We start from the raw sequence: 288,358 nt of genomic DNA, 5'->3' as shown, positions 1-288,358 counted from the left end.
ACTTCAAAAAGCACTGCTATAATTATGTATATAATTACATCAGTTATTATAAGGAACTAAATTACTGCTTGTTGGCTAGTTCTCGATTATCATATTTGTTTATTCCTATTTTTCTTTCACTTTACGTCACACACTTTAGTACAAAACCAAACACTGCAATCAGCCATCCAATTTACGCTCAATTACTGGTGAATGCATCATTTCCTTTGTTATAGAACAGGCAGACTCACACAAACCTTTCTGAAAATTACTTCCAAGCTGGAAGGGATCTGCTCTTCAGAGTGCTTCCTTCGCAGACTTTATCTGTCACATGATAGCCAGTACCACTGACTTTCTTCTTCTTGTGGTTGCACTTTCAGAACTTTGCAAGAGTGAAGATGCAAGTCACCATGTCTCTTTCATCGCTGGTGGGAACGTCTCAGAATTTTAATGAGGAGTTTCTGCGTCGCTCTCTTAAGACCATCCTTACCTATGCAGAGGAGGACCTGGAGCTGAGGGAGACCACGTTCCCAGACCAGGTACGGAGTTATCTGTCAAATTGTTTAGTTTACGTCCATTACAGTGTGAGAAGACTGTTGACTGACTGACAACTTGTTATTGATGATTGATTTACTGAATTGAATCACTGAATCATTTTACTCATGTACTCCACTACACTTCTTTTTGTTTCCAGGTCCAGGACCTTGTGTTTAACCTGCACATGATCCTGTCTGACACAGTCAAGATGAAGGAGCACCAGGAAGACCCTGAGATGCTGATAGATCTCATGTACAGGTACAAAATACATGCACACTCAAGCAAACATCTTTCGATTGATTACAAATGTATTTCTACACTGTGGTCATCATTATCTTGTTGTTTGTGTGCTTTCATGTGATGTGTTTTTTTATATTTTCATTTGTGACCATCTCCAGGATTGCAAAGGGTTATCAGACGTCACCAGACCTGCGGCTGACTTGGCTTCAGAACATGGCTGGAAAACACTCTGAGAGAAACAACCATGCTGAGGCTGCTCAGTGTCTGGTGCACAGCGCTGCTCTGGTGGCAGAATACCTGAGCATGCTGGAAGACCGCAAGTATCTGCCTGTAGGCTGTGTCACTTTCCAGGTAAGGAGAGTACTGGATACATTTAATGTGTGTATGTATGCCTGTCTTTTGGCAATAGAATGTCTGCTGATGCGTGTGCTTGTATTGTTTTTCTTGTATTTGTGTATGTTCACAGAATATTTCTTCCAACGTGCTGGAAGAATCTGCGGTCTCTGATGATGTGGTGTCACCAGATGAGGAGGGCATCTGCTCAGGGAAATACTTCACTGAGATCGGCCTCGTGGGACTCCTGGAGCAGGCTGCTGCCTCATTCTCCATGGTGAGAAGTGTAGAGGGATAAATGTGCGATTAGATGAACTGATGTTGACAAGCAATGTCAAGGATTTACTCAGGGAGCAGGTGACTTCCTCTTTCTCTCACCTTAAAAAAGAAGAAGGCATTTTACTATGGGTCTTATTCATTTTTAAGACACACAGTGTTAAAATCTCTATGTTTAGGCTGAGTGTTGGTATTTGTGGATGACTGACAGTACCATACTAACATTTGTTTCCATTTTCTTTCAGGCGGGCATGTATGAGGCTGTAAATGAAGTGTACAAGGTACTGATCCCTATCCACGAAGCCAACAGGGACGCAAAGAAGCTAGCCACCATTCATGGTAAACTACAGGAAGCCTTTGGCAAAATTGTACATCAGGTAAACACAGACACAAACACACATACACAGAGACACACACACACACACACACACACACACACACACACACAGTGTTGATTTCCTTCCATGCTAGACTCCATTAGCTTGAGGTGGGAAGCTGACTGGATTTATACAAGAACCAAAAGAGAAAAGTATTTTTTATTTAAGTGTGACTCTTTTTTTTCTTTTTTATTTCCACCGTCAATGAAAAGATAACATCTGGGTTAGATTAGGTGGTTGGGCTACTAGGAGCAACACAGTAACAACACCAAACACAACTGGGAAATATTCTGGAAATGTAGTCCTGTTGTCCAGCCGTCACACAGACGCAACTTTGCATGGTTTTATTTTTGGGCATTTTAATTCCAGTTTATTTATTGATACCTTGCATGCTTTATTATATTTGTGAAGTATAAAACAGAGGATGCATGAAGTGTGAGAAGAAACTCCTGTCGTGGTTTTTCTTAAAGGCCAGTTGTGTGACTCATAATGATGATGTCAAGTTACAGTCGTCTGGTATTCAGAGCAACTGCTCTCACAAAGCCAACACAATTATCTTTGTTTGCTTGAAAAAAGTTATTTTTTTTTGTATTTTTAGGTGCTCTGTTCTCCAACTCGATAGCTAGTAACCTGGATTAGTTTCCAAGGAGTCAGTTCTCCTTGCTGTATGTGTTGTCGTTCACTCTCCTGTATTCTCTTTGTCACACAGAGTACTGGCTGGGAGGTAGGTGGCTAAACGGTTCCTGCTTGGCCCTGCTCATGTTGTGTTATTTTTATTTACTCTCATCTTTTTTTATTTGCTAGCCGTGGGCATTCAGTTGCTCTCTTTGCTTTGTTACATACATCCAATCCATTAACATCTGCAGACAATGTCAACTGTCTGCCCCTGTTGGGTACACATGCTGTGTAAGCAGCAACACCTTCACCGTTTTCCTCTCTCCTCCCTCCTCTTAATGTGCAAGAGGAGCTTGTTTTTATAACGTGACAGTGTTGGCAGGCTGTGCATGGGAGCCACAGTGTGTGACACTAATGACAAAAGTCTCAGCGAATGCATCACCTGCACAATCCGCTCTCTCCTTGTCCTCATCTTCTGTCTGTCTGCTGGTGTGTCGTTCAGAACACACTCATTGACCGTCTGCTGTCACACTTCATCTTCATCTCATCTTCAACCACAGGGCTCGATTTCAGTGCACTGTTTTTACTCCAAGGGTATTTGTTAGCCTCCTCTAGCCATTGGTCATTCTTTCCACATACCATTAATCAAACCTTTTAAAACACAGGGTGTTGGGTCGAAGCTGGAACCAAATTCCTGAGGCAGTCAGTTTTTTCCCCCCAAGAGGGTTCAACTCACAGTAATCTCAGGATTACTTGATTTATCCCTTTTGATTTTCATTAGTTCTTATTCTTGCCCCTTTTTTTTAATAGTTCAAACTAAATCGACCCCTGATTTGATTTTTTTTCATCCATTCTGTTCTGTTGTTAACAGTATTAACCTCTGAGTTTTCATGGTCTGTTGCATGAAATGGACAGAGCACTCCGTGTTCCTTTTGGAAATGCGCTGAGAGTGCATGTTGTGCTTCTGAAGGTGGTGGATCTTTGTTTTCTCACTTTGTCTTTCTTTTTTCTTCGTAACTGTCTGCGTTTGCATGGTCTCGATCCTCCACAATGAGTTTATGTTCTTTCTTAAAATCAATGGAGATATTTTTGCTATTGTGTGTTAGTTTGTGTTGTTTTTGTAATTCTCTGGAGGAATCCAATCCTCATTAAAATTTGTTCTGTTTTCTCCTTTTTGATTTCCCTGGTTGCCGACCCTTCCTTCCCACTTTACTTAATTGTGTCTTGTGGTAAGTTTCATTAGTTTTCAGGGCCTCTTAAATTTCTGCTTACATTTCTTTTTGAATCAGTAGTTTCAGGAGTTAAAATTTGCTATAAACTTGTAGTTAACGAGAGGGTTTATTTAATAATCTCTTACTAGAAGTCAGATGCCAACCTATGCAACTTACCCACAGCGTCTCCCTTTCTCATGTTATACACACACATACACACCTACTCACTCACATACACCTGCGTCAGACCTTCTGTGCTTTCTGACTGAAGTAAGTTCTTTAATGTTAAGTTGCTTTCTGGATGGTCTGTGCAGAACAAGTTTCTGGATTTGGTGGCCATTTTCTTGTCACTGAACACTTATACTTCCTAAGATATCGCAGGGTGATTGGGTTCATGCATCTGTTTAAAGTAGTTATGGCCATTTTTATTCTGCAGAAACTCTTTTCTCATGGTTTCTTTTGTTCTCTTTCTCTGATCATGACTCTTGGCTCATGGCTAATTTATGTGATCTAAGGCTTTGATCTATGAGCTTGGCCTGTTTTTCTCAAAAAGGGCAAAACATAGACAGAAAATATGTGCATTAATTGTGGGCATAAAGAAAAAGTCAGAGTTTAAGTTTTACAAATTAGAATTCATTGAATAATATACTCATTATACTTACTGTACTTGTTCATGACATGAATATTCTGCTGAGCATTTTAAAGGAAGTTGTTGTTTCTTGTTCTTGTTGTCAAGCACTGCACTTGTCCGTCCTCTGGGTATTTTGTAGAGGTGGAAAAGGTGTAGGACAAGCTCATAAAAAGTGAAACTTCTACAATGGATGCAAACATGTGGGACTGTGGTTACCATTGAGTAAACGTGTGGATGGTAATCTGGAGGTTGATGATCTCCTCCGACACTGGCTTGTACAGACATTTTATTTCAAACCACTTATAAGCAGTTGTATAGACTGAAACAGAGTTGACGATGTGCCCACAGATGGCCGTGCAGATGAGGAAACTTGCATTAATTTAGCTGTCATATGTGTGAATGAACTACAACCTTTTCTTCCTTCCTATACTTCCTGTGAACTACACTGGAGCTGAAGTCTGCCACTAACCATTAGAGGATATAGCAAAAAGGGAAGAAAAGCATTATTGTGAGATTTTAGGGTTTGCACTGAATCTCTGATGTCTGATTTGGACGATGATCTATCCTTTTGAGTTTGAAGTTTGGATCAGAAATGAACACGCTCTTATATGAATTTAATAAACATTCCTCCTCAGCACTAACATTCATCTTCCTCTCCTGGCAGGTTGGAAAGAGGATGTTTGGTACGTACTTCAGAGTCGGATTTTACGGTTCAAAATTTGGCGACTTAGACGAGCAGGAGTTTGTGTACAAAGAGCCTGCCATCACGAAGCTGGCGGAAATCTCTCACAGGCTAGAGGTAAATACCACCATGTAGGCTCTAGACTTTCCTGTAATAGCATGGTTTTCTCTTTGCTATGTGTGCTAAGTACTAATGAGTTCTGTGTTTATTCTCAGGGTTTCTATGGGGAACGATTTGGAGAGGACCAGGTAGAAGTCATTAAGGACTCCAACCCAGTGGACAAGTGCAAGTTGGACCCAAATAAGGTCTGTGTTGGGCAGAATGTTCCCACATCGTTGGATAAGTGGATGGAAATGGATCAGTTTAGAGTGATTTTATTCAAGCTTTTAGTCTGACCAGTCCTGACCATGATTTATTCTGTATTTCTGCAGGCCTTCGTCCAGATCACATATGTGGAGCCGTACTTCGACACGTACGAGATGAAGGACCGCATCACCTACTTTGACAAGAACTACAACTTGCGGCGTTTTGTCTACTGCACGCCCTTCACTCTGGATGGACGGGCCCACGGGGACCTGCACGAACAGTTCAAACGCAAGACCATCCTCACCACCTCCCATGCTTTCCCTTACATTAAGACACGCATCAACATCATCCACAAAGAGGAGGTGGGTTAACAGTTTGCAAACAGTTGAATCAGCAGAAATCAACTGTCCTGCAGAAACCTTTTTTATGTCACTGGTTATGTTTCTCCATTACTAAAGATTTTATTATTGTTGCAAAACAACATACAGTGGCTTATTTTCTGGAGATAAGGTGGTAATAAAAGGGAGCTGTTTTGTCAAACTACCTGTGCACCTTGATCACTAAAACCGCCTGTCTCTACGTCACTTCTAAGATTATATCCACACCCATCGAGGTGGCGATAGAGGACATGCAGAAGAAGACTCAGGAGCTGGCCTTCGCCACCCACCAGGACCCTGCTGATGCAAAGATGCTGCAGATGGTCCTACAGGGATCAGTAGGCACAACTGTCAACCAGGTAAAGTTTTAAGATGACAGGTATTATATTATATATATATATATATTATATATAATATTATTGATATTTGATTTGATAGAAATACAACTCTGACCTCTCTATTAGCATCGGTACGTTGGGATAAAACACCTTTTTCTGGATCTCTTGTTCTATTATTGTTCTAAGTGTAGCAATTCAGCACATTTGATGAAGTTTGATGTACTTTGCGTGATTCTTGCAATGGTTGGGTTACATCCACATGGTTAAATGCACTCAGTGGAAGTTGCTCTGGATAAAATCATTAGCTACATTAATGTAATGTAATAAATAAGTAAAGCTGTAGATGAATAATGATTATATGCTTTCCTCAGGGTCCTTTGGAGGTGGCTCAAGTGTTCTTGTCAGAGATTCCCAGTGACCCAAAGCTATACAGACACCACAATAAGCTACGGCTCTGCTTCAAAGACTTCACAAAGAGGTATGGATTGTGGATGATGAATCACGTACCTGTGAACCGATACAATATGTTGGACATTTGGGAGACACAAGAAGGTTTTTGGTATCTAACTGCTGCTCCTATAAAAAAAAAAAAAAGAGTAGTATAGAATATACACGCCAGTATTTGACTGACTTCTCTGCCAAAGGTGTGAAGATGCCCTGCGTAAGAATAAGAGCCTGATTGGTCCAGACCAGAAGGAGTACCAGAGGGAGCTGGAGAGGAATTATCACCGGCTGAAGGAGGCGCTGCAGCCCCTCATCAACAGAAAGATCCCTCAGCTTTATAAACCTGTGCTGCAGGTCAACTCACACAGGTAGGACTGAAGAGCGGCACTGTTTCTGTGTGTGTGCGCGTGTGTGTGTGTGTGTGTGTGTGTGTGTGTTAAAGTGAGAGAGAGAAGGAAGTGTGTGAGTGTAGATGACATGTTTTGGATGTTGAATTACATTTTTTTTGCTTCTGTAAAAATCCTGCAGCAAACGGACAGCTTGACAAGGTAGTTTGTGACTTTCAGACCACATTTTGTGATGCTGTTTTGAGTCTGTCCCGTGTTTGATATCTTATGTACGGTTCCCACTGGTCACTGATTTTCTGCTAAATAAGGGCAGTTTTTAGAGCTGTATTGCAGAAAATAAATATTATAGAAAGCAATACAGTACATTTATAAATGTATAACAGCCAGTCTGTGTGTGTATGCAACCTAACATGGCATATCATGTAAAAATCCTCGACGTTTTAATCAGGATCACAATGGGAACCCTACATTTGTCATTTACATCGGTCGTATAGCATGTGTGGATTTTAAAGTTTGGTTTTCACAGATATGGATGAAAATAGTACTTGGCTGCTGGACATTTAAGTCCTCCCAGCCTTACAGTCTTGTAAAAAGACATCTGGCTAGCAAAAGTGAGAATTAAAATGGCAGATAAGCTACATAAACCCCAAATCATTGGGTCTGAAGGCACTTAAATCCCCCGTTTAATTCAGTTTCAAAAAAATCTGTCTTTGTAAATCAAAACTTTTTTTCTTTTTTCTGATTTCCAGAGATTCCTTCAGCAGAATGAGTCTTCGCAAGCTTGACATTTGAAGATGAAGAGACTACACACACACACACACACACACACACACACACACAGAAATTGCAATATTAATTTATTCTCGAGTGTAAATAGGAGTGTCTCCAAAGTTGGTCAGTGTTTTGGAGAGTGTGCTAAAAGAAAGGCTAAACTTGTTGCAGCTTGGTACGTCATTCCAGTGTCTTAAGTTGTTTACAGACAAACTGTTACACAATCAGAGGGACGAACAAGTGGATCTTAAAGATTAAAGAGATACCTTGACATTTAGAATTTTTCTTTGCTGGCCTTTTGCCACACAGGGGGACATGTCTTTATATTTGTCCCTACGCAACCATTTTTAAAAAAAAGCTAATAATGTTAGCCTTCAGTTCTGAAACCAACAGAATCTGCTGGATGTAAACAAAGAAGCCACTGAAAACCAAGAATGCTCTGTGATCCCTTTATTAGTTACTTATAGTGCCAAAACCATTTTTATTTTTATTTTTTAGCAGAAAAGGTACAATTTTAAAAGTCAAGGTGTCTATTTAATTATGTACTTATGTGTCAAAAATCTGTATTCAATTTCATGTGTGCACTTTTTTTATTACAGTGTAGCAATGCATTTTACAACTTGAAAATTTATGTAATTCAAAATGGAGGGGGGGAGAAAAAAAATGAAAACATGCAAAAAATGGTACCATTATTTATCATGATGCTTTATTATCATTTTTAGTTGAAAGAATGTTTTAAAGTTAGGTACTTCAAACATCCTTGTATAATTTTATGTAGTTTTGTTTTGTTTATTTTAAATATTTTACTAAATAAATATTTTAATGTTCAGCTGGTGTATGCTGCCATTTTCTTCTATGTTTGTGTGTATGTAGGATTAATGTTACATTGGAGACATCACATCAGTAGGATCTAAGAATATCGCCGTAATGTCTGGCAACAAAAAGGTCGTTGAGTGAGGACATGTGAAGGTAAAAACTTTATTGCTGATAGTAAGAACCTGCCAACATTAATATAATTACAGCTGGAATGAGGTACAGTTTAAAGGAGACAACACATGCACTGGGGCTGCTGTCACATTACATTAAATTCCAAAACTTGCTTTGGAAACCTTTCCCAGGTACTTATGACTGAATATGGCCCATAATGGTTATTATTCATGAAGCTACAGCTAAATATCTGATTTAATCCCTGAAACCATGATTGGTCTTATAAACTCTGCTGAACCTGAGATGAATAATGTCATCTTTACTGAATATTTGCAACTAGATACCTGTAATACCTTATGACCACATTTTTAAACCTGAAAAGCTATGTTATGTTATTAATTACAACAACAACAAAAAATACGCTGAACACACACAAAACAAATGCAATGCTTGACCAATAGGAGTCATTATTTGAGTATCCACAGGGACAGACTCAGAAGTACGGAACATGTTCAAGTAAGAAACTAACCCTGTAAATAACAAATCTGGATTTCCATAAATATGCAAATGATTAGCTACAAACTGAATTAGATATGGAAGCTGAAGAGGCAGTTTATAACCTTGATAAACATCTTAGAACCTGAAGACATAAATATATTAAGGGTTTAAGTTTCACACATCTTCACTCTGAATTGGCACCTTGAAGCTTGCGATGTGTGGGCTGAGTAAGAAAGTCAGCAGCCTGCATAAACTGTTGTGTATTAACAAAACCAAGCTTGGTATATACACTGGAGGCTTGACAGTTTAGTGTGTTTTATGCAAAAATATAAGCATATCAGCATCAATTTCAGGCTTCAAATTTATATTTAAAAAAAAAAAATGTATGTAAAATCTTGAGGACCAGGAATTAGTGCAAAACTTTAGAAGTGAAGCCTTTGCCGAACTTCTCAAAGAAAATATTGCAGAAAAACTCTTCAGCGTATTCTCTCTAACCTCATGAAGCATATTCTGCATTACTTGAAAGGACTTTGTGTTTTATTTGGCTTTTTTTTGTGGAGTAATCTATTTAAAATATACTCAGCACCATCATCTTCTCCTGTAAATGCAAATTAATGGATTATATAAGTAAATAAGTAAATTAGCTAGAAAAAAGACATTTTCCAACATTTAGCATTTTCACTTATTTAAATTTTTAGTTCAAAAGTGCTTTTCCAATTTTTAAAAAAAAACAAACAAGAAAATAAAAACATGTTAAAGAAAATGACAGAAAACTTATCAAAGCCAGTGTCCAAGAAATAATAGTACACACAGCAAAAAGAGAAGCCACTGTACTCAGTTTACAGAGGCGAGAATCACATCCAAAAAAAAAAAAAAGAAGTCATCCCTGGCACATAGACAAATCCCCATTTGTCTGTCCCGGCATACAAGTTCATGAGTGGGTCTAAACAGCTTTGGTCCCGCAGTGAGACCAGACTGTTTCAGTGGGTTTTTGGGCTGAGAAGTATCTTCAGTTCAGGCAGCCACAGTATTTTTGGCACAGTTCGTAGTATTACAAAATACAACTGTCTGAGTGTTCAGCTGCCAGAACGCCTGACTGGCGGTCCTTGTGTTCGTGTTAGTGTCCTGGTTCAGGCATCCTTCTGTAGAACAGCAGGTACGGTGTCGATGAGGAGCATGTCTCGGGAGAGCAGGCTCGCAGGAAATCCTCCTCCTCAAACAAACGCACCTCAGAGTCATCAAACAGCAGCCATTTGCCCTCATATTCAAGGAGGTTGTTCAAAGCCTGCTGCTCTGTGGCCTCCACTCCGCCGCAGGAAGTCATGGATGCCTCCTCTCCTACCCCAGGCTCCTTTTTGAGTCCTGCTTCAGAATTTTGGCCCTGACTGTTGATGGTTTTCCTCCGTTTGGATCCCTCTGTGGCTCCACTGCTGGCTGCTTTCTCTGTGTGTTTGCTGCTGCTGTTCCCGAGGTCGTAACTGGACAAACTCCTCTGGCCCCCCAAGAGTCCAACCCCACCCTCTGACAGCTTCTTGCCTCCCGTTTTGTTGCTAGCCAAACTCGCACTTCTCCTTGCGTGCAGGCTGAACGACACCTCTCCATCATCATAGTCCAACACTTCGTCTTTCACCCGCGTTCCCTCTTTACTCTCCTCCTCCTCCGTTTCTTTTCTGTCCTGCAGCCAGAGCTTCACATCTTTCAGCTCAGACACGCGGACGTAGGCGGTGTAGTGGCCGCTGCTGATAGTGATGCCGCTGTGCATGACCACAGCAAACAGCTGATAGCGCTGAGCCTTTGCAGACGAGGGCCGGGTGCACCACTCCTCCAGGGACAAGGTCAAAGGCGTCTGCAAGGGAGTGTTCACTTTGGACAGACCGGCATACGGGTCCAATCTAGGAGGAAAAGAAATGGAGAGGAGTGAATGGGATGTTACAGCATGTTTATCATGATCGTGTCACCAATCAAGAGGACAGCGCTGAATTTAGGTGAGACTTTCCCTGTTCTATTCCTGTGTAATACCAATAACATTTTTTTAAATTAGTCTGATAAGTTGTTTTCCTCTTCACCTTCATTAGTGGAAGCATATTCTAAGTTGTCAAAAGACCTTGTATTCTCTGAACAGCAGTGGACTGCAAACAGAATAAAAATCTATTTGAACTCATTTGCTCCCATTAACAACTAAATGTGTATTTCTGAGAGAAAAATCAAACATTATGAGCCTTTTGCATCCTTAAAAGAAATGAGGATAGCAGATCAACTCTAAAATCATTCATCCGATTTCACATTCACAGTGACAAATACATCTATACTCTATATACAAATACGCCAGCATAAGAGCACTGCAGGACAGAACACTGAAATAAACATAAAACTGACAGTAAATGTGTTGACAATTCATCAACTCACTCTAAGCCGTTGGCAGAGAAGCGCTTCAGGTGAATGGTGATGACTTCAGGCGTTTTGTCGAACAGCAGACTCCTCTCAGCCTCTGCGTAATGATGACAGGTCTCACAGAAGTATTTGTCCTCCCCAACGATCCGCTCCACTGAAGCAAACTGGCCGATGGCCCACGTCAGAGTCTTCAGCTCTGGTTTAGGATCAGGAGAAACTGTGCAGAGAGAGAAAATATCAGTTATTGAATAAATAGTTATTTTGTCTACATTGTGGTATGGAAGAAAAGAGGAAGGGTGTATGTTCATTACATGGTATTTTTATATGTTTTTATGTCATTTTAATTTACAGAAGACCTTTTTTTCTGGATTTGCAGGATAAGACTGCCTTTCAAATGTATTTTGCAGAGGGGGACATTGTAATAAAAAACATTTTTCAGGATTTTCATGTGTATGTTTTCACTTTGCAGTTATTTTAAATGATTCTATGTGATACTACATTATGTAAATTGCTTGTTTTGCATGCTTTCAATCAACTTATTGACTTATTATTTGAGCGGGTGCAGGGTGCGGGTGAGTTGTTGTAGAAATGCTCACCCTCAGAGAGGTCGTCCGGGCTGCTGGGTTGGTCATCGAGCACTGGGACACTGATGTCCTGGAAGTCTTCTCTCCTCTCTGTGAAGCTCTCACACTCCAGACAGCGAGTCCTCAGAACCAGTTGGCCCTGGAACAGGCGCTCCATCAGATCCAGTCCATCTGAATATAACGGAGACACAGAGAGACATACCTAAGTGATCTGTCATATTTCATGTCTGAAGTCACATATGAAGCACTGATGCTGTCTGATTTCCCAGAGCAGAGGTTAAATTCAGTCTCTATTCCAATAGCTTGAAGGCTGCTTTTACAATAAAATGACCCATTAAGACAGAAACCCTACAACCCTTTGAAAGGCCATTTCAGGCTCCCATCTTTTGGAGAGTGATGGCTACCTAAATGGAGAAAATTGTAAGGAGGACTACTCTGTGTGTGTGTATGTGTATGTGTATACACATACACACACACACACACACACACACGTTAATTTAATACTTTCAATAGAATAACATAGGGTTGTTTATTCTCACCGTCATTATCATATACAGGGTTGAACAGTTGTTATATCTCCCGTTTGTGGTATTAACACTGAGGGATCTTAAGAGTCAGTTTACTCAGCTCACCTAATCAAAGTAAACCAATTAACTGACAGACTGTGAAAGTCTAAAACTGCAACTCATGGAAGTTGCAGAGGGCTTACACCACCATTTGTGACACAAATCGAACCAAATGCAGACGGTCAGGATGGAAAGCATGGTTTCAACTCAGAACACGTAATAAAGGCTAGTCTATATGCACGTTCTTAATTTAATGTATTTAAATGTTTTTATGAAACACAAGTTACCTGCAAGAGTTAAGAAAATAAATATTCAAGATTAAAATTGACATTAGAGAACGTACTCTGTGGGTAATCTATACATAATCATGATATAATAACTTGGCTTAATCCAGCAGCTTCATCTTCAATGAGACGTGTGACGTCTTAACTCTCTTAATTCTCAGTTACCAACCTGCCAGAAAGGTCAGTATTTCGATATTTATCAATTCTACATAGGGGATCCCTCACCTCGATCGCTCATATTAAATCAATATAAGTTATCTTGCTTTCTCTCTGTGTATGTCCCATTCTTCTTCTTCTAGTAATAATCTCCTACCTTGAGGTTTCACTGCCGTCTTGTCTTCAGCCACGTTTTGCGGGGATTTCTCCTCACTGGTCTGCTCATTCTGACTCTGATCGTCCGTCAGCCCGTTCTCGTTCTCTGGCTCTGGTTTGATTTGGTTCTTCACAGTCGTGCAGCTGATCTTCCCCACACTGCGGAACTTGGAGAAAATACTCGGTTGTTTCCCAGAAGGCCTCAGCCAGCTGAGCTTGGCTTTCTTCTTCTTTTTCCCATCTGCCTCTTTAGATGCCTTTTCACCTTTCCCCTCACCGTCACTCCCGCCTTCCTCCTCCTTATTCGGTTTCTTCATCCCTTCATCTTCTGCCTTCCCCTCTTTGTCTTTGTTTTGGGTGCTGTCTATTGTGATGTCACTAGAAGACCTCCTTTTGGACCGAGTGAAGGGTTTATTTCTACTGATACTGTCTTCCTCTGCATCAGATTTCTTAGACTTCACCGATTTTGGCTTCTTTTTGGCATTTCCCACTTCAGTGTCACTCTTTCTCTTGCCGCTGACTTGGCCGTCCTCTTCTGTGGGAGTTTGAGATTCTGCTGTGGAGCTGCTGGAACCCAAATGGACACCATTCTCAATTTTAACCTCAGCCGCGTCGTCGTCCTTTCTCGTCGACTCCTGCTCCTTCCTGATGGTCTCACAGGCTTCTTGGATATATCCCAGGATGCACTGCAGCACCTCCTGAGCATCATGCTGAAGATAGCCTTCATACATGGGGTTCAGCTGCCTGTAACACACAAAGAGCTGTCACAATTAGTTCACTTGAGAAAAAAATAAATGACAATCTTAATGATTTATGAGTTGTTAAATAATTAAGTTGATTACTCAAGAAAAAAAAAAAAATAACATTTGCTATTACAGCTTTAAAAATTTGAACATGTGCTGCTTTTCTTTGGCTTTTGTAACTGTTGCTTTAAAGTAAATATGAATATGAAAAATGTAGTTATCATTTTGAACTTGACAACTTAAAAAAACAGTCAACAGCTGAAGAAAGACAAGAAAGGGGGAGAGGATCTACTTGTGTCATTTTACATCATGCACCAACAACTTGTTTGATTTTTCTGTACCAGAAGAAGTGCAGTTGTCATTAATTTGGGCTGAAATGAGCTAGCGTACAATTTGAATGTTTGGAAACTGGACAGCTATTTGGTTACAACCTATGATTAGAAATTACCACATCATTACCGCAGTGTGTGGAGGATTTTGCGAGGTGGTGTGGCAAGTTCTCCTTCACTGAAGCTGTCAGGGTTCAGCAAGAAGTCGGACTGCAGCTGCTCCACTGATGTTATCAGACTGTTGAAGCTCCCAAGGAGCTCAATTTGAGGTGGCAGAGCCTCAGCTGCAACTTCTGACTGCTGAGACAGAAATAAAATACAAAACATTATTAAAATGTATGTTTGTAGTTCCATATTAGTATCATATAAGCTTAGATGGTCTGGACACAACGGAGAGACTTCATTACACTATATTATACAATTGTTTGCAAATGTTAATTATGTAAAAAATAAAAATGTAATTTGTATTGCACCAACCTCTTCGCTTTTATCAGTTTCTTCCTTTGATTTGTCTTTTCTTTTGGATAGATTGTATAGTGTCTTTATGCCTTCTCTGAGCCCTGGGCAGTAGTACAACACCTGCAGGAGCAATGAGACATCAACAACGTTAGTCACTGGGTGAAAACAATGACAACAGGGTTTCTGCAAGATTCTCCAAGTTAAACTTTGAAGTCATTTTTATTGGAGGCAATTGTGTGATTCTGTGATAAGACTTTTAATTATTAACCAAGCACATACATTTATTGACCTGAACCTGGATAAGTAGACAATATTTGCTCAAATCACACACAAAAACATTTGCTAAGTAATGTTACTGCCTACTATAGCCTAGAATAGTTGTTTTAGATCTTTGTAGGGGAAATCTAATACTTTAATGCCTTCTATATTCTTTTATGAGGAAACTTGAGTCACTACTTAAAGCCTTTTCAGACTGCCAATAGCCTGTACAGCATCATTGCAGTAACAGTACACGATAATAATACAAGTAGCAAAGTAATACAACACTGCAGACTGCATCAGGGGTTGCCTTACTGTCTTACCAGTGGCCTAAAGGAAGAGTTGTCCTTACACATAGTCTATGTTCTTTCCTCTACAAGGGAAGGTCTTACTTATTCTAAGGAGATGAAATACAACCCCACAGGCACAGACACCATTTGAACAGGTGTTGCAGGTGAGATCATACAAGAGCCTGACTGTGAGATACATCCTCCAGTGCCTGTCTGTCTCTTTATATCCAAACACTGCCAATACAAATAAGCTACAGTGAGAGGATCAGATGTAAGCACACAGTACGTCAGTCAGGCGAATGTTGTGGACCAACCACTTATCTACAGGTCTTATCTGTTCTACATCAACCACAGGAGACACTGTTCTGTACACTGTGCCAAACACTGCAGTGTTTATGTCTACCATGTCCACGTTTAATAATAGCCTTGCAGGGTAAGGCAGAGTAATTGTTTCCTACAGACTTTATTTCCTGTTAAGCAGCTTTATAATTATGCAGAACAAAGACCTGTATCAAGGCTTTATATGTTATGACTATTATATGACACACACTGAAAAAACAAAGTTAAATCGATGACGAAGGAATATGTGGATCTTAATTTATTAACTTACAATGTTCATGCTTTGATATAGAAACTGAATTTCATGAGATAGGCAACCATAACAATAATTTGTGTTTGAAAAGGGCCCGTGTCCATGTTTCTTTCTGATTAGTTAAGTATTAGTTATAATTATTTTAAGTCAAATAACTACACATACTTTGAGAAGCCCAAACCTTCCTATACATGCATCTGCTGTACACACACGGTACATGCATGTTGTAGCCAAACTGCCATTAAAGATCCATTTGATCTCTGATGATCACCCACCTGTAAGACGCTGTTCAAATAGCAGGTGTTGCCCAAGTTGTTGAGCCCCACGAATGGCACCAAGTTCTCCCTCTTCTCACAGGGCAGAAGGCCGGGTGAGGCTGGGCATGGAGAAGGACCAGGGACCACCTGATCACAGCTGCTGAACAGTGGAGAAGAAAACAGAGTTTCAAATTAAAAAGAGAAAACTGTCATCACCTACGAGTTACTTCCTTGATTGTTGCTGTTTCACTAGAGCGAAGAGAATATGGTTGCAAACATCATCCACCACTTTTGTACATTACATGAAACCAAATTCTTAACATGTATAAAACTATGGCTGCACAATATGCAAAAAAATAATCATATTGTGATTGAAAAATGATTCAAAATTAATGGGAATTATCATTTTTGCATCACAATTTCCATTTTTCGACGAAAAAAACATACTAAAATCATGATGATGTGACATCTGTAGTACCAAAGAAACACATTTTCTTACATCCGTAGAACAAGATTTGTAGGCCAGGGCATCTTTTCAGAGCTACAGTACTGAATTATAAAGCTGCTGTCACACATTTTACCTTTATCAAACAACAGCAGCTTAAAATTTCGATAATGTTTCGATTAATTGCGCAGCCCCATTAGAGTGTGGTCAAAATCATACATTTTGAAAGCTGAAATTTATAACACAATAACATACGATTGTATCCTCACAACACAATTGACTAATATCTGATCAACTACAATACTGAACTAGTAAATTGAGGTTTGATTGATGATGATTTAAACTGTGTAAAATGTGTGAGAATGACTTGTTATGCTGTCAGATACTTCTTCCCAGCCGGGCCACCATTCATCAACAAGGCCCGGGCAATAAATCAGCGTTTTTGAACTTGGTATAACCCCAAAATAAATCACAACCCGACAGCACAGACCCACCTGGCCTCAGGCTCCACTGCTTCAGCCGCTTTGGGTTCATCTGCTTGAGGTTCAGAGAAATCCAGAGCTCGTTTAGTTTCCTTCTTCTGGAGGAACTTCAGAGACAGTTTACTCTTCTTGATGGGGCTCCCCAGCGCCGCCACAACGTTTTCACCCTGCAGGCCTGGCATCTTTTACTCTGGTACCTTGAGGGCGATGTTTTTTCTTTTTAAACCTCTCTCTTTTTTTTTGTTCCTACTAAGATGCAACAGCGCACCCCACTGGCAAGAAATGGAAACACAGTTTAATTTCAGAAGGCGCCATCAGAGTCGAAGGAGAACGAAAGTAACTACGCACTAAGTTATTACTGCGCAGTTATGTAACTACAACCAAACTACAAACATTAAATCAACACGAACCGCTCTGGTTTCTTAAACCCAACCCGGTTACCGGCTGCACAACGCATTATGTAACATGTTAGCTGGCTAACGCTAACTTACGGGTTGTTTTCATTGTCCCGCTCAACTTTTGACAAAGAACCGTTTTACATTAGCAACCGTTGTTTTAATGGCGGTAGGGAAGAAGAATTACTCGAGTAATGATAAATAAAGTGGTGTCGGTGAGCGGTTTACGGACACACATCGCCACAAAAACTGGGTCAAAACGGTGCGGCGAAGAAGTGGGGAGGCGAAAACAGGCAACACGCCGTTTGTAACAGTTCACTAAGAGAAAAACAACCATCGTAAATCCACACAGTGTCTAAACTCTTACCTGAAAGAGTCATTCCGAACTGAAGTTTAATATATTTGATGGAAAAATCCGGTGTGAGAGACATTTACGGAGTGTTTGACGATTCACACGGCGCAGCATAAGTTGGCGCTTTTTCCTGCTTGAAGACCCAGAGGCAGCTAACGTTGCCCGGGAAACACCGGCACCACGTCAAAACCTCCGGGAAAAAACGTCCGATTAACGGTCGCCCTTGTTATTTCAAACAGATACATAAAACTTATAAATGTGCCGAGACTTCTTTGAAATTATGTAACGAGAAAGACTTACATCCCAGAGGTCAGGCTCACGTTAAGTTACCTATTTCATTTAGGCCCCTAAGGCCAGTTTTAGACGCCATCTTTGTAGTTTTTTTTATTTTGTCGAGCTGCATCAAGTTGGACTGAATCAACAAAAGTGACTCTTTCAAAGTAAAAGCAAAGGATTAATTTGTTGAAAGCGAATCCTGCAAATAATATCTGATTAGCCGTGATGAAGAGTCAAGTTAAGCTACAACTAAACAGCCAGTTGCAGTTTTGCTGATAACCTGCTACAGTATATAAAAGGTGTATATAGTTTACATATAACTCCTATTTTCTATTTCTATTATATATTGTATTTTCCTATTTTATTTTTATTTAATGTGTATTTTCTTATATATCGGTTGACATGTATCTTGAGCTGCTCTAAATATTATCTTATCTTATCTTATCTTATATTATCTTATCTGTTATTTGTCCTTCGTAGACACACAGGAATGAAAACATGGTAAGAATTGGTGTATAATTGAAGCAAGAACATGGAATAAAATCCCAAAGGGACACTGGAAGAAAGTTAAATTCATTCTCACAGAAGTTACAGTTGGATTTATCACATTATTGATGAATCCCACCGTCAGTGATGGTGTATGAAGTACTGTTAGGTAACTTGTGAATCTCCCCTGTGATCAATAAACCGATCATACATCATATTTGTATATGTATATACATTTGTTGATTATATTTTGTATTATTAATCTGAAACTGTAAAGAAACTTAATAAATGTAGTGAAGTAAAAAGTATGTTTCCCTCTAAAATGAGTAGAAGTATAAAATAGGCCTACCAGAAAATGGAAATACTCAAGTAAAGTACCTCAAAGTTGTACTTAAGAACAGTGCATGAGTAAATGTACTTAAATATAGCTGCTCTTGTCTTGCACTTCACGGTGACTTTTATTTTGAAGAAACGGAAGTGAAATGTGGCTGTATCTGGTCTGACTTGACGATCGTCCTATTTTTCGGAACTCAACCTATATTTGTAAATATTTTATATAAACGTGACGACATTTGCACTTTATTAAAGACAGTTCATATAAATTAAATATTAAATAAACACAGGAAACAAAAACGGCTCGTCCAGCGGTTTTAAAACTGCAGCAGGTCCACCTACAACCGACAGGGGGCAGCATTGTCTATGGAAACAGAGGTTGAACCGTCCAGCATCATTCCCACTTCCACCAGAGCATCTCCTCATCTGACAGTCAGCGGAGGCTCTCCTTCCACGAATCTAACGGTAAGATACTATTAACGATTTCTCAGGTTTCTGCTCGCACAGATACACCGAAGTCTGCTCGAAAGGCTTATCGCGAGAGTTGCCTGTTTAATCTCTGTTTTTTGGGCTTATTTGTATCAGTTGCAGTGTGTTGATTTTAATAGGGGGCTACTGAGTGTTATTGCCTGCGTGTGTTTTTTTTTTTTTTTTATCTCTCTCTACCACAGCGCAGCACCTGAATGCAACGCAGGAATAAGAAATGACAGGTGTGTCGTTTTCTGCCTTTGCAAACAGCAAGTAAAGGCATTTTGTTAATACGATGGTAAGCCTGTAGATGTATGCAGGACGAACCGCTGCTGCTGCTGCTGCTGCTGCAGCTGCAGAGTGGCTGCTTGGTCAGCAGCAAAGATGTATCGATGGACATGAGCTACTGTGCTTCCAGCCTCCAGAATCCACTCTTTTTTATTTCCTGGCTTGGTTTTTTTATCCAGTGTTGTTGCAGTAAGGATGCTGATACAGTAGTATGGGAGTAGTTTAGGGAGGTACAGTACTTCCTGCGGAGGGGCTGTAGCCCAGTTGTGGTAGTGATGGAGCACATTAGAGTCTCCATCAAACATCCCTCAGAATATGTTATCATTGCAATCTCCAGCTCTGGCTTTTAAGAGTGAATTTCTTTTCACTAAATGAGAGTAACCGAAACCTACGCCTCAGTTAAATTGGATTGGAATTATCTTTTAACCCCCACATATGATGGTTAATTTCACTGATGAAAAAGATTTCATCACAGCTGTAATAACCAGCGGGTGATTTAACAGATTTAACAAGGAGGGCAGGTGTTATGTTCTCTCACATCCCAGCTAAAGCCCTAACCAGGAGATGCATTAAAAAAGAGGGATTACTGTGTGTCACCTCCCTCATCGCCTCCTGATAACATCATTTTCTTTAAAGGGAGCAAGGCTGATCCTGTCACCCACGTCCGAAGCTATATACTACACAGTGAAATCAACACAAGGCCTTGTTTTTACATTATGCACCGGGTTGTCAGACACTTGAAGAAGGTCACTGGAGTCATGAAATGTGTTCCTATACTTGTGGGAGAAGGAAAACATCCACCTTGTTGGATATGACACAAACTGCTACTTGTGAATGCACATATTTCAGAGATATTGCCACCTATTGGGCGATCCCACAAGAATGTAACCCCTAACCTGTAGTGGTAATGAGGATCATTCTCCATGCCCTGAGCAGTGGAATTGGTCTTTATCAAGGCAGGCTTTGTCCCAGGAGGCACGGAGCTCTCACGGCCCGGAGCAACAGAGGTTGGCGGGGTGGCAGCTCAAAGCCCTGGCCCATGACACGAAACACCCCTCCTTCTCCCTCTCTCTCCCTCCAGCCTCCACCTTCTCTCCCAGGAGGGGAACACTGTAAGGGAAAATTAAGGCATGTTGAGCGACAGGCAATGCTGCACTCCAAGAATGAGAAGTATGTCCTGAAGTCTACTAAAGTTTACCTCTCAACAACAAACTCCGTACATACATTCATGCAAGGTTCTTTTTGAGATACGTTATGATGGTATAGCAGATTAAACAAATTGCCATTTGGAATACATTAGGATACCTTTACATGAAATTATATTGTGCCGGACAACTGGGTCAAGAAATAGTCTGACATATGACCCCCCGTAAAGCGGCAAATTGTAGTTTTTACACTTTGATTTTTGTGCAGATTAAACAAACAAGATATAACATGTTAATTAATGAGCTTTAGCCATGCTGAGAGGCTGATTTTGTTACCTTTGGACAGGCTAGCTGTTTGCCCTTGTTTCTCCTTCTCAGATTGTTTCATTTGGAGGATTTTTAGAGGCCAGAAGAGGTAAAAATATTCTGTGTTTCGCAAGAAAAAGAGCAAAAGTGAAACAGTTGTGTTTATTTTCTTTAAAAGACAATCGTTTTAACTATTGTGTGACCCCTCAGATTTATCTTGAGACTCCTTGGGAGGGTCCAGACCCAAAGGTTGAGAACCAGTGGATTAATCAACTCATTTTCCCAGCTCTTCAACTTACAGAAAACTTAGTGCGAGCACTAAATTCAACTCATTAAGAGCTGTTTTTGCCACAAAGGCTGTTATTGCTTTTGCTCTCATATCAGCTAGTTTATTTATTTTCACCGAAAGCCCCGGCAGACATCTCACACAGGCTTTGTTCAGAGCTTTGTGTGTGTGTGTGTGTGTGTGTGTGTGTGTGTGTGTGTGTGTGTGTGTGTGTGTATGTGTGGGTGAGTAAAAGGGGGTTAATTAGATCCTTTATCAGTGTATGCATGTGTGCATAACCTCGCTTGCATATGTGCATATAACAGATCAGATCAGATCTCAGGCTGCAAACAGGATTTCTCTCTCTCTCTCTCTCTCTCTCTCTCTCTCTCTCTCTCTCTCTCTCTCTCTCTCTCTCTGCATACTTGGTAGCATCTGAGCGACTCCCATTTGATGCATGCTGAGGAGGTGGGTGTATCCAGCCCAGCCGCTCTGATGTTGGGAACCAGTTACTCTTCCATCCTACTCAGTCTACTCTCCTTGCTCTCCTGTTTCAGTCAGTCTGTCTGCCCTCTAGCGTAGTATTCTCCTTTCACTCACCACTATTCATCACCATCTAGGATACATTTACACAAACCCACGCAGGTAGACAGACTACTGTCCTAGTGGACTGAAGAGTTTTACGTTTGGGCTGATAGATACAGATATATGTGCATTACCTTGGAAAGAACTAGAAAGTGGGGATCTGTAGCAGTGCTGTTGAAGCTGAAGTTTTCCCCTCCACTACGTTTTTTGTCCCAAAGGATACCACACGCAGCTGCGGAGGTAAGGGAAGATTAGATGTAGTCTGCACTTTTTAAAATTTCCTCCTCTGTATTTTACTGTTTTGCTCTCATTCTTCCTTTCTCAGCTGTTTATGAAGTTCATTTCTTGCGTTCCTCCTTCGTCATCCTCTCGTATCCTACTCTGTTTTCTTAAGGTATCCTCTGTGAGTTCATTCATTTATCATATTAATTTATTCTTTTTGCTGTCTCCTTTTTCATTTGTATTCTAATTTCCAAATATCTGTTGCTCAGTTTTTCCATTTTTCTCTTCTCTCTGACAACATTTTTGTATCTGAATTTACATTTTCAAACCAGCACACATGTCTATACATTCCAGCCATGCTGTGATGACTCCAGTTTTTATCATCTTTTTCTCTCTTTATGCTGATGTTTATTTTTTCCCCCTGAGCTTTGGGATCTACTGCATCTCTGTGGTAATCAGATGCTGAAAGCGAGGCATGCACATACATATTTGTGCACGTATTTTTATTTTTATTTTTCTCTCTGTCTGCCTGCCTGTTTGTCTTTTACATCTCTTCTATACCGGTTGATCCCTTTTCCAAAGCATTTCGTTAGCTGGGCCAGGTTTCAGTAGAATTCCCTTCTGGCCTGACTAATGTCTTTCAGCTGGGTTCAGACCTGCACATATGCATATGGTTACAATACACACATACTGTAGAATGTAACCAGACAGTGGATGGAGCAGAGAAGAAATACAGTTTGTTTAGAGTGGTCATGCAACTTTTGCATGGTTGCTTCTTAGCGATCTGCATGCATTTACTCTGCAGCTTTGCTTCGCTTGCTATCCCTCCTTTCCTACACCTCTCTCTCTCTCTAATGCAAAACCTCCCTTTTCTGTCTCTGTCTCTGCTTTTTTATGGTCTGCATGTATTCACAGTTAGTCTTGGTCACTGCTCTGCCTGCCTGCCACAGAGCATTGGCCATGGTTGGTTGGCTAACCGCAGCTACACAACATTAAAAAGGCAAAGCGTTCTTGTTACATGGGGCATGTTTACAGGGTGTCACATTGTCTGCGCGTGTGTTTTGTGCTGCATTCACTGACATTAAGAACTCTCCATCCATGCTCAGGTTAAAGGGCAAATTGCTATTCACACACACACACATACGCACACACTATCCTCCAAGATATGGCTGACCTGCATTAGTGTACAGTCCCCTGCTGTGTGGGTGTTTATGTTTGTGTGTGTGTGTCCGTGTGATTTCCTTGGAGGTGCAGGGAGGTGAGTCATACCAGCTCACATGCTGTTGGCTGTTAGAGGCATTCACTGTAATGATACCATGATGTGTTATTTGCAAATAGACACTATCTGATTTGAACCGTGTATCCATGAAATGTCAGCTTTTCAGGAAATGAAAACAAGCAGATTGGTTTTTTTTAGCTCACCGCACATACATTTTTAAGGTTATCCAGAGCGATCTGAGAAGGTTTTGTAATCCCAAGTCTCAAAGAATTTGCTGAACACATAGAAGAGCTTGTAGTCCATTAATTAGAGTTACCATACTAAAATAAGCTAGAGCAGAGTTAAAAGGCTTGCATTGCACTAACAACATTAAAATTACTCATTTGTTTTGAATTGGGGATAGCAATGTTGGTCCGTCAGTCGGTTCACCACTGTAGTCTGAACTGGATTGATTGCCATAAAATCTGATACCGACATTGATGGTTCCCAGAGGATGGATCACTTTTGTGGAGCTATGTAGCAGCAATTACTGGATATTTGGTGATTGTCAAAGTCAATTTGTCCAAAACTTCGATATGTGAACAAATAAAAAGAAAACCTGCAAAAATAATGACATTACCATCAGCTCGGTTGTACTTAGTGCTAATCACCAAATGTTAGTATGAATTATATATATTATTATATATACACATTATACATGCTAAACATCAGCATGTTAACATGCATCTCTGTTCAAATACAGAAGGAAAAACAAAAATGAACAAACATTTTCTAGGGTAAACATGAATAGTAAAGTAGCCCACTTTGGTCCTGCAGTGGAAATCAGACCATTAGGGACCAAGCCTCAGGTAGAACTGTATAGGACAGGCTTTGCAGCCTAATCTGATGGAAAGTGTATTGAAGCACAGAAACACACACGCGCGCACTTGGCCCACCCAGAATCTGTAGCCACTCCAGTGAGCATCTTGGGATGGCTGCTCTTATACAGAGAAAAGCACAGAACGCTTGCTTCACTCTGAACAACTAAACATGCTATGCCCTATCTCCCACCATCAACACACACACACACACACTGAATAAAGTCACACTGCTCTGGTTGTGTTTTCTGAGTTTGTGTGATGGCCATAATGGTAATTATTCTAATTTGTTATTCTAAAGATAGCTGTCAGCTAAGAAACAACGCGGAACAGACCACATGGCACACAACACAATTCCTTCACACAAACATTGTAGTGATGTGTGTCCCGTGTGTCTCGCGTGTCTAGAGCAGTGTGTTGCAGGTTGTTATCTCACTTGTCGCGAGCTGAGATGAGCAGTAATGTGCATGGTGTGTGTGTATGTGTGAAGTTGGCCGGTGCCAGTCGATGCCAGTCTGTGCTCTGTCTCTGACTGGCCGAACGCCCGGTGCTCCCATGTGGCTCATATTCTCCAGACTTTCACATCCACCGACTCCTCCTAAGGCTGCTCTGAACCTGTAAATGCCTTTGTTGGCCCACACAGCATGAGTGTGTTTGTGCACAAGTGTGTGTGCTAAGTTGATTGCTTAAAGGGATAAAGGTGTTCAGTTTCTTACCAAACCAAATAATCCACTACAAAGACAAAACAAAGCTAGAAAAAGACAGAATCTGCGAAGGGGTGTGTGAGCTTTCAATAACACTTGCATGTCTGCTTGAGATTGAGCCATGCTGGGCGACAGTGGGTTGGATTTTTTTATTGTTTCATCTCCACAGATAGATGTTCTTTCATCGAACAAGTGGCAGAGCTTGGGCTAAGGAGCTTTAGGGCTTCTTAGCAGTGCTGTGGGCGGGAGAGGGACTCCCTAAACTCTCTGTCTATGTCAGTCAAAGAAGCCAAAAACCCCTCGCTGAGAACACACACGGATACATGAGAGCCAGGAGTGAGCACGCTCACACTCACACACACACACCAGCTGAGCGAACGCCTAGGGATAGCACTACTAATCTCATTCTCTGTTGACACACTATTGCTCAGATGTGCCATGCTTTCACAGCTCTCTCTCTCTCTCTCTCTCTCTCTCTCTCTCTCTCTCTCTCTCTCTCACCATGTTGGTATCCCAAAGCTAGAGGTGTATTCCTTCCTATCAGTGTCAGCAGAAGGGTGAGTTCACACTGGGCCAGAGGTGTGTGTGTATTCTTTGTGCCCGCAGCACATCTGCTCTGTAACCCACAGCTTCCCACAGACTGCAAGACTTTAAAAAACAGTGGGGCTTTGCAGAAGTTAAGATGAAGTGGCTCTGTGGTGCTCAGATGGTTTCTTCGGGGTGGGAAGTAGTGAGAGGAGAAATTCTCCTAAGTAAACTAATTCATTGGATTATCCAACACTAGTTAATACATTCAGAACAAATTCAATATAGTGTTCTTTTACTTTATTTCAGACATATTGTCCATAGAAAAGGAAGATTAAAGTTAAAACGAAAGAGATATAAGATAAAGTATAAAAATCGGAAAGTGTGGACCCAGAGAAAAAACTTTATTTATCTTTGACAAAATGTTGAGTTTGTAGACATCAGCGCTTTGGTCCCTGACAATTCATGAGTTGTTGTGGCTGAGGTTGATCCAGCCCATTTTTTGGACAGTAGCCAGGCAGCATTGAAGTCACTGCCAAGGTAGGCAGATTTCTTTCTTTGCCCAGAAAGCACATTTTGTGTTTAAAGGAATGTCAGCTGGCTTACATCTATACAGTGTAGTCTTACTACAGACTCTGAACCCTTTTGAACTATCAGCCTAATTTTGTGTCAGACCAATTTGAGTCATTTTTGTCACTCAAAGGAACGACTGACTGATGGCACGACAAGTCACAGCTCAGTGACTCCACCTTATCTGTCCTGTCTGTAGGTTAAGATTGATTTCTTGTCATTCTAGTCAGCTAAACTGCTCCTTTGTGGTGATATACACCTACATTGTACATCCCTGTTGTTTTATTTAGTTTCCAGTAAAGAGTAGAACCAAAGTAGCTGACTATTGACAATGGTAATTTCCTCTCTTAACTTGCAGTGACAATCCAGTGCAGCTGATCAGTCATTTGTTATCTTTATGTGTTTGTTTGATGCATTTTATCAGGCAGGCTTAGTTGTGTTGGGGTACAGGTACACAATTCCTACTAACTTACCACTACTTAGATTCTATACTTAGACATCTACTGGATTACAAAACGTTTAAGAACATAAAACCAAACAGACCATGTTGTATCACTTGCAAAGCCACAGTGGAGCACTGCAGGTGAGTTGATTTGTGCTGGTTAGGAACTTGCAGGCACAGGTTACTGGATAAAGCACCACATTTTTCAGTTGTATTGCAACTAATGAAACATAGATTTTGCATTTAGTGTGTTCCATTTGATGTATTGAAAATTGATGGAAGAAATACCTTTTTTGGTGATCAAAATCAGCCATCAACACTTGTTTGTCATGGAGGAGATAATGTAGTTGGAAGATCATGCTTTAATACTTCATATGTGACATCTTATCCCTTTGTCAGAACAAAGTGAGGGAAAAAAACAGCCATCAAACACCAACGGTTAAAGGCATGTAATATCTTCTTGTGACATATACCTTTGGAAATCGGTTCAGTTCTTGAAAAACAATGTATATTTTTGCATTGTGACTGAACTCAACAATAGTACGTGTGTTTTTGTGGAGTTTCCATGGTGCATGCGTAAGTGGGTGAGTTTAGCTGGACAAGGGTCAGTGAGGTGGGCTGCAGGTCATTGCTGAGGGGAACTATGGAGATCAGAGGAACAATACAAGCTGTGAGGCTTTCCCTTGTTCTTTGGGTGGTTGGGTGGGGGACACCAGTCTCAGCTTTTTAGCACACCAATACATTCAAATCTGCCCAGTTTTACCAGTAGTTTTGCATGTTTATAGCACATTACCTGTATTTTTAACAGTACTGCCAACCATTTCCCAAAAATTGCATTTACTACTTATTCGTCCTTATCATTGCATCATAATTGCAACATAATGCTGTTACCAACAGGAACTGTAAAATGTTAAAAGAAAGGAAATAGTAACTGTCAAACTCTCAAAGCTCAGATTTTAGAGTTTCTTGTAAATGTAAATTTGCCTGGCTCATTATGAGATGATAACATAACTAAATATTCACAGTAAGGGATTATCTACAGTTTCCACTTCCTTTTTGGTTCGTATGTGTGATGTGTAGTCAGTAAGCTAAAACGTGTTAAACCCCAGTATAGCGCTTAAAGGATGAGGATTGGAATGTGGTTTCCAGTGAGTTAAGTTCAGAGCCATAATTTATACAGCCAGGTTTTCAGGTAAAATAAAGGTCCGCCAGAAATAAAGTACCACAACAGGACATTTTTCAAGAAGCACTGCTGAGGAACAATGGCTGGGTCCATCCTTACATTGTTTCCCTACGTTGTATCCCACCACTGCTCCTTAATGGGTTCCTGGCATTGACAGGCAGGAAAAAACAGAGTCTGTCGTGAGAGGAGTCAAGAGTGCAGAGGGGAACATGTGACTTCCTTAATGGAACCTTCATCGTTAAATGCTGTGTTGTAATTGGCTGGCTGCAGGAGGCAGGAACTTCCTGCCTGAGTGTTGTTGGAAGTGACCACTCCCTGCGAAAAGTCAAAGACTTATTGAGTGTTTGTATGCATGTGTGTGTGTTTGTGGGAGGCTGTTAACCTTTAGCTTTCTGAGTGTTATATTTAAATCTTTATGTGTATAAATATATTTAATGTGGGTACAGTGTGATGCTCTTCTTGTGAAAGTTGTGGGAGTGTTGTCTTCTTGGCAGACTACTTGAGTGCAACTTATAAACTATATATGACTCATACTACTTTAATCACTGGAACACATTGCATATGTAATGCACTTGTATTGAACTGCACAATTTGCAATAAGGAGGTATATATCTGCCCACTCTTTTCCTGTGATCATTTGCCATGCTGCTTTATTGCTCAGTGTGCAAACACTGCTCTTACTTAATGCTTTTCAGTATTATCAGTCACACTTTGACCTCAGCATCCACCAGCAGGATCTGATTATAGGTTTTCCCAGGAGGTTTATTATCATCTCTCCCACTAATCACATCACTACACTGCACTACATTACGCACTACAGTATACCTATGAATATTATATTCTATAGCCAATAGATCCTCCTAAATGTTAAACACTGGACCTTTAATGTATGCTTACAGGAGGGTGACGAGACCAGAGTGTAGACCTCAATTTATCAACACCATACGCATACACATTAAAAGCCTGTTCCATGCGAGCTCGCTGACTGATTTGCACAAACTCTCACGCACACCTACACACATGCTCAGTGGCAGTGGTCTACTATTTGCATTGCCTCCTACTGCTCTTGCTAACAGCACGAGTGACATGGAGAGATTGTGGGTAAACCACAACTATGTGAGAGTACAGAGGACTGTGATTGTCGCTATGGCTGTTGGACAATAATGGGAAGTCTGAGGACTCTAACTGTTATATCAAACCAAGTCAGTGGTTTGCAAAATGGTTGGTGTTGAAAAAATATCACAGGTTTCTTTTTTGCCCCGCCACATGATAGAGTGTCGCTCTCTTTTCTGCAGACAGGTCACAGAGTTTAGACTATTTCTTAAATTCAATTAAACAGCTTCTTAAATCTTCAATGCTGCATTCACATTGCATGGAACGACTTCCTTTAAGGGGCTTGTAGAGCAAATCAAAGATGTCTTAAAACATATTCCTCAGGTATGTGAGTTCTAAAATGAAAAGAAAACAAACAGGACTCACACAAAAACACAGAATTGTCTCTGCCAGCACCCCAAACCAGACACAACCAATAACACCCAGTTGCAGAACTGCCGTGCCAGCAGACAATTGGCAAGAAGAGAAACAGCAGCAGCAGTGTAGAATTGCAGAGTATTTTATCTTTAAAATTGTAAACCTGTGAACTTGTGAGTCACAAGCCACTTTCATAAGCATGAGAGGAACATTTATTTTCTTCCTCTCAGAATATATTTAGGCTCTGACGCCATTCACTTAAAGGTCATTTGTGATTGAGCTTCTGGTGCTGTAGATTTTGTTGTATTCATTTTCTTGTGTGTGCAGGTTTTTAAGTTGTTTTGATGACATTATGGTTTTGTTGTTGAAGATGTCATTAATGAATATCAAAAGTCAAAGTCATAATGTTTTGAAATTGATTGTTTCATCATTGTGTGCTTGTTTGTGGGCCTTTGTGCACCTGTAAGTACTAAGTGATGGTTTTTAGTTTGTGTATCGTATTCCAAAACCCCCATCCTCATCCTCAGGACAACTTCAACACACACTTTATCCATCCAACAACTTACTTTTTATAATTAAAGTTTTATGTCTCCCATTTGCAAGCCAAAGAGAAAATCGGCCATATAGTAAGCTCTCTCTTCTCCATCTTCTTTCTTTCTCTCTCGATCTCACATAATCACACACACAAACACACACACACACACACACACACACACACACACACACACACACACACACACACACACACCTCTGTTGTTTCTGTGGTAGTTATTGGTTTCCCAGAGGTTAAAGCACACACATTTAAGTGTGATGGAAGTAAAGAAGAGCACAAGAAAAGCAGAGATGAAACAAAGATGAAAAGGGAGGAAAAAAATGATGAGATGACTGAGAGCGAGTGAGGGGGGGGTTCAGTGTAAGAGAGTGCAGTGTGTGTGTGTGTGTGTGTGTGTGTGTGTGTGTGTGTGTGTGTGTGTGTGCATGAAGCTGGTTTGATGTTCTTCCCATCTTTTAAACTAACTGGAATGAGATGGCTTGCATAAAGCTAAGGAATGTAGATCAACAGATGAATGCCTCACCGCTGCTTCTGACAGTGAAATCATACTGCACAAGTATGTAGTGCCACAGACACACACACACACACACACACACACACACACATACAGTTGCTAGTAAGCTACCAGGTTCGGAGTTTTCAGAGGGTCGTGTGTGTGTGTGTGAGAACCTTTCTCGTGTGAGTTGCAGAGTGTTTGGCCTCCGTGGAGCTGCTGCCTGACTGGGATTTAATGAAGCCTGTCTGCTCCTCCACCTGTGAGTGTGTATTTGTGCATTTCAGCTTCTCACAGTTTCTTGTTGGAGCTGCTAAAACACTCGTTCCCCACCAGGGACCAGGCAGACACTTCTGCTTGCCCAGTGTTTTCTATTGCTATGTACATACAGTTGTGGTCAATACTGTTACCAATGCATTATAACTGAATGTTCAGTAGACCAACACTGTAGCCAACAAATGCAAAGTCTGCCAGACAGAGTTGAGGCAATGCTGTATAACAACAAAAATATGCTTAACAAGCCAACACTGGCAAAAAATAAGACCATTAAAATATTTCTATATACCATCAATGAAAAAGTGTGTGTTTAATACATTTTGGGGAATAAATAGACAAAATAAGAATTTTTGTGAGCTTTCAGATATACAGTTAATCCAATGTCACATTAGCTCACAACTGGAAACAGGTAATAGGATCCAAATGTTAGTAAAAAGTTTATGGAGGGTAACCAGGCAAACAAACAACAGACTTGGCAGGTAGAACATACAGTAAATAGCTGGCAGGCAACAGGTTAGAGGCAAGAAAAGAAACATAAATTGCTTTAAATCACAAAGCAAAAACTATCTATACAGTTACTGTGTCCTAATTCAGGAGCTGCTTGCTTTAAAATGTGCATTTCATGAGGTAATATATCAGAACTGGTTGACAAGCCCTTTCCAAGCCAGTTTCAGAGCTGTGGTCTCCAGTGCAGCCCTCAATATCCCCAAATCCACCATGCATCCGTTGAAGGAGGCAGCCCCTGACTACTTGGTACTCAACTACAGAGACTCCAAAAAGAGAGTCAGAGGCATATGAGGAGGGAGAGAGAGAAGGCGCAGGTGTCACTGTGACACAATCAGACTAGATTGCAGCTCTTGAACTGGAACACCCACCATGAATGACTCCAATCAGCAAGATTGTATCATCAGCAAGGCTTCTCCTGAATGTCAATCAGGGCCCAGTGTTTGAATCCATATTTCATTTTGAAATCTAGTTCCTTAACTGAATATATATATAACTACTATAACTAGCTAACTATAACTAACTTCCTTACAAATCCAAACATAAACTCTTACACTTACAATACCTGTACTCCTACAAATACACACCTAAATACGTCTACACAGACAATAAAAAAATAATTGACACACTCACTTACACACGTACACGCATACACACACACCTACACACACTGATGTAGAAGTGTAAATCAAAGTATGTACCGATTAGGTGAATGGCCCAATTAGGATTAGGTTACTGACTACATTTTTTAACTGGTAATTAGTAATTGTATCAGATTACTTTTAAGTAAGCCTCCCAACCCTGTTGTGCAGTTATTATTATTTTGTTTCTACTTCATGTGAGGACTTTGTGACATGGTTTGAATGTTAAAAGTAAAGTTTTTTATTCTAAGCAATGCTGGGCTTTTTGTGGTCTTTTTCCTGTAACTCTGTTACTCTGTAGCACCTACAACACAACAGAAACGTCTAAACAGTGTTGGTTTTAAAATGCATATGAGATACATTTTCTGAGGTTTTCCTAGGTTTCATAAGTATCAGGTGGTTGTTGGACAATGGCAGTATGATTGCAATATTCATGACTCAAGGAGAAGGCAATTTTCTTCAGTAAATCGTGAGAAAAACTTCTGAGAATTGCCCATTCCAGAGAGATGTATGTATTTAGGTACAGTATGTGTTCATACTTTTCATTCATTCATTATCTTTTATTGCCATGCCTCGCAGTGATGTTTGTAGAGCCTGGATAAACTGAGTGTGGTTATAAGGAATAAAGGCAAAGCATTAAATATCTATTCACCAAATATACAAAAACTGTGACAAAACATATTTCTACATGACTGGCCATCCTATCTACCTCTATCTTCGTCTGGCCCCTGCAGCTCCAGAAGTTGCTGACACGGTGCCATTATCTCCCAGTTCTCCCCGGTAACTACAATCCACAGACAGCTCACCATGTCAGCCAATCAGATAACAGATAGCCCCTGATTTCGAGTCAGTGCTGCATGCCTTTCATCCTGCTGCTAGAAAGCATTTTACTAGACAGATAGGATCCTACGGAGTGTTTACTGTATGCATCATCTGAGGAATAGACATAATGAGAAAGATGACATGGAAGAAGAAACAGAAGGATGATTTTGTGCTGGATTATATGGATGAAGATATTAATAAAGAGAGGAGGCAGGAAAAGGAATAGGTGAAAGCAATGAGGAATCATAGCAATACGAAGCAATGAGAAAAATAAAAAGCAAGGATTGAGTGTGACTGAAAGAGGGAGGGATCATGGGAGGAGGGAGAGAGAAACCTTTCAGCACACCTCTCCTGTGTCAGCTATAGGGAGGCCTGGTAGAGAGACATTAAAAGGAATGAATGAGTAAGAAAAGGAGAGAGAGAATGTCAGCAAAGCATTCCAGAGGCAGTGTTTTCCCCACTATCCATCTTTCTGCCTGTATGTCTGCCTCCCGATCAGATATTTCTATCAGTCAGCAGTGGGTTCCTGAAACACTGAGGCATCTCTTTTTGTATCCAGCAAATCAGATGCAGAGAAGTGGAGGAAGGGAAGAAGGGAGAGAGAGAAAGATTGAGGATAGAAAGGAGAAGAAAAAAGAGGGGAAAAAGATGAGAGGAGGCAGCAGTGATGGGGGAGAGGGGAGTGAGAGAGAGAGAGAGAGAGAGCAGAATCTGCATCCCTGATATATTTGGCATCTTAAATGAGGGTTTTGGTAGCACCAGTACACTCACTATTTGGAGTATATTTCATTGCACCGCAGTCATATTTCCTCAGCAACATTAGTGTCGCAATGAAACTCTCATCTGAGCCCAGACCAAGCCTCAGAGCAAATTACTTTGCTCGCCACTACGGTCTCTGTTTGTACCGCTCATTTACAATGGACAAGAAAAGGCTTTACTGTTCAAATTAGCCTGCTTGGTCAACTGTCAGTGTGAATTATTTAACCATCAAGTGTAATAAATGTTTGAGATTTTTGTGGCAAAGGTACAGACGTACTGACTTGCAGTTTTATAGTGCATATGGATGCGTACAAAAGAAGCTCAACAGAAAGGAGCAGTTAGTGCAAAACGTGCACTCAAATGTCAAATACAGTTTATAATCAATATCTAACTCTGAATGCAGTTTGGTTGCAGCCCTGAAGGAATGTGCAATAAAGTGAACAGCAATGCAGAAGCCAGGTGTACTGTAGAATATTTACCTTCAAGCATTTGGACGTATTTATGTTGTGTTGGCTCTGAATACTTACTAACTAATAATTACTGTGAGATCAACTTAATTTAATTTGAGTGTATTTGCATTCGTATTTGGGTGAATGGTGTCAGACTCCAAAAGTTGGGGGACTATGGCTAAAAATCCCTCAAACACCATTAAAACTGAAAATGAACCATTGTTCTCTTTTGAATCCATTGATTTAAGAGCAAAAACAAACATATCGACATATCACACAAACATATAAAATCACGGTATATTGCACCTGTCAACAGAAAAACTGAAAAAAAAAATGTTAAAAACATGACTGTTAGCGCCATCAGTCCTCAGTACACCACTCACTGTTCCTGCTGTGTGGTCATTCCGTCTCCCAGTAGATAGCTAAAGCCAACACATGCTTTGCCAGCCTGCATCGTGGCACAAACACAAACCAATAGTGACCCACTGACGCTTTGTTTTTCTGTGTCATGATGCCACTGCTGTGCATTGTATGCAGCTGACTAAGCCGCTTCAGACCTCTCTATGCAATGCGGTAATTTGGCCCCAGCCCAGAGCCCCAGATTTGTCCTAAACCATTTCAGTTAGGACGGCTGTGCCAACTGTGGTCTAATATGGAGAGAAATAACTAGCCTGAGTAACAAACCCAATTTGTCTCCAGGATCAAGCAGATGGGTAGTGTTTAGTATGTCTGTTTGGTCCAGTCTTGTCGACTCCTTATCGGAGTGTCTGTTTTGCACTCTTATCTGGCATATCATCGTAGGTGGCCATCTGTTTGTTTACTGAGAAAAGATGAAGGCTTTGTAGGCAACCTGCACCTCTGGGTCTTTTATCTGCCTCTAGATTTATGGTTAGTTTGTATCTTCTGTATAAGGTGTCTGTACAGTCTGTGTGTTTGTGTTTCTCTTCTTTATCGATGCTGAAAACATGATCCTTCTCTCTCATCCTCCCTCTGAGCGTTAAATCCATGCACACACACACATGCATGCATAAATGGATGGAGAGAGGTCTGCAGATAAAAAAGATTTTCTATCTCTTCCTGGCTCTTAGGTTATTTTTATCCTGAACGCTTGTAAGCTATGTGTCTTCCTTTTTACGAACCTCTTTCCCTCAGTGACTTCTCTTTTCCTCTATCTTCCTTTCAAATCTTTCTCTTTCTTTTCTCTCTCCACTCACTCCCTCTTTCTATCCATCCATTCATCAGGGCTGAGTGAGAGTGAGGCTGGGAGAGAGGAGATGAAAGATGCCAGAGTGGGGTTTTCATCATAGGAACACATGTACAGTACACACACACGCACACACACACACACACGCACACACTTAAACACACAGTGTAGTATGTGTACACGTGTTCCTGTGTGTTTTTCTTGCATTCTGACAGTGTTTTAAGCAATTCACGTGTCCCAACTGATGAAATTATGAAAATGAAAGGTTTAATGTCCTTTGGAGTTGCCTAAATTGGAAGAATCTTTAAATGTAAAAGATGCGTCATTCATCAAATTCAGAAACAAATTCTGTTATTGTGTACGTGTGTGTGTGTGTGTGAGTGAGAGAGAGAGCGTGCGTTCCTTAAAAATAACCAAGATAAGTCCATTACCAAGAAACCGTGACAGTGCATTTTAGATTTTACAAAGAGTGTGTGTGTGTCTGTTTCTGAGGGTGGGTAGGTGGTTGCATGGATGTGAGTAAGAGCATGAATACACATTTTGCTTGTCTGTCTCTCTCTCTCTCGTTCTCTCTCTCTCTCTCTCTCTCTCGTTCTCTCTCTCTCTCTCTCTCTCTCTCTCTCTCTTTCTGACACACACACAAACACACACACACACACAAACACATAATAAGTCATGAGACTACACTAGCCAGTTCGAGAGGCCTTTCTGGTTCAATGTTTAGTTTAATCGTTTAATCTATAAACTGCAATTTGCGAAGTTTAAAGTTCCCATGGTTACATCTTAAGATTGCTTTTGATATTCAGTATACAATTATACAAAACAGAGAAAAAGCTGAACAATTTTGTATATGAGAAGTTCAAACCACAGGATTTTTGACATGTTTTTGTTAATTGACCAGTTGATAAGTCGACCAATGGTTTACATAATACTATCAACAATTCATTTCTTTAGTTAAACTAATATTTCATGAATTTAAAGTACAAAGCTAATCACTACGGCAGCCACCATTAACCACCATGGCCAAAAACGTAAATGCTATTTTTCTTATTACTTTTAACATTTAAATGCATTACCGCAATTAATTTGCCTCCTCAATGAGAAAATCCTCTCTGCAGCAACCTGAAATTGAATGAATTGTTGGTGGATTGAATGCAGTGCTGCTGAGTGGGGGCCCGACATCTCCACGCCGAAGTCCAGTTGACTCTTGACATACAGCTTTGTGGGGGTGTTTAACATGGTGGTGAATGGGAAGAGGATAAGCTGACAGGCAGAAAGAGCCCTCCTATGATGGGATTAACACAGTGGCAGACAGGGACTAGTGCTTTAGATTGATTAAAGTGTAATCCTGGTGGATAATCATGCCTCCTGATGTGACATGTGGGGCCAGCACCCCCCATATTCGTCTCACACACATAAACACAAACAAACGGCATCCTTAGTCACATTCTTGCTCTGTGTGCCCTCTCCATCTTATTCTTTCTTTCCTATTTCTTATTATGTCTTTCATTGACTGTTCCTTCCTAGAAAAGGTCAAGAGGAATGGAGACGAGATGGCAAAGATGGGAAATGAACACTCTAGCTGTCATGTCGTCCGTCACTCACATAGAGAGACACTATGTCCAGAATCTATCCGCCGTTCGCTCATTCACCACATAATGAACACGCAATGGTTTTCTCTACAGTCAGTAGCATTTTAGACATTCTAGACGGTAATGAATCATCATCATTTTGCCCAATCACTGACAGCTAAAAGTAGCGTACATGCTCTAAAAATCTAAATTTTCATTCAACGTTGGGTACTTTTGAGGGCAGTCATCGTAGTGCATACATTTTAGAATTGTCAGAAATTCTTGAGTTGCTGGTGAAATCCTGAAGTTTCTGTTTTATAACAATAAAACCTTGATATTTTTGGATTGGCCATTATCAAAAAACAAATATTCGCCTCTATTAGCATTACTACAGTAAGGTGGTATGTGTTATGTATGTGTAGCATCCATGGGCACATTGAATTGCGTCCACTTTTCCATGCTTGGTTCCCAGATGTGTGATTCATGGGAACATTGTGTTTGAGGGGCACTGACTGACAGTATGGAACTGAGGTCAGCTATCAGTAGTTACTCAGGCATTATCATGATGTGGGGAAAAGAAAAGCTCAGAGCTCTGTAGAGTCTCTGTGTGATAGCCTAGAGTATGGGAACTCGCCTGCAGCCCAACAGAGGAAGAAGGCTATTTATTTTAGATTTAAATAACACATCCATGGTCTGGATACAGCTCTAATGCATTTGTCATGTTTTGAGGGAGATTAAAATGTGATTATGGTGGGTTTTGTGGTGACTGCATGGTTGAACTTTTTTGTATGGGAACACAGTTAGCAGCCTATAAGATCTTGGGTTCGTATTCATACTCTCTGAACTGCTTATTCTGGCATTTCTACTGTGGGTTGTATAAGAAAGGGGCAGCAGAAGCATTTGTAACAAAGTGGATAATGAGATAACAAAAAAAAAAAAGTGTGCATTCTGGCAATTAGGAGAGGGAAATCGTTAGCTTCACACAACAATCACAAACATACTGGGTGATTTTGCAGAGTTAGTCATCATAATATCACCCCGTATTCTTTTTTATCTCACCTTCACAAGCTGAACATTTCTTTCTCCTCTTTCTTTCTGCTCAAGGATTTCATAATAGCAACTGAAGTGGTGACATTTTATCCTGGCAGACAAAGCAGGAGGCAGGAAAGGAAATCAATTTTGAGAGAATAATATAGGGCCAAGATCTGAGATGATGCATGCTGGTATGTGTCGAGATGAAGTGACAGAGATGTGGTTGACCCCGATTTTGCCGCTATTCTCTGCTCATCAAGGAGAAAAAAGCCCTGTTTTGGGCTATATTTTGCAATGTAGCATATGGAGGCTTGTCAGCATGCGTACTTGGTGACATTATGTACCCATATGTTATAATCTTGATGATACAGGAAAATAAAGTAGGCCTGTGAGGGTTTAGCTAGTCCATTTTCTCTCTCTTTGAATAGTTTTCCCCTCTTTTTTTCCCCCTTTTTGCTGAGAATTTCCTAATTTGTTACATTTCTTTGAACACTTTCTACATAATTGCCTTTCAGGTTTTTCTGGTCTATTTCTCTGAATCATTTGCTGAACCTCTCTTCATCCCTCTTTCAGACACACTGGCCTCACACATAGACAGAGCTCATCTTAAGCCATCTGTACTGTATGTCTCTGGCCATCTGCTCTCTCAACCTCTTGACAGTGGTCTAAATGTTACTCAGTGCGTTTGATGGAGAGGCAAGCAGATTAAACTTTTTGACTTTGTTTTTTTTCCAACATCACTCACAGTGTGTGGTAGTAAGTATATAAAGTAGCAGATGGTTTTCTCACATCAGCTTCATGAAAAGGGGGATAGTTTGATTTGAAGGGCACTTACCTCAAGGTGATTTTCTAATAAACATACAGCACAGGTTTTTTTTATTGATATGGTATGCTGTGCTATGATCACATCAAGACCTTAAAAGGTGGGGTAAGTGATCGGGCAGAAATCCAATATCTAGACAAATACCATCATAAACTGTGAACAGCGACACAGCAAGTTACATTAGCTATGTTGTGTGTTTGCAAATTGTCACAGCAAACGTGCAGAGTTTTCCAGAGCCACCACACCAGCTCCAGATAGCAATGTATGTATATATGTATGTATCGCTCTGGGCTACTGTAGAAACATGACACATGGTGTCTGTAGATTAAAAAGTCTCAATAAGGTAACAAAAACACAATTATTATTAAACCAATAATCACCATAGATCCTCCTAAATGTTACACATTGGACCTTTAAGGAATATTTTATATGTTATATGCTAATTCAAGTCTTGCGCTCAGAGGGAGATTGCCAGATTTGGTACTAAAAACCAGTGCTCACCAACGATATCATGGCTACAAGAGCTGCAGACATGTTGTAGAAGTTCTGGGTGGATGAATTGTAACTCCCCAATTGTCCTTACTGTTTTTGTTTTTGTACTGATTAAACAGATGCAATACAATGTGTTAATTACTTGGACAGAGCCAGGCTGTTTCCACCTGCTTCCAGTCTTTATGCTAGCTCTCTACTTCATGCACAGACATGAAAATTGTATCCATTTTCTCATTTAACACTTGAACAAAAAGCAAATAGGTTTTATTCTATAAAACGTTGAACTATTTTTACTGACTGACTGTCAGGTAATCGTAATCCTCTATTAAGTAAAAAGGCTGAACATTTGCTTGTCACACTCGCAAACTTTTTAAAATCATTATTTCTTATCATTGTAAATTAAATACTGATGGGTTTTTTTATGGTTGCACAAAATAATTGGAAGACATCACTCTGGGCTATGGGGAGCTGTGATGGGCACTTAAAATTGTCTGACATTTTAAAAACTAAACGATTAATCAATTAATTCCTTGCTGTGCAGCTTGATTAAAATTTGTTTAATGTAGTCTCGCTGTGAGCTGGCATTATCTAGATATTTTTGACTATAACAGAAAGGGAGATATTTAAAGTCTTAATACTTTTTTCATTTATTTAAAGGTTTGTTATTGCTGACCTCATGTTTTGAAATTCAATCTCCATTGACTGCCCTGTCCCCTTCACTTATTCTCTTCATTTTGACAAGTGTGAAGGTCCAGAAAAGGCACTCAGCACTGTGTCCAGCTCTCCCAGTTCTAGGAAGCAACCTTATTTTTTACTAGCTTGCAAAGCTGTAATTTGAAAGTGACTTTTACAACTCTGGCAGGTTGACAGCCAATCTATGTATTTCCCAGGTTAGTAGTTCAGTGCGAAAGGGGAACGACAGAGGAACAGCATGAAGTTGTCACGGGGTTGTGGCCACGGTGGTGAGAGAAAGATGAGCAGTAGGCGAAAGAAAGACAAGGCATATAAAGCAGAGACAGGTTAGAGAAAAGGCCAAGTGTGCACTCAGTCCAGGAGCTGGAATGAGAGAGGCAGGAAACAAGCATGGCTTTATTCCATCTACTGAAAAGAGAGATACAGTTATGGCCTGTTGAAGAGCAGGGGAATCCCAGAATCACTCGTTCTGACAGTTTCTTGTTTGTGGTTCCTCTTCCTCGTACCATATGATCATTACCTTACAGCACGCTCTTTGACAAACAGAAAACCATTCAGAATACACTTATATGCTATATCTCAGCAAGAGAGAAGTACTAGCTGAGGAAATAAGTAAAGCTCTGTCCTCCCCCAACAACTGCCATGAAGTTGCCCTTGAGCAAGGAACTTAAATCCCAGCAGCTTGTCTATTAGCTAAACAGTAGAATGCTTTGGTTGTCCTGGGAAGCACCCAGGTGTATATGTATGTCTGAAACTTTATAAATGTTTAACTGTCCAGTATTTTCACATTTTCTCCAACACTCTTAGACACTTGAAGTCACATAAACTCCAATCTAGAATTACTGAAATCAGTGAAAGTTATTTTTACTCAAATGCAAATTACTTTAAAATCAGGAGGCACGTGTATGAGCAAACGCTCTGAGCCAGCACAGAGGGTTGCCTAAACACAGCCAAGCTTTTACGGACCATGGCCTGTTCTTTTCTTATTTGAGTGCCTTTTGCAACTGCCTCTTTTTGGAAAGCAGTACAACTTCATCAGTTTTCTCCTTGGCAACCAGGACTCTATAATTTAAATTGTTAAAATGGCCCTTTCCTTTTAGATGCTATGTTTTAAGTTTGGGTTATCACAGCTAAAGCAGGTCCATTGTGTCTTTGTTACCCTCTCTATGTTGGCATTGGCACCTATATCGGGGACCGATATGTTATGCATCCCTCCTTAATTTGTAACACATCTTTTTACTAGCTCTATATTTACTTCAATGCAAGGATATCAAATTATGAAATGTTATGCCTCACATCCAATTTCCAACTTCTTTCATCTACATCTTTTAAAAACATCTGAACCGCCTCAAAGCAGTGTGTGTCTGCCTCTAGTCAGCCAGCCAGCCTTTTGTTTTAGAGTCCTCTTTGCTCCCGAACAAAGTCTGTGTGTTTTTAAATGAACTCCCTTCAGGCCAAACCATATTGTGTTTTTTTCCATTTTCCATTTCTAGCTGTCATTGTGTGTGTGAATGTGCAGTTGACTGACCCAGGGCTTGTGTCCTGGTCTGACTGTGGCCGTCTTCAACAGAGTCTTACAAAACCCATTTTAGTGGTCTCTTTATACATAGTCGAAGTCACAGCTGCTCAGAGTGGAAGCCAAAGCTGAAGTCTGTTAAGCTGCAGTTCCCCTAATGGCCTCTAGACGTTGGCTCTAGGGAAACTCTGGTTGCAATTGAAGTGAAGGGGAAACCTCCATCCTCCATCTAGAAATACCAAGTCCATAAATATTTTCTTCAAGAAGTGGGGGTTTGATACACAGATGTCCCAGTCTATTACACTCCAAACAACTGACAAGATGACAGTTGGTGACAAATCTACTCCAGGCTTCAAAACATCCCTTTAGGAAGCCAGTGCTGCAGGATTCCCTCTTGGGATTCGGCAACAGTGAAGCAGTGTGACAACCATGGAAGAAGTGGCTGAATCTGAGTCTCGACCCACCCACAGTTTTACGAGGAGTCTCAAGTCGACTGTGCTCCCGCTGTTGTTAAGATTTATAAAAACATCTCAACACTTGTTTATTTTTAGTTACAATTAAAGCAAAACCGGTGATTTTGTTTCAGATGGTAGTCCATAATAATCTCACAAAGCGACAGAGAAGCTCGTCGCCCGTGTGTCTGTGTGTACATGTGTCTTTGTCTTGCCAAGGGTTACAATATGTGTGTGAGAAAGAGACACAAAGAGTGTGTCTGTGTCACTTCCCCCTTTGTCCCACAGTGAACCTAAATACATCCAATTCATCTCACCAGAGAGGAGTTCAAACCTATTTCAAGAAGCTGGTAATTTGGGAAGCTTTGGAAACAAAATGATGCTGGAAGAGCAGTCTTTTCACTCGGTCTGTCTTGCTCTCTGTGGTTTAGACTTGCTGATATGAAAATCTGTGTAGTTGAGGTGAGGGAGTAGGGATTGGAGGATGTAGCCTTCTGTGTTTTTCCTCAGATGGAGAAAGAATTAGGGTATGAGGAACACTGAGATTTATTAAACTCGTTAAGCTCTGCAGTAGCGGTGTAAGCCATTTTTTTCCACAATTAATATGTCCTAAAAAAAGACACAGTAAAAACTGTAACATGAGGTTTTTACCACGACCTTCAAAATATGTGTGAGCAGTTTCACATTAATCTTTGCATTGACCTTTAACCATTGTTCTCATGCTTTGTACCTGAAATTAATGTGATCCAAGTGATACGTGTGTGCATATAATGTGTGCTTTTTTATTTAAATTCCAACAGTACTGAGCTATATTTGCCCTGATAGTAAGACAGATAATGAGACATCGCCTTTCTACTTCTCCCTTTCAACATCCACTGTCCTATCTCTGTTCACAATGTTACATATTACCAATATTATGGTTTATTGTCTTTCAGTGAAATCATCTTGTGATGGTAGGATCATATTGCTATATTAAAAGATTAAGTAATATGAACAAGAGTTAAAACAAACATACTGTAAAAAAGACTGAGTACAGTAACAAAAAAACTGGATTTACAGCGATTACAGACTATCGTCCTTCATGCAAGGAAGAAGCAAAGTATCATCAGGGAAAAATCTACACTAAGTCCCTAGTAAACATACACATAAGGTCCTCAATAAAAGACACAACAGCTCATCTTCATCTCAGTCATTTGGCTACTTAAACTGTTGTATTAACACATTAGCCTCAAGAAACTAGTATACAGTAATGGCTAGCTTGGTTAGCAGTAAACTGATCGCAGGGAAACTAAACTCTACTAAATCAAATAAATATATATATATAGATATAAAGAGTGCTACTAGGACATCTGGGCAGTAGATAAAAAGTCAATAACATTGGATGTAACAATGTTAATTAACTGTGTCAGTAGTGGTTGCTATAGCAACACAGTGTTCAACTGAAACCAACTGCTGGAGGCAAAATGTAAACATATGGACTGTTTTGTCTTATGTAATGCATAACAGTATAACACTGAACATCACAGTATTATTATTATTATTATTATTATTTTATATGTACCATTGCAGACATTTGCTAAATAATGCTACATACTGATATTTATATTATAATAATGTCAACCATGTCACCATGCCAGCATAAATCTTGATAGTATTTGACTATATATATATATATATATCTGACTTGAGTTTTTCCAAAGCATCACTTTTAATTTGACACTGACATGACTGATGTTTAAATGTTTAATATCTTTCCTGTTGTTCTGTATTTAGCAACCGAGTATTCTCATGGGTATGTTCAGGGTGCTCGCGTGTGGCAACCCAGAGATTAGTCACATGACCACTGCAGTGAATAATTAAGCAGGACTCCCATCATCAGTGGAAATGATGTCTATCCTCTGTGAATTTACATTTATGTGTTGATTGTGTGTGTGTGTTTGTGTGTGTGTGTGTGTGCGAATTAGCAATAGGGAGAGAGAAAGGGAGAACAAAAGTGACCTTGGCAACCCTCTGTCTCATTTCTCCTTGACGGAAAGAGTAGGAGGCGGTAAGGAGAGGAGTGGGAGACGGATTTCATTTGATATCTCCCCCCCTGCTCAGGGAATACACCCTCTTTCCTCTCTCAGTCTGGCAATCTGTTTGTCTCTCTCTTTGGTTTACAGCAGAATAAAAGCTGCCCTTGGAATTAATGACTGGGGTTTTCGTCTCCATTAACATGGAATTCACACACGATCTACTCAGGGATCATCAGCTCGACTGTCTGACTGTCTGAAACCTTAAATTAGAATCAAGCTCAGATTAGTGCACTATGTTATGATATATAAGAGTACACAGACCCTAATGCATTGTGTTGCTTGTTAAGAGCTGCTCTCCACTTGTGTAGTCTCCTTGTTAGCACAAAATAAACACAGAACTATTTCAAGGAGACTTTCAACATCCTCAAAACTTCTTGAAGCCAATACCATAGTTACTTTTGACTGAACTTCTTCCAGCTGTCTCATTCGCTGGTGTTAAGAAAGCACTGATCAATATTTTCCCCTTTTCTTCTTGTGGCTGTGACCTGGAGATAAATTGGCTAGAAGCTAAGCCAGCTTGAACTCAAATAAATTGGGCCCCCTTAGTGGTATAAATGCACCATGTACTCGTAATGCTGTGTGCCTCTGTACTATCGAATGAGTCAGAAACACCCAAACAATAATTATAAGATTAAGTGAGTGCTGTGAACGGTTTAACAGCCACCCTGTGGAAATATAGAAAGAAAGACATTCTGCACTGGGCAGTGAGCTTTAACAGGACAATAGAAGAAGATGAGGAGTCATGATAAAAAATAAAAAAAGATCAGAGAGAGAGGGGAGAGCAGGAGGGAGGGAGGGAGACAGTCAAACAGAGAAGACAATAGTATTGGACTGCAGTGTAAGTGAGTTGACAAAGCCTGCAAGCTGTGGGTCAGAAGAGATATATCTTCTTTTGTGTTTTTTTTTAAACTCGTATCTTGCTGTTTTGTCCCTCTCTTCAAATGTGCATTTTTTAAGTCTGAACCAGCAATTAGCTCACAGCACCACCTGTGCCACTGAGTGTGACCCATTTAAAGGCCCTGCAGACCTACTCAGGTGTTTTCATTCATTCTGGCTGATCAGACCGCTGCTCAAGTTGAGACTGGGAAGAAAGGCTGTTACGTGAGGTCCCCAAACTCGAGTGATTAATAAAAAGGATGAGGGTGTAAAAGAGTCCAGCCCAGAAAAGGAATGGGATTCAGACAATAAAGGGGGAAATTACTATAAAATTCATAAGTTCGTTGATGCAAAGCAGTTGAAAGGAGGATGTTGTAATTGGAAAGAAGAGGTGATGATTAGACAACTACGGTCCAGTGTGTAACATTTAGGAGGATATATTCAAAGGTATGTTTTAATTACTGTATAATTACTAGAATATAAGAATAATTGTGTTTTTTACCTTTAGAAGGAGCCTTTTATATCTACAGACACTGATATGGAGTCCGCCATGTTGAACCTCCATGTTTACACAGTAACCTAGAAGGGACAAACCAAACACTGGCTCTAGATAGGGCTGTTTGTGTTTTTCCTGTGTTTCTCAACCACTGTACTTTCTCCTTTGCGCTTGAAAAGGGAGGGTGAAGCGAGGGAGTTTTGATCTGCAACTACACCGCTAGATGCCACTAAATCCTACACACTGGTCCTTTAATGTTGTTATGCACTGTAGTAAATATAATTCAGTGTGGGGAGATATATAGTGACACAGGACATAAATGGAGCTTAAAAGCATTATTAAATACAGGTCAAGGATCCAGGGAACTCAGAGGGGGGCGTGGGGGGGTTATTTTATGGAGATAGGATTAAACAGGATTATAGTTTTTATTTTTTTAGCAGTATTCAGGTGAATTATTTAGATCATAGATCTACCCACACTGATACATTAGGTGGCAATATGTAACTTCTACATTAGTTTAAAACGATTAAAATCATGATCATGTGACATCTGTTGGGGTCTGTACCAAACAAATATGTTTTCTTACATCTGGCGAACAAGAGTTGTAGGCCAGGATCTCTCTGCAGCACTACAGTATTTCATTATAATGCTGTTTTGTCACACATTTATCAAAAAATCCCAACTTCTTGCAATTTGGATATTGCACTTGCCATGTTGCGATTTCAATAATGTTGTGATTAATTGAGCAGCCTTACTCTTCATTCTTCATTTCTTTGAATATTGGCGTTAGACGCATTTGCTTCCGTTCACAAATTGACCCAGTGAGGCTCTTGAGGGTACATACAGTTTGACAGATATTGTTTGTTTGTTATATTCTTGTTTCTGTAACTACATTACATATTTATTCTACTTGGCTGTGGTGAGTGCAAGGACAATTACAGAGATGTATAACTGCAGCCAATAATTTATAAATTACAAAATGCTGTCATTGGCCTGCTAGCATTTCTTAGTCCCACAGTTTTTGTTTCCAATCCTACCTATTCACACCACACCATGTGAGTACAATTCAGTCTGACTGCACTGTAATAAATAATGACAAAGGCACAATTTGTCTTGCCCAACTGGTGCAGCAAAACAAACAGTTGGGTGAAAATGTCAACCAAGCACAGCCAATACACACCCATGTAATCCTCAGAGGAAGACTAATCAGGCAAAATAAGTGAAAACACCTGTGTGTGTGTGTGTGTGTGTGTGTGTGTGTGTGTGTGTGTGTGTGTGTGGCTTTGTATAAAATCATATTGTATATTTTTGTTTTACCTGTTTAAAGATACAATATTTTGTGAAGCACTTGAATAAGTAACTATCAGGAGTACATGAGATCCTTTTATTTAAGAGATAATGTATTTTAAAAACCACCATAAATTTGATGACTAACAAATTTTGTTTTTTAACTTCCATACTTGATGTGATTTGTCTATTTTCCATTAAAAACCTTCCCTGTGCTGCTACCTGAGTGGTAGCAAAGACTAAGCTAAAAGTTGAAATGATTTCAGTTTTTAATGCAGTTCCATCTGCTGTTTAAGTTAGAGTAGTCAGAGTTTACTCATTCCTCAGCTGAAGGGAATATTAAACAGTTTGCTGTCTTTTCACTGGTTGAAAGAATGCCTCAGCATAATGCGAGACCTCCGGCAGTATGAAGAAATTAAGATAAAAGGAACACAGGAAACAGTCAATCCCAATTAAACTCTAAAATGTTGCACTCCCGTCTTGTGTTTTTTGTTGAACTAAAAGTGAAGGTACCTTTCGTATTAAATCTGTCTCACATCGATGCACACCCACTCTAAAACACACAACTTTGGATTGGTGTTCCATCCCAGTTTGATGGTTTCAATTTCTGCTTTTTGATAACCTCATCAATCATCCTGAATTGAATCCTGTCTCTATTCTTGTAATATGTAAATCTTTCGGGCATTGGCATAGTGTTTAATAGTCGTTTTTTCCAGGCTCTCACTCACAGCTGCCCCTCAGGCGGTCTTCATCAATGAGTGAGTCTAGTTACACATCTGCTGTCCATCCATCAACACCTTTTGTCCTAAACCCATGTATCCATATGTTAGAAGGTATTGCTACAACAAATAACTGAATACACCTTCTTTTTATACTATAAATTACAGAGGAAATAGGTGTTTAGTCTCCCCAACATACCTAAAAGTTGCCAATTGAAAAGAAATAATATAAAGAAAGGTGCTAATGCAGCTACAACCCTCTGACCAACACTTTCTTCTTCTCAGTTCTGCAAGATGCGAACGTGATGGATTATGCCACAGTCGCAACCGAGTGGAAAATCAATTTTCCCTTGGGAAAACGGTTCTCTTACATACATTATCATATTTCACGCTACATGACACAGACTGAGATGTTTTATTTTCAGATTTTTGATTTCGCTCACGGCAAAGCAGAAACGGGCTGATGATTAAAAAAAGTGGGAGTTGGTTAACGAGGTGAGGAAAAATACTACTTCAAAGCCACAGCCGGGTGGTACGAACTTGGGAAAGAGTTTGTACCCAAACTGCCTTTTGTGCTCATTAGGGATGAGAGCGTGAGAAGAGGAGTAAGAGTTGTTTACACTTACACTACACACAGAGTTAGGGTTTCTACCTGGATGTTCAATTACAAAAGTGCTGGGCTGAAATCTGTTTACACTGTAATTCTAGCATTATATTGTATTCTATATCTCTCAGTGGAGATACACAATTAATCTCCTAAATTCACTCAATTTAAAAGAAAATAAGAACCTTGGCAGGTCCCCATTTAGAAGGTCTTGAAATCAAGCAATTAGAAAAATAAACGCTTTAAATTGCAGCTGCATAAAAACAAAATGTCAGAAACAGATTTAGAAAATGAGTCAGTAACAGAAAATAAATTGGCCCAAAATGAGAATACAAATTGGCTGAGTGTCTCTGTGGAGTCGGAATGGAAATATGCCAAAATCCACAAATAACCTTGTTTTTCTAAGGCTGCCACTCAGATGATGAATATAATCTGTTTTACCAGTGAGGTTAGGAATATGTGTCCTTTTTTTAATTTTATAAAACATGCAAATAATTCATGTGTAAATTTTCAATCTTTTAAGATTTAATTAACCCTACAAATCTTCCTTAGGGAGATAAGTATAACTGTGTCAACAGGATGAATTACTTTAAATAATGGTTACCAGTTACGTTTGCAGTTCAGTGTGTACTTGTTTTTGGACCGTCCTGAACAAACTGGTGAAGTAATTTAATGAAACAGAAAATCCTCAACAAAAGACCAATATCTGATGAGGGAGGAATTTCTGTGCATCTGACTTGCCTACCGTTATAATCAGAAACAAAGTTGGAATAATTATAACTGATGGCTGTAATACAAACCTATGTTATTCTTAAATTACCCAGCATACTTCTTGAAGAATGTTGATTTAATGGAAATTTACAGTGGTAAAAAGTACACTTGGTACCAGCAGCTCACCCCACTTCACAACGCGATGTACTTGTTTGCTTTTTCATTCTACTGCAATGACTCAGTTCCCCCACAGTAATCATTTTCATCTATTATAAATATATATAGAGTGATATAAATTAATGGTATTTTATCATATCACATATTATATTGTAAGAGAAAACATTTAAGATGGCATATCAACTGCATTCCACTGGCTATAACACATGTTTGGCAATGGTCAGTATCCTTCAAGCCCTCAATCTTTATCAAACTGGTATGTATGCATATCAAACATGCTTGGTGAAGATAGCTTGGCATGCTCGTGCCGCCCAAATGTTGGGCCATTGTCTCAGACCCCTTGTCTCTGCTGTGAAATATTTGCTTTGGCATCAGAAAACTGGGAGTGCTGGGAGTTTTCCACATAAATAACACTTTAACATTGTCTCTACCTTTTATACCTTTTTCTCTGTCTCTGTGACTTTAAGAGGGAATTAAGCCTTTGGTCTGTTCTCTAGTAGGAATTTCAAGTTACTTATTCCCAGCTCACCCCATGGTTACTGCAGAGATAGATGGCTTCTATTAGACAGTGAGAGACAGAATGAGGTGAGTTGAACGGGGGTTTAGCTGCACAGATGGAGGAACCCCCCCCCATAAGACATATTGCTTTGATAGATTTGGGGTCGATGCAATTTTGGGATTCAGATGCAGTGAAATGAGGGTTTGGGGAGGTTGAAATGATCTTCAACTAAGCATGTCCCAGATCCCCAACATCTGTGAGGGTGTGTTCCTTTTATTTGTGCACGTATTGTATGCATTCAAGCTGCAGTAAATGTGGGTTACATGTGCTATTTGTGTGTCTCCTTGTTTGTATTTGAAAAACTGTATCCACCCACTTGTACTCGGCATCTGACAGACAGACAGATGGATACGCAGCAGTCGCACCATCTCTCCTGTATCTCTGGGGCAAACAAACTACAGTGCTGTCAGTATGATAATCAAGTAGCTATTTTGCAGCGGGGCTGAGAGTGGGTTGTACAGGACCCTCAGAAAATGCTTACAGCGCAAGATCAAAAGCACTTAAGAAAAACTTTGGTTAATTAAAACGATTGCATGGACGTGATCAGAAAGACAAAATGTGCAGGGAAGCAGCACGCCCCTCACGGAAATGAATGGAAATTGTGTTCAAAAGCCCCCTTGAAATCCTCTGGAAAATGCCAACTGCCACACTGACACCCCAGCCAATGATTTATCTCCGCTGGCAGCTAGAGGGAAAGAAAATTAAAAGCTGTGTTGTCAAAATGAGTCCAAGCTGTGTACTACAGGCATGTCCAATAATCAACATCCCCTCATCCCTATCTTGTCTGCTTCCTGTCCCTCTTTAGTATGTGGTTTTATCTCCTTTCTTCACTTTGATTCATTTCACCTCTCTTCAAGCTTCAACCTTGTTTCCCTTTTTTCTTTCTTTCTTTCATCTGACTGATATCCTAACTATAACTCGATTCTCCTTTTCTCTTTTTTCTAACTTTCCCTAATTGCTTGCCCGCTCATGTTTCCCATCATCCCTCTTTCTCACTATGATTAAAGGCATGGTCACTTTGGAAAATGGCACAGTTCATCTGCAGATCTTTGCAAAATAGGCAGTGCTAAAGGCTTGGTGACGTAGGGGATACTTGCTGGGTTAGTTGAGTTGTATTTAAGCAATATTGGCAGAATGTGAAGAACAGGAAAAACCTCTCATTATTCCGACTTGTGAGTGTTCACACATTATTCCAAGAGTCTTAACCCAATGACAAGCCTAGTAGACACCCCTAAATAGCTTCTGTTGTTGTGCTAGATCCAAACAGTGTGTATGGAGTCTGTTAAATTAGTTGAATTGCTTCTATTGGAGTTAATATTGAATATCTGAGGCCAACGTAAATGTTTTTTTCCGCTCGACTACGTCCAGTTGTTCACCATGACGCGTTCAGACTTGGAGCAGTTTACAAAAATAAGGATCAAATAAGAGTGGATGGTGCAACATAGTTAATACGCTATGAAAGCCTCAGCTCCCATTCCATTATGTTTCTCTGTTTTTTAGCTGTTTGATATTCCTGGATACACTCCTCTTTTTTCAACATTTCCTTGTTGCTCTTACCTCCTGTCAACACCCTCTCACTCTCTTTATCTGACACTTTCTTCCTCATGATGCTCCCCATACATAAAGAAAGCGGACCAATCACCATCCCTGTCACCACATCTATCGCGGTGAACCCAGCGGGCCTCGTTCCTCCCGTCTGTCCAATATCCCGTTGCTGCTCTTTGTGCAGTCCTTCTGCCTGCAGCGCTCTGCTGTATTTAGTGTGCTTCCCAGTGTGGCAAGACAGATAATGAAAAAGAGAAGAAAAGCACAGAAAGAAATACAGGTGGAGAGAGAAGGAGGCTGAATAAATGAAAGGGTTCAGCCCTGACTCTCTTCTTCATAGCCATAGGCAGCTGTTGCTCTACAATGCCAATAAACAAACCTCTCCCCTTTGGTTGCACTTCATCTTCCAGATTAATTTGACACTCCGGCTTTTTAAGATAGGGAACCATGGAGAGTGTCAGGAAAGATAAGAGAGCTGGTGTGACACGCGAAAAGGGCTGTGAGCCAGACTTGAACCCTTGATTTCACAAGTACATGGTAGAAGCTCAGCCAGCTGACTCACCAGGGTTGCCTCCCTTTACAACCTTCTCCTTCTTTTCTCTAGTTTTTCCTCATCTTTCCTCTCCTCTCCTCTCAACAATAAAAAACACTGAGTAGGAGTAAAAAGCCTGAGTCCACATTCTTTTTGTTTGCAACTAACTGGATCCAGACCAGAAACAAATTCCCACAAAAGACAGTTTATTTACCCAAAGAAATTATTTCCATTGATATCAGCAATTATGCAAATCCCCAAAGGCATTCCCAACATGTGGCCCCAGTTTTTTAAAAATTCAAGCATTTTGTTTAAATTATAAAGATTTATGTACATGCTTTCTTGCGGTCTTCCCTTTTTAACTCAAACAAAAACATTACACTCACACAAAGGACTCCCTTAGGGCAGATAAAGATGGGTCTGCTTTGTATGAGCAATACTCAGTGGTCTAGAGTAGGAGTATCGCAGGCTGTGAGATGAGTATATGTTGTATAAAATTATGCTTGTCTCTATAATCTTTAAGCCTACTCTTACTTCTTACTCTATGATTAAGGTTGACATATGATTTCTGTGAGGCATTCTCTTGGCAATCATAACATTTTGTTGTCATATCTGTCAAATTTTGGACCAACCGAATAGATTTAACCCCATTAGCATCAACACACCTCTGACCCAGAAGGCATCACTCCTCCCTCCCATTTTCACTTCACTGTAAGGAGAGATTCCTGGGAAATGTTCAGACAAGGTCGCGACCCCATGTAGCTTCCCGTCAGACTCAACAAATTGCCCGTGCTGAGAGAGCCGAGGCAGCCTCCTGGTTAACGCCGCTGTTTTCTACTTGTACAATGTGGCACAGAGTGAGCTCAGATGTGCCTGGAGATAGTTGGACAAATGTGAAGGGAATCAATGGCAAGCATGAATATTATTGAGTGTAAACTCCTTTCTCCCCCCATTTGGGCTTAATTCAGCAGCTTTGTGTTTTCTGCCCTTTTTCATGATTTGAATGTGAATTTCTTGGCTTCTATGATTGTAAAAGCCCTTATTACTGTATATTTTATTTTATATCATGATCTATATTTTGATATAGTATATTTTCTGGAAAATCAACTGAGAAATTGTATAATGTTTACGGTTAATTTAGTAAATTAAATACTGGACCAATCAACATACTTCATCACATTAATTATTAAAAATCACACTGGACATCAAAAATCATATAGATATCCAGTAAGGCCATAAATTAGTCCTTCTCATTGATCAGTAACACTGTTTACTATAGCCCAATACGACCACAAGCATGATAGGGATAACTACCGCAGTTTAAACTCAAATGTTATGGTATTTATCATGGAAACGCTCAACCCCTTACAAATCTTGACAATGTACAATGAGTAAATGGTCTCATGTCATAGAATATGAGATTGAAAACGCCGATCATTTTCTGAAGCATATATTTTTTGATTTTTAGAGCTGTTGGTTGCATCTCATAATGTGAGACTTCAAACCCAGCTGATCAATCAATGACAGTCACACATGTAAACATAGTCAGCTTTGTTGTTTTTTGTCTGAGTTATATCAGAATCAGATTTATTGCCAAGTAGGTTTTTACACATACAAGGAATTTGTCTTGTCTCTTGGTAACGTAGTCTGCAGCAGGACTGTTTTGATCTCCACTACAGAGCCACTGTTTCCCATTGTTGCCTGTATATCATTGCATTTGTTTACATGCATAGCTTACACTTCTCCCCATATAGGAGGGTGAGACACACTGGCTGTCTGCTCTGGTCATTGTTTAGGCTTCAGGTTTGATTCATGGTCAGGAATAAACACAGCAAGATATACCAACAAAGACAGAAATACGAGATGCATGACGTTAAAACATAGATAAAATAACAGACCCATAAACACTATCTCTCTACTTTGTTCCACTGCTTCGGTGCTTTCTAGCTGTGGTTTCTTGGCTGTAGTGATTATTAGGGATATTAGAGTCCAGCCTGTAGTCTGTGTAGTCTCTCGCCCCCACAGGTCAGCAGAGTTCAGCCCTACAGGAAGAGGCTGTCTGTGGGAGAGAGCAGACCAAAGCCACAATCAGGTTATTGCTCATCCATGCTTCACCCACACTTAATGATAAAACTCTCTCTTTCTCTCTGCTTCTTTTCCTCAATCTCTCTCTCCTAAAATGCCGTTTTCTTTGGCCTATGTGTTCCCTTTTTTCTTTTTCTCAGTGTTTTTGTTTCTACAGTTTTTCTCTGTCCTTCCAAATCAGATCACTACCTTGAAGAATTGAGATTGAGATAAGATTGAATGACACTGGGTGATAAATAAAACCAAATCATATTTAGGAAGGGAGACAATAAGAAACTAATGCTGAAGTTCCACTCCTGCCATCAGCCACTGGTAATGTGCTTCCTCCAAAATCAATGAAAACTGATCATATTGTGTTCGAGCTACGGATGCATTGTTTCACACCTGATGGAAACGTGCAAGCTCAAAAATTGCCCAGATTAAATTCCTGACAGCTGATGCACATTTTCATCTCAATCTAGTACACTGAATCAACAAAGAATAAAATCGATTTAGTTGTTTTATGGTTTATTGACTCAAATAAAAAAGTCATAAAATGAATGGAAATCCACATAAGCTATCATGCTCACTTAAAGACCGCCCTGCAGTGCTTTCAGAGTGACAAACCTGATCCAAAAAGCAAATTATTTTCAAGTGCCTGGCTGCAGTTTGCTACTGTATTGCAGTTTATTTGAGCTCAGCTCTTGTTTACATTTTGCACACAGTGAAAAAGCACCAAAGCTATGGTTATGCACACTATTAACTATAGTACAGATGCATCTCCCCCAGCATTTTTCTCAAAACAAGCTGCTCTCTGGCAGCTAGAATGACACATTGTCATCTTTAGAATTTATGGGTTATAGTGACTCTTTTGGGGCTCAGATGAGAGTCTGAAATGACAGGACAAAGCAGAGGAATGGGACATGATGGAATACAAAGGAAAGCATCTGGGGAAGTCAATTGTATAAGAAGAAAGAGGCATACAAAGGAGGAACATAGCCAAAACTAGAATTGTGTCTCTCTGTCTTCATTGTGTCCACTTTACTTTTTGTTTCTGTGTCTGTCCGAGTTGCTTTTCTTGCAAAATACGGAGGACTTTGCTCTCTGCATTTATTTTGCTTACGCTTATTTTGCTATTTGTTTTACACATTTGGTGACTACGCCTACTTGTTAAGTAGAGAAAGAAATGGAGAATGAGAAATTATTAAATTGAGGCTTGACAGCAGGTTAGTTTGTGTATACTCTTACAATGCATTTTCTCACTGCTGTATGTTCTCAAACATACAAGAAAATGCTGATTTAAAAAGAACTTAATGTCGCCTTCTGTCTTTATGATTGTTTTTCTCTCTCTCACTTTCTCCTTGTCGTTTGTTTCTCATGCATACACAGTGTTCACCACAGTTCAGGTCATTTCCACTTGAGCAATGAGGTGTGTACTGCGGTCAGTTCAGTGGGCGTCTTTTTTCAACGTATAAACAGTCTTTTCCCTGCCTGAAGGTCTTATCAGCAACTGCCCTTCCTCAGGATGTCTGCCAGCCCTAGCCCAGCCACACACACACGCACGCACAAGGCACACACACACACACACAACACACACACACACACACACACACACACACACACACACACACATTCACACGCACGCAGACACACACACACACACACACACACATACATTCTCAGTGGAAAATCCTGGTCATTGCTTGATTCGCAGTTTTTTCCATCTTAAAACCATCTTAGAAAATAGATATTCAGTGTTACATTTGACATTACAGGATTTACTCAGGCAGTGTTTCAAGAATTTCTTAAGATAGGTACAACCTGCAATGATTTAGTGTTGGACTGAAGACAACATAGTTTAATTTGCCCTGAGCCATTTTGCATCCCAACCTGTAGATATAAAAACAATTTGTCCAGAGGAATTCTCAATAGTTTTCTGGTGAATAGTTTGTTGTTGTCTTAGTGCAATGTCTTGGTGGCTAGAAATTATGATTCACTGCTCCATCAACATCCGCATTGTCAAATGCTTTACATTGTTTCATTCCTGACTGATATTTGCTTAGATTTTAACATTTAGAAAGTGTTTAGAGTTAATGTGTCACTGCTTCTCCTGTCCCCATAGTGGGACACACAAAGTAATCCACACTCATCTAACTGGGACCCAAGAGAGGTTGTTTTTGGGGGGCTTGCACAGGCTAAAGATTAATCAGAGAAGAATGTGCAGGCAACACTTGTCGAAGTGTGTCTTGAGCGCTATCCTCGTCTCTTTGTCTGTATGTACATCTTCCTTGAAGGAATGTGAGAACAGAGCAATGAAAACAAAGAAAGATGAAGCACACATTCTTTTTGGCAGGGGTGATGGCCAAATTATACCGTCAGTCAGTGGTACAAGGTTAGTCTAGACTATATATGGTCTTGAGCTGGAATTTTGTACTCGCAAGAAGAGATAGTTGATACAGCGTGTGTGTCCAAGCAATGATTTATGGCTTCCATAACACATACACACAACATATATTTCAAATATTGAAAATAAATATACCAGTATAAACTGAAATCAGTTTGAAATATGTGGTGAACCAACGTATTTGCTAAATATTGTAAATCATGAAAATAATCTCTGTATAAATATATACATTGTTAGGTTGATAAACGAGGCACACTTTAAAACTATGGAAAGAATGGCAAGCCTAAACATTGATGTATTGCGAAAAAGGATTTAACTGAAATGTAATGGATCCCCGGGTAGAATATGGCGTTATCTATGAAACATTAAATATTACTGGTACTGGATGAAAGAAATGTATACTGTATGTGTTTCTTCAGTTTCTTAAACACGCACTCCTTGATTTTGTCTGGCATTCTCAAATGCTCTCCCAGTTCACCTTTCATATTTTAAAACTAGTGCTGTCAGTTAAACGTGTTATTAACGGCGTTAACGCAAAACCATTTTTAATGGCGTCAATTTTTTTATCGCAAGATTAACGTTCTTTGTGGCCTAGCACACTTTGTAGTTTTTTTCACATGCTGTTGCAACAACTAGTAACGTTAGAAAAATCTAGCTAGACCGGAAACAAAAACAGGCACGCCGCGCACACTTGTTTAAGAGTAGTAGACGTTTTGTTTTGAGTGGATGGCGAGCGCGAGACGCCGAAATGGATGCCAATAATATTCTGAATGGAAAGTTTACTTTTAAAAAGTTGCCAAATGGTTCCATTGACAAGACCAAAGTGATCTGTGTGTTTTGGCATTGTGAACTGAGCTATCATTGCAGCACCTCCAGTCTGAAATACCACTTGATGGCCAAGCACACAGCTGATGCAAATTCTCCGCCCCCTCGTCAAAGCCAGGCGACAATGGATGACTTCAGACAGAAGCACATGGATACCACAACTAAGAACAAACTCAAAGCAAAGAAGTAGTAGGCTTACCTTTTATTGGTAACCATTACTGTTCATTCTTTCTGAAATAAGAGACTGGGTTGATGAGCCTTTGGTGAATAAAGAGCAGTGCCAAACATGTGCAATTTGTAATTTTATTTTGTATCGCCTTGTTTTGATCCCTTAGAAAGGGCTGTTGAAGGGGCTGTTTGTGTGTCAAAGTATTTTTTTCACCCTTTTATTGATGGACAGTGTTACATTGTGTGAGAGATTATTTGCTCCAAGTGTGAATGACTGCTCCAAGTGAGAATGTTAGTGTGAAATTGAACACTACAGTATATGCCAATGTTGTTTTCAATAAAAACAACATTTGCACAAAGCAAGCCGATCCACTTTTCCATGTTGATAAGAGCGTTAAAATGAGAAAAAATAATGGGACAAAAAGAAATCAAGGGACATTCAGAATAGATAAAAATGTGCGATTAATTGCGAGTTAACTATGACATTAATGCGATTAATCGTGATTAAATATTTTAATCGTTTGACAGCACTATTTAAAACCCAACTTTAAACTCTGTTGAATTTCAAAACACAACCACAGTTGCATTTGGCAAATGGAAGTGCACCTTTAAGATATAAGATCTAATTTTGTGACAGACAAAATATAAGATATCCATCTTAAAATTGAAAATTGTGAGTTACTTACAATTTCTACCATTATTTGTTCTTATGTATTTAGCTTATTTTGAGAAGAAAACTTGTTTCCAGAAAGCTTCAAGCTGTTTGATTTGATGTTATTTAAAAACTGTGTGAGCTTTGCCAGTAAAAACAGTTTTTGGTTGTTTTTTTTGCACTTGCACCCACTCAGACACATGCACACACATACTGCAGACTGCACTTGCACAGATAATTGTGTGTTACAAGACTTTGGCATATGTCTCAAGCTGTGTTCCAAACCTGTAACAATAGCACACAAAATCATGTTACGAGACATAGCAAGCATTTAAAATGATTAGCAGGAGTAATCCTTTCAGTATAATGAGAAATTAGATATTCCCAGAACTGAGATCTTTTAAAAACATGCAAAGTCAAAATATTTGACAGTGAAACCTTATTTGAACTGAGCTGAAGAATTAGTAAGAGCAAAACTTATTTAAGCCAGGCTGATGGTGAGTGAAGACTGCAGTGCCTGGTGGAGGCCACTAACCATTAGTTAGGATTACATGCTGCATATTACAAATACTTTCTTTTGCAGAGTGTTTCTGTGCAACTCCCACAGTTAGAACAAAACACTCTATGACTCCAAGCTGTTATGCTGAACTGTATGTTTATGAGCTGTGGAGTGCAGCAGTTAAAACTGTTTTAGGTTTTCACACTTACACACAGCCAGACACATTCAAACATACATTTGCAGAATCCTGGGGAGCCAGACTTTGCATAACGCTGCCTGTTGTTATTTTAACATTTTAACTGTGTGTTTTTGCCCATGCTGGAGCTGAGCCGCTGCTGATATATAACATCACACGTTGTCACATTGTATGTAGTACCACGTAGGAAGGTTGGCCTGCCAGAATCAAAGTTTAATTTCAGACCTGGAGAGTAAAGATCTCTGAAGTCTGCCAAGGTCCCTGCCTTCAGCAGCCACCTGACTGACCACAAGCTCTACCTTTACACCTTTTCTTGTGAGCCCACGTGGCAATGGCAGAGGCTGTTCTAACAAGAAAAACAGAATCAGTCATGTCAGCAAGTGCTCCAAAAACAACATATGTTAACGTTCAAGTGACAAAGCCCTCTAGCAGCTGTACTAAGATGACGGCCACAATCAGGTGACGTTATTATAGAGCAATGATGTCCATGTACAAAGGAAATTAGTGTCAACAAAACATTGGACTTCAGCATCTAAAAGGAGGGGGGGGGCTAGGCAAAGTAACTTTTTCCCACTGAAACTGATTCGCAGGGTATCTTAGATCATTCTCAGCACCTAAAATGCCTTCAGCCCAACACCTTTTCAACAGAATCACATCTTAAAACTTTTAAATAATAAATCAGATTTCAATCATTATCTTTCACTGTTCTCTATATTGACCAGCTTTTCACCCCGTTGTGACAGTACAAAAATCCCATTAACATTTTTCTATTAAGACAATGTCAGTAGACATACTTTGAGCCTCACCAACCTTTAGGCTCTTAGGGTCTTTGCCTTCAAGGATCTGTTTCCTCACGGGTCTCAGGGTCATGTGGGCATGGGAACCCCTCCACTATGATAGAGAGGGTCAGTCTGATACTCTGTATTACTGTGTGGGCCTAATCCACCAGTTGATTTCTATTGCTCCCTCTAACCCACACTTGTGAAGAAGACAAAGAGATACATGAACTTGAGGCAGAAACTCATTCCCAACTGTTGTTGGTTTCAGTGCACACCATTTTGACATTGGGTTTTCATTTCTTTTAACATAAGAACAAGGGAGATGGACAAACAATGCCTAACCTCGACACACAGAGAAAAGACAAGAGAGGAGTGAGACTCTATAAGTCCTCGGGGTCTGAGGTGGGATCTGATCCCTCCTGACAGGAGACAGTTCATGTGATCGGCAAGAAGGAAGCTTAACCCTCTAGGCCGCATCACACCCTCTTTCAGTCCGTTGCTTTAGATGAAAGGATGTGAGCTGATTTTATGCAGTGTGTTGGACATATAGGGAGAGGGAAGGGATTATCCACAGAAGATGTGAACATTGTCTAGGTTTATGTGAGACATAGGCTGTCTGTGCAAGTCATCTCTCTTGAGAAAGAAAATCATATGTTCTGTTATCAGTTTCAAAACACAAAACATGCACATCTTATATAACGGATATCAGGTGCTAGACTGAACACAAACAAGAAGCATACTAAAAGGTCCTTCCACCTCAGTGCTGCAGGTCCAACACAATACTTAATTTCTGTTCATGTCAGTTTGGCCACATTCCTCATATTTAATGTGTATTGGATTTGTTCTGTGTATCCACATACAAAGAAGAGTTATCGTACTATACACTCACATCTGTGTGTATGTTTTCTATGCCTGGTTTCTTGTTGTGAGCTCATCAATTACAGTTAGTCTGTCTCGCACACTCACAGGCCTCCTGACATGTTCTGCTTCCCTTACAGTTATTTAGTTATTACAAACAGCATCATCAAAATAACAAAGTGATTTGTGACAAAATTAAAGCACACATTAGCAGTTAAGCTGTAAGAAATGTGATTGTCAACTTTTCTCCCTCCAGTCTTAAATAAAAGGTACTCTTAACTCATCCACGCAGACTAGTTTAATTTAGAGGCCCGGCAATGCTGCAGCTATGCCATATATCTATATGAATATTTCATTTGCACTGTGTTTTTGTACACTCACATGGCATGTCAAGCCAAAGTAAGGGGGCTATATTTTACAGATGCTGCGTGCTTGCTGCTGAGCTGTTTTAGGGTGGATGTTTGCTTTTAAAATGTGTTCCACACACTCGCTAAGAGGGGAATTAGCACTGGTGGTCCGAGGGATCGGTGCAGGAGCGAGATAAGAGATAGGAACCATTAGCCTGGGCAGTTAGCCTATTTAAAGATTGTTAATTATTTACCTCATTTACACTACAGAGCCAGCTGGGCTAGCCAGGGTTTACTCATTAGACTGCTTTGGGTTATTGAGACTGACAGAGCTAACTGGGGTTTATTCGTTTGAATTTCACAGAGATGATACGTCAGCAAGGCTAGTCTGATGTTTCTAAAAAACATTTTTGATCCAGTGTGGAGCTTGACCTGGTCAAAGCAGGCCTCATGTGGTCCTGTGGCAGCATAGCGGGGGTTGACTTTAGGTCCTCCAGTAATAATTAGACTGGTGCATAGTGGGAGTTCACTGCAAGGCAGGCTTTGTGCCGCAGGCTAAACACACACACACACACACACACACACACACACACACACACTCGCGCACGCACTACAGAAACGCACATGCATGCACACACCAGTAAATGCATGAATGAACAGGGACCCGTACACAAAATGTTTGCATACACACAAACACACACAAGACTACTCTGCTTCAGGTCTCCCTTGTGGTCGTTTGCACTTTAGGAAATCTCAAGTTTTACACACTCACATCTACACACAAGTTGCTGAACTGTCTACACGTACAGAGAGGCAGTGATGGTTGGTGACTGTGTTTGTTCGTTCTATTGAGGCCATATGTTTTATGGTTAGCTGCAGTGAGCAGACTAGTGAATTTATAATACTGAGAGAACTGATAGTGTAACCAGCCTTTTGTCTCCTCTTCTCTTCTATTCTCTTCTATTCTCTCCACCCCTCAAAGCCACCTCTGCCAGCACATCCACCCCTCTCGCACCCTTCCCACTTTTTTTTCTGTTTTTTTTCTGTCTTTCTCTGCTGAGGTTAAAAGAGAGACAGGGTCACTAGCACTCACAGAAACAGTAACAGGAAGGACAGGAGCTGCATGGCAGGTGAGAGGCAAACCACCCCATGAGAATTTATTCCTTTTTTCTGACTCACTCCCCATTTTTGTCTTGTTTGCTTGTGTCCTCTCATTTTTTTCTTTGCCTGTTTTCTCTCTCATGAACAATTTGCTGTCTCTATTTCCCTGTTTTCATCTGCCATAATTCCATTTTGTTTACTTCACATTGCTTATCTTCTCTGCTTTGATCTGCTACACCTCACCTCTCATTTCTCACTCCCTCTTTCCCAGTCTATTTTTGTGGGGTAGAACATAGGTCACATGTATTTGCCTGGGATGTGTGAGAAAGAGTGTGAAAGAGAGAAAGAAAGATTGTGTATGTGTTGGTATAAATGTGTATGTACTCTGTACATGTGGGTTTGGTGTGTGTGTGTGTGTGTGTGTGTGTGTGTGTGTGTGTGTGTGTGTGTGTGTGTAAGAAAGAGAAAGGGGCAGTGTGGTCTTTTTCTGTTCGCAGAATGTTACACACAGCTTTGGCAGCTGACAATGCGGGAGGATTGTCACAAACACACACACACACACACACACACACACACACACACACAAACACACACACACACACACACACACACACACACACACACACACACACACACACACACACACGTGCAACACGGTGAAATGAGTATTGAGCTACTCATTGTGGCAATCAGCCAACTCTTTTCCAAGGCAGTATTTGAATGTGTGCGTCACATGTTTGATTTGTGTTCTCCTACACAATATGTATGTGTGTTTGTCTGTGTGTGTGTTTAAGTGGAAGCCGAGCCGAGGCTGTCATGATGCTAAGATCAATAGAGTGTGAATTTATAAGTGTTGATTTCTTCCAAGAGTCGTCCTGCCTGCTCTGGAGACTGCACTGCACTGACATAGCCTGCCTAGCTTCACACTCAGCTGGTGTCAGGCAGGCTCTTTATCACCAGGAGGTGTGTGACTTTGTGGGGGAATAAATAATGTGTTTGCATTCATGTTTGTGTGTGCTTACATGCACAAAAATGTCTTATTTCACGTTTGCCCAGCCGCGTTAGAATTTCCTGATTGCATGCGAGTGTGTGTCTCCTCTATTTTGGCTGTGTCAGTGGAAAATGGTAATTAATGAGCGGGGGGACCCAGATTTATTTATAACCCATGTTTCTCTGAGAGTTTGTTAACACATCAGCTCAAACTTGCTTACATTGTACACTTGAATATTTTATACATGTTTGGCGTTTGTGTGTGTGTGAGAGTTGTTTTTACCTGTCATAGTGAGTGGAAAGGGATGCAATGTGACATGGCAGCACTGTAAGTGATCTACTCCTCTATGGAAACATGCAGCACACCTTCTTGCTGCCCTAAAATTTGCGATATCTCTCCTTCTTTTTGTGTTTTTCGCTCATTCCTGCATCCCTCACTGCATATCTCCCTTTGCCCCTTCCTGTCTTTTTCACTTTTTTCACTACTTTTCATAAACTACAAGCCCTTCTTTTCTCTTCTTTCTGTCTACCCTCCTGCCACGCCATGCTCTGCCTCCCATCTCTAACTGTCTCTGCTCATTTTATCTCTTGTTCCTTTTAACATCTGCTAATGTTGACATAGGAATAGTCGGATAACCCACATGCTAATTAGTGGTAGCAGTTACATCACCGCCCTCATTAACTTCCATGAGTGGAAGTAGCCATAATGCTAACGTAGCTCCAGCTAGAAGGGGTTGGCTTTGTGCCCCAATGAATAATAGATGGTTTGTCACTTCCTTTATCTCTAATGGAAGCAGGCAGCTGCTGCTCGTGCTGGAATACCACTAGGAGAGCCGTCTGCAAAAGGAAGATGCTTTTATTCTGTGTTTGGAGGGGTAAAGAGATCAAGCGATAGACTGATAAGAAAACAGTTGCAGGGAGGGCATGGTGTAAGGGTTATCTGTCCTTTGGCAGACAAGGCAGAGGCTGGACAGGGGTGGTAACGCTAATTTCATGTCCTAACTAATGCAGATAAAGTTGAAATGGCAAACAAATTTTAAATTGTCCAACACAGTGTTAAAAAAGTAATTCTATAAAGCAGTGATGTTAAAAAATCTCTCTTCCACCCACCCTCCCTCATTTTGTATTTAAAAATAGTACAGTACAGAGTATATAATATAAAAGTGATTTGATTGAGGCTCTGAATGTGGCAGTCCAGGAATTACCTCCTCTGTATTCAGGTACTACTTATAAACCACAGTTAAATCAGTGTTTTATACTCATGCAGTTGCCCGTTAAAAGAAGGATACATTGTCTCAGTGGGAACACCTGCAGTGTGTGTTCAGCTACAGCATATTGAAATACAGAATAAATGATCAGAGAAAGGGTTGGAGGTGACAGAATGTAGCTGTACTCTGCTGAGACCAAGCAGCATACCTGCCAATGTCATTAAATGAGGAGATTTAATTATATTTTAGTTTTTCCTCACTCTTTTCCTCTGTAATTTGAGAGCAGTAGTGTGGTGTAAATCTGAGGAATTATTTTTTCCATAGAAGAACCAAGGTGATCAAGGTGCAAAAACGATTCTGCTGGTGATGAACATGGGCCGATATATTTAAGCTACTAGAGGTCCAAATAAAGGGCTGGATATATTCCAAAATAGATACAGAAACAGTTCTGTTTGTATATAGACAGATGTCTATATGCACATATTGTCTGTGTGGTTGTAAATGTTGTCCTGCATATGAACAGTCCGACAAAATTTACTTTGGGTAGTGACTGAAAGAATGTGATCACAGATACGAGCGGCTGAAATCAGTTTTCTCCATAGGATTGCTGGGCTCAGCCTCAGAGATAGGTTGAGGGGCTCGGACATTAGAGTGGGGGCTTGGAGTAGAGCCGCTGCTCCTTTGCGTCGTAATGAGCCTGCTGAGGTTTCTTTAGTTTTCTGGGCAAGTCCAACTGGGAGGAGACCCCAGGGTAGACCCAGAATTCACTGGAGGGAAGGTGTTGCTGGGGCGAGGGATGTCTGGAGCGCCCTGCTTGATCTGCTGCTACCACGACCCAACCCTGGAAAAGTGGATGATAATGGATGGATGCATGGAAGGAGACATTATGTGGATGCTTTAGTCTGTTTCTCCCTTTATTCCTTCGCAACATGCAGCCTCTTGTTCTTGAAATATAACAGCTTTTGGTAAATTGAACAACCAGGCAGAGAGCAACATGGTGTCCCTCTTTGTAGACTATTGCTATTGCTCTAATACTTGTAGTCAGGGAACAGGGTGTATTCAGATGACGTCATCTGGAATTTCTTTCTTTCAGTGTACCCATCACACGCTGCAAAGCAATACAATACTAATATCTGGCAACAGATCTTTCCAAGTTGAACGGAAAGATATATTGGAGGTCATCCTCCACATGCTTCCTGTACAGTCATCTTTCTGAATGTAAGGGGAGTGCTTGGGCTCTGTAGTGTTTGATTTTCTTACAACTAATTTCCTTATGCAGAAGCAAAGGAAACACGCAACTGCAACTGAACAAAAGAAAGATAGACTTAAAAGTCTATCAGTTTGAGCCTTTTGGTTTCTTTGTTTTCTTGTATAAGCACGGGTTCTATTGTTTGCCGTGAGCTTAGAAAGCAATTAATTTCCATCTATTCAGCAGTCAGAAAGAGAAAATGTTTTATGTAGGCTAAACTAAGCAGTGATAACAGACACAGATGGTTTGTTTAGTCTCTTTTGGGCTCTAAAAATAACTGATAACCAGTAAATGACTGGAGGTAACCAACTTTTTAGCTAATTTTTTCTCATATTTTTCTATTTTGTACTTTGAAGGCAACATCTGCTTACTATAGTGAAATTAAAATTCATGTTCCACTAAAAGATGGGTTACTCAATTAAAATATCCAGTGCAACCCATAATTTTAATTTGCAATTCCTCACAGAAAACACGGTTTAAACTGACCTATAATAAACAGTATCCTACTCACTACAGCCCTGTGGGATGGCTTTGCCACTGTTTAATGAAGCCCATAGACAGACGTTCCCTCTGTCATTTTATCTCTGGGGTTTAGAGCCAGATGTTGTGATGTATAGCACAAAGGGAACAATCTGGCCCCTTCTGAATACAGACACTGCCATACTGGACTGGACTAGATAATACTTGATTAGCACTGAAAAGAAGAGGTCTGGATGGTGAACTAGCAGCAACTAACAGAACTGGAATGAAGAAGATTAAAGGCAAAATGGCCCAGAAGATGTGTTCTAGTAGTGCAGTATTCTTGTAATGTACTATACATAGACAGAGATAATCTTAGACTGGAGTGGGATGGACCAGACTGTGCTCAAATAGCTCTTGTAGAGCAGAGGGATTGATCTGTTCCTGCAGAGCACACACAGACTAAGCACTGAGATATCAGATAAACGTCTGCCAGTTTTGTCTTCATGGTGTGGATGCAAGCGGTGTCCTTCATTCGATCTGGTTCAGCAATCAGAAACTTTCCAGTTCCCAGTGGTCTTGTCAGTGAATTTCCTCAATTTTCTCAGTTTGCTGCACCGGAGCATCTCCATGCTGTAGTGTGTCATTATGCAAAACTATCATCCACACCTGCAACTCACTAGATTGAACTAATTGCTCCGTCAGCTGTGTCCTTCCCTCACTTGTATCATAGGGAATGTTTGTAATAGGACACAAATGAGTGCCAAATGGATAACAAACTTCAGATTTAATGTAACCTTCTGAAAAGAGTAACTTGATTGATGATATATATGTTCATTTTATTTAAAGCCAGACTTTTGCTAAACAGTGTCTGATAAATCTATGGCAGAGTCGCAGGTAATTTACAATATAGAAACACTTCAACTACATTAATACATACATTAATTAATATACATAGACTAGGCCTATATACAGAACATAATCCACAGGTTGATCAGTGTGACCGACTGTATACTTATTCGAACAGTAGAATTACATTCATAACTTTTTTTTAAACTCCTCATATCCTGATATAATCATTCTACATTCTTCTGGGAACAAATATGTAGCACGAGCCATTATGAAAAAAACTGCTAAACATGCTTCTTTCATGCGAATGCACACAACCTCAGATCAAATTGACACAGACTCAACTAACAAACATCTAAATCCCCATCATAGTACCGTTTAACCCCACTGTAGGCAATCAGTGTTTGCAAACCTGGACTTTCTTTGATATCCCAGAGTTAAAGTAGCTAAAATTCTTGTAATCCATGCACCAAAACTGCACATGCTGATTGTTTTTATTTACTGCCTAATCCCCTTTTCTCCCATTTGAATGCAGTCATGTTCATAGCAAGTGATCCTAATAACCAAAAAGTCAAAAGCACAATGAAACAAAAAAACAAACAAACACTACCAAAGCATCCACTTCACTGTAGCACTGTAAAGCCAGAGGCTCTACACAAGCAGAACGATCACAGTTGTGGTCCTGATGGGCTTTCAACAATAACTCTTCTAATTTGAATGAGGCAAAGCTGCTTAGTGAATGCATTTAAATCCTGAAACGAAAAAAAAAGTGTAGTAAAAAGTCCTGTAAAACTGCTGGATTTTTTTTTTTTTAATCCAGTAACTTTAAAGGCACACTATTAACATTTAAAGCCATTTGAAGACATTTTTAAATTTAAACACCCAAATTAGGTTGCAAAGTAATCGTTGGCTGTGGTGCCTCATGAGATAGCACCTTTTGCTGCTTTGTTAAATTGCACTGCTGTAAGATTGTGCAGCAGGAGGAACCGAAATATTGAGTACTTTGCATATGTACAGTATATCTTTATCTGTGCTCCTGTGTTCATCTGCACATGTGCTCTTGCTTGAATTTGTTTTCGTCTATCTCGGGCTGAGAGTTGGCGTATTAAGCTGGACAGCCCTGGCTTCATTCTCAGGGTAGTACAAGGGTAAACAGAGATAGCTGGTCCCATGTCAGGGCTGTGATAAGGACTTGGGACCTGTGTTTTTGTTGCTGCCCTGCCTGTTTCTGTCTCCACTGCTGCTTCTTTCACAGTTCTGATGAATAGTCATGTTTAAACCCGCCAGTGCACTGTACTTCAGAGTGTGTCTGCACAAGAGATCGTAGTACATTCATATGTAGGTTTTTTTTTTTTGCAATACAGAAAATTACAGGAGCGATGGAAGAGAGGGAAATGTAACGGTAAAGCTGCTCTGTGTGTCTGAGATATGAGTAAGAACAGCTGCCACTCCCATCTCTGCCTCTTTTTCACTTTCTCACCCACTTTCTCTTTCCCAGCTGCCCACCTTGTGTCCCCTGCTTGCGCTCTCCAGTCTTATTTCCTGTTGGCCTGTCTTCTATCTAAGCCTGCTCTGTGTCAGTATATCAGACTAATTCAATCTCCTGTACACAGGCACTCCAATGTAATGACCCATGACATTCAATTAACGCTTTTCCCTTCTTGGTAGGTTGGGTCAGCAGTCATTTTCAGCATATGTGTGTTTGTCTGGTGTATGAGTGGGTGTACTCTATGTTTAATCTGAAAAGCTTGGCAGTCAGTGTAACCTTTTAAAAAATAATAATTTATCATCACATGCTGTGTTGCAAATAGCAGTTTTTCCTATTGACTGCTATATGTTTTGTCATTTTACAATACAAAATTGAGTATTTAGTTGATTCCCTGGGTCTTGCTTCCAAAATACCCTCAAAATATTACTGTGGTTGAAGTTTCCACGCCGATGACATATGAAAACCCCCGGCTGTCAGTATGAGCTTATTTACTGTACTCTCATTACTCCTGTCTTCCGGGCTTCACATTACCGATGTCGTCGCCTCTCGACCAGCTGTCACGTTTATTGGATTGGCGTTGAGAGATTGCTGCATATCCTTTAAGGGGTTATGTGCATGTGTTAGACTTGGAGTGTGTTTCCTGTTCAAATACAGTGACTCAACCAGACACACATAAACCTACCAATGTAAGCAATATAAGCACACGCACATACATAAACACTGACAAAGAGAGTGACTAAATTGGTGGTTCGACACACGCAAACGCAGTTTTGGACACACATACCGTGGCATCCTTTTAGCTTTGTGTAGCTTGTAGCAAATACTATCAATTTGGATTAGCATAACCTTCATGAGCTTTCAGCTCATAGTCATTATAACTGTAATCCAGTGTGGATCGTGCATCATCAGTGTCATCAGTGGCGTCCAATACTTAATCACTAACCAAACCTGGATAATCTACTTACTATTTATGATGCTTGCCTGTGTATACACACTGAATTCCCAGTGGATGTTTATAGACTGATATGATGATTCATGATTTATGGTTTTCATCCATACAACATGATTTTGCTCTGAGGCCTTCATTAGCCACACAAGGATTAAAAGTGACTTTAATTAAAAGACGAAACTTTAAAAAAAAACCTTCACAACCGCACTGTAAGGGAGGTCGTGTAGAATCGCTCTCATTAGGGAAATTCCCTTGCAGTTCTGTCAAGTCACTCATTGTTAGTGTGGCAATTTTTTCACAGCATCATCTTTTCTGTCACTTCTGTCTTCCTTATTTCTTGCTGTCATACTGTCTGCCACACTCAAACTTTTCATTCTTTTCCCCTTATATTCTCCACACTCTATTCTTTCTTCTCTCCTCCCTCCTTTTTCCCCCCATTCTGTCCCACTCTACCTCTGTCTCTCCGTTTGGTTAGGATCTAATTAAAGAAGGTTTTGTCACCTACCCACTGTGTATAATTGCCAGTGGGGTCTGCCTGTACTTCACTCAGCAATTACGAGCAGCATTCTTCTGCTCCCAACTCGGCTAATTAAGCCTTAAGGACAGTGAGCCGATCGTAGTCACACTAAGCATCAGGACGAGTCAGGAATGCCTGTGCTCTCCTCACTCCTGGGACACACAGAAGTAGTGGATTGAAGAATGGTTGCCATGGAAGCAATCACATGGTGTCAGATCCTGTGCAGAGGCTGTCAGTCAGTTGATATGTGTGTGTGTGTCTCTCTCCAATTGTGTGTGTGTGTGTTTATATCTGGTCATCTGTAACAGAAACAACAATTGTGCTCCAGGTCACCAGTTCTTGTCATTATTAAGGCTCAATCTATGAAGACGATACGGGGGCCAAACAGAGCTTGTCATAGTTCCTGTTTGGTTCCCTGGTTGGACTGGCTGTCATTTTGATTGATTACATTGCCAGCTCATGTAATGCTTGCCTTGCGATATGTCCTTACTCAGCACTGCACAACACACAACTTAGTCTGTGGCCAGGACTTCGCACCTACTCCAAACTACTGTATATCAACTAAGAACTGTGTTGTACAAGCACACAAACATATCTAAATATGCTGCAATGAATGTCTTAATGCAATTTTACTAGTATAATCAATAAAAGTAGTTGCTCTGTCACATGCAATAGAGTGTGGGTGACTTTTAGAAATACCAGTCGGTATAAGCTGAGTTGAAAATTTGATTAGGAACTAGAAAATTATCTGCTACAGAGAAAAGGCCAACTGGTTTTTAGCATCACAGATTTTCTTGTAGATAAAGATACAGTGAGGAAGTGCGTGTTCCACATTGTGTGAAACATCAAATCAGTCATTTCAAAAGAGTACTCTGCCTCTTTAGAGACAGTGTTTCCATATTCCCACAAGACCTTTATCTTCTCTGAGTGTAAACATTTTATGAAAATAGCAAATGAAATGACATGATATGACAGAGGAAACACCATTAAACACAAATTGTTGCATTATTATTACGATTTGCATTAAAATATAAATCAGTTATAACATCTGCACTATCCTGTAACCCAGGGCCACACTGGTACTGGGGTTTCCACAATACTTGTTGTTTATTACTAACACATCAACCTTATCAAGCCTAGTTGTACGGCTACTATTTTATTATACATTAACAAAACCTGTAGGCCACACTTAATCAAAACATTACAGTTGAGTTGAGAGGCAAAAGAAAAACAAGAGCTAAGCAACATTGCATCTATTCACAGCAGGTGTACCCCTTTACTAACTCAAGACAGGTTAAGCACTGTCTTATGATATTTCTAGGCAACACAGTCTCTTAAATTCACATTTGACTCATTTCATTTGCATAAATTGTGGTAAACCACCTACTAAAAATAATGTAAAACACATTTTTACCTCTGAAACTGGCTCACATGTGGAAGCTTGAATTCTAGCATGAATTAAACTGGTGCTTCGGGCACTTGTGTGCTATGTCTCCTACATTGCAGATATGTTCTCCAGTAACACAAATTTGCATGGAAATTACATGAATAACGTGTGCCTATTTGCTAAATAGCCTTAAAGTTGATATTTGGCTGTAAGGGCTTAAGTGTTCATTTAATGGATTTGAACTGTGCAGCTCACTCAAATCCTGGAGAATTGCCTGGGTTTTATTATTAGTATTGGATATTTTATTAGAAAGCTTTAGGCTACATAAGCCCTTAAAAGTTTTGACTCCCCTCGATGAATTGTTTTCCATCTCACTTACCTCTAGTTCAGTAAGCTCATTGTAAAAACTGGGTAAGTGGCTCTGGTTTGTTGGCTTCTCCAACTGGAACAAATGATACAAAGTGGCACCAAATGGAAAATGTTCCCTTCTACGGGCCTGTCTAAGGTTGTGTTGACTTTAAGTGGCTTCTAAAAGTCTGGCTCAGCAAGACATATGAAATTAAATTAATGGACACAATGGCACTGCCTTTTCCCTCATTGTTCTATTAATATTTTCTGTCTCTCGATATAACTTGCTGTTGGTATAATAATGTTGTCTTCGGTGAAATAGCTGACACGAGACACAAGTCTTAGCTGGATAAATCCTAATAATTATACTATTATATTATAATCCTCACCTCAGTATAACCATGTGGACTGCTGTATACTGAGCAATTCTAACGCAACTATTTGTTATAAAAATGTTCTGTGTTGTGCCATTCAAATATTACTGCATGAATATTAGATTTTTTTTGTGTTTGCTTATGTTAGATTTGACATATGTCAACATATTTTCTACCATTTTTTCTTTTTTAACCTAGCCAAGGCTAGAGTATGGTCTTATATAACTTATTGAATATCTTATCTCAGTGAGGCAAATATTTGTTCTCTTGTTGTATGAGTCAGTGTCTTCTTTCAGTTGCTGTACTGAATCAGTGAAAATATACAGTGGATCTTGGAAAACAACTCATTTCAACAAAGAACACATCTTATATTTCAACCTGCACATTTTCTGTAACCTTACCCACAAGGACCAGACACTTTCCTTCTTTCATTTGATTTCACAGATCTGTCATTCTCCTGAAAAAATCTGACACAGCAGAATATAGAATTCAGTACTGTTTGGACAATGATGATGGATAATATTTTCTTTCTTTCTATTTTCTCATACAGCTCTCTCATTTCTGTTTAATCCAGGCTGCCAGCTCCAACTGCAGCAAACACAAGTCGATGACTGAGAACTCCGCCTCCCATGATGGACAAGAAAAGTGGTGAGTGTCACTAAACCTGTATTTAAACAAACAATCCTCTTTCTTCTAACTTTTTGTGCCACAAATCAGATTTTTGAAGAAGTGTAACAACAGTAAATGATCATGTATTTTAGAATTAGACTCCTATTCATTATACAAAACAATTTCTGAGGGTCAAACATTTAACTCTTTGTTCCTGTATACAACCAAAAGCAGTGAAGGTTTTATTTCCTTCAGGTGATAACCGCCCCCTGTCTCATAAGTTGACACAGCATGAGCAGCATTTTGCATGCTGATTAGTTTGTTTTGGCGCAATCACTGCATGATAATTACTTCCCAGTAAGTGATATGGTTTTACATAATGAAGTACCATGTGTGCAGCACAGTACAGCCTGTACAAGTGGGTGAAAAGGAATAATAATGCTGATGATAATCATGTTAATTTTGTCGAGCAAATGCACATGTAAATGCATTGTACTAATTTCAGCTATCACTGTTTTAACTGAAGTTGTAGGAGGAGAAGCATTGATTAATTGATTTATTTTCATGTTAATTCCTTATAGCCAACGGCTTTCAGACCAAGGCCAGTGAGGGCAGTGTTCAGAGGAAGCAGCTGCCCTACTCAGTGGAAACTCCCTATGGCTTCCACCTGGACCTGGATTTCCTTAAGTATGTTGACGATATTGAAAAAGGCAATACCATCAAAAGGGTCCACATTCAGCGCAGGGTCAAGGGCCCACCTAAATTCAGCACTCTGCCCAGAAATTTCAGTCTTCCTGGACATGGAGTCAGGCCACCCCCTAAGGAAAAGGACAACACATGGTCAGGGACATCCACCCTGGGACCAAAGCCTAAATCACGGGTGACAGAGGTCCAACAGTTTTTTGACTTCAGGACAAGTGAAGGAGGAACTTCCAGCAAGGGGCCAATCGGTCAAGGAACTGGCTACGTTTTATCTAAGCCCAGAGATGAAGTAGGAGCTGGGGCTCGGGATGTTGAAGAGAAAAATGTGGGGATTCAAAGTCGGCCGAACCTGCTCAGAGCATCAAGCATGCCCATCACCCTACAGCAGCGGAAAGGTTCTGATTCAAGCAGTCCAGACCGTACTGTGGGAACGCCGGAGAGCGGCTCAACAGAGAACATGTTCCGAGCTTCACCAGACATAACAGAGAGACGGTGTGTTCCCCAGGATCGGACAGGGCTTCACCAGCAGATCACAGTGGCACTGAAGCGGGTCAGAGAGCTGGAAGAGCAGGTCAAAACCATCCCAGAACTAAAGGCTCAGATCTGCTCACTGAGAGAGGAAAGAGAGCAGCTACTACTTCAGCTCCAAGCCCAAGTCAAAGCCCAAGCCCAGGCCCGAGCCCAGGCCCAGGCCCAGGCCCAAGCCCAGGCCCAAGACCAGGCCCGAGACCAGGCCCAAGACCAGGCCCAAGCCCATGCCCAGGCCCAAGCCCAAGCCCAAGCTTCCACAGCACCCTCTACTATAGTACCATGTTCTGATTCTGGGACACACACACAGCCACAAGGACACAGACCTTCAGAAGGACTCAACTTAGCTCTGATTACTCAACCCACCGGTGGTTTGGAAGCGTCAGAGCACATGCCAACAAAGCTGGTTACAGGAAAAGAGAAACAAGTTGTGACAGAGAAAAGTAGAGTGTTACAAAAAGAGAGGGAAATAAATCAGGAATCTGTCAAGAGTTCCTCAGCACACAGAGAAACACAGCCAAAATCTGAAAGACAAACACAAGCGTCAGAAAAACCAGACAAACAAAAAGGGATGTTAGAGAGTCCACTGCAGCAGGCAGTGCAAAAGCTATCACACAACATTGCAGGACAAGAATTAACATCACTTATGGTGGCTATAAAAGATGCAGAGACTAGCAGTATTCAGGACGGTAAGGCAGCAAAAACAGAAAAACTTGACGACCCAGATAGTACGCAGAAGCTACAGGATAAGCTAATGATACTGGAAGCTAAACTTACTCAAGCTAGCCAAGAACTTGATAGAACTAATACTCTTTTGAAAGAACAATTACAGGAGAACAAGGTAAAAGAGGAGAGAATACTACAACTGAGTGAGGGAATCAGAGTAGAGGTGTGTACTACAGAAACACACAGCAGGCCAAGAAGAGAAAGTATTGACACAGGGACAGAGACAGAGAAAGTAGATTTTGCCAACCAAGAGACAGAGACAGAATCACCTGGTACAATAGATAAGGGAACAGATACAGATAGAATCTGTATTCAAGTGTGCATTCCCAAACCAAGGACTGGAAGTATAGATCAAGAAACAGACACTAGTAACGTCGACACACATGAACAGGTCTCAGAGATGGAGGCAGAAGTAGCTGCTGTGAGCCCACCAAGACCCAGAGCCAACAGCATGGAGCGGGGCACAGTAACTGAGAGGATCGCCACTCAGGATCAGATGACCGGGACACCTATAGCAGAAAGAGTAAACCAAGTCACAGAAACAGAGGGAGAGACAGTAACAGATCATCCACAAAGACCGAGGGCCAGCAGTGTAGACCAGGGGACAGAGACAGAGAGAGTGGATTATGTGGACAGCGTGACAGAGACAGAGCGAGCACAGAGAACGGACCAGCAGACTGAGACAGAGATAAACAGACGACAGGATAACAATCCAGCCAGAGGTGCAGAAGCAGGGAGTCAAGTGAGAGAAAATGCAGACAGTGAAAGAGTAGAAGATGTAGGTACTGTGGTCAGTGAAAGAGTGGAAGATAAGGAAGCAAATGAAAGTATTCAAAGAGATAGTGGAGACAGTGAAAGCGTGGTTGTGAAAGTTGTCACAGAGAGTTCAGTTGCAATTATAGAAAGCAAAGTTGAACAGACTGTAGTTTCAGATATTGTAAGCCGGGATGAAGGCTTTACCTGTCCACTTGTTGCAGCAAGGGAAAATACAGAATCTAAGATTGAAGTGGTTAGGGCCAAGACTGACTCAGAAACAAAAGAAATGATACCCCCCAAGAGTGAGGTAACAGAAATTGTTGAAACACAACCGATTACAGTGGAGACTGTAGAGAAGAAACAAACAGAAGAAGGTCAGATTGTGTGTGCAACAATCAAAGACACTGTAGTAACTGACACAGTTGTAATAACAGCAGAGAATACAGCTATGAAAGCAGTAGCTCCTGTACGACCCCAGAGAGGCAGAAAACCCTCAGCAGAACAAGCACAGCCTTCACCTCAACTTGAGGCTGCACCTGTACAGCCTCGTCGGGGATCCAGTGAAACTCAAGCACAGCAATCCCAGTCCCAGGTGCAGGTACTGGGTCCACCTCAGCTCGAAACTCAAACCCCAACACAGCAGTCTGAACCACAGATAAAGCCTCTCACCCCATCTCCCTCTCAGGTTGAAGACCACACTCTAGCAAAGAAGCCTCCAGGGGAGTCTACTGAGAAACAATCGCAATCACAACCTCAGACTGAGACCTCTCCAGCCTCTAGTGAAGTCCAAACCCGGCCCAAATCAATTCAAGCCCTGTCTCAAACTACTGCACCTCGACGGAACTCGAAAGAGCTGAAAGAAACACAGAAGGGATCCGGTGTATCAAAACCTCTCAGTCGTGGATCAGGAGAAGCCCAGGCCCGTGCAACTCGCCAGGGTTCATGTGACACCCAACCTCTGTCTCAGGGCTCTCGTCGACGTTCCAGTGAGACTCAACCCCCTCACAAAGATGGCGGCGAGACGCAATCACTGCGCAGAGGTTCCAGTGAAACAGCCCAGCGTCGTGGTTCAAGTGAAGCCCAAGCCTCACGTCGGGACACTGGTGAGGCCCAGCCCCCTCGCAGAGGCTCCAGTGAGTCACCAACATCTCCTGCGGCTTTAGGCCAAGTCGTAACCCGGTTAACAGGGCTTCTGGGGGAGCAGTGGGCACAGCTGGGGAGCAGCTCTGGAACTCAACAGACGGCCAGCCAGCAGGAGAGCCCTAGCACACAGAAACAGACGGCAGGGAAAAGAGCAGAGGCAGGCAAAGGAGCGCCAGCCAAGCCAGCGGGGAAAGCAGTCCCTGCAGCAACAACAGGGAAACCAGCAGGGAAGCCTGGTCCTTCCAAAATGAGCTCTATTCAAAGTCAACTGGTCAGCTCCCTCAGTGTCCTCTCTGCCTTCTACTCACCAGGCCAGAAAGCTGCTGCTGCCAGCAAACAGCAAGAACAAGGTAGGCCTATGGTTCAGTTAGGACCCCTTGGTTTATACTGTACACACATTTGAGCATCTGTCAGTCATATACTTACTTACCTACTTGTATCAGACTCAAAGAGCTGAATCCATTCCTCTCACATATTCACTGAAATTATTCTTTCACAACTCCTCTTCTCCATGTCACTTAATTACATATCCCTTCTGATCTCTGCCAAAAAGTCATAATTGATGTGTACATGCTCAACTCAGTAGCCTTGAATAATAATTTCCCGTCTTTACACCTCTCCTTTGAACAAGGCCTACAGCAGTAGCCAAACATTGCCAGAATGGTTTGACAGATTTCTGTGGTGTTACTTGTATAAAGCTGTGTAGTGGTTCAGGTAGAACGCATATCAGCACACCGCTGATATAAGACACTCACTATTACTATCAAACTGACAACAAGGTGGTGCGTGTACAGCAAGCTGGTCTGCTTCTTGGTGCCTGTAGTTTATTTTCACTGCAACCTGAAACCACGCCGTCCTATTCTATTATTTAGAAACACTCTACTGAAGTGCTGTCAAATCATGTCTTTTAGCGCTTCTATCAACAGTAATATATCAACACAAGGATTATTGTTGTAGGAATGAAAGGTATTGCTTGACTTCTTTTTAGGATGCTTAGGACTTAATCTGTGTCTATCATGAGAACACAGACTTCAACGCTAAATTTAACCACATAGCCATTTGTATAATCATTGGTATCCCAACGTAATGATTTTGTCTCTTAATTGATTGTTTGTTGACGCATAATGCACCCAAACACAAAGAAACACTGATCACTGTCATTGTGACTGAGTGAAAAAAGTCAGGAAAGAGGATTTCATTTTCCTCTTGTCTGAAATGTAATATCTGTCACTTCGCCAGTAGTCTAAGGAATTCATAATTGTCACATCCACCCTCTAATTCTCTCCCAATTATTTGGGAAAGAGAAAATATCTACCTTGCCTTCTAGTTCATAGTTATGTTATCTCCCTCTAGTAGATTTCCTTTTCTATTTCATTTCTGTCCATCTACGTTGTTGGATCAGTTTGCACAACCTGTTTCTCTGTAGTTTATATTCCAGGTGTAATATGTACATGTACAAGCCCTTTTTATATTTATAGCTGCTTTGAATTACAGTAACATTTGGAACAATGGTAAAATAAAGTAATAGTGCATCATAATGTGCTTTTAGTCATCATTGGTGGCACTACATTTGCATGTCTATATGCATTATATACTGTGTTTCAAAAATGCAGTAACTATTGGCTCTCATTTACAAGAATGGAAAAACACATGTTACTAAGCACTGGTGAAATGACCTCCAAGAGTATATAAAATATGTACTTCATGCTTCACACAGTAAAGACCAACACACTCCTACAGGGAAGTGCACTCATATGCATACAAGCACTTATTTACAGTCAAATGGACACTCAAGCACAGACCACACACACACACACACACACACACACACACACACACATCAAACAGGCGATGCCTTTCTTCCCTCCCTTGATGTCTCACTGTACTGTTTCTGGCCCAGGAGCTGAAATACAGAATCACTTTGCTATCACACACATATTTTATATTCAGAGTTCATTTTAAGTTCAGTGTTGGGAGTACGGTATATAAGGGTGCTTTTATGTGTTTTGTATGTGTGTGTGTGTGTACGTATATATATATATAGTATGTGTTCTTTCAAAATTGTCACTGTTTGGGGTTGCGTTCTACATCTTTGACATCTGAGGTTCCTAACCTGACTTTTTTCACCTCAAATTACATCCGTGTTTTACTTTTACTAATATTTGAAACAGAAACCACTGCTGTTGCTCTACTCTAACTCATCTTAGTCATCAGAGACTCGAGTTGAGCTTTAGAGATTTATATGGATGAGTGAAATTAGTGTTTCTGACACAGTGAGGGAAGGTTAAATTACACCATTGTTTTATTTATTAGAAGATGGCAAGAGGTTGTATTAAAATGCCAAATATGTTCTAAACCTTCCCTCTCCCGCTGCTATCTCCTGAGAGACACTGGATGTAAAAGCATTCTTCTTCTTAGATGGTGGTCGGTGGGTTCTTTTCAGCTGGTGGTTTTTGGCTCAAAGCCACATCCTTATGTACTTGCATAAAACATTACAGTGCTTCTGCACCATGTCTGCTGTCAGGCACAACTAAGACAGCCTTACCGGGCTTAGAGCCAGGGGGAGTCAGCAAAGGAGCACATGCAGAATCAATTATAGGGCAGTTACAAACATAAGGAGCTCTGACAATGTCAAGGTTGTATGTTGTCATTAAGGCCTATAATCTTGATCTGTGTATGTTGCCCCGGAACTACTTTGGGTGGTCCTAAATTTTGTAGAGTCAAAATAACTACAGTAATGAGATGATTTGATCAAGTTTTTTAAAATCAAATTCTTAAGTGTCCTATAGCAAAACAAATGTTGGTTTAATTGTCATCATGTACTCACATACTTTCATAATCCTTAAATACTCAATGTCTTCAGCGTTTTGTCAGACACTTATTAAGAAAAGTCATTCTTCTTGACAGTGTAGTGCTATTCATTCACACTGGTTTTATTCTTGTCTTTGTATGGAGTATACAGATGGGGCCCTAGCTTCCCCTTTCTCTGCCAACACAGCGATTCTGCACTATTTGATGAGTTATACTTGCTTGTAATTGCAACCAGAGGTTCTTCAATATCATCCAGGCTCAGACTGTTTTTTAAGAAATACACATACATTCACACATTGGACTCACAAACGTGCATACAGAAACAAGCAGGCAGACATACTGTATACACTTGCACAATACAGCCAACATGTGCAAACCATTTGTGGTTTCATGATCTACCAATATCAGTTTGATGTATTACTTTTACTCAGCCCTTTCTATAGACTCAGTTGTTTTGGTTTTGTTTGCTGGACAGAAAAATACACAGCTCAGAAATGTTTCATCCATCTATGTTTGAAAGTTAAAACATTTATTTTGATTTATGAAAATGTTATATATGACTCTTGGAGGGACAGAAAAAGCAACAGTGGCTACGCATTTGTAGGTGGGCAAACATGTTTCTATAGAGGCTATTGAAGTATAGAGCTTGTCATTACAGTAACTGTTACACAGCTAGTGACAAAGAAGTCTTTGGAACTCCACTGGAGATTGAATATCGCAGTCCAAAATCTCCCATAAGTGCTCAAACTGCAGAGACCACATATGTGTTACATATTTCCATTGTCTTCATAACACTCAGTGACCTCTGGGGGACCTTTCCCTCCTCATTCATTCAGTTTTATTCTTAAATTTGTCACCAGTCTACAAGTTCCTCAATGAATTTGTGCACTCATCGACAGCAGGTGCAAGTATAATTTAAGTGAGTGTGAAATCATGCATCTAGCAATAGCTCAAAGTGTAATGGCTCAAGGATCAACATTGACTAATACCATGAACATCATGTCTCCCTAACTACTGAGCCACTGACAAACAATCTACTGCGTTTTGGTATGAGAATACAGAATATGAATTTTCTCGAATCGTGCACACACACAGACAATACACACACACACACACACACACACACACACACACACACACACACACACACACACACTCAAATTCCAAAAAGGCCTAATGAATTTTTCCCACCCTCCCTTTTCTGAATTATCCCTTTTTCTCCCTCTCCCTCTGTCCTCCTCTTCACCAGGTCTCAAATCTATTATGAAGAAAAATGGTGTTGCTGACAAGCAGGGGAACAAGGGAGCCAAGAAAAACCTGAAGTTTGTTGGGGTGAATGGAGGGTAAAATCTTCTTTTTAATCAGCATCCAAATATGTGATTGATATCTTTATGTGGGCTGCTTTGTGTTCGTGTGCATCTTTATTAGTCTGTCCATGCATGTTTTGCTAGTTTATTCATTTCTCACAGGAAATTTAACCCTTAGGTATCCTTTGTGGGCATTGTTGCAGGATAGCTGAATGTAATATTCTGTTCTATCCTGATTTAATTTAAGACATTTTTCAAAAACAGGGATTACGTATTTCAGAGTTGTCAGCTTTAATGTGTTACATTCTGCAAATGGATTAGTCAGTTAGCCAGAAAACTGTGGAAAATGAGCCAGGAAACTGTGGAAAATTATTCACAGAGGTAGAGTGTGAATAAGAGTACAGTATATGTCCAATTTAAAAATGATGTACAGCTAGCTAGATCATTTTAAAAATGGCTCAAATCTGTTGCCCGTATAGGCCTTGTTAGTAGGATTCTGTTTTTACATTTAGTAATCCATGGGCAGCAGTTTGGATTTTCAAGCAGCAAGATTCTCCATCTTAGGCAGTTCATGTTTTATCTTAAACTTTGGATATGAATAGACAATAACACCTGTGTAACCTGTAAACCTGAGCTCATCATCCTTTATTTTGCTTACAACTTATTTGTACACATTTTCTTCAGACAGATGGTAGACTATTTGTTAGTGATGCAGCATGCACTCTAACACACTCTTACGTTTTCAGTTAGCTGAGTGTGACAGCTTTCCCATTGTTCATCTGAGTTTGACCACAGTGACTGTCAACTAATTCCAGCTGTGTCTCACACATCTGCTTCATGATGTTAGTCTCACAGCTCATTTAAAGACACATTGCCCTGAGTTTGACCTCACTGCTGCTACTGGGAGCTTGAATGTGTGTGCGTATGAATATGTGTTCTACATTATGTGATGTGTGTGCATATTTTTGTCAGTATTGATGATACCTCAGTGCTTTGTGCAAGTGTGCTTATGTCAGCGTTTGCTGATGCTGTATGTGTGTGAGTGTGTTTCAGCATATGTGGGTTCGTAAAAGCTGATGAATTTTAAGTAAACAGATGGTAGCGGTTGGAAGAACAAAGGTGTGTCTCAAGACAGGGAGATCTCTTTCTGGCTTGTCTGAATCAGTTAGTTGTCTGGTGCAACATGAAGCATCTGTAAACACACAAACACCACATGCGTTTGTGTAACTTGACAGACATAAATACCCTGGATGCTTACCCTAACCTTAACCATAACTGCTACATGTGTAATCCTAACCCTTAGCCTAAACAAATAAGTAAGACCAAAACCAAGTCTAGTCCTAAAATAAAAAGTGGTTAGCCTTGTGAACCAGATTTTCTCCCCAGATGGGAAGTGGATGCAGACAGACCTTTGTCCTCACAATGTTCACATTATGACCGCATACTCTTTTATAGGCAAATAAAAACATACAAAGCTCAAGAGTTACAAGTGCAAATATTTATAATTACCTCAGTTGTGCACACAACAGCAATACACTTCTCTGTCAAAGCACCAGCACTGAAGATATTTGTAAGCCTTCTGCATTTGAACAAAGTCTCATCTTAAATGTTTCAGTGTGCTCACTTTCATTTTGTGAAATCGCACAAGATGGTAAAGCTATCTAATGAATCACAAGAATAACCAAATGCATATTAATAAGAGTATAATAATATAATGGATTGTACAAAAGTTTAAAAATAAATCTTTTGCCTTTTATCAATCAATACAGTGGTAAAACAGAATTTCTTTAGGTCCATGTACACATCTAATGATACATTTGTTTCTCATTTTCTCTGTGCTATATTCCAAATGTTCCTCATTACTTGTTTTTGAAAGTCATCCTACATATCAAGGAAATGGCTGCCATGAGGAGATTTGTTTTATTTCTGCACTCCTGTTCTTACATTCCTGAGCTTCACTGTTTTATGACCTGCTCGCCTTTGCTATGTTTTGTCAGAGCTGTGGTGAGGTCTATTCCTTCCTCCCTGTTTTATAATGATCTGCAAACATAGCCAATTCTTCAGAGCAAATAGTGTTTGTTTATAAAGGAGGATATCCTTACAGTACTACTGATAATTCATGAGGTATATTTCACAAGATAAGGACACCAGTATTAACACATCTAGTTCATTTATTTTGAGTTTTTAACCCCTGTTCTAGACAACAAATATCTCTCAATGTCTATGTTACACTGGTTAATTTCAAACGAAAGTAAGCAGATGCTATTTATAATGAGACAAACATGTCAGACAACAATATTTTCTCTGACTATCTTTAGTCTTCTGCCCACACCAGGAAGTGGGCTGCTGTTTGTACTTCTTGTCGTTGGATGTTCTAACCTATCTTTGCTCTCCCTTGAGCTCCTTAGGAATCCAGGGAATGCTTTGGCCCCTGAATGCCTCTTGTGGTGTGGTGTGTTGGTGTGCGTGCATGTGCGTGCATGTGTGTGTCTGTGTGTGTGTGTGTGTGTGTGTGTGTGTGTGTGTGTGTGTGTGTGTGTGTGTGTGTGTGTGTGTGTGTGTGTGTCCACAAATAAGCATGAATCAGTGGCATTCATTATTAGACTTATATGATCATTGGTTCCTTCATGGTACACCCCAATGATCACACACATGGACAAATGCTACACCAGAAACCTCCACAGCTCTAAATATATCACCAACCTTTCCTCACTGAACAAGGTTGTGTTTTGTCCAAGGTTACATATGTGCAAACATACCTATAGATTTTCATGTATATGTTTAACCGTGTGGGAAGGATGTTTTGGACATGTAGGCCAAAGTTGTATTAGACAAGCATCTCTTTCATGTTACACTTAAGGTGTAGAGGGGAATGACCTGTTTGTAGTTATCCAGCCTTGACCTATGTTGACTTTACTGCTTTCATATTCATTTTTACCTGCTTAGATGTTTTATTGATGTGTCTGCTTGTGTTTATGTATAATGTCTGTACACATGCTTACTTTTAGTGAAGAAACATTTCTGAGCTAAGGAGAAGTTTCTCACTTTTTAGGTAAAGGCTGTCACCTATAGTACTTCAACACAGGCAGGAGTATGCAAACGCTTAATTATAGATAGTATAATGTAAATGTTTTTGGTGTCTATACTTTGGAAATTGTGCATATGTCCATTTGTTTGTGTCCTTCAGCTATGAGACGACATCCAGTGAAGAGTCCAGTGGAGATGAGAAGCCAAAGGTGGAGGTGGAGGAGGAAGACAGCTCAGAACCAGAGGCAGAGAAGGAAACACCTCAGCCAACAGAGAGTCTTGAGGACGGAGGAGAGACCCAGCAGGAGGATGCAGAGGTCTCAGTTGAGGCAGGAGGTGCTGTGGCTGCAGAGAAGGAGGCTGAAAGAGGGCTGATGGATCCAGAAGACAGCCAGGAGCTCCTGGAAGAACAGGCTGATAGGTGAGACAGACAATAAAGATTCATTTATATTTAGTTAGAAGTTACGCCATAGCTACGCAGCCTGCACAGAGATACCACCTGGATGCCTCTGTTGATTGTGAAGAATACATTGAAAAAAAGGCTTAGTCATCTTCATCTTTTTCAGTAACACACATCTAGCAAAGCCATCTCAACTGCAAACTGTCTGTTCACCGTGATCCATGCTCTCCATCAAATTGAATGAAAGAAAATAAACATGGCAACCACACAAAGTATTCTCATATATGTAAAGTAATGAAACAACAATGCACCTTCCCAGTGTCACTCATATCATGAAGTGGATGGAGGAATATGAACACAGTTAATGCAAGGAATATAATTAAAACAACTTAAAGCCATCCAATATGTCCATAAAGACATGTGATGTCTGGGAAACACAAGGGAGTGCTTTGTGTCCAGCTACAGTCTACATGGTCTATCTGAGAAAGGTGTTGAATGACACTTAAATGTACAGTGGGCATCACACACACACACACACACACACACACACACACACACACACACACACACACTCACACACACACACACACACAAATCCAATTAAAATGTACTCATACCCACTTCGTATAACCATGCTTACTCATAATATCTTGCGCAGACTCACTGTCACACTCGCACACTATAAGCCTCTGTGTCATACACATACACACTAAATGCACACCTGTTTCCACACACACTTGAATGTACAGTAAGCTTCACACAAGCACACATAACTTGCTCCTACACACGTAAGCTGCTCTCACTCTAATAGATGTCTCAGACAGACACACATACACACTTCATTCCCTAAAGTGCAAGGGGTCTGGGACAAAAAGCAAATAACCAGCAGTGTTGTCCTCCCTGTCACTGATTGACCACTTATCTCTCTCAGGTATGTGGACATGGCTGAGGGCTCCCGGCCAGACAGTAGATGGGGCCCCTGGGAGAAGGCAGGAGTTATATTAACTCATCACTCAGCACCCGTCTGATGATGCCTTGTGTGTGTGTGCTTGTACATGTGTGTGTTTTGTTACTGTAGTACAGTAGACATTGAGTGTGTCATCCACTCAGGCTTAGTGCTTGAGCTGTACAGTATGACTGTGCATGATAGACGAGCAGTATGAGCACTTAGTGGATATTATTGGGCAGTGAATCAGCGTAAACTGTTGCAGTCGAGGTTTGCATGAGTATCAATGTGTCAGGCTACTGACTGATGTGTGTGTACACTGCAGAGGCATCTTTTATCTTTTGTTTTTGTCTCAGACAGAATTTACACAAGAGCCAAAGTAGCCGTCTGGCCATATGTTATGCAGACTTGATGGTATTTCCACATTAAACCTGAAAAAGCAATAAATAAAACAATAGAAAGAGCAGATGTACAGTGCTTCAGGTCAAATTTGGATGTTTTTTCACTTCCAGATACTCCTGGTCATCAAAAAATATTTAGGAGATTATCTAGGATGGGTCAAAAACAGCTCATCCTTTCTGTTATCTGATCTTTGTTTCCAGGGAGAAAGTTGACAAGAATTTTATAGACGCCTGCCTCTATGTAAAGGACCGCATGGAGGAGGTTTCATCCCCAGATAAAGAAATGGTAAGAATGTACTTTGGCTGTTATTTTAATTCTTCAAAGCTGCGGAAAATGATTCACTGCAAAGTCAATGTTCATGGTTGTCAATCTGTCCTTCACGCTATATCAACAATAGTCTTTTGTAATCTCCCCTGTAATGCTGGAAAAATGATGCCCTCTTTGGTTTCCAAATTCTGTCTCTGAAACAGTGATAAAAATGATTTTTGTTTATGGAAAATGCCTCAGGTTCTTTGTTGATGTTCTGTTCAAGCTCTTTGACTTCAATGAGTAGAATAATGCGGAGCAATGTGGCTTACAGTGTCATTTCTCAGGCTGAAAATACAAGCTGCTCAACAGCCCAAACAGTAAAAGTCATGTTCAGGGAACAATAGAAATGCTGCCACAGGCGGCTGTATCATTTGTATCTTTTCTCTCTCCTCAGCGTCAGGTTTTAGTGGTGCTCTACCAGGAGTGGTTCAGGGTCTCCAGTCAGAAAGACTCACAGGCCGATACCGTCAGATTATACCTGCGACAAGTGAGCTTGACCACACCCACTCTCTTGCCATATGTAGTTAACCTCACAGACGGCAATGGAAATATGGCTCTCCACTACAGCGTGTCGCATTCAAACTTCCCTGTGGTCAAACTGCTGTTGGATACTGGTGAGATTCAAACACACACACACACACACATCGATTCACACTGTTGAAGAGCATAAATAAAGAAACTAAAGATAGACTAAAGATAGTGGCTAGATCAGGAAGTTAGACCCTGCACAACAAAAACACAAAATGCTGTCTTTGTCTTAGTAAAACCCTGTGTTTGTGTGTTCAGGTCTATGTGAGACAGACAATGTGAACAAGGCAGGCTATACTCCAGTGATGCTTGCTGCTCTGACAGCTGCTGAGACCCCTGATGATCTGGAGGTGGCACAACAACTGTTGAAACTGGGTGACGTCAATGCATGCTCCAGACAGGTAATCTATATATGCTTGTGGTCATCTATAGGCCATCTATAGTGCAAACCAAACAACATGTGTACATGGGAAAGAATAGCATACTGAAACCATGGGAACCCTTATAATAAATGTTCTAATTGGACATTCTTGAATATAGTAACATATAAAAATTGAATAAAAAATATGGAATAAGAAATTCATCTTTATGCAGAACTTTGCAAAAATTACTTTCATATAGTTCTTCCTTTATCCCTCTTTTCCTCCATAATTTTCTATATTCCTCACTCTTTCTCTAGGCAGGCCAGACGGCACTCATGCTTGCGGTGAGCCATGGCCGCGTTGCCATGGTGAATCTGCTTCTGAGCTCCGGCGCGGATGTAAATGCCCAGGACCGCGAGGGCTCCACGGCCCTGATGTGTGCCAGCGAACACGGACACACACACATTGTTCGTCTGCTGCTGGAGACAGGTCACTGTGACCTCAGTCTCAAAGATAAGGTATATTGTTATACTGTAAAGTTGAAATGACACTGTCTACTGGACTGTTGCAAACCTGAAGATGTTTCACCTCTCTTGAGGTGGTTTAGAAGGTGAGATGCCTTCTAAATGTTTTGTCCCTTCCCCAACTGACTGTCTGATTCAGTCTGATTTATAAGACCTCTTCAAGAACTTGTTCAGATTCCATGCTCGTTCTCTCTCTTAGTCCTCAATGTGGTTTATTTTCTTACAGCTGACATAAAGGCATCACTGCATTGCACTTCACTGCATAAACAGTGTGGCTCCCCTGATGTTTAAGCATACGGTCCCATGGGTGAACTATTGCCTTAGTGTGGTGCCAGTTTTAAAAATATATCACAATGTTGTATAAATTACAGAATGCAGCTCAACCAACAACAGATATGTTCAGTGACTGTTGGCAGAAACATGGCTTCAAAGGTGGTTCACCTCTAAACCCCACAGTAGCTAATTTATACATGGAGCAAAGGGGCAAGGAAGACACTGATCCGTACTGAGGGGTAGCTCAAGGTTAAAGCCTGAGACTCCCTGCCTGTGCTGGTCTTTGGGTTAATTTGGACTATGGTGACTCTTCCATAAGGGTTCATTCTTTACTGAAAAGCCAAGGATCACTGCACCATTTCAACAGCTAGTTATCTGCTGCTTGTACTACATGAATAGCCCACACGACTCCTAATGCCTGACTCACACATACTGTAGAATATGTCACTACATATTAGGCTGCCCCAACGGTTAACGTGCCAAGTAGCTACTGCCAGGCCCATACATAGAAGATTGATTGTTCGACCTAGTACATTATTGATTTCTTTAGATTGATGATTGCCCTCTACAGTCTAAGGTAACCAGTCAGAGAACTGCCATATCAAGACTTGCTCTGCTGTGCACTTACCCCTTGCAAACAATCCTGTAAACACTGCTGTTAACACTGCTGCAACACACCTGCTGCTCCACACCTGCGTCTAACTGTGGGTTTTGATTCTAGTTCCCAAAGGATGCAATTATTGCCAGTTCAGTTGTCACTTTCAACACGTGTCACTGCTTCCGACACAACTATAACATTACAGCATTTCTACACTTTTCCCTGCCCAGTCCCAGATACACTTCAGGTGTTCTCAACAATTAGCCTAAATCCTGAGAAGTCTTCAGTGCAACAGTTAAGTAGGTTGTTTAACCTGGATTTGATGGTACCGTGTGAGATGAGTCTACACATTGCAGTCATCCTATAACTCAACCATGTGCCTCTGGTAGATTATTTGCGGTCTGACTCCATGACAACACATGAGCACACACTATATTTAGTGGTAGTGGGGAACAAAACATCATATCAATTCTGAGGAATTAAACAGCTATGGCAAGCAATTAGACATTAAATGCAAGTAAGTCAAGCAATGTAAATTTTACAAACCTGTTAAACGAACTAAGTGTAATACAGAGTGTGTCACACTGTTCTGAGACATCTGTGTTCCCATGAGAGTCTCTCTCAGTATGCAGCCTCGTCTCTTCTAGTTTGCTGAAATATCTAATATCTAGCCTTTGACTAGAAGAATTAAACATCAAGACATGCTGTGAAAATGATGCAGGAAGTCACTATTATATGCATTACACACATTACATGCCAGTTCAGTCAGCCGGGAACATTTAAAGCTATGTGTCTTAATTGATGTCTAAAACCCATCTCAAACTAGATGAGCTTGGAAGTGCCTGCAGGAGATTTCCAGCAACATCTTAGGAAGAATGTGATCCACAAGGATGCAAAAATAGATTTAACTCTCTAATTTTTGATAATTGGCAGCTATAAATGTCTGAGCTGTTGATGAATACAGCAACTAAAAATAAACCTGACACGTCACCAATATTGGTGAATCTACAATCAAAAATTGACAACAAAAAAATTCACAAACAACAGTATCAAAGTCCAAATGTCCATGAGAGCAGTGACACGAAAAACTATCCATGTGACTTGAAAATTGTGATTAAAATAGGTTGTAGCTTATATATGAAAGAAAATTAACAGCTAGTGTATACACAACAAATGCCCCTGTGTTGTATTAAAATTGACTTTTGTTGCTCCATAAAAGCATAAAAAATTTATTTTCTGACTTTTATAGTTTTTTGTTTGTCTGGAGAAGGGATTTAGAACATTCTTATATTAAAGTGTCAAGCATTTCTTACTGATGTTTAGGTCTTATGTGCCTTGGAACATTTCGCCCATTTCCATTTCCCATACAAAACCTCTCTGGGCTCATTATTTAACCCCTGTCTTATTACACAGGCAATTTCTGCATGATGCAAAGAAGCTTATCCGTGGATATTGTGGCATCGTTGTTTTTGACGTGACATTTGCTTAGAAATTAGATCAGATTCACAAAAATGTGACAGATCATAATCTAAACTGGCATTTGGCATTTCAATTTCCATTTTTTCTAGGAAATACTGAACCCAGCTCTTCCAGTGATGTTTATAGCATGGCAGTACTGCCTGTATTAGGGCAGATGCAGTGTATACTCTGTAATGTAATGTCCAGTTGCTAGAAAAAAATGCAACACAACACTGCCACTGTCAGGATAAGGAGAGTCACTGCAATGTCTTCGATGTGAAATTGTGACATTTTCGCTCTGTTTTTTTCCCCCAGAATGGACAAACAGCACAGTCGGTGGCAGAAGGAGCCTCCCACCAAGACATAGTTGACCTTCTGAAGGCCAACGCTGAGACCCGAGCCTCTGACCCCTCATCTACCACAGACCTCCTCTGAGCCAGTCCGACCCTGTTTACGTCTCCAAACCACTCCAGCTAGCCGACCCCCAAACTCTTCAATTTACAAGACCCTCTGCCCACCAACAGAGAAGGAAAAGGTTGAATTAAGGAAACCAATGGAGACTCTGTATGACCCTTGGATATGCTCTGTTTACCGTGGAACTACATATAAACCTCTTATACTGGAGTGTCCAGCAATGTACACCCACATGTTTCTTCCAAATCTCTGCCAACATGCCCTGTGGGTGTTTATAGATATGCTGCATCAACCACTCAGTGGACAGACAACAAAGGGCGCTGGTCAGATAGATGATAGGACATTGCCATAGTAACAAGTGTGATTGACAGGATATTGCTTCGGGGACAGGTGAGAATATAAAGTGGATGAAGAGATACTCTGACGAACTGCTGCTTTCTATCATCAACTAGCTCTTCAAGCAAAATACTAAGCACATGATCTACCTTTCAAATATACAATATTAAATATGACATCATTTCTATTGTTCTTTTACGACATTGACATCATTCTTTTCATATTTGGACATAAGCCATTATTGAGAACATTATGTAGAATGTTATTCTAACAGATTATAATCATATACAAACACAGAAAATGTATTTTCTACTGCACTTTTTTTATTGTGTTTGTGAACAGTAAATAGTCCTCTCAAATATAGATGTCCAGAAGAAACTATATATATCCAAAAGTGCAAATTAGAAAATGATATAAAAGAATAGAACTTCTGGTCAATTTTCCCTCATTCATTGGATATTTTACATCTTTTAATGTTTTTTTTTTTGCCATAGTAGTGATGTTTTTCACGTACAGGATATGGTTGATCATCATCTGTAATTAATTATTGAAAAACAGATGGTTTTGTTAGAGATAAAATGTTTCTGTTGGACACAAAATAAATGATTTTTATAATCACAACATAACCAGAATGAAGAAAGACAAAAGTCTTCTAACAAGAAGATTGTATTGTTCAGAAGTTGCTGCATGCCAATACACAGTTACTCCCCCTACTGGCTGTCTTGTAGTACTAAACAGTATGTTGTAATACTGTCTGTTCTCATGATTAACATCTCTCTCCTTCAACGTCCCTCAGTTGAAATATAATGTATGTCTTGTTCGCCTGCTCGTTTCAAATCAATCATGTATGCAACTGCTACAAAATGCACAATGAATGTCAGGCTGGCTGTGATACATTCCAAGAAAAAGTGTAGCAAGTCTAACTATACTGGCATGGATCATGGGACTAACCGAGCCATAGGCTGTCAGTGGATATATCAAACATAGGTATGAGTCTGGATATTTTTACCACGTTCAACTAAAGATATTTAGTTACTAAGAAAATCTTGATTACAAAGATCTGATCTGCCTGTCTTAAAGATATTAACACTAGTTAACTTTGTTCCTGCCTAAAGGAATTAATATTGTAAAATGGTAAACTGAACAGATCTTTAAACTGAAAGTAAAGGGTTATTTATGGCTTGCAGTCCTGAAAGAAGCAATATTAATGAAATACTACCTTTTCAATCAGACACTAGGTAGGGAGAGTGGGCTTCGGTCTAGCCTTAATCAGATGACCATCCTACATTTTAGAGGTGAGATGTGTTTCAGGGAGTGTGGTCTTGTTTTCCACAAACTTACACCCATATTCTTAAAGTATCTTAAAACAGGAATACTGGTCTGATAAAATGTTTACAACTTAACAGCTCCCCTTCAGTGGTCCCAGCAGATATCATCCGTCACGGTTTACAGGAAACAAAGGGATCAATCATTTTCACTGACTGGTGAACATAACCGTACTTCATTTTTATAGGTCGGCATTTGAATTAAAGTTTTAAAAGGGTACTCCAGCAATTTTGTATTGCACCTCCAAACTAAGACAGTTTTAAAAAGAAAATGGTAAAAAATAGAAGCAGCAGACGCCAAGGTATCCTGAGGTTTTCTGTCATAAATGTTTAGTCTCGAGATAACCCTGATGACACCATGTGGGTTATTTTCTCTGACTGACAAGCTCATCCATTGAAAACATTATACAACTGTTTTCACAAGCTGAGTAGTACTCAGCAAGCTGAGCAAGCTGACTTAAATGTTTAAATTTGCTGTAGTGCCTCTTTAAATGGTGACTTGGGTTTGCTGGGGTTACTGAAGGCGGAATTTAAAGGGGAATACCACTCATTTTAACAACTGCCAATGAAATGTCTGCATTTACAGTCAGAAAGTAAATCTACAGTGATTCTACAGCATTTGTTTGTTACTGACAACTCACACATCTCAGCTCTTATTGTTACTTTTAGAAAGCTTTTCAACTTTCTTTCTGAGATGCAGTGTGCTCTAACCACTGATCCTTTGGAATCCTAATCCTGCACCAGTATTCTCTCATTCCCAGACACTTTATTAATGTGGGTGCTAATATGGGACTGTATAGACTGACATGAAGATAGACCTATTATATATATATTATATATTATATAAATATCTTGATTATATAGTAGTATATAGAGTGGCTGCATTTACTCAGCAACAATGGGAATTTTTCAACAGTGGCTTAATAGTCAGATCATTATAATTTGTTGAGTCACAAAGTAGCACAGATTTTCCCTCAACAATGAGACTGCATTTACACAGGATCAGAAACTTTGAACTCTGTGCAGCACATCTGATCATCACTGGTTGTCTGTATATTAAGGGATTGGAAATTATAGTCTGTGTAGCTTCCCACATTTCAGACAGCTAAAGGATGATCTGATCTGTGCTGTGTGAAATATCTGGTATATCTGGTCTTCCGTGCCTGTGTATTAAGTCTTAAAATAAGTCACAATCCATATGTTTAATCCAGTGTGACCCAGATGTAATAAGGTTTCATAACTGGCTTAACACCAAAGAACTGAAATCAAATCTGTTTCACAGGGGGTTAAGTATATAGTTGTATCTGTTTCTGTAAATTCAGCCAAATACTGTACATATAGTATTGTGAAAAATATATAACAAGTATTGTCTGACAGTTTGCTCTAAAAATTATATTAAGTATTTATTCCAAATGCTATATTTTTTACCATATATAGTATACTTATGTATGCATGGACAAATATTCCAGTGATTCTGTTGGAGGGGAATTTGGATGATTGGAAATTATGCTGAGTGTTCCCTGACGATGTGATTATTCATCTATCTGATTGGTTGGGTGGTATAGTACATGTGTGATTTGACAAGGTTGTGGACTGTGTCATGTGCCCTTTAATGCTACCTTTAACATTTGTGGGGAAAATATGAAGCAGATTTGACACTGGCTTAAGCTATAAGGGTAATGTCTCCCTTGTTTGAGTACTGAAAATCAAGTTGTATGTACATGACAGAGTCAAATGTAAAAACCTGTACCTCTCTAAAATATTCCTTGTACAATGGGCTTATATGTTACAGAGAACTACTTCTAAATAAATAAATATGAAGATTAAAATATTGAATGTTGTTTTCAATTATTTCCAACCGAAAACAGAAGTTACTGCAAAGATAACATGATGTAGTTTATTCACATCTGAAATGTCTGTAGAAACAGATTGAAGCGTTTTGTGCATTTCCCAAATGATCATAACTGAAAATAAAGAGCTATGTCAATAGTGTACAGCTGTGAACCATATATTTTACAGTATATGGACAAAAGTTCCTTTCTTTTAAGCTAAACTATACAAACACAAAAAACGCATGTCAGATATGCAATTTGATACACAATATTTCCTATTAGACACCTCAATGGCAATCTGTGCTGAGATGGTTATATCAGGACAGACTAGTTCATTTTAGCTTCAACAAGGGAAAACAAAACAAAAAGGTTGCTCTGTAACAATATATTACCACAGTGCAGCTTCATCAAACAATGTGTGTGTGAACAGAAATATACCAAACAATATAAATTAATTAGAAATGTTGAAGGTGATGTTATGCATCATAGATTATGCTTTCTGAAACACATTCTACTAATATTCCCAACCAAAATAACTATTTTTCAAACAGTTCCCTCTGGATGCTGACGTGCATGTGGATGCAGTGGTCTGTACTCCTATGCCATCAAATGGTGTAATGAAAAACAGTGACCAGCAGATGGTGGTATGACTGTGTGGTAAGAACGCTAACTCAGGGAGGACAACTGTCTCATTCTCCGTCTAAACATCTAGAAGTGCTAAGTCAGAGGTACCTGGCTTTGGTGAGGATCTTGAATCATAGGGCTCAAGGTGGGGATGGTTTAGGCTAAAAGAAGACTTTTGGATGAGGCAAAAAACATCTGGTTGTCTTTGACTTCTTATGACCGGGATGATAGACCTTCCTAACTGGGAACTGCTTCTCAGGCAGGAATGTGGGATAGAGAAAGCAATGAGAAATTATAAACCCTTAATCATTGGTGGAAGAAGTATCCATTTTATTTACTAAAATAAAAGTATGAATTCTAGCTATGTCTGTGGGGGCAGAGGGCAAAAACTCACAGGTACCACAGGTTGTCACTGGTGGACTTGGACCTCATTGTAATTGTTTTGCATATTTTAGAATAGTTGCATCTACAGCAATGCATTATATTTTCTAAGATGATGGTATGTTTTGTTGTAAAATTTTAATCAGAGTCAATCATCAAGCATAGTTAGATATGCTGGAGTATAACAGTGCAACATTGCCTCTGAAATGTAGTGAAAAGGAAATATGAATTCAATTAAATGTATTTAAATTTAACACACAGGTGCATATTAACATAAAAACAACAAAATGCAACACGTAGAGAAATAAAACCATTGCAAGTCCTTTGTGTCACTTTTTGTAGGCTCAGTTAAGGCCGTTATAACTGCATGAATAAAGTAGCATAAAATGAAAATAATACAGTAGTAAGTACAGCATTCATGTCCTTATTTGAAGCTTGCAATAGATATACCAGAGTTAAAGGGTGCAGCAATATTAGCATAGCAACTGGAATAGTATGTGTCAGGGTAATGCTGTACCTTTATTTAAATGGGTGTGTGGCCAGTCACTAAGATCAGCTGGTTATCTTGATGGCACAAATGAGAAAAGTTTCTGAATGAACGTAAAGTATGAGCATGAACACCGTTTCAAGACATTAGTCTTCTCTAAAGCACTGAGTTCTCTACTTTCAGCCGTGGTAGCTAACATGATGGACAGTTAATGCCAATCATTAGGTAACCTTGATCATTACACCATGTTAACTGCTTGATTTCCTTAGGGAGCACGTCTGCATGGAAACACCTGCTATCAATAGACTCTGTATCAGATGTGTCTGATTTTAAAGCAATACGTGGGATTATTTTATTTCTACTAATGAAGACACTAGCTTTGCACTCTTGTCACTTTTGTAGTAAAATAAAATGAAGTACAAGACTGTAGATAGAAATAGAAAACTTAAATTACTCACTAACATGGCTTAACCAGGTATAAAAATGCTTAGTCTGATAGGTAATTTCAACATGATGAAATAATTCCAAGTTTAAATTATGTTTGTCTTATGTTCCTTAATCATTCATATTAAAGTGTGAACACGGTAGATGCAGCTTTAAGACACTTGGTTTAAAACACACTGAGACAGTGAGCCAGTGGATCTGAACTGGACCAGCTAGTGTGTATTGTTAGTGTATAATTTAAAAATATCACCATGGATTTCTATGGGTTACATCAAGTTCATTGCAAGTATATTCTTAATAAACACACTAACCATGGATATTATATTTTACAATAATAAACTTTATTTGAAGGATTTGATGGATTAATTAAAGCGGACTGGAAATTTATTTTTACAGGAAACAGATGTCCGTTAATCACAACCAGGGAGGAGGAGTGATTTGCTCTTAACTGAAGTGGATGATGTGTTAGTGCTGTTTTTAAGTTGTTCCGGCTGCAGTAATTACATACACACTGTTGTGCTTGTGCACTCAAACATGTGGACGCACAAACACATAGTGAGGCAATTTTGAATTTCCTTTTCCACACTCTAAGTATTCCCATACACTGAGGATAGTAGAAGAGAGGATAATGAGTAAAAATGATGTTGTTCTCTTCTCATGAACTGCTGTTCGGAAGCCAAGGGATTGTAAAGATGAAGGCTTAATGGGCAGACTGCAAATCAGTGTGGTACTTCTGGGTCTGAACACCATCACCTATCCCAGCAGGCAGAATATTTAATTACATTTATTTCTCACATATATGCAAAAATAACATCTGCAGCACAAAAGGGTAAAATATTTTGTTTTGGTGTTTTTGTGTAATTGCATCTTATACATTTTTATGTTCCTGTTTCTGGCTGCCTCTGACACCATTTATGAAGGGAATAAGCCCATCACAGGGAGTGAAGAGCGAGCCCATTACAGGCATCCACTTTATGTAGTGTATGGATGCCCTCAAACTCAACTCACACTGGGCTCCTGTGCCAGCCAATTACACTGATATACAGTGTTCATATTTGTGTGTGTACAACCTCTCGCAAGCAACCACACACTGAGAGGCTGGTTTCTTATTGAAAATGTGAGTCTCTGTGCTTAACAGTAATCCCATCAGCATGCAAGTAACTAAATATACACACACACACACACACATATAGAGAAACAGGAAGAAGGAACAGAGAGAACAATATAGAATGTACACACACAAACGCACTCCTACACACAAGTGCTCCTAATCTGCATTGCAGATGTTTCTTGTGGCCTCTTTGTCTGCCAACACCAAGATGATGAGCCATCCTTGTTAGCATGGAGACTTTTAGCTGTAATTATCTGGTAATGGCACTTAGCCCATCAACTCCTCCTCTAGTGTGTTCCAGTGAGTGCACACATACTCACACACATATTCAGACACAAACACACATGCTGGCATACATCTATACAGACAGACACAAATACAGACACACATGGCCACACACACAGCTGGTCAGAAATCCTTGAATACAGACAAAGAGAATCTCACTCAGACAAAAACACACACACAAATACAGACAGGCAAACATTAATAACTACACACACAGCTCAACAGAAATCTGCGAATTTGAGGAAGATACACACAAATGCAGAAAACATATACACTGACAAACACAGACAGGCACACACAAACAAACACACATACAGTGCGCCATATCCCTGCTCCTCTGTCTGCCCCCATGGCTAATCTGTGCAACTTATTATCCAGGAGATAATAGGAACTGTCATCCATGAGGCAGAGAAAGGAGGGAGACAGAGGGAGAGAGAGGCAGCGGGGTGGCTGTGTGTTCACTGCATTTTTAAAGCAGAGGGAGACTTTACTGCATTAACTTTACGAGGCCAGATGTGGAAAATTAACCGATTTGACTCCTTTCACAATGTGGAAACACCTTATCACTGCAACAAAAGGTGCCACAAAGTGTTACAAAGGGAGGAGCAAAAGCGCTGATAGACGTAAAATGAAATGGACCAAGAGAGACAGAGAGAAGGGAAATGTCGGGAAAGAGCTGATGCAAATGGAAAGAACTGAAAAGGGTGGAGGGAGACTGAATGTTAATTTGCTTTTAACAATCACATTTTATTGCAATGGTTGTGGAACACTTCGGTTGTTCATTCTGTGAAACTGTTCGCACACAGGATGCCATAAACCTTCATCTCCTCAGCAAAGCTCTCAGAGGCAACACAAAGGCAGAAAGGAAGGTAATGAGAGAGAAAGAGGAGAATAATGAAAAGGGAAAAGAGAGAAAACAATAATAGAGAATGATTAAAAAGAATTTCTACAGCAAACATAAGCACAGACTCTGCTTTACTGAAAGTGCTGTGCCTCGAAAACAAAATGGCAGATTAATCTTTCTTGGATGAAAGAGCCAAGGAGATTGGCAGCCAGTTTGGGGTTTAGTGTGTTGCTGCACTCACAGTTTTGGAAGTAATAACATTAGTGTAGTGGGGGCCTCCAGCCAGCAGGGGCAGCAGAGCATGAAACCTAACAGAGAGATGATGTTTGTGTGTGTGTGTATATATATATGTATAAAAATAAAATATCAAAATAGTATATGTCTTAACTTTAAGTAGTCCAAAACTGACTAAAAATAGATAAAAAGGGGACACAGTGTCCAGTAGTGATAGCAAGGCAGCATTGTATCTGTACTTCACCAGGCACATTTATACAGAATTGACACAGTTTATGCTGACTGCTGTTTTCTAATTTAGTTTAAAAAAGGAATCTGCATGTCCTCTTGTGCTCCGAGAACAGCAACTAACCCACTAATATGGACTTGGTGGTGGTAATGAAGTTCTGAATCGAGAAAGCCTTGGCAGGTGCTGATTTTGAGGATGGGCAGGATGGACACAGTTTTTGAAACATGATGCATCATTGATAAGATGTTGAATAAAACACTAAAGTTATTACCAAGTTACCTCAGCCCATATATGCTGATCCTGTATGTTAAAGATTTTTTCTTGCATGCACACATCCGGGGCAGCCCCTCCTGCTGACGTTATGTTCCTGTGCAGGAGTCATTTCTAATCTAGTGTAATATGAAGATATTGATTTAGAGAGTGCTTTAATTGGTTTGAGAGACGTCCCACTCCTTGTGCCATTTGCAGTTATTAAAAAAGTTAAATATATTGCACCCAAACTGCAAAAATATACTGCATGTTGTATTTGAGAGTTTTGTATGCTTCGATGTAATGCATGGGGGAGAGGGGTGATTTTCAACAATACAAAAATAAAACAAATTGATAGATTAAATAGATAAATTACTACTATAAATTAGATTTAAATCATTGCGTTTCAATCTATGGCTAGGTATAAAACATTTTATAAAAACACAAGAACAAATTGAAAAGTGCACCCAAAATTGTGCCACCATTGTTTGACATAACTGCTCTCTGGGGAGGAGGAGGTGAGCACACTATGGTCAGCTCTGCTATTCTGAAATCATTTTCATAAGTAGAGTTGTCATTCCAGGCTCCCAAAATATTTTATTCATTTTTAAGTGACAGGTGGAGAGAGGAGATTTTCTGCACTCAACCACCTGGATGCCCTGCTAAATCCAAATGTTAACTAATGGAGTCCAACATTAGTGCCATTAAGCAGAGGACAGTGAGTGAGTGAGTGAGTGAGTTGTTTACTAACTATATTAACCTATATAACTATACAATTATTAGTTCTGTTTAGGAAAGGCATCCCTGAAAATCTATATTATGACCTCAGCAAAATGAGGTGCAATTGTAGAAAATACTGACAGACAGAAAATCTTGTTCAGTGCAGCAGCAGTTCTTGGCTGCTTTACCTTGCTGCATACAGAGCTGCTGAATCAGTTTCACAAAATCAATTAATATCTTCACTTAGGGGCATAATTTTTTAACTTAAAGGAAGAAATGAGGAGAAAGTCACACCTATTAAGGCACTGGCTCACAGACTGATATTAAATAAAAGAGGGAAAACCTGCCAAATCATAACACAACTGCATTCATTTTTTTAAAGCTAAAATTTGAGGAAATCAATGTTTCTAGCACACTGCTTTCATCAGGACAGCAGCCAACCATCATATATAGTGTCAAAGACAGGTGTTTCAAATCAATGTTTTCAAGGCAACTAATAAACCTGGACATAGAAACAGAGTCCATAGAGAGGCCATTAACTAGTGCTTGCCGTGGCCATCATGGTGGAGGCTAGTCTTGGCTATAAGTGGCCTCTCTGTGGACTCTGTATCTATGTTTAGGTTGATTGCCCTGCAAACTCTGATTTCAAACACCTCTCCTTGAGTCTACATGAGGCAACTGTTGAATTTGGAATTTCTATAGTTTCTATTTCGACCTCTATTTCAACGTAAACCAACGTCATACATGGAGAAACTGATTCAGAGAAAAACAATATAAATTACTCCACTGACTGTTGTTAAATATCAATTTCAATTTGTATTATTGCAAAAAATAAGCTCTGTGGCAAACAAAGGTTTATGATATTTACACTTTTTCTTCAGCAATCTTCACAAATTCACACCACTTTTATGATTTTTTTAAGTGTGAATTCAATTGCCAGAAGGCTAAAAACAAACTGCACCATGGTGGCGTGACTTCAACTTCCACCACTTAACTTTTAACTCGTCATTAAAGCATCTAATTCAAATATGCAAGTTGGAAAGTCTGGGTTAGAATAGTAAGTATAAACACAACAACAACGCTCTAAGGGCAGACCAGTGAGCAGATAACTCTCCGTGTTTGGCGTGCTGATGTTTAATGTCACAGACAACCTCTGTCTCATTTTTTGGCATGGCATTTGACATGTAAAAGCTTCAAAATTCACAGGTGGTGTATTTACTGACATCTTTCACATTGTAGAACTAAACGTAACAATCTCTTAAGCTTGTATTAACCACAGACCTTATTTCAGGCATTTAACCAAAAACCTCATACAGCAACAACTGAACATTATCACAAATTAAAGCACCTGTTTACTTTGGGATTACATACATTTTATCTTTTAAAATTGGCCCTTGAAAAGTCTATAATTGAATCTGATGGATTTATTTACTTTAACTAGAAATGATCAAACCAGTGTAAAGAATCTGACAAGAAAAATTCAAGCTTTAGAATCCAAATACTGACCCATCAGATTTGCAGTCTCAACACAAACATAGGATGGATGTTCAATTGGAAGAACTTCTCATGCTTTTTTCATGAACTTGCAGCAGATTGACATTTTCACAAACTCTATTATCATGAATAAGCATAATCATTTGAGAGAATTGTTTGTCTGTTTGAATGAATGTACACAGTGGAGAGCGAAAGGCAAGATGAGAGCAAAGAGAGAGCCTGAAATATGCTACAGTCTGCTCAGACACTGCAGTTTGGAGCACAGCCTGTAACACCATAACCCTTTGATCTACCACGAGTCCTTCAGTTATCATGAATCTTCAATGAAACCATTGAGCTGCCTCGGCTTCTGTGATGCTCTGGGAGATGACAGCGCAGGGCACTGGCAGGGTTGAATCTTCAATGAAGAGCAACAGCAACCCTGGAACAATGGGCAGGCCAAAGAGCGCCCATATCCTCAGCCAACTCTCCCCGCCGGCTCATCCGTCAAACCCCCAGTGAACTGTCACTCCTCTCAACTCACACAGATCCCTTGTCTCCTGTTACTTTTTCCCACTTGCTTATACTGTCAGACCATTTTACCCTGGCTCTTCAGTCCTGTTTCTCTTCCCCTTTACTCTTGTCTTCTTCTCTGGAGCACTGTGGACAAAGAGGAAACAAACCAGGGGGGTACTGGTGACATTTTCATCCATCATCAAAGAGACACAAATAGATTTTTTTTTTCAGTGTCAATGTCAAAATCACCCATGTGACCTTGTGAAATCATTCAGCCCAGTGTTTCTGGTGAATATAACCTTTGTTTGCAGTATAGTATTTTCTGTGTTAGACAATAAAATGTATAGAACAAAGTATATTTTGAAGTTACTCACCTAAAATGTTTCCCAAAAATTTAACTGGCTACATCAGCTCTAACTTTGTTTCTTGTTGATAAAACTCACCAGTGTGTCTCATTGTCCAGGCCAAAGTAAGCCATAGTGTCCCTCCTGTGGCAATTCAATAAACCATAAACCATAGGAAAACTATGTAGGATTGTGAGAATATTCAGGATTTTCCAAGTTCATGAAAACCCCCATAATGAAAAAGAAAAAAGAAGCAAAATAAACATATATATAATACCTATACCTTGTTGCATGATGGAGATTTTACTTTTCATGAGTCTAAGGACAGAGGTTGTAAAACACACTGGGAAAGGGTTACATGTTAATGTTACAAAACTGCCACCTGTTTACCTTATTACCAAACTATATAACGTAATGTCACACATTATATCCAACAGAAAGATAACATAACTGTACATAAATATTGCTGAGTACGGTCTGGACCAACTCTATTTGAAAAATGTCCTGAGAGAACTTTTGTTATGAGTTGGTGCTGTACAAATAAAATTGATAATCATATCATAAAAATGTCTTGTTTAGCTGCAAAATAATTGAACAGAAGATTCAGGGTCTTTGATATGTGAATCTGGTAGGTGGACAATGCACTATCCACAGTCCCCCCCTATATCCATAACTAGGGGGTCTCCACAATGTTTATATGGTCAACAATATTGTTCCTATGTTGCTTGTATTTTTCTTGGTAATGATAATTCTAGCAATTGCTACCTTGGCTTACAGTTTTACAAGAAAGATAATTCACATGGACATTCAGTCAATCAAAAGCTTATGATTCTGTGATGTTTGATTTTAGGAATTTGAAGGTACTAAATGCAATACTCTGTATTAATGATGAGCTAAGGTTTTTTACCATGTAACAAGAAGGCAGCCTCCAGATGTAACACAGACAGACATGAAATAAAGTAACAGTACAAACTAAAGGTTGGACAGTTTTTATAAATTTAATATATCAATATATAGAGATATTTATCAACAGCTTGATTTCATAGAAACGTGAGTGAGACCATTTTGGCATACAGTACAGATATTCCATGTAAGTACAGAAGTTGCTAAGTGTTTAACTCCCCCCACCCCGTCCCTCACCAACCCGCCAGTTAACCCCCCATGCCCTCCCGCAGACACATAACACAGAAAAACAGAAAGAGTAAAAGTATACAGGAGCACAAAACAAGGCACCAATAAATTAAAATGATAACCCCTCTTTTTTTTTTTTAAACACACAACAAAATCTATTCAACAGAATTAAATACAGTATGAACACTAAAAATCTGCAATGCTGTTAAAAAGCAAAACAAAAACAAAAGGAACAGACAGGAGAAAAATTAAAGTAAAAACACTTTGGCAGATTATTAATTTTTAGTTACAATCAAGTAGTAAATAAATCCAGTGCTCTTGTGTACAAATAAATTCATATATAGTCTACACTCCTTTTCACCCCAGAGGTTTATGTACATCTTTTTTTACAGATACATTTAAAACATTATCAAAAAGTTTTTGCTGTATGAAAACGTATTTACAAGTCACGATTCAAAACCATTGGACTGTACCATTGGACCCCCCCTTTTTTTATTTCCTCCCCTCCTAAGAACGTTATCTCTTTACACAGTGCAGAAGGCTTCTTGAAAAGTTTTGTGCAACAAACAGCGTAAAAAAATGCCTGTCGTATGGCTGTGGAATGGACAGAGCCCCGGATGGTTTTTGAGATTTCCTTGCAGGCAATGACACATCAGCAACATTTGAAGAAAATGCAGGTAGACAGTTTTGCAAAAAATTAGAGCCAATAGTTTCTTACATTTGCAGTGACTTTCTCCAACCTCAATCGCCGTTGAAGCAAAATGTCCAAATCTATTGTTATTTATCAAAATATTGCCAGTGTATATCATCATCCCAACCCATAAAAAGATTTACACACACATATTTCACAACTTCCCCATTGCTGTCTTATTCCCCCAACCTTCATTTTACACTGACTGGTAGAAAAATGTAGGCGACTGAACACTGCCCTTCAAGTAATCAAACGACAAGAAGATCAAATATGAAACTGAGAACGGTTTGGTGAGGAGAGAGAGAGAGAGAGAGAGAGAGAGAGAAAGAGAGAGCAACAACTACAACTCACAGACTAACAGTCCAAAAAACACATGATAATAAGAGGAACCAGTTAGTGAAGGAAAGTCACTGGGTCGAGAAGAGCTAATTGCTAGCCAAGTAGAGTCAGTGAGGGCTCCTTCCACAGTCCAAAACTGTAGCTGGTTTGGGGAGTTGGTGGTGGGGGGGCTGCTTCTCCTGGCTGAGCGTGCTTGTATGCCTGTTCGCTGGTTCATGATCAGGAGGGCTCTTTTACAGCTCTGGGGGTTTCCTTATTATTTTTATGATTCCAGGTTATTTCCTCCAGTGTTTTTTTCCCCATTCGTCCAGTGTGTGTGTGTGTGTGTATCTGTCTACCCAAAGACTGATAGCCCTTGCCAAAGGAAAGATGTCGATGGCTAAGATGAAGATGGGAGGGTGAGAGAATGAGAGTGCACGGAGACAGCAATGCTGACTTTGCTTTTTAAACTAAAATTCAGTAGTGTAACAACCACAGAAAGACTTGAAGCCTGACAGCTGCATTGCTTTTGATACAGTGCTTGAGGAAGTAAAGTAGTAGAGGGATGTGAGTGATGTTAGAAAGCAGTCAGTGCATCCTGTTTAAAGCAGCATAGGTGAGACCGGAGACAACCATTAGAAGAGTGCAGAGAGGAAGGGAAGGACGAGCGACAGGACAGTTAAAAACAGGGAGACCAAATCAGGAACGTTACAGCATACAATTAGATTGGATTATGGGTTATCACGGCTGTTAGAATTTGCTAAGATGAGCTACTAATTTAACATCTTTCTAATAAAATAAACCAGACAACCTTGTCATGGATGTTTTGACATAAGTTAGTTTGATCTATTGTGATAGTAAACTGCTAGGCCTACACAACACAGGAATTTTATTGAGCATGTGAATATGTATCCAAAGTGCATGTTTTGATCGAGAACCAGGATTGTGTTGCACCAGCTGTTTGTTAATCTATCACTAAGTCTGTGTGTAAAGTCCTTCCAAAGTTTTATACAAACTAGCTGCTGCCGTGTGATTAGTGATTTACTAAATCGGGTTTCACCATTAAAACATGAAGAGTTTCTTAACAAGTAAAGACTTAAGTAACTTAGGTATTTTTAAATATGTAGAAATATGTCTTTCAGAGTCAGGAGTATTCATACAATTTATAAAAAATGGGAAATATCTGATTACACTAAGTTGAAATTATACTAAGTAATGTATATTGTGTTATTTTGTTGTGAAATGTAATTTAAAATCTTCTAAGTTACTGCACATCATTAAACAGCATTCTGATCTAGTGCCAATTAGAAGTCTCAACCAAATCTCATTACCTCAACAATTGTTTGGGTTTACATCCTGTTTTAATATAGTGGTTTGTAAACTTACAAATAGCTGGTGCAACCGGTTCCCAATCTACTACATTTTGGTTTAATGTTAAATACGTTTGTGCAAGATATTATGTTGCACATGCAACAATGCAGCAACTACTGAGTTAACACTTAAAGACTTCAAGTAAATAACAAAAAACGTACCTCTACAACATCATACCTGTATTACAATAACTGAATCACTGAACATATATGTACATAAACACACAATTAATTATTCTTCGACCTCTTCAGCATGAGGAAGAGTGCACAGCTTGATCCTTGAAACTGCAGCCTGGTGTTTATGGAGCTGACTGAGAGTAAAACTATGATTATGCTGCCATTAGAGCATCAATTAGCTCCTAAATGATTCCTGAAAATATGAACCAAGAATGCCCAGAAAGCATACTATCAAAGCATGTCCTGTACAACCACTACAATTACTACCTACTATATGATGAATGACTAAAGCTCCTTTCTGGACTTTTTCAGTGTCCTTCAGTGGAGACGGCTGCCCTCAAGGTGGCCACAAAGTGGACCAACCAATCTGTCTTCACACTGTAGCCATAATAAGTTTTCTACAACGCCAGGCTCAGTCACCTCAATAAATAAGCAATTTATACTCCTAACTGCAAACCCTCAGTATGGAACTCCATTAGACCTGCAGCAAACACGGACATAAAGAAAACTACATGGAGTGCAGAGATGGCTGAGCTCAGGGTTCAGTCCAGCAGCGGGTTTTTGGATTTATTTAATCTTAAATTCATAAAGATGTCTGACTTGTGACATCTTTCTTGGCATCTTATATCATCCTCATCTTTCCTTTAGGACATATATAGATTTTTATGAAAAAGTATGAAAAATAAAGAATTCATAACAGTTGTCAGCTTTGTCAATGTACCTTTTTCATACAAGTTATTCCAAAATTCTACCAAAAAAACACTGCAGGAAGCCACCAAGCCAGTCCAGGATCATGCTGAGCTGAGACACACTCTTGCCCACCATGTAATGCATTTTATTTTACTTCATCGGTACAAAGTTAAGATTAAGGGAGATGGCCACCCCCTTGTGCTCAATCCCCCTTCGTTAGATAGACGTAGGAGAGTGCAGTGCTGGAGAGGACTGCAATTTACTTGTCTGGCATGCCACTTGTCACATACAGTTCATACAAATCCCCCACTGTGCACCATAAACTGAGAGTGCCATCCATTTGAGGGAGGTGAGCGGAGTGAGTGTCAGAACACTTCAACACAACATCAGCAGAAATCCAGCAAAATAAATGGCCCACTATTCATCTTCTGAGCATAAACCTGTTTGCATACAGTTTGGTCTAAATCCTGGCAGACATTTCCTGCCTACCTTTGTCTTGTGTTTCTTTCTTCCTCCCCCGTGGTTAGCTGAGCATCTATACCGAGAAAACTTTTCCAGGAAACAGTGAGAACCATCAATAATTACCATTAATCAACTGTTAGTTTGTATGCACATACTGTCTGTAAAGTTAGATGAATACATATGCTGAGCCTGTACGAGGCCACTATTGGAAGACATCTTGAATTCTATCCTTTTTTTCTTGTTATTCAGTCATATATTTAAGGTTTATTAAACGTCTTAGGATGTGACAAACAAAAGCAACATTGTTCAAATTTGTTATTCAATGGAAGACAAGTGTTGCATGTATAGTTTCGACAATGTAAAACACCTTATATCTTATAATGCATTATAAGTGTGCTTAACACCTTTAAAAGGCCCTTTATTGAGACTAAGTGATGTCCAGAGTAGGAATAATTTGCCATAACTACTTGTAACAGCTATCACGTTAACTTGTGATGACAGCTTCTAGAAATTCACTATTACAACACATTGTAAGCAATTATTGCGATAGTCACTGAGCATGAATTCCATCTGATTCAATGGGCTGGAAGCATGTCTGTGGCAAGCCAATGGAAGATCAGCTCTTTACGCTGGTTTACACGCTTCTTCTCTATCCAGCTTTCAAATCAAATCAGTGCTCGGCTCAGTCAGCCTCGGCGTATTACTCATCTGCCCATACAAAACAGGGCCACTAACAACCACGCTGAGCAGTCAGTGACAGCAGAAAGTCATTCCAAATGAGGGCTCTTTTTTTGCAGTATTGCATCAAGTCACATTGTTAAAAAGTGGGGACTAAAGACGGAGAAGTTGTCACGATAAAAACAACCACACGCAGTGCTGTGAAGCCACTGACACACTGGGATTGATGTTTATTGGGTGCTCAAGTTCATCCACTAATATCTGTGTTTGGCAGCAGTTGAAAACCATTTTCATATCTCAAAACAGTTACAGGATGGTGTTTTATAACACTCTGCTATCTGAATATGAAGATTTACCTCTAAAATATTAATGCAGCAGACACAAAGACAAACAACGTGTGAGTCCTAACACCCACCGCAAATGAACAAACAATCCCAAATTCATTATCGACTGTAGGCACACCTTTGAGAGGATTACCCATAATCCTTTGCCTTTTCTGCCCTGCTGCTTTTTGCCTTGAGGCACTACCCTCTGGTGGCACAAATCCTGCTATTCCCCTCAAAAAAAGCACCTTGCCTTACTATTTCACCCCAAAATCACCTCCAAACATGCAGACAACCCCATCATATTTTTCTGTCTCCTTTCCCCTTGGCTATATTTAGCATTGACTGCCTACATATAGCATATCAAGGGGCAAATCTGAGAGGCTGGGTGAGAGAAAAGATGAAATTCCCCTGTTTAAAAAAAAAAATCTGTCATGTCTACTCAAGATGTAAAGGGAACTATGAAGAAAAATGATGTCCTTGCCTAGAACTGTATATCCTTGCAGACTTGAACAAATCTGCCTTTAGTGCTGTGCACTGAGAGATGCTGATTACATATTTACAACAGCAAACACATAAAATAAATAAATCGTCATAATATCAATTAAAAATAATGCATGCCAGCTTTTCGCCTTGTACGGTGGCCAGACAGCCTTCTATTTACAATGTGCACTGAGACGGCCAAATGAGGTTAGTTTGAACAAAATCATCAAGCAGCATTTTACACACCACTACAGCTAACAAGAGGCAGAGAGAAGAGAGGAGTGGAGCAGAGACTACAGACAAACTAGCACTAAGGGAAGTAGTAGTGGCTAGTAGTGGTAGTAATGTTACTCCAGTGGAGAAAGTAGGAGAGGAAGGGGGATATACAAGATGTACATGTCATCCCTGCTCCTTAAAAGTGGAGGCAAAATGAGGACTCCTTCTCTTTCTCGTCTGCGTTGTATTGGCCTCATTGTAGTGGTGTCGAGGCTGTGGTGAGAGGAGGGGCCAGGATGGAATTGGGAGGGGGGGCAGGATGTATCCCCCCCTCAGGGATAGCCATCATCCTCCAGACTGAGTGCCACGCGCTGCAAACAGCAGATAAAAAAACTGTTACCCCAGAAGGCTGGTGAAGGAGGGAGAGAAAGAGAAAGAGGTGAGATAGAGAACAGAAAAAGAAAAAACAGCATGATGGACAGAGAACAAAGAAGGAAAGCAGGAGAAAAAGAGAGATTCAAGTCTAGACGGCACCCAGAAAAGAAACGGCAGGTTCGTATAGAATCCATTCTCCTGCTCCTTCCTTCTTCTTCTACTTATAGTCCTCACTTTTCCAACCTCTCCCTGACCTTCCTCTCCTCCTCTTTCTAATTCCCCCTTGTTCATTCCCCCCTTCTCTGGCTGCTCCTATGTGAGGAATGCCGGATGCTTGCCTACGGCTGAAAATGTCTGGCCCACATATTGTCAACCTGATTTCTCTGGCTGTCTGAGTTGCCACATTGCCACGAAAGAAAGGAAAGGAGAGGAGAGGAAAGGAGAGGAGGAAAACATGTTTAAAAAAATGTAAAGACAATAAAAGAGATTTGGACATATGTGTAGTAAAACTGGGAGACAAGAGAGAGACAGTATAGTTCCCTCTCTGTAGCCCTTCACTGCGGGTGGTTGGTAATTCGACCTTGAATGTTAATATGACTCAGTCGTGCACCTGTTTGGTGTGTGTGTGTGTGTGTGTGTGTGTGAGTGTGTGTCTCCAGCCTGTCATCATGCCAGTGATACCCAGAATTCCTTGCCTCCTTTCTCTCCGGAGCAACACAAAGAAATCTGTGTTACCATGCCAACCGATCAAAGCGCTAGACTCCCACCCCCCATAATCCTTTTTGGCTGCCCTTCCCTGCATGCCTTACGTAAAAAACAACAAATATATTCAATAAATGTCCCGATGACACAATCTTTAGATGTTTAAGTGAATTTGAGTGCACGGCTGCATTTGTTTCTGCAGGTTTTAGAAAACGCAGCTTCATTTTCAGTAAGTGAGGCTCAAAAATGCATCTGCATCAATGGGAAATCAACAGGGTAGTCTGTAACTGATGAAATGTGGAGATTAATGGTTTCTGCAACTGCACTCAATACAGAATATGAGAAATTCTATTTTGGACTGTCCTTGCTTCTGATTTGTGCTCCCCTTTTTATCTGTCATGTCTCATTTACAGTGTAATGAAAACATAAAATTCTCATAAGGTATACATCATGATGTTACTATCCACTCTAAAAATCAAATTTTTATTTGCAGAATGGTTTAGTCCTGTGCTCTGTTGTCCTTTCAGAGGTGACTATACAGCTAGTCCTCTTTCTCTTTAAAGGCATTGCAACACTAAAAACATTTTTGTCCTACTAATAAACAGATGCCGCTGCAGGGCGTCCCTCATTATGCATCTCTCTTCCATATATACTGCAACAAGACAGCAGTCATTTTTAAGCCTCAGTACCCCTCTAATTTCTGGATGACCCTTTGTTATCATTTTTAGCAGCAAACATAACGAAGAAACATCCAGAAAATTCCTCTCTAACAAGGATGCACATATTTTCTGTTGTCTCCATGTTGAAAGAAAGAGTAACCTTTGCATCGGCTGCTTCGTGTTAGGAGTTTTGTTGGGAAACGGGAGCTTTATAAGAAACATATGTCTCCCAGTAACAAAACAAACACTTCAACGACCAGAAAAACTAGCACAATGTACGAATAAATGGGATGGCAGGTTGGCAACAAGGATTTAATGTTAATAAACAAATGTACTGTATGGTTATGGTCATGAAGGTGAAATAAATGTGAATATCATGTACTGGTGAAGGGCTTATGTGAGTGTACGATTACTTCAGTGATTACTGAAAGAATTATGTGAGAATGTGGGCGTGTGCATGTGCAAGCCTGTCCTTTCTTTCCAGGCCTACATGTACAACAAACGGGCTTTTCCAAACCCCTGCGCATACTCTCATATCCTAAATATTCCAAATTCCTTCCTTTCCTCTGTAGCTTCTCTCATTTTCCGCTGGAGAGCATTGGGGCCCCTGAGTACCAGTGAGAGTTGCTGTCTGTGATGCCACCCCCTAGAGGAAGCGCTATGAATGGCTGACTGTGGCTGCCACTCACTGCTGGGTACACGTGGCCGATGGACTCGCTGTGTCGCCCGATGTGAATTTCGTCGTCGTCATCCTCCGTGGTTTTGCGGTACACTGGGTTGTCGAAGTTCATGCTCTTGGTGTTCTTGCGCCGCCAGTTGCGCCAAACCAGGTATCCGCCAGTGCAGAGTAATCCGATGACCACTGTGGCAAGGATAGGGACTGCATGTGTTTAACACACACACAACAACAACACACGGCGGGAGCGTTAACACAGCCCAGGGGACACAGAGCGGCGCTTTAAGCACTCACACACACAAACACACCTTGCATACTTTTCTTCATCTACTGAGGGCTCATTATTTTCTTAGTCTTCATTTTTTAAAATTGTCTTTGATGGAATGATCCCAGGTTGTAGGGGAATTAAATCAAGGTGGAGTTCGACACACTGTTATGTGCAAGAGTCAAAAAGCAAGAGTGACAACATTGTTATAAAAAACCTGGAGAATTCATTGGTGTTATGTTTGTTCTTTAAAACATTTGAAAATGTGATTACAATATCCATCCTGTATATCCACCTGCTACTTAAAAAACCGAAAATAATGAGCCTTCCTACTGTATATATATATATATATATATATATATATATATATATATATATATACACACACATACACTATATACATATTCTATTACATTCCATCTCAGTCTCCACAATGATCAAATACACACAAACTTGAATGCACGTGCACAATTTGCAACAATGAATGCCTGCATGGACCATCACACACACACACACACACACACACACACACACACACACACACAAACACACACACACACACACTGTTCTATAAACTCCACACCCAAGAGACACGTGCGTGCACACCACGCACGCACACGCACACACACACACACACACACACACACACACACACACACACACACACACACACACACACACACACACACACACACACACACACACACACACACACACACACACAATACATGCATACACAAAGACTGAAGCACAGAGACTTTTCTATTAAATCTTGTAAAATTCAGGTCCTGAAGCCAGTGATTAGGGTTTCGGGGAGTTTTGAAAAAAAGACCAGCAAGGTTGCTTAACTGTCATCACCGTATTATTCTTATGCTACATTTGGGCTATGATTTATAATTTTGCACTAGCCTGGGCAAAAAAATTAAACACTATCTTCAGACAGCCTGACTCTGGAGTTTTTGGATGGGGTTATGAGACGAGACTCGACAGGGGAAGAAGAAGAGGGAAGGAGAGAGTGAAAGGGGGATTGGAGGATTTGAGATAAGCTCTGTCTCTCTCCACTCATTACCATATCAGCATGGCTGCCTAACTGCCCTGTAGGACCTGTGTGTGCATAGTGCATGTATATGTAACAGCCAAATCAGACGTGTGTCAATGAGGAGAGATAAAACAAGTGTGTGTGGGTGTGTATTTTTGTGTGTGTATGCTCACATCCATATTTTTATGTGCATCCCCTGCGGAAGCCCCATCTAATTGCTATTTTGTTGGATAGGCACTCGAGATCCCTGTGTGACTGGGCTGGAAACCCCAGATCCTCCTTTGTTCTTCTCTAAATGCTCACTGGTTTAAAAAAAAAAACATCAGCTTTTGTCTCATTTAGAAAATTTCACTCCAATTAGAGAGTGGCATAACAGCCTGACTTTGGCTAAATACTGATAATCATTGTCGGGCTGTTTCCCCTTGTGGAGCCGTGGGTGGGCGTGGTGCATTAGTGGATGTGAGTGGAGAACTGGGGTGCAGAAATCCGGCCCTGGTGGACCTCCAACAGTAATTAATGTGTCAAAGCTGCCAAAAAATGCAGAATGGGGGGATTTATGGCAGCAATGAATGGCAGAAGGACATAATGGGGGTTGGAGGGAAAAGGGTTAACAGTCTCTGGGGTTGTTTTTAATGAGCTGATATCTCAATCGTCAAGAATGAAAAGAAAAAAAAAAAATTGCTATACGATGTTTTAGAGCTCCCATAATTGATCAAAGTATTCAATATTAGGGATGAAAGAGATCTCAATTAGCAACATATGCAGCTACTATAAGGTCATTTGCACATGCAGCTGATTTAGTTAGTTAGGTTATGCATGAAAGTATTAAATATTTCCATAAAATTTGATTTTCATTTTAATGAAAGCTAATACAATAGATTAACTTTACTAAGCTGGTTTGACTGTAAGAACTTGCATTCTCTTTGAAGGCCTACCTTATTTTAATTGTACGGTAGTATGGTGGCCTAGTGTTTTTTCTACCATAACAATATATTATTTGACCTGGGAAATTATGTTTTTGGCTTGGAGCAGTGGAGATTTTGACCTGGGAAATAACATTTTATCTCATTAAGCCTCCTTTCAGTTTTTTGATATTTCCTGCCATTCAAAAACTGATTCCAGCAACTGCGTGAGCCACTTTTAGTCCACTGGGTCAGACAAATAGGTCAGAGCAATGGATTGATTTCAGTGTGGGCAATATTGTATGATCGGAGTGGGAACATAAGCTTAATGTTATAACAGCTGGTCAAATGTGATGACAAAACGAACTGAATTTCCCGTTTGCTCAAATCTCTTTAATAATGACATAATGTGCACATTGCAAAGGCCTGGCCATCACTGACGAGCTTACTGGCCCATAATGGCTTTTTGTAGCCGTAGGCCAGGCTGCTATTGTTGGATAATACCTCAGCTCAGTACATTTTCTCAATTACTAAACTGTTATTTTGTGCTCAAGCATCGCTGCTGAGGCTGACATCGGACTTGCACGTTTAAGACACAAATTGTTATCTAAAACATACTAATTTTAATCAGTCAGGTGGGCGTACAAACACTCTAAAACCCAGTCACTCACACATTCAAGTCCACACTCCGCCAGACATATAAAATACCACATCCACACACAACATGCAGGACTTGAGCGACAAGCTGAGGCGGAGAAGCAAGGAGGGAAAAGCAGGCGGGCAGAAAGCAACACAGCAAGAAAGTCAAGAGTACTCACCAATAGGAATGACTATCCCCAGAACAGCTACTGTGATGTTGTTACCTATGAGGTAGTGATCACTCGCAGCTGAGATGAAGAAAAGGAAAAAAGAAAAAGAAAACTAAATAAAAAGTTGTGTTCCAAAACACCTTCCCCTAAGGTCTTGCTAGAGAGAAACAAAAAGTTTGAAGCATTGTGCTGGAAACAACTTATTTGCATAATATTCGCGCAGAGAATCCATCTGATTTCACTTTGGACTGCATGTGTAAATGAAATGCTGGTGAATGGGTGATGACATATAAATGCAATGAGATGCATTTTAATACAAGAGGAGACAAATGCAATTCCAGGGAGTAATGCATCAAAGTTTTTACTAATACAATTCAAAACTTAATTTGGATTTAGGATGCAATACATCTTTCACTGGAGGTTTGAAACATACTCCAGGTGACCTTGAGAGTGAAAATAAACACACGACACTGTGTTGCAAGTCATTCGTTTATCTTCTTGCTTTGTATCCGTACTCCCCTTCAACTCTCACCCCAACAGGTCGGTGTGGAGCTTGACATTAATCCTGCTCCCAACCCTCCTATTAGCAGCAGGCTAGCCATTAGCCAAAGTGTGATCAGATGGCTATAATGAAGTCTAGTGAGGAAGATCAACAGAAGAGATCACAGCGCTGGCCCTGCATACTGATTGGCTCATTCTTGAAAGAGACTCTGTGTAGTTGTAAGCACGTAAAAAAGCACAGATGGGAGGTGACGGATGGAACATACAATTATGACATATTTTCTCTCATAAAAGCAATAAAAGCCGTTCGATGAATGCACACACACACACACACACACAAATTACACTTTAACATAAAGAGGCACAGCAGGTGATATGACTTCAGACTGAGCAGTGAGGCGTCTGAGTCCTGATTCAGCAGAAGTGAATTTGGCTTTTCTTAAAGGATGAGTGATGTCCAATGGGTCTTAAGAATCTAAAGGGCGGGTTAATAGAATCTTTTTAAAGCAGCAGTTATGAAAGAAGCAGTCCTGGAAAGTGAAGGCAAAGAGAAAGTGTGAGAGAGAAAGTGAGAACATTTCTCTGTTTCATTAAGATTATTATTGCTGAAGGGATTTTGAGTTAAAAAAGAATTAGCTGTTGCTGCCTCTATTAATACCTCCCTACTTACATCCCTATATTGTCATACAGTCTCTTATAAATATAACCCTATCATCGTGTAGGTCACCTAAGGTATACACGGTAGATAATATTAAAGTCAATATGTTGGAATATCAACTGCATACACTGTGAGCCAAAGCTTAATGGAAGATTTGTATCATTCTGAATGTCTTTGTAAGTCAAAGGGAAAATCCATTTGAAAGCAGTCCTTACAGTTAAGGTGACCAAAATTAAAGGACAGGTAAGGACATTTCTTCAAGTGCCCATACATTGAAATGGTTTTGCTTGCTGTAATCAAAACCTCTGAAAGACATTTTGATTTGTTTAACTGAGTGACTGCAGAAGCCTCATATTAACTTCAGATAGAGTTTATGGCATTTATTTTCACACTGAATAAGGACTGCGGATTTTGTCACCCATCACTTACATTGAGAGCGCTTTATAAAGAAGTCTCTTTGGAGACAGTATGAACAAGCAAAACCTGTCCGTTGAACAGCAAGGCAGCAGACTAATCAATAATTACTGCCATCAAAAGTGAAGGTTCAAATTTGTAAGAGCATATGAGCTTACCAGCTGTGGTTTATCTTTTATTTCTGAAACTCTTGGTTCTTCCTCGCTCCACCATGCCAGCCACAGTGCCGCACATGTGTAACAGCTGATGCTGGCAAACTTGACAGTGTGCACTGAGTTGAAAATTATAACACATGGCCCGTGGGTTTGGAGACGCGTCTTGTTCATGCCCCATTTTCTCATCCGTGTCTGCTCCACCTCTCATCTGGAGCACTTGTGTTGTGGTGAGGAGGCTGACAACTTCAGAGACTGGAGGAAACATGTTCCTGCTTCTTAGTAACTCTGAAAAGCTCAGGCCCCCAAAGTGATGAGACTCACTCTAGCAGCCGTTCTCTTTAATTTCCAGAAAATCATTTTCTCTCCTGCCTCTCTTCCATCCCTTTTCTTATCCTTGTAAATACTGTTTTCCCTCCCAACTGTGTGTCATTTTATAACTCCCATCCTCCCTGTTCAAGTGCTGTCATGTTCCTTTTTGTGCTTTCTTCATTCTTTTTCCTCTATGGCCTCTTTATTGTCTCTCACCGTACCTTTTCATTTAACAAGTTTTACTCCTCGCTCTTTTTCCTTATTGATCTCCCTGTCCCACCTATGCCTCTAATTCTTCCTTTTCCTCCAACTCTCACACCCACTTTCCTCATCCTTATTTCCTCCTTTCCCTCTGCATTTTTAAACCTCAGCCCTTGCTCTCCTAGTTCCTCAATATAATGAGAAATGTCTCAGATGGAAGTTCAATATTGTAAAAAAACTGAGTTCAAACACTACAGCAGCTTGCAATCTTTCCAACCCCCCTACATTTTTTTTTACTTCCTTCTACTTCTTCTGTTCTATCTTTTATTATCTGCTGAACAGTAGGCCATTCAAGCATCAGAAATTACCAAAAGTTCTTATAAAGTGTGTACGTAACTGCATGAATCCATTGAGTATTTGACATTGTTTTACTGTAACTGGTCTGAAAAGGGTGATGCAATAGTAGAACATACAGAAACTCTGAATGGTGTAAGAGTCAGTACTTAAAAGAGAAATTTATTTGGAGGGTGATTTTTTCTAACTCTCTACAGGAACAAATGACTTGAAATAGTTACAGCATTCTGACAGTTACCACTATTTCATGTTAATGTCTCTATGTAGCAAAGGCCACAAAGAACGTTGAAAAGAACAGACTTCTGCAACAAAATCACACCATGTGGTGTGCAGCACAGTGGTTTATCAATTTTGCTTTGCGGTGCTATCAAGGATTGTTCTTGGCTTTCAAATACAATTTAAGTCTTAGCGTGGCTTTGTAAACCATTGTTAGTGCTGTTATATTCTGCTGTCATTGTTTGTCTGGGCAACAAATTGTAAAGCGGAATTTTTCTGGTGTGCCAGTAAAGCTTGATTGTTGCGGAGAAGGCTGCCAGTTTTGGAGAGCGAGGGTGAAAGAGAGGAGGAGAGGGAAAGACAAAGAGAGTGAGAAATGCTGTCAGAAAGTAAAGATGAGTGATGAGAGGTGGCAGGTGAGAATGGAGCGGACTGTCGTTTGTTAGCTCTGACAGCTCTGTTACACGCTGCTCACGAGGGACCTACAACAAGCAGACCAAGAGATACACTACTGAGTGTGTGTATGTGTGTGTGCAAGAGAGAAAAGCAGAGAGAGGGAAAGAGGACAGTAGATAGACAGATGGTCAGACAAAAAGGCGAAGGGGGAGAGAAGCAAGAGAGAGGAGAGATGTAAGTAGTGGTTTTCAGCTCCCTGCTGCTTTAATGGCAAGTGGTAGCGGCAGTGATGGCAGTGGCGTATTACACTCATAGCGCACACACACACACACACACACACACTATGCATACACCCACTTCACACAAACTCACATTCCTATGTACAAACCCTGCTCACCATGATCCTTACCTCTGTGGGAGAGGTTGCCGTTGCTCTCTCTCTGAATGCTGTTGGGGGCCACTGGGCCCAATAGGGGTGTGTGTGTGGAAGTGGACATCTGAGTTGTGCTGCTGAAACTGGTCGTCTCTGTACTCGTGGCAGCGGGGGTCCGGGGCTGCTCAGTAGAGGTGCTCCTGGGGGTCTGAGGATGTGCTGGTGTCATCAGACGTCTGGTCGTGGGCCTGAGTGTCGTAGCAGCAGAGGTGGTAGTGGGGCTTGTGGTCGTTGTGGTAGGGCGTGTTGTGGTGGTGGTAACAGTTGTGCTAGTTGGTGTAGTGCTTGTAGTGGTGGTGGTGGGAGTTGTGGTGGTGGTGGTCGGAGCAGCTGTTGTGGTTGTTCTGGGTCGAACTGCAAAAGAGAAACAAGAGAATAATCATTGGCATCTGGGATTTTACTTGAAGATGCAGCTGGCGAGTACGTCAACAAGGATTGTAGTATTTTGGGCATCAATATACAGCACGTAGATTATAAAGTTAAAACAAGCTCCAAACTCCCCAGAGCTTTAAATAGCTGAGTTAAAATAATGATCACATATATTGGAAGCTAATTAAATGGATGTTCAAAGCAGTCAACTTTGTTAAGCTTAGAATCATTCATTTGGATAATAGACACAAGAGAAATGTTGTATCATGCATTTCAGAAAAATATTATAGTTTTATAGTTTTTTTCTGCCCTAGTTTTCAATAATGAAACGTGGATGGATGACAAACATGGTAATGAACCTCTGCTTCGTCTTAGAAGGGTATATCAGGTATGCTTTAACCACCTTTTGTTTATTTAACAGTGACAGTAAAGCAATGACACAGATATAATGTATATAGGGTGTCTAGCTCAAGCTAACTGGCTTTTTATTATTATTATTATTAAAGCACTTCCCCCTACCTCCCTCTCTCCCTTTCTCTCTCTCTCTCTAAATCCAATTGGTGGAGGCAGACAGCCGTCCACCTAGAGCCGGGGTCTGTTTGAGATTTCTGCCTCTTAACAGGAAGTTCTTCCTTACCACCGTTGCCAAGTGCTTGCTCATGTGGGAAATGTTAGGTCCCTGTAAATTTTATTTTATAAGGATAAGACCTGCTCTCTATGATGATAACTTCTGTTATGATTTAGCGCTATACAAATACATTGAATAGAATTTTTTTATCATCTCCAGCTCTGTCTCTGGTCCATTTTTTGTGTATCCATATTGCATTATCCACATATGAACAGACCACCTTCGTTATACCTTTCTGCTTGTATTATCACACAACCACATGACAGTAGAAAAAGCGATTTGATTGGGACTTTCCAAAACATTTCATGGTTGCTGCAAAACTGATAATGTATTGCTCCAAAAGACATAAAGCAGAGAGCAAGAGGAACATAAAATAAGGGGCCATTTTATCAAGGCTTAATAAGTGCTCAGCAGAAATACCTGTACTGCATTAGGAAGTCAAAAAACTGTGAGTGCAAATGGTCTCTCTCTCTCTGTTCATGCTCAGGGGCAATGTCCTCCCCCCCCTATCCTTTCTCAGAGGGATTCTCAGAATGGTAGCCTACATACATCATCATCTCTCTTTCTCCCTTTTCTCTCTGTCAGCTCCTTTCTCCTCACCTGTGCAAACAAGAGCTGCAACAACCGAGCGGGTTCATTAAGGATAACAAGTTAACAAATGTGAAATGTGGCGACGGTAGAGGCTGGGAACTAGCTGAGCGGTGAAGTAAGGTCAGCAAAATAATGGAGGTGTTCTGGGAACACAGGCAAGCTAGGAGAATCCCTGACCCACTTCCCAAGATAGTGTTACAGTCAGCACAGGTATCAATTTCTCTGAAAGAGTTGGCTTTTGATTCAATCATATTTAATACAATAAGATTCGAACATTTTGAATTGTTAAAGGCTGATACTACTGAATACTGGTATTGGATAAAAGCTGCAACAGTCAATAGGCTATTTTGTTATTTGAGACAAATAATGGCTACGAATATAAAAGCTATATTGTGTATAAGAGCAGTTCATTTCCCCACTAGCAAGAACACACTTCATATGCATAACTGTTTTTGTATTCAATACACACATATACTGTATATATTTTACTTAGAATTTTAAAAGGATTCAGTGGATCTCGTCAAATATTAAATTTTTTCATGTGGGAATACCAATATGGTCAGCTACAACTTTAGAACTAAAACCTATTATGAAATGAGTTTGACTTGGTCTGGCTGTGGTGAGAGAAGAACCTAAATTAAATGTGACAAGACAGCCCAAGTTTCAAGTCATCATATATAACCAAAGAATAACCCTTTTAGTATTTCCTTCAGCCTATAATGACATGAGATGTTTCCCATAGCGATCCATGTGTATGGTAGGACTCCACCAATGTACTGAATAGTTTAAAGTGGAACATTTATTTAAAGATATGTATAAATACTTAATAATGAGGTGGACTGATTTTCACTCAGAGTGAAACCAGTTTAATATACTTATGGCCTCACACTCCATCCTGTCACTGTGATTACAGCGATGTAGCCTTCGCGTGACATTCCTCGGCACAATCCCTTTAATTAAGTGTGCTCCCGGACTCTGTGATTTATAGGTTTCATAGTGTGACTGACTTACCTACAGCACAGCGCCTCATGTCTGGTCCCAGCTCCATGCCATCAGGGCAGGCACAGGTGTACTTGGGAGAGTGGTCTGTGATCTGGGGGGCCTTAAGACAGAGGTACTCACACCCGCCGTTGGGCAGACTACCCATGTTACAGGTATCAGGGGCTTGAGGGACACAAGCAGAAATGAAGAGAATCAAAAAGGGTTTGGGTAAATATGAGTTTGCACATTTTCCTTTACAAAAATTCATAAACTTTCGCTGAGGACTTCTATCAAAATTTGGTGCTTTCTCCAAATGTTCTGTAAATTGAAATCTCATGTCAGTGCCAGGGTGATGAGCACAGAGGTTTACGTGAACTGAAGACCAGAATAGTTAATAAGAAAAGGCTATTAAGAATTGAAGACAGTCCCAGTTTTGGGTCTTGGTCAGCATCAAAAGCATCAAAGTAAATGTGAACTGAAGCTAGTGGTAAGAAAAATCTAAGCCCCTGTACAAAAGTTCAAAAATTCTAGTTGACCTAGCAAAACATGCTGGTATTTTTTCTTTTTTTTTTTTTTTATGGATATTATACTTGTGCTTGTAGGGGGTAATACTGGACCCCAAATTTAAAAACACCAAGTCGGAGCATAGGCTTTTGAACATTTGCAGTAGTATCTAATCAGCCTAAATACTTGTTCTACTTACTACCTATTAACTTTATTGTGTACCATACAGCAAAACAACATAAATAAATAAATAGATCCTGAGACCAACTTTTACAGTGTTATTTATGGGCCTACATTTATTCCACAACCTTTTTTCCGGTCCAGTGAAGAGATGCTTAGGTTAAGGCAAGGGTGTCTAAACTTTTTTTTTTTCATCTCAGCATTCCAATAAAAAATTTACATGTAGTTTCCTAACCAGGATACTCTTGTCATGTGGGGAAGCACCAGAATTAGGTCAGGTCGCGGTCGATTCCGCCTCCTGACTTGTGCATAGTTTTAGAGAGCAGCACATCAGAGGCATCATCAGCCATAAAGGGAAGCAGCATTATCACTCACCGCCCACAGTGAGTTTTGAATGGGCTGGGAATACATTTATCCTCGGTATCTCAGCATAAAAAGTATGTAATATGAACTCATACACCTGCTTTCCATATTAAGAATACATTTAAATCTTTGGGTAAAAGCAAGTCTTTGAAATGCCATGACACATTATGACAAAACATTTAAATTCTATGCTGGGGGAAGAAAGGGGCACAAGGGTGGAAGGGAAGAGAAGGAGAGAACAGAAAGAGAGAAAAAGAGGCAATAGGAAAGCAAATAAAGTAAGATGAGAAGGAAAGATATAAGGACAGACGGAGAGAGATGGAGATAACATTTTGCAGAATGATGTTTTTCTGAAGTTGCAATAGCTCCAGTGTCCCCCTCCTACTTCTCTGCGCTGCATCCCTTAGGTCTGGAATAAGAACTAAAACACGGAACTTAGGCTTCAAAGCAAAGCTGGATGGACAAAAAATGTATCAATAATAAAAAAGCACAACAAAGAGAGGATAGGAAGAAAAGGCTCTTTTGAGGAAGTAGTTAAAAAAAATGAAGACATGATCGGTTGGAGCCATATTTGAATGTGTTGATGTGTACTACTACAATGATGATCTTCCCTTTTGGGTTTTGTTTAGATAAGCATATTTTATGATAGGAAAAACTGATATGAAAAGCAAGAGAGAAAGAAGCAAGTGAAAGAAAAGGAAGAGGGTGTTGAACTTGAAAACGGCTTCACTCAAGGTCACATTGTTATCAGTGCTACTCATATATCTTCACAGGGCAGCTAGAGTTCATTCAGTATGTCTTAATTTAGCCTAGTAAGGCCTGGTTGTTTTATGTCTTGCTTTTGTTGGCATTTTGGAAAAAAACATGCTTAATTCTGTGATATCTCTTTGAACAGAACTCTTGATTTATTAATGAGAGAATGCAATTAGCTCCCTACTGACACTCAGACAAGACTGCTTTGAGCTCTGAGTGAGAGGAGAAAACAAAGCATGAAAACAGAGACTCACACAAGCAAATTGCTTATACACACTGTCAAATACACACAAACACACACGCTACACAGGTGTTTGTTCGTACATCTGGAAAAGCATCCGTCCTGGGGAAAATACAACATCACAACCCATCATTTGAAATTCACAGCACACACATTGATCTAATCACACATCAGGTTATTTATTTACTTTATTTATTTATTTTTGGCTTATTTTTCTGGGTCTGCACTTAGATCGAGTAATCATTATACATAACTGGTACACAGAGTAAATATGATCAGACGCCATAATGCCCAATTTGGAATGCAAGCCCATCACCTGTAGCTACTTGTCTAATCAGTTTGCTGTGGCTGCTTTGTCTTTTACCAAATTTCCCTAGAAACAAAAAAAAAAAAAAAAAAAACAAACAAACAAACAAGAAAGTCCATGTCATGTCATAGTTGCTGAGTTTCCCAGCATTTTATCTGCATGTCTTACCTTTGGGCTGCCTCTGTTCATGAAACACCACCAGGTCCAGGGGGTTGTTGAGGTGCTCTGCCACCTTTACCACATCGTGTCCCGTCAGTCGGTTGACACTGTATATTGCTTCATCCTCCAAGTCTGTCCAATATATGCGATCCTGAATAGAAAAACAAAGAGATTTGAAAACATCTTTTTATTAACATATATACACACTATCTGCAGAAACCCTCAACGACAATGTTGCAGAAATTGTTTACTCTGTAGCCAAACACAATGCTGTTTTGTTTGTGTCACACAGAATTAAAGTTTGTTTCCCCATGTCCAATCATATTTGTTGTAATTAAGATTCATTTGTGCTCCTTAACTCCGATATGCTACCATATATATCCCATTTAAACACTTAACATCATCTGCATACAAATACAATTCATTTATTTAGAATAAACAGCATTTAATATGTAAACAGCAATTATCCAAAGAAATTTCACTGGGGAGCCCGGCATTGCAAGTCTTTTACTGATGAAAGGGTACCAATGAAATAATTCTGCAGTTAGTTGCAGACATATACAGTATGCTCATCCTAACAATTGCTGTTTGATTAAACTCTCATCCACTTCAGTTAAGGACCTGGGTGAAAAAATTGCCCTGGGATGTTCTTATAATGGCCCCAGGTTACCATGGTCAAAGTCCAAGTCTCTACTCTGCTTCTTCAGTAACAAGTAACATTTGATTACATCTAGGTTTGTGGATTCATAATTTACTTGACAGGAGAGACACATTTTAAGAAAATGTTTAATGCCTGGGGTAAGTTTAATTAAATTTTTAATTGAAGGCATATGAGAAATGACAGGTTTGGAGGCTAAAATATAATTTATTGAAGTAAGGTTAAATGCATTGCATTTTAATCAAGGAGAGGTTTAAATGGACTGAATAAGTTATGTTGCAATGGGAAATGTGCTGTTTTAACTGTATCCTTTGACACTTTGAGCATCTAACACTCCATCCTCCTTAAACACAGTGAAGTGGTAAAGATTGTATTGATAAAAAAAACCCAACATTTTCTGTTAAAGTAACAGGCATACAACGCTCTACAACACTGATATGGGATTGCAATAATAGCTTAACAAAAGCGGTATTATCTTCCATTCAATTTTTTAATAGAAAAACATTCTTTCATCTCTGCGTTGTCCTTTTTAGGTGCCAAAGCAGGAAGTAGTTAGACGTTTGGGTTGGCATACAATATGTTTGTAGCATGGTTATTTTAAGGGAGAAGTGGATGCTGCATTCAATGATGAATGAAAGTTGTTCACTGGGCATATAGGCCAAAAAAGCCTTGATGGGCTTCCTTACGCCTAAGTGTTTTCGGGCCCATAGAGCACGTTCACTAGAGTCCTTCTCTGTTTGTTCAGTCTGCTGCCTGCTCTTACCAAGGTGTCTTCAATGTATTCCACATTAAAGTCTTTTTTGAAGAGAATGAAATAGATTTGACTTGACTTCTCCAGCCAAGCCAGCCTAGAGCATGCGCGTCAGAGTAGGCTGCAATGCTAGATCCTCTTTAGAATGAACAGCAGTCTATCGCTAAGCAAGTAGTTTTTGCTGCCTAAAATCAACCTACAGGTACACACTGTATGTATCAAGAGCTGTTGCTGCTAATGCAATAATCTGTCAGAAACCACTACAACAACACTAGAAAACACGACATCCATGGGGATGCTGGTAGATATACCTACAGGTTACAGTTTCTCTTTATTGTGAAAATCCCTTGTGCAAAAATCTATTGCCCCTGTTACCTTGAAAATGAAGGAATAAATACAGAAATTCTCTCATCTATCACTTTAGCTTCTTTCTTGATTTCTCTTCTTCTCTCTAACACATCCTCACAATTCTCTTAAGAGATACTACAGGATAACAGGATACTCTGCACATGTGGTTATGGCACTTGGTTTCCACGGCAACTGCAGACTGCTCAATCTATGCAGATACACATCAATTAAGAAAAACACAGAGACGTTAAGATCATAAGAAGGTTTTTCCATTAGGCTGAGATTGTGTTTAACAGTTGTATGGTTATTTTAAAGGGCAAGGTTTTGGAAAGATTTGTTTGGTGTCTGTATATAAGTATGTATTTGTGTATCTCTGTGTGTGGTTCACTCACAGCTGTAATCCACGCTCTCAATTTCTGCTCGGTTATCAGGACTTAACCTTTCTCACACCTTCTCCTTTTCCATCTATCACTGAGCTCTCCATTGCTGCAACTCCACCTCACTCAGATTCAGATAACCTTTACTCATATGACAGTAGTGCTGAAACAATCAAAGACAAATATCAGCCATGTTGATAAAACATGACTCAAATCTATCATTCCATCTCTCCCTTTGCCTTTCTGTCTCTGTGGATATCTTTCTCGGTCTTTGTCGGTCTCTATCGCAGTTTCTCTCTTTCAATTCCTCCACTGTCAATCTGTCACTTTTTCTCACCTTGAAAGCTTCAAACAGAAATGCAGACCTGGGGAGGTCAATGCTCTTCATTGTAGAATCAAGGTGAATCTTCCAAGTGTCGAAGGATATAACTTGCACACACGTGCACAGGCACAAGCTCTCCTGAACACATGGCATTGCAGTCAAAGCCAAGTCTGTCTGCGGTTGTCAAGGGGATGGGACTACATCTAAATGGATATGAAGTCTTTTTAGGGGCATGGTGAGAACAGCCCTTCATGGTTTTGTCCCACAAGAACCTTCTGACATATGCTGGGGTCTTTTGATTGACACATCTGCCTAATGAGCTTTTGGTGCCTCTTGCATACTTGGATGTCATGCCAGAATACTACAAATGAAAGCTCAAACAAAGCCAACCCACTCAACTTCTGAAGCCTTTGATCTTTTGGGTTTGATTTGTATTCTTGGTTGTATCAGCCCAATTCATAAAAAAATAATGTATGCTTGGTGTTAAATCTTTGTAGGAATCAAATGACGTTAGGAGACATTTTGTGTTAATCTCCACTAAGCTGCAGAAGAGTATTAAAGCCTGGTACACCCACACAGGTGTTTTTAGTTTTTTTAGCTGCTTAGACCTCTTATCTGGACTGTGGGTGTGGACAGATAGGGCTTGACTGACATTTTCCTCACTATTCTGTTAAAGCTGTTGTCACACATGCTCAAGTCTCACTTAATCTCTCATTCCTTTAATTGATCCCTGTGTGACAGAATTCAAGAATGTGTTTTCTGTTTGGGTGTGAGTACCAATCAGCTCTGGCTGACTTTGACAAGCAAGTTCAAACTGTTTACCGTCTATGATCACTCAATATTTCTTTATTATCTCTGTTAGACTTTTGACATTGTATCCTTTTAGATGCTGGGTGCAAGGCAATTCTGTTTGTACTGAAGTCAAATGTGACCATACTTCAAAGGCCTGGATTTAAAAGGGCAACATTTTGAAATCAATTCATTCCAATGGTCATGTCGCGATCAGAGCATCCAATCGAAGAGGTAAAATTAACTATGGTGAAACAAATCCATGCTGTTGACCAAAAGCAGGCATGTCGCAGTCCAAAACAGAGCAAATTATCATAGATTATTAGCTGTGTTGTGTATATTTTATTTAACATCCTTTGTCAGAGAAAGATCTGTTTCACAAAGCAATGTTTTGCGGCCAGTTATGAGACAGTAGTCCATGGTACAAATACCTCAGTATTTGTAAAGAGAAGTTATTGTGACTGCACTAGCCCGACCGGACCGCAGCTAGTGCTCTGCACTTGTAAGCAAGGGACAACTGTAGTTTGTTGAGCTCATGTAATTCCCACCTTCAACCTGAACAGAGTGAACGGAGTGCAGGACCTCTGAAACCAAATCTTCCTACGATGCAATGGTAAAAGGACACCATTATTTTCTTTCTTCCTGACTTTGTTTATTTCCATTGTCTTTTTCTTTCAATCCCCATCCCCCTCTCTTCAAAAACTCATCTCATCTCCCCCTCTATCCCCTCAAGTCAAACAAAGAGGGGATAAAGAGTAATGCAATGATACTAAAGCCAGAGAAAGAGAAAACATTACTCTCTGCATGCCTCTGCGATCAACATTTCCTCAGGGCTTGGTGTCTAGGCAGGGGGTGACACAGACTGGAAGGGTTTGTGTTTGTGTTTGTGTGTGTGTGTCTTTTTTATGTGTGTGTTTGGTGGTGGCGTGTTCAGACTTTGATATAGGAACCGTGTGTCTCTCCTCTGCAGTCTTAAGAAAGATTAGTACATCAGAATTGTTCTGTGTATCACTGAAGAATATGAGGGGCCGTACAGGCCATAATCCTCACCGTATGAATGTATGTAAAGTCTGTATTATGGTAAAGTCTATGTGTATATATTAACTCACATTTGTGAAACCTCATATCTCTCACATGCGCAAATTAACTATTGTATGCAGTGTTTCCTCTAGGATTTTTTTTTAGCAGTTGGGGCAGTCCAAAGATTTCTTGTTTTGAATCTGGTTCTCAAATGTGTTTGGCAGTTTTGCTTGAAAAGAAAGATGAATTGATTATCAAGTAATCGCTGCAGCTCTAGTCACATTCTTCCCCTGCAGCAGCACAAACATGCTTGGAGACCTCAGTTTATAATGACCAAAAACAATTATCCTCCTCCTCATGTCAATAAATGATACATCATTATCTAGTGTAAAGTATGGCAGGTTACACAACTGGGCTAATCTGCTGTTTAACACAGACCCAGAGTCAAAAATGCTCCTTTGAGGCTCATTTCCCAGATAAGACACAAACTAAATTAAAAGGACAAAAATGGTTCATTGTTTCAGTCCACAACTCAAACAACAGGCAACTCCAAAGAAACAAACTTCCCATTATCGGCCTGTTGGGACCAGGACACTCTGCTGCACTGCTAAAGGATTTTTAATTTGGTCTGTGTCATAACCAACAGAACGAAGACCAGAAGAGCTGAGGGCTATTAATCTCAAGAGATGAACTTTCCGTGCTTGCCTGAAACGTTGGTTTTCTTCCTCTTTTTTACACACAAACACACACACACACACACACACACACACACACACACACACACACACACACACACTCAGCTGGACATGATGGATGTCTCTTCCTCCCTTTGCTTCTCATCATCACAGTGTTTGTAGCAAATAGAAGAATGGAGAAAGCAATTCCTGTTCACATTTCTCGTCTTTTCTGTCCCTCATCCTCCCTCCCCTGCTCTCCTCTGGTTCTCTTTTCCATCTTCCACATCATCAATGCTTGACGGGCTCTAACAGACAGACTCACTCCTGCCTCAATAAATACACTCAAATTAGTTTCATCGATTGCTGTACTCTACTGTGACTACACTCGTCAGCCCCTTGAAAAGATAATCCCTTCTCCGCATTTATCTTGCTACTAAACTTTTAAAACATCTCAATCTTTCATTTATTTTCAATCAATCTCTCAGTCAGACAATGTTCCTTCATTTACTTCATTCTCTTCCTCAACTTCTTAAACTCTCGAACTTCTCTTCAGCCAGACACACCCTAGTATACTTTATAAAAATACCAGTATGTGCTTATTACAGTAACAAGCAACAATTCAGGTGTTCCTTAATGACACGTAGTATTCATCAAAAACTTACATGCATTTGCTCTGCAGTATTTTTAGTCCTCCATGTCTGACAAAGAAGCTGGCCCAATGTGCTCTAGTTATAAATAACCATAATAAAATACTCATGTCCAATGCTTAAATTTGGCTCGCCAAAAATCTAGAAATACACTGCCAAGATGGGAATCAACTAACAAGATAGGAGAGTGTCACCCATGAGGCAGAGATAAGTGCGCACAGACCTATTTTTCTGTTGTGTATCTACTTTTTGAGGTCGAATAAGGACGTTAACTCCTTGTTGCCTTTCAGGTAGAGACCTCCTACAATCACTGCCAAGTGTTTGCAAATGATCCATGCCAAGTCCCAAAGTGGGAAAAATGAAAATAAATATATATATTATGCTGTAATTGAAGGTACATTTGTTTTCTTTTAATATTATGATCAGCTTCATTGAAGCTGTTGAAGCAAGCTGGTTTGAAATCGATTAAACCCTCATGCCAGAATTAGTATTAATTTGTATATTTTACTTTCATTAGCCTGATATTTTAGGGAATTTGCTAATACCCTAAACTGGATATTTAGCTGCTTAAGAGGACCTTGAGAAAACAAAGCAGATTATACTTCGCAAGGGTCTTACTTTTCTCAACATGCCAACATTAACTAAAAATAACAGCTACCCCGAAGGAAAGAAATCAATATTAAAACATCTGGTCTGGAAAATGGGAAAGACTAAAGAAGTAGAATATAAGCTCTCTGTATTTAATGGGGTAACATGTAATAGCATAGTGTGGTACGCTTTGTACTTGTACAAACAATTTACTGGCATACTATGAGATTTAAAGGTCTCTGGCGCCATTAGTTGGACTAGTTTGTGTGGCTGGGATTTGAATCTCAATCCTTCTGTACCTCGAACACAGTGAGGGCGAAGGGGTGTCCCAGGTGGTGATGGGAGGACAGCAGAACTTTGCGGTTGTCTCCATTCAGATCCACACTAGACAGGAGGTGCAGCTTGGAGTCCACCCAGTAGAGACGCCTGTTAGACAAGTCTGAGAAGATGGAGGAGGAAGAGAGAGAGAGAGAGAGAGAGAGAGAGAGAGAGAGAGAGAGAGAGAGAGAGAACAAAACCAAGAAGGAAAAAGGAGGATGGAGAGGGAGATGGATGGAGAGAGAGGTCATTCCAAAAGAAAAGGCCTAGGGTGAGAGGTATATGAATGTAATGGCCCAGTAGCTACACCATCAATCTTCTTTGACATGACGGCTGAGGCCCTGTGCTGAGAAAACACAGATGTGATTGTAATATTGCCGGTTGACTTATTTGCTGGGGAAAATATGTGACCTTGAGCAAATTGATTAGTCTTGGTGGACTTCCTTTAAAGGAACACTTTTCAATATTACAATTCTATCAGCATGTAACAGTCCCCAACACTGCCTACTTTAGGACTCAATTTTTGCGCTCCAGCTATGGGCCACAAAGTAATGTGTTGACTTGCAGTTTTACAGATTCCATTAAATTTGACAGCAAGAGACATCTTAGGCAGCATTGCTTACATTTGAAAGTTTTTGTTAACACAATTTAAACATTTCAGCTTGGCACATTAATGGCTCTAACAAAACAAAAAAAAAAAGAGATTTATTTTCATTCACAACTTCACCTAACCTGACTCAGACAATCTCATGCTCTGTGCGAAATCAATGACCAGGGGAAAATAATCCACCTCTTCTTCCAAAGTAGTATAGTGCAATCTTGCCAACTCTCTCATTCGCCTTACTCTAAAAAATAATTTGTTTTCATACAGATGTAGTGACACCTCAATTCCACAGAGTGTGGCAACTGTGTGCCTCTCTTTCTCCTCAGGCAAGGGCAGCAGAGAAAAATTGGCTATTGGCCGCAGAGGGAGTTGAAAGGGATGACGGGAGGTATCGACGACTGAGAGCGTCTGGCTTATTAATTCGGAGGCCCGTGTTGGCTGGCTTGATTGATGAGAGCCAGACACAAACTGAGCCATAACAATAAGAGCTACTCAGGGGTTGCAGCACCCCTAGACTGTTTTCTTCTCTCAGCTCTTGCTGTTTGTCTGTTTCTTTCCCTCTCTCCATCTCTGTTATTGTTTCTTTCTTTGAGTTGAATTTACTCAAACCATTTTTTTTGTCTCTCTCCAAAAGCATTATAACTTTGTTTATAAAACTGATTGATTTTCCTGTCCCTGTACAATCTTGTGGTTTTCTCTGCCCTCTTCAATGAGTCTTTCATGATCAAAGCTGTGTATTCTGTCCTCCCTTACCCAGTGTGATTCCGTTGGGCCACTCGATGTGTTCAGACACCAGAACTTGCCGGTCCACTCCATTCAATCCAGACTTCTCTATTTTGGCCTGACCTCCCCAGTCTGACCAGTACATAAACCTGTGGAAAGGCACATATACCAGTTAAGCACTGAGGGGTACAACTGAGTACAAAAGAAGAAAAAAGCCCCTTTTCAGGGGCAGTAAATAGGTTTTTAATGTGCAATGTCATAGTCAAGTTTGAGAATACAACTAATATGTGACTGAATCTACTGTATTCTGTCACACAATGTCCCTGTCTGACTCTGTCTCTGTAACTATCTCATTTTCTCTCCAATGCTTTTACTTCTGAAACAGGCCTTGGAGACATTAAAGGAAAGTAGATACTGTGCAAAACAGCAGGTACTGGAAACTTGGACCACTTTTAACCGTGTGTCCGTGTGTGTCCATTAAAGCTAAGCTTCATTTGCATGTATTTCATGTAGAGTTGTGAAAGGAGCCCTTTGGGGAACTCAAGACATCTGAGACAAAGAGCAATGGGCAGATGGAGCAGACAAGAGTCACGTCGTATGTCCAAATAATTGTTAAGCTGTGCAGAACTACAAATTGTGTTTGTATGGTGCAGTGAAAATGTTTACTTTTAGACAAAATTAATTCTCTTTAAAAACTTATGGCAGTGATGCCCACAGGCTTGTCTGGTCACGCTCCCACTCCCACTCCCTCCTTCCTGCCATTCTTAACCTCCATCCTTCCTTCCTTACCCTTTCACAACTCACAACTCCGCTCCTTTGCCATCTTCTCACGCCCACCCTCAAACCTCTTTTACTCACCCTTGGTGTGGATCCACTGCGATGGCCCGTGGCTCACTCAGCTCAGTGGCTATCAGCACTTTTCTCTTCCTGCCGTCTCCTGTGGCGACCGAGATGCTCTTGTTGCCCGAGTCGGTCCAGTAGATGTTCTTGTGAACCCAGTCGACGGCCAGGCCCTCGGGGGAGTGGAGCGAGTCAATGAGAGTCACCTGCTGCGACGAGTCACTGGCCTTGTTGATGTAAGCACTGGTGGACGGTAGAAAAGAGCTGCCAGTCAGTGTTGTAGAAATTATGAAATACCTAATAATTTAGGAACAGGCAGAAAAAAGCAGAAAGTGCAAAGTTGCATGTTGCTAGATTTGTTCCTGTTTATTCTGGTCTCTTTTTCCTGTGAGGAAAAGACTTGAGTGGACTAACTGCCTTAGATACTTGCACATGCTGGGGAGCAGGTATTCTTTACTCTAGATAATGCAATGTCAGGGGCACCCAAACTCTGACACCTCTATAACAACCTCAGGCTTCTCACCAAACAGAACCTCCCAGGGGGAAAGAGTCTGTCTTTATCTCTCAGCAGGTTATAGAACAACCTGCCTCTATCTCTGTTTTTGTCACTCTCCCTGTCTGTGTCTCTCGTCTTCTCAATCTCTCTCTATTTTCCTCTTGCGTCCCACTTACTGTCCGTCCATTCTTCTGTCCCCATTTCTACTTTTCTCTTTTCCCTTTCTTCCCCAACACTGTCATACGCAGCACATTATTGTCTTCACTACACGAGAGCTATAAAACAAGACAATACAAGACAATCTTGTTAAAAGGTTGGGGAATGCAATGTCCCAATTTACACCCCGTCATCACGTTATTGAAGCATACAAGAATGGAGTACAGATGGGAGGAGCAGCTTAACTAAAATAGAAGGCTGGTAGTTGGACCAAGGGATGAGGTAGAGATGGATGAGTAGGGGACTTGGAAGCAGATTGTGTTATTAATTGGCTGTGTTGCTGTTTGTCACTGCAGACATCTTTATCTATTGGAGGAAATTTAGCCTGCTGCTGGCTAGTGATAGATAATCTAAGGTTTCTTTCTTGTGTCCCTCGGTTTATAACATGTATCCAACATCTGCCTCTCACTCAGGGAGCAAATTAAAATGGGGGGCTGGAGCAAAGTGGACGTGGATGAAATCCCTTGTGTTATTAGTGCACTGGTCTAATTAGGAACTGTACATTACAGACAATTGTGGGATAAAAATGACACAGATTTACTCTGAAACATACCACACTGTGACTAGTATTTTACCGTATTTTATTTTTATTTAACTTATAATCTATGACTTGTCCAATATAATAATCAAATCTCAATTTATTTACAATAATATATACATAAATAAATACATACCCTAGTGTCTTGTAGATATCATGCATAAATTATCATTATTACACAAATATTTGCCTTTACTAACATATACTTTCACGTAGTATGGGTACTTTTTATTATGTCCTTATTAATTACAAATATTCAGATAGACAAGGATAAACAGGATGGAGGGATGATTACAGGGCAGACTAGTGTAAGGAATAAGACAGAGACAGATGAGTCCAAGACCACTGAGCAGATTGCATCTTTAATTGGCTGTATTATTGTTCGCAACAGACATCTCCATCATGGGGAGAAGTTAACAAGTCATCGACCCGTAGCTTGCTAATAACTATGAATTAGCCAGGAAAATCACAGCGTCACGGTTAGGGACAATGAGGAGGAATCGCTTTTAAATACACAGCTATTTCCATTTGAAAAACACTGCAAATGTTAGATGCTTGGGTAAAAGGTGTGATCAATCACCTTCTTACAATTAAGATTCAAGGTATTCGGTTATTTAAAAAATCAGTGGAACAAGAAAGCGTTCTTGAAACATTATATATGAGAAGAAAGTAATAAGGAGGTACAAAGAAAAACCATAACTTTTTCATAGAGACTAATTGCCATTTCGTTTCACTTCATTTATTCAGCTTGATGTGTTCATGCTCACCGATTGCCCTAACCAATCAGTAGTGCGTGACATCTGTGCCCCGCCAAAGTCATTTATAGCTGATAAAGAAGTCTAAATGTACTGAGCCAATGGCATTCCTTTATGGTTTTGGTGTATAAAAATTTATTATTTTCATAGGCTGAGAGGGGGACAAACACAACCAACAACAACTCCAAGTAGATTTATAAATTCACTTGTTGCTGGCCATGTAAAGTGTACGTGTGTGTGTTTACTGCTGCTTCCAAAGTCGAGTTCATCATTACGAATGAGTTCATTTGTCCTTTCTCTGTCACAAGCCCTTGAGTGTATCGCTGAGTTTGTGTAGATGTATGTGTATGTGGATGTATGTGCGTGTGTGTGTATGCAGATGAGTAATGGTGGTGATTATTGAGGCAGTGAAATTAGAGAGAGCATATGGCTCAGCTGAGATGATAGAAGGCCCCTCCCACTACCTGTCAACCATCAGGGTGAGACACACACACACACACACGCACACACACACACACACACACACACACACGTAAGATCAAAGTAATGATATACCTACAGTATGAGTAATTGTGTGTGTGCTCATACTATATGTGTGTGTGAAGGGCAAACAGCTCCACCTTTACTGTCGGACCGATGATACACCAGGTGTGTCTGACACACACACACACACACACACACACACACACACACACACACACACACACACACACACACACCCCCACGTGTGTCTGTCTCCCAACCAGAAGGTGTGACAGGTTGAAGCAGACAAGATGGATGGACAGAGGAAACAGAGTGACAGAATGGCTGAAGAACAAAGAGGGAGCATTATCCAAACTCCCAAAGTCATTCATTGTTTTATAGCAAATATTTTACTTCCATCAGATATTATGGTAAATATCACACAAATCACACGTACCTGTATATTTTACGATGATATAGATCACACCAGAACATCTTGTTGGTGGATACGTCTACATCCAGGGCCACTGCATTCTTCAGCGTGGGAACCACCTGTGCGTATTCACTCTTCAGCAGGTCGATGCGACGGATCTCATGGCGGTTGGTGAACATCAGGTATGGACTCTTTCCTGATGGGGCAGTAAAAGACATTTATGTCACAATCGCATACGAAAACGTCTCTGCCATTTATTTACTATTTGACATTGGCAAGATTGGACAGACGGGCCACGGCGCTCCTGAGGCGGGTGGAGACCCTTGACGGCCATTAACCTATTATTGTAACCCCAAAAGAGTACATTTATCATTCTCATCCCACTCTCTATTGGACATGGGCCATTTGCGGTACTGTCAATCATGAGCGTGCTAGTGTATATATGACATGGAAACATTTGCTGACCTTGACATTGATACAATCCATTGTAGCACACATCCGAAACCTGTATTTGAAAGGTGAACCTGCACATCTGCATTTTTGCTAACATGCAATCCAGACTGCTCCTGAGCCTGAGACAGACAAGGTCACACTGACTTTATGCCAGTGCTGCTCACTGCACTGAATTAAAAATAAGTTTGCCCTTTAATATTTTGATAACATTTGTGTATTATTCTTACACTGATGAGTTGGCAATGGCAACCACCACTCTTGAATCCATTATCCAATATATTTCAAATACTGTTCAACCAACCATCCAATGACAATTGTACAACTATTTTATGTTGACTATATTTGTCTTACGTCTTTGTCCACTTTGCCTCTGATAAAGACAAATTAGTTTGTTTAAGGCTGCAAATAAATTAGTCCTTTTCCCCATGACATGCACTTCAGCAGTACTTTTAAAAACATACTAATGTCTACAAAGATACCATGGGTGGTGTTGGGCTGTTAATTCTTATTCCAAAGAGGGAACATAATGTAAGAGGTCTTGTTTTGCATTTGTACTATTTAGGTCCATAAAGCATGTATTTTTGATGATGTGAGCATGAATAAATCATCCAAATAAACCATTTAAAAGGAAAATATACTGCACGCACACACGCACACACACACACACACACACACACTGCTGTTTACTTAATTATTCTCACAATTATGCTTTGCAGAAAACACATACATTATTTAAGGTGGCACAAACTTAAAGCGAAGAAGGCTTAAAAGGGACACATCCATTTAAAGAGCATTGTTTTTGCAACGTGTGTATGTGAGTGTGTGTGCTGCTGCTGGATGAAGCAGTGAAGCACAATGTGCAGGTGGATGAAGTAGCCTGAAAACTAGACATGACACATTGTTCTATTTTTAGTGCAAAAGCATGTCAAAAGTGTGTTTCTGGGTTCTCTTCCTCTGGTGTGTGCAATGCCTGCCGTTTGCTGGGACATCAGTTACCTGGGGCACATTTTTCAGCAGGCTGAAGGTGAGCATGACTCAAGCATTTAAATAATTCTCATGCAGTCGACAAGGTCAACTTCATCTTTAGTACACAGACACAAAAAATGTTGTTTGCATACGGTATTTTCACCTCCTATACAAACTGTATATACACTCACAAATCCATGACATTTTACCTTACCTTCTATATCATTCATCATAGTGCACTCCAATAATTTCCCTTTATTTATATCCTTTATTTTTCCAGCAGTACTCTTTTGCCCTCGATTTCTCTCTGTCTGCCTGGTTCCCTCTCTGTCTTTATCTTTTTGCTCTCTTTCGCACAAATACCCACCCATCTCATTTTCTAGTTTCCTTCATTCATCCTTGCTTCTCTCTTCTATCTGTCATGTTACTCTCCACTCCACACTGTCCAGTAAAGCAGAAATGCCCAGAAAGAGACAAAGTTGGGCAACAGTCACACACTGGCATACACACACACAGACACACAAACTCATACTTTCACACAGAGCCAACCATCCCTCAATAGGTTTCCCCAGCCCCGGTTTAATACGGGCTACTGCACAGGGAGAAAATATTACATTTCTACTACTGTTTGGATCCAATCATTTTCCTCTGACTACTAGGTTTGTAACCATCAATTTCACCTGCTGAGAGAGAGAAAGAGAGGAAAAGAGAGGGAGAGAAAGACAGAAAGGAATGAAGTAAGAAAGAGACAGGCACAAGCAAATGTGATGGATGCAGGTAGAGTCATGGAGAAATGAAGAGTAAGAGATTGTAATTAGGGGAGGAAGCCGGAAGGAAAATATATCAAAAAGTCAAGTGACAGCAGGGGAAAGAAAGTCAGGTGGGCAGAGTGAAACAGAAAAAAGTGAGAAAGACAGGATGAGAAAAAGAGAGTAACAACATTTTGAAGTAAGGACAGAGATAGATCTAATTTCTCTTTCATCAGTCCCCCTGACTCACTTTTTCAAGACAACATCTCAATCCCTCATCACTGTTGTCGTAGCAATATGTCCTCCTCAAGGCAAAAAAAAGCTGAGTCACAGTTTTCTTCAGGCCAAGGCACCAGAGATGTCATCAAATGGTACAATATTATCTCTCCTCAGTAGATTCCAGCAGAGCAACAGTCGACTTTCCTAAGAAGAACAGGGTCCCCTAGATATATTTTAATCTGTACTGCCAGTTCAGGGCCGTTGTGCCACGTTAGCCAATTAAGATAATGCAGTGAAAAGATAAATAGGGGCTGGGGAAATGCCATCAGGCACTGCAGGAGCATTGATTTGATTCATACCAAAGCAGATGTTTATGTTGTGGAGTTATGCAAACTAATAATAAAAAATCCAACATGAAGACAGACAGAAAGGTCAGACATAAAGGTATGAAATTCTGCAGGATGATGGGGATGTACAGTTGTAGCCAGCGTGAATGGACCTACACTGGATGAGGTTATTAGGATGATGATACGTCTGGAAGTAGAAACACATCAGCCATGCTCATTAAGACATACAAACCATGGTATATAATGATGAATAGATGCTGCAGCAGGGAACAGAAATGAACCTTCTGTCAACAAATGTCAAAAAGTGCTGTTTTTTTTTAACTCTGTAGCATTCCTCATGACAAAGCAAGTTATATAATGCTTCATTATTTCTGTGGAAGGCAAGAATTGTTTCCTTTTCTTCTAACAAGCTTGAAAAATATATAGATATATGCGAAATTTGTATTCCGGATTAATATTTCCAATATTCCTACAGGCAGAGAGAATAAAATGTTATGTACTAGTTCATTAAATAGCTAAAACTGAAAGAGAAACTTCTGAGATGAGCTTTGACAGTGTTCCACAACATCTTGGGTCCCATGGCAAACTCTTTTGACAGCGGGGAAAATCTGACCACTGTTTTAAACCTTTTTTGAAAACTGTGTGCTCACACTGTCAAGTGTGGCACAAACTGCTCTTGGCATTGTTAAGCCTGCAGTACACTGTAGATGAGAGCAAGAACAAGAAACAAGAGAAAGAAACAAAAGCAAAAAAAGAAAAAAGAAAAAAGAAAGAAAGAAAGAAAGAAAGAAAAAGAAAGAAAGAAAGACTGGTCCACTGGCAGTACATTTCTTCTGCATTGTTGCGACAGCGTGTCCGGCATTTATCAACCAGTCTGTGTGTGTACCTGCAATGTATTTCATGCTGTCACATCTTTCTCGTTTTATCAGGCTCCAGTCTGTAAATTTCATAAACTTTAATTTGACTGCCTTAAAGGGCTCTGTTGTCAACTGTCATTAGAGAGCAACTTTATTTTCTGTATGCGAATGTTACCTATATCATTAATATTTCAGTGCACCCAATATTTGCCCTTTCACCACTGCAAACAATGAACTTGAGTTGAGTTGATGCAACTGAACAGAGCCAGTGAGGGATATTTGTTGTTTGATTGACATGTCAAATCTGCAGCATAGTTATTTGTTTTTTTTTATCCACCCTGAATATATTGTTGAATCCAACAATTACATTATAAACATCAGTTAATATCAAAAAACAGAAATGCTATTATCATTATTGCAGCACTTGAAGTTCTAGTTGCAACATTGAACAGTTTTATTTTATTGAGCTTTTTTCAATAATAAAAAAAAGTGATACTGAAAAACATTTTTCTTAAGAAACTATGCTGCAGTACTTCCCCTTAATATGTTGACCGATCAGCTGTGACATAAAATGATAATAATACTTGAGAAATGGTGTCAGGTGTTATCTTCCTTCATGTAAGTGGGCTCTCATATCTCCATCCTTCTTTTTCTCTTTGTTGGTCTTGTCCCAATCTAATTTTGTATTAACTATGTATGACATAACAACTAAACTGGTCAAGAAATGCCTCAGAAACTGTGGTCTGTGTGGACCGGCTGTTATTCTCATACCTCATACATAAAGTAAACTCCCACACTGCCTCTCTCTCTTGCTGTCTCTTATGCACAATAATAATAACTCAAGTTGACGACTCAGTGAGTGGCATCACACCCATAAAGGTGTAAACACAAAAACAATGAATGCAATTAGTAGTAGAGCAAGGCTTTCTTCAGGGGACTTAATGGGCGCTGCCATGTACCAATACAAACATGCACACAGATACGCATACACAAATACCAGCTCAGAAGAGTGAACGCATTATAACTCCAACCTGGCACTTAAATTTTAATTAGCATTGCTACTGTAACAGTTGCATATTACTCTGAAATTAATCTGCAGAGGCTGAAACAACGTGTAAGGATAAGAATGAAATATACTCACATACGAGAATGCAAAGAGCAGAGGTTATTCTTCAGCTATGAGTAACTCTTCTCCTAATTATCTGCATAGGCTCAACTTGCACTAACTACAACAAACACAAGCAAGAAATGCAGGGGGAAAAAAGCTATATATGGGATTGTGTGTAACTTGAGGATGACATTGTGTTTTTGCTGTGTGCCTCCGAGAAAAAAGCACAAACAACAGCCTGGTATTTTGCAGCCTGCACTTCAATATGTGCAAATTATATTGCCATTTGGCACATGTCACATCTCAGCACAGAACGTGACATTCCTCCAGGCCAGTCAGTCACAGGGGAATTGTGTCTGTGTGCAAACTTTGACATGACTCCCCAAAATGACGACATGTGCATTTGTGTGACCAGAAAGTGTTTATATGTGCTGACGTCTGTGGCCATGTGTGATTGGGTTTACATGTGTCTAAAAATGAGTTCACAGGCAAATGGAGCTTCATTAAATTCACATTTCATTTCATCAGCTTTGCAAAGCAGATATCTCAGCATGTATGGTCCCAGCCCTATTTGTGCCTAGGAAAAAATAAACCACAACATAAACAATAAATTCTGTCACATTTTCTGTCTTTCCGTCTCCTTTGGCACACTATAATGTGCCACAGTCAACACTGCAGGATGCATCTCTGGGTTACTTCAATGAGCAGAGAGATATTCATACAACGCATCCATCTTTTTTTCTCTATCTTTTCTCCTCTGCTTGCCTATCCTCCCCTCTTATAAATGCCCTGACCTGACAAGGACTGTTTGCTCTGCCTAGCAGTAATAAAGATTCACACAGAGAGACATGAAGCAATCAATGGTGGATTTTATGCCACTTAGCTTAAGAGTGAGGGCCTGTTTTCTGCTTTAAGCTCTCTCATTACCAGACCAGTTCACCCTATAATGACTCAACCTAAGACCGATGGCGGTAATCACTAATAACACTCTTTTCTCTCTCTTTTCCCACAAAAAAAGTTAATTTGCTGTGTAACTCAATCAGTTAAAGTTTCTATTCCCAATTTAAGTAAAGGGTTAGTTGCAAGGCACTCACACTCCCAGAGTAAGAGCCTATGTTTCCTGTAGAACTCCATACTGTAGGTAAAGCACTGATAATGCCATGATTATGATAACTTATCCTCTTGGTATACTCTATTATTAAATGGAAAAGATGTACTGTTTTTCATATATTTTACACTAACAGTTCTGAGAATTTCAGCACTGTTAGGTGTAAAATATACATCATCTTTTATCATAACATCACTACACATCAGAAGCTCTAATTTGTCAGTGAAACGTTATCTGCAGGTGTTTAAATGGTTGTTGACAGACAGTGTCGTTATCGGTAAAGCCAGCTGTAACAGACAGAGAATGGGGGGACTGATTAAAAACAACCCAGAAATCACATTCACGCTTTTCAAAAGGCAGCTAACAAGATACAGTTGCATCTTCACTTCAGGATTTAGGCGGACCATTTTTCAATAACAACCGTCCCTGGTGCGGTTTTGAGGATTTTATTTTGATTCATACCACTGCTTGGAGTGTTTACCCAGGCCAACGAGGGGTACAGACCCTGCTAGTGTGCTATAGAGAGAAGACAGGCCCCTCCCCACACAGCATCCCTCCCTTGACACTCCAGGGAGAGCAGAGGCAGCTGGCTGCAAACTTTTCATTAGTGAGGACTGCAGAAAAAGGTGGCAAATATTTATCTTTGCACAGATTGATGTGCAAGGCCTGCATACAAAGCGAGCATCCCGTTTCACAGAGTCCCACAGTGTGGGATGTGACTCGGTAGCTAGGGGTGCTTGAATGGGAAAGTAATTGGTGTGTATATAAGAGTTGGGCTCGGCGTGTGATTCCTCTTAAGTACATGTGTGCTCATGACTGTATTTTGGTGGGAACGTTCATCTTTGACAGCGTGCGTCTTTACCTGTACAAATGAGCTTGAGCGTGTGTGTTTGTGAGTGATAAATGGCTCACCCACGGCCTTGCAGGTCTTAGAGGCAGGGTCCATCTCATAGCCTTCGTAGCATTCACACTTATAATCTCCTTTGTAGTTGATGCAGATCTGACTGCAGGCATCTGGGTTCTCACATTCATCTATGTCTGTGGAGAGAAATATGGCACAAAGGCATAAAGATCATAAAAAAACTATAGAGAAACATGGTATTTTTTGTCTGAAGAGTGAGAAATAAGAAAAGTACGTGTTCAGTATCTAGCATGCTAACAATGCTTCTCAAAAGAATTTGATTCCTCAAATGGAGTTTCTAGGATTTGTATTTCTCTGGGGAACAGACAGGATTAGATCTTAGTTTGAGAAATGTGAAAGCTAAAGCTTGTTAAGTAAAAGTGTAATTACGAAAAACCCAGTTAAATTTCATTTGCACAGATCACTATTGAGACCATTGTTGCTTTTAAGTTATTAAAAGTAATTTTTTCCCAAATTTAGAAAAACAATTCAATATTATACTATTTCTTATTCAAAGAGAGGATCTGGTGGCTGAAATGTGGACTGGATTCTTCTTTATATTAATGAATATACTGTCCACTGAATATTTCACATGTCCACCGCACGGACATATTGTCTTGCTTGTTTGTTTAGGACACCAGATAGACTCAGTCAGTTCATTTAAGCACCTAAAACTAAATAAAACCATAAAGCAAAAGTCAAACATTTTGGGAAATGCTTGTTTACCAGCAAACCCACAGCCTCATGAGAAGATCAATACCAATTTGATTTCACTGAGATCAGGATTTGGGATGTGTTTAGTCAAGCTTAGCACCAAGATGTGAAGCAGGGGAAACTGCTTCGCTGGCTCTGACCAAAGTGAAACTTAATCACTTTAAAGCAACTTCAAAGCTGTCTTATTTATGCTTTGTGTCTGGCTAATTCAACTTGTTGAGGAGAAGACAGTTTCAACATTCCAACTTTTTGATTAATCTTTTAAGCAATTCTATGCATCATCTCCAACTACAGTAGGTGTTATCATACACACTAAGTAAGCATTGGAAAAAACTACACTGCGTTTTATTCCCATTGAAAAAAAAACTCTGTAAAAGTTAAGATGAATAAAACCATAATATTGCCATCATGGATGGTGTTCCACCCAAGAATCTGGACCTGGCAATCAAACTACAGTTACATCCAGTAGCTGTTGGTCATGATATCAAACTTATAACTGCTCCAGAAATCCACAATGTCTCAAATTATATTTCCATGTGTATTTAATAAACATACTAAAAGTAAATATGCCAGATTCAAGTCACGTCCCAGACTTCGTCCTTTACTGGACGCAGATCAATGAAACTGACTTTGAATATATAATGAAAAACAAGTTTCCCAATAAGGTATGTCAAAATGTCCCTTTTACCAAAATGTTTGCTAATAGTAGTAACCCTATTAAACTCTCATGGAGCTCCCAGAGCCAAAAAGAGCAGAGGAGAGCAGAAAAGAAATAGCAACAGTGCAACTTGGCCAGACCTAGAAAAGGTGTGATTGTACCTTAGTTATGGTCTTCTGCACTAAAGCACTAGTTTTGTCGCATAACTTCTTTTTTTACCTCCACAAGTCTTTTTGTCCAGGAGTTTGTACCCAGAGGGACAGTCACACTCATAACCAATTCTCCGGTCCCTGCAGATGTGGGAACAGCCACCATTGTTGTCTGCACACTCATTCAGGCCTGCAGAGAGAGAGGGAGAGTAGGGAGGAAGGACAGAAGATGAGACAGGCACAAGAGGGGAGGAAAGTAAAGAGAAGTTGAATATTGATGAAGTAACTGCAGTAGGCTATTGGACAGAACAATTCAGCCTGGATAAGACACAAAGGAAAAGTTGGACACGCACAGTTTGTGCTTATGCATAGTTTTAATCACCATGCCAGTTAAGATGATTTAGTAAAGTATGTCTATATACACATCAAGAAGGGTGTGTGTGTGTGTGTGTGTGTGTGTGTGTGTGTGTGTGTGTGTGTGTGTGTGTGTATACAGTATATTCAAAGACCTGCTTGTGTATGTGTTCAGGGTGTACAGGGACAGACTTAGCCAAACACACCTGGAAACAATCCATTTCCCAACCGGGAGCTTGGCCACGTGTGCCAGGTGCTACTCCACTATGATGCCTATTGTTACACATGCTGTCCTTCACCCTCTCATCTCATTCTCTCCATTTCCTCCTTGTTTTTTTTATCACAACAGATTGGACTCCCTTTCAGTCATGCTTCCTCTATAGTACGTCCCTTTTTTTGTATCTGTTACGTGCCTCCTTTCATTCTTTTGTCTCTCAACTACCCTCCAGAGAGTAGAGAGAGGTCGCTGCATAAATCTAAAGCTGGTACTTCATTACCGGTTTACATTAAAGATTTAAGCTTCAAGGCGACAGGTTCTGCTGTGAGACAGGGAAACTGGGAGGGAGAGAGGAAGAGAAAAGAGCGAAACAACAAGAATAGAAATTCAGAGAGACTGACAGAGAGTAAGAAGGAAGTAAAGACATTTAACTAAAATTCAGGTTGTAATTTATAGTACAGCCAGTGCAATCTATCAGATAACATCAGCTCAGAATCAACATAATATTAAAGTACAAAAAGTGAAAACATGAAAACCCTGAGAGGACGTACGCAGATTAACGTATGGAATTATTAAGGTTTATTGCACATAATGGATGAATGTGAACCAATATGATAAAATATAGGAGGGATAAATGGATTAGTAAAGGGTTGAGGGATTAAGAGACGAAGGGATGAAGGTCGTGGGATGAAGGGTAGGGTTGAGGGATCAATGGATGGAGGAAAAATTTGGTTTGTGATGAATGGATGGATGGAGGGAGGAGTTTAGCAAGATGGTGGGAGGGAACCAAATGGGTGATGAGAGTGTGGGAGCCGTCTCTTCTTATTTCTTCTCGAGAGCCCCCAAACAAACTTCAAATCGACAGATAAATGTGGGCGTTTTTAATATTGTTCAGGTCATTACGGATGTACGTAAGATATGCTGGAGAAGACCATCTGCCAAGGAGTTTAATGATGTTATCTGGGATTCCCTGCCTGGAAGCGGTGGAGGCGGCTCTGAGACGAAAGGAATGCCCTGAGTATGGTTCTGGGGATATTCCTGATCTGGACAGGATTTGGCGGAAGTAGAGATGAAATCAATTTTGTGTAGCTACTTTGCCTGTCTCTGTGATGAACAGAGGGTCCTGGGGGGGAAGCGCTGCTGGTTAGCCTGGAGTTGATGTAGTCTAGTAGATGACGGAGCTGTTGTCGGAGTGGATGGAGATGATTTTTTTGGACCATTTGTGACCCCAAAGAATAGCTGCTATGATGACGGTGGAAAATTGCACAGATGGTGAAGAAAGAAGAGACAGATGAGAATTCAGGTGACCATTTGGCTATAAACCACCTCCTGCCAAAGTAGCTGTAAGTAGAATAGCTGGATGCCTCCTGGCTTGGTGATGTGGTCATCATAAAATAATGAAATTCTGTTCCATGATGAGATGAACTGGTGCCAAATTGTGCATCATTCAATGTGACATGGTTGTGGAGAGATGGGACGTAGGAGGCTATGGAAAGGAGGTGTAACAAGAAAGATCAACCTTGGGGGTGATGCAGATGGTGTAATTGAGGTGGCTGAGCAGTGAGAGAAGTTGTCGTTTACTGCATCTGTGAGCTGGGAGGAAATTTGAAATGAGGAAGGAAATCCGATGGACTTTCTCAGTGGGCAGTGATGCTTGGAGTGAGACGGAGTAAAGGATAATACCAAGAAATTCCAGGGATGTTCAGGGACCCTTTGTTTTCTTTGGGGAGAGAGGAACTCCAAGCTCATTGAAAGTGGAGTATTGAGACCATATGATGGGGAGAAGATGATGGTGTGACTGTGATAAAGTCATGTAGGAGATGGATGATGTATGGGAGTTTGTAGTTGTTTGTCAAGATCAAGCAGATCACTCTTCCAGAAAACGCCAAAGAGATGCCAGTTGTTGGAGTGGATGGGAAAGACTTTAAAAGCATTGGTGATGTCTGCCTTGGACAACCAGGCTCCTTGGCCAGCTAAGACAATGAGGGACATAGCATGGTCGATTGTTGCATATTGCATGAAGAAATCTGGGCTGGGAATTAGGCTATTGATGCTTTGGACTGAGGAGCCATGGGGGGATGAGACGTCTATGATCAGTCTGTTTTCTGATTGGACTGATTCTAAATGTAGCGAACAGTGGACTGGGAAATGGACAGATCATGAATGCATCTCTGATTTCTTTATCCAGGAGTTTATCAACTATGTCAGGCTCGACGGTGGCTGACTGCAAGTTGTGGCATGTGGAGGAGGAATTTGACATGACCTGCAAACCTTGGTAAAAACTGTGTGTGAAAGGTAATTAACAAACTATCGATCTGGGGGATTCTTTAAGACGGTGGCGAGAGTATTGATATTGATTGGTGTATTCAGATACTTACACAAGCTGTGCTTAGTTGGATTATGGGGACCTAGTCAATCCTGCATGAGCTCCACTGCAGAAGGAGCAGGTGTGGAGAAAAACGGCAACTTGAGATGTTGGATCTGAGGTCACTGAAGTTATTACAGACCATCCCCCCGCCCTGGTAGAGGACTGGTCTGCCTTTCTTGCCAACGCCCTTGGGAAGGGGGCCGAGGGCGGTTGATTGAACGCTTAAGGCGAGCGACTGTCTCTGATATGTTTGGATCCGAGAGAAGGTCGGAGAGATGGCGAGGTGAAATCAGGTCACAGTGGATTTGCCTGAGGCACCTGGAAGGAGCAACGTCCCTCAGACGCCGAAGACATGGTCTTCCCTTGTAACTGCTGGGGGGCGAAGGCCCAATGGTGTTGTACTTGTTGGTGGATGGAGGCTGGGAGTGTCAGGGAAAATGGATCGTTGAGCGCAGCCGAGATGGCTGACGAGAAGGGATGCTAGACAGAGGAGAGGGGGTTTTGGGAGTTTGCTCTAATCTTCTTCAAACAGGTTGCTGTCTGAAGGGTTGAGGAGGAGCTTGGCAACGACAGGAGAGCCATCAAACGGAGGAAGAGGAGTGAGTTTGTAGCAAGTTAATTTGTAAGTAGGCCGAACTGTTAAGCTTACACATCATCCATCGTATCAATATTTATTTGTTTTTGTGAAGTTGGAACTTATTTATTCCATGTTTAAGGGGTGTGATGTTACACTGCGTTCAAATAAATGAACTCACTAGTCTACTTGCTGGTTGCTCTGACATGTTCTGATTCATTACTGTTTTTTGTTATCATTTAACAGGTGGTTGTTAAATTCTACACATTTAAATATTTAAATTAATAACATAAACTTGCTATGACTATGGACTAGGGCAGCCCTACCAAATATACTGGTCATTTTTTATCAATTTTTACATTGCTTTGGCCTTGGTTCAGGAACTATCACATTCTCAATGAAGCAGATAATGGCAGTTGTCAGCTATAGCTAAAAGCAAAGAGGAAGTGCAGGTTTGCTTTGAGACATGCTGAACATCATGTTTAACATTAATGATATGGTTACAGGGCAATCTCATTACAGTGTATATCCATCTGCTTCAAGATCAGAGCAAGCTGAAAGGGCAGAACACTCACATATCATCTTATACCCATGTGACTGGCATGAGACCACTCAGAGCAAGACCGTGAGTGCAGAGTCTTCTGCTTGTGCCTGTACTTGAGTAACATTTCACTCATACAGCACAAATTACAGTACTTACAGTTACATGAGCTACATTTACATAAAAGATTTTTATTAACAGGTATGTTTTTTTGTCAGGTGCCCCCTGTTTCCTGCTGGACTGCAATGCTTGTGATGTGAGATCCGCCACTGAAGCTCAATAAGTTGTAATTATCAATGATGTCAGGATGATCTGTGTGGTTACTTATGGGAAGTGTAGTCAGGTCACGTTTTCCCGTGGTAAGATCACGCTAGAGGGCAGAGGCGCTTGGTTCTTTGATCATAACAAGGCAGTTGAGAAATGTCCGGATTTACCCTGCCTTGATCAAATGAAGCTCCTTTTACTAAGAGGAGTTACCACCCACATTAGAAGCAGTTCATGATCCCTGGGTATGCGTGAATGCATCAGTGCTATTACACTAGCAGTACATCTATGTATATGCCTGAGGTGGCAAAAGGACTAATGAGTATCTGGGTATATAGGTGTTTTTGTGCGTGAAGAGAAACAGAGAGAAATGATCTTACCACACTCCTTCATGGGTTCATCAGACCAGTCCTTGCAGTCTTTCACATTATCACACACCTTGCTGCTGTCAATACACTCCCCGTTCTTGCAGCGGAACTTTTTTGGCCCGTCACACTTTGTAACTGTAGTGAAAACACAACACACTATAAAGTTACAAATCAGGTTTTTACTTTCGTAACTACATCTCTGTTCAGCTAGAAACATGTTGTGTGCAGTGACTTAAGCAGGTGTCTTAAACAAACCCTGAGCCAAATGCGTATTCCAAGCAAATTGCTAATATATGATAATTTTTATGGAGGTCAGATCCAGTGGGAGTGTGTATCAAAAGGTTTTGGTAGGTACAGCAATACTGTAACCATTGGTTGTGCATATAGACAGCCAGGCAGTGCTTAATAAACAAACAAATTAGTTATCACTACCTACTTTATATATAGATAAGGGGTTATAGGTGTAAGGTTAAAGATGCTATTTTAATTGGTAGAACTTGTTGAGAGCAATACACAGAGAAGCCTGAGAAGCCCATAGGTAAGAAATTCCATAAACCATTTTAGAAGGTGATATGCAGGTGTTTCTTGTGATTTAACCTTTCCTGTGCGAGAATTCGAAATAACTGCAAGCTCTCACAAATAATAAAAAACGGCTGTGTTTTTATCACTGCAATATCACAAAATTGAAACATCATTTAAAACATACACCACTTAAGTGTCACAGTTAGAATGTTTTATGTCAGCCACGGAAATAAACACAGGCACAGCTGTACAGTACATGCACGTACAGGTGCATGCACACATGTAATGTACTGTGCCATTTATGGAAACTGTGAACAGTAAAAAATCAATTTCAGATTCACAGTTGCACTCCAAAAGACTGCCTTCAAGATAAGGTTTGCTGCCAGGTAGAGTGTCTGATGATGACCTTGAGCTTTTCTGTGCAACACAAGATGCAAACTGGTTGTTGAGTAAAAATATCACTATAACTTGTTTGCTGTCCACAATCACATTTCATTGTAGTAATTTATTGTATATGTAAAAGGAGATTTAAGGAAGATGTAAACTGACATTTCAATACGGACATTTTGGGCATTCCTCTCATTGCTTTGTTTGTTGCTTTAGCAGTGCAAAAAATAACTTCTTTAAACAGTTTCTCATGGGGCTGATTCAACTAGCGCAGCCAACTACAGCCATCTGTGCTACTTTCCTGACATCCCCTGTGAATCTTGTTCGTAGTATTCAAGTTGTAATTAGAAATAGTTTTTAGGGCGAATCAAATATGACAATAGACTAAAAAAATGCATGAAGCTGAAGATTGCATTTTCTAGGGGCAAATATTTAACATTCAGATGGAAAAACAACATTTGACTTCCTGGTAATCTATGTGGAATATGATTCAGGTTTGTGAGAAGTTGTTTGCAACCGCATATATTCATCTGACATTTACCGTTGACACAACCAGCTTCATCACTGTAGTCCGGACAGTCGTGAACTTTATTGCACTGTTTGGTGCCATGGATACAGGATCCATCGCCACACTGGAACTCATCAGGTCGACAAGTAAACAGGGCTGTGGGACACACACACACACACACACACACACACACACACACACACACACACACACACACACACACACACACACACACACACACACACACACACACACACACACACACACACACAATTAATGTTAGAATTATCTGACCACAAAGCTAGAGGCTTATAACACACCTACATTTTTAAAATTACACAGTCATTGATGGAGAAATAAAAACATTTAGCCCTCTAAAACACTCGTAAACATTCACTCTTTCATTTTATGTGTCACTGTAAAGTTGAAGACAACACACGCACCAACACATATACACAACATTCAGCCCAGAATGTCTTTTCTCAACTGTATCTATGTGCGTATGTGTGTGTGTGTACAGTATGGGTTTTGCTTCATCAGACCAACTTGGAGTGCACTCCAATCCAACAGTAATCAGTTATACACAACTCTAACCTGCACAGAAAAAGCCCCAGTGGAAATGAAAACCAGGCAGGTATTCATTCACTGTCTGAGGAAAACCCACATCCAGTGACCTATTGAGTATGTGTGTGTGTGTAAGTGTGTATGGGAACTTGTTGTGCTTGCTCTAACAGCAGAGGGCAGGTTTATTTAACTCATTCGTCTTTTTAACTGGCTGTTTAATTATTCATGTGTTGTGTTTTGGACTGGCTCTGCCAAGGGAATGGAGGCAGAAATGATCAATGGCTGTGGAGGCCACAAAAGTGCGTGGAACACAATCAGTGTATCGGGAAATATGGAATAAAACACAGCCACACACACTGCTGGACACCAAGTGAGTGCACATCCACAAATCTACACATGTCCTGTTGGTCAGCAGACACATACTGTACAGATACATCAAATACATGTATGCAGCAAGGCATGTGCACATACATGAACACACAGGGAAGCTGACTCAGACTTCTAATACTCAAACTAAAAATAAAGATAACATATTAATGCTAAAAAAGGGAAAATGTGGAAGACATAATCCTGTGCCATCACAAAATGTGCTGATTCTTTCAGCCAAATGATTGGGATCTGAGCTCAGCTAATTATGATAAATCCCCAGGATGAATAGTTATAATAACAGATTGCCATCTGCAGAAAAGTTGGCAGGTGGGAAAGCAGAGAACCAACCACAGATACAATTTGACCATTTCTCATTTACATTAACCTCCTGTCACCCTTCTCACAGTGGCTTGTCTCAGCATGTCTGTGAAATAACGCAAGATTATTGAGACAGATGTTTCAAATAAGATGGGAGATAATAACCAGGGGACGAGCACATCTTGATGGAATAGGAGGGGGAGGAGAGAACAAACTGGAGATATGCAATGATTCTCACATTTCTAATTTACATTGAAATGTTGCACCTCCCTAAGCTGAGCTCTGCTAGCTCATTTACATTACACAGACATCTTATTTGACACAAACCTCCAACCGCCCATTTTTATTCACAGTGTGATGAGCATGCACACAGACCGAATCAAATACATATAGTATACACATCTCCCGTCTCATCATATCTGTGAAATGGTAAATATGGTTATTGAGACAGATGATTCCACTGGCACATGTAGACCAGACAAGACTGCTTCACTTGCTGTCACTGTCAGAAGTCATCATCATTCAATTATACTACTGGGTTTGTTTTTGTTTAGACCTACTGTGTCTATGTTTTAATGGCATTATTCCCAAATAGAGACTTATTCATAGACCTGGAAACATTGACCTGGAAATTTTAATTACATCTTAGTTTAGCAAGCTAGCTAGCAAATTGGTTATAGCTTTTAAAAACATATAATTTGGCAACCTGATTAGCTTATTATAACTAAAACTAAAAGGTAAAAATACTTAAGGTAGTCTCAAGCAAGAACAAAAGCCCTAAAAGGGTGAATTATTTCAGGAAACCACTTAATAGTCATCTATCACTCTCACATATCTAACAAAATGTAAGAATAAAGAGTTACCAAAACAGCCTTATATTTTTTAAATTAGCAACTAATATATTTGATTTAATTTGAGATTGTTCTACAGAACTAGAAAACCATAAATCACATTGTAGAGACAATCATCTCTTATCCTTCATGAATAGATCAAGAGATTTTGCCTTAATGCTATGAGTGTGATGCTCACTTGCATATTGTTCTTAATCTTGTCATATGATATTCACATTAACACCTAGCCCATCATGCAATAAATGGGAAGATGGGAATGTTTTGAGGAATACTATTATACAGTATGTGCAATGGTCTATACATTGTAATAACTGCTTGTGCTGTGTAATGTCTGGTTATTCACTTTTATAGTGATCATGTCAGACTGGAGGGACTTTTATGAACTGTACCAACCCTCTATGATTGTATGACTATTTCAGCTCCAGGATTTATATGTGCATGGAAATACTGCATATCTGTGATTGTATGTGTAAGCACAGGTATGTTCTCCATGTATACATGTGTCTGTTGACATGTGAAAGTGTGTGTGTGTGTCTGTGTGTGTGTGGCAGTGCTGTGTGCTGGGATCATGTTGTATGTGCGAGGCTGCTGTCATCTCCCAGAGTGGTGTGTGGGTGTGTGAAGAGGGGACCAGATGGGGGTCTCGCTTGATGAAGGACCTTCACCTCCTACACATGCACATGCACGCACACACACACACACACACACACACACACACACACACACACACGCACACGCACACGCACACACAGACGTACTCACGCAAAAAACTCATATGGTCAAACACACTCAGAGGTTCTCCTTCTGCTTCGACAGATCACATGGTTGCATGGCAACCCACTCATGGATCATCGTGATAAAGTTAGCATTGATCATCCTTCAATCATTTCTGGCGGCACAACAAGATTTGTCATGTAGTCTTTGTTCGCAACACACGGTATGTCATCCTTTGAAGTATATTCTGTCAGTAGTGGTGGGCCACACACATAGCTGTTGTTCCACAACACATCATCCATTATTGCTGGTACTCATTAATTGCCTATTAGTTACTAGTTTATTCTGAAACAACACCATGTTGTTTCAATTCTTGCTGGTAGGATACATTTGGCCTCTTTTCTTGATTATGATTAAAACAACAGCAGCATTATTCTTTCAGTTATCCAGCCACTCCATCCACATAAACAGACATTATATGCACGGTTGACTTACAACAGTTTGCTTCATCTGATTTATCCTTGCAATCTGCATCTCCATCGCACTTCCAGTTCATATGGACACACTCCCCACTCCCACACTGGAACTCGCCCACTGGGCAGCGAGGTTTCTGGGGCTCCGTCCTCCGGCTGCAGCGCTCCATGGACTCGTCTGACTTGTCCTTGCAGTCCGGGTCGCCGTCGCAACTCCACAGGGCGGGGATGCACTCAGAGTCATTGCAGCGGAACTCGTGCTGGCCGCAGGTGGGGGCCGTGCACTTCTCCTCGTCGCTGGCATCCCCACAGTCGTCGTCGCCATCACACACAAAGATAGGTGCCACACACTTCCCGTTACGGCACTGGAAATCTTTGGCGGGGCAAGCCTTGGCATCTAAAGGACAAAAAGGACAGGTGGATGAAAAATGGAGGTTAACATTCTGAGAGACATGTTTATTTCATTTTATTATCCTTATTGATTGTATATAATATACTATTACTCAGGAGATCTTTTGTAAATGAATATAAAAAGCTAAAGTCAGCCGTCAAATAAAACTCTTGAACTCTTTTTGGAAGCAGACATTAGTGCACTAGATGAGAGGAAATGTGAGTTAGAGGTCGGCTATAGTTAACTTATCACTGCATATATTCAAACTCCTAGGGGGAGTGGGAATATATGCAGCGATATGTCTTCCTCTTCTTCTCTAGAGATGGAACGAAAGACAGTGTTGGTGCTAAAATCTAAAGTTAATGAGCACAGGGCAATTCCATATCTCTCTCCTTTGCTCTTGGGGGTTTGGCATCTGGTGAGAGCAAAAGAAAGAGTTTGATCTACAGTCAAACGGGTGCTTGTGCATGGTGCTGAGGAGCAGTAACTGTTTAAATAAAAAGGGATAAAGAGCCAAAAGAAAACACAGATAAACTTGCCTCATGGGAAAAGCAAAGATTATGTATTATTCAAGAAAAACACACCCTTGAATCAATAAATGCAAACTTTCTTACATTTAAACACACTAAATAAACGTGACATCAAACCATATTAAGCACAAGGTCGAGAGCATATGTGCAGCAGAAGTCCAGTATGTGAAAAAAGGTGTATAATGAGCAGAGTGGGGGCACAGCTGCAGGTGTCTGCCGCAGTGCAGAAACCCCCTTCACAAGTATCTTTGTGAGTAAGTATGTGTGTGGGAATGTTTGTACAGAAATACCTGTGGAGACTGTTTATATTGTCTGTGCATGTGTTTATTTCTTCATCTACAGTATCTCAAGACTTCAAAATAAAAAAAAAAATCACAAAAACTATGATGAATAATATTTAAAGTTTCTAGTAATCTGTGAGGGTGTATGTAAGTGTTTGGTTGTTGTGTTTGTGTTTAACTGGCAAACTGCTTGTTTCCTCTTTGCCATATCCATATCCGTTAACTAATTCCAGACAGGTTGGACAAATATATTCGAAAAAGAAAAAAAAAGAAACCAAAAAAAAAAATCACTTCTCCTTTGATGTAACTCTCATCTCTGGGCGACCAACGTAACCGCTTCACTCTCTCTCTCTCTCTTTTACCTACCCACACAGTGTGCCAAAAGGGACTCATTATGATAATAGGCTATTGGATTCCCTGCTAGCTATTAGTGCTACATGCTAATCATCCCCACTCAGATCTAAGTAATTTAATTAACATGAGCACATAAACAACATCAGCAGCATCCCGGCAGAAGCTTATGTGGTTTGGGGGTCACATAAGGTGTTTGTGCAAACAAATACTTGGGCAAAGTTATAAAGTGATTATTTTAATACTTTCTGTGCTTCTGAAAATTCTAAACATATTTTGCTTCATCCCAGAGGATGATTATGAGTTGCCAGTCAGACTAAACACCATTGTTTTGTATGCTTTAAAGACTTCATTAAAGCAGAAAGCTTGGTCAGCCAACAAACAGCAAGGCCAGGATAAGAAGCTAGTTAGTGTGGTGTCCATTGGGATACTGAGTTGCAAAAAATTGTTTGCTCTGAACAGCTTTATTTTTGATGTAGGAACAGGCGGGGGGCTTGTAGTTAATCGAATTTGTGTCTCATAGATAAAAAACAACCTTAGCTTGAAATTCATAGGAACAATTCAAAGGCTGCATTGAACCTGTTCTTCCATAACATCCTACAAGAGTTACAAGAAGGTTTGGGATGGCATCTATTCTTCTGCTTTAGGTTTTTATTGGCAAATGTGGATCAATACACATTTCCTTTGTTTCTGTCACTCTGATACAAGAACACAGAAACTTGATTTATATGGAATCATAACAGAAATATTAAGTATATACTACAGGTACACAAAAGTCATATTATGGTAAAAAAAAAAAAAAAAAAACTTTTTCCACAATAGTTGTGAACTCTTTGTATATATGGTACTTTTGGCATTTCAGAGTTTCTGATTGATCCTTGGCATTATTCATTAATATAACCAACCAGGTCATTGATGACTTTAAACATGATCCTTTACTGGGAGTAAATCAATGTAAATTATTGTTAAACTATAGTTAAAAGTGAATTGTTGGCAAACCAAAACCCACTTGCTTTCTGTGTATGTTATTTTTTCTGTGGGTTCACTAAATCACATATTCAAAGCCTTTCACTTCTGTCCCCTGCCATTACAAGAACCTCTGAAAGTCTGCACTGTTCAGGAATAGAGGAATTCCCTGTTGTCCTGTTAGACAATCCAGAAGATTCCCCTCTAGGAATCAGGGTTAGGGATGGGTTGCAATGTAAATACATACTTTGCAGAAGACATGGAGATGGTGGAATTTGCTGTATTGCATCTAAATTATGATGAAAAAAATATTAGTATATATCAGCCCTGAAACATCAACATATATAACCTTCTGCTGTTTGCTGTTTTCCAGGATGGATTTCTTAAAACCACACACACCACAGAGCCACTTCAGCTGTGTGTTACTTCAGCCTCTTGATCCTATCACCTGTCAAAGCTGACACACACCAAGAACACTTTGGTCGATCAGTTAGTGAAGCCGCACTCTCGGTTAGCACAGGCCAAAGCCAATCCTTAGGAACAGAGAAGGGGAAGATTGGAGAGGAGACAGGTGCTCAGAGGAGCACACAGTAACAGATTAGATATGGTAGTATCACAGTCAACACACTCTGAAACTGTAATCCATAAGTGTCACAAATCCAACTATATTCAGCCCAAACAAAGTAAGTAAGTTGAGAGGAATCAGATTGTGTTACAGAGCTGGACTCCTGATTGTTAATTAAACACATCCATCCAATGGATTATTCCACCAATTACAATTTTAAATAGGTAATCAGTAATCTGTAACTGATTACATCTTGACAGTAACCTTCCCCACCTGCAGGTGATTGTGTTTAACTTGGGGTCAAAGCTTTCTATCCATCCATCCCCAGACCCTCTACTGGACAGCTAATAGATGGAGCAGGGAGATAGGGCACAGCTCATTGACCTTGATCTGAAGGACAATTGAACTCTCTTCCCAGCATGGACTAGTCTAAAGCAAGCAACTATGCACACACACACACACGCACACAAACAAACAGGAAAAGACACAGAAGCTAATCTCTATTGAACACAGTTAAACAGATGCACACACACTTACACACAAGTGGACATTTGGATCTATTTGTGCTTAGATATCTAGATATATTTATACACATGTAAGACAGAGACACTACAGCCACACACACACACACACACACACACACACACACACACACACAAACACACACCTACACACACCTCACTCCAACCTTTCTCTATGAGTCACTGGGTTTAATGTTTCTGGAGCGTGGAATCCAATCAGACTCTGGTCTAACATGTCAGCCACTGAGCCGTGGTGTGGGAGCATGTACACGTGTGCACAAGCATCCACACACTTGCGCCCATATAAATACGCTTGTCACAAACCTCACCAGGTGTGCTAGCAGGAAAGCAAGCTAAAGATTACAGATCAGCTCTAGCAACCACATAGACATGGAAATAAAACATTTACTTCAGTTTAGAAAAGTCTGTATTTAACCAGACATAGAAACACACTCACTCTACAATCAGCTTAAAACAGACACTAACACCTGAAGGCATTTTAGTCCAGAGTAGGCTTAATGGGCCATATAGTAGACAAGCGACATGTTCATCTTCTCTATGAATTATCAATATGTATGCCTTATCTTTCATACGAGAGCATCAATAAAAAACAAATTTGTGTTGAGTCAAGCATGCCTTGTACTGTCAGATACACAAGGGTAATTGCAAACAAATCACCATCTATATTCATGAGGATTGATGGGAGAAAAAAATTAAAATTCCAAAAGAGGATGGAAGATTTCTGTTCAATTATTCACTATTCATTAAAATACCAGCCCAAACTGCATCCAACACTTCAGTGCGCGTTTTCATCAGTGCTGTGCAGTGTGAGTACCCAGTACCTCAAAACATTATTTTCACATGAAGCTGGGCAGGGCAGCAGACTGAGGAGTTTCCAATAGTTCTGCAGGTTTAAGGGAAACTTGAGACTGGTGTTGTTGCATGACCTGTCACTTCCATTCTCAAACCTAACCAGATACAGCAGGTTCCCCCTCACCAAAACAAAGGCAAAATGTCATATAGTAAAAAAAAAACCAAAAACCTCACTGTATTTACATTCTACTATTTTATCTGAAGCTAAATTCCATTTTCAACAAAAATGCTCTTCTAGTATCAAATACGAAGAGGGACTGCAGCAGAGGAGAGATTGTGTATTTACCCTATTTCTGCAAATTATTATTACTTTCTGTCAGTTTGGTCACTGGAAGATAATCCTCTTCATGCACAGTGACAACTGATGAATTAAAACTAATGGTGCAGTGCAACATTGTCTCCTAAACAGCAAGCATGCTCTCTGTAAGGTCTCACTAATGATGGCTGACCAACAGGAGATTAACAGGAAGTACATTTTTAAGGTAAAATCACTATGCAATTACTTGATAGAAGCCCCTTTTAGTGGTACAAGCGAACAAAATTACACGGTGCCAATTTTAAATTGCATAAAAGTAACGTTAAAATTACTGGGCACATAAATGAAAAACCTGACATAATAAATGCACAAATTTCACATCATTTTCTTGCACTCTACGGCACTCGACACATCCTCGTGTATTGAGTCAGTGTTTTTAGGACTGTTAGTTAATGTAGCATTTGCTATCTATCAGGCACCATTACCCTTGATATCATTAAAACAGCCAACCGTCAGAGGAAGAAGAGTGCCAGAGGCATTGGCATCCCCGCATCTGTAAAAAGATGGCTGGCTGTTGCATAGGTCTATGAATGTTAGACTGCCACTTAGATGGGGACTAAACATTGAGAGGCTGTGTGGGAGAAAGAGGAGAACAAGAGGGAGGAGAAATAGTTTTAGATCATACTTTTGATGCAACACATTCTGCAGCACGGCCAAAGGGCCCCAGAGTGTGTCTGTCTGTGTGTGTGAAGAGAGACATAGACAACTTGACATGCAGTCCCTCTCCAGGGCTCTCACAAAGTGTTTATTAGTGCTTTGGCTACATTAGAGGAGGATAGCAGCACACACATGCACACACGTACACACAGACACGCTGGTGACCACCAGACAGGCAGGCCCTGAGCCCACAGCTCTTCGGATTGCTGTAACATGAAAGTGATCGTCTTTTCCTAATGGAATAGACGGATAGACAGTGAGGAAATATGAAATTCAGAATAGATTCATCACTGACTGACAAACAGAAGGCAGCTTCAGAAGAGATTCACTTTCCAACAGCCTGGTCAAATGGGGTTTACCAGGCATTGAGCCAACATACATGTTTGGAACATTGGTGGCAAAGTGGCATCTAACATGTCACAAAAATAAAGAAATATGATACAAGATAGTGATAGTGTTAAACAGCTTGCATTACTTAGTTGCACACTGCAATAGTTTGTACTTTATTGCACATTCACAAGAAGAACAAATGTGTAATACGAGCAAACGTATTCAAACAACCGTATGCTGTATTTTCCTTGGTGAAATCGGATTCTCTTAATAAAACATAAAACTGTCATAAAACTGGAACTTAATCTGATGCCTGCTGATGCAGTGAGTAGTGCATTTTATATTTTTCTCTCTCAAATTTTGAAATAACTTTGAACACAACTTCATTTTCGATAACTTTTACTTTAGCCAGCAATGCAGAAAATGAAGAAGATGCAGAAGTAAATATATCTCCAGAGATGAAAGATGAGCTAAAATATGGGTTTGGATTGGCAATAATCACATTTTTGAGAACATATAGTTACAATATTAGCTATTACAATAGCTGTTTCCTCTAGTATACAAAGTTCCTGAATTTATCAAAGATTAAGATGTTGGCAATTGTTGACATACACTTTCTTAAATCAATTATCAGTTATCAATCATAACCATGTACTACTGTAACATGAGATTGCTGTTGATACCAAAATTGTTTACATAAAAATCACACAAAATGACCTTTAATTCAAAAGTATCTGCATGAGTAAATCAGTCAAACCCTTCAGTCCAAATCAGGCTCAATCAAAGTTTACACCACATGTATCACTTAACGCATGTGCGCTTTCAGAGCCCAGCATGCAACTGCATTACTATAAACAATAATCTGATAAAACTAAATAAATCACAAAAAATACATGCACAGCATTTCAACTTGAGGATTCCAGAGGCGAAAAGTAAAAACATGTCCAACTGAGTGTGAAAAGCCACTGAAAATAAGACCTCAACGTAGTGTTGCAGTAGAGCCTGGGGAATCTAAGTGAAATGGCAGCTTAGATGAAGAGAAAAATGGCACAAAATTCACTGGGAGTCTGAAACTCTCTGTGTAACCTGATTGCTATACACCAGGGAAAGACTTTCTTTTAACCACCTTCATGATGAGTGGGGACTTGCGCACGCACGCCCGCAAGTACGCACGCACGGACAGTATGGTGAATAGAACAGAATATTTCAATAGCTCAATCAGTATGCCATCTACCAGCAGCTTGAATATTAACTGACTCGCCAGCAATCACAGTATATTGAATGTCTCCGTATGTGTGTGTGTGTGTGCAGGTGGTGTGTGATGAATGCCCTTGTGTGTCTCTATATACATATATTGAAGCGCAAGCCATTGGTCAAACATTTCATATTTCATTATCTTTCAGCCATTGAATGTAAAATATGACATGGCCATCACTCCATCCTTGTGGCTCAACATAGTTTTAAATTTTATCACCACCCCCCGCCTCCTCCCATTCACACACAACAAATAGATAGACACAACACACATTCTGCACGCCTGTCTGGGAAATAATTTAATTCCCTCCGATAATTGTTAAGTAGTAAATCTATGAATACATTAAAAATAGGTCATTATGATTAAGTGTGATGATTACATCTCCACAATAAACATGTAATCCTGTATTTTACCATGGGTGCTTTATGATAATGACATACTTAGATGGCCTCATCCTGATAGAGTTGTTGTTTTTCATGTTGATCACTCTCCACAGCTAAAACCATGTTTCTTTCTCTACTGCCAGGCTGTTCCTCAAGGTATTTCAGATGGTGTCTAATCACACTGAGGTATCTAAGCTAAAAAGGTGTCTCCATAAATTTGACAAACTGATCTTCGCAGGCGTAGGGTATTATGATACAATGACTGAACAACAAAAAAACACTGCATGAATTGGTTTTGCATTCAGTTTGAGCACAATTTTATTTTTTTATTTTTTTGTGTGTGTGCATGTGCAGGGGAAAGGATGGGGTTGGCGGTGAGAGAGGAATGAGTAATGTTCTTAAATCTCGTTGGAAGAAAATGGTCCGCCTGAGTCTGAAGCAAGTGCAAACGCCTCTGGGTGCGCAGTGAGCCTGTTTGTGTGCTGGTGCTCCATAACATTACACCTACGCGCACAGTGAGAGCAGTCAAAGGATTATAAATGAAGGAGAACGTAATGGGAAGAAACTCTGAGACAAGAGGCTACCACTCTATGTCTACACAGTCACCTCTTCCAGTGGAAATGTGGGTGAAGCAAGATAAAAGAGGCTAAACCACTGTTCTCACACATGCTCTCCCATACCACATGCTTTTTTTAATGTGGGTGGACTCTTCTTCGTCCTCTGATCTGTTATCAAATAATGGAATAGAGGTTACATTTACTGTAGCCAAGAGCAAGCTGGACTAAATAAGCTGCATATTGCACGTGTATGCCGGGGGAGGGCTTGTGCAGGATGTTTATGTGCATGCATGTTCATTTGTGTACCGTTTGTATCACTGTGTTCACTTAGGATGTTTCCTTCGTGTATGAAGCAGGACAAACTTGAATCTTCACATACAGACGTGCCACTTTATTCACTTCCCTCCACACACACACACACACACACACACACACACACACACACACACACACACACACACACACACACACACACACACACACACACACACACACACACACACACACACACACACACACAGTCTCCCTCTCCTCTGCCCCTCTCTGCCCTGCTATAATGCTATAAAACATCAACTAACGTATCCCTGGTGGGCATCGATCCAGCAACAGCTTGCTGTAATGTAACAGGCTGATGTGAAAAGAGCAACAGGTCCCCAGTGCCTGCAGGAGCCTTTCTGACTACTGTCTTTCTCTCTGCCTGTCTCTCTCTGCCAGCCTGTCTCTCCGCTTACGTTTCCCCCTTCACGTTCTAGCCAATATAGAGTCTGTGGAGCGAGCGTAGAGAAATGAAACCAAACCGATTGGACTCCAGCAGTGTTGGAATGTAACCAAGTACATTTACTGACATACTGTATTTTACTTACATTTGAGGTAACTGAGTATTTCAGTTTTAGGCAAATGTACTTTTTACTCTACTGCATTTGTGTGTATGTTTTAGTTAAAAATATTTATAGTCTTCCTGTCCAGTGACAACTGTCTATCTCTAGATTAGGTGAGTCTGAATGTGAATTTTAAACTGAAGGATTAGGTTTTCCTTTATGGGTTGTGGAAATGTCCCTACTTGTTAAGCTTAATAAACTATTTAAAGGTCCAGGATCTATCACCACTAGATACCACTGAATCTTACACACTGGTCCTTTAAGTAAAGAATGTTAATACTTCTTCCGTCACAGGCTTCTAGTAAAGTAAAGCAATTACCAATACAGTGGACATAAAGAGCGAAAAATCCTTGACAGTTGGCCAGCCCTTTAAATGGCTATGAAAGCATGAAAGACAATCACATTCACGCCTACAATAAAGTTATTGTAAAAGTTGTAAAACCTGCTAAATTAAGGTAGCAGATTTCACTACTGGATCCTTAAATCCAGCTGTCAGACTTGTAACTAAGATCTTGACTGTGGCCAACACACAAGCAAACAGTTTTTATGTGTGCCTATAAGATATATGGCGTAAAACTGAAACTCCATTAATCAGCATACTTCTGTAAAAGGAACATAAAACCACATACCGTTTGTTAGGGATTTTAAACGCTGCTGTTTATAATACATTCACCAAAAATACAGACAGAGGAGCTACAGTCTGTATGACATAATAAAGGTAACTCCACATTGACACAATTACCGTATTTTCGTAGCTCTCTAGGGATCAGAAATAGCCTGCCTGGCTCTGATACAGCTAGGCTTCTGCTACCACACATAGATGAAAGTATTCGAGAGAGAGGGACAGGACGCGGTGAGCGACTAACAAAGACAGAGGAAAATCTATGAGGATAAAAGGATAAAAACACAGAGAAAGAGAGTTTCAGAGATAAAAAAAAATCCACTTTCTTATTCCCCCAGGTTTAAATGAAACAAACAAGACACATTTAATTAATATATTGGGGAATTCATTCCCTCGCTTGTGGACAATTTAATACCTCAACCTTTTAATTCCAACACTGACACACATCTTTTTTTCTATTTAACAGACATTTGTGATGCATTGTGAGGTATGCGGAAAATCGCCTAATCCTATGAGTGTCTGTTCTCATTTAAGTCTGCGTGATCTTATTAGGTTTGAGAAAATGCAAACTTCTCTGGTGATCAACCTTGAGCAAGTTGGATCATCCCTGCGCTCGCTGAATCAGCACCTGAACAGTCCAATTTGTTCAAATTAAAACTTAATTGGTGAGCAAGTCAGGAACACTTTTCAATTATGTTTTGCTTTAAGTCTTCATCTAATAAGAAAAAAAGGCAAATAAACAACATACAAACAAAAGGGAGGCCATCCGTCATGTAAACACTCCCTAAACTCAAATATGAAAAATGATGTTTTACCTACACACACACCCGGAAGGATGAAAACACACAGCTAGCAGCGGCTGTGTGCCTAAACGAACGCGATTTCACATTAACATAAATGAAAGGCTCATAAACTTTCTTCAGAGGCCTTTTCTCAATGTAATAAAGAACCTCTCTTCCTGGATCCATGTTTTATTCAACATTTGGATATGCTCAATTAGCAGCCCTAATTAACGGTAGATGTACTCCAATTGTAGCTGCCGCGGGAGGGAGGGATGGAGAGGAAGCAGAGGAGATCAGAGGTGGAGGAAGAGGGTGGGGATGGATTTGAAGGGGCGGGGTGAAAGCAGGAGATTTCAGAAAAAAACTGATATGAGGGGTTCAATTGTGAATACAATTATGTTTGTGGTTGGTATAGTACTGTACAGACACTTTCTACACTGCAAAGTGAACATATGTTTTATGGTTTATCATTAAAGCAATTTAACATGGAACACACAAGCTCCCAACAACCCCTGCATATGTTTCTTTTTGTTTAAACCAATTATTGTATTTCTAAAGACCTTCTAGAGATGACTGTGTCTGCCTATTACTGATAACCCTGAATGGTGGCACGTGTTGCAGAAATGTTGGCATTACCAGAAAGCCGGTCTGGCAGAACTATTCGCCCAACTGCTATCAGACTGCTTTGTTACACAGCTGTGCTTTGTCATCTGTGCATAAACTGCTTGTTTCTTTGTCATTTATGTGTCTATAAAACCAAGAATAACATTTTTCCCCCTGCATTTAATAAATGTAACGGCTGCCCCCTAATAGTCGACTTAATCAAAAACAACGTCAAAATCTGTTCAACTTGTCACTGGGGTGAAATTGTCTTGTAATACAGGGAGTCACTGTTGCATGTGCTAAAGCTGCTACCACAGGCTACTTAGCAGTCCTATTAGCTGACTGTACTTGGACTAGGAGCTCAAAAGACAGGGGAGAGTAATTATACTCCATTACAGTGTATGAAGAGATAAAAGATGGATGGAAAACGAATTGCTTATGTTTCTGAATTCCCAGAATGATACAATAACATATTTGCTTAATATCGAATATTTTCTTGCCAAAATCAGCATAGAGATGCAGCTAACAGGTCTGTTACATTAACACTGTTACAAAAACAAAGAGAAATTGATTCTCTGAAATGTTGCAATCTGCTAGCAACAGTAGAATTGTAGCTTAGGTGACACATTTCATTTGATTGGTAAATTGTGGTAAATACCACACCAACCAATGCTTAACACCCTCACAAGACCCTTTTTTCTGCCGTAATGTGAATACGGTTTAAGAAGAAGCTAGTGTTGTTATTTTTGCACATTTCATTGTTTCTTTGATATGTCTACGCATACAAAAACCCAGACCTAATGGATCCATTGTGTAGCCTTTAAAGTGGAGTTTTATGTGTTAACTCAGATAACACAGGTATTTTTCCATGATTTCAGATGAACTTAATATTCATCTCCACCACCTTCATCTTTAAATGATAGATCAAAAGCTGATCTCTGCAGGTTAACAGCATGACTCCCATAACACGTACATCACACACACACACACACACACACACACACACACACACACACACACACACACACACACACACACACACACACACACACACACACACACACACACACACACACACACACACACACACACACAGTGAGGGCATCAGGCAGGAAATCAATTATCATCAAGACCCCTATGAAATATTTCACAACTGTGTTACCCACTTCATTTTCCACTTCTATAAGGGATAGAGGCTCTCACAGGTCAGACAGATGAAAGGCAATAGAAAACAGAGATGGTGTCTGATTGCCCTCCGAGTCAATACACAGGAATTAAAAGAGAATAAAGAAGTACAGGTGCTTGTGATGGGCAAGGAAGAGAGGAGGACACTGTACACCAGAGAGACAGAGATGGTATGTGAACAATGCAATGGCAGCTCAGGTTACATAACTAAATCAACAGCGGCTGTTGTTTTCATTAGGTCGTGGCTACAAACTCCCTAATGTGATGACTCTGTGTACTAGCATACGGCACTCAAACAACTTACAGACAGAACGGGGATGAATGAATGTGTGGAGAGACACAGAGAGAAACATTCAGAGAAAGTGAGCACCTACAGCCAAGGGAATAGAGCAAATATGGGGAGAAAAAGGGGAGTGAAGACATGTTTCTATCCACTTTATAAATGTTGAAAAATTGAGATAAATTGTTAATTTCATGTGGTTGCATCAGGTGGGTTGAAGTAAATAATCTTCTGAATGTCAAAAAACAGTATTAGAAAAACTGGAGCTTTCAAGAGCTGTTTATTATCAGGCAGGGTGTTGGTGTTCCACAGTGGTAAAGCTGATCGTATTATGTGAATTTCTGGCAAAATACTGCAGACAGTTAATGCTAATGTTTCAAACTCCTGACATGTCTGACGTGTGCCAAATCTGCCTTATTTATTTCTATCTCCATTGCATGTTAGACTTTGCAAATCACAGTAAGCGTGAATGGAAATAAGGGATAATTGAAAGTAAAGAGAAAACTGACCTTTAACAACACAGAGTGGGCATGCAATGTGTTTACAATGGACCCCTGTGACTGGTGTGGTGAGCTTTTGATGGTTAGCTACTATTCATGGTTTGAATGCAGCATATTACAATAAACAGGAATAGCTTAATAATAGTATTTAAATATATGTGGGTGTTTTTTGTAGATATTTTCTGTTAGATTACTATGATGCCCTCTGGATATTCAAACTGATGAGATTGCACAACTTGAAATTAAAATTAATTAAAATTTTAAGATAATCTTATCCAAATTGCCTCTGGAACGAGTTAAGTTCATTAAAAATGGTAGATACACTTAGTTTTACACATCTTTGCTTGTGCACATATGGGAGATATGGAGAGAATTTAACAGTATCCAGAAGCAATCTTACATTGTTTCGTTTGTGTGTGTGTGTGTCCTTAATTATACATGCACATGCATGTCTTTCCAGTGTGCATACATGCATTTTGCACTTTCAGCATGAGCATGCATGAATGTCACAGTGCCTGAGGGATGATGGCAACATTATGGAGACAGAAATGCATCAGACACATTCATATACACATAAATAATAGTTCTACTCCTATGTGGACTCGCCCCTGCTACATTCAATCTCTTCTTTACACCAAAAGTGCCCCTTGTACAAGTGACAACAACTGGCCAGAATGACTTTACCTTTACTCCACATGCAATTACTCTAGAGCTTTAAAAGTCATACTTGCTCTCATAAAAGACGCCCACACACAGATGGTTATACAAAAAATGTCTCTCCATATACATTTAAAGTGGTTTATTTTTCTATCTACCAGAACACAGGTTTAGTAACTGAAAATATTGCATGCAATCTATATTCTTCAAAAAAAAAATGCTGTGTGTGCATGCGTCTGTGTGAGTGTATGTTCCAGGTTTAAAATCAATAAACGCTGTATAGGCCAGATGTTTATGCTGATGAAAATCAATGCCCCCTCTCAGTTCTGATGCCATCTGTGAAGATGTAGGCTAGATAATGTGATGTGACTGTCTGTGGTTTGTTCACAAAAGATTCTCTATACGTTTCCTATAAAGCAAGCTAAGCCTTATGTAAGAGCATTTCAGATAATCTTGAAATAAGACACCCAATCTTGCAGAATGATTGAAACTAAGACAGAAACATGTTCTACCAACCACCTGTTTTCAAACATTTAGATGAAACCCATCTGTATCTGTATCTGTGGTGCATTTTACAACTTAAATCTGTGCAAACTTGTTTTTTCTTTAGTCGTGTCTTATTCTGATAGCGGCTATCCCAGAATGCACAATAAGTATGTGTTTGTGTGTATGAGATTCAGTGGTTAGGAAAGAGTCTATGGGTTCCATGTTTATTTGTGTGCATTGTAGTATAGCACTGGTTTTTAAAGGGGATAACAAGAGCAAATATTATTCAACTATGGTACCACAATCTATTCGCCAGCCACTAACCAAACACACCACACCATGATTTATATAAGTATTGTTATTCCTAACATTCTTAACAACCCATTTGTACACTGTGGGTACTATGAAGACTAAAAGTGTGCCACAACGCCCTCTGCACACTGTGAATGACGCACTGAGCATTGTACTCTGTAACTTCATCTACAAAAAAGACTGTGTTTGCCTTGGTGTATGCTTTTGAATGTCAATCCATCTACGTAAACATAGGACAGACTGGTGTAGAGGACACTGCTTTAAAGATACAATTGCAAGATACATGACTGGTTTCCTCTTCTGTATAACACCATTGGCCCAGCTCTCCCAGTGTGCAGAGTGACCTGCTTTTCCCCATTTCCAGCTCATCGAGCAACAGCCAAGAACAAGGACAAGATTGCAGGCAGGAAAAAACAGATCATGTTTGACATCTCTCGACACATAACACAGAAAAATAAATAAATAAATAAATGAAGAGATAAAAATTTTACTTTTTTGGCAGTTATGACGCTGAGTTAAAAATACTCCTGGCTGCGCTTTGGACCTGAATCTTAAAAGGTACAGCAACCCAGGTGACAGACTAGAAAGTGCATAGAATACTTCTACGCTTTGCGCACCTCATATCGGGTAAAAGCCAAATATCTCCAGGTTTGACATTTTGAAAGTAATCTTTTAGATTTTAATTTAGGTGCCTAGAAATATTATCATATGGGATTTTAAGCTTTTCAGGTTACTTTTCCTCTCCTGTCTCCTTTAAAATAGTAAAATAGTTTGCACAGGTTTACAGTACGAGTATGTAATGCACATTTGAAGTGCTATAGGCACTATATATGTTCTTGGAAATAACAAATGGCATGCAATAAACAAATGGCAACAAATGAGCATTCTGAACTGACAACACCGGATTCACAAATGACCCTTAAAGCCACTGCAAAACAATTTTCTTCATCACCTCTGTTGTCAACAGCCAATAATGACATGAAATTTACATCTGAGCGGTTTATTAATTCAATTATTTCTGGGTAATGAAGTCCATCAAATAAAAGAAAGTCAGCTATGATTGATATGCAACCCCAGCTGCATTGTGCAGCCTCAAATGTAGCCTATTTACTTTAAGACTTTTCAGACTTCTTCCCGCAGTGAGTGACAGGAAACTACATTTGAGGTGAAATGAAGCTCAAAGCAGATACTGTTTTTTTCCGGTCCACCTCCATTCCACATTTCTGCCACCCACCACAAACGTACCTGCAGCGCACTGCTCCTCATCTGCTCCGTTCTCACAGTCCCTCTCTCCGTCGCATCGCCATGACAACGAAACACATTTGCTGGCAGCCCCACCGCAATCAAACTTCTCTGGTGGACAGGTCTGTCGGCCTGTTGTGAGGGGGTTGAGGAGGTGAGAAACAGCAAGGGAGAGAGCACGGTGGGGGAAGGCCGGGGGGAAAGGATAATTGACAGCAGATGAGAACGTTGGGAGAAATGGATGGAAGAAAACAGGGGGCAAAGAGGGATAGAGAATGAAGACGGAGAGTAAAATGAGAGAAAAAATAGGGAGGAGGCAAAAGATAGAGAGAGAAGGGACAGCCAGTCAATGAAACAGTTTGATAACTTAGTTATCTTGTTGCTCAAATCGATTTCCCCTCAAAGGCCGGCAATTAAACTAGACACACAGTGACAGAGGAACAAAGAAGCAGGAACACTGTCAGGCAACACAAAGCAAGGAATAAACATACACACTCAGACATACACACACAGAGTACACAAACCAAAAAAGACATGAAACACAGACAGGAAAATACACTCAAAACTCAGACATGACAAGCAATTTTTTGTAATTGTCTGATGAACAACTAAGGTCAATAAAATGTCAAAGAATTGTGAAAGAACTCAAAGTGACATCTTCAAATTACTTGATTTGACTGACTAACATTCATCTGACAACCCAAAGGTTTTCAGATTAAAATGATATAAAACTAAGAAAATCATCATATGCTTGCAATCAAAAAGATTAAAACAGTGAATGACAAATTGATAAATGACATACACAATGAAATAATGATTAATTATTAAAATTGTTCTATACAATTAAACAATTAATCACTTCAGCACACACAAACACAATAAATCTAAAACTGAAAACACATACACACAGAATACAGACTACCAATATACAGTTCTGTGCTTTCTTTCAAATGTGAAACCTTATTCAATAAAAACATTTTTTTGAGTGTACATCAGTGTAAGTGAATGAAGTGAGAAAGCACACGTAACAGTTTGTCAAACCCCCCCCACACACACACACACACACACAGCGTGTGTGAATGAGGAAGTGGTCCCTCCTGGTAAAAGCCCATTACAATAGAGAAGGCCATTGTTCCTACATGTGTAACCCGTGGGGTTGGTACAGGTAGGAAAAATACAGCCGTCCAATACATCAAATTTACACTGAGTCCCCACAGCAAATCCCTGTTCCTTCTTCTTGCAAACCACTACACTCCCTCACCCTGCCTCAACCCCCCTACCTCCCTCTTCAATCTCTCTCACACACACACACACACACACCCCATAACACCATAGGGACTCTAGTCCCAGATTACATTACAGCGCTGTGTCAAGCTCAACTCTATCAATTATACATATTTGACCACCAGAATGCTTCTTGGCAACCAGCCTGAGTGTTTGTGTGTGTTTTTTTTTTTTTTTTTTTTTTTTGTGTGTGTGTGTGTGTGTGTGTTATGCAGCCACAGATCAATAGTACCTATGGGAATCGTCCATTTTAGTTCTTATTCTCTTTTTTATTCATCTCGTATATCTTTCTTTTCATTTTTATTTTTAACAGTACTGAATAAATTGCTGCCATTCAAGCGCTGCCCCTCATGGAGGGATGCTGGGAGCCTTGTTGGTAGTGATTGCCAGGATTTTTTCCTACTGTGCAGTCTACCTTGCCAGGTTCTACACTACACTACACTACACTACGAGGCTACTTGCAATTTATTTTTCTACGGAACTGGACAGGTTTGGGGTTTGGATTCCTCTCTTGTCCTATCTTTTGTTGGTGTTGACCTTTTGGATGACCACTGCCCTTCCTCATCCCTGTCAATATTCCTCCTACTGAATATCTGGCCCTTGTGTGAGCATCTTCAGTATTTCAAAGAGCAAATGCCTCCTGCAAATCCATTTCAAGAGAGTGAGCGAGCGAGAACTGTATAGATAATGATTAATGCGATGGTGTTACTATGAATATTGATGGTAGGTGTCTGCCGGTGTGTTAATCTGACGCAGGAGGCCAGGGAATTGTCTGACATCAGGCTTACTGTTCAATCAATTGAAATGTGTGTTGGTTTGTGTGAGATACTGCACAATATACAGTAGATAATACAAGTTTTGTGTCTCACATTATTGACTTATTCTGAGTGTGCATGTATGTGTGGGTCAGAAGAGTCCAGTCCAGCTACTGTCTGAGGCTTTCTCATTCTAATATGAACCCAAACACAGAAATACACCCCCCCAGGGGTTCAGTCCACTAAGTGTCTGATTGACAGCTGGGTTAAAATGATGTAATTTGTCCGACTGACCATTTCGGGCCCTGGGAGTCGAGAAGGATGGAGTCATGGATGAACTGCCAATCAAATGACTAAATACAGACCAGCGAGAACAACACAGAGCTCCACTGACAATGATTATGACAAAATCAATTAGATGATTTTTATCCCGTGGGTAATAATGTTCACTAAATGAAAAGGACAATTCCAATTTCCTATTGTTATATATTTAAGTAATAATTTGTGACTATTAAAATGTCTGCTCAGTTGCTCTCCATTGGCTTTTGATATAATACAATAGCAGTCCTACTCATACATTCATACAGTCTATGAAAGGTTTTCTATTTGCGGCCTCAGTCAGCCAGAGCATCGCAGACTATTCACAGAGAAAACTGGTATGTGCAAGATAAAAGATATGTTTCACATTGCCCGCAGAGGCAAGAGCAGTTTGTTTGGAATAAACAAAAGTGTATTACATGAAGGTAATTAGCATCATTAACAACAGCTAGAAAGCCAACATGCCAACTAAAGTGAGAGAATCGAATATATTTTCTGCACTTCACAGAAATCACATAATCACATAAACTCATTAAAAAATTACATTTAAGAACATTTTAACACAGCTGTAATAAACGTTTAGCACTAGATTGTAAACCAGAGAACAGAAAGAATCATCTCAACGATTTTTTATCAAGGTTGTTGCCGTCTGACTTTGCAAATCCAGATGGTGATGGTGCTGATAATGAAGTTGTAGTCAAGGTACTTTTCTTTTACCCTGACTTTTGAAAGTCAGTGCTTAGATTTGCCCTCTCTTTGTTCCCCTCTCACTAAATGCTGACAGGTGTATCCGGCGGCATGGCAGGCGCTGTGGAGCATTGATGGACTTATCGACAGTAAGCTGGGGACACGTCTGTGCCTGCAGAGATATTGCCGACTACGATCATATTCCAGGCCAAGTGCAATATCGACTAGAACTCACACCACAGAAAACTATGTAAAAGGTTACAGCTTTACAAAACAAATATATACAACAACATACTAAAATGACGATGGTGCAACTTTGTACACATACATATAGATGGATGTAGCAAACACAAATGTATACAGGTGTTCATGGATTAGGGTTAGGGTTAGGGTTAGGGTTAGGACCCTGCCCCCCCCCCCCCCCACCCCCACACACACACATAACCAGAACTACTTATAGCTATAAATCATTTTCTCAGCTGCCAGTCATAGGCGTTTAACTGCATTCACTATTCTTTAGACTTTGCTTTGAATTAATATTTTATGGGCTATAAAACTCCTGGGCCACAGAGATGAATACTGGGCTGTTAGCAGTCAGCTAGCCTGCTTACCGCCAAGGCCTACGGTGCATTACATCTGAGGAACTAATGCTAGCCGTGCTCCAGTGGAGCTGCTTGGTGGTGAGCAATACATTATTGAATAAGTGTGAAACAGGGTCAAAACAAATGTGTGCGGTCAGTGAATGTATACAGGTTACATCAAGGAAAAGCAAACAGATAAACAAACACAATTGGCCGGATGACAAGGTCAGACCTTTTACTTCAACTTCCATTTCTGTGACATATACAGGCAATATGATCCTCAATAGATTCAGCCCAGTGCCCTTTTAATTAGGCTGTAACCTTCTCATACATTAATTTCAGTCGCCCTGGGTTAGCAGTGATTTGCCTGTCAGCGTGTGCGGCTATTTTCTCAGTATGAGACTGCATTAGAAAGTGGCAGGGGAGAGATGTAAAAATTCAGTTCTGTTAAATAGGGAAGGATTTAGAACCTAGAAGGTGAATGTTGCAGAAGAGTAGCGCTGTGAAAGGACACCTTGGAATCATCATTGTAACAGGAGAAGCAGGGAATACTACAGGGATTGTCTTCCGCTTCTGATACAGCATCTAACTGTATGCAACAGCTAAATGTTGTCACTGAACTTTTTGAGCAACCTCAACATCTTATGAAAAATGAATTAATAGAGGTTTATGTTGAAAAAGTGTTAGCAAACTGGCACAAGGTGAATTTGTTCTGGCCACAGGAAATATAATGTGAAATGTAATAAAGTTTTTTTGGTCAGCTTATCGACATAGAGCCGACTGTACCTGTGAAAATATAAAGTAAAGGTTTAGTGAGATTTTATGGCTTTATTGTATTTTATTTTTTGGGGGGGAGGAACTGTCCTTCAAAATGAGTCTTTTTTCTAAAATTCTCGGTCTTAGTATTTTAGAAATTGTGCTATGGATTCTAAATAGGTTTTGCTGGTCCTGGGGTCAGAAAACTCATTTGGCACATAGGAGACGATGCAGTCTTTTAATTCAAACAAGTCCACAACCAGAAGTGGTACAGACTTGTTATTCTCCTCACATGGCCTGCTTAAGTGTCTATTATGAGCAGGGTATAGGGGTGGACTGAGCAGGGCGATGTATGCTAATGAACTTTTGATTAACTACCTTCTTAATTTCCCTTCACAAGGAGGGAGGGGATTGGAGTATTGTGGTGTGGCATAACGTCCACTCTACAGCTGTCTGACTAGCATCAAAGCTAGCCTCCCAGCTGATTGATTCAGGTGGCTTGTAGCCCCGCAGGCTAATGCTAAGATAATTTATTTATCATGAGGTATATGTATGAGGCCGGGAGGTAATACAAGTCATTCTTAAGTCACAGTGCGACAGTACGTCAAAACCAAGGCACATGGGAGGGGCGTATGTGATAATATCACACATGTTCGGGAAGCTTCCGGATGATTTACCCTGTACTAAACTAAGGGTTATAGTTGCATGAATTTAAAATGCTTAAAGGCACACTGAATTCCCCGGGTAATCGAGACAGCACAGCACTGATTGATGAAGTACCATGCTTTAACATCTTTTTATGCAAACACCTAAGAAACATGTCTCATCACATTGGCTGAATAATATGAATGGCCAAATACTCTGCACTGCTGTGAATATCAATTGGCTCCACATGTACTACAAAGCAAAATGCATACCAAACCGAGGGCCATTTTAGTTTTCATATAAATACAGAAGCTGTATATATATATAATACAGAAGGTGCTTTCTTTTTAGTGGGTAACTTGTCAAATATTTTATTTTTCCTTTTATTAACAATCAACTTGTGAGAATATTTACTTTATAGTAGGACAAGGCATGAACATCACGGGAATCAGAAATGACCAGAAATAATGAGCATGATAATGTGTGTAATGTAATATTGTTACTGAGAATGAGAACATGACAACTTTTTTCTTACATGTGTTTGACATATCATCAATTAAGTCTAAACTAACAGGGGGTCCATAACAGCTGATCGTCTGCGAAATAGGATAATTAAACTCAAGTTTCAGCCATGAGGTTGCACCATAAATTGGTTAGTGCCTGCTTGAGAACAGTAAACTTTTATCGCTTGGCTACTCTGCAGTAAAAACAGGGCCAAGGCATCCTTTGAATCAATACACAACTGTGCACCGAGCCATCCTGGTGACTCAGTTAGCTTTATAGAGACCATGTAAAATTTCAGCCATTTAACTTCAGACAATTTAATATATGCCAAACCAGGCAACTAACGTTAACATGTCTCAAGCTCATGTCTTCATTTTTTGCCTCAGTTACCTGATTAACCCAGATTCATGGACAATAAATAAAACAGAGAAAAGGTTGTGTAAAGGATGGAGAAGGATGGGTAAGATCAAGAGAATAAAGCAGAGCTGAAAAGGGAAATAGAGTGAGATGTAGGAGGGGGAGGTAGGGTCACAGAACGGAGAATATCAATGCGGGGACAAAATGGGAACAAGGCAATTAGAGGAAGATATAGCACAGACACAGATGTATTGGGTTGGAATCTGATCAAACTGGGGCTTCTTATGACCCAAGGGCCTACAAATGCAAATATAATAAACATAAAATTCTCATTCCATCACTCACTTATACAGCTCTTAAACATTTTGATGCCTCTACAACATGGACATATACATTAACATGCCCATTAATACACAAACAAAAAAACATAAACCTAAAATAATGTACTGCAAGTCTCCCCAGGTTATGCTCTAATCAATTTAGAGATGTAGCATCATAGCACAACAGAGATTAGGAGTAGAATCCATAGTCCATAATGAATATATTGTTCTAATTTCAGTTTCTGAAAATTCAAATAATAAAGGCTTGTAAATGAGTGGAAGGCTTGTAGTGGGTGCATAGTTAATCTCTTTCAGGAATTGCACTACATGAATGAATATGATTGAAATGCTTTTCTTTAGAGCTGTAACCTTTATAAAAAGGCGATAAAAAGCCTGGAGTAGACAATGGACAGAAGGCAGGAGACCCTTGAGCTCACAGAGCGCTCATATACATCAATGATTCATACAAGACCAGAGATGTATGGATCAGCCAATTATTTGGCTTGTAAAGACTTTTGCTGCAGACATTTGAAATGCAGTTACCTTCTGTTTATTTATGTCTCTGACCATTAACAACTGATTTTACTGTAGCTAACCTCGGGTCAGGCAACATACAGTTGAAAGAGTAACTTAAAAAATGTTTATCCAGTTAACTGTGTAACTGTTTATTTTCTAAATTATTAAGCAATATTATTGTATGTATACATTATAGCTGAAATAATGAGTTGATTAAATGTCTTTTTTTCGAAAAATTCTTGGTCTTAGAATTTTGGAAATTGTGCTATGGATTCTAAACATGTTTTGCTGGTCCTGGGGTCAGAAAACTGACTCTGGGAAGTTCTGATGGGCATTTTATACTATTCTTTGAGATTCCATAGACTAGACGATAAAGCAATTTATTATAAAAAAAAAGATTGGGATTAATCAATAATAAAAATGAATGCAGCCTTATTACACAAGTGTTCTTGTGTCTAGTAGTTTGCCTCTCTCATATTGTGCTGAGACAAAGTTTGACTGAATTGTACTGAATGTCCACTGCACTTATCCTTGGTTTGTTTAAAAGATAAATATATAGACCATTGTCTGCACGCAGTTTCTACAAAGGCTGATTTTTCTTCTTGAAACCTAAATGCATCATTTCACATGAATCTTCACTCTGAGGGTCAGTGTGAGCTGTCAAGTTAAGTAAATGGATAAAATAAGTTGATGGACCCAACATGACATGTAAATCTAACTTCACGGGTCAATGACATTTTTTTTTGTTTGAAGTCATTCTACAAAGCAACGCATCACTCGTGATGTGCATGAATAGAATGCTTTATCCAGCACACAATCACTTCATGGGCACAATTACTACAAGTCTATGTGTGAGTTATTTTCCAGTGGGAGTAAGTGTGTGCGTGCGTAAGCATGTACTGTAAGCATGTACTGTACATTAGGCCTAGTTTATAGTTGAGTTAACAACGTGCATATGTGTTTGCATATGTATCTACTGTAGGTGTAAGGACGGTTGCGTATATTTGTGTATGCATGACTTAGTCTTTCGTTGTTTGGAAGCACATGGGTACATTAAATTTGTGTGAATTAATGAATGACTGAGTGTGTGTATTTTGGATATCCTCACATTACACATCAAGAACTGGAGCATGCTGTTTCATGGCCATGGAAAATAAGGGAAGTCTATGGAGAGAGGTTGAAAAAATGTTTTGTAGAATTACCCTTATAAGATAAGGAAGGGACAATAACCAATATAACTTGGTAAAAATAATACCAATGTCATAATTTAGTTTTAGTTTCCACCCTAACCTCAATTTATTGTAGTAACATCAATGACTGGTTGATACATTTACAGTAATTCCTTGAGTTGATGTTCTTATTTTCACTTTACCATAGATGGTACACGGAGCCAGCATCAACAAAAGTGTTGTCATTCATCTGCAATTACCCACTACAGGAATTCATTGGATTCATTGATTAATAAGTGCATTGTTTGAGGATGGGACAGTTGCTAATTTACTCAACTATTAAAACAGGTTTTAAAAATTCAGGGATGTTATAACAATGTCCTTTTTCACACATTTTTGCATACTTTTCGACTCTTAAGTTTGGTTTAGTTGGTCGACCCGTCGGCGCTGAATTTAAATGAGGAGTTTGGACTTTGAAGGCTGACCTGCTACGTCTTGCCTTGAAATGTTGCTGTAGCGCCAACTCCACCCTCCTACCCCCCCTGTCCTTCAAATGTGAAATCCAATTTACGGAAAGGGCGTATGTGGTTAATATCAGATTACATTTTAAATGAAGGTTAGTGTTGATTAGTGGCTTTCATTGGAACGCTGATCTCCTATTATTGCAGCCCTGATGTGGGTAGAGGGGGTTGTATGCTGGAGAGAAAGATCAAAGTCAAGGAAAGGGAGAGAAGAAAAAGAAATAAGAGAGCGCAGGTGCAGAGAAAGGAGTGGGATAGCAGCAGCTCAAGGAGAGGGGGAAATGAAAGCAGAGTAATTTTAACAAAAAAACACAGGGAACTTGACAATACTGAAAGAGAGTCAGAAGTAAAAAGTTTAAAGAGGATTCTCAGATAGTTCCGACGTGTCTATAAAATGATCAGCGCGAATGAATTAATTTGTTTCCTCTGATCAACATGTACCATGTGGACAAGCAACAGGGGCCCCTATCTGGACCTCTATTTTCAATTTGGAGGTATGTGACAGTGAGTGGCAACGTGATGTGAATTCCATCTCGACAAAGAAAAAGCCAATGCAAATGTTTTTGTCAGTCTTTATCACACATTCTTATTTCTGATACGCCTTCTGATACAGACTTTCACAGCTCATTCAAAAGGTAGAACCTTATTTGCAATATTTCCACTATTTTTCAAAATTTTTGGCATTTTCTATCCACAAGTCTTTTATGCACAAAGTGAAAATGTGCATAAAAACAAGTTAATGGTAACACGCTGATAGAGTTTATGTGACTGAGATTTCTTATGTGTCTCTTGGCTGGTACAACTGTTTTATTCTGGGGGTCTGAAGTAGATACTGCAGTAAGTTAAACTGGAGTAGATGCACTCTATCATTTTTTTTCACTTACTCTCTCTCTCTCTCTCTCTCTCTCTCTCTCAAGGCTGTGTGAAGGGGAAGAAGGGGCTTGTTAAATGTGGAACCATTAACACGGTCTAGACTGTGGGTCTGTCAGTGCCGTGGGGGAAGAAATACAGCGCAACACTCAGTGCTCTCATAGGAAATTGCCACTTTCTTCCAACAGGCCCTTTTTAATGGTTGTTTAGTAGGCGACACATTGGGCATTAAAATACAGCCAGTGGCTAGTGCCACATCTCAACTAATGACAGATTGCAGGAGAGGGAGGGAAACAAAAGGAAGGAGAGGGAGAAAGAGAGTCGGGGGCCTCTATTTTGGGATGCACAGAGTGTGGGGCTGGACTTGACAGGGGTACTCTGAGCTTATTTCCTCTGTGGCAGTTTATTCAGAGTCTGGGTCGGGGCACAAAGGCAGGGGTGTGAAGATTAAAACAGGCAGCCAAATTACGTGGAGAGCGTAGCTGACTTCTGAAGGCTTCTGAATGGACTTTACAAATATTATAAGACAGCTACTGGCTTTGTAAAGTTGCCTTTCAAAGTCATTGCAATGAAAGGTGGGCTCAGATAAATTACACGCTTTAGCAAGTTTAGTGGCCTGAAAAACATCAGTGTTTTGGTTCAGTCTGGCAAAACAATTTCTTGCATAATTAATTTCAGTCACAGGAAAATGTGGAAACCCACAGAGAATGTTTGAAGACAAACTCTACAGTCTGTTTGCATGCCTCTGTGGGTATCATCCGTAAAGAGCTTTTGCATGAATGATACTTTTTATATTACATTTATCAACTCTGCTAAGGCATTAAAAGAAGCGTTATACTGATGCCTGCTGCCACCAATTTGGTCCAATTTTGCACTGTACAGTTGATTTATACATTAAGTTGTTTTATATTTTACCATGCAGCTATTTATCTCTCGGTACCTGTTAATTTGTGTTGGACCAGCATTAGGATTACTGATGATGCATGTGCTTTTGGCATGGTTAGAGTTGTATCTTCCTCTCTTTCCTCTTCTGCTTCTAGTTCATATGGTTTATCTCTGACTATACCTGTTCTTATGACCATCTGCTGCCTTTTTTTACTACTTCCTTCCTGCCTGTCTGACTGTTCCCTTGTTGCTAACTGTAAGCCTGCTTTTTGACCTAATAAAGACTGTTTTTATCACACCTGTTCTGTCTCCCGAGTTGGCCTTACCACATTTGTTATATCACGTTATACAATTAAATTCGTTTTTTTTTTTTTTTCAAGAGGAGGAATATGAAGAGAAAATGAAACACGAATGTAAAAAGAGCAGAAATTTTTCCGACCATCCTGTCTGAATGAAGAAGGTAAAAAAAGATAATTGTTATTATGCACGGGTCTTTGCGTACACGACCAAAACACTACCAAAAGCAATCCCATCAGGCTGTTTCAGCTCCCCAAGACGCCCTCTGAGAGCAAAAACATATTGATCACCAATCAATCGTAACCAGCCAAGAGCAAGGGTCACTAATTGAACGGAAGAATGGAATTGACAAAAAAAATCACATGGTGGCTGTTGCTGCGTAGGTGGTTTTCTCTGTTTGATTGCCATGTACAATGTAAACAAAGCAGCAAGTTTGCTGTAAACAGCTGTTTCAACTCCACATGACCACAACTTAAAATATTCTCTGATATCAGAAGATTTGCATTTAATTAATAAAACAGATTTGAAAACATGGTCTCAAACTAGTTTCCCCAGTGCTTAATTAATTCAACAGCACGTTAGTAAAATCTATGTGCCATGATTGTACTCAATCAATCAATAAAGAATTTGAATTTGAGTGATCAGAGGCTGTTACCGAAACCGAGAATGAATTGTTTACTTTCCAGGAATCAAGGTAATACTACATTATACATTTTCTTATCTTAAAAAGTACAAAAATGATTACATGAGATTTTCTCTGTGTAACTTATGGGAATTATATCAATAATGACCACTTATAGGCCTCAATATATATTAGTTTTTCCTTTAGCTTTTCTCATATTTGGGGTATTTCTTACAGTGCTTCTTGGGTGCCATTATTCCAGAATGGCTATCATGTGGCAGCTCATACACCAATCAGCCATAACGCAACAAACTGCGATGCACTGTGTGTTCTGACACTTTTATATCAGAACCAGCATTCACTTTTTCAGCAATATGATCTACAGTAGCTTGTCTGTTGGATCGTACCACATGGGCCAGCCTTCACTCTCCACGTGCATCAATGAGTATCAGCCGCCCATGACCCTGTCGCCAGTTCACCTCTTTTGATAGGTACTGACCTCTGCAGACCGGGAACCCCACACAAGAGCTACAGTTTTGGAGATGCTCTGACCCAGTCGACTAGCCATCACAATTTAGCCCTTGTCAAAGTCACTCAAATCCTCATGATGCCCATTTTTCCTGCTTTTAACGCATTAACTTTGTGGACAAAATGTTCACTTGCTGCCTAATATATTCCACCCACTGACAGGCGACATAATAACTACATAATCAGTGTTATTCACGTCACCTGTCAGTGGTTATAATGTTATGGCTTATCGTGTATAGCTGCAATGTGTTTTTTAATGTCTGGGATTTTTCTTGTTGTGGTTAGGTGGCTATCCTGTATCTTCCTTAATGGATCAATACACTTTAACTTATTACTGACATAAATCAAGGTAAAGACATTTGTGGTTAATGAGATGCCACACGATACAGCAAGATAAGCAGAACAATGCACACGAGGGCCTGAGATGATGGGCTTACAATATGAGAACAGAGAGAGAGAGAGAAAGAAAGACAGGGAGATGACCTTTAATGTTTTGTTTTTTTCCCAGCAACTATGGTGACATTAAACTCACTGTCAGTATTGTATCTTCAATTATTTATGAGCAAGATTTAACAGGCGAACACACGCACCTGCACGCACCTACACACACACGCACACACACTAGTATGTATCTGGAGACAACTACTAACTACTCCTGGGATTGGGGGCACTACTTTTGTGGACTGTTCTCACCAGAGGCTTGGTTTTCTAAAGATTAAAAGTGTTAAAACGGCTATGGATGAAAGCATAGGTTAATTTGCTCATGAAGACTATGTGATATAGTTGAGAGCCCTAGAAAAAGCTAGTAAGTGGACCTTTATTTTGTTTTGTCAAACTTAACCACAAAGTTTTATAATAAATTTTTTTTAAATAATACTCTTATAGATATCATAGTAAGCTAAGAGTACAGACATGAAAGAGTTGCATATTCTGTATGTTCATGCATATGTACTATTACATGTACTGAGTACCTAAATCCAAGGTCCCTTTTAAAAAAATGATGCATGACAAGTTATTCCAGCTGCCAGGGATAACTCACCACAGCATATTTACCAATTTACCACATGAAAGAAATATAGCGGGAGAAATTCTGCAGCAAGCAGTCACAGTAATGCCGAGCTAATCAAAGACATAATTTAGAGCTTTAGACCTGTTGGCCAGTAACTCACAACCAGAGCGGAAGTTAAAAGACAAAAACTTTTTTGGCTATTAAGTTATTATTATAGCTTATTCAATTTTTAAAATATTTTTTTTTCCTCATAAACCTACCTTCACCCACTGATGGTAGTCATCATTGTCATCACCACTGACTGAAAGTTTTGAGCATTGCATGCAGGGAAACTGTTACTGTAATTTGAACAGTTTGAATCCCACCAGATCATCTAATGGGTAAAAAAAAAGTGAATGATTGAAACTAAGGATGGTCGGTAAGTCTGTTTGCGCTTGGGCAATTGTGTTTGTGTGTGTGAATCGTGGCCAGTGAGTGAAATTCAGCTCAGGGCAACAGAGGCTCTCCATTAAAAGAACATGTAGCAAGAGACTAAAAACAAATTACACTATTCTGACTCTGAAGTAGAAGATCAGAGTGACCTCAGAATGCTCACTCATATATTTGAGTCTCACACGCACACACATTCATAACTATACAGTGCGTCTCTTTCTGTTTCTGAATTTTTGTGTGCATCTGTTTGAATGTGTTTCTATTACTACATCTGTGTCTTTTCAGGGCAGGGTCACTGACTTTCGACTTGATTGAATGAGAGACGCAGGCTGAGAGAGAGAGAGAGAGAGAGAGAGAGAGAGAGAGAGAAGAGAGAGAGAGAGAGAGAGAGAGAGAGAGAGAGACCACCTGGGAAATTAAGCCTGGCGCTACCGCTGCCTCAAGCATGAAATTGAAGCTGTCCGACAATGCAACTCGCTGGATCCTTCCCATTCATATTCCAAAATAATTAGCTAGCACAACCCCTTGCCTCCATGCTATAATATGTTGACCTGCCTTTTGTCTCTGCAGACACAGACAAGGAAAAAACGCACCTCTGTACACAGGACTAGTGAAACTGATGACAGCAGGGACAGAGAGAGATGGAGGGGGAGGGATGTACAAGTTCAAGTTTCAAGTTTCACAGTGGTGTTAGACTAGTACCTCAGCCAGTGCTGGATAATAAAACATCCAATTTCTTTTTGATTAAATTAATACTTTTTCATATAATCCAACAATTATATTACTTTATGATTTAACATGTGTATTGGGTCAGCTTACCATAAAAAGCTGCTCACCACAAATAAATAAGTATTAGTCTAGGTTTCAGAGCACTAAACGCAAAGTCTAGTTGTTAAGATATTTCACTGGGTAAATGAAGATTTTGACCTGATGGTGGCGCTAAATGAAGGGTCAGGGGATCACTATTATTGTATTGTCATCAGCAATATCCTCATCATCAACATCCTGCAATCATGATTGACAAATCAAAGCCTTCCTCCTCCCTATATAAATACAAAGAGTTTCAAGACTAAAGAAGTTGCAATGCCTGTTTAACTAAGCAGTGCCAAGGCTAGTAGCAGTTGTCCTCCAGCTGTCTGTCCACTTTCAATATCTTCGCTAGTTTTCTCCTCAGTACTGCTTTAATTACCGTATGCAGAAAAATTTAAGAAGTTAGTAGTGACTCAATATGAGCTCTATAAATCAAGGCTGTGAAAAGTGGGAGAGAAGTCATGCTGTGATGAAAGGCTCTGCTTTGACAGTTTGTGTCTTTAGATGAATGGGTTTCATCAGATGGAATGAAATAAGTAGCAAAGTTTGAAATCATGGCAGTTTCAATGCCCTTTGGTGTTGGGTAAGTATGTTATAATCAGATGAACAGTAAAAGTACTAAATATATAAGCAAGGTGTACTACATAATATTTACTGATTATTTTGTCTATTACAAGAATGTTTTTTCAGAGTGTAAATGAGCTGAGTTCAAGGCCCTGCATTGAACTCAGTTTGTGGAATGGTAAAATATTAACATCAATCAAATACATACCAGCCCTTATATCAAATAATCGAATGGTCCTTTTTTCTTTCGAATAAATTTAAATCTAACCGCTTTCATATCATAATAGCAGAGCCAACTGGAGTAGCAGGACTGTTTCTCAGTTTTATCTCAATATGCTCCTCTACCGTGATGTGTGACTTGAGATTACTTGACTTCTAAAGTTATCAAAACTCTCATTTGTGTTTGTCTTTTTTTTTTGTCTTGTCCCATTATGTTTCACAATGACTTGAGAGGCTTTTCCGTACAGCCATTGTCAGCATGCCTCCGAGTATGAAATATGCCTGAGTAGACTTGTAATTTTTAGATTTCTTACATTGATGACACAAGACTTCTATGTTATGAATATAAAACATCCTCCAAATACTAAAAAGCTTAAGCACTCTTTAAAAAGTTTTCTCTCTACATCCAAAATTGTAAAGCATCACTTGGACTGGTTGGGGACTGTAAAGAGAGTTTCACATGTTGGTCCAATATATGGCTGAGTGAGGTTGGCTGGGCGTCTGATGTTGCAATTCAATAACCTTTATCAACACAGAGACACTTGGGTGGTGAGAAGGGCTCACTTTAATCCCTGGAGTGTAGATATTCAGCAGCAGAGCCAAGAGAGTGCACACACATAAAGATTGAGTTTAAATACCGCTTGAGAGTCTATGCAGCTCCTCTAATCAGCACTGATTGTCAAACTGCAGGATCTTGCTGATGCCACTCAGAGAAAATGGATGCTGAATTTGTAATGTCTAGACCCCAGAAAATCAAAGCTTTGATGTCTGGTACATGGATTATGAACATGAGCACCCCACAGCGAAGCAAATTATGTAAATTCAACAGTTATGTGAAAATTTACAGATGACCCGACGGCAGAAAATGATGAGTAATTTTTTTGGAAATGCATAATTGTGTGGAATGTTTTGGCATTTAGTAATCAGGTACAATTTTTCTGGATTAGTATCAAGCAGCCTTAAAATGAACCCTTCAGTGTTGAAACCACAATGAGGGGCCTTAAGAAGTTTTAATGAATATTAATTTGCTTCACATCCATTATCATGTGGATCAGGATGTTTATTGTTCAAGAGTAAAACTGTGAAAAGTGAAAATTGGTTCTCAAGCACAAAGAAATTGTCTCACAGTAAATCAAGAATATCAACATTGATTGTTTTGTTGCCTGTGTGCATTACTGCTAAGACATTTGATTCAACATTTTGAACATAAAGTACACAAGTTCCTGCGTGTTACATTGACAGCATGTCCAAGGTTGCGACAACAGAGCTTAAATACTTGATCGAAGGGAAAAGAAACATGAACATGACGAATTATAAGGGTGTATTCGATCAAATGAAGTTCACTGAACTGAAACCACATCTAGTCCAAATATGTGGGCTGCAGTTTGTTGTTGGCTTGTTTATTTCAATAAATAACTGTCACTTATTTAGTACCTCAAATACTATTAATGATGTTGCTGCAACAGTACTTAGGGACGATGCCTGCACTTACGATTGTTGCGGAACATTGTGTGCAGACACGCACACTTTTTTCATGCATCAACCATCACTCATCTGATTGAGCATTTTCTCCAGAATCCCCTCCAGGCCCAGATTCATTTTCAGATGTGTAATTACAGAAAACTCCTGAGTGTGTGTGTGTGTGTGGTTTCACAGGCGTCACCGGAGGTCCATAGTTAATCGGCAGTCGTCCAGAAGTCTCGGGGATCAGCCCATCGATTCCCTCCCAGGGAAATCAATTCAATCAAAGGCATTAGTTAAACTGAACTCAGATCAGTGGAGGACATACAGCAAGAAAGACCGAGAGGACAGAGAATAAGATGTGATACAAAGATGGAAGAATAGTATAGAGAGCTTCAGAGGGTTTAAGGGCATAGCAAAGGGACAGAACGATAGATCTATCTGTGTGAAATTAACAAGGAAAAAAATACAGACAAAAAAATAAAACATGGCCTGAAAAAAATGAATGAGATGAGACAAGATGGTGGTGATAGCTATGGTCGTGTGGTTTCTCCACTTAGTTAATCTGGACGTTCAATTTTTTTTCCTTAATCTGTCACCCATCTGTTTACAGTAAAATGGTAGAAAAAATCAGCAGCAAACTGGGATTATATTTGAGCATTTATTATATAAAGTAGCAATCCCTTTAATGTATCTTCGTGTCAGTATTGAATATACAAACTGATGATCAAACTGGATTAGCCAATGAAAAATTTGGCATATTTTCCATATTGCTCAACTCTAATGATACTCACGTTACATTCACATACACTGTACTGCTGCATGCACACAAACACACACAGCTGTGAGGATCAATGTGGATGAGAAAGTTAGAGAAGCTCTCACATCGTCTGACCTTGATTAGACATAATGAGACTTAACCACAAGTCCACTAATCTGATGAAATGACTTACAGATTCACCTTGTGATGAATACTAAATACAAGCATTGACTCTAGTTTTATACACACACTTATGCGGGTGCACACACTCTTACCCTTTATACACACGTGCGCATATACACACACTCCCACACATGTCCTTGGTCTATCTCAATCAGACTTATTACTTTGAGAATCTTCAAAGGGCTCTTTGATCACCTCTTTGAAAAAAATCATCTTAATAAAAATTGCAAATATGAGCTGGCCTGTAGTCACAGCCATATGGAAAGTTTTGTGATAAGAAGTGGAAAGACTGACCTCTGCTACTTTGGCCCTGTTCTGTGACTTATCTTTGGAGGAAACACCGGTTATATGTGAGATTAATAAGTCAATCCCTCTGAAATGCCAATGAATTTCAAAGTATGTGTCTGGATTCTACTGCTCAAACCTTAGGAGTTGCCCAGTTTCAACTTAACTGTTTAACAACTTGGTCTTGATGCTTAAAAAGCACCATACAACTTTTGAAATGACACTGTACAGTTCTTTATAATGCTTTGATGCAGATTTTACAACTCTAGAAAGTCCTATAATGTATTAACCTGACTGTGCCAGATGGTTTGTTATGCAGAACCATCTGGGACGTAATTGTTGGACATTTTTTGGAAAAGGGCAGGCACATTGAAAAAGTACTTGGCAGGTGATTGAATGAACCATCTGTCTATCACTGTCTATCACAGGCGAACTTCAACAAATCACATCAACGAACCTTGTAATGTAGCCAAACTCTCATACCAAAGCCAGTCGTGAGAAGAGCAAAATCTTTTCTACTGAGAAAAGCCTTCATTGCCACTATTCTCTCAATGAATGAATACTATCTAGTTCTGATTTATCTGCTCACCCCTGTAGCTGCCAGTGTTTCCTAAAAGGACACTGATTGGTACGGTACCACTTTACCGGCCACAAACACACAGATTGAAGCCTGGCGAGATGGATTCTTGCATAATCTTGTGATTCTTTGATCTTGCGAGTCCAGTTGCCTTGTGAGGGTAATTATGTATTCTACTTGGACAGCACTCTGTTTATGTTGAGCCACTATTTCACCAGACAACCCTGTTTTTCTTTTTCAGTGTCGCCCAGTTGTGCCAACACAGTAGTCTGGATGAGGAGTCTGCGTGTTACAAAAAGTCTCAGTCTCAGAAATTTGGACTGCTTTCACAAGGACAATGCATCTATAAAAAAAGACTACAGAGGGTAGTTTTGGCAGCTTGAATATAGATCACTTACACTAAATAGTATGTTACTTTCAGTATTTTTTATATTTGGGGGTGCAGTCTCTCACAGAATCATCAATTTATCTTGAAACTCACCCAAAGCCATCAGAATCTTCTACTTTTCTCTCTCAAACCTGTATCTGACTCATACCGATGCATACAGTATACATTTTTTACATACATTTGTTTTCTCATTCAGTCATGGACTTAGTTTTTTCCAGATTATCTACTCTCCTCAAACTGTTCTGGTGTCTCCTGTAAACCTTTTCTCACCATGAACCTGAAGCTTTAAAGGCATACTATGCAGTTTTCCAGTTTTGTCAAACAGCTACCCCTAGAGTCGCTGCGGAATATTTGTATTTAATGTTAACTGTCGTAAATACCACTCACCAGAGCCGTCTCTATATACGGCTCTGCGTCTCTGCACTCACAGCCTGATCCCCTCCCCCCTGTATACCGGTACATGTTCAGTAGCATGGAAGCGTCAGACATCGAACAGGCAAAGATAGACTCCAAAAATGTCTACTGACCAGGTAACGTCTTCCATTAAGGCTGCTTCTTATGTCGTTGATGTATGTCAAGTCGCGCCGTACAGCAATTTGTGCTTCTTGCAGGATTAGGCGGGGTGCCAACTTCAGACTTGTATTGCTGGTTCTGCCAGCGGCGTCCCTCCCCAGCGCTGCTATCGGTATGATTCGCTATTCTATGAGTTCGTTTACCATCGAAATGACTTTGAAGCTGTTATATTAAGGTACAAATCTTGCATAGTATGCCTTTAACAAACCAAAAGAAAACATTTCAAAAGTTCAAAAAACTTGCAAGGTTATTATGCAGCTTCTGAAAAGCCTCTTGTGTCAAAATATTAATTGAACCCCTACCATACATTTCCAAAAGCCAGTTAATAACCTCCCATACAAATTAAAAAAGAAACAGTGTTAACCTTCCATTTAACCTTCCAGTATTGGTCCTCAAACTCCTTCAGTCTCATCATTACTCTCTTTCTGACTTTGATCCTCTAACCCAAGCATACAAATGCACATGCTGTGTAAAACCTCCCCGCTCCACCTAACACTCATCACACCTCTTTCCCCACCTGTGAATAATGGGTTTCCTCTGCTGATTAAAGAATCTAATAATCAAAGTAGGCAGTGTTCCATTTTTCATAATTGCGGCAACAAGTGACCTCACTGCTTGCCAACCTTTTAAATAAGAGTGTAACAGGTAAGATCTGTTTACAGACTTTGTTCCATTTTTCATAATTAAACTAGTGTAGTGACACAGATAAACAGACATGGGTTATTGGAATTTTTAGCAATATTTGCTTAACTGTCCTCCACAGAAACTGCTTTGTCACATTTAGATTTAGTATTTGCAGCAAAAGCTTTTTAGTCCTACAGAATAGCATTAGCAATACAGCCTAATTACTTTAGCTTAACTAACCTAGCGTTTTATCAATGTACCAAAAAAAAAGCTTTTTAAAATATGCACTAAATAACTGAAGAAGTGAAAATGTAAGTTCCTGCCCGTTCTTCTGCCCTCCATGGCCTTGATAAAACCATGTATGGATGTCCTGTGTCTGTTGGTGCAGCCAACAAAAAAAGCTACTGAAAGCAATTTTCTGAGGCAATGTGCAAGAAAGAGAAGGTTGGCACTGCGGCTGGAGCGCAGCAAAAAGTAACACACTGACACAGAGCGACCTTTGGAGTGCTTTATGCCGAAGAAAATGTATGTGTGTGCATGTGTGTGTGGAGGTCAACTAGTTTAAATGCAAATGCTGGTGTGCGGGTGTTTTAGAAAATGCATGGTGTTATAAACTTTCTTTTAAAACCAAACATACATGAATGAAGATGCACTAGTATAAACACACACACTTACACCTGTATGTAATGTCTTGTGTGTCCTGACCTACCTGACCGTGTGTTCATGGCCTTCCTTTGTCTGTGTTTGTGGCACTATTTCTGTTTGTCTGTTTAATGTCAGTGCTACTTACTGCAGATTGCATCAGCCTCGTCTGAACCGTCTGCACACTCCGGTTCTCCATCGCAGCGCCACCTAGCAGGAACACACTGTCCATTCTTACAGGCGAAGTCTGTGGTCGCACATGTCTTCTTTGCTGTGGAGACAAAGGTAACATGCAGCATTAGTGTATGACTCAAAGAACTGTGTTCCAGTATTGTGTCTGCTGCTACTCTCTTCTGGTCATTAATATAACACTATGGTGAATCAACTTATTTCCATTTCTTAACACAGTGACTATGATATATTGTATTTATGTATGAATAGATACATACGACACTTGCTGAAACCGAACACACTGTCTGACAAGTGATGAAAATGAATGGAAACATTTTAAAGCATTTCCATAGTTTGATCAGTCCTTCCAGAAAAACGAGTGTTTTCATGATTGTTGCGGGCAAAAATCCCATTATGCGGCACGTTTTCTTACAAAATGCGATGGAAAATGCGGGATATTTATGCAATTTTATGTGATGAAATTGCGGGAACTTGCAAAAACTCTGGCTTCATCGCGGGGTTTGCCGCTTTTCAATGATGTCCACGTCGCATAATTACGTCACTTAATAACGTTCCCATGGCAACAGGGGAAAATGGCTGCTCGTGTGAAGAAAACACAAAATTTTTCAACTTTATATATAGATAGATATAGTGACTTTTTTGCAACGAAAATGCGAGGATTATGAAATCATGCAAGCCCCGTGTATTTTGCGCGGAAATTGGCAATTTATGCAGCAAAGGTTTGTCATCAATATATATATATATGGTTAATATTCATATTAACATGGGCATAGCAACATTTGACAACGTGGAACCGAATATTCTCAAGAATAAATTCAGCAAAAGACACATATGAGATTACAGGTGGATTCTACAGTGGAGCAGTGTTTTCAATCAGCAGTTTGCTTTTAGGCAGACTGAATGAGTAAATGCATTAATAGCTTTAATAGAACCGCTTTTTGCAAGGCTGTGTTAGATATGAGGTGCAGGGAATAAAGCAGGTCACATGTGAACAAAGCAGCAACCCTCAAGTTGCCTCCCTGAACTTGCTCAGAGGTTTTGATCCATTTTAACCATCACATGATCTACTTTCAGTGTCCAGCTCAGTCTTTGCAAAACCAGCTCAAGCTCTGTCTGTATCCCAGTTTCCTGAGAGCCTATGGACTCCAAAGGTTTTGTGCAGTCACTTTCTCCAAGCAAGGGGAAAATTGAAGCACTTGAGTCTGTCACGGGGAGAGGGAAAAAAAAATCCCTCCCCTTGACAGTGAGAGCCACTGAACAAGAGAAAGCACTCGCTTGGCGTGTTAGCAATGCCTCGCCCATGATGAAATATACTGTACAGAGAGGGGGGCTGACAAATAACAAGAATGGGTTTGTGTGTGTGTGGGAACCACTCTGTGTGTGCGGTGGTGGTGTTGGTGTCGAGGTGATTTCCTTCTGACTAGTAGAAAGAGTAACTGGGACTGCAACTGTTCCATTTTCTTTCACATGAGCATGATGTTAAACCACCTCATTGACCCTTAGTTTAAACCAGCTGAAAATGTAGCTTAGGGCAGTGCCAGGCTAAAGCCGTGTAATGTAAGGACACACAGTAAACAAAATGTTCCAAATTTCTAAGATGGAATAATAACAAACCAAGAATGAGACAAGGTATTCTCTATCAGTTTATGTGAACAGTAAAAACAAAGTGAGTGTTAGAGCACATGGCTGCTGTGTGTTCTCCTTACTGGGAGATGAAAATGAATGCAATTAACATTTGAAGGAATATTTTGACATTTTGGGGAATACGCTTTTTCGATTTCTAGCAGAGACTTACATGAGATGATAGATAACACGCTGCGCATGTTTGTACTAAATATGAAGCTACTGCCAGGAAAGAAAAGACTGAATTTGTTATATGATGGAGGTGGCTTGCAGTTTCCCAACTTCTATTGGTACTGTGGTGCCACACAATTACGAGCAGAAATGTTTCAGTTCTCAGACTCCCTGGGAAACTGAACAGAATACAACATCCAATTTGTCTTTATTTATTCACTTATAGTTCAACTTATATACCAAACAACTGTCAAATTAATAACAACACCATTCCCTTTCTGCTGTTCAATATGAAATCAAACCCTTTTGATTAATGCCACATGCCTTGTTTTTTTCTAGGATTTTAGGGAAACTGATTCAAAGTGCTGACCTGCACAAAGGAACTGGTCAAACCCCAGCAGGGTGTTATATATATTCTACTTAGTAAGGGGAAAGCTAGTCAGCTTATTAGCTTGTTGTTTATGGTTGTAGCTTTGGATGTCCTATGGTGTGTGGTAAAAGGCAGCATTATGACTGATGGCACAAGTGGGAGCCATAATAATGAAGTGCATGCTAGAGGAACTGACAGCATCTCTGCTGTGGGGACCAATGCTTTCAATATGTACATCTAAATGTATTTATTTATTTCATAATGTATGGCAGATTGAAGAAAAGATAGAGACAGCCACACATTCACCAGAGTATTGATTCCAAGTAAAGAGGGGGAAAAAAGAAAAAGGTAGTCTTAAATACATGAGAGAGATGGAATTGAAGAAGGTGTAGGACTAGAATAAATGAAAAGTGTGTCCCTAGGGATCACAGAGTAGACAGAGCCAGAGACAAAGGTAAATAGAAAGAGGTGAGAGAACAGGGAATAAGGGTACAGAAGCGAAAGGCAAGAGGGAAAGAGGCTGTCGAGGTGGGGTCTAGTGGCATCAGTCTTCACAAAGGACTGAATAATTCCGTTACCTTCCTACCAACACGTTAGCATAAATCCCATCTCTTCCTGTCCACCCTCCCTGTTTTTTCATCTTTCCCTCCATCTCTGCCTAGAGCCTGATAACAGAGCCAGCTGTAGCCACACACAGTGTATGCACCGGCCAGTATAATTCACAATGCTACTGTAGATCACAACAAAGCTGATATCAGACATCCACAAATAAGGGTTTTCCTTCACCTTCCTATCATATTTCCAAACACCAATCAGCATAATCCTCTCAAAAACAGCTTGTTTAATTCAGCTGGGGATGCAAAATGGTGTAGATGTATTACACTCAAAAGGATTAATTAAAATTCAGAAGCCAGCAAACATAAGCCTATCAGTTTCCTACAACCCTTTCCTTAACTAGCATTTCTTCTTATCTTGAGGACAAAAAGGTAGATAATACGATTCACCTTGGCCCCTTCTTATTCTGGGGGCCAAAGGCATCGGGTAGTGGCTATTTCTCTGTGAGCAACTCAAATATGCTTTTAATTAACCAGCATGACTGATTATCTTGACATTTATTCAACAATGGCACTGGACAAAAAAAAAACACAGCAATGTGAGCAGTCTATCCCACTTCAACAATCTAGAGGAATTCCAGGACAGGATTTGTAGAACATAAGATGACAAGTGGACATTTTAATTATCTTTAGAAAAAAGGACTTTAGTTTAAAAATGATATCCCCCACTATAAGTAAAAATTGTCGTATTTCAATAAAGCATATTATGGAAGGTATTATCATCCATCTTGAAAACCAAGAATTACATTTATGAGAGTGCAGTCATCAAAAATTTAATTGAATTGAATTTGGGGTTTTGAATACTGAATGAATAGTGATAAGTTTTATTCAAGGGAAATTTCCCGCAGATTGGTGTACAGTAAAACATTTTGGAAAGCTGCAACAGGCACTGGAACTGATACCAGGAATGAAAAAAGCAATAAAGCAACAAAAAGACAACAATACATGGAAATTTCATATATTCCACTAAACACATCTACTCTAAATGGTGGACAAACATAGAGGTCATAAATTGTGAAACGTGGACATTCGCACACTTATGTTAAAACGTGTAAAAAATCTGCACTTACGAAAAAGACTTTCCCATGCCTCTCAAGAGTTGCTGATGCACACACAAACAGCTGCTTGCATTTACATTCTGATGCACCAAGAGCTGTCATATATGAGTTTCATCCATATGGAACAGCCTAAACCTGCATTATGAGGTGTGAGAGTGAATGTGGAGAAGACAGACTACCTACCGACCATCCCTCCTAGATTTAAAGCTCAACATTATGTTATTTTAGTCCTCTACCCCCAGATAGAAAAAGTGATTAATATTTATATGAAATTGCAGACGGACCAGAAGAGCTCTAGCTTGCTCACTAGGTGGTTTTATCCACATCCTTGAGTCATCACTAACTTTGTAAACTTTTAAATTGCACCGTCAGATTTTCGTATCTTATCCATCATTCCACTTCACTTGTACTTCAACTATGGACTTCTTAGGCCTATGTTCACATAAATACAGTAGTATTTTGTTAATATACTGTACTGATTAATTTATTCAATTATTTATACACACATTAAATGTACTACAAAGAGTTAGTAACTGGTTATGAAACAGTTTAAATTGAATAAAGATGCCTCTATATGACCTACAAAAACAAACAAGACCATCAGTGAGAAGATGGGCTATTTCTATATAGTTATTCTACCTGGAATCGGTCGGATTCCCATAAATCAGGCGATAGAAGGCGGTGGAAACACTACCGCTTTTGTCCACAGGGGCCGCCAGAATTCACAAAAAAAGGAAAGTTCCTTGTAGGGGCTTTAATTAACATCAATATATAAATGTGTCAGATTAAAATACAAGGTAATCCCAGAAAAGGTTGATGATAAACATTTAAAGGAATAAACAAAACAAAAAACATGAAGCAAACAAAACCGGGGGATTGTATTTAATAGTCTTTCAATTGGCTACAAACTGCAATTAATGTTCTGGATGTAAACTTTACCAAAGCTCTGCTAAAACTATACGGTTTGGATATGAAAAGCAAATTCTACCATAGGTGTGCAAAATATATCTTGATATGTTGTCATGTCTGCTTCTTTTGGCCAAGTGTGAATGTTGGGTGAATTTGTTTTGAATCTGTGATTTACCTTTTTAAATAGTGTGTAATAGATATCAAAATTGGCTTGTCATGCTGTAAATGACCAACGTAATTATCTGTGAACTGTAGTGTTTAAACTGTAACATTTGGCTGATCAGTCTGGTGATGCTTTACATAAATAGTATACCTTTACAGGGCCATGTAAGGCCAAACCATTAAAATAATTCCCATTATGGGGATAGATGGGTGTTGTTCGAACTGGGAACAGGTGAAGGTGAGCGTCGCCCTTCAAGTCATTCAATTTACACACTTCATTACACACACACACACACACACACACACACACACACACACACACACACACACACACACACACACACACACACACACACACACACACACACACACACACACACACACACACACACACACACACACACACAGAGTGAAGGGGAAATGGAAATAAAACATTCAACAGCACTATAATAGCTAAGGGAACACCGTGTCACCTCTAATTAGGATTTGTTGACTGCAGTCCCTGAAATGTTGATTTGCTCCAATAACAACGGTCTGAAACAGACAACTGGTGCTGTAGTGAGAATATTTACCGTCCTTCAGACAGAGACAGTGACACCATTTAATCTGCTAAAGCTCTGAGAGCAAAACACAGTACTGGTATTTTTTGCTCATTAGCCTCTGAATTGGCAAAAGCAGACTGCTTTTAAGATTCAGCTAAAATGACACTTGGAAATGTTCTTTTCAAGTTGATTTTAGGACAGTTTGGGCTCTCTGGTTACATTTTATTTTGATACTCTCAGGGTGGATTCAGATACTATGCAAAGATAATTGTGGTTTTGCTGTATTCAATGAAATTAACTGCTGGAGTGTTTTTGCAGTCTGTGTATATTGGCCACTAATAGGTAATGGATATGTTCCCAGGCTGACAGTAGAGACATTAGCTGTGACAACAGACAACAGCTGTTTGCGTGGAGTGTGCCTCTTCAGTATTGTGTGTGCAAGTGACAGGTCAAACAAAGAATCATCATCAGTAAATATAAATCCAATACGTTCCAGGAAGTTCCTGCAATTAATCTTTTTGCTGTCTGTGTACATTTACGTATGAAGTGACGATGTACATATAACCATACCATACACTATTCAGTCTGGTTGACAAAACTATTAACTAAAACTATATTTGTTTACCTCCATCCATGTCTATTAGGAAAAGGAAGAAATCACTTTTCTGTTTGCTACAACAATGAATTCCAGCCCATCTACCAAACCAACTCTGACCCAAATTCTACCCCAAAAAAAAAAGACCAAGGAAGGTAATTACAGTCAACCAAACAAATTTAGTTAAAAAAAAAAAAAACCCAGCTGGAATTCACCACGCTACCAAGGAGAAAAATGGATGAAAGCACAAACTGACCCAGTCTTTTCTGTGTACATGAAATCTGGGGTAAAGCCAGAGAAAACACCGCGGTAACCATGTCGCACTGCTCAGGTATTCAATTGTAAAGATTTTGATCAAAGTCAGCAGAGGTATTTGCATGTAACAGAAAAGTCCTTTTAAATAAGAAAACCAACCAAATTCAGCTGACAGAAATGGACAAAGACCTTCAGCGCTGAGTGTTTGAAATTATTTCTGCAGTCAGCGCTGCGGTGTAAAGATGAAAAGCTCATTGTAAGGACTTTATTTTTTTTTTTCCACATTATTTGTGAATACATGAAACTCAATAAAAGTCTGGCAAACAATATTCACACTTTTTTTTTAAAGAGGTGTAACCAACTGCTTTCTTTTGAAGTTAGAGTGGGAACTGGGACCGCATGCTCTGCACAGCCAGGTGTAGTACACACAAACTTCTTTCTTGAAAACTACATACATTAAAGACAAACAACAGGGAGAAGGAAGCAGGAGAAAAGTACAGTATGTCTCTGGCTGTAAACAAATCCCAGGAAAGAGCAAGTAAGTAAAAGTAGCGAAGGAAGAAAAATGAGAGACAGACAAAAGAGAGCAAGAGGAGAATGGAGAAAGAGTTTGAGTGGGGGAAAGAGGAGAGGAAATAGATGGTCCTCCACATTGTTGTGATCGGCTAAAGAGCTAAAGAACGTAGCGTGTCAGTAGAGGGAAAGAGGCCGTTAATCAATGAGCAGAGGATGAACCACAACTGTGAGGGAGTGGGGAATACTCCATGAATTGTGTGTGTGTGTGTGTGTGTGTGTGTGTGTGTGTGTGTGTGTGTGTGTGTGTGTGTGTGTGTGTGTGTGTGTGTGTGTGTGTGTGTGTGTATGAGCAAGAAACAGAGCGAGGTATGGAGTAAAGTAGACAAATATAATATTGGTCCTTTGAGGAGATTAAAGGCCTGTCCAGTTTCCCAATAATCAGTTGGAGACAGAGAGATACCATGGAGAAAGGACCAGAATACAACAAGAGCATGGTACAGCCAACAAAACACTAATTGTAGAAAGAAAAGTTATGGACAGCAGGGAGGAATTGGATGTAGCTTTTTTTTCGTCTGCAATAAGTCTGAACTTTCTGACTCTTTGACTCAAGTAACTTGAATGCCAAGTTCAGCAGGCGGCGTGTAGTCCACCCACAAAGGGGAGAATCAGAGGATTAATCAACACATCATCCGCCCACCGACTGATTAAAAATTAAAGGGCAAGTCCAAGGGCAACTAAACCTTTATAACTGGCGAATACAAAGTTTCCCAAAACTCTTCAAAGCCAAACTATCTGTAACTTAAATCTGTGGCTAGAATTGACATTCACCATGTAGGTTCAATATCATCAAAAAGAAATTAATAAATACTTTAAGTTTAACATTAATGCGAGTGTTAAAAAACTAAGACAGTGCCTTTGCACCTGCAATTGAATGCACATGCTTACAGGTGTGTGTGTGTGTGTGTGTGTGTGTGTGTGTGTGTGTGTGTGTGTGTGTGTGTGTGTGTGTGTGTGTGTGTGTAGTCAGATGCACAAACTACAAAGGCTGAAGATGTGAAGAATACTCATGGGCCAGCAATCTAGACAGCTGGCTAGATCAAATACACTATATATATTATGCTCTTCACATCACATCAAATACCACCTACCAGTTCAAAGAAACTTGTTACCATTTTATGATCTCCCCTCTCTGGACACGGGAGAGTCGAGCCAATGGGCAAGACGTGGTCTCCAGATTCTTGAGACAAACACACAAGTGAATCAGTAATGGGCGAGTCAGAGTACAGAGAGTGGGGTGACAGTTGCATCACATGGTAAAGGAGGACTCACCTGGCACTCAGTGTGACGAAGATGAAAGAGATGGTGGCAAACTTTAGGAAAGTGTCCTTCTAACTCAGTTAGCTCTACTTTTTGAGTAAACCCCATGTCCTCAAATTCTTGTGTGTGCAATATGTTAAAATACAGAGAAAGAAATGCAAGTATCCAATTCATCCAGAGTGCTGGCTTTGTCCATACTGACTATGCATAGCTGGTTGAGGACTGAATCACTTTAATATGAACATTATGCAGTATACGTCATGTATTATATCCTATACACCTTCAAATACTGTAACTGTTATGTTTGTTTCACTGTTTTGTGACACTGAGTACCTTAGAGCCACATTGTAGCATTCAAACTGCTTGATGTGATTCATATAGATGTTACCGTATAAGTAACTGTATATTATACTGCTGATCACGTTTTATAGCTGCAATATGCCTCATATTTAACCTATCTAATCTACTATATAAAAATTCTGCTATATAAATTGAAGTGGAGCATTTGTTCTTTATTCTTCAATTTTATTCTCAATTACTGGAACACACAATTTCCCTCTGGGACCAATAAAGTATCTATCAACAGTGAAATCCTTGGTTTTCTAACCACTTAAAAGATATATTTGGCAAGCAGGTGCCATAATGCGTCAGAGAAATAAATAACTTCCCTTAAACTCACAAATGAAAAACAAATTGTGCGAAAACAAAGTGGAGCGAACAGCAGTCATATGCAGAGGATTTCAAAAGGGTCGACTCCAAAATGGGATGAAATAACTAAAGACGCTTTGTGAAAGTAACACTTGTCAGCTCCTACTCATATACAACTACTTCACAGAGGTTAATCTCTTTTTTTGTTTGTGTGTGTGTGTGTGTGTGTGTGTGCTCATGAATCTGTTTATACCCCCGCTTAAGTCTGCATCTGTTTACTAATTTTAAGGAAACAGATTGCACCACTCTACATCTCTCGGTCTTCTTAGCTTTCCGAGAAATGGAAAAGGCCTTTGTGTGACTCACTTTTCTGTGATGTGGATTAACATTAAGAGGAGCTGATGAGAGAGGCTGTGGTGCAGAGTAATGATCAGAACAATCAGGACAGGAAACGCATGCTTCGAGCATCCTGTTGATCCTGCAGTCTGCTCTCTCTCTTCGCTCACACTGGCACGCCCTCTGAGTCAACCATGTTTGCCTAACACCTTGACCAAATATTAGTGCTCTAAAATTACTGCTTAATTCCTGTTTGTCCTAGTGGACATTTTCTTCTCCTGATACCTGTTTGACATAGTTCACACAGTTAAAGTTGTGTGTATATATCAAACCAGCTTGATCATTTTGTGTCACAGGTGCAGCAAAGACCTTCACTTAAAGACACCGATTTTTAGATTGCAATGGAAAAATGACCAATGACATGGTTGATGGAGGTGTTTCCCGATCACTGTCTGGCTGAAGGGAAAAAAATCACTCTAGACATGTTAAAACATTGTACAGTTGGCTCTATCTTGTTCCCAGATCCATGGATTTTAACTCCCAGAACGACGTTGCTGCATCAGCCTCATGCCAAAGCCTAAGACCTCCCAAAGCCTGTCACAGCCTGGGTCCCCGATCCTCATCCCCCCCTTACATTACAGCTGAACAAAGCAGCTTACAAGTAGAGGGGGGACGACAAAGAGTAAGATACAGGGCCACGGTGATGATCAAAGGCAGTATTAGAAACAAATCAAGTATAATGGGAAGAAGTTTCTTGTCAGGAGATGAAAAGTATCAGCCTTTTTCTTCATTCCCCTTTTATGTTACAGTTCTCTATACACATAATCTGTCACTTAATCTATCCTTTCTTCCTCACTTTTACAACCTTTTGTCCCCCTCCTCCTTGGCTCTTTCTTTTATCAAACGTCTGAACAACAATCACTCCTACTACCACAACTCACATCGCTGCTATTATTAGTGCTTAAAGGACAGCCCTCTGTCATCACACACACTTTACACATTCCTCTTTAAATGTAATAAATATAAATTGATTGTTTCCTTTCAACAAAATCATCTTTCCCCCAAATATTCTTCTTAATAGTTCCTTCCTTCTCCTTCTGTCTTCTTCCCCTCCTAAACTTAATTTTTTTGGATGTCGTGTCCCCGGAGGGCTCCTAGCTCTTGAGACAAACACACTGGAGTGTATTTTTTGTTGTGAGGGTGAGTGGATATCTTGTCAGAGAGATCAGAGAGCAGTCGCTTTGTACGGCTCGCTGTGTTAGCTTCAGAGACTGCTAATTAAGTAGCAGAACAAAAGGGGCCATTGTGGGAGCACATGGCGAAGGAGGCACAAAAAAAGCCAGGCTTGTTTTTGGTTTTACAACATGAAGCCTATCAGTCCTTCAAATGATGGCGTCAGCAGCTCTGAGTAGCGCTGTAGTCCAGGTAATCACATCCTACTGGTTCTATCATAAGAGAATTTTTATTTTAACGATTTTAATGATTGTAATAATAATAATGTGTGTGTGTGTGTGTGTGTGTGTGTGTGTGTGTGTGTGTGTGTGTGTGTGTGTGTGAGAGAGAGAGAGAGAGTGTGAGAGTGTGTGATGGTATTCTTTTCAAAGATGTCTGGAGACTCTATGAGGTCATATCCTTCTGCTTCAGTATCTCTCATTAGAAGTGACATACCGTATGCACAGAGAAACCTTACTGCTCCTGTACTGTCTACTACAAACACACGCGTACACACACACACACACACACACACACACACACACACACACACACACACACACACACACACACACTACAAATCCCCCTAACAACAGGCCATCTGGGTGACATCCGGCTCTCAGACTTGACCTGCATTGATTTATTAAACACTCAGACACTGATACCAGCCCCGTTACTCACATACATACTTGCACATACACACACTTCATCCCCTCCCCCATGGCCCACCCCGACACTCCAATCTCATCAGACTATCGGACGGTCACTTTCCTAGACAGGGTCATCGTTTTAATGATATCAGCTATCAATACTTTAGCCCGCTCCTCCCCATACATGTGAAACCTATATGGCTCTTTATTCACCCGGGTGCTGTCATTGCTTTTTGACTGATGTTATTATGGGCAAAGGAAAATCATGAAAAGGCTGGATGCAAATTAGACGATTTTGAGGGACTGAGTCGGTCCATTGTACGCGTACTATATAATCAGTTGTTACTGGAGGCCGTGGCTCTGGAAAAATACATTAACAATACATTCAACGCTTCATTTTATTTTATTTTTATTTTTATCTTACTCAAGAGAATAAGATATTTGTAGTGAAGAAACTATAATTAAGTAAACAAAACCTGTGAAACCTGAAGACAGTAATTGAAAAATTCCTTTTCAAAAGTACAATGAAAACAAGGCCAGCTTCCAGCCTGCCTCCAAAGGAGACTGCACTGTATACACACTCGCACACAGGCACACACACATACAGACAGACACAAATGGACACCTACTCCCATGTTCATTCATACACATAGCATAAATGTCCCACTGGGGCCATAAAACCTATGTGATGCATGGGGGGAAGGGATATACAGTAGTCTACTATATGAAACCTCAGTTAGTCTGACCCCTTTGTGGCAAGCCACAGACACACACATACTCACACACAAATGTGCATACATACAATGCGCAAGAATGTGCGCTCTGTGTGTGCACGCCTATACTGAGTACATTTTGTAAAACACAGCATGAAAAGACGTAGTTAGTGGATTCAGCTTCACAAACCTGCAAATGTATGCCGACATGCTGAATAACAGTCTACACATACATCTTAAAATGGTTAATCCATTTATCAGCTCTTTTTACCAACACATAATTGCTAAATGATTAATAACATTGATGATTATAGCAATTTAATTTTCAATTACAAATCACGTGACAATCACACGTCTTAAACCCAAATGACTATGATTGTGGCAGCCGCACTCAAGTGGCAAAATAAAAATTCATAAACACTGTTCTGTAATTACTCTTCTAGAGAGCGAGTGACTGACAAGCGGAAACACGCGTGGTTTCAGCAGCTCAATCCCACAACAAAAAGAAAAAGCCTTTCACTAGCAAACAACGTTCCCGCTGGTTGTATGAATCGTCGCTCGCTGTGAGCCTCGTATTTCCCCCCCCTTTGCGGCCCTGCACTTCCACCATCGCCATTCAAGTCCCAAACCGCACACATGCAGCGTGCTGCTGGTCGGTCCACATGACAAATTACTACTGGGCTTATTATCAAAAATCAGCACTCGCCAGAGGGAGTGGTTGGGGAGAGGGGGAGAGGAAGAGGGGTGCGGTAGGGGATTCAAACAAAGCCTGCTGAGCATCTGCAGACAAAGGAGAGGGACAAATTTATCCCGCTGCTGACAAGCAAATAGAATTCATTTCAATTACAAATGGTTGCCGCTTGGAAGCCCCACAAAGGTCACCAAGAGTCAGAACATGTGTGCGTCTGTATGTGTTTACTTGTACAGCGATGTGCAGTTTGAGCATACTTATTTGTTTTTGGTTCGAAAGAAGGTTAGAAGAGAGGAGAGTTAATATTTGCCAAGGTGGCAAAGACATAATAAATAAATAAATCACAACCTGCTGTTTTGCATTGCTTAGAGCTTCCACAGGCGATGGTGGAATGCGATTATTTTTTGTGACACATTGACCCCGCCTCTCTTTCTGTTCTGCTGCGCTCTCAGCAAAACAAAACACTGTACACAGCCACCCCTCTTTTGTCTTTCCTGCCACGCTTATTCGTTCTATGTTCCTTATCCGCTCCTCTTCTCCACCCTGCCCCTTCTGTCTCCATCACACGCTCGCTCGCTCCCACCTTCCCTCCCTCACTCCCGCCCCTTCTCCCTTTGGCAAACAGCCAGTTGTCCCTTCCTTTGTGTGCTATGTTGGTGATCGCTGATTAGAAAAATAAATAAAAAAACACCTATTGGATGAAAGGAACGTGGCCTGAGTTCAGAGTGAATAACTAAGTCCCACTGGGGGATGCCTCTGTGTGACAAAAACATCTGAATTTGAAGCTGTAATAGAATAGTGATAGATTGTGTGTCAAAAATGGCGGTAGATAGCAAGTCTCGGGTCAAGAGATGTGGGTTTAGCTTTGAATGGGCCTGTACGTTGCAAATAGATAAAAAAAAAATGCATACAAAAAAAGACAATGTCTACAGTTACATTTGTGTCAGTTACAGAGCTTACTGTACCTCTCCAAATATGTCAATATGTAAAATAAAAGGAATTTATTTACCAATTGTGGACTTTGCTTAAGAGACAAAAAACTGATCACCACTTTTGTTAAGTGCACTTGAGTGCAATTCCGCCTAACCACTAATGACCAGTAATCAAGGCAATGGGAAGTAAACAACTCAAATACACAACGTCAATGTCTCAAATGGACTTCAAGGATAAAAACTGATCTTGCTTCTTTTTTAGTAATAAAAACAGAGTTATTATTGTCCCTTTTCTTTCTTCCCGGAGGTGTTAAGCACAAAGTCAACAAAGATAAAGATCGGTTACTGCTGTTGGGTTTTTTACAGCATTAAAACGTTCACAGAGTGAGACCAACTGTAAAGGTAAACACAAAGCCGTTATTCCAGTTTGCCTTCTGCTTTCTATCAGTATGAGCATCACATTCAGAATCACAATCAGAAATACTTTAATAATTCCTCTCTGCAACAATCCCTGAAAAGTTACCACACAAACCAGACAGTCACATCCATGTCTGCTTATTTAGGGCATCTCTGACAGTTGTTCATTTTAAGCTAGGTTTGACGTCACTGAAAGCAAGTAAATATATATATTTTTTAAAATCAGCTTACACATGGCAGGCATTGCAAACAAAGGGTAGATGTAGATGTATTAGAACTGATATCACTATTTTATAATAAGTATGAGCAAAATAAGTCAAAGTGACTTTTCCACAACAGGGCCAAAGGTAACATGACCAGTTCTACGACTCACTAAAATGAGAGCTCCCCCCTTAGAGCAATGGTGTCTCGAGCAGGTTTACACTGTCAAAGTAATCATGTTTTCTCAGCTAATCCCTTTAAGGCCTACATGTCCCATCATCATCGACTGCATGAATGAAATTACACAATGACTAAGCTCTTTTCATTGGCCTACAAAGCTGCTTGATTTTTGGAACATTAGCAGGGAAGAAAGAAAGGGATGTGGGGGGAACCATTTGATACAGCTTTTGTTGCGGCTTATGAATCATCATACTCTGTAAGCTGGCCAAATGAGCTCATATGTCTGGTGAAATCTCATGACATCTCAACTTTGAAATGAGGGGCTGCTGGGAGTGGCATGTGCTCACTTGATTTAAAATGTATATTGGAATTTGACTTTTAAATCACAAGATTACCAAATGACACATTACAGTCGTGGCGTATTATAACAATGTTAACTGTCATAAAATAATCATTTGCCAAGTATCCTTCAGAGACAGCTTGTTATGGTGTGACAGTCAGCCAAGCTTCTAGTTTGTCACAGTGGACAACCATGGAACTGCAATAAAACTGATTATTTTTCAAAATAATTTCCTCCAAAATATTTCCACCATAGACCATGATTATATAACATATATATGTACAACTGCTGATAAAACACCTTTGAAGTCTAAGGTTAATTGTCAATAGAGAGTGTGCTGAGCAAAGGAAGGAGATATTAATGAAACTATGAAGACGAAAAGTTTCTCCTGCTATATGCTGGATGAGCAATTTCATTGTAACGGACCCATTTTGGGACAAAGTCTTCATGATAAATTAATGAACTGAATCAAGTAAGTTGGTACCAGACCACTCAGGCTAAGAATAAAAGCTAAAGTTTGCATGTCTCATGTTTAAAGTTTCATCAAAATATGTGATTTCTGTATGAAATGTCAGTATGAAGTCAGGCGACACACAAAAAGGGAATTACTGGCTGTAAATTTAAAAAAGGTTAAACACATGTGCTGTGGCAAATTGATGTTTACTTTGCTAATAACCATAAAAAGCTATTTAACTTACTGTATGCTTACGTACATAGCAACCAACAGAATATGAGTAGGGACTTTTTTTTCCAGGGTCAAAGTTCCCTCCACCTTTCGCTACACTAATGTTCAATCTGGTCTTGGAGAAGCTAAGCGTGCAGAGCACACAGTGGGTAGTTCAGGGGACATGGTTGGAGTTTGCTGCATTTCCAGTAAACACATAGAAAAGGCTGTGTGTATTTACTGTGTTTACAAAGATTGAAATCTCAGCGTCGACTTAACAGAGGAAAGAGTGTTATTGATGAGCAATACTTGAAAAACCCACACAGATATACTTATTATTACTTATTACTGTTATTTTGTTTAAAGGGCTGGTAAAATATTACAAATAGCTTCTTTGATGTGCGCAGGCATATGCTTTTTCAGTACAGCTCAGACATTTAGAGACCTTTATTCTTTTCAAGTTCCGGCTCTTGGGTAATTCATTTAAGTGTACCACAGGGAATTAGGACAGTGTTTTCCTTCTGATGTTTCCAACAATGCCTTAAATACATTAGTTCAGGAGATGCACAGAATTGTCTGCGAAACACAAAACAAATCACAGAGGATGTAACCATAGATGAGCATGTATTGGACAGAAGTGACCTAAAGTTACCTTTCACTGTGTGGTTCTTTTTAATCATCGTGGGTATCAGGGGCACGTTTGTGAAATAACCGCTTTCCCACTTCCTCCTTCTGCATGCTTCCCAGTCACCTAGGTGTATCCACGGATACCCCGGGCCACCGGAATACAAATACAACTGAGACACTCGCCTCTCAGCCCCATTACCACACACACACACACACACACACACACACACACACACACACACACACACACACACACACACACACACACACACACACACACACACACACACACACACACACACACACACACACACACACACACAAACACCATGCTGTCTTCTCTCCTGTTCCACTGTCTCCCACACCATCCCCCTTCATTAACAGTTTTCCTGTTTCAACAGTCACAGGGGACTATTTGTTCAGTTTTAATAAACGGGACAGTGGGGAACTGTTCTTTCATTTTCTCTTCAAAGATCATGCAGAATTTACTAAACTGGATGTATTGCGTGGATTTGAGCTAACAAGGGGTGGTTGGCATTCATCTTTTGCCCGCCCCCTCCCATCATTAAGGTGAAGACTAATGTTTTTGATCTGTCTACAAACTCAGATGGATGCCATGTTTATGTTATAAGTAGTTTGGTCTAGACCTGCTCTATTTGAAAAGTGTCCTGAGATAACTTCTGTTATGAATTGGCGCTATACAAATAAAATTGAATTGAATTGAATTGAATTGAATTGAATGTTTTCTGCATCTGTGTCTCCACCTATCTGTCTGATTTTAGGTGTTTGTGCGTGTGTGTGTGTGTGTGTGTGTGTGTGTGTGTGTGTGTGTGTGTGTGTGTATGCGCTGAGGGTGGGGGGTGCTCTTGGATCGCTTTGAAAAACCCCAGAGAGGGTTGATGAAAGGGCTCCCAGCAGGTGCTCTTGGCCATACAACACGATGGTGGAATAGCCGCTGGCCGAAGCAGCCGAAAAGTATTGCCAGGAGGGCGGTGGGTGAAGGGCAGAGGGTGGGTGCCGGTTGGTGGTGGGGTGGGCAGGTTTTGGAGCCAGCAGTGTGCGGGCACGGCTTTTCGATGGTAGCGAACAAAGCCGATCTCTTCATAGCCATCCAGAGATGCAAATTGCTCTTCATCAAAGTTTCACACTCCGCTTCCAGCAAACAAAATGGAAATGCTGGCTCCTTGGCTAGAACTGTCAGTAACACCCCCGTCCACTGTCCTCTTTCACCGTTTGTAACTGGCAGTTCTTAGACAAAATGCAAGGTGAGCACACACATCCACTCACATACTCACAACACAGTCACAGTGGCACACATACTGGGCATGTGCATCCACAGTAACACTCTCACACACATCCCTCCAGGCAGAGCTTTCTCTCCACTGGCTGTTTTTTGATCCAGTATCCCACAGGGAAGCTTGCAATGAGCCCTGCTTCAAATTAGGCTGGGCAGTAGCCATCATCCCTGCCGGAGGGGTATTTAGACCTGATCAGCCTCATCCCAGAGGCCCCTACAGGTAAGGCAGAAGGGTGTGTCTGTGTCTATGTGTGGGAAAAAAAGACAAAGAAAAGAAAGTGGTTGCATGCCTAGGTGTGTGCATATGTGCGGACAAGAGTCTTTAATATTTCAGGTACCGATGCTTCATTTTTTTCCCTCTTTTCCTGCTTTCTTTTTGCCGCCAGCTACTGAAAGGGGAAGATGGCCTGAACTCTCTGGCTTAGTAAGATAACAGCAAAGCTTTAACCTCATACAAGACTTTCTTTCAATATTCTGGTGATGTCTGAATGCTTTTAAAACGTAGGCTGAGCAAACAGGTCAAATACACCACATTAGCATTTTTGGAAAGTATCCCTGGATGGTGATGATGTTTTCTAATTCCCCTGTGTGTGTTGGTGCAAGTATGTTTGTGTTCTGTACAGCTTGTGCCAGGCACTAGGGGGGTTTGTTGAACCCATTTGACCACCCAAAGCCCTGGCTGGCTGGTAAGCTGATCTAAGCTTTACACATGGATTCTTTCTGGGGGTGAAGGAGGAGCAAGTCAGTGGAGTAATGCCATCTTGTAATACAAACGACCACATTTACCATTATCTTCCTAGAATCTTACAGATATCGCTGTTTAGTGTATCGTCCACTGATATCAGCACAATTCAGATCATTTTGAATCTGAAGGCTTCTGTTGGTGGTAGTAATACAACCAGACACGGTGTTTGCATTTGGGAATTTAAATTTGTCCATTCACATTTGAACAAGGGGGTTGTTTCAGAAATGTTAAGTACAGCTGACAAAAAGAGAAACAAGATGCTCAGATGGCAGCAGCAGCAAAGACACTTGTGGTTCTTCTGGGGAGCTTATAAATGGGGAACTAGGAACTAAACTGAGGAAATTTAGTTTTACTTTTAATTTTATTTGTATAGCCCCAATTCATAACAGAAGTTATCTCAGGACACTTTTCAAATAGAGTAGGTCTAGACCGAACTCTTTAAAACATTATTTACAGAGACCCAACAGTACCACCATGAGCAAGCACTTGGCGACAAGGGCAAGGAAAAACAGCTAGGACAGATCCTTCGGCTCTAGGTGGGTGGTCGTCTGTCTCGACCAGTTGGGGTGAGAGAGAGAGAGAGAGAGAGAGAGAGAGAGAGAGAGAGAGAGAGAGAGAGAGAGAGAGAGAGAGAGAGAGACAGACAGACAGACAGACAGACAGACAGACAGACAGCACAGCAACAACAGTATTGGCACTGGCAATCTAGCAGGACTATGGCAGGAGGCTCCACCAGGATCGATAAGAACCTGCGAGACGAGAATGATGATAGCAATAGCTTGGGTTGCACATGATGTGGCAACAATACAGTTAACAAGAAGGAGGCTGAGTATATGATTTACCTGTGTGCAACTTTGATGTTTTAGTTCCAATTTAGTTTCCTCTTTTGCTTTCTATTTCTCTCCTTTTCATCAATCCTTTGGTTAGTCTGTGACATAACTGTTATAAAAGGTGTTAGCATTAAACAAAATTCTCATCCCTAGTCCTGATATTGTCAGAACAGCTAGTCTAGTCTAGTCCACCCTGGAAGTACAGTACTACATATCAGGGGAAAGGAGTTTTTGAGGCCTAGGAATCAAAATTTCGAATCAGGTTACTCTAGTCAAAACTGATTCCAGAAAAACCACTGCAACAGATGATGCATGATACAATTCTAAAAGATCTATCTATCTATCTATCTATCTATCTATCTCTTTGCTGTCCAGTTAAGACCGTAAAAAGTTAGCCCACTTCACTAATACAAGGGGTGCAGTATAAGCTGTGGCTTCAACCCTACATACTAGAATACACACCTCATCTCATTCCCTGCAGTGTGAAAGAGCCTAGAGAGAGAAGAGCTAGATAATACGTAAGAGCAATATGGGACCAACCATTTATCATATGTCTCCTGTTATTTTTTTTACCATCCTTGACTGAATAGAGTTTGCATACGGAGGAGGCCTTGCTTATTAGTATTCTTTAGAGTCTGTACGAACAGACAGGCCCACGATCAAAATGCAAGGAAGTCCTCTTTCACGCGGTGAAGGAGTGAGGGTGAGGGGGACGAGACAGCAGAGGCCTGTCTACCATGTAAACAAAGCTTTAAAGATCGCATTTACAATGCTGCACAGTCTTAAACTAAGAGACAGCAGAGCAAAGAGAAACTCTCCCCTTCATTTTCCTTAAGGTGTAGTTAAGATCTTTTGTAAAGCTTTCGCGGAGTAAAAATTTGTTTATGGACATCTTTTTTGTATGTAAACATTGGTCTCAAATTGAATACCCCTCTTTTTTACTATAAGAATAAGAAGTGTGAAATGTAGCAACTGCACATTTCAGACAGAACAAATAGACTAGAGGGAACTGTTTTGACAGTAGGAACAAAGCAGCTCAAGTCATGAAAAAGTGAGCATTTCAAAAGAGCAAAGAAAAGTCCTTGTAAGGACTTGCATAAGGATCAGTGAAACTGGGCGGAAAACCGATGACGACAAGTTTCAGCAGCAGTGGTGCTTAGAAATGGATTTATTTGCTAATAAATAGCCAAAAGATATGAACTTTACAATGAAATAAACAGAGAAAAAGCAGCAATTTCTCAGATTTGTAGAAGCTGTACACAGAACATGTTTGCCATATTTGTTTGATAAATTACTTAAATAACTAATATTGACCATCGGCTTGTTGACAACTCATTTTATTTCATTGTTGAAATAATAATGCTAAAATGTAAACATTTCTCGAATTCCTGCTATTTCTGGACACTCCATTCTTAATTTTATTTAACACATAATGCCCTTGCAATATTCCCAAAAGGATCCCTCTGCTCTCGCTCTTCCTTCCCTCCCTCCCTCTCTCTCTCTTTGTATCTCCCTCCTTCTGTCCATCTTCTCTCTCTCTCCCTGCACACTAAACAACCTCTTTTTGTGGTCCGTGTCATTGATATTGCCTGGCTGAGGCCTTTCAGAGCTGACGGATAAAGGGCCCATAGGAACCGACTGGGCCCTGATAAAGGTATGGTGGACAGGGGCAAGTGTGGGCTCCGGCCCCTTAGCCCTCCAGAGGAATAATTTACAGCTCTGCCACAGTTGATTTCCCTCACTACAACCAAAGGCACTCAGAGACTGGCCACAGCACCATAGCTTAGAGTCACAGAGCTGAGCATAGCAACATACAATCACACACAAAGGAGAAGGCAGAGAAGAAGGAAGGCAATGGTTTGAATTATTGAACATTTATCATAAAGTGGGAAAAACATTAATGGGGAAGATGGGGGTTGTGTGTGAGGGTGTGAACCAAATGGCAGTGTTAGTGTGTGTTTGCATGGGATGTATGTCTACTAGCACTGCAACTAATATCATTACAATTATTTTCAATGTCCAATAATCTTGCAATTATTTTTGCCTAATTGTTTGGTTTGACTGTTCGATTAATCGTTTAGTGTACAAGTCAGACTGTAGGGAAAGTTGTCCATCACAATATCTTAATTTCTAATGGCTTTATAAAAGCAAGATTTACTGAAAATGTTCTATTATCAGTCTTATCTCAAGGCCCTCATCACCAGATAGAGTCTGCTCAGTTGTCATGGAGATGGGTTCGGTTATTATCACATGATGTAGGTATGGAATTTCAGCTACATAATAAAAACAAATAAAACCATGCTTGAATTCCATATTATCCAGTTGAAGGATCTTGAAATTTTCCAGAAAATGGAACTTGAGCTAAGGGCTTTCTGTCAAACTACTATATCCAGCTTCAATAAATGAACCTTTAAGCTTAATCTCATCACTTGTACAGTGAGTGACATGTTCTCACCTGCTGTCCAAACTATAAAAACATATAGTGTATTTTTTTTTGAAGATTCATTTTCTGTTGGTTGATTGACTAGTGTAGAACTAATTGAATTAATTTGGCTGTAATGTCTGTGTGCACGTATACTTTATATTAGCTTTTGTGCCTTTTTGCATACTGCATGCAAGTGCCTTTTAGTGTGAACTGAAGGTTCTTAAATATGCGGCTGCAACATACTCAACACCCCACTGACTTTTCCATTTGTTCCACATAAAAGAAGATCTAACTCTCTCAGCAGAGTGAACAAACCTCTGTGCCACACACACACTCCCTCCAGTTAGGCTAAAAGAAGAGATTGGCTTTGACATCTGCCTCAGTGTGTATTGTCCTGTTCTCATTTGTATGGGGCCTAATATCGCCCTAACCTTTACGCCGTGCACCGGTTCAATTGCATCAGCATAAAACTGCTTCAGTGAAAAGCCAATTATCTTCTCAATCGCACCACAACACTGCTTAGGCACTGCCCACGCCATTGCTGAACGCACAAAACAACCGACAATGCTGGCCAAGTGACAAATCTGGGGCAGAGCATGCAACGACGACAGAAGGGAGGAAAATCCAATTGCATCCCTAATCAAAACTCTTTCTCCAAATAGTGTGTGTGGCCGTATTTTCAACACATTTTTAACAAGCCTTTAACTGCATTGCAATGTGACCTGTGAAGCAAAAGACTTATTTTATTATTTTGTTCCTGGATATTCAAGGTTGAGGACAAAGATGGAGTGAAATGGAGTGGAGTCTGCTGTAGGTGAGATGGAGAGGTGGAGGAGGCTGCCTGTTAGGTAACATAAACAACATCTATTCGCTGCCACTTCCGGCTACCCTCTTTATGTAGAAGCTATTGAAAGAGCCTCTTTCAAATGCCTAGTTCTTCATGTAGGTTTTCCATAAGCTTGAAATACAATGGGTTTCTTTTTTCATACACAAGCAAAGAAAACAAGCACCTTTGACAAATAACAGATGCACAATTATGACCAGAAACAGCAATACACCTGCAGTGCTCAAATACAGAAATGCATCAGTTGAATTACTTCAGCAAGCAAATTATGTAAATAAACTGCTGTGCAAAGACGACATTCAGCTTCAGATAAAGGGTGATAAAATGTTAATCATCCCCAGGCTCTTTGTCTGCACATTAACTCTTGCAGTTGAGGTGTATATCCGAATGACCTTAAAACAAGCTGGGTACTCTGGCATATCATTTTGTTATCTCTAACCTCTCTTCTTGACCGGAGGGAATGCGGCTCATTAGGCTCTGTTGCTCGCTTGTTCACTTTCAATTACCAAGGCATCACTCATCTAAAAACTGCAGTGGAATGCTCAACTTAGTTTAAAACAGCAAGCAAGCAAACAGCTCACAACAAAGTAAAGTAATGTTAAATTTTTTATGTAATTTTTTTAGGTCTAGAAACTAACAAGCAATCTGAGGTGCCGGCAGCCATGATAGCGGAGAGGGAAAAGCTTGAATGGTTGAAGTTTTGTTCAAAAAAGTCACGCTGACACTATGGCAACACAATAGCATTTCAGTGGGAGTGGGTTTGTTAGTGGGGGTCGAATACATCTCAAACACTTTCCTCATGTCAGTTTGAAATGGTTGGGGAGAGGGGACATGGCTGTTATTACCTTCCTTTGCTCCACCCCTCCATCAATCCATCTTCACACACACACACACACACACACACACACACACACACACACACACACACACACACACGAGAACACACACGAGAACACACACGAGAACACACACAGATATTCCCAACTTCAGTGAAGCATGGAACAATCCCCCTTTCAGCCCCTTTATTCCTGGGAAAAGCTTATGGATCTTAATTGCATTACTGGGAGGCGTCAGGGGCCAGAGGCAGCGTCCAAACCTGGTGAAGGCGGAACTGAAATGGAATTCTGATTTAACAGAAGGGAGAATAATCCCCTCGCTGACAGTCTGGAGGTTATCTCTGCTTTTCTGCCTCCTTTTATAAGTCTCACTCATTCAGTAACTGTCTTTTCTTTCTGACAGGCTGCATTTCCATCACAGTACCACCATGCAAATGATACCAAATTAGAATGGTTGGATGTAAACAGCTAATTTGATCAAATTGCCTCCACACTGGTATGTTTATGCTCTCCTGAAGTGGAAAATCGATAACGAAATTATGTGATAAATGGAAGTCGAAATGCGCATGTTGAATTATTAATGAGGGGCTTGACAAGACCAGCCCAATGAATAGTTTGATTTAATTATAGAGTAACAATTGAAAATAATCTTTTTACTCTCTCAGATATTGTCTGTCCATCACAGCCCTCCAGAAAACTTAACCCTATAGTTGGTCCTATGTTTAAGGTTGGTATTCCTTGTATATGGCAATTCAAAGATGTATTACAATACAGCATTTAATCATTTCTGGTAATATTTAAGTGCATTTATTTGGTTTCACATTAAATAAGATGACCTAACATAAATGAACCCGAACAATATGCTCAAAAGATTCAGTTTTTGTGTGGATGTATAAAATTTACAGGGTTTGTTTCAACCCAACTGATAAAGCTTTGTGTGATTTCTTTTGTTGAGACTGGCTTATATGGCTGCTTTCTGTTTTGTCATCTCTGGCTATTTTTGTGTCTTTGCTTACTGGAAATTAAAAAAAATAATTCAAGAAAGTGCTCGCTGTTTAATCTTTTATTTCACAGGACAGCCATGCATACTGCATTTCCTGTGCCCATTTTTGTGTGATTGTTGTGAGCCAACAAGAAGTCATGTGCTATTCAGTACACCTGTTAGGAACCTATTAATAGTCGTCCTGTGCTGTGCACCTTTCCTTGCACTCAGGGAAGTCCATATGGATGGATAAGGCATTGATTTTGGTAAAGGATGTTGGAATACTCTAATACCTAACTGTGTGTTTCAGCTGTCCCATTCATCTGTTTATCATTTTTTCAGCAATGTTACATCTCGAGAGATCAAACTGGCAGAGCTGATTTCCCTGCATGTTGAGGCAGCTTATTCAAACATGACATCTAAGCAAAAAACTGCTACTACGAACACAGAAAAGGCTGCACGTGTGAAAGTACCTTTTGTGTCACAGTGTGTAGACACTTCTCTGACAGAGAAAACACTCGGTATCGCAACTCAGCCTATCAGAAGGATGTGACTTCTATTAAAAGAAAGCAGTATGAAAGTTAACTGTGTGCTTGTGGAGACGCTGTGTTCAAGGCAAGAGGTGAATGTAAGAAAAAAAAGAAGACACGGTAAAGAGTCAAAAGTGGACACTGTGAGAAAAGATTCAAGCAATGGGAGACGAGTGAAAGAAAAGGATGTTGAGGGCTGAACTGTGAACTCCTCGCCTTTTTTCCAAAACACAGGACAGCCATTGTTCAGAGTAAAGGCCTTTAAGTCAGTGTCTCAGCCTCCCTCACCCCTTCCACCCCACACAGGATGACAACTATAGGCTTGAACTCTTAGATTAATGCTGTCCCCCTTTCTGTCCCTAACATGGGCCCTGGACTGTATAAAGGCCTCCTCCCCATCATTTAGACTAGACATCCACACATACACACACAGCACCAACAACTCTTTGGCAGGCAAGCACAAACAAGGCGTAAGGGATGTAGCTTCTAATGCTGGGCAAGCCACGACTGGGCAGTAATGGTTGATGCTGAACAAAAGCCGGCAGCAGAAGTTACGAGTGTAAAACCCCTGACAGCGCCTCCTGAAGGCATCTGTATTCTTTGGTCCTGAAGAGGGCCTCTTTTTACATCACTGCCTCTAAAATTAAGGTTTTGGATCCCAAAACAGAATAGAAACTTTTTTTTTATGCTTTCTTATTTCAGTAATAGCAATTTAAGTTATTTCACAAAGGGTTTACCACCAGAGTTAGTGGAGCTAAGGAAAGCTTAGGAAAGGACAGTTTGTGGGGGCTTAAACCCCAGCACAAGGGAAGGAGTAGACAGAAAGGTGGGACTTCACAGTAGTGTTGAGCGCAGCAAAAAATCAAAAGTTCTTTGTGAAAAAGTTAGGAGGTCCCTTAGATAAGGAACTATCCAATTATCTACAGATCAGATTTGAACATCGACAGGGCAATTTGCACGGCAGGAGGAGAAGATAATGAATCTCTCCATCCATGCAGGGGCATTTCTCCCCTTTCTGCTTTTTTCCACCACTGGAATGGGGGGGGGGGGGTAGAAGAGGAGAAGATAAGATTGCAAGACAAAGAAGAAAAAGTTGAATGAGAGTCAGAGAATTAGTGAAGTAGATCAGACATGAACACGTATTCCAGATGGTGGGAGCGACGATAAATTCTTCTGAAGTCCTGAGTAATATGAAATATTGAAAGACTTCTCCTCTTGAATCGAAAATGAACAGGGAGTAAGTGAACTGGCCAATGTAAAGAAAGTAGTTGAAAGAGAGGCTGAGAGGGAACAGCTATTTGCTAGCTCTTTGTATAGTTGTGTGACAGGTATTAATGATAGTGGGCTGTTCTTGGGGCAATAAGCACCTCTAATGGCAAACACGGAGATAAGCTCTGTTCTTATGCAGCGCTGAGAGACAAATGGTCTCATTACTCCAGATTGAAACTAGGGAGAGAGTAGTTTATCCAGAGAAGCCAGAGAACTATCCTGTTGGGCACTGTAAAAAATCTCTCTCTCTCTCTCTTCACCTTTTGAATAAAACGGGAGAAAATGAAGAGACTGCAGTAGCCACAGGCAGACTGAGCTAAAGGGGTAGAAACACTCGAGAAATAACAAAATAACACAGAAACAGCAGCATTTTTATATAATTCTAATTCACTGTAGACACACAGTTACTGCTTTTGTGCTTTATGGATTACAACAATTTGTATCTCCCTATGTTGCTCTTCAAATATGCTCACAGCCTTTGTGGGCATGTGTATGTTAACATGGGAGCAATTTTGGAAGGAATACTGTCTAGCTAGCTAAGTGCTTTTAGATGTTTTGGTATAGCTGCTTAAATTGCTTGTTTTGCTTTGTAAATATACTGCTGCAATTAAATCGATCTAGGAGCAAACTGAGGCAGAACTGTCTGCTGAGAAGTGTGAATGCACGATGGCATAGCAGAAATGTGTGCATAAACAGAATACACTGTACACAAAAGCTGAGAGACAGAGGCAAACATACTAACTCCTCAGTAAACACTCAAGAGATAAACACACACTTATAGCTATGGATATACGGACATTAATGAGCAAAATTGATCTATAAAGGAGAGGGATAGAATAGTTCGTTATTGCAATGTCAATATATGATTATATATATTGTCTTAATTTAGAACAATCGGATGCCACCTGAAATATAAATATTCAAAGAGGCGGACATATTGTACGACACTGACATTTTGACAAGTGCAACAAAGAGAGAGGGGAAAAAAAGCACTCGACTGGTTCCATCACAAAGATGATAGTTTTAACATCAGTGAGCCGATGCAAGGGGGATTGTTTCAATTCAAGCTGCCCTGAGAATTACTGAGTTAAACTCCTATCAAAGTCCTGTCAATGAGGCTACAATATTCCTCAAAGTGACGGAGGAGGTTGCTGACACTGACACAGCGTCTCATCAGTCGGAGAGTTTGGCAGTTTGGGAAGTTACAAAAAGATGCTTCTTTTTCATGGGCTCAACCAAAGAACTATTCTTTTAAAGTTGCAAAGAACAAAACAAAATAACTGTTATAAAAAGAATATATATATATATAATTATTATTATTATTTGAAAAAGAAAATGTAAATGAGAACTTTTGGCTGCATTGACTTGCAGGTTAATGGGTGAACTTTAATGAAGCTTTAACATTTTATTTTACAGTAAGTGAGACTATATAACTTTTGAAAGAAGAAATAACATTCTTCCTTTAAACAAAGTTGAATTCATGAGCAATAAAAGGCACCCTTGCTCAATTGCATACATTCAAGGGATTTGAAGATAAAGGCTGGTATGACCATAACGTTAGATAATGTTGGCACACAGATAGAGATCACAGTGTCTGAGTCTGTGTACTGATTTACAGACCATTTGACCCTGTTGGATTTGTGCTACTGTTGCTAAATGTTTATCATTTATTGTAATCCCTCAATCGTTCAGGTTACAGTGATCTCTTTGCAAACGTTACATAGTCTTACTTCCGTGAACTGTCCTATAATACTTCGCTTGTTCAATAGCTAAAATATGAAAACATCCAGATGACATCTCTTGGGAAGTGATTGCTTATTTTTATTTATTAGATATGATTTTCATAGTAATTAGTTAAATTTGCACTTGAAGCCTCTTTCAAAATAAGAGCAAACAGAAACAAAAATATTTTTTAGTTAAACCTAAGTTTACTTTATCAGCACATCATTATCAGCCATCATTTATACTGCAAGATGAGAGATGGTACACAGTTTCCAAATGTTTTGATGTCCATCATAAATCTTTCATGTTGTAGATGATATGTTAACCACTAGTCCACTTTTTCAGCTGTACAAGAAAAGGATGAAAGCACTCTTTCTTTGGTGAGATAGATGTGAGTAATTCAGTATCACAGAGTTATACCAAAAAAATTAGGTTAATTCAGGCTTTGGTGTAATTCCCCATTACCATCAGTATAGCTGCCTCCTGGAAAAAGGTACTTATTTTGCCACTAATGACAATTTCCTGCCTTTCTCCTTGAATACAACTGAATGTATTACTGAATAGTACCTTGACAGGAGCTTTGCTCAGGTGTCTCAAGTGATTTCAGACAAATCGTCTGGCTATACAATTACATAAAAGAGGAGTATGAATAACAATAAGAATTTAACGAGAATTTGTTAAGCCTCTAAAGTGCCACTTTGCTGGTAATAAAGATTAGGTTACCATGTAAACAGTTGATATCAACTCCAAGCACCTGTACTGTGAACATGCTTTTAGTTTTTGTTTGGAAATAATGCACTCTGAATTTCTTATATCTAGCTCTCTATGTAGTTTGAATGCACTGTATACTGCTTTAGGCAAAGGCATCTACCAAATGAGTGTGAAGTATTGTAATGTATCATCACCATTATCACTTCCATAGAGAAAGGGTACATAGAATAAGCAAGAGCAATTTAATTTGAGTACATAAGTCATTTAAAAATATGACTTCTAAAAGCCCAATGCAAGCTCTGATAATCTTGTAAACAAGCCATGTCCAGCATCTAAATATAAAGCTTGTCAAATGACACAGCTTATGGCAAATGACGCAGACATTCACTGTAGCTCCACCAAAAGCTGTGTTTTTTTCACTGCTAACCCTTTGAAAGCCAAATTCATATAAAACCCCTGTGAAACCCTAAATGAATGAGCCTCTCCAAAAAGCTCCAAAGCTGCTGTTAATTACATGAAGACTGATCCACCATGGATGATCATCCTCAGGCAAAAAGACTGGGAGCCCAGGGGAGTTTACCAGGTCAGGGGAAACAGCATGGCATAGCTTGGCATGGCACCACAGCCTGTTATTCTGCAGGAGCAACAGGAAGCGCCTGGCACCACATGGACAGTGGCTCTACCGACCTCTACAGCAGCCAAGACAGTATCCGTTCTGTCAAAATGCAAACACCTTAAGGGGCTGGATGGATTCGAACTAGAACACATTTTTGTATTTCTTTTTAACTACTATGCAAATTAAGCAAATGAAGAATAGATGCACAATGAGCCCAAAATATGTCTTTCATTAGAAGTGTATATCAAACACTGGAGACTTTTTTACAAATGCTTTTTATTATTAACACTCGTTTTCATTCTTAGAAAAGCAAAATTCCTTTTAAGGGTTTAGAAACAACTCTACTCTCTAACAAGCTGATTGCATGGCCTTCGTAGACCTTGGATAGTCAGAAAAGTGCCAAACTGTCTCCAAATGTTAGAGTCAATCTTTGATCAGGTCTTGGAAGTCATTCAATTCACAGTCATCTGCCATCACCATAAACCCTTCAAGGCTGACAGCTGGCCCTTTGATGTCAAAACATGCCCTTTGGCAAATGTATGTGTATATGGGGAACAGTGCTAAATTATCCCCAAAAAAAATTTTTCATGCACTTTCATCCTCCTCAAAAAAGACAGGCAAGGTGAGGGTTATACGTTCACAGATCTTTGTTGATTCTCTGATGTGATGTTCAATTGATTGAGATGTGGCTTCAAAAGAATTTCTACCCTTAGTAAAAACAATGTTTTTTTTTTTTTTTTTACTGTTTCATGTGGGGATCCAACAGAATCATTTATAACATTTCAATACAGAATGTCAAGCAAACATTCGCCTTAATATTGCTCGGCACTCAATGAAAAAACAAAACAAGCGATAAAAACACGGAAAAGTTAAAACCAGTGTGGTTTGAAAACAATCCATACGTTGAAGACAGTGTAAATGAATTGATTTCTTTGTATAAAGAAATCCTGTGATTTTTACTTTTTTTGAAAGAAAGAAGAATCAATCGCACAGTGTGGAAACATTGGAGCTCAATATCTCGTCGGCTACAATGCCAGATCAGCAGCAATCTTATGAACCTTCAGCTCACAAACCATTTTCACAGGAGGGCGAGATACAGTCTCTCATGCCTTTATTCTGCCTACCAGCCCCTTAAGGAGATCAGAGGCTCTCTTGTTGTAAAACTTCTGCATACAAAGCTTTTTTTATTACGCTAATCACGTTCCTACTCCTGCTTAGCTAAAACCATCCTCTTTAACTGCTTAATATCCCCATCTCATTACAGCATACAGTATTTCCTCTATTGGCGGCAGGCAGCTTACAGAGCTCAGCTCTATCGATCCGTCTTAGCGATGGTTAGACATGCCTGTGCTGAGAAGAGGCAGAGGGGAAGAGCAGCGAGGCATTCACTCAGAGTGAGATGTGGCTTTCTTTCTCTGCCCCGCAATGATAGCAGAAAAATCTCATTTCACGACTCACTGCCATGTTTGCAAAACCGCATCGGTAAAGGCACATCCCGAACATAGCTCCGAGGAGGCTCTGGTGCTAAGTTCAACCTGTCTGGGTCCAGGACACATCTACAAAAGAGGTGAGAGAGTTAACAGAATGAAAACCTGACAGGCGGGGGTGAGGGCTCCTGGACAAACGTTGACGGCATCTGCTTCTTTGGTTGCTAATGGCTTATTGATTGAAGTGGCAATGCATCCAGCCTTCCTTCACGAAAACTGTCCCCATCCACATGGATGAAGCGAAGTGAGATCAGATCACTCAACCTGAGAAGCGGTTGTTCTTTCTACTCAATCCTGCCAGACATGGACCAATAACAGTTCCCACTTTTTATTTTAAAGCTTTTTAGCACAGCCAACTCCCACCCAACCAAAGTTTTTTTAGTTTTTTACCTAAGAGAGAAACATTTACAGTAGATTTCCTTTCAATGTGCCCTTGAGCAAGGTATTGCAAAGTTAGTAATGTAAAGATATATTGTGAAACATATGAAACTGTGATAAAAATATGTGTACCTTATAAATACATAAAAAATCTATAATTCCGTAAAGAAAATATAAGAGAAATTATTTTTAGTAATTTTTGTCTGAGAAATAGAGGAATCTTTTTCAGTTATAATTTGACTTCAATCTCATTTTGTTAAAAAGAATTGGGAGAAAACTGTATAGTGAACCCAGTATTGTAAAATTGTGGCTCCCATAAAACCAATAAATAAAAACATAAAAGCCTTCTCCAGGCTGCAAAGCCATACGTAGCTCCATAACCGACTAAATACATCAAAGCTATTGAATTGTATTGCATCATATAGAGCAATATTTCTGTTATTTAGCCTACCCTCTGTGATATAAAGGGGATGGACAAACTAATAGAAACAGCATCAATAAAAAAACATTTAACTGGTGAGTAATGTTTTTCATCAATTATCTATTCCTTTATAGAAAGCGGGAGAAGAGTTTTATTTTCAAATGATGGATGAAATGTTGCTTCCCCAACTTCTGAACAATAAAACCATGGGGAATAGATTCAGTTGTTACTTTTATATATTTTGGAGTCTTCTTATGGCCCAACTATGTAAAATTTAAATAGCTTAAATTTAATTTATAGACACTGAGAAGTCCCAGAGAGTTTCAGTTTCCTTTGTTGGTCTATATTGGTCAAAAGCTCCAGTTAGATCTCATTATCATTTAAATTCATCTTACAATGAGCACGCAGCATGTGCCTTAACCTGCTCAGACACCAGGACACTCCAGCAGCAGTTACACTGTACTCTGCGGTAATACCCGGCCTCTGTGGTGATTTAATAGCTACTGTTAAGTGTCCTGTCCTTGGTTGTCCTGTGTGCTTTCTTCGCCTATGGAGTGAGATTAGTGTTAGCTCACCAGTGGAGAAATCATTCCTGGCAGTAGACTAAACTGTGCCGATATTCATGTCTGAATGAGGCTGGATCATATCTCACAGTATGCCATCACATTTATGTCACATATCATCGCTGGGTGTCGGGCAGGAAAGAATTCAAGCCACTTTGTATCAAACTGATATAATAAAAGAGTGATTATGGATTTTCCACCTAATCTTGAACAATAGAAGAGGTTTCCTTTTGTTTTGGTCTCAATCAGCAAACAGTATTTGCTACAGCAGCAGCTCAGACTCACAGCTCTATCATGCGCACACAGAGTTTGTGTATTGATTAAGTGCGAGGGGTAAAAAGCTCCATATGTTGAGAGTATGGGAATTCACTGGAGCAACAGAAAGTTACCATCCCATGCCTTCCTCCTACACAATCCCCATAGTACACACACACACAGACACACACACTTGTGCACACTTTGTGTCGAAGTAATTTTGGCCAGTTACAATGGGATTCCTGAAGGCTTCAATTTGCACAATAAGTGAAGCCAGGAACCAGACTAAGGAGTCCAATCTGTGTGTGAGCAGATTTACAGAGAAGAGAGGTTATTAGGGGGCATGACTGTGTGTGTGCATGTAAGTGTGTGATGCCTTCTGTTCTTGCCAGTACCGGGCAGGGGATGGATGGAAGCCCACCATAACAGCTTCTCCTCCCTCTGTAGTATATATATATATGTGTGTGTGTGTGTGTGTGTGTGTGTGTGTGTGTGTGTGCTTGGGGGGTATGAATCAGCCTCCACTTTCTCTTTCCCCTCCCCTGCTCCAGTGCTGCGTTCTTCTCAATCTTTCACCATTTACCATGCAGCATTCTGCTGTCTGATGACTATCCCCATCTAGGCTACAGAGATCATGGCTGATCTGAAAGGCAATTTCAAGCCCATTTAAAACTGGCATTACAATCCAACTGTACATCAAAGACATTTGATCTTTTTGGGCTAAAAAAGACACAAAACTTAACAGTACGTGCCAAGGTAATAGATACACCTATATTTAGAAGTGGTTCTTCTGTACCCAAAACTATAATCTAATATTTCATTAAAGAATGGATGAGACACGCTTTAGCATGCATTACTGTCAGTGACAGACTGTTAACTGTGCCTTCAAAAAGAGAAAAATGATGACGATTTTCTCAAATTACACAGGCCTCATTGTCACCTGAATCTAACATCCTAGAGCAGAAGAAAATACATTTCACATAGCACTTTACCAGGATTAAATACAGCAGAGCTTTTTAGAAAATTGCCTTTTCAAACCACCACACTGCAATGAAGGTGTAAATAAAGTTTTAAAGATGTCCATAGGTTCCTGTAACTGCTTTTGCCAATTGCTGAGGGAATCAACAGGCAATTTCAGATCAGTCAGAAGTGAGACACATCACTCATATACACCTGCACACACTCACATTTTATCAAAGTCTAGGGCGCTTCAGAAACTCACTTTCTGCAGTCCATGTGTAGTTTTTACAGAACAATGGTCATTAAATAGGTTCAGTAAGAAGGTCAAAGTTGAAAGCAATCTTCTAATGTTGCTGTTGTTGTTTTTCCAAAGAGTTTGTCTTCTGTGTTTCCTTAAGATCAGCGTCAGAGTAAAACATATCATCCATAATTGTCAGCTGTAATGCATAAAAGGGCTTTTAGTCACACTGTTTTGAAATTGCTTTTAACCATGGAAAAAATATCCATTTCAAACCTCAAAATATGCAGCTTTCCCCTCAGAGTTAAAGTAAAGGGTTAATGTCTTCAAAGATCTCTGTAGCCAAAAACTAATCTCTGTGTCCATCCATGTGCCTTTTTAGAAGATACCCAGTGTTCATTTCAATCCCTCATTCACTTCCCATTCATGTCTACAGTGAATGGTAATCTCCCTACATCTCTGATGGGATGATCTCAAGGTGGAAGTCCAATTATTTCAAAAGTAAAGAGATTTGATGTATAATGCAAATCCCCTTTCCATTCCTGTGACAAGTTACATTATATGATAAATCCTCTATTATTCCCTTAATGCGATATTTAGATGGTTCTTGAGCCTGACAGCACTCTGGATGTGACTGGAGGTCTTTTGAGAGAAGCTGAAAAGGACTGAATTCCTGATGCTCTGAACATATGTAGCTTACATGTCATTCCATGCCAAAAACACAGATGCATACATACATAAGGAAATGTATACCGTTTCACATGTAAAAACAAAAGTGATATAAAGGGATTTCAGGTTCATCGTCACACACAAATTCAAACACTCAACGTGCAAGTAAATACCGAAAAGGTGTTGTGACACGCTGCAGCCAGCAGCAGCCCAGATTAAGGTCAGAACAGCCGTGTGATATATTAATGTAAGAGATAGTGAATTTTTTTTTGCATGGGTGTGTTGGATACACAAGCCTCTAAATGTGTGTGTGCGTAGGCAGCCGTTAGTAGGCCACTAGGTCCCTCAGGACTCGTTGGGAGTCCTCGTCATCCCCCTTTTAATAAAAACATAACCTGGAATAGATTCAGATAAAAGAATTTACAATAGAATGATTTGGACTGCGTCGCTAAATCAGGCCATTTAGAGCTTAGTCATTTGCCTGGTGTCTGCTACAGGTCCTAACAGAGTCAGCATTTAATCACCAGCCCATCCAGCACTACAATAAAATGATCAAACACAATATTCCTTATCTAATACCTAAGCATCTTTTATTTTTTTAAACCAGAAAGTGAGAAAAAAAAGGAGGGGCGTGTGGAGTAGAAATAGAGCCAGCAAAAGAGAGACAGACAGGTAGAGAAGCCTTTGAACTTTGCCTGCCCAGGAGGCTGACGGCAGGACAGAGAGCTGCCGTGCCCTTGCCTTGGCATTGTGGTGCCCGTCAGCAGAGATCAGTGTCAGTATATGTGTGTTTGTGTCTACAGCCACCACAAAACCCTTTTGCAGAAAGATAGCCAATAGCAATGACAGAGCTTCACCACCTAGTAAAAAAACACCTCACACTGCCATCTGTATCATTAACACTCCTAAAGGCAACAGTAAAGGTAGGTACTAACTCTGCAGTTCGCCTCAGCTTTATGGACACAGATAAAAAATCTGATTTAAACAACTTTGGACATAGATTCTGTGCTATTATGCGCTCTATTCAAAATGTTTGCAGTGTAAGTTCAGATGCATGTACAGTAAATGTACAATGCATTTTTCACTACCCCTCTTTTGCTTGGTTCTGGCTACTCATCCATCTAAATTCCTAGGCTACCCGTCTCTCTCACCTCATTTATAATGATAATGTGGCACTGTTTCAGCAATCAAGTATGCAGAAAAAAAAGGCAGCTAGTAATATACACGTCTCACTCGCAGGTAGAAATGAACAAAGACAACATTATCTGGCAGGAAAACGGATGACCCGTCAGGGTGCTTTATGGGTGGGTGAAGAAATGAACAGCGACAGCGATATATGCTCCCTGTTTATGGGTGTCTCAGAGGAAAGGGGAGAAAGAGAGAAGGCGGTGGTGGACGAGGGGAAAGTAGAGGGAAAAGGACAGGTGGAGAGATGATTAGAGATACGATACAAAAGAAAGAGGATCATGGGCAAGGGGGGGAAGAGAGACAGGTATCCCAGCAAAACCAATTTGTATTGTATCAAGATCAGTAGGTGATAACGTTTCCTCATTTCCCTTCTGCCAGATTTTTACTGTACACCTCACTGTCTCCCTTCCTCCACTACAAAGCCCTGAATGGAGAACAAAAGATGAGCGTTGAGACGAGAGGCAAACAACAACGATGGCTCTGATCTCCTATCCTCCGATTCCTCTGGCAAGATTACAGCTAACAACAGGAAAACATGTCAGACTTGGGAAGCAAGAATAGCAGCACCGAGGTCGGGAATAAAAACCACTGTACCAAAAATAAATGATGGAAACTATAAATGTTCCAGCATCCGTCAAAAACAAAGTTAGGTGTACAAATGCAAGCTTGCCCGCATGCTCACACATGAAAAAAATAAAAGTAGGATGACTTGCACACAGAAACACAAACACACATCAGACGTATCTTGCCAAAGAGCATTGTTAAAAGATGATAAGTAAGACATCAGACTTTAATAGTCACTGTTTAGAAAATTAGGTCACTGGAGCAGCAAGAATTAGTAGGATACAGCAAGGAAAAAATAAAGAATAAAAATATGAATAGACAGATATAGCCAAAAGGTCTGGCACAACATAAACATACACAACCAACAATGTGGACACTGCAACTTAACTGCAATACTTAACATTATTGCAGTAAAGCCCACTGAAAGAAAAATGAATGCAAGTGGTAAGAAAATACGTTAATGCTATGAAATATATTAATTCATGAAATAATATAAATAGATTAAATATCCATCACCACATTTATAGGTAAAGAGGTGAAGACAATGTATTATGTGCATCAACATACCAGAGATTTTAAAGTTGAACACACTCACTTATACAACACACACACACACACACACACACACACACACACACACACACACACACACACACACACACACACACACACACACACACACACACACACACACACACACACACACACACACACACACACACACACACACACACACACCAAGTGAGCATTCTCTCAGTGCTCTGCCTCTGCCTAAGGGCACTTTACTTTACTCTAGTGGAAATGAAAGTGCATAAACACATTCCTCATTACAACACAGGGGGTGTCTGGCAAAAATATTCCAATGTTATGCAAGGGAGAGTGCTCAAGGCATGGGACAAATCTTTCCCGTATGCTAATTCAACATCATTAAATATCATCAATAATGCATTTACCTGGAGTGGGTATTACAATGAATTTCATAACTGCTGTGTATAGCAAGGATGAATAATGCATAACCATGATGGTCTTTTATTGGTAAGGACATAAAAAGACACTGGGTGGAGAGAAACCTAAAAGTCATTTTTTTTACAATTTCATAAAAACAAACAAATTGTTCTGTGGTTGTTTTGTTTGTTTTCACGGCATGATACACATGTATGTATAATGACACAAATCTCCACGGAAACAGCCTTAATACACCATTGTGATGATACAGGGAAAATTGCATATGTAAAATAGGCTACAGGGATCATGATTTTACGTGCATGACAAAATCATTTACATATATGCAGTTATAATTCAGAATGTTTGTATTCTTAATTCATCTTGAATGCGTTTAAAATACTGTTTTTAACATAGTCTAGTGCCTGCACCAATAATAGCAGGTTTACAATATGTGTTGAGGTCTTCAATCATCCTGTCAGAATCCACAACAAGTTACTATTATGACAATATCCCTTTTGTAACAAATATCAAGAGGTCTAACATCTATCAAATTTAGTTACCGTTCCTGAAAGATACTCTGCATCCATGTTAATCATGACTTCATGGTAACTTTCCAATACAAAAATGAATACAACATTAATAAGGTACTCCTCTCTAGAAACACATTTGATTAATCCAGCAGAGGCCTAAATATACTGACATAAATTAGATTGGGTCAAGCTAAAAAAAAAGAAAAAAGAAACTTGGATCCTACATCCAGCCCTGGGGTGCTCCTTTAAATAGACAGTCAGATTTTCTACACATATTTAGCTTTATGTAGCTTTTAGCTAGTATCAACATGCACTGTATTGGGTCACGTTTTAGCTGTAGGTGACCATTTAAATAGTCATTTGAAGCTTCTCGGTTCATCCTAAAAGCTGAAAACTCTTTTACTTAGAGAAAATGGAAGTTAAGGACAGAAGGAAGCCCATTTGAAGACTGATTCCAAATGGACAAATCAATACTAGGGAGCTTTCCTCTTGTTCTGGAGGCTTGTCCCACAGAGTGGGGGATCAGCCCCATATGTTACTGTCTATCAGTGCCATGCCTCTATATCATAGCTCTATGCTTTTGCTGGGATGCAGTAATCCTGTTTTTATTAAAGGGGAATATAAAAGGAAACCATCTGAAACAGGTCTAAGCCCTTGTGACAGCAAAGGATTTCATTACTACAGCTCACAGTGTGTGTGTGTGTGTGTGTGTGTGTGTGTGTGTGTGTGAGAGAGAGTGAGTGTGTGAAAGAGACAGCAGTCACACATACGGATTACAAATACTACTTCAAGTTGCATTTAATGTGAAAAGCCATTTTTAACTAGCTAAACTCCAAATTCCAAATAAAGTTTTTTTTAAACCAGGGTCCTTCTTCCAGATCTGTCAGCTATTTTAGCTTGTACGTTTTTTAAGAAGCTGTTTCTAATCACTCTGCCAAGTGCAAAGTCGAAGGTCACAAAAAGAGCTCTTTGCATCTATTCCCTGGCCTTTTGTAGCTAAATTGAGTATTACACATTTTTCTGTATTTCTCAGAACTTGCATAGCATACTTTGATCTTTTCAGGAATCACACCACCACCCACACTCATTCTCAAAGTGTGCAAGTGTGGGAGTGAGATTAAAGCCACAGTGTGGGTTCTGGTGTTCATGTAAGTATATGAAAAAGTTCCAGATCAGTAGTGTAATTAACATTGTTGATGACCAGTGAGCTCTAATACACCACACAAAATATTCTTCTTTAAAGAGAGAAGAATGGTAAGGCTGGATTTACATATTGTTTCTCAACATGATGCAGCATCTGTTGTCTGCATGTCAGAACTAACTGAATTATGTGTGCAGTGATTTGGTCGCTTTTTTAAAAACTCCACAGCGTTGTGTATGCTGTTGCTCGATGTGAAAGGGACAGAGGCAGATACAAAAACTCACAAACAGAAAAATGTGAGCAAAGGCACACACAGACATACATGCTTTCAAAAGACGACCACAGGTGTGCTTGGAGATGTAAGCTTGTATTGTCAGGAAGTTCATCCCGTCTGCTACAGTGTATGGTTACAGCAGGGCAAGGAGGTCTTTGTGTTTCATTTGCTGCCATTCATCTCTTCATCACTGGTGAACTGGTATTGGGGTCATTGCCTTCATAAGCCTTCATTGCCAGTTAAAAAGGAGGCAGAAGGAGGAGGAGGAGGAGGAGGAAGAGAGAGGGGCAAAAAGTAGAGAGAGAGACAGAATATAATGAGAGAGCAAGAAAGAAATTCAGGGAAGAGAGAAAGAAAGGAGAGAAAGAAAGAAACCCTCCACCGTCCTGTGTGCCAGAGTCATTGTGGTCTGCCCATTGACCAGCAGGACTGCCCACCACTTCAGCTGCTCTTGCGCTGTTTACAGATCCTTGTCTTGTAAGGCCTGGGAAAAGCCACTGGCTAGGAAGAATTTCTAGTAGAAGGAGATGAAAGCATGTTCCCCAAAAAGTCGACTTGAGAAATGACACAAGACATCCTGCTCATTTTTACCCATTAAGTGGTGGATTTCACAGGTGACAGGGTTATCTAGCAATTTAGATGCATCCAAATTTAACATATAAACAAGGTGGGATGATGATTCCAAAATTCTGCTCGAAAGCCTGGAAGATTCAAAATTCTGCCTGAAATAGTGCAGCTAAAAAAACTGTCATCAGCAAGCGAGAAGCGAAGCAAGAAAGCCATGAGTCAACACTGTCACCAGAAAAGGGGATCAGGTTGAGGTGTATGTGGGCGGAAAAAGGAATGATAATTTCATCAACTCCCACTCAAGCAGAAAAGACCCTGACAGTCAGAACTCTGCAAGGTTGACATGTTAGGGGTAAATTATAGGAGCCACGACAGTTGCTTAACAGGGCTAATTTCCAATAAAACTTCTGCTGCCGTGGTGTGGTGGATGACACACGATGCACCGCATTTGCACATGAGAGAACACGATTTTGAGGTTCTCCTGTCAAAGGTCGCATTCACATACAGTATAGTAGGCCCCTAAGGAAATGAGAACAACTCCCACAGGTATGTTACCCTCAGGGATGTTGGAGGGTTTATTTCGTTATGTGACTGTCAGAATTTAGACATCTGTCCCCAGTCAAGAAATAGTCACACATAACCACATACAACCATAACATTATTTTTACACTTCAGTTTTTGTACAAGATACACAGAACCAAGCTAGCCATTTCCCCCTGCTTCCAGTTTTTGAGTTAAGCAAAGCTAACCAGTTGGCTTCTTACTGTATTTACCTTAGAGGTAGAAGTGTGGTAAAGATCTGCTCATGTCTGATGGATCTCGCTCTCTTCACCAGTCGACATAAGTAGTAACAATGGAATATTCCATCTATATTGTATGCCCACTTATCCTGTTTAGGCAAGGGACATGGTACACTTTGGACAGGTGGAAGTAAATCACGTGGGCTATCCGACAAACACACTTACACTGCATGAAAGAAAATGGGAGAACATGCAATATTCAAACAGAAAGGCAACAGCCAGTTTGAACCCAGGACCGTCTGGATGTGGGGCTAAACTGAGCAAACCATAATAATGGTGGATATGATAATCAGGGGTGGGATTAGAGACAGGATGTTAGGGGATATAGTACCTCTGAATCAGCAGTGAAAAAGTAATTAATCCACTTTTATTAACTGGATATCGAATGAAGGAGGGGGAAAAATCTCCTACCCACTATTATCAAACGTATGCTTATACACTGATGAAAATGGTGATGGCATGAAAGGGCATGAATATAAAAATGATCAGATTGTGAGGTACATGTGAGAGAAATTGTTTGAATTGTTTGGCTGATACATTGCAGATAGTACAAATGTATGCACAGATTATTAATATCTTTCAGTAATAACCTTCATATTAAAAGAAAACACAATTTACCCATCAGCATAATAAAGATTTTGCAAGCTTGCTCCATTCGACTGTACAGTCAAACTTACTTTGTGAAGAGAGCAATCATTAAATTCATCTAAAAAGAGCAGAAACACCGGCGTTTCAAGACTTGCGTGCATCAGAAGCAGTACAAAAGGCAAGGGATTTGTTGCTCAGTCCTTTCAACCCAACGAACACTTTTAGGCACGGACCGTCACTGTGTCTGGACTATGACTAAAGCCTCGTCTTCATGGCCACACAGCGGGAGAAAAATATGCTAATATTTTAACGCAGCCATTCAGCACATAAATGAATCCATGCATGGATGAGTGCAGACTGACACCCTGAATATCATCACATCAGATAGCACGGGGCTAAGTGAGATCCTCATGTTGAAATATCAAGACGCAGTTGGGTGTGTGCAATAATAGAGACTGAAAGGCCAGTTTAGGTGCATCGTTCATCATTATTACCGCAACATCACGTCCAGCTCCATCTTGTCCACCTCCATCTTTAGGGTGACAGCTCTCTTTAACATGTTTCTAAAGAGCTATTCTTCCAAGGTGGTAATGTGCAGACACCCAATAAGTGCTGCTATTAAGCGGCCAGGAGCACTCTTGTCGCATCTATAAACACACTGATATTACTCCCAAATCTTCACAGACTACCAGTGGAAAGGTAGAAGCCAGCTTGGCAAACAATGCCACTTTACAGCCACTGAAATTATATCAGTAATATAATGCTTCTAATATAACAACCTCCCAGTGCGCTGAGCAACTGCACTGTACAGCCATTAAACTTACCTCTTTAGCTGAAACCATAATGTATGTCAGAGCATTAAAAATACATACTATAGGATCTATACATAAAGCGTATCTTTAATTAAATAGCTTCCACTGTCCTTATTCGGAAACACAATTTTGTTGTGGACACAAACCAACAGACATACATTTTGTGTGATTTTGACAAGTGAGAGTAGAATATTTCATATCCTTTGAAATGGCTAGTTTAATGGGCCTGTGGACCTTAAATAACAGCATAAAGCACCACATAAAAATCTACTTAGCAATGCTAGACTAATGAAACATTTATTGTGTCTGTGGCTCTACTTTATATAAAATTGAGTTGTAGATATGTTTTTTTGTAGATATGCCTACACAATATGAAATGCATCTGCATCTTAAACAGAATTACCAATTTAAGACATCAAAATCAGTTTACAAGTTACAGGGAAGACTTGGTCTGGGAAATCAGTTGTATGATGTCTTCTGAGACTCTGGAGGGAGCTTTCTAAAGTATAAAGTGATGTTTCCAGGGTTATCTCAGCTTGGCTCATAGACAACAAATCTTTAAGAGAAAACCTGTAGTACAAGAGTTTTACCAGGCAGGGAGGTTCTAACAAAAAGATGCTACTGAGTTGTATTATAAAAGGTTTAGAGGAAGGATTTTTGCATCACGTTAGAAAATTCTTGTGTGAATCACTCTTAACCCTTTATAGGGTACTCATTGAAATACTTGGAAATTTAAAACTTCAACCCTGGAGTGTTACTGGTGGATATAAGAAGAAATTTTTTCTGTTTTGATTTTTTTGAAAAAGTCAGCTTTAGTCTGAAAATCAAAGTCAATGATATCTACGTGGGCTGGCACAACAACAATCTGTGGCACAGCCGGCCTCCTCTTCCCATAGAAGGACTGAGCAGACAGCTGCTGCAAAAGAAATATGCCACATCAATATACTATGAAAATATGTAATAAATAAGCCATAAGCAAATCAAGATCAAGCCCACTTTGAATTATTTGTGAAAGAAAGCCGTAACATTGAAGTGTATATTAGTATATCACCCATAAAAAAAACCCACCAAAATATGCCATAGAAGTGTAATTAAAACCGTCATAATGAAGTGACCATATATGGTTCCTCTTGGATAAAGGGTTAAGTTGTATTACACAAACAAAAAGTAAGATTTGGAAATGAATAAATGAAAAAAAAAAAAAATCCTACTTTGGGACATTTTAATACGCACAGCACAAAACCCAGCTGGACAAACAATCAGTAATGATACTGTAAAAAGAAACTCCTCAACAATAGAAGTTAAATTTCCCTGCAGAGCTTTTGGACAGTCATGACAATTAGAAGTATGCCTTCACTTTGCCTGCAGTGGGGAGCCGTACAATTCAATTGATCCCTTTTCATAATTAATTTCTGCTGAACAAAGGAGCACTTAGCCAACAAATGGCAGTAATCCACAGGAGACAAAAGTATGGCCTATAGGTAGGTGAGTGCGTGTCTGTGTGTGTGTGTGTGTGCTTGAAGCATATGTCCAAAACGTAGTAGCGAGTTGTTATTTACACAACGATGATTTAATTTATCAGACTGATGACCTTCTTTTGCTCAGCCAAGTCTTCCGTTGCTTCCATTAGAAAGAAACACGTTGAATACTGTCACTGACACTGTTTTCAGCGGGGGTAAGAATACAAGTAGAACGAGGTTGAGGATAAAAATGAGGGAAAAGAGTGGGGGTGCTGGCATGCACCCAAAGCCTAGAGGGCAGAAAGGGAAGATAGGATCACACAAGGGCAAAGACAGGGCAGGAGGTGAGCCTTCAAATTGAATCTGTGGAAGCAGCAACGGCAGCTTCTGCAATTCAATTAATACCGAGTCTATGGATGTATAACATCTCATAGAGCAAACACGGGCCTCAAGCAGCAAATGAAAGTCCCCCCCCCGCTGATTCTACAGGCATACAGGATGAAGAAAAGTAGGTGAGAGGTAGGATGGGGAACAAGCAACACGGCAGGGACCAAGAGATCATTTACACCTCATCACCCTCTCATCCTCTCTTTCTTTGTCACTCCCCCTCTTCTCCATACACCCTCTCTCTCTACAGGCTTGGTGATAAGTCATTATGGCAGACCACACTTGGGTAATTGGGGCAAGGCAAGGAGAGGAATCTGCGCGAAGGGAGGTGTGGCACTGTGACCTGCATTTCTCTCCATCTCCTGAAACCCATTAGCCACAGTAAGCAGCTGTATTTGCTGCACTTATATTTAGATTTCATAAATGCAGATATTTCATAACATAATCACTGTTATGCTGCCAGCGAGGCATCCTCAGGGGTTTGGATTCTTAGTTTGTACTCTCTGAGAACAGACAGCATACAAATGCGTGCTGCTGTGGGATGGTGCCCTGTTGTTTTTACAATCATTTCCTGAGATATTTTGTATATATATGATTCCTTTAATGTATGCACTTAAAGCTGCATAACTATACAAAGTTTAATTTGAACCAGGAAGTCTGTCTGTTAACTGTGATTGATATTTACAACAATTTGAGGGAAAATGTTTCCTGTTGGCCTCAGATAAGTAGGAATGCACCAATATGCTGGATCATTAGCTCACTTTTGACTCACTTGGGGATTTTTTTCAAAACCTGTATGATCATCTTACAGCTCACTTTTGTGTTTAACTTCTCAGGGATGTAACCACATATCAGGATATCATCAATTAACGTGCTCACTGTAATGTTGTTCAAATAAGACACGTGTTGTAATAAACCAGAATTGTCTTTTAAAATACAGCTCTCTGATATTTCACAGATCACACAACATTAATCAAGCAACAGAGTGTCAAAGAAAACAGTATAAGCAATGGCAAGTAGCAGAGCGATGATACAGAGAGCAGTTGAGAGCAGATAAGCCCACAGCATGCAACTATTTCAGGGCATCCCTTTATACACACACACACACACACACACACACACACACACACACACACACACACACACACACACACACACACACACACACACACACACACACACACACACACACACACACACACACACACACACACACACACACACACACCTACTGTAACAGTGGCTATCGTGCATAAAGCCATGCTCACTGCTCTGGCCCCTGGCTTCTGAGGATTGTAGTTGTCATTTCTAAGTCGCATGAGGAATCTTTGCCTCAAGAAACAAAGGAATAAAGGGAAGCCTGAGGTTCAGCAGACCAGATGGATATACACTACATCTACTCATGATGTTGTGAGTTTAAATCTTGTTCATGGTCCATTATGCTCTCATCTACTTCATTTCTCTCTATATTTTCTGTCACACTGCTCTACAACCGACTAAAGTAAAAAGAAAACTGATCTAAAATCTACACTGCACCTTGAACATCAAACATCATCAGATCAGAACAGCCCTGAGGCATAGTAGATGGAAACTGTGCTACTCATGTTTGGTTTTATTTTAAACAACACAAATTCATGTGTTCAAGGAAGACATTTTTGGGAAAATATGCTTGTTTGTTGTCCTAAAAGATAGTTTTGAATTCGTATTTTTTTGTATTCTTTGTGTTCATTAGCCTAAACTATCCGCTTTCATCTAGGGCAGAGGTTTCAAAGTGGGAGGCGGGCCTCCCCACAGGGCTACAAAACAGTTTCAGGGGAGGCTCAGTGAATGGAAGTTAAAAAATATTGCATTATTTATCAAATGGAGATCATATAGAATAGCCTTAATGTTTTTGATTTGGTTGGAGATAGTTCAGAGATACCCACTTTCCCAGAGTCAGAAACTAATAAATGCCATTTTTTTGTATTTATTGTAGTCCTTCAGTTATGTCTAACAGCAATATTGGGCTATCTTGAGAGTCTATGGGATCATGATTATGTTATTTGATCCCATAGGCATCCAGGAATTGAGTGAAACTAAGCAAGAAAACTAAGGGGGGGTTGAGGGAGCGCCTTTTTCCAAGCTTTGTCTAAGGGGAGGCCCACAGTCTCAGACTCTGAAAACCTGTGATCTAGAGAACAAAGATTACATTGATATTGATCCTCTCATTTGACCGCAGGTCAGAGGGCAAACAACGACGTTACCCAAAATGTGGGAATGTTTCTTTTGATTATCTTTATCCTGATTCCCAAGATTTCAAATCAAAATGGATCAGCCTGATTGCATTTCATTAGAAACATGTTGTTGCAACTATGATTAATTGCAAAACAGAAGGTGTGGTTTATTGTTCTTTGCAGTGACATTAAGCATTCTCAGAATTTTGTACATAATGTCGGTTAACCGTGTTTTTATAATGGCTTCAAGCTAAATTTGTTTTAAACCTAAAATAACATCCACCTTATATTCAGTCCATTTTCGTAAAATCTTAAAAAAAAAGCTTAAATAGTGATTCTGTCCTCTTATGTTTACACCCTGTGGTATAAAAAGTGCATTATGTGATAAAGTCACTCATGAAGTTGTTCGAAGAATAACAAGAGATAAAAAGAATCTGAATCACTTGAGCCATTTTCCACCTTCACTATGCATACATCACATTTTCTCTGCCAAATTTTGGGCTGCTGAATTTTTTCTCACGTCTAATTAATGCAGATTTATTTCCCATGCATGCATGCAGACTCTCGCACACATACACGCACACACTCCTGGGGGAAATGCTTACAAACACTATTTCTCTTCCTCTTCTCCAACCCACCCCAACACACACACATACATACAGTACATGCATATCATCCCAGCTTAATCTAATCCATTAGTCATATTAAGCAGATGTGATAGAGATGTCTGGTCCATATGAACTATCTACAAGCAGCAGATGTTGAGTTCCCCAACCAAAACCAAAGCCTAAATATATATCATTACATTATTACATATTATTTATCATTATGCCTATAGCATAACATCTTATTAGAAATCCTCCCACGATGCAGCACTGTGTCATTATGTGTGTGTGTGTGTATGGACTGTGTTTCTGTGAGCTTCAGCAGCCAGCTGAGTGGCTGTGGTGGGCATTGGGCCTGAGACAGCTGGTGTAATGACATTTTCACAGCGAGCAATAGAACAGCGTGTTATTTTCTTCCACGGACGGTGAGCCCACAGATTTAGAAAGGCTCGAACAGGCATTCCCATTCAAATCAATACTCTCAACAGAGGTCATTTGGCCGGTACACTCGAAATGAGATGGAGGGAATGGAGGGGATTATCAGTGTGTTATAAAAGTGTTTGAGACTTGTGTTTAATGTGATACAGAGGAAAAGTTTAATTTCATTTTGTTGACCCTGCCAGGGGAAAAACGTATCGGCTTTGTCATTATCTTACAGTTTGCTCGAGCAGTGAATAAACAATCACATTTCCAGTAATTGTTAGAAGATAAAGTTCTCCAACACTGACTCCAATGTTCCATACAGCAGATGCAAAACCCCACCAGGAAGAGTCGTTACTACTGATTTTAGCGGCATGATGGTGGCACATGCACCTCCTGTGGTGTTGTTGCCATGGATGAGCGCTCTGAGATTTAGGATCCCACTGTCTCTCTCCACTTCAGCAAGATCACTTGCTGGGCTGCACCTGGGTCACATTTCAGACTCGCAAAGTCATTACATTCAGTCCAGTCTGATGCAAGCCCAGGTAACATATTCACATATTTATTATAATATAAAAACGCTTTCCAAGTAGATTCTAAACAATACAAAGGAAGCTGCTCTTTCTTTCTGCATAGATTGATTCCATGCCAGCTTAAGATGAGCAGAGAAAATAAAATGACTATCAAGCTAAATTCATAACAATGTGTCTTATCAACTGCACTCACTGGATCCGTGAGCTGGATGGATATGTGTATGACGGATATCCAATACCTTGAATTTGAGTCCTGCTTGTGACCTTTGCATTCATTCATCCTGTGATTATCACATGAATTATATGTTCAAATAGACACAGATTTATAGATAGGAGGGACAAGTCTTTTCAAATTATACTAATTTCTATGATAATAAGATCGATCTAAATTCCCGTAGCAGCCACATCACACGTTTTGGCCAAATTACCACAACATATCTGCATTCACTGCAAGTGGCTCAGCAGTGCAATGGCTTATCACGGCTCTGCAGCAGTTACAGTGTTCACTGGAATACACTCTCAAATACATTACTGATTAATCTAGCAATTAAAAAAAAAAACAATGCTCCACAGTGATTCAGTTGGCTTATTTTGATTGACCAGCAACCATAAACTGTTTTATGCTATGTTAAAAAAGTGGTCGGTAATTTTGCAATCATCAAAACAGTCATTGACCAATTTTTCTCTTTCTGAAAGAATCAATAAAACTAATCATGTTAGCTCATACACAATGTATTTACAGACGCACTTTTATTATTTGTTTTTGTCTTATCTTGGTTTTCACAACAGCAGCTGTTGTGAATGGAGCCGAGAGAAATCAATGTGTATAATTGTTGTCTTTGAGTTAACCCTGTTAAACCAATAATTTACGGTTGAGGCAAATGCAGTTTGAGTATAAGGTCTTTAGGGAACCTTCAACTGTAAAAAGGGTTTACCTGTGTCATAATGGACACACAGTTGTGATAAAATAATAATTTACCTTGAACCAGATTCAGTAGACACAATAGCACTAATGTATTATTATCTAACTTGAATTCACAGGATGGACAAAGTCGAAGGTCTCTTTAAGATGAAAAACTGGCCACAGTGTTCCAAGTCATTTTAAGAGAGAGCTGAAGTCTAACTTCTGTTCTACTTGAAGCCGATCTGTAACTCAGGGGACTTCTTTCATCTTTCTTTCTGAAAAGGTTTCTGGGGTTTTTGTATTTAAGCTCAATGGCTATCTCCTACTGTGCAATTTGAACGCATTATAAAATCTTGATCTTGATTCAATCTTTCTTATTAGCATCTCATGGGTGTTAGCTATTGCTCAAAGCTTTGTGGGAGCTGAGTCAAAAAAAGTACATTCCACACTTCATTAACACAAGCAGGTCCAAGAAAAATAGCAACTTACACACACTTGGTCAACGCTGAAGCACTGACTAAAATGGTTTCCTATCAGCTTCACTGTTCACAGTTCACAGTCTGAACCACATTCACTGAACATCAGGGCTTAAACAGTTAGCCCCATTCAGGTTTTATGAGCTGAAGATATAGAACAGGATGTATATACTTGGAGATTTGAATTCTCAGAAATGCAACTGCATATTTTTGTAAGATGCTACTTTCTAGGCCAAAAGAGTCAAGAATAACTTCCTCATCACAACAAACTTTGGAGGAAAAAAGTGACTTCAGCATCGGTTTACTTTTTTTGTTGTACAATAATTCTTTTTCATTTTGCCATTTCATTCACTTCCCTGCTGACGTTTGAAGTACTTTGAGGCTTCAAGGCCAAATCATACCAGCCTTGACCCTAGAATAAGAGGAAGGAAGTGGAAAAATAAAGAGCTTATGAAACAGACACACTTTTTCTCTCTCGCTCGCTAAGTTGTAGAATGGTGGTTCAAGAGCGAGTGAGCTACACACAAGGATGCTGACATGTTCACTTGACACACAAAGGCATCCTCTCTCTCAGTCTCTGTCACACACGTACAGTTTAAAGACTTGGATTCTCTCATTCCCTTTCTCTTTCTCCTTAGGGAGAACTCCATCAACATGTCCCTGTTGCATCATTAGCAGCCTCTAGGGAAAGGGCCTGGCTTTCCTCTGCGTGCATCATCACCTGTGTGTAATGGTGTGTGTCTGTATGCTTTCTTTTTCCCAGTTTCTCCAGCTGATGTCTGTTTTCCCATTTGTAAAGGAGAAACCCACACTTATCACAATTACTTTTAATCACATTTTTTTCTCCAGTAATCTCAGAATTGTGCAGTTGAGCTGAAGCAAAATGTGGAAGTTTATTAAAAACGTCAATTGGCCAGTTGGTTTTAGCAGGAAATAATAGCTTTTTCATATGAAAGTCAAGTTCAAAAGCAAAGTGGATACATCCACAGAGAGGATTCTGACAGCTTACTTTATAATGAAAACGTTTTATTGAGCTGTTGGTTGAGCAATTTTCTATACTTATTCACTCCAGATTATTTTCTTGTGAAAAGGCGATATACTACTCAAATAGTTTACACAATCCATGTTTTAATAGTGGTTTCCTTTCTTTCTTTTATTAAATTATTGAATATGAATTTGGGGTGGATCCCCAGGTCCAAAGTCCTCCCTCTGTTCATCAAAGGATAAGAATAATTGGATTTTGGTCAGGCAGAGGACAAATATGAGCCAACCAGAGAAGGCCTGGGTGTTTAGCCATGCATGAGAGGTATAGGGGCTCACACTCTGACCTTGACTGATCACAGTGCAGTCTGGTTCTGCGGGAGTCAGCACTGTAGGACGTGCAGGTGCGAGACTTTAAAGAACATTCTTAGGAGTAAAATTTGTATTACCTGCTTATTGGTGAAACTTATCTTTTAAAAACATTTCTAATTTTAGCAAAGCTCAGCATAGTCTGTTCTTGATTGATCACATCCTGGTGGAGGGGACCTGATTCAGAGGAGTCAGCACTACAAACCAGTGGTAAGTAAATAACAAGGAACAGAGAGGAGCAACTGCGAGGATCTAAGGTCTATTTTGTCCAGCGGGAGTTTGGCTGTTATTTTTACAGAAAAAAAGATGAACCAGGAGATAAAATTTACTAATATCCAAAATTACAATTTTCTACATTACCAGGAACACAAAAAGTCAAACGGTGAAAGCCAGTTAATGTACAATAAAAATATAAATCTGAGTTGTAGCTTCTGGTTTGTCCTACTCACGTTCATTGTCTCATAACATGGAATAGATATGATAAGGGCAACCAATACAAGATAATTACGTTTGTCTTTTTATCTCATCAATCTATATCATGGAAATTGCAATCATTTGTTCATATAAAGCATACAAATAGACAAAGAGTCATCTGTATGCTGTATGCTGTTCTCTACATATACACTTTCACACTTCAGCATCAAAATCCATCATAATTACACTACAGTGTCCTGGGATTGCAGATAGCAAGTATCAAGCATGCGTGTATAACCTTTCTGCTAAGGCCTGCAGGGGTGTCTATGATAGGAAGCACCATAAATCGACTATTTTACTACAATTGAGCGGATTAAGAGATGGCTGCACAGCAGTAAAAGGAGAGAAGAAGAGAAACAAGAGAAGAAGATGGCACCTACCCTGAGGTTAAAGGATAAAAAAGTTGCTGAGTGGTGTGTCAGACGTTATAATAGAGGTCAGAATGTATTAACTGGATGAGCGGATCATCAAAAGGTACAGGGCAGGGAGGGGATGTGGTGCCATGTGCACTGAAGGTGCAAAGAGCAACGAACCACACAGAACAATCTCACTTTTAATATTCTCACAGAAGTCCGGATCCCTCAGGAAAGAGAAAAAAGTAGGAAAAAAGGCAATCCTCCAACAAAGACAGCTTTCTCATCATGATGATTATCATCACGCTGCTCTTGTCAGTAGCTAAATCAACTCTTTCCCCCCATCATTTTACAGATTATCTCCGTCTTTAATCAACAGTTGCCTGGATTTTTGAATATCACTGAACCTGAAACCACTGACTCATTCAATGACTGACACCCCAGGATTACAGAGGGACGGAGATAGAGAGAGGGAGATAGAGAGCCAAGGAGACCCCACGTAGACCATCTGACACCCCGTGATTTGTGTGTGTGCACAACCTAATCTCTACAGACTGATACCCCATGATTAGACATGGAGGGGAGGGGGATGTAAAGCATGTGTGTGTCTGTGTGTGGGGGCAGTAGGGTGAAGATTAACAATCATCATTAACACAACACATGTCCATTAATCCTCGTCATAAAGCCTGCTATTATTGCACTGAAAAGTTCAGCTGTTTGTCAGTGCCTGAGCTGCACCACACTCCTGCTACACTGCAGGAAATGCGCCGTGTCGTGCATATAAATTTTAATGAACAGATTGATGCAAATTTGATTTGGGTCCAAAGCAAAATGACTCACACAGCCTTTTGAGTCTCATTCAATTCACTGTCATCTAAGTGGCTACATAAGACCTGAGCCGAGACCTTGCACACTGCACTGCTGAGTCATCTGTTAACTACATGTAAATTCCATTGAATTCACAAAACAATAACATTATGAAATGTTTTTTTTACATAACATAATTTCTATGTGGTTGTGCGTCCATGTTGCAAATGATCAATCTAAAAGACAACTAAGAAGTATTAATGTATGATTAATGGCCTGAGGAATTGATTCAGTTTGCTTGTAGGGTTGTACTCACCCAGGGCAATATGTGTGTACATCTAATATACCAGCACAAATTCAGATAAGAATCCATTAATCGTTTCAGCCATTTATAAAGCATAAATGTCGAACATTAGCTTCAGCTTCTTCACTGTGAGTAGTTGCTGCTTTATATCACTGTAAATTGAATATCTTTGGGGTTTTGGATGAGTAAATAAGTTTGAAGATGTCACCTTGGGCTCTGGGAACTTGTCATATCCATTTTTCAAAGTATTCTGACATTTTAAACCAATAATTATGGATTTTTTTGCCACCTGGGGCCAGCAGAACAACATTATACCACACCTTATAAAGTTGTGGGGAACGTGTTAGCAAACAGTTGTCTTTTTGCAACACTGGCATTCAATTGGTGTCAGTATCAAAGGACTATTTTTCGGATGGCCAGAAAACCTAAATGCTATTTTACCAGCTAGTAACTAACTGTGTCTGTTTGTGTTTGGTGTTAGGTAGCATGAGTTCATCAGGGCTTTTTTTTGTCAAATCTTTCATTAACATAATGAATTTAATGTAATTATCAACTAAACAATAATTTAGATACATTTGGTTTTCTATAAAGCACACATCTCACTCATCAAAGCTACAACAAGTAAGAATATAACTTAAGACATAAAACTCAAAACACACTTTATCTTACAAACCCAGCAAAAGCAGCGCAAAAATCAGTGGCTAAGAGGGCCAAATGATTTAAAGCACAGTTCTCCAACTTAAGTGGTTTCATTATATAAGTTGATGTCCTGATTTAACACCACGCACACAACATTCAAAGATTCAATTTATTACCATGAAAAACTAACCGTATATGTGGCTGTAAATTCAAACAGAATATATTTGAAATAATTCATATTCGCATAGACTCCAGTGGTATATTGGCAGCTATGTGCACAAAGGCTGAATATAAAATCTGTAATCCAGTCTGTGCCCTTCACTCTGCCGTCGTTTCTCAACCTCTATGCACTTACTATAAGCTTCTTTCTATTATGCAGCTCCACCTCTTTGTCTTGTCGTCTCCTCTTTCATATTCTCATGGTGTCTACTTTCATATTTTTTCTACCCAACTGTCTTCACATCGTCTCTTACCCATCCTCACTTAACTCCCAGTAGCCACTCAAAGCATTCATGTGACCTAAAGCTACACATAGTGAGCCCTCTACCTGCTGATTCACAGAAAATGCCTTTGTTTAAGACATAACTGTATGCTGCCTTCAAGTGCTGTAAACTCTACCTTTTTATTTCTTAAAGCTGCTGAAAACATGGTTTGAAATCTTTCTCTGTAACATTAAATATTTATCACGAAATGTGCAACAATCAAAGTTAAAGTAAATGCAGTCCTATAATCCTGTCACAGATAGACTGGCAACCTAAAGATGGATCAGTGCAAGGGGCTAAAAGCAGCCACAGGTCATCCAGTTTCCATACGAGAGACACCAACAGATTAGTGTCTTAATCAGAGTAATTGATTAACTCAAGGTATGTATGACTGAAAACATACAGTTTTACATTTTTCCAGCATAATTAACCTGATTAGCTGAATATATGGATCAGAACATGTTTTAGCAAACCTGTACCTTAACATGAATGCAAGACAGTTATGTGCAATTAAATACTGCCCAGAGCATCTCAAGGACACAGGAAGATGCCTTCAGGGTACACTGACATTTTCAGTGAATTTGTGCCAGCTAGACCTCTCCACACTGGGAGAAATTGAGTTTTTCTTGAGTTGTAGTGTCTTATTAGCGTTATGAGTGAAGCCACACTACAACCTTACACACCTATTCCCCTCTAGGTCTGAGTACCTCATTGAGTTGGATGGCAGACAATGAGTCAAATTCCAATAGGCTGTAGCCCGGTGTTGAATTAGTATGGAAAGAACGGCGGCCTTCATTAGGGACCCTGTGGTTTGTCTGGGCTGATAAGGGCCCAACCGGGGAGGGGACGAACGACACATCAATCCTACACAATGAGCACCGTGTGACACGCTGAAGCCCCGACGTAGATTAAGACTTAATGAAAACTAAATCGGGGAGAGAGAGAGAGAGAGAGAGAGAGAGAGAGAGAGAGAGAGAGAGAGAGAGAGAGAGAGAGAGAGAGAGAGAGAGAAAGAAAGAAAGAGAAACAGAGAAACAGAGAAACAGAGAAACAGAGATAACAAGGGAAGGATGGGGAGGTCAGTCATAGAGGGAGTCCCATCTGAAGGAGAGACGACATTAAACAGGATAAGTAGGAACTCGGGGGTGTGGAGTGCACAAAATAGAGTTTTTGTATGTAGGTGTGTGTGAAAGGAATGGGGGTTAAGTGAACCAAGAAGACAAAAGAAAATGAATGTCAAAGAGAAGTCAAAGAAATAGGCTAGAAAAGTTAGTTAGTTTAGTTAGTTTGCAAGTGTTGATGTTGATTACCATAGCAACGGTCAAAGCTTTAAAGTACTAGGGCCAGATTTAACACATTTGTTTATTAGTAATCTTCAGAGGTGCTGGTAGGCTTTGGAGAGAGCAGGCTAGATATTTCCCCTGGCATCTCGTAGCTTTGGCTGCAGCTTCATTTAATGTACATGATGATGAGAAACTGAAAAACTTTGAGAACATGATGGACAGTAGCACCAACACAACCTGGATATGTGTGATACCTGCTACCAAGGTAGAGCATAACAAGCTGAGAGGTGTGGGAGAGGAAGATGGTTAGCCGGTGATGGTTGGTGGAATAGCAAGAATGTGAAAGTGAGGAGGAAGGCGGTGACTCAGTGGCGAGCCAGACACCCTTAACATACAAGACACCCAGACACCCTTAATATACAGGGACAGGTGTGTGTGTGTCTGTGTGCGTGTGTGCATGCCATCACTGCAGCCTCATTTTTATGAGTCATCCACAGTGTGGTTTTGTTTGCATTCTTATTTCTTTTAGAAATGCTATTAAAATGTCATGTTAATGTCATGGAAAAGTGTATTTTAGTCGTGACTTCATGCTGCACAAGTGAGTGTAATTAAAATTCTTAAATCTTAACTTAATAGGTTAAACCTGCTTTTTTGGGGTTCACAATTAGTTGTAAACATAACACTGAGATACTATTACCTTATTATCACCTTGATATTGCAAACCTGTTAGCAACCACCTTTTTCATTTAATCACTGAGCAGACACAGAGCAACATTAGAATTAATTGGAGTCATGCCTCAGGCCACCTGATGAATGTAAGTCCAATATTTACTCTCCTTTTAGATACGTTTTGATCTCCACCAACTCCTGAGGAAAATATCTGAGACTTTAGCTCATCCACTATGTTCACCAGCTGTTCACTTTGTCTGAGTGCAGCTGGGCAGGTAGCGTAGAGTGGGTTTATTTTGCTGCTACAGCTGGAAACAAGGTTGATGACAGCGGTAAGAGTTAAAGTAAAGCACTCAAGTTAAAGGCTAAAACAAAAAGTGAAAGCAAAACAATGAGCTGAAAGGGGTTAAAATGCTCAGTAGATCTGAGAGGAACTGTAAAGTCAGATGTCACTAGAAGCAACACATTTCGCCTTACAAGTAGAAAAACAATATAAATATGCTGTGTAGCTTTATGGTTAAGATTATAACATACATTATGGCACTTTGTTAGGAGGTGTTGTGTATTTACAACCTCATGTTACCTTAAACATAGAATGATCAGCACAATAAGGTATACAGATTTCAAAATGATGAAGAAACAAAGCACTGGATCGCAGTTGTACTTACTATCAGCAAGTATCCAGTGTTTCAATATTATTATCAGTCTCCGTCCTTATCCTTTTCCTTAGTATCATGACATTTCACTACATAATTTCTAACAGGGAGAGGTGCATAAAGCTTCAGAGAGCATGAGAGAAGTTGATTAGGATCTCTTCTTGCTTAATGAGGTGACAACCACATAGTGAAGGATGAGTGTTTTCTCATCAGCAGTACAGTTCAGATTTAGGCCTGTTTAGATGGAGGTCACTGGGCTTATAATAATGGGCTACATGGTCTGCTGGCTTTAGTGTGTGTGTCTTTGTGTGTGTGTGTGTGTGTGTGTGTGTGTGTGTGTGTGTGTGTGTGTGTGTGTGTGTGTGTGTGTGTGTGTGTGTGTGTGTGTGTGTGTGCGCGTGCGTGTGTGGCAGCATGTGTGTAATGGAGACATCGGGGCGAGAGGGTGCTTGGAATAGTTCTATCTTGATATCTTTACTGATTAATATATTTAGTGGTATTAAACCCACACACCCGCCCCAGCACTGACACACAGTTTTACTATACTTGTGAGGACTCTAAGTGATCCTGCATTTGGTCCTCTCATATCACACACACACACACACACACACACACAAGCACGCACATTAAGATGTACGGGCTGCGTAACACTGATTAGGAAGACAAATCCTAGGAGGCTCAGTGAAATCCTATCCAATCTGAAACAAGAGCACACAATTTCAGCCAAACCAAGCAGGAACTAGCAACAGCAATGTGTGTGTCAGTGTGTGTTTATATGATTACTGTCCATTGTCTTTGTGAGGAAAATACTGCTTGGGTGTGCAAATTGGCGTGTCTTTCTATATACTCTATGTACAGTGTGTGTGTGTGTGTGTGTGTGTGTGTGTGTGTGTGTGTGTGTGTGTGTGCGTGCGTGTGTGTGTGTATGCGTGTTTGTGTGTGTCTGATGACAGTTGCTACGCTACTTTTTCTCAATCCAGACAAAGCTGGAGTCTCAGCTGCATGCTATGCCCTTGCATTGCTTCACTGCATACACACTCACACTCACACAGGGGATAATCAACCATTTCCCCTACCTCAGCATGACATTGTGTGTACGTGCATGGGTCTCTATGTGTGTAAATTGCGCCTCCTTTCCATGTGACAGATGGGCTCCCATAGTAGCAGTTCACATGGGGATGGCAGAAAGTCACTTTTGGATGCGACAACCTTCACACCTCCCAAGAATTTTTGGGATGGGGGGGGATTCCTGTTGAACTGGACAGACTCAAGATCTGTGCAAGTGCATTGGCAGGACGTGCCTGGGTGTTAGAACACTACACTGTGCCAAGTAAGGCCAGAGCGGGCCAAAGCAAACCAAGATTCAGACCAAAAAACTGTGCACAGAATTAGTTTTTAGTATTATGTAAATTGCTTTGGTAAATATGGCTTCAAACGCAACTGCCAGCCCTACACAGCACAGAATTAACAATGTATGTAAATTATAAATTGAATTGTAAATTGTGATGTGAAGGATTGGGAAACAGATGGCAGTCACAGAAGGTAAGGACAGGGCAAATGGACACCCTCATCTGTGCCGTTTCTGCTAGCTCTGTTGTCTTTGTCAAATTTTTGAAACGCCAGTCAAAATGTGTTGCGCTGTAGCCGCACCAAACCCTGTCTGATGTACAGTACATCACAATGCTGCCAGCAACTGTAAAGTACACTGTCTACAGTAACTTGTTACTCTTGTCCATATCTGCCTATAGCACAGTAAACACACAACACCTACTACTAATGAAATCTAAAAGGATTATACTGACAATATTTCAGATCATTATGACCAGAAGATGTTTTAGCGTTTCAGAAAAGTAGAACAAGATCTGTATACATAAAAGATGGAGAAATATGTGAAAATAAAAACTATACCGTGGCTGTGAATCATTGTTTTAATATTTCATGTCATCAATGATCCAATCCATGACCTTCGGCATGTTCAAACTCTTACATAGCAGAACTTGTATGAGGTTGTATCACCTCATTGTTTCTGGTATGCGGTTAAAATGTCTTTTGACTGACCAGGTAACATACACACAATAGGGATGAAAGAGAGGGCAATAGCATTGACTGGTTTCATAGAAGATCCAATTAACATTTCTCAAAACTGAGAGAGTTTCCAACCAGTTTTATTAGTTATAGAGATGAACATAATTACAATACATAATTAACAACTATTACAGATTTAAGCTTTGAGTGAGGTTTTTACTGCCCTTAAACAAAAACCATAAGTAGCCCAGATGGAGAATGGTACTTTTAGTAACAATCAGTGTGCCTTTTTCATCCATCGGCACCCCAGTTATCATATGAGTTATCAAAATAAGTTTGTGTTCCTCTTCATACACAGGCCACTGTATAAGCTCTGTCAAAGACCTGCAAATGTACTTGTGATTCGGTTTTAAAATCCAATGTGTGTCATATTAACATCCATCATAGTAAAAGTGTTGAACTAATTGAGCAGCATTTTTTCTATTTTAAGCTACGAAACAACATCTATAATTCACAGGTACATGCTGATGTGCATGCAGAAAACAACAATGTGTAATGATGTGCAGATCTCTGTATAGCCACGCAGCAGATGGAATGGACTGTCCTCTCCAGTGTCAAAAAGGTTCCTTGAAAATACTCAGACCTGAGGACACTTTATAAAACCAAAGAGAAGGTCAGAATGGTATTAAACAAGAACGAGAGACAGTAGCAACTCAGCACACAGAGTTTTATGTTGGATCACCACCTGGAACATGTGAGGTGGCAAAGTACTCTCTGAAACAGCAGGAGAGGAAGCAAAGCAGATAGAGGCTGTTTATAATGATAATTAGCATTACATAATAGCTTTATGCTTGCTAAGACCCTCTCTCCTGGGTGATGTACCCCAGTCTCCATCACTTTACTCTGGGCTTCAATTCACCCCTCTCTGCTTTCTCATCCCCTACTTCCTTTCTCTTTCGCCCCCTCTCAGTCATCCACCTTTGAATTATTTCATCTTTCTTAAATCTCCAACCTCCTTTGTGTACTTTGTCCTTCACTGTCTTCGCTGATGCATTCTTTATGCGTATCTCAAGTCATGCTTTCATGTGTAACTCTTCGTTCTCAGGTGTAATTGTCAGATTGTCCTTAGAATAAACCCTGTACTTTCATTCTTTCAAGCTTCCTCTCTTTTTCATTATCAGCCCCGATTCAAACACACTCCCCCTCGCCTTCCTCCCTTACCCATTCTCTCTCTGCTTCTCTCTCTCTCTTTCATCTCTCCCTCCTTCTGATGTTATGCCACTGTGCCAATGAGGAGGAGCAGAAGGAGAAAGGAGGAATGAATCTGGGTCACAGGAGGCCATGCATCTCAAGTCTCCACTCCGCCACAATAAAAAGGAAATTGATCTGTGGCTCGCCTGCTCTCCCCATTCCCTTTAGCCTCAAGCCCAGACGGACACACACACACACACGCACAGCTGACTCAGTCCATGGAAAGTGTTCATCCGCCTCTTGGATCCATCATGCTTTTTCCAAAGCAGCAGGTGCACCCGCACTGAAAGCACACAAATGCAGCATCATACAGACACACACTGGGTCTCTTCCCTCTACTCCACCACCACCCTGTGTGCACAAGTTCATACGCAACCGGGTAATTCTGTTTCTCAATGCAAAGCCCTGCAGTGATATGAAAGCAATTTACTAGAGACTTTAAACTCCAATTGACATTTCGGATAGTAAACATCCTTTAAAATTCTGTTTGGCTCTCCATCATTCTGTCTCTCACCTTGCCAATCATCTTCCCCTACCTCTGGAATATGTGTGTGTCCAAATACAACCCAGTAATACAGAGGTAAGTAAAGGGTTGGGTAACTTTATGAACTCAAATCATTACTATCAGTTGTCAGAAGAACTTGAAAATTTCATTTTGATTAGGATTTTTATTAATAACTTAATCTATAAGGTCAGGAAATCATCAAAAGATCTCGCCTGAGATGACTTCCTCAAATTGCTTGTTTTGTGTGACCAACAGTCCATAACCAGGAGGTCTTAAACTGACAATGATGTCAACCAGAGGAAAGCTGAAAATCATCACATTTGAGAAGCTGGAACCAGAAGTACAAAAAAAAAAGCAGAATTTGTAATCTACTGATCTGTCCGCAAATACGTCTTTCCACTTTACACAGAAAACAACCAATAAAGTAAAGAGGGGGAAAAACACCACAAAAAAGATGTCTAGATGTAAAATTCAAGAAAACCGAGCAAGGAGTAAACAAACTGTTTAACAAATCCACAGCGGCCATGGGGATGAGAGAGAGACAAAGAGAGAGAGAGAGAGCGAGAGAGAGAGAGAGAGAGAGAGAGAGAGAGGAGGAGGCGGCGGCAGAGAGATGGAGAGACCAGCTTCAGCAGCCATGCAGCAGAAAAGAAAATCTAATCATTTTCTCATTACTGTGCTTCCTCGGTTAGTTGGACTTATTTGGAGAAAACGGATTATGTTCTTCGATTGGTCCCCACGAGTCCCGGTCAACTTTCACCGAAGCGTACTCCAACCATTGGAATGTTTTAGATTACCCATGGTACACCTGCTTATTACAAGCTGAGGGATTTCAGTTAATTTCACTGTAATGGCAAAGACCCAGTGGTCTCACAATCATCGAAATACAACCATCACTCACACATAAATTACTGATGGCTGTGTGTCGTCTGGGGAAAATGAAGACAGTTGTCAATATAAATACTTATATGAACACACAGATGAACAAAATAGCTGTTTCTGGGCATGTTGTGAAGCAAATTGTACATGGTTTCTTTCTATTGTGACTCAGTAACACACACACACACACACACACACACACACACACACACAAAATGTCTTATTGTCCAAAGCCAAAGAAAGCTTCCTGGATCAGAGTGGAGCTGAACAGGAGGTTGTGTGTGTGTGTGTGTGTGTGTGTGTGTGTGTGTATTCTCTTCCATTTCTTGCCCCATGTGTCTCTCCCTCCCTCATCAATGGCTGCTTTAGTCCATTAGTACAGAGGTCTGGGGTCTGCGGGGTGAACGGGGAACGGTCTGGCTCTTCCATTTCCAACCGTGGGGTCACTGGCTTTACAGTCCTTCACAGCTAATGACCATCTCTGGGAACACACTGTAATGTGCTCACATCCACACACATCCACACACACACACACACACACACACACACACACACACACACACACACACACACACACACACACACACACACACACACACACACACACACACACACACACACACACACACACACACACAGAAGGCAGGAAACTCTTCATCATTGGGACACTTCGGAAAGCATATGCAGGCACACACACATGGAGAGACTCATTAACCGACACACCAATCTATAGTCTCTTCATCATGGTGACACTAACAGTAGGAAGCAGTTGCACATACACACTCTTACTCACACACAGACACACAAAGATATAAAGGATGCAGCATTCTCAGAGTGAAGATGCTCAGAGGAAAAGCAAACCATAGACTTAGCCCTTGGCTTTAAGCACATAACCTTATAGCATTTTTCAATTTGAGCCTTTTCTTTTAGTAAATTCCGCTTCAAAATGTCGAGTCTATGAAGATAATATACCTGCACAATTGAAAGTAATATCTCTCAATGATATTGGTCCATATCCTGATGCATTCTGGTGCATAGTTTTATTGCAGGAACTAACATGACATTTAATAATGGGGTTTGTAACCTGTTAAACCTGCTTACTGTTAATGATGCAAATAACTCACACAGTACGGAAATTGATAACATGAAGAGCTATTCAAAAACCTGCCAAAAATGTGTTACAGTCCCACGTAGACCAGTAGATAAAACTGTATTTCCTGTTCATCTATCATCCTCAAGTCATTTAAAATATTTAAATTCTGAACTATACAAAGAAACTACATCTTCCTCTGCTGACTACACACAGATGATATCATCTACTACCTGCTCCTGTAACTGGTAATGGTGTTCCTTTTTTACAGGAGGTCAATAGTCCTGTCCAAGGAAAAACTAACATCTGTTCAGATAATTTAGTTTAAAACAGAAGCATAAAGCTCTCTAAATGCCATTTCATGCTTTTCTGAAATGCCTCACACTTTCTGCACAGCTCATTCAAGAGACTCCCTTGTGGTAAGTGTGAACATCTGCCCACAAAATTAAAACTTAAGATGCAAGCTCTGCCATAATTCATATATGTGCTATGACAAAGCGTTTTCAATCACAGCAGATAGAGAGATGGACAGAGAGAAATAGACACAATCTCTCTCACACAACCACACAACTTTGCTTTATGTCATTATTGAGTGAGGCAAACAGCCCCATTTATCAGTTCAATCAATCAATGGATCTATTTCTATCGCTCCATGAAAGTTGGATTGATTTTAGGCTGCTGAAAATGAGAGCACCCACACACACATAGATTAAAACACATTTAAAGTCAGACCTATACAAACGAATATCTATGTCTCTAGCTCTCTCACCTTATCCCAAAAGAAACAACACATTCATGGCGCTTCCACACATGAACAGCTTTACCTCCCCATGCACTGTTCTTGCTGTTGATTACAGAGCATGCACCAGGGAGAGAGGGATGACAGAGAAGGCTTTAAAAGTAAGGAAAAGGAAAGAAATACAGGGGAGAGAAAAACACAACATTTGGTGGGTAGTCTAGTGTCTCACTGGTCTCAGATTAAAGAAAAACAACCAAGGAACAAACTGCCGTTGGGAATGTAGCCTCTGAATTAAGCCACACTTGCACATGCATATACATGTGCATCTACACAAAAGCACGTAGGATTATTCTGCCAAATTTAAAATGATGTATAAAATATGATGTATATTTGAATGTGTATAAGCTATAATCATGTAACACACAGACAGACAATGGAATGGAAAATAGAGTACGTCATGAAATCAGGAATTCTCCCTGAAATACTGACATACTGTACATACAGAACAAGAATATGCACACGCACACACATTGAAGAAAAAAATATCAAGTTGTGAAAGCATTAAGGAGATAGCTGAAGAGATTTCTGCCACGACCAAATATGTATAATAAATTAACAATACAAATGCATTACTAAAGGAAGTGGAGCTTTGACACACACACACACACACACACACACACACACACACACACACACACACACACACACACACACACACACACACACACACACACACACACACACACACACACACAGAAATATAAATCCTTTTAAAAATGCTTATATGTACAAGGACACACATAAAGTGATCCTAATGCAGTATAAAACAAATATAATCACATCTCTCCTGCTACTTATGAAACACACACGCACATAAAAACACATACACCGATCAACACACACTACATGTTTCTAAACCACAATGCCGTCATCCTTTTATGGATTTAGGGGGGCAATTAAATGAAACATGAGAGCAAGCACATGATTAAAGATTTATCTGCCCAAGGTCCCTGCAGCCCCTTCCCTCATCACCCACACACACATTTATATACACTCACTCACACACACACACACACACACACACACAAACCTTATACTACCATGGCCATCTGGGGATGCAGGAAGGAAAGCATTGATCTCATTAAAAAAACTCAGACAAAAATTGCAGCCCCCCACACACACACACCACACACACACACACACACACACACACACACACACACACACACACACACACACACACACACACACACACACACACACACACACACACACACACACACACACACACACACACACACACACACACACACGAAACACCCCAAACTGTATGTTGGTGTAATTTACTAAGTGAAGTATAAATGTGCCATTCATTGAAATCAATTAGCCGGGGGTTGCTAACTTTGAACACATCTCCATAGACCCTCTGGAGACTTGGTGCTAATGTGATGAATTAAGGTCAGTAGCAATAACTTAACACACACACACACACACACACAGACACCACACACCACACACACACACACACACACACACACACACACACACACACACACACACACACACACACACACACACACACAGTCATTTGTTGCTACTGCTTTTTGCATTAGCAACTTATAGATCTCGCCCATGTTTGCATTACTCACCTCTAACAAGCGTAGCATTACACAGGGACCGCAACAGAAAAAATCTTGAAACAGGTGATGAATAAAAGTGGCTGTTAGTATAGCAGCATGTTGTGATTATGCCAGGTGACCTCAGATCAGTAATGACTGCCACTGGCCAACAACAGCCTCATCCAATTACCACTCTAGAATACTGCCAATTGCAGAGATAGCTCTGCCAAAGGATGAAAACACATTGCAAAACATATAGTATGTACATATGCCGAGAACGAGTGCAGAAACAATTAGTCAATTATTAAATTAGTCTACAATTTTGATATTTTGATACAATTTGAATTTTATAACTGATAATTTAAGTAAGTTTTACCTTGTCTTAATCATCATTATTGAATATCTTTGGGTTATTTAGTGAAGTATGAGGAGCTGTGCTGGTATCGATTGTGATAGGTGGACAGAGTAAGAAGAACTTGCAAAAAGATTTACCATTAACTTTCAGACACATGAATTTTGATGGACAACTCCATTTTCTTATCTTAAAGCTGATATCCCTATAGGCATCTCCTCTCTCTACATCATTCTTTCATCCCTCCATCAATCCCCCAAGCACATATGAAAGGAGACAGAATCTATTTTATCCTTTCATCACCTGCAAAACTCCTGCTCATTTTCCCTTGCTCCCTCCATTTCATCCTCTCTTATACTTACCTCATCCAACTTTATTTCTATTAAACTCAACCTTTCAAGTTTATGAGCATGGAAAAAAACAATATGTTTCTTCCCTCTGGATTCTCTCGATTAGAAATGGATCAATGTGTCTCGAGTGCGCTCAGATGAAAACATTTTGAGGCTCTTTGAAGTTTTGGGAAAACATACTTGCACACAGACACAGACACAATGTTTCTTTATATTGCAAAAATCATCCTTTCGGGTGGAATCATCATTTTATGGCATCGTACAAATTGGATTATGGGTAAATGAGGTCTGAGGTTTTTGACAGGGAGACATTGTGCCATTTCAATATTCATGACTTTCAGAAGAAGTTAGAATAGAATTAATGAGGCAAACTGTAAGGGGTCTTAATTACAGAAGGCGATCTGTGACTGTCTGTCCCTCCCTCATCCAATTGTTGGCAGTACAAAAAGGCAAATGGTAATAAAATGACAATTATTCAGCACTTAGACTACAGTGAGATCTGAATTCATGCAGAGCTACCTCAAAGGACAGGGATGACACTTGACAGAAAGAAATTAAGTGGTGGCAAATAACTTTTTTTAAAAGGACAACCATTTTGTTGAACTTACTATGGCAGAAGGCTATGCTAATGCTATTTATTTATGCAATTTTTTTGCAGGATCTTCTTGTTGAAAGTGGCAAATATCAGAGCCTATCATATGTCACCTCTTCTGTCGCCATTATGTTCTGTCTGTGCTGTTCAGTGGCAAAAAATTATACACAGCCACCTGTTCAAGTAGCCTATCAAGTGGAAAAAAAAGCCTTCGAGCCCCGTGGAAAAGAGATGTGTTTGGAAAAAGTAAGTAAGTCTTGTGGGCATCTTAGAAAACAACGGGCTGCCTGCTCTGATTGCGACTCACCTTCTCTCACCTCTTTCTCTCACAGTCAAGGGGATCAATACCTTTTCTTAAAGAAAAAGGACATTGTCTTTGCCCACAAAATAGCCTTTCACTTGGGTGTAGGGGAGGGGGGTCCTCTCTGACAAAACACATTAAGTGTGCTGACAGCCCAAATTAAGTCTACAATCATGAACTTAAATCTTGGATGTGCACCATGTAACTTTTCCTATTTTAAATATGACGCTCCATAGTTCTAATCAGCAAATCATCAGTGTCTTACATTCAAATACCAGGTGAGCACTTAGATGTCCCTCCTTCAAATCAAGTCTTAATGTAGGAAGTGGGGAAAATGTGCTACGTAAAGGTACAAATTAAAAAGAACTTAATCCAGATAGTCTCACAGTTTAATTAAGCTGTTTGATCATTTATGAAAGCATAGTCACACACAGGATACTGGACCAAAGCCGCCATATCTGGGCCAAAAGAGGTGGAATGAAGCCAGTAAAGACAGGAAGAACATCACAGTAATAACACCATGGGCCAATTATACTTAACTACTGCCTTCTGTCACAACTGGGTCAATGGGTCTTCTCCATGCAGAGTGGAGTGAGTGCACTGTATGTGTGTGTGTTGTAGAGGGTCTGGCTTGCACATGTGTCATTATTAAATAAAATCAAGTTTGGAAACAGATTTGTTTTATAAGCTTGGGGTTAGAGTACAAGAGACAAAATGTTTTCCTGATTCAAAATCACGTTTGAAGTCATTTGTTTATTATTTTCAATTTATTTCATATCCCAAGAAACTTGAGGTTAAATATTTAATGGATGTAACAGTTTCTTCAGCTGGGAAGGCAAATATTCATTGTTCAACAGAAAAAACACCCAAATTCTAAAGATAAAAATGTTTCTTGGGGCGCCCAAAAGGCTCACCTGGTAAAGCTGGCACCCTATGTACCAAGACTGAGTCCTTGCTGGCCATGGGTTCGACCCCGACCTGTGGCCCTTTGCTGCATGATGTTCCCTCCTCTTCCCCTTTCCTGTCACTATCAATTAAAGGCAATAAAAGCCCCAAAAAATGCTTTTCGTCAATATGAATCTGTGCATGTGCTTTTCTTTGTAACTAAATGCAGAAAATACTTCACCTGAGAGGCCATATCAACACAAATCACAGACTCTTGGCTCCCTGGTTTGTAACTTTGGAAGGTCCTTGGAATTTGGCTTGGGTAATTTCTTTTGGATGTTTACTTATGGGCACTAAATGTTGGCTTTTTAAAATGTAGTTATGGAATTTAGTGGTGGTAGCACCTGAGCGCAGCAGGCATTGCTAAGTGGAAATTCATGGGTAACAAGGCATGAAAACTTGCAGATGGGCCATGGCAGCCAGGGATTCACCCCCTCACTAGCTTTTTTTGGCTAAACACACTTATTTCACTATTCTGCTTCCCTTTATATTGCGACTGTCAATACTTAACTTGTAAGCCTGACCAAACAGAGCCAGTTGTATAATGTCAGTCATCATGGTTTGAGAGTGGAGCTCAGAATGCAGACAAGAAACTGAAAGGGGAAAGTAGAAGGTGTTGTGATGCCACGTATAAAACCCAAACCCACAAATGATAATATGAAGAAAAATAATGGAAGCATGTAGAGAAATACAGACTTTCTTATCAGAAATAGCACTAAAATCCACAAAGAAAACCTTTTGAAAAGTGATCCAACACATAAAAAGAAAGTTTGTACATCGAAAGACATGGAACACACAGGTCAGGTATAAATCAATATCGCTACCAAGTGCACAGCATTAGCAAGCTGTGGCCACGCGGCCGACGTCAAGCAACATCGAGAAACCAAACAAAAGGAAAATCACTTTCGTACATAGACGGTTATTCTGTTATGAGTATGTCAAAGGAAAGGTCACAGTATTCGTTCTTCAACCTGCTACAGCAGCAAGGAAGCTGATGCTAAAGTGTGTGTATGTTGTGTGTTTGTATGTGAGGGAGCGGGGCGGGGGGGGGGGGCTGAGAGACAGAGTGAAAGAGACAGTGCAGGTACAGAGTCTACTTTTGCATATGTGCAGCCCTGCTCTTGCCAGTATGGTTAATTGCATGTGCTTGCTTGCGTGTGTGTGTGTGTGTGTGTGTGTGTGTGTGTGTGTGTGTGTGTGTGTGTGTGTGTGTGTGTGTGTGTGTGTGTGTGTGTGTGTGCAGCACTAGCCTTTCTTCTTCCTACTAAAGACCAGTGTAAAATGTTTAAGCCAATCATCTTGCTGTTTCCTTTAATCATACGAAACCTCTAAGACATGTCCAATGCAAACATCAGATTTAAAAAGCTAATGAAAACATGGAAAGAAAGAAGATGTGCATGAAAATTCAAAAGAGTATTGAATCCAACAGGATAATGCAGATGTTGCATGCAAGGTCACAGCACTATTCATTATGCTCACACACACAAAACCAATTGTCAATGCATCTTTTTGATGTGCGATTTTGTGAGAGAGAGGGGGCCTCTCAGGGCCATTTGAGAAGGTGTCACCCTGCCGCCAAACATTCAAGCGCTGCTTCCAATGACACATAATAGGGGGGAGGGGAAGGACGGTGGAGGGCACAGGGAGAAAGAGTCGTTATTGGTTAAATATATGAACACAGGCCAGAAAAGAAAAAAGACAGGCCTTGAAGAAGGTTAGGATGGAGGGAGAGGACCAAGCAAGAAAGGAGATCTGATGGAAAACATATTTCCTTCACTTGGTTACAAGCATGACAGATTGAATATCATTTCTGCTACCAGAATCCGCTCTCTCTCGCTACATTTGGCTCATCAACGCAACGTAGCATCTTTAAACTGCAAGTTAAAAGCTTTGCAAGGCAGCCAGCATCCAAAATAGCTGAACGTTTTGCACGTCAATACGTCCTGAGAGACTCCTGATGCTGCTCCAGCAACTACAGGGCATCAGCTTTTTATTTTTTACTTCAAGCACACTTCCAATAATCCCCCCATTGTAACTCTAAGAGGAGGCACTCTTTATCGTGAATTTCAGAGGATAATCAGAACAGGACGTATTATTTTTTTCTCCTCAATCAGCAGTGGAAAATGTGGTCCTTACCATCGGCTTCTTTAACATTTCCTCACTCCTTAATCCCCCCCCCCAACCCCCTCATGTTGACACAGTGTCAGTGTGTTGTGATAGTAAAGCATGCTGCAGGTAAAAGTGTTACATTTTGTGTGTATCCCCAAAACATAGGCTGTGTGTGAGAGAGAGATTTTGTGTCACACACAGCCTTTTTTCTGATAACTGGTATTACTGAGCACTAGCTATATCATCAAAGAGTGACTCTCCCCCTCCACCACCTCGCCCCACCATCTTGCAACAAATGACAAGCAAAATCCCCTCAAGGTAAAGACTCGTTCACAGGCTTAGGACACAGCAAGGCGTGTGCATGAAGGAGATACGTTTTGTGTGTGTGCCTTTACAATCTACGTAAACAGCTTCATTCAAAAGCCAGATGGAGGGAAGGGGACAAAGAGAGGAAGAGAGAGAGAGAGAGAGAGAGAGAGAGAGAGAGAGAGAGAGAGAGAGAGAGAGAGAGAGAGAGAGAGAGAGAGAGCGCAAAATAAGGACAAGAGTGAGAAAGGTGTGGGCTATTAGGGCAGGAGCAAACGTGGGAGAAAAGAATATATGAAAATATATTAAACTATACGTTTTTTATTTTCCTGATTACATCCTTAATTCCCACCACGTGCTATGCAATTGGTTTAGTTCCTTCAAAATCCACAAGCACACTAGTTCAGCATTTGGAAAGTAGGTTTGGTATGATATTTGTTGGACGGGTAAAAACTTCTGTTATAGCTAACATTGGCCACATAAGCTACTGTAGCTTGCCACAATCTCTTGAAAAATTGCCAATAGCCTTTTATGTTTTATGCGATTGGTCTGTCAACACTGTACGGAGAGATGGACTAACTTTACCAAATGCATCATGTCTGAATTTGTTTTTTGCAGCTGAATAGGAGTGACTCACAAAACTGATTTAAAAGAAAATTCTGTAAATGTAATCACGTTTGACAGTAAAGAGAGAAAGAAAGTACTTGGCTTTCACTGAAACACTTTGAAAATCCTAACACAACATGGTGCTATGTTATTACTATTAGCTTTAATTCACTACTTAACTGGCTGTAATTATTATATTTAATAATACAAGCTGCATTTCAGCTTTGACACATCAGATTTGTATAACCTCAAACAGCTTAGTCTGTATTATTAGGAGGTAATTTTAGTATCTACATCAGTTAGTGTTTTCTGAGATCTGAGTTTATACACTTTCTGAGACCTTTTCCTTTTTTTTAAACCTTCAAAGCCTCTTTCCAGCTGCTTTGTCTCAGCAGGTCCCAGAAAATCTAGTTTCATCCATCTCGGAACACACACAAAGACACAAATTCTTACTAACTTGCACAAAACACACATATACACACACACCAAATTCGCCACAACCTACCTTTACCAAACTGGTTTACCTCTTCACCACTATGGTGAGTGGAAAAAGTCCTGTTTTATTTAACAGAAAACACTGGAGCAGGGTAGAATGTGATGGATCAAACTGAACAAACCAACAGCTAGTTCTCTAAGACTGGGAGGAGGATTTGAATTTAAGAGAAGACAAACGAGGAGTAAAAGTATACTATAAAAGGAAGAAATGAAACAGAACAGCGAAAGACTAAAATATAGGAACTGGGGTAAGAGAAATTGAGGCAATGGCGTCAGAAAATGGAATCAGACTAAAACTCTCTTTCAATTTGTAACTTTCATGTAAAACTTCTCATGAAAACTTGACATGCAGCACTCAAGGGCTCTATCTCGGTGTCAGCCCGACAGACTGGTATTAGCAGCCATGTTTTATTCATCAGCATTCATAGTTGTCGTTTCATACGCCGCTCCCTGACTGCGTATGCCAGGCGACAGAGCGCAAGGTGAAAAACAGGATTACAGCAAATGTAAATAATAAAATGGAGGCACATGAAGATATTCGGTTAATCTGAGCTGGGGATTAATACCATGATACCCTGTCAGACACGGCCGGGTTGGGGAGGGGGGATAACAACAGCACAACACAACGTTACAGGCACAAAGAGACACACAAGAATGAGACTTGGCTAAACACACACACACATACACACACGGTGGGGAAATGGGATTGTAGTGTTATCGGAGTTTGACTTTGAACAATAAGTGACTTTGCAGCAGAGGAGACAAACAACGCAAAGGTAATCTGTAGAAAACGGACGAGCTAATTCTGACAGAAAAGACAGAAGGGAGTGTGGGTACTGCACACAGAAAGGAAGAGAGATAAAGAGAGCAGGGGGCGACAGAACAGGAATTAACTAACTACTGAAATAAAGACAGAAGTATCACCTCTGTTCTTTAGCAGACAAAACTTTCTCCTCATCTTTTGGCACCTCTCAAAAAACTTCTTCCAAGTAACTAACTTCTTCCCTCTCTGTGTTTCACCTTGAATAATTTTTCAACTATCTATTACTTTTCTGCACCGTTCATCAAGCCAGAGGCAGTTTTGTTATGTTCATGGTCAGCCACATTGTTCCTCAGGTGAAAGCAGAGGCCATGAAAATGGCTTAAAAAAAAAAAAAAAAAAAAACACCTTGACTCTCTGTAACACCAGGACGACGCTGCAGGCCGTGGCCGTCTGTCAGCTGCACTCTTCCTGTTGTGTTTGCGAGAGAGTGGATGTGAGGGCCTCTCTGCAACACTACACTATAATGCTGTTCCATCACATTTTGTCAAAAAATTGAAGATTTGCCGATTTGGATATTAGTATTTATTATTTATTATTATTATTTGGATATATATATATAGCTCTGTGTTTGGTCTCCACCAACTCCTGAGGAAAAATGTGGCTCTTTAGCAGCTAAATGCTCCATTGTATTCACTAGCTAGATGCCAACTTTGTCTGGGTTCATCACAGTGTATTACTGAAAACAGCCGCCTGTGTGTCTGGGTCAGGAAATGACCTGGATGAGAGCAATGAGTGTATTTTAGATGATGTGATGTGAGCTGTAATTTCTGCTATTAGCAAAAGTCAAAAATCCAAAATATACATCATTCCAGGGTACCAACTAATGACTGGTACATTCGAATGTTACTTCGAGATATGTTTTGAACTACTGTGGAATGAGTTGAAACCATCCCTTATGGTAACTATCCCAAGCTCTTCCAGTTTCATTATGCCTTTCTGATCTTATACTTTCTAATTTCTTATCAAAAACAACCCAGTAGATGAGACATAGACAGAGTCAGCTCAATAAAAGAAAAAAAATAGTGTTAGGAAAACCTTATTCTGCTGATAAATATGCCATTATTTTGGAAGGAAAATGGACAAAGACAGAAAGAGAGAATGAAAGGACCATGTTTTATTTGTGTATCAACATACACAAAGAGAATGAGAAATTAGTCCTCAGGCAGAGGCAAACTCACTAGTTCTTATCTTTACTTTGTCTGATACGCACTTACACACAGGCACACAAACACACACTTCTCACTATGCAGACTCTCACACACTGAGACACTCACTAATTGGATTAGAAGTGTGTAGATGGACAGTGCAGTCTTACTTTCTCACACACTCGCGCACACTCACAGCATCTGCCTCCTCCTTGTAGGTTTGCTGCATTTCATAACCCTGCCCTTCATGTCCATGCAAAGCCATTCCCCCAAAAGATCCAGCGAAAGACAGAGAGGGGTACTGGATGCAGAAAGGGGGAAACAGAAAGGGAGCAAGAGGTAGAAAGTTGGCAAAAAAGCGTGAGAGAGTCTGATGCATACAGTGAACGGTCGTAGAGAGATAGAGAAAGAGAGAGAGCAAACACCTCAGGCCAGCAATGACCTCAGCTAAAATTACCCTGCTGCTGTTTTGCACCGTTGCACCCAACATCTAGTCAGCACACCAGGTATTGTTAGCTTGTAGAGCATGATGCAGTGTTTGACAAAGTTGGTGCCCCGGCACATTTTGGGGTTGTCATCTGTCAGGCTAGCAGCGCAGCATGGGTCTATTTGATTATGTTAAATATTCAATCTTCAAGGAATACATCTTGTTTGAGGGAGGATTGGCCAGCTGGCAGTCTTACCCTTTAATGTGTCAACAGAGCAGCAGAGGGACAGAGGAGACTAGCATCATCTAAAATAAGAAGCCTGATGTTTTATTAATTAAAAGTTTTTTTTTGTTTTAATTTGTGTGTAAATTGATTCATTAATGTGAATGAAGACTCACACTACATCAATAAAGCCTCAGTGTATCTAATTAAAATAAGCCAGTTTTATTTATGATTTGAAACTCTTTCACAAACTTGAGTCATTAATCGCCATGTTTCATGTCTGCAGAGATACAAATCCACCACTGAAAACTGTTTGGTATATTTCATGTAATGTTTTTTCGAAACTCCTACACAGAACTGTCTGATGTAGTCTAGTATAACCATATAATTTAGCTTCAGGAAGTCCAGACGTTCTCCTTTCTTTTGATATCAGTTCCCGACTGTCATTCAGCACGCAGTAATGCAAGTTAGCACTACTGTACGTGTTAGCATGGGGCACAACATGCATGGTGTTTGGTTATGTTCTTATCACTTAGAGCAGCCCATTGAAAGCATAAAATAATGATGCTAACCAAAAGTGAGCACATCTGACATTTTGGTAATGATACCTCATTGCACAGGGAAACTGGAATAAGATAGAACCGATGTCATCTGTTTGCGCCACACACAAAGCGGACCACGACACACACAGACATACTTGCAGACATACACACTCACAAATAAAGTCCCACAGTGCTTCAGAGCACAGCAGTGGGTTTCTTTCTCTGGAGACTGGAGCACTGCAGCTGCGTACACTCCTTACATACAGTATATGCACACTAATGCTGTGTTCTTAGAGTGCGTTGTTGTGATGTGCTTGTGTGTGTGGTTGTTAACGGAGGAAGTGTGCGTCTGCTTGTGTGTATGTGTGTTTGACGGAGTTAGACAAGGCAGAACAGAAATCACACCTGCTCAGAAACAGTATAAATATGATCTTTGTTAGTGTTGAACCCTTAAGTTCAACTGTGTGTGTGTGTGTGTGTGTGTGTGTGTGTGTGTGTGTGTGTGTGCGTTTTGCCCTTTTAGAGGCAGTGTGTCTTGCTTATTTTATGTTATGCGAGTCACACAGTTCTGCTACTACACACCTATTGTGTGTCGGCATGTGTGTGTTTGTGTGTAATTGATTAAGCTACTGGTCCCTTTGACCTCATACTCCCATTAAAAGTCTGACCCCAGCTGTGCTGCAGTGAGCAGTGTGTGTGTGTGTGTGTGTGTTGTTTTGGTGTTGTTTTGTGTGCGTGTGTGTGTGTAAACTTGTGTGTGTATGTGTGTGTGCGCGAATCAGCAGGTGACCAAAATGTGTTTTTGTGAGCTGTTCAGTATAATGCCTTTTATGCCCGAAGCGCTTCTCTGCTGTCTCTTATTACAGTGTTATGTGTGTGTGTGTGCACACACACAACACACAGAGGCACAGCCTGCCTCACGCACACACACACACACACACACACACACACACACACACACACACACACACACACACACACACACACACACACACACACACACACACACACAGCAGTGGCGTGAAATGTGTTGTGATGTCTCCTCTATGGGAAGCTGGTCTCAGACTGCAGAGGAGACGCTCCCCTTCTCAGACCTGCTCAGACTCATTGTCCTGTTGTGACACAAAACACACACACACACACACACACACACACACACACACAGAGAGATACACACATTCACACACTAAGCTCAACAAAAACTTTTTTCCCACCCTTAAGTATTCTCTTTCTATCCCCTTATAACTTTACATGTTTTTAGCACTGTTTGTATCATTCCTAGTGCTGCAACTACTGCTTTTTTCTTTTCGTGATTACTCCTTTAGTGAATTTGCACACAATTTCTGAGGTGACAATTTCATATTTCTTGTTTTGTCCAACCAACAGTCAGACATGTAAAAACATTCAATAAATGATATGAAAATCAGCAAAACCTCACAGCTGAGAAGCTGTAAACAGCAAATATGAACAAATAAATGTCTTAAACGACAGATGGATGTTCATTCAATTCATTTTCTATTCATCAACTCATTGATCAGTTGACTAGTCATTGCACCAATGATCACAACTGATTTCACGGTTCTATATTTCTTAATAAATTCTCACCAATTGTATTTTTATTGTGCAGCTTGACCAAGGCCATTTGGAGGAGAAGACTCTGTAAAGCAATGTGGGGGATTGAGAACAATTGAAAGCTAACATGAGGTTCAGATATGAGATGATTTTACAGTAGCACTTTGGATTAGGCATGTTTAAATCCACTTAAATCCGCTGTAAAAATGATAAGGCCTTTTTTCTGTATATTCCACAGACGAAATATAGGTCATACAGAGCCGTGCAGAGGTGGAGAGTTGCCATGTGTATGCATACACATGTGCAGGAGTGTTGTGTTCACTACAAAAGAAAGCACACGCATGCACAAAAAACACCACCACTACCACCACCACTTTACCGTCTCCCAGGGCAACAAGAGCACAATCTACCAAGAGGCACGTTGAGAATGAAGCAGAGGAGAGGGGAGGAGAGGAGCAGGAGCAGGAGGAGGTAGAAGAAGTGGGAAAAAGAGAGAATAAAAGAGAGAAAAGACAAGGCACAAAAGACAAGCCCATCTACCGAGACTGCTAGAGGGAGGATGGATGCTACAGGGGTAATGCCGGCGGTGAGAGACGTGTGCGTGCAGAGAAAGAGAGGGATGGGAGATGTGACAACTGACTGATGAACACACACGGACGAACACACACGGACACTATATGTACATGCCAACAGTTATATCTGGCCTTGGTTTGTGTGAAAGATTCCTGCCTGGTGTGTCTATGTGCACGTTGTGTTGCCAGACTAGAGGGACTCACTGTTGATGTAGAGTATAGAGCCTGTTTGTGCTGTGGTATCATGCCACGTTCTAACACATTTCAGATTCCCATGTATTCAAAGCAGGTGCTGCAGACACCAAACTAAGCACCATTCTACAACTGAAGTATTTCCTTTCAAATGTTCGGAAACCAGTTTCAGTGGGTTGTTTGGTTTTGTTTTGTTTGGTTTTTGGATGCCAGCATTATGGATCTCTGACCGAGCTACATTTACTAATATTAAGGGGGTGCAAGGATTGTGAAATTCTAGGCCGATACCAGCATTTAAAATAACATATTAATTTGTGCCATGAAAACAAAGAAAGCTAAGCATCACTGAAATATTGCAGCTCAGTCTATTTCTCCTCCTGACTGTCCTGCCGGTGCACGGAGCACATTGGTATTTGTGTGCAATTTGTGCCAGTGCTGGAAAACAGAGGTAATTATTTCCCCAATATACAAGTTCGGAAATAACCAACGCAACTTTGAGCCAGCACAAAACTGATGCAACACAACCGATAAACATCAGCAGCTGACATCAGCGAATGCCATCTCATTTGCCGATGTCAGTCAACAAGGCGAAAACGGTGCATCTCTACATATATAGTAACCTTCAATAAATACACTGTCTGAATCTTTTTAAAGTGAGAATAGCCTAACCACAAGTTTAACCAATCATCAGCTCACATTGCAAGAAACTAAACATAATTCATTGATCTATTAAAAAATGTTAGCATGAAATGTATCATTATCAAGCTAAATATAAGATTTTTTCATTGTGTATATTCATTTTGAAAGAAAGAAATGTTACAGTCATCCAATCAGGTGTTGCAAGGATGCTTAGCAAATGAGTGCAATGTCATCCATTTGGTTTACCGCCTACTTTAAATGACACCTGTTCCAAGCCCATTCAGCTTTGCCACGCCACCATCAGTGAACTTGCCGGCTTTGCCAGGCTAACGTCGTCTTCATCATAGTCATGCGACACCTACTCTCCTGTTTCCATTTGTCCCCCTGCCCATTCTCCAAAATACTTTGTCCTTTCTGCTTTACACTGTCCTGCTCCTCTCAATCAAATCTGTCCCATCTTTTCTCCCTCTCTTCCTCCTCCTCAACCTCCGCCCCATCTCCGCTGAGCTCTCCTGGTGATATTGTTTGGGGGGGGGGCCAGTGGCTGTGCTGGCATCTGTTCGAAAGGCTGGCACACTGCCAGCCACTGAGCATCACTCTGGCAACCAGAGTCACGCTGTTGGATTTATCTCCAACCAACCTGTCAGCTGATGCTCTTTGTGGGCGTAAGACGAGTGGGCACAGCCTCTTTGGCATTCGCACTGCCAAGGTGCCCATAGGAGATTTAAAAATGGGGATAGGGAAGCCCCTTAGTGGGTGCTACAATATTGAGGAAGTGAGACAGCTTTTTAGAAAGAAGCCCCCAACTTCCAACACAGGCTGAGGGCTGAAGCACTCAAAGAATAGAGTCCAATGTGCATAGGAAGGGAGAGAGGGAGCAAGGTATGGCTGTAGAAAAATACAGTATAAGGCACAGCAAGAGAGAAAAAGTAGATAAAGGTAAAGACTGAGCAGGGGAAGAGATTGAGAGAGTGACAAGGGAGCCCAGGAGGAAAGCATCACTGCATCGGAAGCTTACAGGATATCGAGCAAAAAGAGTGAAGAGGGAAGAAAGAGGCAGAGCACATTTCTGCCACAGACAAAGTGGCTCTGTTAAAAGAACAGTCACCTTGGGCTTAAGTACCAGATTCATATTCTCTTCAAGCAACACATACCAAACAACAACGAAAACCACACCTGTTAGATCATTAAAATCCAATTCCACTTCCATCAAGTATTACCCACTAAATGTCCAATGATACCAATCAGCCTCTGCAGTCAATAAGACGTGCTTGTAAATGTCACGGCATTCATCCAGGGAACTCCCGGAGATATTCAGTGGCCACCATCGTGGCGAGCATGTGAGACGAAAGAATCATGGGTTTTGTGTGCTGGTCCCCAAGATCTATGAATCAATTGGCCGCTAATGTAACCATCCAAGCAATTAGCACCATGACAAATTTATAAGCGATGATTACTCAGCTGGTTGTCCGAGCAATTTCCTGAACGGAACAGAGTCAGTTAAACCCGAAATGGCATATTACAAGTCTTTTTCACTAATTTCCTGAACGACATAATACAACATTTGATTGGCCAATATTTTATATGTACTTGAAACTCCCATGTCCTGCCCACAGAAGCAGAGGTGCCATTGAGAACAGAGAAGCAGCCAATTTGCCATATCGAAGAGCCACATTATTTGCATTAGAGCACACTGTATTACCCAGCAGTGAGATGACATAACACAGAACACAACAATTCTATCACACTATTTGAGATACGGCACAATCTGTGGAGCCGTTGTATACCCAAAGCAATATGAGACCGTATAGCAGGGTTAACTGTCCCACTGATAACAGGATGTTATCTCTACAGTCACAGCAAGAGTAATAATGATAATGTTAGGAATCGGACCTGCTCTGACCAAGTAGGACCACAGCTCTACTTCTATCAGAGATTTGCTTAAAGAAGTGACATTTGTAAGAAATTATTAAAATTCCTTTGGCCATGTGACCTGACCAATGATCCAGGATCAGCAGTTCCTGCCTAACAGGCAGACTAACAACTGAAAGGGAGATTCCAGAGGGGCCCCGAGCAAACCTTCAGTTATCGCAAAGTTACAACATGGATTAAATCAGATATCTACGCCGTATGCTGTTATCCAGTTATGTACCAGCTCACGAATGTGTGTCAATTTATAGATCTTTCCCATGAAATGGTTTGAGGGACTTTGTCCTAGATTAAGACTTCTGAACACACACGAGAGCAGGAATATTCAAGGTCCACTAGGCATCAAGCAAGCATCATTATGTTTATCCGCCAATGTAACAGAGTCTGGGCTACTTACGACAGTTCTCCTCGTCGCTGCTGTCTGAGCAATCATCATCATCATCACATCTCCACAGGGTCGGGATGCACCGTCCGTTCTTGCACTGAAACTGCCCAGTTTCACACTCCGACTCCGTATGAGTTCCTGTGTTGTCAGGAAAAAAACAAGTTGTCAGAGTATTTTTCATTTCATTTAGGGATCATTCTGTGATTCTTGAATACGTGTAGATATCAGATTTATTGAAATCTAAGAATACCATAAAGTATATATTGTGGCGGTGGTGTGATTACTTTTTTAAAAAGGAGCTTATGGCAAAAGAGGGCTCGACTACCAACTGTTTATGGCTGTGTTTTCTTCAATTTTGGAGGTTAACTGATACATTACAATATCCTATGTTCAAAATATCCTCAAATAGATGACATATATGACTTTACTGTAATAAAGGATTAATACTGTCCCAAGTATTGAGGGTTGTAAAGTGGTAAATTGACAGGCTATTGCTCTAAAGCCACCAATATTGTAGGTAGGCTTCCTCCAGTATTAGCTGTTTTAATATGTAGTTAATGTGCTTTTCTTAAATCCAACATTCCTACAACAAGATTTTATACTTTTGTTGTTATTATTATTATTATTATTATTATTAGGTGCTTATGAAATGAGCTCGCTTGTTTTGAAAATGTATGAATAGGCTTTGGTACGACCGTAACTGCCTACCACCAGTGTCCTACCGGCACTTCAACACAAACATCAGTTAAAGGCAAATCTATTAAGGCGTATTTTTTTTTTATATGTGTGTGTCACAAAAACACAAAGCAGACCATTGCAGCCTGTACTTTGACTCCACATCACCACACAGTCTCACTACAACATAAGCCTCCTGCATTTGGACACGTGTTTGGGTTGTACTGGCTGTTTCTTCCGTGTATTGCCACTTAATGTCAACTGTGATCGCGATCCAGGTGTGAGCCATAGCATGCCTTTGCGTCTGATAGCGCAGCACATGGAAGACGCGGACCACAATTGAGAGAGGAGCCCGTTTCTCAGCAGACAAACGATCCCCCCCCCCCCTCGACCACCCTCCCTCCTCAAAGCGTCTCCCCCAGTCCGTGATGCGATGCAACATTCACCTCCTCGCTGACACAAGTGTCTCTTACCTTTCGCGCAATGGAGCTCCATAAGTAACAAATGTAATAGCACAAGCTTTCCGACTTCCGTCCACATCTTTAGATCCTGGGGGGGTCTACGGTTGCGTTCATGCAAGTGAAGAAAAAAACAGTGAAGGATCCCCAACCTCTCACACTCGGCTGTGTGTGATCCTCTCTCTGCCTCTGCTACTGTGTGAGTGTGTGTGATCAGGCTGCCGCTCCGCTTTCCTCTCCGCTCTGCCTCGGCCGCAATTTGAATCAGTGACGCTTTGTGGGCGGGATGGCTGGAGATTGTGCCGGCGGTTGATGTAGTAGGTAGACAAAATACATTAAAACGGCTGTTAAGGAAGTCATATATGCACAGTGCTGAGTCACGCATAGCAGGTTGTTTTCCAGAAACTTTAGCCTATCAAGGACATGGAAATGTATTGTTATAAATAGTAAATATTTGTTAAAGAAATTGTTTTTTCAAAGAATTTTTCACTTGGACGAGAAGCTCGATGCCATTTGGACAGTTAAGCTGTTTGGGTAGTGTTAACAGCTAAAATATGAATGCTGTAGCCATAGTTACCAATCATTACAGACTAGAAACAATGAAACAGCTAGGCTCTGTCAAGAAATTAAAACAAACCCTTAAGGCTTGTTTAACCTCTACCACAACCAGTAGTGTGTGTATAAATGACAACTTGTGGTTTTAAAGGATTTTCTGTCATTGGTTACCTGGAAACCACAAGACGACACCAAGAAATAGTCCCACTCTAACCCTGTAAAACCAGAATTTCATGGTTCCATTTAAACTGGGAAGTCCAATTTCAACTGGAACGTCCCCTGAAGTCAGATTTCCAACTGGGAAAGTTGGAAGAACCTCACCAACCTTAATTCAAAAATCCAAGATTGCACATCAGCAGTAGTGAAAGCTCTAGTATTATACTGTTTCTGTTTCTTTCTTAATGTCCAGCTTCTATCTGTGGACATACTGCTACAGTGTTTGTATGTGCAAAATACCAGGTAATGTGTTTATTTCAACTGGTATTGCTAACAATGGCTATAGGTTTTCCCACTTATTGTACTCCAACACGGTCAACTTTGGTGACTCCTAGCTTCAACTTCCAATATAAATAGAATGCAGCAATACATTTTGGTCTATGTATTGATTAAACAAATAACATTTAACGTCTTAATTATTGTACACATGCTATTGGGTGGACCTTTGGACTAGGGTTGCTATTCGTCCCATATAATATGGGATTGTCCCATATTGAATAAGAATAATATTTTCATGCACACTTTCTCAAATGCATTCATTACATTTTCACATGCTTGGAATGACATGAGGCATAATTAACCCAAAAGTATTAAATCAGAATTTTCAGAAAAATGAATGACAGTGAAGTTGTCTGTCACTCAATGTCACCCTGGTCAGGCACACAATTTTTAAAAAAAATTGACAAATACCTCCTGAAGTCCGCCCATGAAAAGAAAGATGTTGTAAATACAGATCTGTATTCCATCGGGGGGCTGTCCAACCTGAAGCATCATTCAGCAGGTGATTACTATGTTCCAAGCAGTGCAAGGGCAGAGGACTCAAAGTAAAGTTATTTTGACAGACTAAACATTTTGCTCACGTCTATGCTCTGATGTTTTAATTCTTAATATAATGCACCTGTGCTTAACTCTTATTTACTTTACATTCATGAGAGTAGCAGAGGACTTTCATGCATCGAAAGCACAAATTGGTGGATAAATATTCTAGCCCGGGAACCAGACAAATCTATTGAGCTCATAATGTTTCATTTGCCCTGGCAGATAGTCTGGCGATGCCATGCTATAACATTTCCCCAGAATGAAGGAAATTAAGTGTCTGACACTCAAAATATCATGAGTGAGGACCCCTAAACTCTCTGATTGATTTTTATCTACCAAGCATGGGACTGCTGGCAAGCTGTCCCTTATTTTCCCACAATTAGGTGGCAAACCTACTTTGGACAGGGCCATGCCAGCTGTTTCCTCACGAAGCCAGTCTTTATGATAAGCTAAGCTAACTGTCTCTTGGCTGTTAATTCATATTCAATGGACAGATATGAGAATGTTATGAGTCGTCTCGTCTAATTCTGTCAAGAAAGCGAATACGAGTTTTTCCCCATATATCAACCATAACTTTAAGACGGCCTTAAGGAGTTTTTTATTATACTTAGACACAAAATTTACTACAGCCTGCATTCTACAGAGGGTGAAGTTTTGAGTTTTATATTCAGTATCCAATTGACATTATGTTAAATATGAGCGACTAAGTCTTGCTCCACCTGCATTTTCATCTTTTTTTTTGCCATCTCTTTTCAGACTGGTCATTAAATATGTTATTCAAATGTCAGTAACATTAGAAATTGCCATCCCTAATCCAATCATATGTGTAAACAATAACACTAGCACTCCTGCTCTGGTGTTCCAGCGTCCTTTGTATCTGTTGCTATGGGAAAAGACAAGCTATCAGAGAAACATATTGGCTATAAAAGGTTTTATCCACTTTTGCTTCGCAACTGCCTCTTGCTGAAGCTGTTTCTTTTTACATTCAAAGGCATTTAATAAGGGTTATTTTCAGTCTACGTCTTCTAAAGCAAGCGTATTAAATAGTTTAGTAACTGTAAGAGCCTTTCCTTATGAAAAAATCCATAAGTGCTACATATGTCATTTTCTGTGATATGGGGCTTTTCAGTTGGCTAGAATAATTATGAAGGGATCATTTTGGGGAGCCAATGACAATCGTCAATGAAACAGAGTTGGGGGCATGTACAGTCTTGTCTAAAGAGTTACCTAAAGGCAGTGAAGTGACCAACATATTTTGGGTATGAAGACTAGAATTTGAACTGAATGAAAAGTGTGTGCAATGAAAGGGAACAGACAGGTCTGTACTGCTGTATAATGCAGGCAGAGTTCAGTTTTGATTTGCTGCTGTTCAGCATGGCTCATGTGCATGAAATGACTTTAACACATGAATCAACACATGAATAATGAATAAAACTACTGTATAAATAGCAGAGAAAAACACAATTCTTGCCTCTTATACATTATTCAATAAAAAGTGTGAATGAAACATTAAAAGGCTGGCAAAAGGTGCAGAAAATGGTAAAAAAAAAAAAAAAAAAAAAAAAAGGCTTTGCATCACTTTCACATTACCGGCTTACATAACTAAGGAAAGTCCCATGTTATTGCTACAGTCTTCATACTTGTTCACTCAAGGTACTTAAGAAAGCATCTCATTGGAATCAAAATGTTTGTAAAATCTACTTTGTGAATGCAGCTACATATTATGTTGATATATACACACAATATATTACGCTCAGTAATTGCTGGAGTTTCCACATTTATCCTTCTATTCTATTCATATGGTCTGTGACATGAAAAATGTTATGACCACAGCTGGTGTTATATCCTCTGAGGGTTTTTTTTCAAGCACAATATGTTTCATGTATGTAAAACTACTATACATGTATGTTATGTCATCTTTGATCCATCAAGTAGAGAGGATTACACCATGTATGTTGCACCTACAGTGCAGTGCCCCCCTGCAGGATGAATGTGCTCAGGGATGTGCATGAATTAGAGCAGAAGAGCGAGAGCAAGTTTTCTGTCCAGACTCGCTCAACAGCTGCTAGTAGCAATGTGCAATTCCCAAATAAATGTCATGGATAAAAAGTAATAAAGGACTAAAACTAACTATAGATTATTATTTTTATTATTATTGCAACAAGTAAAAAGGGGCAACACAGTGTGTGGCAGGTTTTGAGACTGCCATGTTTATGTACCGGAATAGTTGGTTGGCTGTTTAGGCAGCAAAGAAGTGACTAAATTTACAATCCAAATTAGGTATAATTAACATAGAGCATATTATTATCCTAGAGTTGCAAAGGGTGAAAAGTCATGGTTATTTTCTGCAGTAGGCCTGCACAATTAATCGCAATATTATCGAAATCGTAATATGGCCAAATACAAAATGCAAATTGATGGAAGCTGCAATTTTTTGTAAACTTTATGACAAACAGCATTATAATGAAGTACTCTAGTTCTGCAGAGATGCTGTGGTCCAAATCTTGTTCTCCAGATTTAAGAAAACCTGTTTTTGTGGTACAGACCCTAACAAATTTCCCATCATCATGATTTTAATCATTTTTTCAGTGAAAAGGAAATTTGTGATGCAAAGATGATCACTGCCACTAATCGCGAATCATATCACAGTATCTGTCAAAATAATTGCAGTGTGATGTTTTACCATATTGTGCAGCCCTATTCTGCATAAACAATTTTAAGTACATGTAATTGTACAAAAAGTGTCAGCAGCACATGTGTTGAGTAGGCCAGCTGTTAGTTCTTTGATCAGAAGTCAGATTTATAAGCCTGTGTACATAAAATATAAGGATAGAAGTCAATTAAGACTGTTTCAACAATAAACATCCAACCACAAGTTTAAATTCTTGTAAAATCTCCTGCTTTTCATGCCTGTCCTTTGCCCGCCTGAACCTGGTGTGTCTTCGTCATCCCCTGAGTCAGAGCCCTGGTCGGAGCTCCTGTAAATCACTGCAGCACCGTGTCCCCTGTCGTCAAACTGGCCTCCATCTGTCTCAGAGCCCGGTTCGTGGTGTAAACAACAAGAGCTCCCATTCCGGGCAGTCTGCTCATAGACATATGTGCAGCTAACAGGGTAACTGAGCTTACTCTGGTGATATGCTGGCCTTATTTGTTTGCAGTATGAAATCAACAGGGGGCCAATTCTTACATATTGCACCTTTAAGTGAAAGCAAAGTATCAAACATGAACGTTGCCTTTGAGATGTAGTAGAAACATAAAGTTGCATTAACTTTCTTCCTTCCCTTCCTTCCTTCCATCCTTTTACACCTCTGATGTTCTTCATTTTCATAGCATTAGCAGTTGAGGCTCATGGCTATCATCAGGTAGTATTTCTCAGTTTTTCTTGATTTCCAAGAAACAAATATTGGCCATAACAGAAACCTATAGTATTGCTCAATTATCTCAGGGACTCCAGTGTTATTGAGGAAGTTTGAAGATGTCATTAAAAGACAACTTTGAAATGCAAATGTTCAGTGGTCGCTCCTCCCAATTACATGAAAACATTCTCCCCTATTCTGTACTTCTTGTGGTGCTCCACCATTGCTATGCAAATTTTCTTCTTAGCTCCCAGAAGTGGAGAAAACCATGAATGCAACAGATTTTGCTGAATTCATCAGTTAGGAACAAGGACCTCAGCTGAGACTATACAACAGGGAGGACTTGTGTGCTATCTGCCATTGTGTGTCTGAGGTGAGGCTGAGCAGCAGGGCAGTCACATTGCAGTACCTTACTGTCGTCATGTTTCTACACTCACATTCAACTGTTTCAGATTTTTACCCCTCGAGATCAATGCTGAAATTGTGTTCATCTTTCATCCCTCCACACACAGCTGGAGCTAAGTCTTACATTCATCTTTGCCGCAGGACAGTGAGTGAGTCTGACTGAGACCTTCAGACCTTTCAGATGATTACTTTCCTCTTCCGTCTCTTTATCTCTCTCTGCCTTTGTCTGTGCCAGCTCTAACAGGGTTTGTTTCTTCTTCCTCTGTCTTTTAATCTCTATCTCTTCCTTTTCTCCTGTCATTCTCTTCCTCCCTCATCAAACCTTCCTTATTCCCTTCTTCCACCCCCTCTCTCTCTTTCTTTCTCTCCGCCCCTTTCACTCTCCTATCCCTCTCTCAGGCCTGAGACAGATCAATCGAAAGAAGGCAAAAGAGCCAGTGGTCAGCAAATCTTCTGTCTTTCCCGCAGAGCATCACTCTATGTATGTGTGTGCATGTGTGGCCCAGTGCTGGATACAAGACAGGATAGTCATCCGCTTTCCTGTCACAGCTTGTGACCCAAAAACCATGAGTGAGGTCCGGTCGATAGCTGGCCAGGTGCCTGCTGCAGGGGGCGAGGCGATGGATGAGATTTGGACATCATTGCATCATCAGACAATATGGCAGCAGAGGCAGGGCAGTGTTGGGAGGCTTATTGTCAAATGTACTCCATTACAGATGATTCATTACAGTTATTATTAGAGTAATTTCAATTTGAATGCAAATATTTTGACTTAGTTAAATTTAGTATGACTACTTTCTGTTTCTTAAGTTTTGGACTGCTTTCAATTTAATGAAACTTAATTTGAATAATGTCATTCTAATATCCTATAAAAATATCTAAACTCTATTATTTCAATATTATGAAGAACTTGATTAGTATAATATTAATCATTAATGCAGTAATATTGGTCATGGACAAATGCTAAGTGCCTCAACCACAAATTAACTGCCATCTATCTGTGCTGTATTTCAGTATGCATCACAGTCAGCATGTTGTAATCAGATTACTTAACTGTTATGTCATCGCCAGTGTGTTCAAGAAGATATCTTTGACCCCACTGACTTTCAACATATATATATAAAATTCCTGGGATCTTCACCCTTGGTTTTGTTTTGAATCACATCACTGTCAGCTCCTAACTCCTAACCCCCTTTCACACTGGATTTGGATGGCAAGGCAGTGAAAAAGAATGGGTGAAGCTGCCAGGATGAGTCCATTCACTCAGTGAGAGCAGCCAGGCCACAGCTGGAGCTGTCAAAACTAGTGTTTCAATCAAATGCAGAGGGGTCAGCAGCTGTAACTCACTGAGGAGTGAAAGGAGACACAACTAAGTGGTAAACAAAGCATAATATATCAAAGAAATTCTCAGAGGGAGAGTGATGCTGCATTTCAGAAAGAATCAGGAAGGACTTTGCTGTCAGTGCTGTTTGAGAATGAACAATTTGAGAGTAGATTTTTGTCCTTATTTTTTGAACAAATAACAGCCCTGTTATTCACATGTATTCTTCAGAATTTAGAATTGTGCATTGGCAGGCAAATTCAGTCTGAGACCAGTCCAATTGTGCCATTTCTTGCCAACCAGCCTGTAATGGTTCATACATGAGCAGGGCAGAATTAACCTCACCGCCAAAAAGCTTTTATTTTTCTGGCAGTTGATCTGATTTCAGTAATATTCCCAGAATATTGCTTGTTTGTAAGATTGGTATCTGCCAAGTAAGTAATGATAATATTCTGTAACAAACTGTATTTTTTAATGTATTGTCTCTCAGTAGCCCTCATTGTTTTTGCTTGCTGAAAGCCATACTACACTTTGATTATAGCAGCTGCTCAGAATAGGGTGAAGGTTTTAAAAAGGTTTGCCATACAGTTTGAAAGAGCTGCGCTTAAGGGCAGCGAGAGCCGATGCAGAAAGAAATGAAAACTTTCTATCTGTATGTGCTTCCTCGTCCATCAACTATATGCTGATAACATTTGCAGACCACCTCTATCTGCAGAACAGTGTCTGGCTTTAGAAGAACATAATCACACTGACACTGGAACCCATATCTTGCCACATAGCCCCCCATACATAATTCAAAGGCAGAATTTTTTCTCATGCTCTAGTAATCTGGTTAAATAATTTGGGATTACATTGCCTCAACTGCACACCAGTAAGGGGATCAGCGCTCTGCCCATGAAATGCCCTCTGTTGTGTGGTACAAAGGGCATCTCAGTCGCCCATGTATTTGCAGTCTGGATAATCTCCCATTGGCTTTAGCACCAAACGCAGGCATGGTTTCATATCTGGGAGGCTTTGTTAACAGCTAATAGGGCTGTTTACTCCACCCCCTCAGGCTGAGCGCTGACTTTGACGCAGACAATTTAATCAGGAGAAATCACGCTGCGATGCAAACATAGGTTGGTTGTTCAAGGAAAAGCCTGTGAATTCTTTGGCTTTTAATTTGCAGCTTCAAAAATTACGCCAAAAAGAAAGGAGTAAACAACAAATTTCACATTTATGAAGCTTATTTATGAGGCGTATTGAATAAGCCTCATGAATGTTAAAATTGTTGTTAGAATAACAGAAAATAAGCCTTGTTCTCCTCTATCTTTTGAGCATCTGAGCCAATTTCACACTCAGGCTCTTGGCTGTTTGAATTAAATACGGACTGCTTCCCTTTTCCCTATTGTCTGTCTGCCAGATGCCTCTGTGTGACTAGTTTAGTTCTCTCCCCCCACTGCCATCAGTATTCCTCCAACATAACCTGCTCCATCGGGTCCCAACCTACACATTAGGGTAAAGAGTGAGCAGCATTGCTTATTCAGATCGGACTCTGGTGGATGGAGATAGAGGGAGGCAAAAAGGAAAGAAGTAAAGAGATAGAGGGACGATAGATAGGAGAAGAGAAAGAGAGGAAAGGAGGACTGACTGGAGAGGGTAGACAGGGGTGAAGGTGAAAGGAGACAAAGCAGCCGGAAAGGGCAGACCCAATCTGCCCTCTTTCCTCTAAGTCCTGAATCCCATGGTCCCCTGGGAGACAAGAGAGAGGGATGGAGAGATGGTATGGAGGGAGGTAAAAAGAGAGATCAGATCATTAGGCAGGCAGAGGTGAAAGGTCACAGCAGGGGGCAGTCCGGAAGCAGTGAACCAGGAAGAAGAGGAGAGGATAGGAGAGGAGAGGAGAGGAGAGGAGAGGAGAGGAGAGGAGAGGAGAGGAGAGGGGACGAGACAAAACGAGAGGAGGAGTCAGTGATGAGTCAAAAGTTCTCACAGCTTGAGCTGGCTTACCAAATATTGATTTGCACATCCCCACGTCATGTCTAACAAGACTTAAAAACTCTTAATCTTAGAGCATGATTAGGAGACATGTATTCAGAAAAAGAAATCCAGGGTAGAATTCAGCTGACTGCTTGGATGACTCAAGTTTTACTGAAGTACACAACCCACTGGCTTTTCCTGTGCTCACTATAAAGCCATGTTTACCGTGTGACTGACTTATTTTGTTTATCGCTCTGCAAGAATCTTTGATGTTGACTTGACAAGTATATATATATGTATATATATATATATACACACACACATTATTTCTTTCTCTCTTTCTTTCTTTCTTTCTTTCTTTCTTTCTTTCTTTCTTTCTTTCTTTCTTTCTTTCTTTCTTTCAATTCAGTTTCAATATCCTGCTACTAACAACCTTCCATTACTAAATATTATGACTAAATAAGGAATACAGGAGCAACACATTTCACACACATCAGTAATTGGTCAAACCTTAATATTTTTCATGAACAAATTTCCTGCCATATTTCATTTCCAACTTAACCACACATCAGAATTCCAGTAGGCTACTTACAATACATTTTCTACATACAAGCAGTGTATTAACTTACAATGCTTTATTTGCTTCCAATCATTATAACTAACAATGACACCAGCAAATAAAGCTATTATTAGCTTGCATTCTCTATAAGCATGACTGTTTGTATATAAATGAGCAAGGTCTCATTTGTGATGCACTGAACCTTTGCTGGGTCAGCACTGCTGACTCTCTCTCACCTGCACTAATATTTCCCACAGGTCCGATCATAATAATATCAGTACAAAATGAAAATATTCTCATCTAAATGCAAATCATAAATGGCGTTTCCAATTATGTTCCTAACACGTTGTGTCTAATTTCTATGTACACACATGAAACTTTGTTGTGTTCCATCCAAATAGGAGGTACTGTTATTTCTACTGCAGGCTTTTCTTACATTATGGGAAATGGTTTCTATTGATTGTTCAGTTGTTCAATAATTCTTGATAGCTTGTTTAACATTTTGGAAAATCTAAAATTAATGAATCATATAAACCTTTTCACCAATCTGTTAGACCTTCAATAAAACACACAAAAGTAACAAAATCTTTGGAAATGTCACAGTAAATGTAGTATCTCAAGATTAACAAATACAGTGGGGCTAAAAAGGAGCTCATTCCCTTTTCCATGTGGTTTAACAAACAGAGTTTTTGCACATTAATGCACAATATTACAAACAAATATCTGTCACGTCATGTTGATTCTTTCCACTGCACATCCTGTGTGTTTTTTGTACAAGAGGGCAGAGGAGGCTGACATGCAGTACAGGTCAGAAGTCATGACACCATGAGTGTGCAATATGTCTCGCCCACTAAAACACCAGGGGCCGTCCAATTATTTGCTATTCAGCAGGGATTTAACTGGGGAGCAGCAACAATGTTAATGAAGTGAGATGGAAAGTAGGCTATAGGGACGACCTGGCTTGTGTTCAGACAAGCATTTAAATGGAATTAAGAACAAGGGGATGAAGACAGAAAATTGAGATCAGGCCTAATCCTTCCGTCCAAGCAGTAAACAACATCAGGAGGGGAGCAATAAACATGAAGTAATAGTCTCTTTTCTCTCTATAAGAAAACTAAGGAGAGAAAAACGGGTATTAGAAATTAATCTTCGCTCTCTTATATGTAATTGCAATTTGCTGTAGCTAAAAGTTTCCTATATGAGCCCTGGTCTCTCGAAATCGCTCAATTATTTATAATAGTATGTAAATACTCCTTACTTCTTGATGCTCTTCTGCGTTACACAAAACACTGAACTCTGTTGGGTGTTGTTCTGTTTTTAGCCCTAACCTGTGACCTACAATTGAATATGTATGAACTGTTTTTATTACAGACTGATTACATGTAATCAGAAATGGAATAGATTTGTGAAGTCGACATTTCCGGACCTGATATTGTTGCCCTCTGCGTAGTTTGAATAATACCTAGGGGATCAAGCAGAGAATAATGAGAAAGAGAGAGAGAGAGAGAGAAGGAGAGAGAAAGAATGATTAATGTAGAGCTGGACAGAGAAAGGAAATCACAGACGGTCTTTGGTCGAACCCATGCCAGAGTGAAAGAGAGAGCTGCTGACTCAGCTGACCGTATAAAAGTGAGTGATGTCACTTACCAGGGTTTGGCAGGTGTGAGTGCATACATGTGCATCCTTATGTGCGTGTGTATGTGTGTGTTTTGTTCCAGGGGGGCTATGGGCCAGAAAGGAAGGGTATATGGTAGATTGATGGGGGTTGTGTATGTATTTTTGATATGGAAAGTGAGGTGTGTGTGTGTGTGTGTGTGTGTGTGTGTGTGTGTGTGTGTGTGTGTTTATATGCGAGAAGATCAGATTGTAGTTTCAGTAGATGTCAGAGAAAGAGAAACTGAGAAAAAGGAGGAGTGAAGCACTGGCAACACACTGCGGTTGGTTTTCTCCACAGGTTTTTTTGCTATACTCTTGTCGTGATATCGCTCACAAACAACCTCCCTGGGGGATTAAGTGTAGGACTTAGACAGCGAGAATGGGGCTCTGGCTTGTTCTTCTGCTGAGTCCCTCCTGTGCTCTATGATAGGGGTCAGTTTAGATCACCACGTGCTGGCACCATGGTTCCTAAGCCCAACAAGAGGCGATTAAAATAGGTCAAGTGAAGCTTTGGTAAGATGGCCTTTGTCAACCCTTAAACCCAGTCTGAATACCTTAAAGAAAGGAGATTGGTGGGAAAGAACATAGCAAACATCCACTTGTTTGCTGCAGCCAAAAAGGTTTTTTCTTGATTTATTTTGGCATTGTATGTACATATTTGAGGATACCATAACTGTACAGATGAAAACCTTACACAATGTAAAAAAAGGTATTTCATTTGTCATGTCTTGTTTCAGCAGAGTCAATTCTGTGGTGCTTATAGCAGCAATCACACATGTTGTTCTTGCATTAACAATAATTTGGAGAGGAAATAAGAGAGAATCGTAATTTGCTGATTTTACTCCGTCGCTCCAGGCTACATAATACCACAACACACATCTGCAACAACAAAAATGTTTAACCCTCCCTTTTCCCAGCTCAATCACCAAATGCACCCTACAACCAACACCATATGCCCTGGTTTCTTAAACTAATGGTCTGGAGCAAAATGGGTCAGAGGCATACTCCTCCTGGGTTGCACATGACAGCAGAGCCATTTGTTTCATTAGACCGGTTCCCAGGATGAGGGACTAAATTTCTTTTGGTTTGAGAAATCCTGACCATATGGTGTTTGCACAGCACAGAGAATCCAAAAACACACAAAGTATGGCAAGGAGTAGGGAAAGCTCCTGCGGTACCTGTTTGTGCTTCCAATCATAAACAGGTCTTGTAATATTAATTGTATTTACAAAGACAATATGGGGCTTGTTCCCTGTAGAATGACTTTATTTTTAACATCAATCATAACAGCAGGGGAGACGTCTAAATATTTAATCCCAATCTCATAGAAATAAAGTAATGAGCAGGAACAAGCTGAGTGAAAAAATAAAGCATCCAGAAACTATTTTGCTCAGAGTCGTGTTAAAATACTGTAGAAGACACTGTTACAACCTAACCGTGTGATCCCCAACCTACACTTTGCAGTGATGTTTAGCCAGTTTATCTCAGGATCTCAACACTGTTGGAATTGGTAGTTCCCTTCTATGTGTGAGGCTTTGCCCTCCTAACCTCCATTATCCTCTTAATTTCTCCAGGTGCTGTGGTACAGGTATTCCCAACCACTGTGCCTTAGGGGCTCTGAGCCTTAAGTGTGCCTTGAAAATGCTTAAGTTAACTGAAGGCAAATTGATATTATTTCAGCAAAATTCCAGTTGAGAAGTCCTACTCTGTTGTGATTATGCAGTTATTGTGAAACATTTCCAGGCAATCACTATTTTTTTTAGCTCTATTCTAGGCAATCAATACTCGGTTGTGCTGCCTTGCACTTGTATGTGGGTTACGGTATGCATGAGCACCAAAAACAATGAATGCCACATCGAGCGGTTCAGAAACATAGACTGCCACAGATTGTCCTCAGGCAGATTCTTCCGCTCATCTATCCAACCATCCATCATTTATTCATTCATCTAATCAATCAATTAATCAATCAGCCAAAAGAGCAGGATCATATATGTGAAAAGAGCATAATTTGCATCTGAAAACAACAAAAAAGAGAATTATTTGACTGAAAACATAAGCATTGAAAAGTGCTTGTGGGAACATGATTAATTCAAGAAACTGACATGCATTTATGGAAATTGTTGTACAAGGAAGAACTATTATTATCCATCATCATCATCCAAAGATGAAAAGGCGTTTACCAAAGTGTTTACAAGACTCCCCACTTTGAGGCACATTGTTCTTTGGGGAAAACCTAATAACTTGTTATCACACTGCAGCTGTTTGCATTTCCATCAGATTTTCCCCTATGCCTATTGACTGATGGACTGCAGTACTGGGCTGTGTTGATTTTGTCATCATAATGGACCAGCTCAGTGAACATCCAGGAAGTGTTTACTGAGATTAATAGAAAGACTGTGACCATTTTAGGGCTGCGTGGAATTGCAAATGACAGACGTGGCAGAGCGAAGACCGATTCAGTCTGGGGCACTTTGACGTATGACTGGCACATGCAAGTCGGTCTGTTCCTGTTCCTCTCACCCTAAGATGGGGATCTTAAAAAGTTCATTCATCTCAAATGAGCGAGTCTGTTTTTGCACATTCAAGTGAAGAAGAATCTTATCTCCTTTCATGCGCATTATCTGGAATATTGCAATTACCAGTCTAAGTAGTTGTGTCTTTGTATATTTGCATCATGGGATCATTTCCTATAACTCTACACACAACATTCAGCACAACTGAATGACACATCAAACATGATCCTGGTGTGAGTGTGAATGGGGGATATAATGGGTATACAGAACACAGTGAGATCTCTGACAAGGATGACATTGCTTTGCTGTTTATATTGTGTGCAACCTGGAATATGCTGTCTTTGTCTCCTCTCTCTCTGTTTCTCTGTATCCCTCACTCTCAGTAATGACTATGATTACAAACCTGCCAGACAACTGTAACGACATCCGTCAGGCTTATCTCATGTTGAAAGTCTCACAGACAGACAGACAAGAGTTGCACACAGCGGGGCATATAAACACACACACACACACACACACACACACACACACACACACACACACACACACACACACACACACACACACACACACACACACACCCATACACACACATACACACACACACTAAAAATGTCCAACACATCACACTGTTCCCTGTCCTCCTCCAGCTCCTTTTATAACCCTCTTGTTCATGCAGAAGAGGCACTGCTTCCAAATGATGTCACTCACAGTTCCAGCCAACTCTGCCCATGTCGCTGCTAAATCCCACTTGACAGAGGCTTTGTCTTTAGTTTGGAGCTCCCAAGTAAATAGGGAGCAGTGTGTGTGTGCATGTGTGTGTGTGTGTGAGAGAGAGAGGATAAGAAAGAGAGGAAAAAAAGAGAGAGTTTAATGGGTGCACAAAGATAGTTTCTGAAAACATTTCTGACAACTTGCTTTGTTTCAAATTGAGATTTTTTCCCTCAAAAGTAAATAAGCCAGCCAACATAATCAGTATCAAAATTTATATCAAAGAGCTTGGTACTAGCTCTTGGAACCACGGATGTAGAGTCCTTGTCTTTGTCAAATCTTCAACAAGCCTCGCAAGAGTTATTGTTTTCCTTTTTAAATGTTTTCGTATACAAAATATCAGTAACAACATAGATTTTTTTTCTAAAAATGAACATTATTTTGGGGTTAAATCAAAACGTTTTGCCACATGACTGTCGAAGCAATACAAATCTTGCAAAAAGCATGCACAAAGCTCACACAGTATAAGTCCACAGACGTTTTACAAGTAAAGACATCAGGATGCTGCAAAAAGACCATGACATAGAGATTCAGTCTTGATATTTGGGTTATGCAGCCAGTAACCTTATTAAGAGACAGAAGATGCTGTTCAGAACAAATTCTATAAATAGCAGCATCACCTAAAAATCTCAATGTTGGGTGTACAGCACAGATGTCAGATGTGTTTGCATGTGTATCTCTCTGAGCATGTTGCTAATGGTTGAAGTGGGGCAATGTTTCCGCTGGTTCAAATAACTGTATTTACTGTACTGGTCTATGTGTGCATGCTGGATGACTGGATGGGTGCAGGGTATAGGAGGAGATGTTCTGTAAAGAGAGAGAGACTGACAGCTTGGCTCAGTAAACAATGCATTCATATAATGAGGGGAAATCTGTGACTGGGTGTGTAAAAATGCAATAATTTGCAATGACTTGCAAGCACTGCCAGCTCTGGACTCCTGATAATGTCCTTGATGGGTCTCTTTTGACTTGTGTAATGTCACCTGCGATCTCATGCCAAGTTCCTAAAGGTCCCTAAAGTCCTAAAATCATGGCACAGAGAGAAAGTTTCTTAAGTTTTATATACGACAAACTAGTTTTGCATTCTTGATCTCTATGAACATATATACTGAGTGGCCAGAAAAAAGAAAAGAAATGATGTATTGAAGTGTTGTATTGCATTATGATGTAATACAATGCAAGAGCCCTGCAATAAATGTACCTTACTAAAATGTGCAGAGACTGCTACTTTAGAGGTTTTGACTCAATTCTATGATGTATTTTGAGGTTGTACTTTGTAGCAGTGGCGTACTGGACTGGAAAATGTCTAATATTTTGAGCACCTTATTTACATTTATGGAGGAGAAAATATTAGAAACTCAATATTACCAGGTACTGAGACAGTTCAATTCTTCCAACCAAACCCAATACATTAACACAAGAAACTGCAGCATCAATTCACAACAGAGTGTAATGACTGTCATGAAAGAAGCAAAGCACAGCAGGCATACAATGCAGAAAGGTAGCACAATGTTAAGCAGACAGCCAGGCACAGCAGTCTTTCCCAAAATGTACTGGGTAATACTTATATGCAAACAACTAAACAGGCAATAGACAGTAGGCTAGTAAGCACAGGTGTCAAGGCATGCAAACGTAACTGACTAAGTGTGTTTTACCTAAACCTTGGAGTCTTTTACCCCTTTTTATGCTACTGGGGGGAGCAACGTGGTACTTGTAGCACAGTGTGACCTTTAATATCGCCCTCTATCAGTGGCTTTAAACCTGCACTTCCTGCTTATATATTTATTTCACCCTGTAATAAGACCTCAATGAAATAAATAAACAGGAATGAAGTATCAGGTGAGAAATCACTGAAAATAATACCATGGGATTTGCACAGTCCTCTGCTCCACGTGGCTGATAAAGCAGCATTTAATCTGTCTCTGTCACACTTTGTTTTGGCCTCAACTTGCCTGAACCAAGCCAAATAAAGCTGCTTTAACAGATATATGGCCCAGATATAGCTCCAGCTCCATATTACTGCATGTCCTGCTTTGGTATTTCATTTGCTGTTGTTGCATGGAAACCTCACAAGTCGTGCTGTTTGTTTTTTTTAGCATGCTGTGGACAGTAACTCCTTTACTGAATAGGTTGCATGGTACTTACAGATTGAAAAGTCCTGGCTGATTATGCTGAAGTCTCACATAGATTTTGGGTCTGGAATTGGATTGGAGTTGTTATTAAATCTAAGCATTATCACCTATTAGTAGCTACAGATACAGAGCTACAGATTTCTTCTCATTTTATTATTAGAGCTGCATATTGGCCCTGCATCTTGACAATATCTCACTCATTTGAATCTAATAACAAATGAGGTGTAAACCTACTGTTACGTGTGTATGTTTTGCATCTGCTGTCCTGTGCCCTGTTCCAGGTACCGCTCTCCCCTCCGACTGGTCAGGCACACCTGCAGTGGTTTAGCAATCAGCACGATTGCTATAAAGCTACTGTGACGAGAGCAGACGGGGCCAGTGGGCTAAACCACAAGATAGAGTCGTGTCGCTGGCGGGTATGAAACAGAGCTGTGTGGTGCTCGTGGTGTGTGTTACCGTTACTCCCGCAGTGGAGGGATAGCGCCATTCATATTTATTGGTTGTCTCAGTGATTTGTGTAGTTTCAAAGGTTTTTCACTTCCTTTCTTTTAAGGAAGTTGTTTTGGGTTAAGGTTTGACCTTGTTTACGTTGAAATAAATAGTTTAAAAGTACAAATCTTTCTGTTTCCTGCCCTTCTTTAAATGCCCGGTAAATTATTAATTGTTACTCCTCTCTTCCCCTGGACGCTACAACTGAGGTCGTAACACCTACTATAATTCTTCAAATTATCATTAGGAAAATGTTTCATACCGGAGGAGAGGCAATGTTAGCCCCTAATGGTGCAAAGGGATGGGTAGGGGATGGAAGGAAGGAGGGAGGATTGGTTGGAGCAGAAGAGAAAGGAAAGAGAAGATAGGGATGGTGCAATGGCATGGGGAGAGGGAATAAATTGAAGGTGGGGTGAAAGAAAGGGATGGTCCTTCATTCTGCTATCTGAGCCACCCACAGTGTGTTGATTGGAGGCCTGCTGAGATACAGGGTCACAGGATGGCATCAAGATGCTATGGGCAAGCAGGACACATCGGCTAATGAGACAGATATGAGAAGAGGAGAGTGTAAAGAGAGAGAAAGAGAAGGGCATAACAATAGGGACAAATGGACAAATGTTGCAAAAGAAACAATGAAAGAAAGAGAGAATCAAGCAGGAGTAGGTGAAGAGAATGGTAGACACCTATCCATAGCCTCAGCTCACCTATTTAAAACCTGAACAGCATTTTGGGGCTTGACTCCGTGGCTTCTCACTAAGCTACCTCAGCCCTCCAACAGTGGGAAAGAGGAAACTGTGAAGTGTGGACTGGAGTCAGAGATCAAGCTGGTGCTTAAATTCACCCCTATGGCATGTAGCTGTGCCACTGCTATGCAACCGATCCGTCGAACACATTCTCAATCTACATGGCTCTAAAACCATTTGAATTTTTGTGGTTCACTAACAGCCCATTTCACTTTTAAACATTTTATTCTTACTCTCCCTCTGTGTCGTTCCCCAGAAAGGCTAAAGACCCTGTCTCATCTATTCCATACTGATAGGGATGAGTGATGGGATTTAGCACTGAACCAGGGCACTGATCCAGGCAACCCTCATGCCCTCTGCTAGCCCCAATCCCACCGCTACACCACTGTAACAGCCCCAGAATTGGAGCTTAATAATGTGACATTGGATTCAATCTATTTTTACTCATATTTGGCTTCAGTATCTCCTCTGTGGTGTGGTAGATCTCTAAACATGGTTGGGGTTAATACGTTAAAGAGTAGTGGTATAATCTACCAACTGTTCCTTCCGTAGTGGTGTGTAGTAAAATGAATAAATAAGAAAGTCGTCAACTAACTAAACTAAATCAACGAAACTGTTAATGACATGTTTGATGGAGATGAATGAAACCCCCATTTGTGAGAATTAAACTAATCAGATACATGATAGGGGTGTTTAAGCCCCACTTTTTACTGCTTGCTACAGGTGGTAGATTTATTGACTGAAATGTCTACAACTAAGAAAAATTGTACCATGGATCCAGTGACACAGTAATTTTGCTGGTGGGATCTAGGGGGGAAGGACATAATAACCACATAACCACAAGCATGGATAGAAAGGAAATAACAGTGATTAATTGCCCAGAGTGGAGTTCCTCTGGTTTGGCTGATTGTTTTCTGTATTTTTTTTTTCATGACAAATTGACTGGAAAGTAATCTTGCTTTGCTGAGACACTCTACCTTTTAATCCTACATTTGCTGCTTCTTGAGGTATTGCAATACAGCTAAAATTGAGAGCCATATTCTGACAATGATTCACTTATTAGAACTCTCTTTGAAGGTAGACATCCATATTAGTTTAAAATGATCTCCATCAGTCTCATCATGGAGTCAAATTAGTTTTATTTTATCAAAAAACATCAAAGTCATCCATCCTGTTGGTCTGCTCTTCCAATACTGTCTCCTAAAAGTTAGACTCATAGACTTCTAATATGCAACAGCAAACTTGTTATGAAAGAAACACAAATGTTTTTATTCCTTATATATAAATATGCACTTTGAATAATAATAATAAAATGTTTTTGTTCTTTGTAATAGTTCCAATACTTCTTCTAATTCTTAAAATTAACTCTGCTCATTGAATAACCTAGAATCTATGAATAAGAAAATATAGTTCATTTGAAAAAATAATCACCCGGACACGAGATATCTCCATACTCAGGGCTTGCACTGGCAGACAATGATTGGACTCCAAACTAGCTGCAATGTCATAAAATTAACTTGCAAGTCTTAAAGTCATATTTAAGTGGAGTACGGACAAACTTTTCCCCTTCAGCAGATGAATGTGAAAAAAGTTTGTTTTCTCCTACATAATTTCCTGTTTTGTTGAACTGATTGTGGTTCTCAAAGAAATTAATATCTGCTTCCTCTTCACATTCTTTATGTGTGAGGGAATGTAAATGCCTAATTTGATCAAATTTCAAAATCGCAAAACAAACTTCAATTGAAACTCCAATTTTGCACGATTTTATGCTGTATATATTTTCCCCATGATTATCTGCCATAAAACCTTGTGTAGGGAACTGCTTAGTAGGTTTATATCCAAATTACAGTCACTGAATTCAAATAAGTGTAAAAATAGTAATGCGTTGGACGGCAGAGTATCACTAGTTTCTTTCATCTTAACAGAGGAAACTATTTGCATTCACAGGAAAGAGGAAGCCATCAGCTATTCATCCAACCCCTCTTCCATCAAAAGCATCAAACAAGACAGAGGACAGAGGGTGAAGGAAGAGAACACAGGGGTGGTTGATGGAAGAGAAGGGTTGTAATAGAGAGAGTAAAGGCAGAAAAAAGGCTGTAATGTTTAGAGAGCAACATGGAGTGAGAATAGACAAAGAAAGAATGAGGGATTAACAGTGAAAAGTTGGTAGGGAGGGGAGAAAGAAGAAAAAGATGAGCAGATATGTGCAGTCATTATTATGACCAAAGCGCTATAAAACTCCCAATTATGCTTGAACAGCAGACAGAGAGAATGTGGGAGGGTGAGAGACAGAGAAAGTGAGAATTTTGGGAGAGAAAGGGAAGAGAGAGGAAAATTGGAGGGATAAATAAATTGAAGAGAGCGACAGATGTATAGAAGGACAGAGAGATAGAAGTGATAAGTTAGTATTTTGCAAAACCCAAAGGGGAGAGGCTTCAGCAGAGAAACAAGTTTTCAAGGAAACAATTACTCTACAAGCAAACAGCTGCAGTCTAAAGGTTATCTTCTTATAATGATTGAATTCTTTCTTTTTCCTGCCTACTAAATTCTAGATACAGGAGCGCAAATTAGCTCCTTTTCCTCCCTTTTCACTCCATCTCTGTCCCATCTCTAATCCTATTTGACAGTAAGATGAAAAGAGATGGACTGAGAAATTGCCAGGAGGAAAATTTCTCTAAGGCGATGACTTTTGATGATATTCAATCTTCATGTGAAAATAAAGGCTCAGAGGAACTGGAACCACCACCACTGCCAAATCACCCAGGCCTTGCCAAAAACTTGCATCATTCAAATGTCAACTTTTAAAGCCTTGTGAAAAGATTGTTTTTATTTTTTTTTTATTGATGATGGTCCAGGATTTGTTTTCAGGGACACGAAACACTACTACACAACTTCGTCAAGTTTTTGCAGGGTGCTGACACTGATTTCTGACCAACATTATCAGGAATGACTGAGATATATGACTGTGCACTTATGCAAATTTAACACTGCAAAAATATCAATGCATTGCTTCTAACCTAATAAACATTTTCTTGGAAGCAGGCATGTTCTTATATAAACAGTTCCAAACTCTTGGTACACATAGTTGAGGTATTTAGTTGAGTCAGAAATACAGTGCATGGTTGAAATTGATATTCTAAATTTAATTTAATGTGGTTGCACCCCGAACCCTCTTTGTGAGGGCACACTCAGCTCTTCTTATTCTATCATCCTGGTTTGGAAAAGAAGTCTACTAAAAGCAAGTGCTGCAAACAAGGCAAACATGAAGCACTTACAGTATCTGTTCCTCTGTTGTGTGTTTTATTGCCTGATTGGAGTGATCTTAGCCAGGCGTATACATGAAAAGCGAAACAGAAAAGGAGTTTAAATGTGAAGCTGAGAATGCAAAATAGTTTATGTAGAAAGCACAAACAGTGGTGCATACACGTAAGTATTCACAAAACCTTCATCACACATGGACCCACAACAAGCATATCTTTGCACGTACTCACACCTTCCTACACCAACCATCTGTTCATGTCTTATCCTTCCTGAGTTTTAGTGCAGCATAAGGCACAGATATAATCCGTGACTCAAAATGTCTGTGGAGAAGTGTGGAGGATCCAGTGACATCTAGAGGTGACGCTGAACCAACTGAATACTGCTCGCCTTCAAAGCCTGTGGGAGAAACTACAGTGGTCGTGAAACTAACAAAAAAATGTTGGTTTGTCTGTTCTGGGTAGAGACAGAAGGTAGTAGTTCAAGATAGTCAACTCCCTATGTAGATAAAAGTGGCTCATTCTAAGGTAACAAAAACACAATAATGATGATTATAAACTAATGAAAACATACCTATAACCATTACAGTCAATTTCTGCCAAAGGCTCCTCCTAAATGTTACAAAATGGACCTTTAAGAAACAAATAAGATAAACATCTAAGAGTAGACTGTAGACTCAGGTCATAGAATAAATATTAAATAAAAACATTTATATACTTGTAAAATACACAATACTGTAACTTATAGAGTGTAAGAGAAGTAAGGTAGGGGGGAAGAGTAAAAAAAAGGACATTGACTGTGACCTGGAGACGATTAAAGGAGATTGAAGAACAAAGATGGATCAAGGACAGAAATAAAAATGACACACCACAGGGAATTGAATAAGGAGCTTAGAAAAGACAAGCCTGATAGATGTTGTAATTGGACATGGTGCTGGTCAGAAAGAGGAACAGAGAGAACCATACTGACACAATGACAAGCTAGGTGCAGGGATTCGCTGACAGACACGTGATAGCACAGGTGTGCTCACACACACATATGCCCCAGTGCACTGACAAAACATTACAGAGAATACAGAACATACAGGACTTTGACATGTGGAGACTATTGCAAAGAGAGCTTTTCCTAAACGGAAGCTCCAAAATACCATGTGTCAGTCTGAGGCATAATGTCAAACTTTCACCTGGCAGAAACTGCTGTGCACCAGTTACAGCTAAATTGTGCTGTCATCTGCATACGATAACTATGTTTTTAGAATTTCATTTTTCTTGGTCTGTCATTTGCTTTTATGGAAAACCCATTTACATTTTCTTGCAATTTCTGAAAAGCTTTGATGTGTGTCTGGACTAAATGAATGTCCAGTGTCAGCAGTTCTAGTGTGACCAAAATGTCCTCGAAGTCACAAAGTAAAGAGCTTCACAGACTAACTGTGACTTCTGATATTTACACAATGTCTCTACCACTGTGAAAGACTCCTCTGTTACATTTCCGTTCCATTTTCTCTTTTTGTGACCATTATATCATTTTACAGTTTGTTCTGAGAGAAGATAGGTTTAATGTCCCCCCTTTGCTGTCCTCTGAGAGCAAAGGGTGCTGTCACATCCACATACATGCAGACAGAAATGAGTAACAATGCCACACCTAAACATATAGTCTGTTAGAAACCTACACAACTATATATAGACACACACACACACACACACACACACACACACACACACCCACACACACACACACACACACACACACACACACACACACACACACACACACACACACACACACACACACACACACACACACACACACACACACACACACACACACACACACACACACTGGAGGCCTCATTAGCCGTACAGGCATGCTGCAAACCAGCTGCTTTGACTCTTCTATAAATAGAATATTGGGCCTGTCTGCCCACAACATCCAGAAACCTGAAAAAGAGCGCTCAAAAAGAGCTTAATCCCAATGCAAAATTTAATGTAAACTAATAAAAATATAATATCATTGATACTTAAATGGATATTGTGAACAAAGATATACATTAGAGAGGATACATTTCTCAAATGCAATAATATGATGAAATCCCTGTAAAAATATCACCACTGTGAAAATGTGAAAAGAGTTGGCTGGCTGTTCACTGCTTAGCTTCTTTGGTAACGTTTTAAAAATGATCATTAAAGTAATTAAATGATTAAAGCACATTTAAATAAGTTGGTAAATAACCACTAAATACATTAATTGTATAAGTCCTCAACAAACCATACATTAAAGATCAAATAATTAACTAATATTGCTAATGTAACTGTTATTATTGAGTGTGTCGTAAAATGTGAAAGATCTCAGTTTGTCATGGAATATGGTTGGGTCTTACTTTTGACACTTATTTTATAGAAAAAAGAAAGTTGCTACATACATAGTGGTTGGGTAAAAAGCTAAGACAGAAACTATGGGAGGGGGCTTTATGTGTTTTTTGTAATACTGCAGTCAAAGCCAATGTGCTATAGGCTTGTTTAACACAAAACACATGCAAAGGACTGAAAGCATGTAGCTGAAATGTGCAAAGACATCTTTAGAAAGCAGTCCAATTAGAGCTGCGATTCTGATCAGTTTTGGCCTGCAGCCTGTGAACCTCACATTGCAGTAATGTAGGAGGCTGGCAAACAGTGAAGCTGTAAATATCAAAAGGATACCTCCAATTTTAGGAAAATAATTATCTGTATGATGCAAAGTTGTTATTTTCTCTCCACCGGCTAGTCTATACATTCTAAGGAGTGGCGAAAGCATTTGCACATTATATAGTGTATGTACTACTATTCAGAGATATGTACTAGAATGAAATACAACATTTTTTAAATACTCTTTCACATATGCACACACACAGACACACACAAAGAAGACAAAAACCCCAACAACTAATTGATGGCAGACTCAAATGAATGGAGCCATGGCAACACCACTTTTGGAGGTCATCAGGCATCTGACATGTCTTTTGACGCTACCAATGTCCAATGTCAGTCTCACATTGTCTGGCCTGATGTACAGCATTACGTATTGGTGGTTAAAATTATTACTGAATTTTGTCACTGATTGTGTGTAAGCTGCCGAATGAAGCCAGGAGTACAAACTACTCTGCCTAGTTGCCTTTGAAACAATGACAATGTTTGACGTTCTTTCTTGGGATGGATAATATTTTAAAAGACTTCAATTCAACCCTCCTCTTGTGTTAGCTTTCTGTTACTATCTTAGTTATTATTTTAGTATTATTAACTATAGTAACATCTATGGTGTTACGGGTCGATTTTGACCCATATATATTTACTTCAAGAAAAAGGCTTGAAATGAAAAGCAGAACAAGTAATAATACAAAATGTAGATGTGCAAACAAACA

General features: G+C 40.0%; 4 protein-coding genes across 37 annotated transcripts in view; 2 read left to right on the top strand and 2 right to left on the bottom strand.

Annotated features, from left to right (window-relative positions):
- dock7 (dedicator of cytokinesis 7) overlaps positions 1-8,293 on the top strand; it is a 44,255-nt gene extending 35,962 nt beyond the window's left edge. For 9 of the 23 annotated variants that reach the window (XM_051375860.1, XM_051375858.1, XM_051375851.1 and 6 more), the window contains 13 exons: positions 360-518; positions 674-774; positions 915-1,107; positions 1,223-1,366; positions 1,611-1,742; positions 2,452-2,466; positions 4,864-4,998; positions 5,097-5,186; positions 5,313-5,549; positions 5,780-5,923; positions 6,274-6,380; positions 6,547-6,714; positions 7,443-8,293. In XM_051375860.1, the coding sequence (XP_051231820.1) occupies positions 360-518; positions 674-774; positions 915-1,107; positions 1,223-1,366; positions 1,611-1,742; positions 2,452-2,466; positions 4,864-4,998; positions 5,097-5,186; positions 5,313-5,549; positions 5,780-5,923; positions 6,274-6,380; positions 6,547-6,714; positions 7,443-7,485 (1,668 nt within the window). In that variant the 3' untranslated portion in view covers positions 7,486-8,293. Of the gene's footprint in view, positions 1-359; positions 519-673; positions 775-914; positions 1,108-1,222; positions 1,367-1,610; positions 1,743-2,451; positions 2,467-4,863; positions 4,999-5,096; positions 5,187-5,312; positions 5,550-5,779; positions 5,924-6,273; positions 6,381-6,546; positions 6,715-6,874; positions 6,895-7,442 lie in introns of all 23 variants that reach the window. The other 14 variants (XM_051375861.1, XM_051375855.1, XM_051375864.1 and 11 more) reach the window with 3 other exon arrangements.
- A 135-nt stretch (positions 8,294-8,428) lies between these two features.
- usp1 (ubiquitin specific peptidase 1) lies at positions 8,429-17,973 on the bottom strand. Of its 3 annotated transcripts, none has more exons than XM_051375868.1 (9): positions 17,644-17,973; positions 16,894-17,153; positions 15,973-16,114; positions 14,576-14,677; positions 14,229-14,395; positions 13,028-13,770; positions 11,877-12,035; positions 11,296-11,497; positions 8,429-10,781 (listed from the first exon to the last, which is right to left on the bottom strand). In XM_051375868.1, exons 2-9 carry the CDS (start codon positions 17,061-17,063, stop codon positions 10,007-10,009), a joined length of 2,460 nt encoding a protein of 819 aa, XP_051231828.1. In that variant the 5' UTR covers positions 17,064-17,153; positions 17,644-17,973; the 3' UTR covers positions 8,429-10,006. The 3 variants fall into 3 exon arrangements, with proteins under 3 accessions (XP_051231828.1, XP_051231830.1, XP_051231827.1); XM_051375870.1 differs by having other exon boundaries at positions 14,229-14,398; positions 15,973-16,111; XM_051375867.1 differs by having other exon boundaries at positions 14,229-14,398; positions 17,644-17,972.
- A 1,118-nt stretch (positions 17,974-19,091) lies between these two features.
- Positions 19,092-91,865, top strand: kank4 (KN motif and ankyrin repeat domains 4). Of its 4 annotated transcripts, none has more exons than XM_051376867.1 (10): positions 19,092-19,188; positions 71,120-71,193; positions 71,736-75,359; positions 79,070-79,163; positions 82,315-82,575; positions 84,103-84,187; positions 84,606-84,825; positions 84,998-85,140; positions 85,419-85,619; positions 88,270-91,865. In XM_051376867.1, exons 2-10 carry the CDS (start codon positions 71,175-71,177, stop codon positions 88,387-88,389), a joined length of 4,767 nt encoding a protein of 1,588 aa, XP_051232827.1. In that variant the 5' UTR covers positions 19,092-19,188; positions 71,120-71,174; the 3' UTR covers positions 88,390-91,865. The 4 variants fall into 4 exon arrangements, with proteins under 4 accessions (XP_051232827.1, XP_051232826.1, XP_051232828.1 ...); XM_051376866.1 differs by lacking the exon at positions 19,092-19,188 and adding an exon at positions 21,674-22,020; XM_051376868.1 differs by lacking the exon at positions 19,092-19,188 and adding an exon at positions 21,674-22,020 and having other exon boundaries at positions 71,096-71,193.
- An 8,916-nt stretch (positions 91,866-100,781) lies between these two features.
- lrp8 (low density lipoprotein receptor-related protein 8, apolipoprotein e receptor) lies at positions 100,782-264,445 on the bottom strand. 7 transcript variants are annotated; one of them, XM_051376857.1, is made up of 19 exons: positions 264,228-264,445; positions 263,092-263,217; positions 185,478-185,600; positions 165,191-165,319; positions 149,687-150,061; positions 146,409-146,531; positions 144,971-145,093; positions 140,343-140,462; positions 138,763-138,888; positions 132,068-132,239; positions 129,162-129,386; positions 128,334-128,452; positions 126,958-127,097; positions 120,491-120,632; positions 118,005-118,157; positions 115,370-115,759; positions 111,778-111,846; positions 108,767-108,957; positions 100,782-106,712 (listed from the first exon to the last, which is right to left on the bottom strand). In XM_051376857.1, the coding sequence occupies exons 1-19, from the start codon at positions 264,292-264,294 to the stop codon at positions 106,674-106,676; spliced, it is 2,952 nt and encodes a 983-aa protein (XP_051232817.1). In that variant the 5' UTR covers positions 264,295-264,445; the 3' UTR covers positions 100,782-106,673. The 7 variants fall into 7 exon arrangements, with proteins under 7 accessions (XP_051232817.1, XP_051232819.1, XP_051232813.1 ...); XM_051376859.1 differs by having other exon boundaries at positions 108,767-108,939; XM_051376853.1 differs by having other exon boundaries at positions 100,782-108,957.
- Positions 264,446-288,358: the final 23,913 nt, after the last annotated feature.

Source organism: Dicentrarchus labrax, unplaced genomic scaffold (assembly GCF_905237075.1).
Source record: "Dicentrarchus labrax unplaced genomic scaffold, dlabrax2021, whole genome shotgun sequence".
Taxonomy (NCBI): Eukaryota; Metazoa; Chordata; class Actinopteri; family Moronidae; genus Dicentrarchus; species Dicentrarchus labrax.
Note: the sequence above shows the minus strand (reverse complement) of the source record. Positions and strands in the feature narration are given on the sequence as shown.

Bases quoted from the DNA above. Each gene is read 5' to 3' on its own strand.
- usp1 (XM_051375867.1), bottom strand. From the start codon at position 17,063: ATGCCAGGCCTGCAGGGTGAAAACGTTGTGGCGGCGCTGGGGAGCCCC. The intron at 14,399-14,575 runs GTTGGTGCAATA...TTTCTGTCTCAG, and splicing joins AAACTGATAAAAGCGAAGAG to CAGTCAGAAGTTGCAGCTGA. The intron at 10,782-11,295 runs GTGAGTTGATGA...TTTTCCTCCTAG, and splicing joins TTCTCTGCCAACGGCTTAGA to ATTGGACCCGTATGCCGGTC.
- kank4 (XM_051376867.1), top strand. The intron at 84,826-84,997 runs GTGAGATTCAAA...TTGTGTGTTCAG, and splicing joins CAAACTGCTGTTGGATACTG to GTCTATGTGAGACAGACAAT. The intron at 85,620-88,269 runs GTATATTGTTAT...TTTTTCCCCCAG, and splicing joins ACCTCAGTCTCAAAGATAAG to AATGGACAAACAGCACAGTC.
- lrp8 (XM_051376853.1), bottom strand. From the start codon at position 264,294: ATGTGGACGGAAGTCGGAAAGCTTGTGCTATTACATTTGTTACTTATG. The intron at 120,633-126,957 runs GTACAGAAGGAT...TTTTCTATTCAG, and splicing joins TCGCCCTCACTGTGTTCGAG to GATCGCATATATTGGACAGA. The intron at 118,158-120,490 runs GTAAGACATGCA...GTGTCCCTCAAG, and splicing joins TGAACAGAGGCAGCCCAAAG to CCCCTGATACCTGTAACATG.